This window comes from Platalea leucorodia (genome assembly GCF_965183815.1).
Source record: "Platalea leucorodia genome assembly, chromosome: 1".
Lineage (NCBI taxonomy): Eukaryota > Metazoa > Chordata > Aves > Pelecaniformes > Threskiornithidae > Platalea > Platalea leucorodia.
Window position 1 is genome coordinate 120,577,582 of NC_138823.1, and position 256,887 is coordinate 120,834,468.

The 256,887-nt window shown below is 38.8% G+C and overlaps 6 protein-coding genes across 11 annotated transcripts; 2 read left to right on the forward strand and 4 right to left on the reverse strand.

Moving 5' to 3' along the window:
* The first annotated feature begins 71,554 nt into the window (after positions 1–71,554).
* Positions 71,555–99,177, forward strand: NPHP3 (nephrocystin 3). The gene is made up of 27 exons (XM_082321423.1): positions 71,555–72,017; positions 72,407–72,532; positions 73,780–73,930; positions 75,461–75,613; positions 76,966–77,099; positions 77,351–77,511; positions 79,418–79,565; positions 80,136–80,210; positions 80,811–80,990; positions 82,388–82,491; positions 83,184–83,298; positions 84,170–84,313; positions 84,862–84,959; positions 85,443–85,545; positions 86,157–86,239; positions 87,304–87,442; positions 88,258–88,422; positions 88,934–89,031; positions 89,903–90,025; positions 90,374–90,563; positions 90,706–90,947; positions 91,364–91,439; positions 92,602–92,729; positions 94,953–95,193; positions 97,130–97,255; positions 98,152–98,267; positions 98,471–99,177. Exons 1-27 carry the CDS (start codon positions 71,664–71,666, stop codon positions 98,649–98,651), a joined length of 3,954 nt encoding a protein of 1,317 aa, XP_082177549.1. The 5' UTR covers positions 71,555–71,663; the 3' UTR covers positions 98,652–99,177.
* Positions 99,178–101,174: 1,997 nt separating this feature from the next.
* Positions 101,175–112,584, reverse strand: UBA5 (ubiquitin like modifier activating enzyme 5). 2 transcript variants are annotated; one of them, XM_082315168.1, is made up of 12 exons: positions 112,389–112,584; positions 111,197–111,242; positions 111,015–111,104; positions 109,727–109,836; positions 109,229–109,315; positions 108,490–108,574; positions 107,469–107,573; positions 107,161–107,288; positions 105,809–105,944; positions 105,274–105,349; positions 103,762–103,868; positions 101,175–103,182 (listed from the first exon to the last, which is right to left on the reverse strand). In XM_082315168.1, the coding sequence occupies exons 1-12, from the start codon at positions 112,532–112,534 to the stop codon at positions 103,099–103,101; spliced, it is 1,200 nt and encodes a 399-aa protein (XP_082171294.1). In that variant the 5' UTR covers positions 112,535–112,584; the 3' UTR covers positions 101,175–103,098. The 2 variants fall into 2 exon arrangements, with proteins under 2 accessions (XP_082171294.1, XP_082171295.1); XM_082315169.1 differs by lacking the exon at positions 111,197–111,242 and having other exon boundaries at positions 112,389–112,474.
* Positions 112,585–112,935: 351 nt separating this feature from the next.
* Positions 112,936–142,472, forward strand: ACAD11 (acyl-CoA dehydrogenase family member 11). The gene is given in 21 exon segments (XM_082305467.1): positions 112,936–113,079; positions 115,064–115,163; positions 115,401–115,526; positions 117,179–117,340; positions 117,801–117,965; positions 119,577–119,724; positions 120,298–120,419; positions 121,466–121,572; positions 121,695–121,818; positions 123,544–123,621; positions 123,991–124,129; positions 124,242–124,349; positions 125,559–125,608; positions 125,612–125,657; positions 136,032–136,098; positions 137,612–137,697; positions 137,890–137,961; positions 138,843–138,997; positions 140,891–141,007; positions 141,477–141,586; positions 142,115–142,472. Coding segments are annotated over 21 exon segments (2,334 nt in total). The 5' UTR covers positions 112,936–112,942; the 3' UTR covers positions 142,230–142,472.
* On the reverse strand, positions 128,443–129,691 carry ACKR4 (atypical chemokine receptor 4). The gene has a single exon (XM_082305478.1). It carries the CDS (start codon positions 129,682–129,684, stop codon positions 128,611–128,613), a length of 1,074 nt encoding a protein of 357 aa, XP_082161604.1. The 5' UTR covers positions 129,685–129,691; the 3' UTR covers positions 128,443–128,610.
* A 1,034-nt stretch (positions 142,473–143,506) lies between the features above and the next one.
* On the reverse strand, positions 143,507–200,293 carry DNAJC13 (DnaJ heat shock protein family (Hsp40) member C13). Of its 5 annotated transcripts, none has more exons than XR_014228176.1 (58): positions 200,069–200,293; positions 193,169–193,249; positions 188,742–188,817; positions 188,100–188,249; positions 187,709–187,750; positions 186,395–186,595; positions 185,108–185,314; positions 184,921–185,016; positions 184,675–184,766; positions 183,686–183,852; positions 183,507–183,586; positions 183,261–183,430; positions 182,306–182,405; positions 181,940–182,047; positions 181,227–181,382; positions 180,410–180,466; positions 178,989–179,110; positions 177,704–177,779; positions 176,590–176,685; positions 176,294–176,437; positions 175,087–175,101; positions 174,496–174,578; positions 173,096–173,249; positions 170,776–170,879; positions 170,539–170,698; positions 169,423–169,485; positions 168,988–169,089; positions 168,706–168,810; positions 168,115–168,317; positions 167,946–168,030; positions 167,302–167,456; positions 166,291–166,336; positions 165,917–166,071; positions 165,071–165,272; positions 164,283–164,398; positions 163,352–163,430; positions 162,615–162,750; positions 161,269–161,453; positions 160,624–160,698; positions 160,304–160,423; positions 159,247–159,426; positions 158,170–158,337; positions 157,436–157,549; positions 156,980–157,096; positions 156,302–156,479; positions 155,106–155,197; positions 154,642–154,741; positions 154,096–154,170; positions 153,819–153,931; positions 153,236–153,405; positions 152,814–152,856; positions 151,714–151,887; positions 150,476–150,655; positions 150,080–150,220; positions 149,460–149,603; positions 148,527–148,626; positions 144,885–145,213; positions 143,507–143,975 (listed from the first exon to the last, which is right to left on the reverse strand). XR_014228176.1 is itself a non-coding variant. In XM_082311996.1 (58 exons), the coding sequence occupies exons 3-58, from the start codon at positions 193,234–193,236 to the stop codon at positions 145,116–145,118; spliced, it is 6,738 nt and encodes a 2,245-aa protein (XP_082168122.1). In that variant the 5' UTR covers positions 193,237–193,249; positions 194,453–194,655; positions 200,069–200,293; the 3' UTR covers positions 144,379–145,115. The 5 variants fall into 5 exon arrangements, 4 of the variants coding, with proteins under 4 accessions (XP_082168122.1, XP_082168121.1, XP_082168124.1 ...); XM_082311996.1 differs by lacking the exon at positions 143,507–143,975 and adding an exon at positions 194,453–194,655 and having other exon boundaries at positions 144,379–145,213; XM_082311995.1 differs by lacking the exon at positions 143,507–143,975 and having other exon boundaries at positions 144,379–145,213.
* A 20,926-nt stretch (positions 200,294–221,219) lies between these two features.
* Positions 221,220–240,509, reverse strand: ACP3 (acid phosphatase 3; the record flags this gene model as incomplete). The annotated part of the gene is made up of 11 exons (XM_082313637.1): positions 221,220–221,338; positions 222,277–222,446; positions 223,029–223,135; positions 224,950–225,032; positions 226,450–226,582; positions 227,599–227,703; positions 229,208–229,306; positions 231,859–232,011; positions 232,959–233,045; positions 234,338–234,433; positions 240,396–240,509. The coding sequence occupies 11 exons, from the start codon at positions 240,507–240,509 to the stop codon at positions 221,220–221,222; spliced, it is 1,266 nt and encodes a 421-aa protein (XP_082169763.1).
* Positions 240,510–256,887: the final 16,378 nt, after the last annotated feature.

The window sequence follows — 256,887 nt, forward strand, 5'->3', positions numbered from 1 at the left end:
CCTTTGCAGATCTCTGAAAATCCCAATAGTTTTGGTGAGATTACTTCCAGTGTTGTGAGTGATCTGTGCCCAATCTGTGCAACCATATTGTCATAAAGATGATGGCTTTATGTTGATAAACCAGAAATGCTGAGTGTTACATGGCCTAAAAAGTTCAGGAATACCTTTCCCAGAAGCAGTCCAACCCGGGTGATTATATTCTAGGGACTTGAATGCCCAACAAATTTAAAATGGTTATGTGAGGTTTTTTTTCACTTCATCCTCTAAGCCTCCATCTCCTCGCTACTTCCTATTAAATAAAAGGCCTCATATTTATGTAAGACACAAACTCACAGACATTATACACACGTGCTACTATGTGTGTATACCTTTTTGATGTGCTTTGAGGTGAAAGGTGGTATATTAATGTGAGATTACTATCTTTTCTTCAATAAGAAATCAAAGGGAAAAAAGATCAAAAGGTAGTGATTTCATATAAAAACACAATGAGAGGTCTCTGTCTTCATGTTTTGTCTACCAAGTTATTTATAACCTGTAATTATTACTGCCCTTTCCATGGTATAACTAGGTTGCACACTGTAGATTATTAGAGTGATTATTCAGTATTGGTCAAACCTTAAGGTCCTAATTAATTCCTAGTACAAGTGAAATGATTAAAGTCAGTCACAGCTTTATCTACAAACGGAGTAGAACCAGACTGTTTTCTCAGCACCTGGCCTACTGCTTTACTTCACAGTTCTATTGTCATCTTTATCTTCACTGCTTTATCCAACACACAGCATTTCCACCGGCTTTGCATGAGAATGAGACTAACAGAGATGTGTCATCCCTTAGAGTAGCTTTGCCAGGACGAGCTAAGAGATAACACAGACCAGCACTGCCTTTTGGTACCACACACTGCTCCTTTTTCCAACACACCTAATTATGAAGTATTGCTTAAATTCCTGCTTGTTTATATCACATCGATTTCCAGAGAAGGTTGCCTAAGTAAGGATGACAAATGAGAACTGACTTTAGGTTCTGATCCAGCTTTCAGCAACCACCAATATTTAAGGAGTAAAGTGAGAGATACCATCAATGGCAAAATGCAGTGGAGTGAGACTGCACAATTTCCCATGCTTTAAGTTCAATATCTCGGTAGCAATAGACAAGTTTATCCCTACATTAAACATCAAGTTTCAGTTTGCATTGCAGATTTATTGAAAACGATGATGGGAAGCAAAGCATGAAAAACTGGAAAGCAGCTAGCAGGAACTGCTTCGTTTCTGGGAATCTAACAACAGGGTACACAATACCTACATTTCTGAATTGAAAGTTGAGAAAGATAAAGGGAGTTTGACCTGAACCGGAATACCAGATCCAAACTCTGAAACTAAATTTGATATTTTCCCTCCATATCCATATTCCATTTTCTTTACAGAGTGTGCTGTTCCAGAATTCATGATTCCAGTGTCGTCATATTTCTTTGACTCATAAGGAGAGTTGGATGTGAAACCCGATTCAGATTTTTCAACTCAGCCCAACTCATAGTGCCTGGCTGGTATAAAATTTCATTTAATTTACCTCCCTGTTTTAAAGATCTAAACAGAATAAGTCCCACATGCATTATAAGTAAAATAAGAAAGATAAATGAGTAAATAAAATCTTGGAATTTTATTACACAGCAATACTTTGAAAAATAAATTTTCCATCTGCAGACTAGTAGAGAAAAAAAGGAATTAATTTTTACTTCTTTTTCAGTAGATGCCAAGTGTTTCATGTACTGCCTATAAGCTGCCAACTTTCCCTTAGTCTACATACTAAGTGAAACCTGATCACCTTAAAGCTCAAAAATATATCACAGGACAGAAATAATAGCTGTAAACCAGAACAGACGTCATTCTGATGAAGTGATGCCAAATTATACTTCTCTCATCTCATGGTCATGCAGACACTAATAAAAAATGCAATGACCTCCACTACCATACCCTGTAAAAATTATAAGATCTGAACAGTCAGCAGTTAATTCTGAGCAATGCCAAGTGCTGTTTTTAGAAGATGATTATGTATCATTCATTTCTCATTCCTTGTTGTATCATTGTGCAGATATCACTGGCATTTTGCTGAAGATACAAGTTTATTCTGGATCTCCCCTAAGGATTAGTTAAAGTTATGGAGGAAGGAGCAGAATCTATGCTGAACAATTGTAACTCATGAATACAATGGATTGAAAATGTGACTCTAACCATACTGGTTTTGTATTTTGATTAAAGGAGATTGATAGAGAAGCAGAAAAAAATCTTGGTGTATTGCACTCAGAGAAGGAAGACCACGTGATTGACAATGTGATAAGAAGCAGTAGGAACGGGAAGGATTAGTTATTCTGGAGTGCTGAAGTCATGAGCATCATCCCATATTGAACCACTTGAACATCTATGCCATACTGCATACTGCATATGCCACATAAATTACAGAAAATATTTTTACATGTTCATTGCATTGTTTAGAAATCTTTGAGGAGTAAAACATTTCTATCTAGATGCAGCAGTAACTGTAAGGACAATGCTCAGGTCTTGGTTCTCCAATAAACTGTGGTATTTTCCACATTCTTAAAAGTAACGTGTAATTAAAACCCATTGCCTCTACAAAGGAAGGCCCTTTAATGAATGCTTTTGTACAGCTGGTCAGGAAACCAGCATGAAAAATTCTGAGATTTTAGTCTCTCTCATTGTAAAGAATTGCCAGTATTTTCTCAGGGAAAATGAGAGACATGATGAACACAGATTATTTAAGTCAAGGTGAACAACACCTTCCATGTGAGAGGCACAGTTCCACTGTCCTGCTCTTATTGAGTTGAAGAGCAGCTTGAGTCTCCCATATTCTAAACAAGAGAGAAATCTAACCATCCACCACAAGGGTTCGTTGCTCTGGTGCCTAGAGCAGTGGACTTCTTTCTTACACAAAGCACAGTAACTGAATCCAGAGAGTCTGAGAGACTCCTGTCCTGGAAAAGCCAATCATGTCAGTGTAAGGCACTCATAGGATATATCAGCACTTGCTTGAGTCCTTGTTCCGTATTCAACATACTGATGGTTTAACCAGACCTGTTTTTATCCCAAATGAGTGCCTTGGCTAGTGGCTATTAGCTGCTGTGGGATCTTTCTTCTCCTCATGTGCCCCTGTTGCAGAAGCCCATATCCTGAATCTAAAAAAATCCAAATATTTTTTCATCAAAATTGGCACATTTCTATTTTACTGTTTCTTTTGCAAAAAGTCTGAATTTTTAAAAAACACCCCCTCCCAAAAATAAAAGCTTGCTGACTAACTTCAGTGATGTATATGCTACAGGGAGGTGAGGAATTCTTTCAACCCCCCTTTTTAGCCTGGTAAGATTAATAGAGATCTAGTTTTTAGACAGCTGTGACATTTTTGAGAAGAGGAATCCTGTTTATCTTCAGATTTATCCAAATGTGCCTTTTCCCCAGCAGCAAGAACAGATAGTTTAAAATTTGAAGACATACTTGTGCCATAATGATCTTTTCCTTAACAAGCATCTTGAAATAGTAGCACAAATGTGAAGGAGATGCATTAAGGAGGAACAGTAGGTTTGGCATGCTAAGGCCAGCAGCAAATGTATTTCTCACCTAGTGCTAAAATTTGCTGTGCAGATTGGACAGGTAATCCTTGCAAATTTTCAAAGGTACTCGTGTACCATTAGCAAACACCACCCTCATTTTAAGAGGTTTACATATCTCTAATAGGGATCAGAGGGTTCCTGTTTGTCAGAAACATAAATTTAAAAAAAAACGATGAATGACAGTATAACAGAAGTTAGAAAGGGAAGAGATCTATGAGCTTCTGCAATACATTCTCCTACTGAGGATTCATTTCTTTATTCTAATTTATCTGAAATGTTCAGGTATGTTCTAATTTTAGCATTTTGAGAAACAACTTTTTAAGAATATTTGAAGAAATTGACTTGCTTTTACAACAGTGAGCTATATGGGAAGTGTTTTTCCTTAGAGAGCAAGGAGTCTAAAACATCACCAATCTGTTCCTGTGTTTGGAAATCATTTACCTACCACCTGGGAGCATTACAAAGTGACATATGGTACTGTCATTGTCTGCCTCCTGGCAGCTAGTGGAGGGTATCTACACGAGAGGAAAGTTTAGCCTAGTTAGCACTAAAGAACTACTAGAAAGAAGAGAACCATATTTTTTTCCGAGCGGAAATTGCACTCTTAAATAATTCTTAAAATGTTGAAGCAATAATTAAAGACCGTGAGGGATCAAGCTTGACACATTACTATTTTTAAAGCTAGGGACTTAAATAAGAAACAAAAGAGAAGAACAATTTAACACAATAAATAATTCAGCAGTGGAACTCGTGGCCACAGGAGAACACACTGATGAAGAGATTCAAAAGATTACTAGAGAAATTCATGTAAGAAAAAATCCTTAAATGGCTATCAAATATTATTACAGCTGCAAACTCCAACCCAAGAGGTGCTCCTCATGTGTTAAACTGACAGAAGTTGGGAGGATGTACTGATGGAAGTGTCACTATATATTTGTCATTTTTTAATACTCTCTCTAAAGCATCCACTATTAGATACTGCCAAAGATACTGGGGAAGGTCGCCTTCTTGTCTGACCCACTATAGCTGTTCTATGTAAGAAATGTTATTTACAAAATCACCAGTCATCATACACGCTGTGAGTCTAAAGGAATACATGTACTTTTATTTATGTTTCTGAATAGAGGTGTAAATGTCAGATTATAGGCATTCACATTCAAAACTTTTAGCTAAAGGACGTTCTAAGTATGAAACATAAACTAGTTGTGTAAAAACTGGATATATGGCACCATATATGTGATAGTTATGACATTATTTTATACAGGCTCCAAATGTTATTTCAAGACCTTTTAACATCCTGCAGTGTGCCTTTTATGTTAATCAGCCGACATCTGCTCTGGTTGCAATAACGGAAACTTAAAAGGAGAAGGACACTTCCCATCTACAGCAGAATATATTTGCTAAGCAGTAAATATAAGCAAGAGTTCAGCTAATATCCTCTGTGTCATCATCTGCAAATCTATGATAGTCACACGTAACCTGTTTTTGTTATTAAACTGATGGAACTAGTTAAGTAACTTGCATGCACCTGGAGAAGGAATGACCCTAACAGCATAGGTGGCAGTTGTTAACCTTGCACCCAGTCTAAAATTATGCAGATGGATTAAGAATTTAGTAATATTTCAAATGCAAATGTTTCATTGATCCTGAAAGACTGGATAAAAGATGAACCTGGTGATTGCGGTCCTGGAACTTACGTGACTTTGCTGGCGAACAGCCCCAAGCTATGGGACAAAAAATCACTAGAATGGAGTCGAGCATACCTTTCTGATGGGAAAGCAACTGAACGTCGTCTTCTCTTCTGTACAGCAACCCTAGTTCTCTTTACATATCAGAAGCCTACAAAGGATGCAGAAAAAGCTGTGTCCTAAGCATAATTCTTTTTACCTGTCTTTGGGCTCCCAGCTGTTAGCAGGACTAATGAAATCACCATTATTTTAAATTTTAGGGGAATTTTATATGCAGTGTGCCTAAACACATCTCTTTTAGTAGTAATTTTCCATTGCTGCTTCACAGCAGTAGTAAGATGGTGGCAGAAAAGATAACTCCCTCCTTGATATGTAATCCCCCATCACAGTTAAAAGCTAGATAGTAGCGTAGCATATCTCAGCCACGTAACCTTTACTTCCACCGCTCCCCATGGCAGCTCTAACTGAGCTGATATAGCTCCACATGCCCTAGTGTCTGGCAGAGACAGCAATTGGCTTCGGAACACAATGCAGCAGCATAATATAGCACTGTGCTGTGTTTAAGCTGATGCAGGTCTACATCAAGCCAGCTTCTAGAGCCAGGGTGTTGCAGCCGGTATTGATGGTCTCTGCAGCACAGATATGCCCTGCTCTGTTTAGTGCTTCTCACAGAGACGCTTCTGTTTTGAACAGTGATGACAACCCATCTCCGCTGCCAGTGGATTCTGACTGGAAGCCTCCCCATGAGAAAAAGCATGGAAAAGCAGGGTTACAGGGCCAGGTACTTCATTGGTTTTGATCCAAATAGCTCCAGTAATGTCAGTGGATCAATGTCAATTTTCATTATCAGAAGATATGGCCTACTGTGTGTGTGAGGAAGCTACCAAATTATTTTCGTGAAGGGACACAATCCCCAAACAAAGACCCAGTTTTCTCCTGCTTGATCTTCTCTCTCAGTACAGATATAGCCTTAGCCTGCTCTTTCATGACCATACAATACTGAGTTGGTCTATGATTTAGACTGAGAGCTGATAGCATTACCAGCCTCCATGAGGAAAGAGATACGAGTCAATCAGCTAATGAATTCTTCCATAATGGAAGTAGCGCATAGGGAAAAGTATGCAATGGAGTAGAAAAATATCTTCCTGATAATAATATACTCTTACAGGCAACATCTGGTAAAAAAGAACTAAATGACTCCAGGCTACACTCCTGAGTGTAGCTTCCCTGAGGAAAGCAAAAAGGGAAAACGCTGAGTTAAAAAGCTACCGGATCAAAACTAAACACTGGGGGAGGGGGGCAGGAGAAAGCCAGCATTACTGATGAAAATTAAAATTGGAGGCACAGTTGGGAGTGTGCTACATCACTGATGTTAGAAAACTGGATTTTCTGTTTGTGTTTACATCAGCATCCACAGAAAGCACTTTAAGATATGTAAGAAGCTCTTTTCTTGTAGATTTAACATATGTATCCAGCTCTTTCACGTGTTTTTTTTGAGCTTGATTTTGATTATTGCAGACAATGATCCATACCGTGTAAGTGAGAAGACTCCAGGGTAGCAGTTAAATGGAAATGCTAGTTTATTTTTCTAGGGTTAATAGCCTCCAACACATTCAAAAAGTCATCTTTCTGGATTGTAAATATGGACAATTTCATGCAGAGTGGTTGCAGAGTGATGGCAACAAGGAAAGCAGCCTGGAGCACGGTTAAGGGAAGTTGTCCTTTCTTTGCCAAAGGATTAATCTTCCTACCATCACTCAGGAAACAAGGCTTTAAAGGTGACACTGGGTGAACGAGGGAACCAAAAACACCATGAAGGAGTGGGGAAAGAATGTCTCTTCTTGATAAATAAGAACTCCTTAAAATTTGCCAATGGCAGACAATCACTTTATTGTCACATTTTATTTTCTCCTTTAGATCAAAGCACCAGATTTGCAATGGCAGCCACACAAGCAGCAGATTTTATTGTGGCCTAATATTTAGATGTTGGCAATGGAAAAGCAGGTGCTGCCACTGCACACACTGAACAACAAATCCATCAACTATCTTTTACTTTACTAGATTCTTAGTAGAGGGCTTATAGCTGTCAGCAGGTCTCACACCAGGGAAATGACATTGATTTCAATTAAATTATTCCTTTACATTGGTGTAATTGAAAAGAGGCTTAGGGCCTATAGTTTACTTGTTCCATCTTGATAGTATACCCAAGTTTTACTTCGATCTCTTGCAAAACAACGGAGAGTAAATGCATTAACGTGTTAGACCAAAAGAGGGAGGTAATCAAAGGGGATACAGGAAATAAAACCACTTTTATGCCTTTAGAATCTGATGTGTTAAATTGGGAGAGCAGTAAGATCTATTTCTCTGTGACATATCATCCAAAACCAGAATATCTCTCTCCGAATTTGCAATTTAATGCTAAAGAAGATTATTTACTTTCCACCCATCCTCATAAATAATGGACAAGGTCTAATTTCCGGTTCAGATTGCTGATGTTAAGATTAACAGCAGTTTACTTGCTTTGGTATGCGGATGGGGAAAAGCCAAAGGACTGTCTATAAACAGAGATTGTGCAGTCTTTTCCCTCTTGCTGTTGTTGCTGCAACCATAGTTTTAGATGCAGCCCTGACAACTGCCATTTTTTAGTTATTTAACAGCTGGATATGTTTAATTGGACACGAGATCAAGTTTTACGTCAACTGTTATGGAGAAGGCAGGGAAGCAGGAATATGGCCACATGCACATCTGCTACAGAAATCCATTGCGCGTAGTTGCTCTGTCACCTGGGGTGTGCACGACTAATACTTATTCCTGACTCCAAAAAATGCAAGTGGTTCAGATGGGTTGCGTAAAATGAACTGGTAGTCAGGTCGGAGCACTTTCACTTATCCTCACCTAGCAAGCAATCCATTGCCAGAGGAAAAAAAAGCCTGACTTCTTATTTCCTGTAGGAGGGAAAGGGCTCCTTAAACTCTCCTGTTCTTCAAGACACCAGAAAAGCACAGCTTAGGACCTTCAGTGCCAGCTTATGACATGAGTGTAGGTTTCCATTTGATTTGTGCTGATTTATACAAGGAGGAAAAGGAGAATAGAGTCAAAGTTGCTGGAGGCTTTTCAAATATCTAATTACCAAAAAAATCAGTCTTGATACAAGGAAGATGTTCAATTTCACCTAATTTACAGCATTTTGAACAGAAAACTAGGGAAACAATGAACAGTAGAATGCCATCTGCTTTGTTGACAAGACTGAAGGAAAGATCATCATATTGACTACATTTGATGACAACCTGATTGACAGCCAACATCAAATACTAAAAAACCCAACAATAATGAATCCTTCTCCCCCTACCAAATTAGAAAGCAAGTCAGAACTCTGATTTACATTACTTCTACAAAAAGCAATATACATATATTACTTTCTGCAGGTTTATTTAAATGTATGTATAATATAACATTATAGATTTGCAGAGCCAGAACCTAATACTCAGTGACAGTTGAAACCAACATGTTTTAGCTATTGTAAAAGTTCTAAATTGGGTATATGCATATATGTTCCCACATATGTTCTTATGGAACACTTCCTTCTTCAAGGTTGGAAAAGATATTTCCAAGATATCTTATCAGAAGACTAGAAATCTCTTCTCAGCTGGGGCTGAGTGGAGCTTTAAATGCCCCAAACCTTGACTTCAGATGTACAAATAGCCTTAGCTTGCTCGAACAAAAGAGCAAACTTTAAAATATATAAAAAAAGCAAGGAGGCAGGTAGAATATGACCAATACATATTTTCTGCAGACATGATCAAAAGATTTTCCAAAATTATTGCACCACTTACATTAATTACTTTGAGAGGATATCATGGATCACTACTTCCTACATCACAGGTATGTCTAAATAATTGTGTTTATTTTCCTCCTTAAAAGAGAACAATTGTTTTCTTTCACTAAAAATAATTTATTCCTTACTTTGCTGGAGAGGTTTTCCTTTGTCATTACAAAGCCAAAGTGAACTGATAACTCTCACCAGAGCTGAAACTGGTTCAGTGTTTAGTCTTTTGAAATGGTATAAACTAAATAACATAGCAATGAAGAGTAAATTACTAGAGGTTTGGTCATCCAACCTTTGTATATAACAACCATTCTGAAGTTAACAAGAATAGCACAAACATAGCTAACGAAATACCTTATGCAGAGAAGAATGGAGAAAATCCACCTATGCACTTTTGTTGCATGCATTAGCTCAATAAACTGTTTATCTGAAGAGTCTTTATCATCTGTGTGCTCTCATTCTACCCTCCTCCCATCCATACAAATTTCATTATGCCTAAATTTAGGCAGGGACCTGGACCTTTTCATGAAAGTTCTTGGTCCATACTATAATCAAAATGCTTTAAAAACAGAGACCTCTTCCTGACAGGGCCTTGTGCTTGGCTGCTCTTTAGCACTGCTGGGTGCTATAACCATGAAATAGCAATACTGCAAAGTGAAAAAAAGGGCCATTAAAATGGTAACACATTATTAACTGGGCACGGATTTGGACCTCCCAGACAGTTATGTGTCACCTGTCTAATGAGATTCAGAGTATAAAACAGACCCAGAAGCTCATGCTATTACTGAAGGAGTTGCTCACATGACAAAAAAATTCAAAGGAAGCATCATAAATGCAACAAAATTAAACAAGTGTGCTCCAGGGGAACAGCTTCTGTGTGCAGTAATGAAAAGAGAAAATGAGGTAAGGGATCTACATCTAACAGCCCTTACCATTTTCATTTGTCTACTAGAGCTGATGCTTAAACCATCCCTTCTGGACTTCAAAAAGAGGCAGCAAAAGGCTAAGGTGTTTGGCAGGTTTCTTTATACTTGTCTGACTGTATCCCCTCCTTTACAAGCGTTTTTTAAAGTCAGAATTAAGTTTATGTTTACATATATGTTGATTTGTTGATCTTCTGCCTATAGCCATATGTTCTCTTATGATGTACCTGCCCAGTGGTACTTGAACTTGCTTCCTATATTCCTTTTTCCAATATAAATTCCTATTATAATGTTATTATGGCTTGTTATGGCCGTAGAGAGGCCACAAACTTGTGTTTCAGAAGCTATTGGTTCAGGAAACCTTGATGTCATTGCAGTTAATAGTAAATCACAGGTAGAATGGGAGCTGTCCTCATTTAAAGTTAAGCAGGTTCTCTAGTTCTCTCATAATAATGTTTTTTCCATGATAGCTCCCAGCCATATAGTCTCACCATAATTTAGAACTGCTGTATCTAAGATGTCCACTAAACAGGTGAGGGAGTACATAACAACAGTGGATTGCTGTTACTTGGTACAAATTACAGGCTTTTTTATGTCCTCTGAGAGCACTACATTTAGAATAACAGAGCGGATGGACCCAGAATGTCTCTTCTTGTAGCAACCTTTTCCCTGTTTGAAAACTGATATTACGTTGCCTCTGATTACTCTTCTCTAGGCTATTTTTCACATCCTCCTTGTGTAGACTTCAAGGAGGTTTTCTGCTGTGCGTATGTGTTTGGTGGGGAGGGAAGCATTTTCTTCCATTACTTATGTAGTATTATTGCAAACCCACCATATTTCAAATTTGTATACATCATATAAAAACATATCAATTGTAATGTACATTTTAATATGGAAATTCTCCGTACCATGATGCCACCACTCAGTGAAAGGACACTGTTAGTTTGCTTGTTTTACTGAGGAAAAAGTTGAATACAACACAAAATGCATTTATTAAGGCTAAGAAATAATATTTTAAAATCCTAGAGTGGATGTTACTCACATGACCCTCCAGATTTCCGATACAACCTTTTTTTCAAAACGCAACATTACAAGGTTTCAGTCTTTTATATTTAAGTTCTGTAATTATAATGAGATGAATATTTTATCCTCTACCATATGATCACCCTAGGCTGTTTAATTTTAGACCATGAACCATATTTTAACTAATACATTAAAATGTAAGATATCATCCAAAATTACTTGGGTTTTTAAATACATTGATATATGGGGTGTGAACCTTACAAGGCACTTTCACTGTACCTCCATTTACTGTGAAATCCCTGTTCTCTCCAAGCTTATCACATTGTAAAGATACGACAAACTCTATCAGCATTACATTATCACAGAGAAACCTGCAAAACTAAAAAGGTTTAATCACTCAGAAAGTACGTGCTTGTGTGCAAATGCTGCCTATTCCTGCTTTGTTTCTCCCAATGTTGCTAAAATCCACGTCTCGCTTTGGCAGCCTCCACTATCCAAGGCAGGAAGGATAATGTCATGGAGCTGGAGCTCTTGCATCGAGACATTTAGATGCTCCAGAACACTTCCCACTGCTCTGTCTTCTTCCACCCATTGGCTCTTTCACTTCCCCCACTGTTACTTCTTCTATCTCTTTTTCCATTACAGAGGATGCCAGAAGGATTTGAGCCTCTTTGCTTATGCAGGCTACAGCTCTGAATGCTTCCATCCCTTGTCATGGCACACAGGGTCAAGCTCAATGAACGGGAGCATTGCTTTGCCAGATTTTAGGACATTAAGGAAGACGACAATGCGTGTGTCGTGTTCCTGATAGGGATAATTGTTACACACCTCTGCAGCTGATCACATTTGACTGAGAAGAATCAATACTTTCTTGCCAAGTGTCTTAAAACTCTAACTTGAGTACCACTGCAGAGCACAGCCTCTTACTAGGTTTAGGCTAGTCTTCAATATCGGGACCTAGTCTGGATTAGCACTCAGAGTCATCTCCATGTAGAGCCAGAGACTGCAGACACGCAATCTCACTCTCCAACATTACAGTTACTTCTATACTCTCCTTGTTAGATCAGTCCTATCTTATCACTGGCCTCTTTCAGCTCTGCACCTTCAGGTGGGACAGATGGCAAAGAACGCTGGTATAACTGTATAGGCTTAAAGATGCCCTTCTGTGTCTGGCATGAATATTGCAGACCCTTTCAAACTTGCCTGTTCATAGAATCATAGAATCGTCAAGGTTGGAAAAGACCCTTAGGATCATTGAGTCCAACCGTTAACCTAGCATTGCCAAGTCCATCACTAAACCATGTCCTCAAGCACCACATCTACCCGTCTTTTAAATACCTCCAGGGATGGAGACTCAACCACTTCCCCAGGCAGCCTGGTCCAATGCTTGACCACCCTTTTGGTGAAGAAGTTTTTCCTAATGTCTAACCTAAACCTCCCCTGGCACAGCTTGAGGCCGTTTCCTCTCGTCCTATCGCTTGTTACTAGGGAGCAGAGACCGACCCCCACCTTGCTACAACCTCCTTTCAGGTAGCTGTAGAGAGCAATAAGGTCTCCCCTCAGCCTCCTCTTCTCCAGACTAAATAACCCCAGTTCCCTCAGCCACTCCTCATAAGACTTGTGCTCCAGACCCTTCACCAGCTTCGTTGCCCTTCTTTGGACATGCTCCAGCACCTCGATGTCCTTCTTGTAGTGAGGGGCCCAAAACTGAACACAGGACTCGAGGTGCGGCCTCACCAATGCCGAGTACAGGGGTACTATCACCTCCCTGGTCCTGCTGGCCACACTATTCTTGATACAGGCCAGGATGCCATTGGTCCTCTTGGCCAATGTGTTCGACACATTCAAGTCTGTGACTATGACAGAGAAAGAAAATCTGCATTCTTGTATATATATTCCAGTTGGTGAGGAACCTGGAATGCAGACAGATGGAGGACAAAGTGCTTTCCTTGATACCGGCACTTGTGTGCTTCACCATACTAAGCTGTTTCAATGGAGTATGGCATATAACCAATATAAATTTACTGCCTGGCTGGTAATACCAAGAAAATGTAATGAAATGTTAATCAACACAATTGAATAGATGCTTTCCTCCTCAGCCTCTTGAGAAAATACTTCTCTAGACTGATTTTGGAGGTGTTTCTCTACAACACAAATTATTAAAAAAGTCTAGACACATAAGTATGCAAAGTAATTCCCTGGGAGCTCTAAGAGCTCTGCTGTAGGCTTCTGGCCAGATGATCTCTCTTGGAGAAGTATTCTTTGTGCGATCTCCTAATGGATTCTCAGAGCTGTGAAGTGCTATATAATACCTTTGTTGCTGCCAGCCACAGTCCCTAGGAGGCAACACATACGCTCTTTCACGTTTGGGGTCACTTACTAAGCAAGTGCAGCCCTCAGTCATGCTTGGACATTCCCTACAGAGCAGACCAAGGTATGAAAACTTGTGTAAGCAGGTTATGCATGTTTTTGGGTCATCTCTGAGGTTAATTAATATCCCATAACAAATACAAAATGGTTATTAGTTGTTCCAAGAATGCTGTCTTGTCGTCACTGAAAACCTGCAAGTATGCTGCAAGTATGAGGGGATTTTAGGATAATATCCCCTAATTTCAGAAATATGACTCTGGGCAGCACCTGCAGGTTGTTTACACTGTCTTTTTAACCATTTAGCTAAAGGGTTGAGGTTCCTTACACATTTGGTGACAATAAGGAGGCAGACTTCTTCAGAGGGAGAATGCATCCACATGTATGAAGAGCCTTCTCTCCACACAGGTGTCTATACTCCTATGTACCTCTTAACTGAAGTACACAAGAATATTGCTTTTTCTCTCATTTGTGTGAATCAGAAGCCAGTAGTATTAACAAGAGAGAAAGAAATCATGTCCAGCCTTTGAAGTATTCCTCCTTGCAATTAATTAATTTCTTCCCCTTCGTGTTGTGATTTGTTTGTTGGGTTTTTTTGTAAATCATAATCTCTTGGATCAAAATAGGACTACAGTGACTTATAGTATCCCTCTTCTTTGAAGTTCCTTTTAGAATACTACTCTGGCATGAAACAAAGGCATAATTCAAAATTTGACTGAGTTTTGCCATCATATATTTTAAAAAATACCCTTTAAAGTGCCATGACAGTTTATTTAAAATGGGGTTCTAAAAATTGCTATTAACTTACCTCTTCAGTGTACTTTCACACAAAATCTTCTTGCAGAGAACCTGATGAAAAAATAAAGCCAGATGATTATTTGGCTGAATTTGTAGGTTCATTTCAGCTGATCACATTACTCATCTGTTAGCTAGACTCCGTGCTTTTTTCTGTGAGTATTTTTAAACGGCTGTCTTCTCCACTGTTCTCTTAGCACATTTGCCCAGAATGTCTCCTGCGTCTTTACAGCCACAGCAGTGAGACAATTTCATTGCGAGGATGTTTCTCAACATCACAGCTGTGTTTGTTAGAAAATACAGGGTATTGGATGCAGCTACTCGCAAATGGTAAAAACTTAAAATTTCTTGTAAGTGTGCCAGTTTGAAAAGATAGGTTAGGAAGCTATTGTTCCTCACAGGAACAAACATTATCTCCTACAAATTCAACTCTATTGGAAACAAATATCAAATGATATGCAAGTAGCGTGCTGTGGTTGTGCTGCAGTTTCTACAGAGTGTTTTGGGTATTACACCTCTAAAATAACCACTAAATCTATTCAATATCCATCCTTAAAAACACAAAAAATCCGTCACCGGAAAATGCTCAATAAGGCCTAACATAAGGAGAGTCTCAGAGTAAGAAAGCCATATATAAATAAGAGCCTTTAAGTGTCTGTGCTGTAGCCAGTGTAATTGGAATAATAAATGGGGAAGAGTATTATTTCATACTCCACTAGTCTACCCAAAACCCAGAGGTGTTTCATAAGCTTAGCAGCAGTAGTACGTACATTGTCACCAGAATTTTTTTCTCCAGAAAAAATGGCTTGGCATCAAATTTCTAATCTGGAAGTCCTGTGCTATCTACTAAATGTATGGTATGGATAAATACCTCATAGTTGCAACTTTATCTCATTTTCAGGAACTTCCCCAGAGATCATCCCTCAAAGCCGTGTCTCAAAACTCACATAATGATTTCCTCTCAGGTTCTGGGAAAATCTAAGTTATTTTAGCATCATGTTTTATATTGATATTAATGGACCTCTTGCAACAAATAACACACGTTATTGGGTTTGTGTTTGCTTGGATAATATTATTAACGATTGTCACCAATACACACTTGAAAAAAGTCAATAATCTGAAATAAAATTCGACACTACATAATTGGAATTGCAGATAACAATACAATTATTTTAAAGAAAATGTCCCCCCTCCTTAAGAAACAGATAATATAAAATTTAGATTCCTTAATCCAGTTGTATCAGTTAAATTGCTGACTTTATAATCTCTGTTCACAATGGAAAATTACATTCCCTTGAAAAAACTAATTACCATTTCCGAGCATTTCCCCTAGCTCCTAAGACTTATACCAAACCCTAACAAAGGATGGAATTGCCATAGCAACTGCCAATCTGCTTGCTTTTTATTGCTGTTTTTGTTTTCTCACTCAGAAGCCCACATAATAAACCCGATTCACCAAATGACCAGCCAGCAGAGACTGAAGAAAATGCTTTCGGAGAAGACAGCGCTTCTCTACCAGAGGAAGATGTTGAAAGTAGAGAAAACAGCAAATGCAGATGATGATTACAGCCCACCTGCACTTCGAAACTTTCAACAGGATGAATCTTGGTCACAATCATTGAAGTTTCCAACAACACGCTTCTGCCGCAGATAAGAAACATTTCATAGTATTGCTTTTACAAGATTTACTCTCCGTCAGGAGATCTTCATCAGTCTACTAGCCTCTAATATATCATGACATTGTGGCTCAGCAAAGCCACAGAATTAAAAAATAGCTTCTTGGCATGGAAGCAAGACCTTTAACCTATATTCACTTTGGCAAGCTGTACCCTAAGAACACAGTAAACTCTCATCACCAAACGTAACTGAATGGCAAAACCATGTGTAATTTCTGAAAGGAATGAAATAAACTGTAGAAACCAATGAATTGCTAAAAAGGGCTCTTAGGACTTCTTACATACTTTCCTCAATATTAAATAATAGCTCTGAGAAAGCAATTAAATGTTCGAGCTATATGGTATGTAACTCTTATTCTGCCTTTATTGATGCTTAGAGTACTTTTGATGAAAATATATTCTTAAATTGTACACACGTTGAGAGAAGAAACTTGAAAGTCTGAAGTTTCTGGGGTTTCACTCATAGAAAATCACACCCTTGCCTTTGCATCTGAGAAAAAGGGTCACTGGTCATTTATTCAAAGGCTGTCATTCACCACTCAGAAATGAATGAAACAGTTAACTTCTAAGAATGCTACTTCTTAATCTGTCTTAAATTCTGTATAATTTTTCCATGCAGGACTCTCTGCAAACTTTTTTACATTATTTTCAATTCTCCCTACAAGCTCACTCTCTCCTTTTATTTATATCATGCCCAAGAGCATGGGAGTTGTAAGTTTGTTCTTGAGAACAGGACAAATGTGAGACTGCAGAGAAATATTTCAAAAATGTCAGCTGCATATAGCATGCTATGATTTAACTGGCCATATCAATCATCCCTGCAATTTAAAGGCAGTACTGGTTTCAGTTTAGCTGACAACATATAAAAAGTTTCTGTGACCTATTCCTGAGGTTTTGACTCATGGTAGTAGAATGAGGAGTGAGAAGTGAAATGCTCAACAGCATATTCATCCTTTGCCAATATTACCTGTAATCAAAGTCACCCAGCAGTGCCCACACAACAGATGATTGGTTTTGGATCCTTCTAAAGCATAGCCACCCAACCAAGCTTTTGCTATTTCTGTTCTTAAACTCACCATGGTGGTGATACAACTTCTGATGAAAAAAAAAATAATTTTGAATGTCTCTGAATAAAATGGAATAGACTTCCAAACAACTCCTAGCTTTACAAGTAGAGCAGCAGGAAAAAAGCACTAGCATATGCCTAACCCATCAAACATAGTGTCTGGTTCAATAATATCAGGAGGAGAAATGGCTTCCATAGATATTGAAAAACTTTCCAAAGTACAAACAATGTGATATTTGTGCTTTTCATCATAAATTTTGTTTCTAGTGTAGCTGCTGGAAATTCCAGAGATCAGCTTAGGTATTTGGAGAAGTGCTATTTAATGGATATTTTTTAATGTTAGAAAACAGACACATGTCATAAGATGAAAAATTAAACAGGATCTTTCTGACTCCAGAAGGGTCTCAGCTTCATACTTCATCCCTTCTCGTCCTAAAACCACACACACCAATCTCCAATTCCTTCTCTTTCAAAAATGGCTTGAAACAATCTTTGCCATCATCTCTCCTTTCTGTGGGAAGAAGGAAAAGCAGTCTCTCAATCCATCTTTCGTGAGAAAACAGGTAAAAAAATACCTGTGAAGCAAAACAAAGCTTTAAAAATATTCACTAGAGGTGTCTGCAGTGACCTGACCGGCAAAGCAGCCCCACCAGCACCAGTGGTTGTCAGCAGCCCTACTGGTTGTCTTCCTTCCTTTTTTACTTTTTTTTCATTTTGCATTTAAGATGCTTCAAGGTTTTGTCTGAGTTGGGGTTCTATTTGCCGACTATTGCCTCATGAGTCTGGACTCCTGTAGCTTTCATTTTGAGCCATATCTTATGCTGCCGAGGATCCAGGCTGAAAATGAAAAGCTGGATCATAGGTTAACAGGCCCTGTCACAAGCCGCAAAAATCTCTTTCTCTGCAAACATGAAAAAACTGCATCAAAAGCTTCTACATATACATATGGATGTCTAATTTCCCTTTTTCTGTATACTGCATATACTTTTTAGGTATCTGCATATTGATTAAAAATAGCTTTGCGGTTTCTAGTTAGTTTCTAACTACTTAGAACAAGTATTTTTATAAAATACATCATATTCCATGACTTCCTGCCACAGAGAAGAAATTCCACACCTTAAGGAAAAATACAGAACTTTAATAGAATTTAAATTCAAAACTGACATATCCTAATTCTGTAATTCCTTAAAGTCACTTGGGCAATAGATGCAGAATTTGTTTCACCAAGATCAAACATTCTTCACTGGATCACCTTATTAGGAAATCTGCATGTCTGCTTGGTACTTATTTCTTTTTAAAAAATTAATTAGCATTTACGATAGCTTTTTGCAAATCACACTTGTATTTCAATTAAGAAATGTAAATATTTTAGATCAGAGATGAATAATTGCATTATACTTCATTCCTAATTTACATGTAAAAGTACTTGCCAGCTATTAATGAGGTATTTATTACAATAGATAGTATATATACTACTAAGAACACCAAATAATACACATTATTTTTTTGGAATCCAGTTTGCCCTGTGCTTAAGTGGATGGCAAAGCTTCAGGTACTTCAGTAAATGCAGAAACAGGACGAAAGCGAATTTCTGTTACATGCAATAGAAAAAACCCAAACTCTCTGAAATAAGCAATGGAATGAAGACTATGCTGTATATCGTATATAGTTCAAGAGCAGTGTGATAATTTCTCATGGGTAAAGAGGCACTATGATTTCACCTTATACAGTAACCTTTAAAATCACCGTGTTTCTAACAGAAGAGAGATCCAATATCCCCTGATATGCAGTGCTGTCTCCAGCAAATGCACCTGCCTCTGAAGACCGTGGTGACGGTTTACAATTCCCAAGAAGCCAACTGTCTTGCACCTTGTTCTCACTGAACATGCATTGCTATTCTGGACCGGCACTGCTGAATTAAATTTGTCCCATGTGTTTTCCACAGAGTCTTTAATGAATGTAAGCTGCCTGGAAGCAAAGCCTTTGGGAGCACAAAGCAAACGAAGGAACAAACTTTTAATCAAAGAATCTAAGTACGCTCAGAGCTCGGTTGTGTGAAAGACAGGGGGAGATGAGGGTTCTCAGCATCCCACAGGAATAAGTAAATATGGTGGAAAGTGAAAAGCTTGCAGCCAGAAAGTCAAAATCACCCATTCTCAAAAATCGGGTTTTATAATGCATACCATGTAGAGAATGATTCATTAATGATGGCTAATTTGCAAGAAGAAATTATGTATGCTCTGAAATTAAAACCCTAATTAAAACCATATTAAATTTTGAGATATATAGAGCTGTAGTCTGAACTGTAGGTTTAAAAAGCTAGTTAATGGCTTTCTGATAGCATTCCCTTAAAATGATATCAGAAATCACTTTCCCCTCTTCATGTAAAGATTTTAAAAGAAATTATATTTTGCAAATTCAAACTGAAAAATTATCAGTGTAAGAGCAACTCTGAAATTTCCCCAAATGTCTGCCAATTTTTCTGTGAATTAATCATTACAAATTATAGTCAAACACATTTTGAATCCCTGTTGCTTAACCAATGTTTTGCAGTTATTTTCTTAGGCTTAAAATATTCATGTGAGAACATGTTTCATACATCCAAACCCCATTTTACAATAGCTTTTACCAAGGAGAAAAGGAAGGCATAATTTCTTTCTTATCTGACTATGTAATTCAGACGGGGAGGATCCCATACAACGGTGAAAACCTTATAACCCACCTAGAATAGGATGTACTATCCCCAGGTGATCTTCAGATTTTCAAAACAGTACTCAAAGGTGAGATTTCTGTATCTTTAGAGAAGACTTATTTTCACAATAGCACTCTGCTGGATAAGATCTATTCAGATAAGAAAATGTTCCCAGATACGTCTCCTAGAAAGGGTTATAGATCCACAGCATCGTTTATCAAAAGATGTAAGTACCCTTGAAATCAAAGGCACGTGTTCAACTCTGCAAGAGCATGCCTGCTGCAAAGCAGTTAGCTCTGCAGTACAACCTGAGTACCCAACCGTTCTGGCAAAGAACTCCTGTGAAACCCTATGGCACGATTCTAGGTCACGTCAAGGTCTCCGCACCATCTCATGAACCTATCAACACAGGCTCTGTGCAAAGCAGAAGGATACCTCTGCACTGTAATGATGGTGATGACAGCTTAGGTACATAGCTAAACGACCGTTTAAACTCACCAGTCGGCTAATTTTAGCTAGGTAGGAAATTTCAAAATGTGAAGCTGTAGTAACATGGACCTCAGTTTGTGCCACAAAAAGCACCCAGTAAAGAAAATAAACACCTAAACTGTCATTCTGTTTTGAGCCTGGCAGCAACAGCCAAACTAGCTAATTTATAACTAATTTCATTGTGTTCACAAGACCATCAGTGCTGCAATACAAACACGCAACTGCTGCACAACAAACGTGCACTCAGAAATTGAGTAGGTCCTGGCAAGCAGAATGGTATGGAGCCTGCAAGTGCACTGTGCATTTAGCAAAGCTTTATGCTGGTAAGAACCCCTACTGTCTGAGCATCTTCTCTGAGCATCTGTGAGACAGAATCACAATCACTCCCTTCCAGAAGGACAAACTAGTTCTACAGCCAGGATTTTAACTCTAACATATGTATTTAAGCTAACCCCAGATTCGTGCTGGGGCCGGGGTGGAGGTGGGAAAGTAGCTTTATATTTGGCTGCCTGATTTAAGACATAATCTGAGGGGGAAAATAGACCTTGTACAGGTTTTTCCTATGAACAAGTTTATAGTTTTTAATCAACTCACTCTTTTCCAGTCCTAATGAAAACGTGGAGATTACGAATGCCCATTCTGCTTGTGTGCTAATACCGTGAATAGTCTTTGCATTTCATTTTTACCAACTCATTGTTTTGGACCAATATTGAGATTTCTTAAAGTCTAGAAATGGGAACAGGAGATCAGAGTTTACTTGTATTCTGTTAAAAAAACATTAAAAAAATTTAACAGCATAAAGATTTATTGAACTAATAACAAAATATAGATATCTTGCTGAGAATTGCAGTGTTACACAACAACAATTTCTGCATCTTGGATTATTTTAATAAACGTCAAAGGGAGAAAATAAAATAGCTAATATTTTTTGATGCTGGTTAATAGTTCTGTTCACTTTTGTGTTTTATTTAATTACTCTGTAGCTCAGAAACTTGAAGATACACCATTTTTACATATATCACATGTGGTTAAAATATCAGGGATCTCTTTCATGTATACTCCCAAGATGGGTCTATCTGCCAGACTTCCTAATTTATGTTTATAACACTTGAAATCCAGCATCATCTATTGATGCAAAATAATGAAATTTTGAATGTGAATAGAAAGTCACTTTTGTTGGGATACTGTGAACATGTTCACTTGAAATAAATTTCACTTTCTGTAACAGTTCTAGATCTAATGCTATAAGATGCTGAGCACCTTCCTTCTTGAGGGCTGTACCCAAAATGTTGTTTCCAAAACTGTGTATATAAACTGTTTTTCACACAAGATCTTTTCTGCTAGCAAGTTACCCCCACTTTAAGAAAGCTGTTGGCGTGGGAAACGTTGGACCAGATGCCCTCCCGGAGTCCTTGTAATGTAAAATATTTTATGATTCTACTCTTTTAAGGCCAGCCAAGTTCTGACAGGAACCAGCATACCACTAGATGAGGTGCCACGAGATACAGTGGTACAAAAAAACCCCCAGGATATCAACAATTAATGCCTGGAAAATATGTTTCAAAGCACTCAGAAAGGCAACAGAGAGGTGATCAGGATCACCTCTAGAAATGGGCTCTGCTGCAGAGTTCAGATACAGATACAGAATTCCTAAGTCTCAGCAACTGAAAATGTATGTGTTTGGCGTTCTTTTGGACATATTTGGATTTCAGAATTATATAATTAAATGGAAGAAACCCCATATGTCAAATCACAAATAATCCATCTGAAACCTTTGGTCTACATTTATTTTCTGTTGGGATTTTGGGCCCAATTTCACTTAGCTGTCATTCCTCTTTAGTGTCTACTTTGCAACTAAGACTTAAAGCATCAATTATCATATCACAGTGCTCTGAGATCTGCATTGTCAGTGATTACAAGAGGCCCAAAGGGTAAGGAAAAAGTTCTCCATAGACTCTTGTATTCTGCAGATTGGTGATGACAGACCGGCCTCTCTGGCTCCTGCTTGAAAACATAAATTCAGAAAAACAAAGGACCCGGCTTTAAGGCCATTATGATCAATAGGACAAAGCCTATTAGTTGAAGTGTCTGAGAACACTCAGAGATGTCAATGGGAAATTGCATCTGACTCTGGTTAACCCTACAGAAGAGCCGATTTACCAATCAGGGGATGAACATACTGTAAAAGCGAGGAGCCCTGAGTGCAACTCCTTTCCAGATCCTTAGTTGCTTCCATGGTAACTTTCCCAGACTGTTTTAGGTCAGAGACTTTTTCCATCTTGAACCCCTAATTCTGCTCTTTCTCCTGCCAGTGGGGCACACAAACATCTTTGGAAAGTCACTACGAATTTTCTAACTGGAACTGAATTCGTAGCGCAGAGTGCAGACTAGATCTCCAGGAAGACGCGACCATGTTCACCTGATTTGAGTTTAGGGGATGAGGACACCTAGCATATTTGCAGGATCTGCTCTTCCACAAGTAAATCCTAACTTAACTTTTGGCCTTTCTGTCCACCTACCACGTAAGGGATTATAATGTAGCTCATTGTGGCAGCATGTCTTTGCTGAAAGACCATGTATTTAAATGTGATGTATGCTATGGAGACAAATAACTCCCCAGCACACACACTACTTTCCAATTAGTTATTCGAGGCACTTTCTTCTTTCTAGCAACAAAATGGGAAATTCTAATAAAGTTTATTAGTTAGTCTGTGAATTTTTATCCCTTGAGAACAAAATAAGCCAGCTGCAGGTTGTCTTTATGTTGGTGTGAGTTTAATTTTGTGTCTTCACTCTTAAACAAGAAATTAGTTATAACTAAGTATGTTATTCTGTAATTAAGCTGCCACAGGGAAGATGCTGATGTCTAGGAAATATCTTTACAAAGACTCATTTCTCTTTATGAAGCCTGCATTTTATAAACAGATTGTTCCCTTTTCAGAAGGACTTAGGAAAGCAGAGACTTTAAAAGTGTAGTATGGGTGTTCCCAATTAATGTAATTGTGCAATAACACACTATTCTAAGAATTAAATATTCTATCGTCTCAAGCACTGGACTGATACGCCAATGGGGACAACACTAGTCAGAAGGGTGCTTGGTGACTTTATGTGGAACAAAAATGACCTATTTAGAACCATTCTATGTCTGCCTTGAAGAAGGAGCTGCAGAGTTTTAATTCTTAATTATGAAGAGCAACATTTATACTGTTTTCAGCTTTCTGTCATCTCTCCAGCTCATCTCAGCCTCTGAGAGCTTTCAGAATGAAAGGTTTTTGCAACAAAAAGCTTCTTTTTAAGCCTTGGCTTTTATTTCCATTTATTTGTGACCATGTTTGCTACAGTCTTACACCAGCTGCTGAGGGATATTCTGAACTCTCAAATGCTGAGCAGCTCAGTTCCATCCTAAGCTCAAAGGACATGATAGTAAAGAGCACCATGAAACTTGTTACACATTTTACAATTCGGCTTGATTTTTAATTTTGCATTTACAAAGTCCTAGAAATTTCCCGTGTTTAATGACCTCTTCCTTCTAATTTCTCTATGCATGCTCTCTAACTAGGCCTAGATATTAACCATTTCAAAATATGATTTAAAAGCCTTCCAGTTAAATGTCCTCCCTTTCTCTTTTTGTTGTTTGTTACCTTTTCAACCCCTGTCTTCCCTTTCTTTTCCTGTTTTTTCTCCTCTTCATTGTCATGAATACGTAGTAACTCCATTCAGTTCAGTGAACTTAAATTGGTCTAGATCCAGGTCAAATCATACTTTCACAAATCTTAATTTGACATAGCTTTAAATAAACGACTCTTTTGCTGTGCACAGCCCACAGACACAAGGCAATACACCAATCTGGCTGACAGATGAAGAAGGAGGAGGAGGTATGGTGACAGTCCTCAACTGTGAGAAGTTAAAAGTCAAAGGTACTTTTACATGGTAGTTGCACCTTGGGTACTGAATGCTATGAGAACAGATATAATAGGATCAAGAAAACAAGCATTTAGACTGACTATTAGTCTCTGTCTGTATTTGTGGGTGGAAGTTGACCCAAAACCTCTATGGCTGAGCACAAGCCAGGCATTTGGTTGCCACAGACGTTGCGCCCTGGAGCCCAGGTTTGTCTGCTCCCTGCAGCAGACATACCTTCAGTTCACGTGCCCTCCCAGAGCATGGAACAGTCTCTCTGGGGAAAGGATAAAAGTGTTTTATAATTCATATGGCTGCAGTACTGGTATTTATGCGATACGGAATCATTGCATCTGGAAAGAGGCAAACTGACTGATCCAATAAGGTATTTCCACCCCTGATTTATATCAGATTATCTTCCAAGTAAATTATTCTCCTTTTCTGAAATATTGTTTATATTATTTTTCAAAACAAAAATCTAAGTAATTCTACTACTGTTCTGGGACTTTTGCAAATGGAAACAATAAAAAAGCGTGGTGAAATGCAAATAAACAATGCTATAAAATATAGTGCTAGGAAATACTGAAGTAAGAAGTATGATTTAAATGGCAAGCATTGATGCACAGTGAAAGAATAGATCTCTTTATTATCTTTCAGTCTGCCTTACACTGTTATGATGTCCTGCGAAGAAACAGATTGCCAATTTGGCTAATTACCGATCAGTTCCAAGAACTTACCGGTTACAGTTGAAGAGGGCCTCTGATTGCTAATGGCAGGTTCCTGACTGGATTAATTTTGCAGGAGTTCCTATTGACATTTTTATTGGTCTCATGCTATAGATATGTTTTACTGGTCTCAGCAATGGTAATTAGCACAGCTCTTCCTTTAGGTGAACGCAACTATATAATTTCTAGTATTTGATCTAATGCAGATATCCCTGTACAACACTACTTTGTGCTGCATAGCTGCAGCCTTCTGGCCACTGAACTAACTCTGGACAAATGCTGAATCCTTTTATCAAACATCATTACATTTTTCAGATTACTCTGAAATTTACTGCTTATGAGAGACTCTAATAAGGATAAAAGCATCCAGAGCAGGTGGATACTAACAGAAAAGAAGCTCCTGTCTGTAGAGGCTTTGAACGATATCACAGAAGAAAAATGAAATTGTAATGTATGGTTTAATAATGGTCCATCATACACTCCCCTACACACACACACACACACACACATATTGACCTTTTCAAAATGATTTTTTGCAGAGATTTTTCTGACCACGTGCTAAAAATAAAAGCAAATAAATAAATATAGATTAGCAACTCCAAAAGGTAAAGCCAAAGGCAATAGATAAAAAAAGTACTTGATCTCTCTTATTGAGTCCTTGAAAATCTTAAGCCTTTAAACATTGACTGTTTAATAATAACATTAAAATAAAACAAAATAATAAAATAAACCCAAAACATCTATGTGAAACATAGACCCAAGCCATTTTCTTCTATGGTGTTTAAGAATTATTGGTGGTGGGTCTCCCAGGAAATAAAGGAAATTGTGAGATTTTAGAGAAATAGACTAAGATAGAACAAATAAAATTAAGAAAGAAATGTAGCGCTTGCTTGGACAAGGAAGTTATACTAACCCAGCTAAGACTGACGTATTAACCATTAAGGGTATCGTCCTCTTCAGCACCTTGAGCAATTTCAGGGAATTAGTAGGCTTCTGCTAGCTCCACATAGACAATTGTTTACCATCAGAAAATCACTTATATTTGACAGGTTTCACAAGCACACTGGGACTTGGACTAAAGTACATTACAATGGGCAAAACAGCAATCAGTCCTACCCTGCCTTGGTTCTGGGCACAAAGGATTTTCTTGTTCCTGTTCTTTTCTCCTCTGAGCTCTAAAGTCACGATATACACATATAAATGAGGGAGAAACTTCCCAATACCTTTCTTTTTTCCTGATAAAATGAAAAAGAAAAGAACAGCTATCCTCCTGGACTTTGGTATGTTAGTCACAGAAAGAAAAATTCATCACTTTCCCCTGGAAAAAGAGGTGGGCTTCTTGCCCAGCAGGTCACAGGTCTACATTTGACCTTTTTACAGGGCAATCAAATGCAAAATAAACCATGCTTTTATCTCCTTTTCCCCTTGGATTTTTTTACATTGTTCAGTTGCTGTATCTTCCAGCAAAATTACTGTTAAACAGATGACAGTTTTAAATGCCTCTCCATAAAATGCCAGCAAAGCCCATCATCACATCTCCATAGGTTTTAAATGATTTGGAGTTCACAGTCAAAACTGCATTTTCCAGTTCAGTGAATCCTTTCACTGACTATTGCTCCAACATCCTTGTTGTTTCCCATTACTGAACGGAAAGTCACCATATGACTCATAATAATTTGGATTTAATTGCAAAGATATGACTTTGGTCCAAGTGGATAGTATGGGAGGGAGGGGCAGGGGGATTATTCCCTTTTTCTAAAACCATGATAAGATTTCTCTGAAACATTTGCAAATCTCCAGCACAACATGTTCACCCCAATTCTGAAGGTCCTTATTAGATTTCTTCTAATCTAAAATATTCCTGGGGTTTCTCTCTTGTGATGTTATTGCCTAATAAATGGTGTGGAAACTTGGAATCTTTCATAAAAGCTCCAACAACATGAAAATAGTTTCCATAATGAATAGATTTCAATCTCTAATTCCCTCTGTAGAAATGTTTTAATCATGAAAGACAGAATGGAGTTCTCATGGGGCTGTTATTTAAAATAGTAAAGAAAAATGTTTGCATCTACTATGAAATTGTGAAATATGGCTTGGTGCTTTGTTTACAACGGGCAAGCAGGCGGTTATTTTACTGAAAGAATTGACTGGGATCTTGCATGGATTTTTGAGAGGGAGTGCATTTGTGCTCTGTGAAATCCTCGCATTTCTGACAGTCTGAAAAATGATATAATTCTCAGTCTACATCTTGATATTATTTGTAGGGGGATAGCCAGCATTCCGGGTAAGAAACAACCTTTCCATATAATATTCCTCACATATCTATGAAGGAAATGAATAGCTTATATGAACAGCAAGATTCTGTCAAATGCAGTATTCTCCCATAGCTTCATGCTATTGCTGTCTCAAGAACGATGATAGAGAGGATAGGGCATCAATGTGAATTTCTCATTTTTCACCTCCATGTTTTGAAGCACTGAAAATGGAAGGAATATATAAAGGCAACCAAGTTTGCAGATACTGTTAAACATCTAAATAACACGAATCTTGGCTCTACCTACAAACAGGACTGCAACAACAAAATTTCACTCCAGCTGCACATCCTGCATTTATTAGCAATTAACACCATTTTGATTTAATTTCTAGCTTCTTCTATTCCTTTTTACATATGCAACATGTACCACACAAGCATTTGAGCATAATCTTCTACTGTGAGTGATAAATATGGATGTGATGGGAGGTTCGTGACTCCATAGAAAAAAACCTCTGGGATTTGATTTTATGTATAATTAAGTAATGAAAATATTAATAAAATCGATTATAGAATTTCGTTACTAATCTAATATTGGATGCATAAGTAGGGAAAGAGCAACAATAGCCTTACTGATACATGTAGTGCCCTGTGACCGCAAATGTCCAGAAAAGTACATTAATACCAAGTGGTTTATCGGATGATAACTTTATTAAACTATAGATAGACTTACATGGAAAAAAGTAAATTGACTGCAATCTTTACTGAAAACCAGTGTTCAATAAAGCCTTGAGTTTGGGTGAATTTTATTTTTCATGTTAGAATAATTTGCCCTGAATACAGCAACACAATTATATTTCAAGGAATTGTTTAAAAGGTTTTCAAGATTCTTCTGAATCAATCAGCAAACAGATTGGAACATGGGGTAAGCAACAACAATAAAAAGAGAAGAGATTCAATTTACAGTGGAAACTAAACATTTGCCTTGAAAAAAAACCCAAACACCTTGAAAAACTGTTTAACTCAAAAGTTCAAAATAGAATATTTTTGTATCATTAATTAAAAGTTTAGTGAGAGCAGAAGCATTGCCAAATAAATGCAAGTAAGTCAAAATTTAAAAAGTCAACTTTTCAACACATATACTGCAAATGAATCAAGATTAGGACAGCATCTACCAACCCAGGAATCATTCAATACTGTCATCTTCTAGAAATATTTTGTATCTATTTGTTTCTATTAATAGGGCCTATTAATAGGACTTTTCTAAAATTTACAATCATTTTCTTGTTGATTTTCTCCTTGAAAGTGCATTTTGTTATTCAAACACATTAATATATTTTAGTGTTGATTGTGACTATACTCTTATGGAAGAGACTTATACAATGCCATTTAGAAAAACATAAATTTTCCACGGTGTCTTATCCTTTTGAATTGTCAATTAAAGTTCATCCAAAAAATAAAGGGTTCTATTAGGCATAATTTAAAAACCCATAGAAAAAAGGGTCATGTTTTAATAAGAGAAATGTGTTTTTAATAATAACATATGTGGAGGCCTACTGGGTTTATTTCTATTAGCTTGCATAAGACTTTCCCATTAGGGTAGCATATTGATCTCCTAACTCCTGCTAAAGTGTTGCATGTTACTATATTGACAGAAAAGGCAGCGGGATAAAATGCTCAGGAACCTTTGAGCTAACGATTCTGAAGACCTCCACAAGGACCTATTATAACAAAGCAATTGGATGATATGACGACCAGATTAAATTGAATGTAGAAAATTGCAAGGTAGTGCACATTGGAAAGAACAATTTAAACTCCTCATATGCGCTGATAACTTCTGAATTAGTTATAAGATCCTGGTGAAAAAAAAATGAAGGGGTCATCAAGGAGAACTGAATAAAGACATTTGTTCAATATGCAGCCAGTACCTAAAAATCATGATAAGACATTAGGTTGCATTAAGAAGGAAATACAGAATACTATTAGAGCTCTAATGTTAATATCTAAATCACTGGTGCATCCTCACTTTCAATATTACATGCAGGTGTGTGATCTCATCCCCAAAACCAACACAGTAGAAATCGAATAAAGAAAAAGTAGGACCTTTCTTAATGATAAGAACCTCCAGAAAAAAAATGTTAGCAGTAGAGAAAAATAAGACTCCAAAATGGTTGCCAACCTTTACAGGAATATTCAAAAGAAAAAGGCAAAGAGGGTTTCACTGTATATAAAGAGCCAGTATGGGAGGGTAAAAAAAAATACAAAGAGACTATGCACAGAAAAATAGAAAATAAGACAAGTAGGAACATCAGCAGATCTTCTAGTCCATCCCTCAGGCCCTAAAATGAAGGTCTGTATTTCGTGCTTGCCCATGACTGTATTTCACAGCAGTCCCAGGGGTGCTAACATGACGGTAGTGATGGTTCAGGCCAGAGATGTGCAATCCTCCCACCAAAGCCAACATGAAGAGAGGATTCCATTGCTCCTAGTTCTGCAGAGTACAACACGTTGGGATCTTTGGTTAGGGTCATGGTTTGGACATTCAGATACAAGTCGATCAAAAGCAGTATATTACGTTATCAAACGTTCAAAAAAGGCCAATTAGTATGCCCTGCAATGTCAAAACAAGTAGCATGCACTTAGCAATATTTAAAATACTTTATTTGTATACACACTGTATTAACTAATGCTACAAGATATTACTGAAGCAGAGAGTCTGGTAAAACTTTAAAAAACAGCCATGGTGAACCAGGTTGTAGTAAGTAATCAGCAACTGCAACTTCTGTATTATCTTGGGTCAGCACATCCTGTCCCACAAGCCACTTCTCATGCAACTGGTATTTTTTTCCTAGGCAAGGCAACACGTGACAGGAAACAAAGCATGCCACATTTCAGTATATACTGTAGCAAATAGCATGCTTCTGAGTCAGGAAGAAACTTTTACCTGAACGTGGCAACTCCTTAGTCACTTCTTGGGGTAGTCTTAAGATACCACAGTGCCGAGTGCATAATAAAAGCCTCAGAAGATTAGGCTAACAAAAAAAAATGGTCGTTTACTATCAAGAAATATTTTCATAATCACCTAAAAAAGGCTGTAAAAAAAATTCTATTTACTTCCCTTCTAAAGAGAACATCTGAATTATAACAGATCAGTTACAAACAGTACAGTCTTTAATAAAATTAATGTTTGAAAAGAAAAGATGGCATCGCTAGTTATTCTCATCTTGGCATCTTCACTAGAGTTCTGGTTTCCTTTTGCCCACCATTTCTGGAGATTCATGTTGGAAGTAACAGTGTTCCATGTTGTTTTGGGCTGAATGGGAGAACATGAGTGTCTTGATTGTAATTCCCTTCTGGAATTTATGTGTGTTGACTGCTGACCAAGCTGTCTGAATCTTAACAATAGAAAGACAGGAATTACTTAGTCACTGTCTCTTTTCTTCTGTGTCTGTTTCAATTCCAGACGTCTCTGCATACACTGAAGATGAACAGACATGCTCATTTTCCTGTCTGGATACAGGCTCACAGTTTATACAGTATTTGTCTCCTATGGAGACATATGGGTAGTTGATCTGTTTTAGAAGGGAAAATAAGCAGCAAACATCAGACTCACACCAATTTTATCAATATTGGATTTTAAAGGCCCCAAACATAACCACTACAATAAGAGAAGTTTGCTGAAAAATTGTCCAGACTCCCATCTGTTGCAACTATACTCTTGTATCAATGGATTTCTGACAATTTACAGCTTGGGGCTCTGGTCTCTTCTATATTACTACTACTTTATAACTCTTCTTTTTCCAGGATTCTTGATTCTCTCATTTCCTTTGTTTGCAGGTTTCATGTTCGCAAAAAGATTTACTTCACCATCTGATATGAACAAAAGACTCTGTCAACAAAGAAAATATTAAATGTGGTGAAACTCAAACTGTCCTTGTATTGTTGTTAGGGCAGAAACAGCATCTAGGGGAAGGTGCCTCTGAAAGAAATAGATGTCACATAGGTAACATTTGTTGATTTATTTCTTCTTTACAAGCTGATTTGCGTCTGGGCATTTTTTTTGCCAAGTTCTTTTATCTCAAGTATTTCTGAAACAGTAACCTGGAGAAGTGAAAAAAGTGAAGTAGTAGTTTGGAGAGAAAGGAAAACACTACATCACTGAAGCACAGTTTGAAGTCTTACAATGAAAAAGTTTGCCATTCTAATGAAGCCCCGGATCCTAAAGGAGTCTATATAAAAGAGAACAAATATTGAAGTGTTGAGGTAGGCAAATGGAAGCCAAAGTTGTCTGCACAACTGAAGCAACAAATATCTAATACAAGTAACTGAGTCATTTCATGTCCAGCACTTTTTGGTCTAAGTAAATTTTGGTTTATGTCCTCGTTACCTAGTTTATATGTCCCATTTATTTTGACAAATCAGCCTCTTGGTCTTCAATATTAGAGCTTTCTGGATTTCCCAAAAGGCAGCTTAATTCTTATTTCCTTTACTAGCAATCTGGCTAGCAAAAGTGTTTGTGCTTTCCTCGAGGCTAGTGTAATGCTGGCAGAGAATGCACTCCTCAACTTTTATTATGCTGTCAAAACTTACAGATTTAGATTTGATCTGTGTGAGGCCAAAAAGAACTTTCAGTAGCTATGTTACTTGGTTGACTGGGGAAAAAATGTCAGGATTAGCTCAGAAAGAAGAAAGTCAAGTTATCTGTGTTGATGACAGGAAAGCTGACTTGAAAGGCTAACCTGGAATACTCTCCTAGAAAAAACTCTCTCCCTTTGTTTCTGTGGGAAACTGATACTATTGCAACCATGTTTCTATTATCCATCAGATTCTCTCAGTCTTCTTCTAGTATCATTATTTTTGAAGGTATTCAAGTTCTGAATGTTGACTAGCATAGGATAAAAAATAAAGACGACTTTACTCAACTTTAACACATTTTACTAAAGTAGAGTTTTCCTCAAGCTGGCGAATTACCATCTTAACCATTCAAATATCTTTATAAACAGGTTCAATTGCAATTACAGGAATGAGGTGGGAAAGAGATGGAAGAAATGCAAATAAAATTGATCATTTACATGAACCCAAAGGTAAGGTCACATTTCCAAATAGCATACCAAAACCTTAACAGTGTAATGATATTTACAGGCAATTTTGATGGCACTGCATTCATTTCAATGGAATTGTACCCATTTACAAGAATAGTAAATCTGATCCATCCATTTATACTGCCAGCATTTTTCAGTTTATAAGAGAAAACCATAACTAGCTCTGACAGCTGAAAAATGTGGCTAGAAAATTGAGACTGGCTTGTTTTCCCCATCCCTTGCGGATGCTGATTACGCGCAGAGCAGCTTAGAGAGTGTGGAAAGTTTCCTGCCATTACAACTTTAAACTACAAAATGGCTGGCCTTCTAAATGGACTTAATGTGTGAATTACTAATTGCAGATTTATTATCTGTACTCTGCAGTGGGAACTGTTAGATCATCCAAATGCTCATTTTGACTCCACAGTCTAGGCAGCTAACCCTGGAAGCAAGTCAGCAAGTAGATACACACATTTCCGATTCATCATTGAGTGTAATTTTTGAATGTCTTCTTACAGCTTACTATTCTTGATGACCAGATCAGCTGAGCTACTAGTAGAAGACTGTCTTGGAATACCTGGTCACCAGCTGGTCAGGGTCTGACTCAGGTTACTGTTGCCCACTTCTTGGATGAAAGATCTAGTTAGTCAAATTTGGCAGATTTCAGATTAGACCCTTGGAGAGGAAAAACTGATAATGGAAGCACAAATGCCTTTAATGTAAGTTCGTTTATATACAACAGGAGTATAAACTCCTGTTTCCCTGAACCCCAGTAAGGAATTCCCTGTCTTACTGCAGTCAGCACTCAACCCAAGACTGCTTTTCCCTTCATTTCTCAAAGGTCATTGTGACTTTGGCTTCTTTACTTTTGATTCAGCTGCATTTCCTTTTCCCCTTTCTCCAGTCAATCCTAGTTCCTGCATGTGCTTTATCATTTGCCAAGAAAAGGCTTTAGCCTAAATGGTTTATCCTCATTCTTATCTGGGCCTGTGTTCAGCTTTTACTATTTTGCAATGGTTGAACAAAAGGGAATTAACTGCTCCTTCATTTAGACTGAATGGAAGGACAACTGCTTTATACAGCAGCTTCAATGCAAACTGTAACAAGAATTATTTCTGTATACACACATAGATCTCCTTTAAAGATTTTTTTTTAATCCTCTGTTACATATATTTTGTGCATACTAGATTTTGGAACAGATTGATGACTGATGGAATTAAGCAATCCCCATTGTCAGAGTTTAAGAAATGCTTGTATAAGCATATGGTCTTATTTATAATAATTCCATCAAGGCCTTGCTTCTAGCATTAACATGCTGCATAACAATAAAGTAAAGCTATGCAGGACACATGGCTTCTACTAATGATATTTTTCTGTAATAAGAAGCAGAGCTATGAAAAGTCAATGTACAGCGCCATATGCAAGTATGGAGTCACACTATGTGGTCCATTCTGCACAACATGGATTTCACTGAAGACCTACATGACAGAAGAGCCATGAGGAATGAAAATGATCAACACCAATATGACTCTAAAAGGTCATTTACAGAACTCAATAAGAAAATAATAATCTTTACTACATAGCATGTTTCCCTCTTTCTCCCAAAACAACCCTGTACAAATGCTACTTCAAAAATAATTCTAATAGGACTTTTCAATCAAGGCAGAAGTAAAAAACTATTTTCTTGGTTGTTAATTTAATTCAGGTAAGGTACACAACATCGTTAGATGTGGTTCAAACCAAACCCACTTTGAACTTCTTCAAAGCTTGTCTATTTAATCTTCTAAATACATCCACCACCAAACACATAGCATGACAGTACTTCCAAAGAATGTAGGATGTTTATAATGCATTCATTGTTATACACCAATTAACACCACCACATAACAGCATGAAGCCTTTTCATACACTGTGATGTTGCTCAACAGAATAGCTTTTGCCAAAATTATTACAATCTTCAAAGTGTCATCTTCTTATGCAATAGTACATAGCTGCTGTTATTTCAGATATATGGATTGTACTCTTCTCATTACAAAAACATTCACATAAAAAGACAAACCTGTGTTCTGAATATAGTCATATATTTATTATTTTTAAAACAGTGACACTACTAAAAATTGTAGAAAATATAGGCCTAAATCTTCTGCACTGCTTACAAAAATTTTAAAAATCTGGTAACAGTGTGCTATACATATGGCCAAATTTCTAAACCTTCATGAAGACATGTACCTATAGCTACATCTTTGCCATTTGAAAGAATATATAGCCAGCCCCAACCAGCTGGCCAAGTGACGCTGAATTTGAAAAGTATGAAAATAGTGAACTACTGTTTCACAATTAAAAGTATAGCTAGTGTTTTCAGCATTCAAGTAGAAACAGTTTTGTTACTGAGTATCAATTCTGCGATGGCTAATGCAAAGCAGTAACTTTAAGTACATTTCTACCACTCTACTTGATCATGTCTCATAATGACAATATATCTCAGTTACAACAGCTATTGTACTTTTCAGTGTTTTAGCAGAAATCTCTGTATTTGAAGGAAAGCGGGAACAGTAGAAATTAAGTAAAGAATTTCAGCAGTCTGTTACAGCAATTCTAAGTATATAGCAATTATAAATTTACTTTTAGAAATTACATTTTTGGAAAACAGATACTGGGAGGATGCAACAGAAACCACAATAAGCAAAACACCTCTGGATTAGTCTAACATCAGAAAATGAGAATGACAGTCACACACAGCTGGGTTTGCAGACAGCAACTGAAAATACCCTCAAGCCAATTGCACAAGAAGAAAAAAACACCCTGCCTGTCTCAAAGAAACCTGGTTTCCCCAAAGGAGATTGCACCGCAGAAGCAAGGAGTGCTGGAAAAGACAAGAGCTCAAACAAGATTCACTGTCATACCTTTCAAGAAATCTCAACTAGATCTTCACCTGGCAGTCTTTAGTCTAAAAGTCAAAAGTGACCTTACCTAAATAAGGGCTAAATAAAAAGACAGAAAATTGTTTCACTGATGATTTTCTTCAGTAAAGCTCAGGTCTTTCAGTAAAGAATTACAGATAAATTCATCTGGAAATAAAATGATGCTTTCAGGCTTATGAAAATATAGAGGATAAGATGATGCATAAGATATTTTGAGTGTCTGACTTCTCTGGAATGAACAGTGGGAAAATGCAAAATTATCTTGGTTTTCCAGCCAAGGAACTACTTGGCAAAACATAGCATCAAAACGTGAAAAGAAATGAACACTGTTATGGAAACATATTCGTGCCTGGTCTCCTACAGAATTCTTGAGAATTAATGAGCAACTGGTATTCTATAGTCACTGTTTATCCCACCAATCATAATTATTGTATTATTGCCTGGGTAAGTGTTGCACCTACTTATTAAATGTTTACAAAGGAACATCTCTGGCTCCTGGAAGACTTCTACATTTTTGTGTAATGTGTGTTGTGTCTGTCATAAACAAGCCCTGATTGGCAACTGGATCTTCAAGCACCCGGGAATAAAAACTTCTGAGTAGAAACTTCCTTCCCCTCAATCTCTCTTTAATATCCGTATCATATATGGCTGAATTTTCAGCTCAAAAGATACAGAGAAGGGAAAACTTGTAGCTTTGGGAGCTGGAATCTAACGTGTGACTAACAAACAGTAAGAGCAAGCTTTCCTGTTGCCTAACATTTAACATAGTCAATTATATCACTGCAGAGACTTGAAAGACTGTATAAACAGAATGGTGTCTTTTGCACAGACGTTACTAAAAGAGGACAATGGCACACAAGCACAAAAAAAAAAAAAAAACAGGCAAAAGGAAGGCTAGCACAAAATAACCTTGATGCATTGAAATGAAATAGATTCTGTTTATATTTTAAATAATCATAGAGAGTCATGTTCATATGCTATGAAAATGGATGAGAGAAAATGGACTTCAGAGGTTTTAAACACAGCACTTACTTAGAAGAAGAAAGTGAAATGTGTGTCCAAGACATAAAGTTGTCATGGCCAAAGTCTGCAAACTTTTGGGTACTTGCAAAATCTTGTTTCTATTAACGGTCATACTAAGTTTGAAATGTGAAAGCTGACAACTAGGTATTTGTATCTATAAAGATTTAAAATATTTATTAATGTTTTAAGTATTATGATTGAAAAGCGAGAACAAAGAGTTGTCAGCTTAAAGGTACACTTTAAACAGAGGTTTCCAGCTACATGTATCTCTGCAGAAGAAAGGACCATCAGATTCACAACTGGGTAGGTAATTCAGTGTAACTTATGGAAAAAGCTTAAACCCAATATTCTATTGGGCCTCAGAAGATCTTTAAAAAAATGTCTGCAAGACAGACTGAACAAATTATACCCAGCATTTCTGGATCATTTTTTTTTGCTATTTAAATTGTTCATATCAAACCACTTCCCTCAAAACACACACAGGGCCCTGCCCTAACCTCTATGAGTATTTCTTGAATATGCCAATACTAATGGTACTATTTCAACACGATCATGATAACTCTAAAGAGTTAGTTACATCCTAGACACCAAATGGACTAATTTTCTCCCAGCCCATATTTTTCTCCTTCTTTTCTACAGCTTTTGAGGAAGTTGTGAGAAAATGGAGATACATTTATAAGAAATGTTTTGTCAAAGCTTATATTGTAATTCTTAATCCATCATATAGAATGCCCAGAGCACTCAGTGGATGGCTGCAGATGGATTTTAAAAAACCTAGAAGACTAAGAATCAGATATATTCTACATTCATTCTACATACAGAATATGCTTTTTCTATTCTTACTGAGCTGACCTGCTGTTAAACTGGGTTAAATATGCTTTTTCAAAAGAATTCCCACCTTGAGCATATATGTCTCATGCATCTGACCCTTCAAGGTCTTTCTAATTAAAGACAGACTATATCATCATTTGCTAAATGCACTTGGAGTTAATGTAATTTACCATGGCATTTCTAATACATTACAAGATATTTTACTTGGATTCCAATATGAAATAGAACTACTACCAACATAATGAAATCATTACAGCAATTAACAAAAACACAGTTGTATAAAATCCTGACCCTGCAGCAGAAAAACCTGAGTGGGATAGCAGCTACAACAAAATAGAGAGAGCACTTCCATCAAAGCAGAGACAGGCACAAATGCAATCTAGCAAACAAACGGTACCAGGGTTAGGGAACTTGGCACTGCCCCAGTCTGCTACAGAGACACACAAACCTAGTTTTCCACAAACTCATTTCAAGTGGTCTCCTTGGGAAAAAAAACTTTCAGGCATTCAACAATTGATATATTTGATATGCTGCCCTATCCTCCGCCTGTTCCAAATTCCTAAACTATTCCAATCCTCTAAAAACCAGCAAGATCAGGAAGAGAAAGAAACATGCATGTTGACATAACAAAGAAATCATTGGTTGCAGATTTACTGATAAGCAAGGGAATGGCATACTGCTGTATATGTAGTGTACTGCTGCAAAGGGATAAACATGATTGAAGGGAAATGTCCTGATTTACCAAAACACGAAGCCTCTTTTCCCTGAGCATCTCGCACTCTTCATCTAGAGTCATGAGTAAGCCACTGCTCTGGATATTGTGTTCACACCACCATTACCTAAAGGAACTGCATAAATTCCTTTAAGCATCACCTCTATCCTTGGCTGCTTTGAGTCAGTTTATTTCAGATTAGTAAAGTGGTTGTCTAGCTGACTTTGCCACTCATGTCATCCACTCCCACTAAAGCTAATGCAGTCTGCCGTAGATTTGACCACTGCTAAGCACGATGCCTTCTCCCTGTCTGTTCCACTTGTAGCAGAGACTGAACGTCAGTGAACGCTCTTCTCAAAGCAATGTTGAAACTTTTGATGATGCAGGTGCACAAACCAATAAATCAAATAAAGATGCTTTAATATCAAGCTCCATTTGAAATGAAAGGGAGGTCATGATGAAAAAAAAAAAAAATCTCTGATGAATATAAAATCTCGGATAAATATAAAACCATTAGTGAATTAGTTGTTTTTCAAGCTCAGAAACCATTTCCATAAATTATCAATCAATAAAAAACGCAAATCCCTTAAAAAAATTTCTCTAGCTGTATCCTTTTCTAGCTGTATTCCTTTTCTTCCTATTTGCTTCCAATACACTTTAAAAATATTCAGACAACCAAGAAGAGCATAGTCAGGGCCTTGTGGATACCATGATTCCTGCAGAGTTTAAGACCAGCTTCCTGCAGAGTAAACAGGTCTAGCATCTAAGTAACTGATTAAAGCCACTAGCTCCGTAATAAGTTAGGTGCCTTTTTTACTGTAAGCAAGAACTAAGCAGCTGAAAACTAGAGGCAGTGAATATATTGAACCTTTGCTGCATTACACTCAGGGTGTATGTAAAATGCAGTCACTGTGCCTGCACATGTGGGAACCAATAGTAGCAAAAAGTGACTGCATGTGCAGTATTTGGTGAGGAGCTGAGTACATATTTGGGCTTTCAGACAAAAATAGAAACTGTGCTGTCAATACCAAAATTAGCTAGTATTAAGCTAGTTCATATATGTCTCCACGTGCTGTAGCTGACTGAGTGCTGCAGGCACTGCATCAGACAGCATTGGCTTGGGATGGAAACAGAACAGGTAGGAGGAAATGGAAGACGGAGAGTGACCAGAGGAAAAGGCAGAAAGAACCTAAGGGGCTATAAAGACAAAAAGGGAAGCAGGTAAGAGAAACCAAAGGAAACAAAGGGGGAACAACTGAAGAATTTTTGTCAGATTTCATATGCAAATTATTTACATGCATAACTGAATAACCACAGTGTGATGCAGAAATAATTTACAAAGTCTTTGCTACTCTGAACCTATAACCCTCAAAGTACAGAACCTACACAGAAGGGAATCTCCAGTGGTGAAGAGCCCTCTCTACACCAACTTCATGTAACAGTGAGTGGCTGAGGAGGAGACAACAGTGTAGACACTTCTGGCAACTGAATCATTAGCATGAGCGTTTGGCACATAGGTGTAACAAAGTTAACAAATAAAATATCCCTCACCAGTGTATTTTTATTCTCTTTAGAGGCAGAGAAGATTCAGAGGGTAGAACATCCTTTCTGATGCACTGCCAGGAAAATAAAGTGAAGGCAGATAAAATAAAGAGGGAGCAGATCTAAAGAATGTTTTGGAAGTTGTAGTTTCGATTTCTGCACATGAAAACCACCCGCATATGTACAGCAAACTGTGGCCGTATGAATAGTGACGCTACTTTTAGCAGCAAGGATCCAACTGGACATTCTCACATGCAGAATCCTATATTATTTGAGATAAGGGAATTAGCTCTGAGAAAGTAATAGTTATAAAGCAGCCAGTTTCTAAGGGGATTAATAGCAACCCATAGTATTATTGATACATACAGAAACTACGTGGAACTATCCCACCACAAGATGATGCAGAAGTACCTAATTCCTGACTATAACCATAGTGTAAATGAACTTTCCAGGTGGTTGAACAGGTGTAACAAGCACCAGTGCTATTCAGGCTCTACTGCCACATTACACAAACTGCAATTTGGACAGTAAGTCATGCTCCAGTGCTTTATTGCATGTGGCAATCTTTAAAATATTCAGACAGAGAAAATCAGGCATATGATCTTATGTTGACTGCTGAGTAAAAGTATCCCCTGATAGATGGTACTAGACTTCTTGTTTGTAATCCCCATGAGATATTCCTTTAAGTTTTTGTGTGAAAAAAATGCCAAATCTCTTCCTAATTAAAGTGCATATTAAAACCTGAAAAGCTCAAATAAATTTCAAATTGTTGTACAATGTCAAATAATTTAAGCTGTTGAAAGGCTTCATTTTTTTATTTTTTTTTTTCCTGCAGGGAACAATTTTCAATGGTGGAAGCAAGCCAAAAAGCCCAGCTTGGCCAGATAAAAAACATCTTGAAAAATATCACTTTTTAAATTCATAAATTAAGCAATGAAAATAAAGCTGGGGGAGAAAGAAAAAAATATTTCTGTCCCTGTACAAGAACCTTTCATGAATCAAGAACTAAATAGCAAAAATAGCTAATAGGAAAAAAAAAAAAAAAAAAAAAACAAAAACAAAAGCCAAAACACCCAACTTCTAGAGCACCACTTTAGCTGGATGAAAATATTTTGTTATGCATCAAACCCCAAGTTTTTGCCACAAGCAAGAATCTGTGCCTGCAAGAACCTGTGCATGCGAAGAGAGGTATATAGAAATATAAATAGGGAACTTGAGGTCCTGGCCACAAAACCATTACTCAGATGAGACAGAGAAAGCCTAAGGCTTATATAAACCCATACCAGCAGAGCATACCTTTGTACAATGTGGATTTCACCTCCAGCTATCTATACCTTGTCCACGTATCAAACACAGACCCAAGGAACACCTGGAGAAGAAGCAGCTGAGGGACTAGTTGTCGTAAGGCAGGATTTTTTCCTTATTTTGCTCTTTTTCTCATCCTGTTCCCCTAGTAGATATTTATTCAGGCAATGCTTTGACTGGAAGCACTAATGTCTACCCTGACCCTATACAAAAGGTCCCACTAAGTTCTGCAAGTGGAGATGCACATCAGATAGCTCTCATGTGGCTAGCTAGTTTATCAATTAAGCAAAGATGTGGACATGACTATGAGTTACACTGCCAGTCACCTATGTTAAATGGAGAAGACTAATAAGATAATGTTATTTACTTGCAAATTTGTGAGAGAGTTTAAAGAAGCATTTCTGGTTTTATTCTTAAATTGCACCAGAAGTATATAGCTGCTGGTTTATTTTCTAAAACTGCAACATTTTCCCTTTACTTACTGTCATATAATATTTATAAGGTACCGACACCTCCACCCCTGGGGTGCTTCATAAGCAATTAAAACGCAATCATCATAATAAAGAAATAAATAACCTTAATTAAAACATTGCACAGGAACCTTCCTCAGATGCAGAGCCAGTGGGGAGCTGTCTGTCTTCGTGAGATTTTACATATCTGTCAGTTAGACTGAGATCCAAATGCAACATCAGGTTTCATGGATCATCATCTGGATTTATTATATTCCCTGAGGGCCATGGATTCATACCCCACCAAACAGATGATACTCAAATGTACATTACATATTTGTTAGATAAGATTTTTTAATTGCTTCATTTAATTAAATTTTAAAAAGAGTTCTGTGTGCCTGGACCACACACAATCTCCCCTACTCCCCTGCTACACTTCTTATCCTCTTTCTTTCAAAACCAAATAGAACATCTCCAACAATGTCTCTTCCCACTCCTACATTTTGTTTTTCCACTCAGGGCTGTTATATTATAACCTTTGGTACTTTCTTCTGTCATTCTCTCTCTAACGCTGTGTTTACCAGCCCCTTGTCATTCCAGGCGAGGAAGAAATCTGCAAAATATTTCCTCCCTACCTGTTACCCAACAGCAGGCCTAGATTGTTCTCAATTAAGTTGTTTTAATCCTCAGTTTTTCAGTGTAATATTCCCCAGAGGGAGCAGAAGACCACAGCAAAAGAATACTTCTGGTCTGAAGTACTGTCACTTTCAAAAGCACTACACAGACCTTTTCTGGGTACTAAAACCTCAGAACTGAAGGAAATGAAGAAAAAGAATTGATTTATTTAAAGTGATTGGACACAGAATCACAGTTCTTCCTGAGTCAAAACTCCTATTTGACAATATAATTCACTCTCCAACTTCCAAGCAATTTTTTTGTGCTCTGCTTGGCATTTTGTTTAAAATCTTCACATAAAATTATCCATCCCTTTCAAATATTTTGATACTTATTAAGGAAATTCTCAACAGTTTCTGATTCATAATGTCAGGTCTGTGACTTCCACTTTGAACACACAAGCTTACCTGCCCCAGAACATGTGCCTAACTCATTCCTTCTAGCGTAACACCAGAACATGCAAACACTCTGCCAGTTTTGAAGAGCATGGTGGCAACAACCATGACTCTAGAATGTCTCTGCTAGAGATACTGACTGCAGCACCACCCTTTCACACTTTTCATGAAGAGTCCAGGCCCTTAAGGATGGTCATGTGCTCTATTACAGCTATAGCAATGATGATGGCTTTTTTCAAAGTAATCAGTGCAGCTCTTCCACTCAGGACCTTTCCTCACGCAGCTGCAAGTTCAATAGAAATAGGCAGCAAAGTTCTCAGGACGCCATGGGACTGAGGATGCTACTGAAAGGAAGATATCCCTCATCTAACACAGAGATTAGTATAGATGGCTCTTGCCTCAAGCAAGTCCATGGTTTCCACAGATGCATACGAAGAGGTGTATCTCACCTTCTTCCCAGAGCCTGCCACCTTTCTTTTTGTTTGGATGAAGAGAATCCAGCTAAGAGCTAAAATCCTATTGCTGTGTTCAGCTAATTCCATGTTTACAACTTACTGTAAGGTTGCTGAGCTATATGTATTATATTTGATGCTTTTAATATGCTTTGAATATGTTGTTTTCTAATTGAATCTGTACCTACTGGTGTTCACTGAGGACCACGCGGACTCATGGCTCTAAAGTTCAGTATTGAAGCATTTAGATTCTGACTGATGCATTTTAATTTCAGGGGATCTCTCAAGTTCTAGATAGGTTTCAGAAGAGTGAGATACAACAGGATAACATAATTTCCTTCTTTTCCAGGAGGAATTCAGGATCTCTCCTTGCCTAAGGCATTTACTATTTATTTTGAATGAATTACTGGAGGGGAGTTTATACACCAGGCTTCCTCCTGTTATAACTATGTTTAGAACATATTCTCCCTTTCTGAGCTGCCCTTTTATATTTTAATTCCTCCTCTTTTGAACTGAAGGGAAATGAATTATAAATAGCTAAGTGGCAACATATATAAGGACAATATGAATACAGGCAGAACTTTTATTGTATCGCTTTGAAACAAAGCAGCTTTGTATGCATTGATGTACTTAATTTGGTGTACAACCAACTGTTCCTTTCACAGGTCTTCCTGCAAGATACTTGTGACCTACCATTGTGCTCAGGTAAATACAGCTAAGAACTTACACGCTGTTTTCTGACTGATAGATGCATTTGGCAACTCCTGACATTGCTCTTATGACAGTTTTACAAATTAAAATAACGTGCTGGTTGAAGAGAAGGCATTATAGTCTCAAGAGGATGTCACATACCTCTGCATTTTATTTCTGATGTTCGTAAGTGCATATGGCCCACACTGTCTCAGTACAGGCTGCCTGTCTGCATCCCCTCTGAAACAGCAATCCAAACCCCCACCAAACCTCATGTCACCATCATTATTCTTTGTGAGCCCTCCTGTCACCTCAACCCAAAGCAGCTGCAAAGGCTGCAAGCAGTAACCAATCCTCCTTTCTTTGTCTTTGTTTTAAACGGACACAAAGCATCCTCCTCCCCAAAACAGCAACAAAAAAAAGTTTTATTCTTGCCTTTTGTCCTTTCTTTCTGAGAGTGTGTTTGAATGATCAAAATCAAAACAGTAACACTGATGAATGGACTGCACTTGTTTTACAGCATTTCATACTACACAGTTGGTCGTTGTTATAACAGAACTAATCAACATATGGTTGCAAGAGGAAAAAATAAAACTTGTGTATTGTGTATAATCTACATAGCCTAGATGATTGTCATTTTTATGCTCTAGAAATTCAGTATGTCAGTAAAAAAAGACCTTAAGACCCACAGCTTTTTCTTTAAAATACAGAACTCTTCCAATAATAATTCCAAGTGAGTTACAAGAGAGCCACGCATTTCCAAGAGACTTACTATTTGCCTATTGCCAACTCAATAAACATTCCTGGGAGAAGAATTTGTTCTGGTTTACTATAAACTGTAACCCGGATCACGTTAGAATTGAGATTAGACTGAACATTTATATGCAATTTATATGCACTATAAATATGGTGTTGGTATATATGGTGCATAATGTACGTGAAAATGGTCAGAATTTTTATAATTACGGCATTTGCGTGAATAGAGATGGGTTAAATGAGAGTATCCATCCTTGCCTTTATTTCCGTGAAAGCTCATGGAGTTACAGGAAGGAGACGCAAGACTGTTTTGACTTGTAAATTCTATTTTAAAATGCACCTGAAGGTGGGTGTTTTGTTCATCTATAGCCTTGTTTAGATGAGGAAGTTAACAGGTGAATTTGAAATTCAATAGCTAATACACATTAATTTCCTGTGTTAAAACTATTTCCTGTATTAACACTAAGTATACAGAATAAGTAGGATAAGTATGTAGAATAATGTTTCACACAAAGTAAAGAGATGTCCATACTAGGAGACAGAGTGGAATTACAATTTAAAATTACAGTTACTGGTACAAGAGAGTGGGATAAAAAGAAAATTATTCTCTATATATTTTAATGGCATTCAAGCAAGTTTCAACACATAATAGTTTCAAGATTGCCATCTCACAGGGATTTATCTCACAGTAGACTGAATAAAAGAGTTTAACTGTAAGAGAGAGAAGCTAAAGGCTCTAATTTTGTAAGTGAGATCTAGATCATTTTAGTGACTGAGCTCTTAAATATCTAAATATTTTGTGTGGGTTTATATTACAAAAAATTGTAATGAAGTCTTTATTGCTAATCTAATTGCAAAGTAATTACACAGTGACTAGATTTGTCTCATACTTTTAAGTCTCTGAGTTCTTTTTAACAGTCATTGCTTAATAAAAATATTGCAAAAACACTTCTAAATTCAAATCTAATAGTTTTCTCAGTTGAAGGCAAGTAGTAATTGTAGTAAATCTAATACTTCCTTCTGAGCTGAAGGAAGTAATAGTTTCTACATTCCCCGTTATTTGTATTGTGGAAGCCCCCAGGTGTACCAATTGACTTGAAAACACCAAAATTCTTTCCAGTAGGATAAATGCTCCATGATGCCATTTAATTTTACTGATAACAGTTTCTTCTTGCATTAAGTGTTCCTTCAAGTAAAGAAGCATCTTTCGGTTAATATTAAACCAATGTAAGTAACAAATAATTACTTCTTAGATCCATACACAGATAAGGTTTTAACTCACATATCAAAAAGTAGACTAGCCAAAATACTGTTGAAAGTAAGATTACTACCTGCTGCTGTCCTGCCTAATGTCTGCATACACAAGAGAACTCCAAAGGATGAGTGGAATGCACTTTTCATATTTTACAACTCTCATTTTTTCCAGAGAGAAGATAAAAAACATTTTACATTTCATCCTACAGTTTGTCATAAGTAATTTATTTCCATAAATTGGGACAATTGCAAAGACTCATTTTAAGATCGTGAGACAAATTATGGGTTTAATTTATTCTGTAATTGAATTACTGCAGCTATAAAGTATATAATAAATGAAATAAGAATTCTGAATTTAAGTTTTAGTTCATGTTAATGTTTTAAATTCTGCAATGTAATACTTGAGCCACAGCTAATGTCCCTATCCAGACAACTATATTACTAAGGTTACTTGTGGTACATGCATGGTCATTTTTCTCATCTCACCTGCCAAGGACAGATGTTTAGAATTTGTTTTACTGAATTTGTCTCCATTGACTTGAAAGTTGCACTGACTTTCAAACTATATTCTTGCTTAAAAGAATAGCTTGTTTATTCAGAAAACAACCAACCAATTTTGTTTTTAATTCCCACTAATAAAGTCTGTTTTCAAGCACTCATCATGGGAAAATATCAATGAAATTTTTCTTGGTAGTTTCCCATATGAGAGATTTGAGTTTTAAGTCTCAAAGTGGTAAAATAAAATCACAAGAGTCTGGAAAATGACTTTTGTGTCGTCTTTACCATACAAGAAAGAAGTCTGACAACTGAGAAGTGATATTGCCCACCCCACCTCCCAAGAAAAGAATGAATCAAAGTTGTTTTTTTTTTTCCTGTTGTAATTAATAGACTGTTTTAATTTAACTGCTATCATTAGCTTCAGAAGACAGTGCAGTCTTCTTTGCATTGTTGCTGCAGGTTGGTAACTAGTGAAGCAGCTAAGATGTGGCTGGCAGTACCCATGATTAAGTTACAATCTGATGATGATTTGCCACACTCCCTGAAAAATGAAACCTTACATCTGCAGCTTTTGTTAGACTGCAGACTACCGAAAGACAATTACGGCGTAAGTGAAAACTGTTATTCCGTGAAACAATTAAAATAAGTCCTATAGTTCTACCAGAAACCAGGGCACAGGATTCTGTTTGTAAACAGTCAACGCCATTTTTTAAATGGCCCTCAGAAGGACAAGAATTAAACTGAGGACTAAATGCAACAACTGACCTTACAAAGAAAATTTGCTTGTAAACCCTTAAGCATATAGCAGTTAAGGATCACTGTGAGACATGGGGCCAATTTCAGTGGCAATGTAACTTCCTAAAAAAACATAGTTAAAATCTCTTACTTATATCCAATTACAACAATCTACAAGAGGACTGAAGCATTTTATATCATGACTCACTTTGTAATAAAACTGAAATCATCGCACAAATTTTCTCTAGGAGCAGAGCAATTCATTCACTTGCTCACAGGAAACACGAAGGGGTGTCAATATATTAACGTGTGTGATAGATGGATAGCAACGTGAGGAACTGAACCCTTCCAAACCTCTGCTTAATAGAAAAAGTCTTTCAAAACCATATACTGTCTTAGATCACAAAGACAGAATATCACCCCAAACTGGAAAGCAGAAGGAGAGAGAGGGAGAAGGGAAGAGAGGCTGAAATATAAAACCCTCCAAGAATCGAAGCAGTGGTGCAAACCTGATATTTCCTTTAGTTATTACCTAAGAATATACTGGAATGACAGAAAACAACTGCTTGCTAAAAGTCAATAATCTTTTCCTTTTATAACACAGGTACATCACAGCAAATTTCTAGTCCATTTACTTCCTCTCTAAAACATTTGAACTACATCTCCATATATATAAATATATGGAGAATATACATATAATGAATACCTAAAGGAGATTTGCTGCACACAAATAAGATAGTGGCATACCAAGTACAAAACAAATGTGAATGTTTTCTTGTATCTGTTAAAAATTTACTGGCAGTTAGAGTATAAATGAGCAATGCGGATGTCAGATCAAACCAGACATGATGTATGTATGATATGACAAAATGAACATTTGGCATGTGTTGTAGACATTGAAAGACGTGGACAATTTCTTTATAGGAAATATTATAGGATTATATTAGGATTTGATTCTAGCAATCCACTGAATGCTCCTGAAAATATTTATCTGCTGATGCAGAATTCTGTTCATCACTAAGCTTGTGGAAAAAAACAACATCAGAGAGACTGAAAACCTGATTGTATGGGTGTGATGCTCTTAAAAAGACAGGCGTTCTGAGCAGCTAGACAGCAGACCACAACAGCCTTTTTACACCTGAAATAGAAGAGTCGTAAACCTGTGATTAACAGGTATTGGCAACTGAAAGAAAGACCAGTGACCACTCCAGAACAGTTAGCAAAATATTTCTAGAAATTCAAATAAGAGGCTGGAAATAAAAAGACCACTTCTGCAATCAAAGAAGAATGACTTATCTTTTTAAACTATTACAAGAGGCAAGTGCTTTCCCCCTGTGAAGCCAAATTATGTATATCTATTACATATATAAGTTATCCTGTACAGGAATACAGGATATTAAAACTCAGTATCATTAGAAGAAAGCACTCAGCATGTGAAGGTCAAGGGAGTGACAAAGACAGAGTTAAACAGACAGTCATCATGAGCCAGACAATTAGTATCATTAGTCTACAACAAGGTTGCTGGATGAAGATGGAATATCCTCAATAATATTAACTACAAGGATGTTATTTATCTATAATACTGTTATTATTTTTTAATTTAAGAGACAATGCAGGTTACTCCACATACTTAACTGGAGAGCACTTTCTTTGCAGAACAAAAGGTGAGTCAGAAAGCAGATACCTTGTACTGTAATGGCCTAAAAACACTTACTAAATACTTTGCCCAAAGTTCCTTAGTCAAGAGAAAAGCCTGAAGTAACTCTAACCCTAATTGCCAAATCTTTCTACTCCTACTGAACTTCAGTGGGAGCAGAGACAGCTCAGCACCCTGTGCACTGCTCTCACAGGGATTTGTTTCCAGCCAAACCCCACCTAACTTTGAGAACTAGAAGTCAGATGATTTCATCAGCAATGAACCCAGACAACACTTAGACTGGGTAAAATAGGTTAAATTTCTTTAAGTTGTTTGAGATTTTGATGCCCTGTAATTACCGGGAGTGCTCTTTCAAATGGAAAATGTCCAGCAGCTATTAAAAATAGCCTTATAACAAACCCAATTTAATTGTCTTGTGGATAGCATGAAATTGAATACACTAAGGTCATTAACCTTCAATACTCAAATTCTGTTTTTCTATAATTATGTTTTCTGATCACAGGAACCCTGCATATCAGAGCCAACAATACACACATTACACTACTAAACAAAAGTTGAGGCCACAGGGTCAGTTGACCTTCACATTTAACATTCATAGACAAAAATACTTTCTAAAGCAAGCCTTTTTTGTTTTAGACTACTTCCCCTGCTGATAGACATAATTCTAAACTTAAGAACCATGCTATTTTCCTTCCTTTGGCATGTTTTGCCCTTAACTATGTAATAAAAATGCTAGTGGAATTCATATTGCATTGTACATATTAGCTATTTTATTGCTTATGTTGTGTTTGGAAATAAATATGCATAAATTCAATTTATCTATCCTATATGTTGCAATCTCACAGGATTATAGCACTTCATCTAAAATTCTGTCTGTAGTTTATAGAGTAATAAATGCTTGAAAGCATTGTATTCTTCATGATCACCCTTTCAGAGCATGAGTTATCAATTCTCACCATGACTTCCAATGCATTTACACTTAACTACTTCTTTTGTAATCTTTCCTTACATTACAGTCTCAGCACTTGCGGTATTCACTGACTTCTTCTTATAACCTGTAGTGCTTACAGGTCATTTCAGAAGCAAACCCACTCCATGGAAACAGTTTGTTTTCTACACAATATTGTGAGAAATGTGCTGCTCTCCTTCATAATTCGATATTTAAAAAATTGTATTGTAACCCAGTTTTACTGACAGTCATCCAACATTATGGGCAAAAGAAATACTGTCAGAACAAATGGCTGAAATGAAATGAGAAGGACAAAAGGAAGAAATGGTGCAAATCACTTTTATCATCTTAGATGTCTGCATACTAAGGGAAAAAAACAAGAGCTGGTAGAAATCTTAGCACATGATCAGGACTGTGAAATAAATGGCAAAGCAGAGATCCAATGGTATAACTCAGTTAGTTGCCCTGCATTTAATTTAGTTTGTTTCAGGAAGATAGAAGAGAGCAAAGATAGAAGGTGATGTTAGCTTGCACATGAAGGCTTTGCTCTGAAGCCTGGAATGTGGATGAACCCACTGAAAGTCTAAGAATGAATGGGAAAAAGAATAGGGGGTCTCTTCTGGAAAGTTTACTCATGAAACCAAATCAGCAAAATCAGATAAATCAAGATTTCTGTAGGCCTTTTGCAAAATCATTCAAAACAAACTGAGTGCTGGGAATGAGGGATGATGGTTGTCTAGATATCTCTTGGGGAAGGAACATGTTTTGTCTGGTAAGCTCTTGAAATGCATTGGTCAAGAAGAACTATGCACAAACAATCCTCGATATTTTTTTCTAATAATAGGAAGCAGCTGCAGGAGGAGACTGAACTAGAAAGCATCTTCATCTTCAATAACTTCATAGGAGCATATAGAGGAAAAAAATGCCCCCATGAAGGCAGTCGAACACTGAAAGAGGATGCTCAAAGAGGCTGCAAAATCTCCATTCCTGGAGATATTAAAAACTGGACAAAGCCATTAGCAACCTGATCTTAGTTGGCCTTGCTTTGACAAGGGGTTTGAGCTGGGGGGATCTCCAAAATTCCTATCCAAGCTATACTATTTCTTTGATTCTATGATCCTTTGTGAAATGGCGGTATTCTCAGCCCTCAAAAGGGAAAGGAGAAAGAACTGTGAACATAGACTGAAACTGAGCTTCAGTAAACTCGAGAATCAAACCAATATATACCTAGCTCAAAATCCTACCTCCAACAGTGGCTGAACTATTAACTGAAGTGACTGTATTCTCACTTGAATCCCTTTTGCATGAGGAGAACAGAACGTAGCTAATATGGCACCAATCTTTTAAAAAAGGGTTGAAGGGGACACTCAACCTGCAGCAAAAACAATTCAGGTTAGACATTAGGAAGAACATTCTAGCAATAAAGGTAGTGAATCAATAAGAAAGACCAAGCAGATAAGTTGCAGAAGCTCCAACACTGGATTCTGTTTAAGAATAGGTTGGACACCCATATACTCACCCAGTAACACTGACAAACATGAGTTAAACTGGATGACTCAACTCCCTCCTTCTGTCTCAGCTAAAATTTGTGTCTGTCTCATAGACATCCACTCATCAATATCACTAAAACTAAGACACTCGTACATTTTCTGTTGATCTCTCCCTTCTGTTTCCTTTACCAATCACCAGATCTCTCTCATCAGTATTCATATACAGCAGCTGATCACAACTTTTGAGTTAGACTTATTTCTAAATCCTCACACCCACATTAAATCTCAATCAAGTTAGAAAGCTCCACTCCACCTTCAAGATTCTGTACATGCTATCTAACCATAGGATCTGGATCTCATTACCTGTTATTTGTAATACTGTAACCTCCTTTCTATTGGTCTCGATCAGCGCAAGCTGGCTCTACTTTTACCTCCTCAGAAAGCTGCTGAAAAAGTAATTTTCCAAGTTCATATTACAACAGCTGTCTCTTTGCATCCTTCCTCTGGCTCCCCTCTTTTATTGCAAGAAATCAGAAAAGACTGGTATGCATGTTGTTCCTCAGCAGTTGGTATTGGGACTGGCACTGTTTAACATCTTTGTCAGCGACATGGACAGTGGGATTGAGTGCACCCTCAGCAAGTGTGCCGATGACACCAAGCTGTGTGGTGCAGTCGACATACTGGAGGGAAGGGATGTCATCCAGAGGGACCTTGACAGGCTGGAGAGGCGGGCCCATATGAACCTCATGAAGTTCAACAAGACCAAGTGCAAGATTCTGCACGTGAGTCCCAAGCACACATACAGGCTGGGCAGAGAATGGATTGAGAGCAGCTCTGAAGAGAAGGACTTGGGGCTGTTGGCTAATAAGAAACTCAACGTGACCTGGCAATGTGCGCTTGCAACCCAGAAGGCCAACTGTATCCTGGGCTGCATCAAAAGAAGTGTGACCGGCAGGTCGAGGGAGGCGATTCTCTCCCTCTACTCCACTCTCATGAGGCCCCACCTGGAGTACTGCATTCAGCTCTGGGGCCCCCACCATAAGAAGGACATGGACCTGCTGGAGCGAGTCCAGAGGGCCACGAAGATGATCAGAGGGCTGGAGCACCTCTCCTATGAGGACAGGCTGAGAGAGCTGGGGTTGTTCAGCCTGGAGAAGAGAAGGCTCTGGGGAGACCTTATAGCAGCCTTCCAGTACCTGAAGGGGGCCTACAAGAAAGCTGGAAATGGATTTTTTACAAGAGAGAGTAGTGACAGGACAAGGAGTAATGGCTTTAAACTGAAAGAGGGTAGATTTATATTAGATATAAGGAAGAAGTTCTTTACTATGAGGGTGGTGAGGCACTGGAACAGGTTGCCCAGAGAAGCTGTGGATGCCCCATCCCTGGAAGTGTTCAAGGCCAGGTTGGATGGGGCTTTGAGCAACCTGGTCTAGTGAAAGGTGTCTCTGCCCATGGCAGGGGGGTTGGAACCAGATGATCTTTAAGATCTCTTCCAAACCAAACCATTCTATGATTCTGTGATTCTATGATTTTCAGAATGTGCACATATATCTCTACCTTATCAAACAATTCTTACAGAGATGGTGATCAGCCAATGATGAACTCATTTTAGACTTACTAAACAAACAGTAAAATAATTTGTGCTTTCTTCCTTGCTGTCTCTGATACTTTGGGCATCTGTTAACATCAACATCTGCATAGCTACCTCGTTATTCTCCTCACATCTATATTTGCTTAGGCAGCCTTCACGGAATTGCAACGCTAGTTAAATTGCTGGTGTGTTAACACAATGTGCTATCAGACTGACTGAAACCAGCCCACTGATTCCTTGTCCTCCTTTTTTGGTCTTCATTTACATCCATTTTATAAGACACTGACTTGTATTTAAGATTTAATTTGTAGGATAAAAGTACAATTTTTCTTTTCTGTGTGCACAGTACCTAAGAAAATGGGTCCCAGAGCATAACTACGGTTCTCACTACTACAGCCTGGCTCCTCAAAGGTATTTATATGTCTGGGGATCTGGATCTGAAAATCTATAGTTCCTTTTCTTAGCATTTAATGTTAGACAACAAACATAAGGCCAGCTATTTCCTAGATGCTCCTTTGTAAATGGGGAAGCTGCTGACTGTCCAGCTCCCCTCTGCAAATAATTACACTCTTCTGTACAAGCTATGGTTTTAAACAAATGTAATTCAAGGTTTCTCTAAGCTTAGGTATTGTAGCTTACTGCTGAATACACATTACTTATGCTATTTGAAGCCTCTTTTTGTAAGGACATAAAAGACAAGTGTAGATAAGTATGTCATCTATGTGGCTGAACCGCCAGAGCACAGTAAAGCCAAAATAAACCATTTCTTTAGGCACATAGCAAAGTGCTCGGTATGTCTTCCTTCAAAGAGCAGGGGTACAATTCTGCTCTTAGATACAAACTGGTAAATTTCATCTGCCTGCAGGTGCAATTGCCTATTTATCATGATGAAGAAAGAATATTACAAGAATGATCACCTCTCTCTGCAAGCAGAAAAAGCGACATACAAATGGTGAACCTGAAATCAAGCACAGCAGTGTTTTCATTCCATCATTGTTTGAACCAAGATTAAAAACTCTGTTTCACACTGACCTTATTTTGCTAACAGGGCCATTTTTGTGATATTAACCTTTTCTTTAACCTGCACTATCTTTGTGAAGTATATTAAGACTAATTTTATTCAGCTAAATTCTTGTGATCTTTTAAAACAAATAGACCAGACGATAAACTGGGACAGAAAAGCACTCAGGTGTACACCAATGATTTAAAAAGGATTCTTCACGGATACAGAGATCTGAGCTATCATATCCCAGTAGAGGGTCAAGGCCTCACTGTTATAATTCCATAGGGATGCTGAACAAACTTTGCATTAACAGCACTTGCCTTACTGGAAAGGCACTGAAAAGGGTTTTGTTTGTCTTTCCTATGCTGTAAGTGTGTGAATGTTAAATCACAGCTCTCTCCCTAAGTCACACTGTTTTTAAGAAAACTGAAGGCACTGCAATCAAATGGCTGCCAGTCCATCTAATTTATACTATTATTAGTACAGACTCAGAATGTCAAAATAATGTAAAGTTGAAATTTCGTTTTTTTTAATAAAAAGGTACTTCATTAAAATGCATGATCCCCATGTATCAAAGGGACATATATAACACGATGGCCTTTTTGATATTTAGCAAATATTTAAACTATTAAATTAGACTGTTTATTTCAACTAAAATGCTGTGTAGTGAAATATCACAGCTTTCATATCTATACACAGGGCTTCAGTACAAAAAATGGAAACTGCAATTGGTTCTCCTTTGTTATGAGATTGTATTAGTTTTCTTAACATGCAGAAAAATAATTAAAAATGTGCAAAAAGTTATTCAGCATGATGGAAAGCATAAGAATTTTTCTTTCAGTAAACATTATCTGGCATTCACATCTTTCTCACTATACAACAGCACAGCCATGGCAGGGATGTACTCAGACTCAAGCTGTCTCATTGTAAAAGAGGTGTGAACATTCTCCAGAAGCCTTTCAACATCTTCTGATAAACAATGCTACAAATTTGATATTCTGCACACCCCTCAAAGTTCACTTTTCTTCTCCATTTGAAGACATCAGCAGCAAAGATCATCGCACCCTAGAAAGTACAGTGGGCTAAAGAACAGTTCATAGAGAAGAGTTTCATAGTTTGTTTTTGTCTTTAAACAAATCTGCTTTTAATTTTGCATTATCCAAGGTTGCATGCCATTTAAGGAGGTGAGAGCTGCCTAAAACATTTGGTTGAGTTCTTCTTTACTTCTCTAAAAATCAAAGTAAAATTAGACTCTTGTCCTCCAAAGCATGTATACATATGTTTCATTTTACACACGACAGACAGTCTCTACTTCAACTGTTCCTGTCCCCTGGGAAGTTATATACCTGTACAAGCCCAAAGTGTAACAGTGCCCTTGTACCTTCTGTTAAATGCTTGCTATTGAATGCCTTGATAGAGTGACTTTCCTCTGGAAAGCTAGAAGCTTGCTGTATGTGGCTGAACTCTTTTTCTTTCCATGCAGTTAAAAAATATGGAAATAAAGTACCTTGACAATCAGCCCCAGAGATTGCTTTTGTTCCGTACGGGGGGGGGGGGGAGGGGGGGAAACAGTTCTCAAAAAGGATAAAATCAGCAGAGGAAAAATGCAACTGTCAAAACTCTAATATGGTTAACCAGAGATATAAATTAGAATCTATGGAAGTACTTGATAATATTCCTTTAAGTAATACTAGAAAGGTTTGAAAATCACACTGTCCTTGACTGTGGTCAAACACAATTAATCTTAAATTTGAAAAGAAGAAAAAGAAGATGTGCAAATATATGATATAAACTTTTTTTATTGCTGGCACTTAGTTCTGTATCATTAATTTTTAAAGTCAATGCAAATCAGGGAGCTTCATTTTTATCTACTTCATCAACAAAGAAAAGCTCTCAGTATTCAAGCAATTTTAGGACTTTGAGCTATTCTTCTTAATCAATGTAGTAACACAGTTATTTGGTGTCAATTAGCCTATGCAGTTAAGTTAAGCTGTTTTCTCAGTAGTGGACATTGTTGCAAACTATGGCAGAGTGGGGCTGCTGACATGGTCTTCCCTGGGTTGAAAGGATGGTCTATATGCTTACTTGACTGCAAGTCCTTGGCACCCTAGAAAACAGCAGGACAGGTATACGCATAAGAAACTCACTCCTTAGACACCTACATTTGAAGCCTTTGGAAGTAGAAAGAGTTTTAAAGAAACTCTTCATGGTCTGGTTCATCTGCCCCTTAAAGAAGCAGCAGTATGACAGTTTCTTGTTCTTGCCAGTGCCTTCAAAGAACTTTCTTTTTTAAGCTCTGTTCATCTTTGGGTACCCATTCTAGGGCTGATATAACTTGTAGCTCTTTTACTCATTGCAATTCGTTATTTCTCGTATGATCAGTGATTGTTCATAGGTCCTATCGCAGGTGGATTTGATTCAAAACTCAGAAATGTCTGGAGAAATTCATAACCAACTGCTACCCAAATTATCAAATAGCCTTTCCACACTACCTAGAAATCATAGAAACTCCAAATTCCAATTTATTGGAAACTTTGGGAAAAAAACGGGCGTTGATACGGATCCAAAACCAGAAGTTCAAATAATATATCTCTATTCAATTAATATATCTTTGTTAATATAGGATGGGAAACAGAGTAATTGAACTATTTTGTTGTCATTGTGAAGTTACTAATACTACAAAACAAGCCAGCAGACTGTTTTTCTGATTCACTGGACAACTAAATTAATTGCCATTCCTTGACATAAAGCAAAACAAAAAAGCATTTGAAAGATTTTCCCTCGGTAGAATTAAGGTATGCAATCATATATTACCTTTACAGGACTCTGTGGTCAGCGTACATAAAAGTAAATGAGCTACTCAATAAGACGGGAGCGTGCATCTATCATTTCGTAACTTTTTCACTCAGAAATCAGATGAGTGTTTTGTAAAACCAAGATCACTCACTCATTCACTCTTTTTTTCCCACACTACTGTTCCTCTTCTTGGCATCATCTATCAAACACTTTGGCCAAACCCCCAACTTAAACTGAGACATAGCTGGATTTAAGTCAGTGGAATAATGACATTTTATATCAGCTAGAAATCCCTTTATAGAAATCAGTCTGGTACTATGAGGTAGCAGTGTTCACCATCAGAAGAAGCAAAATAAATCATATGAAATATACAGCTGTTATGTTATCTAATGACAATATCTATTTATAGCTACTTGGCATAGTAACAAAGCTGATAAATTTCATTTTGCATTGTAGAAGTAGCTGCATTATTCAAAATGCATTTCATAGCCTGTCGGCCCTCAGAAATTTCTTTGTTTTCCTGTCTTTTGATCAGTATCGGACAAAAGAAAGACGGAACCAATCCAGCTACACTGGATGGAACCAGCATAACTGAGAAGTTGAAGGCTTGGCCACTTAAGTGCAGAGCTTGGTTCTGATGAAAATGTGCAATGTAACAAATTGTTCTTCAATCAGTTCTGCCCCTTGTGCTTGCCTTTGTGGTCTCTCAGTTACACTTTTCTGGCTTTCTGAAACTGCATGCTCATCTATGTCCTCCTTTATCTCGTTTATTTTATACTTTTCTCCTTTCATGCCATTCTGTCCTCTGCCTTCATTTAGTGGTTTCTAACTTCCACGCCCATGCTACCTCCCCAACCCCCTCCCCTCTTTTTCAAGATCCAGTGTCCATGCAGAGAACAATGAAACATTCCAAGATCTGAAAAGAATTTACAATCATGTAACCTGACACTGAGATTAAAAAAAAATTCTCCTAGTTATTACAGAGCAGTCCTTGAATCTAGCCCAAAATTTGTGGTTGAAAGAAATTAAGTGATTAAAAGAAATCTAATGCGGATTGAAAAATTTTGAGTGATGCAGAATTTGCCATCCTAGGAAATGCAGTTCGGATGTATTTACATTCCTGCTTGCAGGAATAGGGTCCAAGTTTATCATTAGTCACTCTAAAAGAGATTTATAAGCAAACATGCTCAAGGTGATTAAAAAGAAAGACATACTCACAAGTCTGGGCTTTTCTAAACAAAAAAAACCCTGATGTATGAAACTTGCAAAAGCTCCTTTTGGAAGGCTTAAAATAACTGGTGCAAAGTCTCCTTTGCAGAACCTCCCTTTTTTTCTGAGCTTATTCAGGGAGATATTAAAACTCCAGACGAGGTTTTGGGGTTCAAACCAAACCTTGTACTGTCAAGGTAAAGAAGCTGCATTAACACAGGATTACACTTTCTTTAGAAAACTTATGATGTGAACTGTGTAATTGAAATAATCCTACTTTTTCTTTTTGAAGATTTTTATAGGAGAGAATTTTTTATTTCTGTTTTCAAAGAAAAGCAGTTCTCTTTGTTTATATCTTTTATTATATTCAGTGATATTTCTAGTGGTTCTTGATATTTTTGCAAAAAGTTCTAGAGTTCTTCACAAGTACCTTTTATTTTTTTAATCTGCTTTGTTATGAAACACACATTTGTTTGCAAAGTGAGTACATATCCTAGTGGAACATTTAGCAGTCACTTCTTTAAGACTCAGCTTCTCCTTTCGGATATAATCTATACAGCTCTATGAATAGTGGGTTTAGAAATGTGATGCAGTACAACATTTTTCCACAAACATCAGGGTTTTTGAGTCAAAATATGACTAAGCAAAATGGACATTCAGGTATGCTTTTTATCTTAATTCAAGTATTTTAACACAGTTTTTCTTCAAAGAAGAGGATAAACAGAAGTATTTTCTATTTCCTAAGTAACTTCCTAAAGAATTTTGAAATGTGATGAAAATGGTGCCATGTGTGATACTATACTTATTTTCATCCCTCCCCCAGAATATGTAGGAGACATTTACAGCCAGATTGTGCTTTTCCTCTGCAAAAGTGGAAACATAAACAGTAGAAAGTCCTTTCCTGTCACAGCCACATTCCAAGGTGAGATGTCATTTCTGGTACTGTTTGGGTTCGGTTCTCTCCTCACAGGTTTCAGGCTAATTGGGATCCACAGGAATTACTCCTGCATGAAGAAGTCAGGAAGGCCTAAAGAGTGAAGGCTGTGGATTGCCAGCACTGCTAACTGTACCATCTTTGCAGAAAAGACATGGATCGGTGATTCTTACCTATATGTGTACACAGACGCTTCAGTATTGTTTGTACTAGATACAAATGGAGAAAAACAAGAGCCGTTGAAATTACATCCAAAGTGGATGTATTTTATCTCAGGACCAAAAGCCCGGAAGAGCAGCTCAAATCCAAATATTACATGATCTCATAATTCTTTGTAACTTTGTTATCCAGTATATTCCGTTACCCAGTAAAGGCACGTCAGCAAACATCTCTTAGCTGCATTTAAAATTTCACCATTTTCCTAAAATCTTCCAAATTTATTCCATGTTTCAATTTCAAATCTATTTAATATGTATTATTTTAAAATGCTTAGATAAAGCATTATAGCAAAGTAAAGCAAGAGTGACTGAAGAGAAAGAAGAAAACCAAGTAGCACACACACAAAAAATATTTCTTTCACCAAAAGCAAACACAGTATTTACAACAGACAAGTGAAGTTTTAAAAGGTAAGGTTCTGCAGTCTGAGTAGCATAAATTATCATGTAGACTTTTAAGATACAAAAATGAAGAATAGAATAGTCTGCTCAGTGGTGTTGTTATGAGTCTAGGAAAGAATCATGTATTACGAAAAATAATTCTTCAGGGCACTTAATATCTTTCTCCTTTGGTTTCTCCTTTACACTTTTAGTTAATTTCCTACTCTCTTCTGCCAATACTACTGCTTACTATTCAGCTTCACAAGCCAGGTTGAGTGATTTGAGAGAAGAGCGTAAGACTAATATTTCTCATTTTCTACCTTTCCTAACAAACACAAGGATTCTTTAAAATAAAGAAATATGGGCACAGATTAGATACAGGTGTTTAGGCCCCATTTTCAAACACTGGCTCAAATAGAGTTTAAGATCAATTCAACATTGTTCTAAGAAATCTGATGAAAAAGTAAGTTAGACTTCTAAGTCACCTAAAAGCTTTTTTAATATTTTACCTGGTGTTTAATTAAAATATCACAACCCAAGTAGAAAGCAAGGCTTTGCTTCATTATGCTATGGCCTGGAGTGCATCTCTGAATGAACCAGCTCCAAGCTGTAATAGGAAAATGTGTTTTTGAGAGGAGCAAGCACACAGCTGCTTAACCATATGGAACTGTAGCTGCATGAAGCTCTGTTAATATCCACTTCTCACCTCCTCACTTACATCCAAACGCGTTGCCCTGGGGCAGGCTCCTACTTCCACCTTTGCTCCCCTGCAGCCTCCTGCTCTTACCATCCTTTTGTCCTCCTGTAATACCGCAGCTGTTCTGAGAGCTCTAGCAGGTCACCCAGCCACCTGACCTTGAACACTGACAAGCATCCTGCCAAATATACCGAGTCTCGAACAGCTTATTTTAGATTAACATTAGATGTCTCTGGTAACCAAATACATATGCATCACTTTTACTGGAAAAATCAATCAAACAGTCTCACGTTCTTTCCACACAGCTGGAATCCCACCAAGTGATGACATTGGTTTGCAGGGGATATATACTGCTTTTCAGTCACTCGCTATGTGTAGGTTTATACATTAATACGATTTGATCCGCTTCGTTCTAAAGTTTTCTGTAGCAGAACTTAAAGGGAAGATAGATGGGGCCCAATGTACACAATTCTATGCTTTGAAAAACTAGATCATAAATTATGTATATGACAGCTAATGAAGAGCAAACCTATAAAAGGAGTTAAACAGCTAGATTAATATCAGAAGCATGAACATGTCTAAACCAATTATCTTTACCTGATAAACTTACTGATAGGTTTCAGGTTGACAAAGAAGTAATTTATGTACCACACACAAGGGCCGATTACTTTCTCTATTGAATTTGTCATGGATATGAGTAAATACCCCATTTATTAGCACAGAATTGGAGGCGGGAACTGTTTAGCACAGACCCGGTTGCTTACTATACCCATTTTTCACCAGTTTGTTTTAAATAACTGACAAAAGAAGACTCCAGTTCTTCTCCCACAGTGACAACAGAAACATGCTATAAGACAGCAAGATAGATACTCAAACATCTAGCATATGAAAATTTCCCTAAGGTGTGACTAACTAAATAGGTAGCTCCTTGAATCTCATCAAAATTCACATGACTGCACTGAAATAGAAAATCAGAACCCGCTACCAAGCACACAGTCTCTACCCAACCATCACTGAAGAAAATGCATGCTCAGTTCTGTTGCTCATTCCCTGTGGGCTTCAGGCACTGCATCCCATCTGTGCTCTCATCATTTGTCTGCGAGCTGCGTTCTTAGGCTGGTGTTCTGCTTTCACACCCTTCTGAAAGTGCCTGGTGCCTAAGGAGACACTTCATATGGAACATACAATTGCCTATGTTCAGAAAAACAAACCATGCCATTTAAAGACCATTCTACGTTGCAGGCTGACCAAAGATATGGTGGCCTTTGAAAAGATGAATCCATACACTGCAGCATCCCATCCAGGGTAGCAAGTTATTCTGGTTAATACCATGCCCTGAACTGCAACATGAGGAGGAGAGAGACACAGCCTCATTTCCTTAGCACATCCTGCAAAGAACGTGGCTAAGGACCCTGAAATGCAGTTCCCAGAAGGTGTTGCCATGTTGCCAACAGAAGGAATTTGGAGAGATTTGTTTCTGAAACCAAGCACCTGAGTTTGCTGTTTACTAGATATGAATACCACCTCAGTGCTCCTGATGCACTGAGGAAGCACTATCATGAAACCCCAAAGCAAAGATGCTTCACTTGTGCCCATTTCGTTTGCAAGTTATGCAGGTATTGTGGGGGAAAAGAAAAGCTCATTGCTACCTGAGCTCCTGACACAAGCTGGCCCTTAACCCAGAAACCACAATTAGTTTCTTCCATCATCTGTGTACACCATATAAGCGTAGCAGGAAGAACAGGGGTTGCCCTTACTCTCAATTTCTCTTCCATGTGGATTAATTTTCAAAGAAAACTCTGAATGTTTCAAGTAGCCTTGGGCTTTTCTTTAACAGATGCATGAGAATGAAGTGACAGGCTTTAGGGAGGATGGGGAAATAAAGTAATATTTTGAATGTTTCCTTTACCGTTAGATATCAGTAGTGTTTATTCTAATGTATCACCTAATCTAAAGTCATGTCAATGGAAAAGCTTCACCAGAGACTGCAACAAATTGTTTACTCAATAAAGGTCATTCAGTTGGTGGTGTTCATCATTTAGTTCCATTGTGAACATAAGCCCAGCTCTGACATTTAACAATTTAAAGCTAGGTAGGGTTACTGTTTCCAAGACTAGTCTCATTGCCAGACAGAATTCTAGTACAATTGTTTTGAAGATGAAGTGTGAAATGTTTCTTCTGATTTACAGGCAGTATATTTTTTGACAGGTCCAGGCTATGCATTTCGTGGCTTTATTTACCTTGTTTAAGAATAAAGTGATGATTTTCTGTTTATAAATAAGTTGAAAAAGTGTTTTATAGCATATTTTCCCTTTGAAGTCAATATAAAAGGTCTTTAAAAAATGAGTAGAAAAATGCAGAAAAGAGTTTTCCCGCTTTGTTTTTGTTAGAAACTGCTCTGGGGAGTTAGATCTCTCTTCTCAGTGCAGCTTGCTTTCTTTGTGCAGAACAGAAGCTTTATAAAAGAATTTTAGCCCTTGTGACTGCAAAGACAGCTTTCTAAAGTACTTGAGATACCAGCAGGTATTAAAGATTGTACCTCACACCAAGCACTTTGCATTGTCTTTTCCCACTAATCTGTAGCACCTGTGCTCTGCTTCCTACCACAGAGAAGATAATAAGAGAAACTGCAGTCTTCCAGTTGCCAGAAGATACTTTCATCTATGTTGACCTCAAGCCAAAAAGATATCTCTTATTTTTTCCCCCTTCCTTTACCATACATGATGTCTCTTCACACAGCACAGTTTTGTGGTTTTTTTTTTTTTTTAAAAAAAAAGGAGACAGAAGACGGAATTAGGAGCTAAGGGGATGAAGCACAGACAGCAGTCAAACTTGTGGTGCAGAGCAATACCTAAAGGAATGGAGAGAAATGTCTGGCTGCTGCAATGCCTATACTTGAGTAGCAGGAGTGAAGAGGCCTTGCTAGTAACGATCTGGTTGTCTTACTATTCCTTTGGCATGCACTGAAAGATGGTGAAAGGTGGAATGGGATGGGAATGAAGCCTGGGAGGGAGAAAAAATGAGTTTGTGGACAGGTAAGGAGAGCACAGCAAACAACTTTTCAGAAATGAAGTAATGGTTACACAGTATGTACCTTCTTTTGAAGTCTTCAAGACATTTTCAGTAATGTCTACTTGTAATATGTTATGCAGTTGTGAAATGCCTCTATGTGTACCACAGAGAAGCTGTGGCTCCAGGTACAGAGCACATACAAATAGAATTGCTGTGTAAATATGGAGTTGTCATGTTTCCCAGACACAAGTGCTATGGACACACTGCAGCTTGTAGAGCATGCTCTGTAAACCCAGTATATCTCAAATGGATCAGAGTCACTGCACTTGAACAGATACAGTACAACAGATGTATGTTGAGCTGACACTTCCTACAACATTAAACTCAGTGCACAGGCCCAGTGGAGCTGGTTAGCATGTGCACAATGGGCAATCTTCAGCATGTCTCGCTATACAACAACCAGTCGGACCTACCTGATAAGAACTTGTAGCCCTTGACACTGTGGAGATACTCCCTGGTCCCAGACTTCCAGAAGCTCACAAGATCACAACCACATTTCCTATCCAATAATGAATATGCTCTGTTTCCAGATACATATTCATAACTCATAAACTGAAGCCAGTCCAAATGTGGAGACACAAGGTACTAATTAACATACCACAAAAACTCCACAAGTGCACATTTCTGCTGTATGCACTACAGACAAGTCTTTTTTTCCTTCCTCCCATTCTCTCTGGTCACAGTTCATTGCTACAAAACTCCTGAGGTAAGATGAGTTGTGGCATCAACCTGGAATGTAATCACAGACCTTTACATCTTCAATCTAAAGTACTCCCAGAAGAGTTACTGTAATGGCATGCCTCACATGTTTCAGAGAAAAATTAACTAGACCTTTTGCCATATTATAGCCCATTGTTCTAAGTTCAGCAATGTCACAACATAGCTCCAGTGCGTTTAAATAACCTGTAACTTAATTTAATATATATCTGACCACAAAGCCTTTCTTCATTTCAGTCACATTTTTTAAATGACATATGTTTAAAGGAGTATATGCAACTTCACTGTTCTCCAGCCATTCCTATTATGCAATGGTTATCTAATCTCTCTGTGTGCCAGTCAGTTATAGCCTCAGGACATTCAGAATCTGCTGCAGTTATAAAAAGAGAAACATCATTTGGTTTCAATACACGTCTCGTATATAGAATTTAAACACTATAAACAATGAAGTGCTAAAAAAACCTGCTAGCCCAACAGCCCAAGAATTTTTTTTAGGAAACTATACAAACTGACTCCACAAATATGCCACATAATGGTTTAGAGATAAAATTCTACGTCATGCGGTTGTCAAGATTCAGCTCATACATGCAGAATTAATGTAGTACACAAGTAACTACATGCTCTTTCTAATAACATGAACTCCTTGGAAAATACCTAAGATGCTTCATTCATTTCAGCAATTTTCACACTGTCCAGAGTAATTTCTTGAAATGATATCCTGTCCAGCAGGACAAATAATAAAATACAGCAGCATCCCTCAATAGTGAGCACTTCTAGCTACACAATTAAAACTGGAGGAATCAATGGAAAACTAAAGGAACTCAGTATTTAATTTTCAGCTAGATGAAAAGGACCTTCCTCTGGAAGGCAGGAGTTCAGGGCATCTAAGCCCACTCAGACTCCATTCAGAGCTGAAATGGGAGGTTCAAATGTACATGCTAAGAACTTCTGGGAAGCTTTCTAGTCTTTATCTTCTTAAAGCTGGGATTCAACATCCCACATGCCACACCACTGTTGGCACTTCTGCCACTAGCCTAGTAACATGGGGATTTCTAAACTACCTTCTTCTCACATGATATGAACATAATTTCTTCTGCATTTGATCAAGTCAGAAAAAAATCTATGTGACTCTCCTTAAAACTCCTAAGAGCAAAATTGCTTGTGCATGAAAATAAAAGAGTGACACCAACCACAAGAAAAAATGGCAGGAAGGGATTAGCCCCTTGGATATCAAAGTAAATAGTGACGTGATTACAGATTAGGCATGATTAAGGACATTGCTAATTTGACACCTTAGTGAACTGCAGCCATTGACATCGTTGAATAAAGGTAGTTCTAGAAAGAGACTTAGGTATGGCATCTTCTAATATTGTCACACCAGACTCTTAAGCCTTTTGCCCTGATGGTGCAATCCATGACTTTAAAAGTCTGACTTGTCTAGACACTACAGGGGGAGAGTCACACCTGATCACAGACAGAATACTGAAGGACAGACGTGTAGTTTCCTAAAGGAATGATGAAGAATGGGCGTGTTTTATACCTGATCACTCTTGAGATCTCAGGTGCCTCGCTGAATCAGACATCTAAAATGAAATAAGAGTTCATTTCAACCTCATCTGGGTACAGCTGAGTACATTTGGAGACAGAGGACTTTTTTTTAGCTTGCTGGAAGAGAGGAGGAATCCTAATCACTGAACTAGAGAATCATGATCCTTGTAGTTCTTTCTCTCTGGCCCCATAAACCATGCACTCTCTGCTGTATGACATACTAGTTCTCCCCAGACAGTTGCAGAAGGTCTGAGCCCAGCCCTCCCTACAGCCTCTTGGTCAGGGCACCCTTCTGGGAAACAAAAGATGCAGGATCTAATTGCTGTAGGCTAAAGAAGCCAGTGAACCCACTCAGATATCAAACTTTCAGACTGGGTGGGAGCACCATTTCCACATGTGTTTTTAAAGAAAATTTTGTTCAGATTTAGGATGCCTAATTTGCAAATCCAGATCAGGATAAGCTATTGGGACACTTGGCTCTGACAAGAAGGCAGATGTTCTGGGTATGAACAACACAACATGAAAGTACTCAGGAAATTTCACTTGGGTGCTATTGAATTTCAGATTCCCACTAACACATGCAGGTTTTGTTAAGAGCACTCTTAAGTGATCTTAAAAATTATTAGGTGCAATCTTCAGTGTATTTCTTTTATATTCATCCCTTGTTATGCACCATTGTAATTTTGTGGCTCTAGGCTGAAGCAATAAAGAGCACGGCAACAGCAATTGCTTGTCATTAATATTTCTCAGTTTTGCTGTTTATTTGGACATTTTCCTCCCTTTCACCCCACTTTTCTGGTGAACAAGATTAGCTGTTCCTCAACATCGTGACCACACACAATATTAATCAATTGGCCTGGGATTAAATGACCATGAGGCTGCAAAATCTGAGATATCCTTCTCAGTTCAGTGATGATTCAGTGATGATAAAATGAATGTTCAAGAGCTCTCTTCTTGCTAGGATTACAACTCATTGTGGAATTTTCAGTTAAAACCCAATTCAGACTTATGACAAACTAAGGTCACTTCAAAGCCTCTTCTGAACTTTTAATGGAAAAATGTCACCAAGTGACTTGCCATAAAGATTAAAGAAGTTTATCTTGTCTGACAACCTGAAGCCATGAAGGTGAAAAGTTTGGTTCTGGTTATGAACTGCATTGTTCTGAATCCATTTCCTATAGCTTATATCAAAACATTTAATGAGTCCTTGTATTAAAAGTTACAAACATAAATATGGTTAAAGTAATAGATAGGTGTGAAGCAGAAGATTCCTTTCCAGTGGTTTCAGACTATTATTTCTGTTCTAAATAACGGACTGTAAGAACCTTCCTATATAAGGGCATCTAAGTCCTTCATCAAAAATCAAAACACCTACTAGTTATTTAAGATTACAAATCAAAGCCCTATTCTTACTGAAATCAATACAAAACTATCTATGAATTTAATGGAAACAGTATATGGCTCTCAAAACTAGTTACTATTGTGCTTTTCAAATAACATTATCTATGACTGATAGGCAAACAACTACATTAAAACTTCAGCTTTTATTTATTTAAGTGTCTCCTCTGTATTTTGTCTTGAAACATCTTCCAAACCTGTCTCAATTCTTTAAGAAGCTTGATTATGGCTAGAAGCACATACCTTCTGAACTAATACTTTCTTAACTCTGTGTGAGTAAGTTCTCTCCTTTTCTCCCACCTCCTCACACAACCCCATTTGCCTGAAGTCTTGCTGTCCTCTAGTGGTGAAGGGCTACGACACATACAGTTATGGGAGCATTGAAAAGTAGATGTCCTCTGCTTCACTGTGATTTTCATCATCTCTGCTCCAGGTAATTTTCAGGTCTCTCAGCAAATGGATTCGTGCAAGAAGCTGATGATCTCAACTTGACAGACTGTAATAAAGTTACTGAGTGAAGCATAGTAAGTGCAATAGCTATTTGAACTTAGAACTATGCCCCAAGGTTGAATTTGTTAGGCAGTTTACAATTAACCACCTGTATGTTGTATTATTTCTAGCTTGAAAAGAAAAAACAGATGCGTTAGAGACTCTCATAAACATGTCTATAAAAACAAATTATCTTAAGAGTTTAGATGGGGTTTTCAACACATTTCTTCAGACTTCAATTGTACAGTCTTACTTCTAAAACTTAGTACAAAGTCTTGCTTATGAATGTAAACTTCTAACTTGTTGACCTAATGATGAACTGTAATCAGTTTCTGAGTTACCCTGTCTCCTATACGCACTAACAAGACCTTAAATTACAAAACCCAGGTATGCATTTTCATGTTGGGTCACAGAAAGACTGTGTATGGTGTAAGTCAGTCAGTCATAACGATGGATAAAGCCTCAGCCGTGCTGTCACATAAAAAAGGGAAGAAGACCTCTACTTCCCCACCATCTAGCAGACATTCCCTCAGCTGCATACAGATCCAGAACCCTACACACCAGTCATAGTGGCTGGTGAATCATGGAACTGCCACTTAGCACGAAGGTCTCAGAGGAGGACAGAAGCAGATGCCTTTCATGCAGATGAATGAAATGCAGGTATCGCAGCAGGGCAGAGACAACAAAGTAATTCTCATGCTCAGAGCTAAGATCTCGCAGTTTCAGGATTTTTGGAAAAAACAGAGTGACAGATTCAAAACAGATCATCTCATTTGAAACATTCACCCTGACTTCATTGTGTTTTACATCAGGCCTCATGTTATACAAAAGTAAGAAGCCGAGTAAGTAGATCAGTCATTTAGCTTATTCAGGCTTGCACTTACTGCACAGGGTAGAGTACTGGTGAAAGCCAACCAGTTAACAAAGAACAGCCCAATAGCAAGCAATCTTTTAGAGCAAGGTCTTTATCGTCACTAAAAAGAGGGAAGTAGAATCATATAAAATCCAGGGCAGAACTAATCTTTTAAGAATTACCATACTAAATCTTTTTACTCCATGTCCTCAGTAGAACTCTCTTAACCATGTTCCATCAGACACAGGTATTTTTGAATAATGAATGAGATAATGAAAAATTATCAACTTGATTCAGTGCAGGCACAAACAATTTAATAATGATTTATGAAGGGCTTCTAACCCACTTTGCTTATGCCTGTGGTATATAGCCTTAAAAGTCACTCCAGCATCTGAGTTAACAAAAAGGATGCTGTGTAGGAGTTTGCTTAGCTGCCTTTCATTTAAAGCAGCATCTACTTTCAGGTCATTATCAACATTCACTCTAATCATAACAACTCTTATTTTTAATGGGGAGTCAATCTGTGGCAACCTATCATCTTCAAATCTTCCTCAGCTTCCTCTTATCTTGCCATACCCTGTCCTTGTACACTAAATTTTACAGGAATACATAGATAATAACATATCAGATATATTATTTTGTAAAATGAACATCTGCTAGCTTGGAGATGAACCTAATAATGCATGTAGAAAACCAACCTTCTTTCAGAAGACCAGTTCCTGCAGCTGTACTTTTCTCTATGGGACAGGTCCTCAGATCCATAGATTTTGTTTGTTAACAGTCAGCAACAACTCCTAAAATGAAATAAAGAGTAAGAAACTTCAACAATAAATCATGTAGTAATATAGTGGATATATCAAAGACAAAAGCAATACCCCTACAGATGCTACACAAATGTTTTTAAACTGTAGCCCAGCAGATTTTATGTAACAACAAATAAAGTATTTGGAATGTTTGCAGAAAATTGCCAAAACCAGCACAACCATAAAGCACAGAAGTCCATGGGCTTCTAAGTAACACATACACCAAAAAAAATAATAGTCTCAGTAGGAGGAGAACATTTGCAGTGTAGTTGTTCCATTGTGGATCAGGAGGGTAGATTGCATGCTGACCCCAAAGGGGTAGTTAGAAGAGTAAACTTGTCAGAGGACCAGCCGATGTACTGTATTCCTCATTATGTGGATTCAGGGATGGAAAGCAGTCTGGTTCTGTTACAGCTGAAGTCATGAAGGAGCTTTACAAAGTACAGGTCCTCATCTGACAAATGCATCTGTACTCTATCTGGCTGAGACAGAGCTAATTTTCTTCATAGCAGCCCATAAGGTGCTGTGTTTTAGATTTGTGACTAAAACAGTGTTGATAACACACCAATGTTTTAGCTATTGCAGAGCAGTGCTTGCACAGTGTCAAGGCCCTCTCTGCTTCTCACTCTGCCCACCAACAAGTAGGCTGTGGGTGGGCAAAAGTTTGGGAGGGGGCACAGCCAGGACAGTTGATCCAAACTGAGAAAGGCATATTCTGTGACATATAATGTGATGCTGAGCAATAAAACTCGGGGGTAGTCTTTCCAAAGCAGCTGTTCCTCAGAGACTGGCTGGGCATGGGTCTGCTGGTAGGAGGTGGTGAGTGACGGCCTCTGCATCACTTGTTGGTTTTTTTTTTTTTCCCTTTTCTCTCTTTCCTTCACTTAATTAAACTGTCTTTATTTTGACCCACAAGCTTTTCTCACTTTTCCTCTTCCAATTCTCTTCCCCATCCTGCTGGGCTGGGGTAGTGAGCGAACAACTGGTGGGTGCTTAGTTGCTAGCCAGGGTTAACCCACCACATCTCACACATCTTAATAACCTTTCTAAATTAGGTAAATAACAGCAATATTAAACACGAAGCTGCTCAAGTGTCCCAAATGTCTTCACTGACTGGTGAAGAACTTCATGGCACAATTCACCCAGCATCAATGTCCTCAAAGGACTAAGGATTGGGCTGCTCCAATTGAAGCTTAAAAAAGGTAATATAACATGACAAGGCAATTTTTAAAGAACTTCATATGATATTTTCTCCAGCGATTGATTTTCTGGGCCAATTAATTTTTGAAAGTTAAGACAGCTCATCCTCAGATATTCTGAGACACTGTTTCCAACATCTGTGCAATGAACAGTTGGATTTCTTTCTGAATTGTCCTAATCGGTGATTTAAAGCAATCTTTGTTATTTTACAAATTAGATGTTGAAGCAAGCTATTCTAATCTCTAAACATTAGGAAAATCAATCCATGAAGCAACAGGGAAGCAGTGTAATTTTTCTGTTTAGAAAGGATTGTGTTAATATGGTCTCTACTATCCATAAAAATTCTGTAATGCACCCAGAGGCAGCATTAGAGAAACAGCATCTTCTTCCAATCTATTTGTTAATGTCAAGTGGATTATTAGAAGGAATGCAGGAGCTCTTACAATACTACACTTTTTATTCTAGGCTTAAAGCTTGGAGATTTTGACTTTCACGAACTCAGAATATGAGAACAATTCAGTTCAAGCACCAGCATGAATGTATTTTTAATTATTCCCAGAGCTCAAACAGCAGTGAAGTGGAGAGACAGCCTGATACCAACATGCAAATGAAGAAACCAAGAGCCTTGCTTTGTTACAGAATTAGAGGCTCATTTGCTGAATCACCTAATGCTATGCAGGCTATGTTATTGTCAATATTAGGCAAAACATAGTAGCACACTTCCTCTTCCCGCAATTGTCGCATATTCTGTATCCATCTTTTTCACTGAAATGGGGTTTAACTGGAATAGATCATGAACGTAACCATAAATGATATTCAGACAAGAAATTATTTTTTCCTCATGAAAACAAAGGGGTAAAGTTAGGGTAAACAGCACATATTCCCCAAACCCAGAGTTTTTACTTGGAGAAATAAAAAAACGCCTTTTCTCTGTTGTACACAAAAGTAATTTTTCCCTCCAATGGATTTTGAAATTCAGGGATGTATCATGGGAAACACATTTCTAGGATTTTTTTTTTTTCCTCCTGTTAAGAGGAAATGGTTCCCCCAGTCATGGCTAACAAACCTGGCACATATGTGAGGTAAAATCTCCTTTAAAGTAGTGACATTTTTGTTTTTCATGCCGATGGTAGGGCAGGTTCTGAGATTTGGGAACAAACGGGCATTCTCCTCAGCCTCAGGGATCTGTTCCTCCAAAATCCCCAGGATGGGTGAAGGAACCAGATGGGGTTTTCTGAAGAGGCAGAGAGGGAAATGGCATAAAGATAATTTAAAGGGCAGATAATCTAGGACTGCCTTATTCCTGAAAAGAAAGGTCTTCAAACAGAGCACTGAGAAGTTTCAGACGAGGCCAGGAGGGAGCAGGAGGCGCAGGCACTGAACTCGGGCGTGACACAGCGCCATTACCCAGCACTTACTTCTTGGCAGACCCACTATCATCTCTTCTCAGTTCTTCTTCTTTGGAGTGTGCCCACTGGTCTCAAGGGTCACTACTTTAGGCTGGTGAGAAGTAATTCCCCCACAAGACCTCTACCACAGAAAAGCTTGTGGCACAACCTCCGTGCCCCGCTTTGGCCAAGGAGAACCCAGCGTTAAAAACGTGTAGACCAGCCCGGGGTGCACACAGCCTGCGGGCTTCGGGGCAGGTGATGGACCCTACCAGGCCCTGCTCTCTGTGGAGAAAATGGACGCTTTCTTGGCTGGCACTGCCCAGCCAAGCAGCAGAGCCTGGCGGGGGTGAGGCTTCCCCGGCGCACGCTGAGGTTGTGCCAGCGGGAACGGGAGGCTCTGCCATGCCCTCACGGTAGCTCCTGTTTATAAAAGCAAAAGCCTAAAAAAACCCCACTTCTCCTCAAAGGAGCAGATTCCCGCCCTGCCGCCGCCGCCAAGCCCCTCCCGCTTACCGCCGCCGCGGCTCCGCCTTTCCCCGGCCTTGAGGGGCGGCTTGTGCTCCCCCTCCCGGGCCGCTGCAGCAGCGCTCCCCGGGCCGGAGCCGCCGTGGGACGGGGCGGGAGGGGGAGAGGGAGGGAGGCGGCCCGCGGGGCGGCTTCCTCCCGCCCTCCCTTCCTCGTCCTGCCGCCGCAAGGAGCGGAGCGTGGCCCGCGGGCTCGGAGGGCCCTCTGGCTCGGCCGGGCTGGGGGAGCGCTGAGGGGCGCTGGCCGGGGCGAGGAGGGGAGCAGCCGCCCCCGGGAACGCTCCGTCTCTGGGCATGTCCCCGCCGCCAGGGTCCGCCGGAGGCACCGGCTCCTCCCCTCGGTGTTAAAGCCTCCCCCGGCAGCGGGCGCGGCTGGGGCGTCCCCCGGCCATGGGGACGGCGTCGTCCCTGGTGAGCCCGGCGGGCGGGGTAGGGGAGGTGATCGAGGACACGTACGGCGGCGGCGGCGGCGAGGCCTGCGAGATCCCGGTGGAGGTGAAGCCCAAGGCCCGGCTGCTGCGCGGCTCCCTGCGGCGCGTCGGGGCCTCGCGGCCCGGCGGCCTCATCGGGGCCAGCTTCAAGTCGACGGCCTCGGTGCAGGAGCTGGAGTGCGTGGCCGAGTACGAGCGCCTGAAGAAGGAGTACGAGATCTTCCGCGTCAGCAAGAACAACGAGGTGGCCTCCATGGTGAAGAAGGAGGCCAAACTGGACAGGGAGAATAAGCGGCTGCGCGCCGAGCTGCAGGTAGCTCTCGCCGCCCTGTTGGACGAGGGGGCTGAGTGGGGAAGCGGGGCCCTCGCGCGTGAGGCTGCGAAGGACTCGTCCCGCTTCCCAGGAAAGCCGTGGCAGGGAGGTGATGGGTGCGATGAGTTTTCCTTCCCGAGGAAGGCAGGGTGCCGAGGAAATGGCGCGCGCCCCAGCGCCGTCCTGGCGAGCTGTCGGGATGCCGTCAAGGCGTGCCTCTGGGGATGGGGACCACACGTGTGTGGCTGGCATCCTTAGGGCAAGGAGAGAGATGTAGGGTGCTGGGATAACGTTGTATTCAGACCTGAATTGCACTAGCTGAAAAGTAATTTAAACCTTTTACCAGGGATTGCTTTCACTCAGAAAAATTGTATATTAAATGTTTTCAGGCACTTCAGAAAACTTACCAGAAAATACTTAGAGAGAAAGAAAGTGCGTTAGAAGCTAAATATCAAGCCATGGAGAGAGCTGCTACTTTTGAACATGATCGAGACAAGGTCAAAAGGCAATTCAAGGTATGGCTTGGCTTTTCTTTTCCTGGGCAAATGACCAAAAAAAGATAGATGTCACTTGGTCACATTCCCCCAATGAACTCTTCTCCAATAGCTTTCATGAGGACCTCTCTTTCTTAAGAAAAAAATTGCGGTATTGTAGCTGTAGCTGCTTATTTCCTTCAAGGTAATCCTGCCAAAACTTCTCTGTAAAACTAAGAGGAAAAAATAGAAAATAACTTCTTAAATAGTACAAGAAGAATATGCAGTGATGCATCTGAAGACAGAAGTATATTCATATTTGAGTGTGACGAAAACATGGGCTGCAAACTGACGCATGCTGAAGGAATGTATAAACACAGAGTTCCATTATTTCTGAATAAATTCTATATATAGCATTGTAATGTTTAACACTTCTAGCTTACATTAAAGAAAAGTGTGTATTGGTGCATCTCTTTTGGCTGCTAAAATACGATAGCCAGTTAAAGACAAAAGCCTTTGCACTTTCTGGAGGGATGACTTGAAAGGCCAAGCTGATGCTTCTGCTTTTTGCTTGCTGCAGATGATGATACTTCTACCACCCCAAACAGAGCAATAGGTCCTGGGTTTGCACTGTTTTCAAGATTCTTGGTATCTTTAATTGTAACAGGTGTTAATGTTTGGCAGATACAGAAAAAGAGGATTGGTTTTGACCTTATTTAAGAAAATGAGACTTGAAGATTTTCTCTCTTTGTATTTAAATCTAGGTTCATGTTTTCTTCCCCTTTTGATAGTAATATTTTACAAACAGGACAGCTGGAGATGCTTGATCACTTTCTGTCTTAGGTAATTTAAATTTCGGCAACAGTCAAAATTAAATACAAGATTATATGTAAATGTAAAAAAAATACATGGAAGAATAAAAAGGAACCTTTAAAAAAATTATTACATGTAGTGATTTTAGAAGACAATAAACTTTAAAAGGTGAAGAAAGTTACTTGCTATTTTTAATGAACTTGCCATACTAATGCAGACTTCTAACTTTCAGAACAGTACGATAACGTTTATAATGGTAAAATGTTAAAAATAGATCATTTTAAACTATGTTTCCCTCCTCGTTTACAGGTTCCTGATGGCTTCTTGTTCACATTTTCATGCCTTTGCCTGCTAAATGAATGCTAGAAACTTATTTTTCCAATTGAAAGCGGATAACATGAATTCAGGAACTGATATTGATTTTCAAAAGATTTATGGTTTGTATTTCTTGGGTTTTTTTCCTTTTCTGCTCATAGATTTTTAGAGAAACTAAAGAAAATGAGATTCAGGACTTACTGAGGGCCAAACGAGAGCTAGAAGCAAAACTTCAGAGACTCCAGGCCCAAGGAATCCAAGTGTTTGATCCCGAAGAGTCTGATTCTGATGACAATTGTACAGATGTTACAGGTGAGAATTTCATCCCCAGCGTTTTGGGTTGGAATGTGACTGAAGTCTCTAAATAGTAAAGCACAAGACAAATGTTTATGTTCTTTTTAAAAAAAACTTTTATTAATCCAGGTTGAAAAGCAGCATAAAACAGTTTAAAGGGTAAAAGCAGCTGATGTTACAAACTTGGTTTAGATTGTGGGAACCCCACGTTTCTGGTCTTATGAACAAATAGATGAAGAAAATAGAGCACTGTCTAGACATAGTGACTTGGAACTTTTTTTTAAATTGTTCCATGAACAACTCTGAGTTTTCTAGTCTTTTCTGAGTTTTCTGATTCTATAATGAGAGATCATGTTCCATAAGATCCAAAAAGCACACCTGAAACTAGAGGGCATCTTAGATAGACTTACTGTCTGTGGATGGTGAAGTATGTCAGTCTCAGCTGCTGTACTTTTCAGAATAGCAGAGTTAGATATTTAACAAACATGAACTGACCAAGAGAGTAATTTTCTTGAAGACTTCTTTTGAAAGAGAAGCCCTAGCAATCTTAATGACATAAAAGGCAAAACCTTATATATGCTGTAAGAGGTATTTGGTAACACAGGAGGATTCAGATAGGTACGTGATCAGTCCTCTGACTTTGTTTCAAAATAGAGCAATAATTGTAGCAGACAGTTAGCACCTTAACACTGTTAAGGATGGCCGCTGTTACTTCTTGCACCATGAAGGGTTACTGAGGAAAAACTGCATGCAAGTGGTGTTGCTTAACCTTTGTTTGGCTTATTGAGATATATCAGCTGTCACATCTTGGCAGGAGTAGAAATATGCAACCTTTAAAAGAAATATTTCAAAATGCAGTGACTGGCTTTTTGCATAGTAATTATGCATTTGATGAACTTTAGTGGTACAGATAGTCTTGTTTTCTTTTATGTATTTTTTTTCTGTCTTCTTTTGTGTTCAATTAATTTTTGAATTCATTCTTCCCTTCTTACCTTTTCCTAAGTCTTTTTCAATTTCCTGATTTTCTCCGTGGAAGATTTATTTAGTGTCTTGAAAGTTGTGTATTGATTGGCGGAAGTGTAATCCAAGCATATTACGAAGAGATACTGTGAAAGCTCTTTCACACAGCACAGAGAATATTTTTCAGTCCTGACCTGCAGCCCCTTTATGCTTTTTCGGTGCTGGAACATTCCTGAACAAAAGTTGTTAATTTTGTGATGCGCACAAATGACTGCAGCAATACTGTGAACTGTTTTTCTGATTTGTAATGCAAGTCAGCTTTGGAACCCAACAGATGTGAGCAATCCATATAATAACAAATATTAGCAAATAACCTTATCCCATTAGCAGCATGGCTTCTCATTAACTTTGGACAAGTGCCCGTTCAGAACTACAGCACACAAAGGTGTGAGCAACTCTGCTAAAGGAGAAAAAATTATGATCAGTGGCATGTGGCAGTAGGTTTCAGCTGGAGTATTTAAGACTGATAATTTACCTTGTTTAGTGACAACAAAGAGGTTTTGTTTTGTTTTGTTTTCCAATTCTTAGCTACTGGGGCACAATCTGAATACTGGAATGGAGGAGCTTTGGGAAGTGAGCCATCCATGGGTAGTATGATGCAACTTCAGCAGTCTTTCAGAGGGCCTGAATTTGCTCATAGCTCTATAGACGTTGAGGGACCATTTGCAAATATAAACAGAGGTAAGTAATGGCAGTTTGTTTTGCTGGGATTATATGTGTCTATGTCATTTTTCCATCCATTCTTAAATAATTGTCTTCTTTCTTAGCTCCTTTTCTGTCCATTCTTGCGTAATTTGACTAACGGGTTATTTGGAATTCTTTGTAAAAATAAAAGGAATCTGTAGCTGTACATTCCAAGCTGTGTTTAATATATTTGGTCACTATGGTATGTGCAGCAGTGATTTTAGCAGACAGCAGTGAATAGTGCTTCAATGTAAGTAAACCAAATACCCTTTTGTTGTTTTATGTTGACTAAGGAAGATAGCGATCTCTCTTTCAATATCTGCTGGCATTCTTTGTCCATTTTTATTCAAATTCTCTACTTCTTGAGTATGAATATTACGTTCATATTAGAATAAGTATATCCCCGCTTTTTTCATTGGATTTGCATGGGGTTTGACTCTGCTTAGGGGCCCATTCATGGAAACCTGATTGCAAGACCAGGATGTATGCAATGTTATGTGAATCAGTGTTAGATATTTTGTTATCAGTAATGGTTACTTTTGAACTTTGTTTCCCAGATGGCCTCTCGTAAATTGTCTACCCGTGCTCTGGTTTCCCTCACTGTTGTCCTGGCCCTGGAACCCCTCCTGCATGTAGTTGACTTTGCTGGCAGTTTCTCCCTTTTTTTCTTCAGTCCTTCAGGCTCTGATTCAGAAGTCTGTGCCTGCAAAGTGGGAGGGGAAGGTCTGCTCTGTGATGGCTCCAGCTTCACATGCTAAGCCTTTCATCGTGCCATGTGGTACTGAAAGGGGAACCTATTCCTAGCTTGAAAGAATGACGAGCCACAAAATCAAGGACCTAAGAAACTTTTAAAATTCATTGCTTCTATAGGGAATTGACGTACAGTACAACAGAAAGCAATAGACTTCATGTCAAGAAGAGGAAGTTCCCATAATGTTTTGCTATCATTTATTTGCATGGTCTAATTGAAATACATGTAGATCTGGAGGAAAAAAAATGATGTTCAGTTATGAGTGATTTTATTATTCCTGCATGTTTTTACTTATTTTACAACTATCATCTTGATTTTTTGGATACATTTAATCAATCCTTTTTAAAGGAAATACCATTGTAATGATATTATGAATATATTTAACACTGTTGTTTTGCCACATTATCAAATTATATGACATTATCAGACGATATGGGTTCTCTAAATTCAAATTTTAAAAATTAAAATAGTCACTGCTATTTTAAATAAAATGTAGTATTCATAATGTTAAGAGTGTTGACTTATCTGTTATGCAGTGTAATCAGATGTGAAGATCTCTAGACTTTGTTTTGTTTTTGTTTTTTTTTTTCATTGGCAGATGATTGGGATGCTGCTGTTGCCAGTTTATTACAGGTTACTCCTCTGTTTTCCCACTCTCTGTGGAGTAACACAGTAAGATGTTTTATTATTAGTACTGATGAGACTCGACCAGAAGTGGACATCTTCATTAGAGTGAGTACCTCGCAGACTTACGCTAACTTATACGCTGTTTTGTTTCCACTGTGATACTTATTCAGAAATTTGTCTAATATCACTTGAAAGCTCTAGTGGATGTAGCCTGATTTCAGTGAAGTCAGTGAAAGTATTGTCAAGGACTTCAGGGGAAGAAACTGCATAGAGAAAAGAAACTGAGATGTATCTAGTAGCTTCTTAGTGCTATGCAGATTTAGTAATAAAGCACGGTTATTCAAATTTGCTTTCAGAACTACTCACCAAAACTTCAAAGAATCTGTGAAACAATGGGGTACTTCTTTCAAGTTGTTCATTTTCCAGCAGAAAATGAAAGGCCTCTTAAGGATGTAAGAAACTGGGAAATTGAAAAAAGTTCGTTAGTCATTTTGCTCCTGCATTTAACTTTGCCAAGGTAAGTATTTTCCAGACTGGTAAAGCAAATGGAAACTGGTAATTTATGCAGAGTGCATAGCTTATTAGAATGTATGGGATGCTTTGCTCAGTACATTTCCTAAGCTAGTATCTTCTAAGCGATACTCCTTCAAACTTTGGGTTTGCTAGTGCAGACAGTTAAAAGAATGTATCAGCTTTGTATCATTTCCTTTTTCTTGTAGCTACGGATTCTCTTAAAATACAGCATGAAAGATGTCTTCATCATGCAGAAATGTTTTGCTTTCCAAGAGCAGCTCTCTGTTATGTGTATTGCTGGAGTCTTAGGAGTTCAAGATGGCTGGTGTGAACATCCTCAGTGTTTTTCATTTGCTTATCTAGCCTTATACCTGTCTGTAGTATTTTGATTTTATTCTGTCACATTATTTTCTATCTTTGGCTATTTTTCAAACTGATTTCATGGCTCTCCTGTGTGGTACCTCATGCTACCTTTCTACAGCTTAATTTGCTGAAGTCATGATGTTTTATGACAAATGGTGATAAAATGTGTTCTGTTTGTTCAGTGAGTAATTTCCTGACCTTCTAGAAGAAGGAACATGACTTACTAAATGGAAAACACTGAACTAGGGATGCTTTTAGAATTGTGTTAGGACTGTTTCTGTTATGCATTAGGGAATTTTGGGCAGGGTTTGGTTTTGATGTTTGGGGGAGGGAGGGATGTCCTTCTGCTGAAGAAGAGAGAAGAAGGAATTAGAACACATAATATTAAGGATCACAGAGTGGTCATTCCAAAACATCTGTATGAATGCAAAAATCTGAAAATACTATTATGCATTAAGTTTCATATTAAGGGTAGATTCGGAACTCTAGGGATTTCAAATACTGTTGTATTATTAGAGCTCTTCTATTAACTAGACCTCCTGTTTCTGTAAATAAAACATCTGTCTGCAGAGAATTAAAGGCTGGTTTAAGACACTGGTAGCTAAGATTTACAACAGTGGAGTGCTTCAGGGAATAGCCAGGTACCACAGATGATGTTGATTTGTTTTCTTAGAGGAATCAGACTAGAGCTGCCATGCTTTTATGCTCTTAGAAAGATAATGTCAGCTACTGAGGGTATATTGACACTCCAAGGGGATACTGTTGCCAAACAACCTAGTTATATGTATGTGGGTCACATGTGTTAAAGAATGAAATACACAAGAAGAAAACCCACAAAGCAGTATTCCTGCCAACAGTATTCACTTAGAGAGTTTCTCTTAGAAAAACTGTGATGAAAATTGTAGTGCTCATATAAAGAACATAATATTTGAGAGATCCTGTCTGCTATTACCAGCATCCCCAAGTTGTATAGTTCCTTCTGTGGAACAGCAATAGGTTGCTGGGAATGATATCTCTGGATATCATTCACTTATATAAATAAAGTGCTTTTGAGTTTAGAGGGGTGTAATTCTTCTTTTCAACTACTATAAATTAAAAGACTATCCTACATCTGACAAATACTGAAGGACTTTTCCGAAAAAGGTCAAGGAGTAGAACAGACCCTTCAAATAAGTGATGGCAGAGCATGTATATGATGCTTGTTAATCATGTGTGAATCTATGTTCTTTCCATGCAAGGCAATTACCTTTCACTCTGTATATTGGTATGACAGGAAGATCAACCTTTAATTTACAAAGCAATAATTGTAAAAATTAATAAATGGTTTTAATGTTTTTGGTACAAGTAGCATAAGTTTCTCTCTTAGCTGTTCCTTGCCTCAGAGCTTATCTTAAATTCTCTGCTGAAATATTTGCTTTCCCTTTGTTGTAAATAGATATGACTTTTGAATTAGATTTTGCAGTGAAACCCATCTTCGGAGCTTGTGCTGATTGAACTGTTTGCTACAGCAGTGTAATATAGCACAAGAATGCTGATTTCCAATCTAGTTGTTTGTTGGAGGACTGTGAAGAAGCCTTCTTGAGAAATCCAGAAGAAAAACCCCGGCTAATTTACCACAGAAAGGAAGATGGCAAAGTCAGTTCAGTCTCAGTGCAACAGTTAATTGAGCAAATTTCTTACGTGAACAAAGCAAAGGTATGGCCTTTTAAAGACTGTTGAATTTTAAAAGGCTTACTTCCCTGCTATAAACAGCATCGAGTGCTAGTAGTCCCAGATTTTAGGAGTAACTGCATTACACTCATTGCTCTGGATGCTCATTATATGAGCAGATTGATGAAGCTGAAATTTATGAATGTTATGAAATATTCATTAGCAGGGGAGGAAAAAAAGCCACTGCATTTTCACTGAAAAAAATTCTCTGTGCTATAGGGATAGAATTTCTCACCTGTGTTTAGCCATTTAAATGACATAGTTATTTATCTAAGGTCCCTCTGTAGCCACTGAAGAGAAAGAAGTGTACCACCAAAGAGATTCCTCCCATCTGAAAACAGATCAGTTGCCATTTATTTCCCTCTAGAGAGAGAACTGTTGAGAACAGCTGAAACGAGATGCCTGACTTTTAAAAGCTTAGACAAAGTGAATCCTACCTAAGGAAGGCAACAGAATGGAATTTAAATGTGTTCCAAAATGGTTTTGTTGGAAGTCCTAAATACAGTTCCCAGTTGGATTCAGAGTTGCGTCATGCTTTGCCATTTACTTTTTCAGATGATTGACCATATTGGAGGTGTGGAGGAAGGAGCATATGAAATCTATAATTGTGTGGAAAAGATAATTAAACAGGTAGAGTACATGATGCATTTCAGCTTTTTCTGTTCCTACTCTGATTTATGATCTTAAATGATGTCAGTGTGATTACTGTATGCTACTTAGATGTAATTCAGAGGATCTTTCTGTTTTTTATTGTTAATATCTGGCAAGCAAAGAAATCTGCAGGTGGAAAATAAATCCCCAAACTGAGCAGTGCTTTTATGGACAGAAGCAAAAATAACAGGGGAGAGGGATCTATTCGTGGCCTGAATTATGTTTTAATTTCTCTTTATCCATATCATAGGATTAAATTCTCTTTTAGTTTCTCTTTATCCATATCATAGGATAAGGAAAGATTGCATAGTCCATTCTGTCCTTATCCGTCCTTGTGGTGGGTTGCTTCCACTATGAGAAGACTAAAACCAATGTCTTGAAACCTGTGCATTTGGAGTTAACTTGGTTTCATCTGATTGTTCATTTATTTATGTTCTCTGCTAGCCTAAAAGGAAATGAGCATATTGAAGTTAGGAGAGCTGCACTTGTATACAGTGGAATTGAGAATAACACCAAATGTGTCTGCACTGTTAAGAATTATAGTTGCAGTTTTCTCCATGTAATTTTCTTTTTACTTAGGATATATTGGGGTGTGAAATGACAGAACTAGAAGGCAAGGATTTGGGTAATAAAGAAGAGTCCGCTGTTCCTGAAGAAGAAGTTTTTGGTGATGTATTGTGGGATGCGCATGATGAACAAGAACAGATGGAAGCTTTTCAGCAGGCCTCTAATTCAACATGTGAGCTGGGATTTGAGAAAGTAAGTACAGTGGAAATGTATGTGGATGAAGAGGAAGTCATTGCTCCTTCCCATCTCTTGTTAGGCAAGATGTACTTCTACAGAAGAAGCTGTGTCTGAGAGCATTCTTGAGGCTGTTACTCTTAGGCTAGAAGAAGCCATATGTCTTATATAGATGGCATATTTATTTTCTGGGAGAAATGCCAGTTTGTGTGTTTTTGAATGGCATTGATGAAGAAGCGGTTGTTGTTCCTGCACTGGGAGAAAAGCACTGTAACGGTGTGCCAGAATTAGGGTATCCTCCTAGACTTTGCTTCTCAACAGAAAAGGCTCTGAATGTCTTTTTTATTTGAGGAAATCCGAGCTCTATCTTGACACCTGGAGTTAGGTCTTGTGGAGATGACTAATGAAAAGATTTCATCTCATCATGCAGCCATACAAACGTGACAAGAACATAGGAAAGTTAAAAGTAGAGAGCTGCTGAATAGCTCAGTACTAACTCATTACTTGAAATAAAATTTTTAAAACATTTCGAATAGGGGGTATCAGGAACAGTTATATGTAGGGAAGGTGCATTGAATGTAGAAAGAAAAAATATTAAAGTGGTCATGGAAAGTGATGCAACAGCTTATTTGGGCAACATTCCTTGATGTTATAATGTACCATAAGCATGCAGTTTCTGTGCTATTGTATTTAAATTGTTAGTAACCTTATTTTACTGGCACAATTTATCGGTTTACTTCACTACTCATATATTGGCAATGGGTTGGAGGATTGTGCCATCTTTACTACGTTCTAGAACAGTAAAGTAATAGAACATTAATAGAAAAAATGCCTATGTGTATCTTAATGCGCCTCCACTTCTTTTTTGCAGACAAAATATTTCTCCCAAGTGGATGAAGGGTGGTTTTTGGTTTTGTTTTTGTCATCCTGAACTCTACTACAACGTTCTTGGGCATTCATGTCGTGAAAGAAAGCCTTTCTTTTGCATCCTTAGTGCCTCAAAATATCATTCATGGCAGATGCCAACTTTGAAGGCTTTGTCCTGGCAACCATATCCAATGCAGTGGAGTAGTTGGGGAAAATGGGGGGCAGGGAAGCCTGAACAAACATAGTACCCAATTGCTTTACTGTAGTAACACTAATTCAGTTTATTAGCACTGAAAGTTCCATTTTAAATAGTTTTCAAAAACATGGGTATTTATTTCACACTTTCTTTAAAAGACATAATAAATTCTGTGGTTTAAGTGTTTCATTACAAAGCTTATTTCCATTTGTATTATATTGCATTTCAGTAGTTATTCCCTTGCCTTAATAAATGTGTAATTGCATTTTGTATCTAGGTGACTTACAATACAAAGCACTATATTTCTCCCCTACCCAGTGGAATATTTGTAATGATTGTTTCTTTTTTATAGTATTTTGAACGTCTAAATGACCTGGTAGCAGCACCAGCACCAATTCCACCTCTGCTTGTATCAGGAGGACCAGGCTCTGGGAAATCTCTCCTTCTGTCGAAATGGTAGTTTAAACTAATTTTTTTTGTATAAATGAAATTTAAGAAAAAAGTTTCCATTACATTTCAAACATTGTTATCAGTTTAATTAGTGGTAAAATGGGAGCATTTACAAAGCACTGAAGTTATTAAAGCATCCTGGAAAGATTTGTAGTAATTGAGTAGCTAATTCCATCTGGACTGCCTTTAACATCTCCCTGACTCCAGTTGCAACACCCTACAGATCTGTCTTTACACAGCATTAATAAGTGGTTTCAGTAGCTCAATAGTGTTGCCCTTCTCTGATATACCAGAGGGGTCCTTAGGAGTCTTTTTAACTGAAATATAGGAAAGATCAGACCTAATAATTTGTCATAGAAATGCATTGTAGGCTATGACAAAATTTGCTGACATGAAAATAAATTGGTAGTGTCATTACTTCTTAAAAGGTTAGTGACATGTGACTATCCAGTGCCAGGAAGGGCACTTGTTAATGGCTATCAGTACTGGGGAGAGCAAAAATGGAATCTGACATAAAAAGTTCAGTTATAGCTCAGGAAATGTCTTTCCCATTTTGTAAGATAAACATGGAACACCTCTAGCTCAGACACTCTTACCTCCTTTGGCAAAACTGATAGCTTTTATTTGAGATATATTTGCAAAATTATAGTCTGTTAAGTGCCTTTTTTTTTTTTTTTCTTTCCCTCTTCTCTCATTAGGATTCAATTGCAACAGAAGCATTCACCAAACACTCTAATTCTTTATCACTTTGTTGGGAGGCCCATGTCTACTAGTTCAGAATCTGCATTGATAATTAAACGCCTTACTTTAAAGGTATGCTGTATTATTACATACACTGCATTGCATGATTCTTTGGAAAGTGCCAGTGTGTGTATGTCAGAAGATAAAATTTTCTACAGGTTATTCTACATCAGTTAAGAGTAATAGAAATGTGAGGCATTATAGAATGGGGGGAATCTGATCCTATACATTGAATGCAGATCAATTAAATAGCATCTCTGGGATATTCATATTAGATTGGCATTAGCAATGATGCTTCCAGTGACCTATATTGATGGCTTATAAAACCGTATAAGCTTCTTCCAAAATTTCCTGCCATCTGGCCAATGAGGGAGGCAGGTGGTACCTCTTCTGTCTATGTGTTTAGAAATCTGAGGCTGTAGTCACCAGTTGGCACCATATCGTTCCTAGACTAGCCTCTCTCCTATGTTAATTTATTTTTTAATTGTGTGTTAGATATGTGGGGAATAAGTGAGGAGTATTTTTGTGCCAGGGTCTGAGCTTTCTTTTTCCTTCACAGGGTGGCACTAAGGATCTCACAGGACTAAAACCTTTAGAAAAATGAAATCAGTTGTGCTCTCGTTGCAGTTTTCTCGTGTAGTTTAGAAGTCTGCCTATTTAACCTGTGCAACTTTTAAGCCCCTTTAAGTATCCAAATTCCTTGTCTGTTGTGTAAACTCAGGTGATCTCTCTAGAACTTTTACAATGAGTTCAATAAATGCCAGCTTTCCGCATATGCTAGAAGGAAAGAATTCTGTGTGAACTTGACTAGAAAATTTGCCCCAAAATTGTATGTTCGTGTTTTGGGTTTTTTTTTCCCTCTTGTGTCTATAGGACCTCTTTCAACTATCCAAGTTGATTTTTTTTAAGGTAGAATTTGTTATATATGTTTTTAATTCTGCAGCTTATGCAACATTCTTGGTTAGTGTCACCTCTGACTTTGGATCCAGCTAAACTTCTGGAAGAGTTTCCCCGCTGGCTGGAAAAACTTTCTGCACGTCATCAAGGCAGCATTATTATAATTATTGATTCTATTGACCAAATACAGGTATGTTTTCAAAATACTTGCCATTTGTCAGTCTAAAAGAAACTTTGACCATTGTAATAGGTTCAGCTGTATCTATGTAACAGAAATATTAATGTTTGCTTTGCTCTAAAGAGTACATATAGAAAATAGTTTTGCAAGAAGTGCAGATGAGGTAAAATAATCTTTCATTTCTTAGATAAAATGAGTGTTGGGTTGGTTTTTTTCCTTCTAAATTTATCTTAACACCTTAATTTTTGAGCAGTCTAGTTATGTTATTTATCCAAAGATTCAAGGCTGTGAGCTGATTTATTGGGCGTGTAAATAGCTTAGTCTTTATGAGGTGAACATTTGAACAATAGTATTCTATTTGCTTTATTTAATGTACAGTCATGCTGATACATATCAGTGGATCATTTAGTACTGTTTCAAGAACCAGATCATGAACAATTTTTAAAGACACTGGAGAATTTAAGACTCGTTTCACTGAGCTGTGCAGTTAATGAAATGTATCAACTTCTGGCATTGTTTTGAACAACCTTTGTATTAAGTAACCAAAATTTGTTTTTAAGCAAGCTGAGAAGCATATGAAGTGGCTGATAGATCCACTGCCGGTGAATGTGAGAGTGATTGTATCAGTGAATGTAGAAACATGTCCACAGGCTTGGAGGTATGTTATATTTCTGAGATGTTTCAAAGTAGCCTGGGTTAGAATTATTGTTTTAAATTCCAGTTATTCGTTGAAGAGCAAGCAGCCAGATTTGTCAAGACCTGGAGATTTAATAGGATAAGGTTTTGCAACCATTGAAGACAATGAAAGCTTCTGTATTGTAACTGCAATGGGGAGAGGTTTTAGCTGTTGGGAAACCAGATTTTTGTTTTACTGTGATGGATCTATCCACATGGCTATATGACAGAGGATACTAAATGCAGTCAGATGCACATCAAGAACTGCAATACCATGATGTAGATCCAGGGTAAGGCTAAAAGTGGAAATTTGACTTGTGATGACTAGAATTTCTTAGTAGCAGGGAATAGCTTCAATTACTGCTTTGATATCAATCTTTAAATGCTCTGGAACTTTGAAGTCTTTTTCTCCTTTTGTGTGCTATTTAATAAGGTCTGAATATGACTTTGTTCTCTCTTACCAAAGGTTGTGGCCCACTCTTCATCTTGATCCACTGAATTCCAAAGATGTTAAATCTCTCATTAGTGCAGAATGTAACTCTGCAAATGTTAAATTGACTAAAGAGCAGGTATGCCCGTTGCAGTTCTTCTAAAGTACCTTACTCTAGTATAAGTTTTAATGAAAACATGGAAAGATGAAATAAGCCCAGCTGCCAAAAGAAAGTATTATACTTAGCTAACTAAATACTGCTGCTCAAGATAGTGGGCGGTTTGGGTGTTTTTACCCCATGGCTCATAACACGGAAACACAGATGGAACAGCATAAATTATTAACACAAAAACAGTGCAGTTGTGCATTTTGCTGTAAACATGTTCCTTTATTTTAGAATAATAGAAGGTTTAGTATCGCATAATACTGTAACAATGATTGGCAGAGTGGGGAAAACAGTATTTTACCTCTTTGCCTTGGAGACCTATTCTGTAAGGTAATCCTCACCTTGAGAGATGTAATGGTTAGATCCTAACTCTTTTCATCTTAAATTCAAAAGGAAACTTTCACTTGTATGCTTCTATAGCTAGAAAAACATGCAGTATTTTGTGCACTAGTTATCATGTCATAGTCTTCAGATGTTACAGATGGAAGCATATCTAGAACTTTTGTTTTCTTCTTAAACAGTGAGCATTTTATTGGTATGGTTAATTTCATCTTGGCTCACAGATTTTGTTTAAAATGTTGTAGGAGAAGAAGCTTGAGAGACATTGTCGTTCTGCCACAACTTGCAATGCTTTGTATGTCACTCTCTTGGGAAAAACCATTGCTCGGTAAGTTGAGATGATCTTGAAATCACTATGCTCATCACTAGATTAGAAGACTTCAAGTAGGTTTGCTAGCATTTTGAAATACATTCATTTAACATAGAATGAATCTTGTTAAGAAAATACAGTGGAGCAGTATACAAAGTTTTCCCCCTTCACTGACTGTGAATGCAATGGGAAGAAAAATCGGAGAGTATACAATCACCATTTTGAGACTAAGTGAATCCAAATAGCTGTATCTGTCTGTTTTCAGCTTTTCTGTTTTTATTTTATTTTTCTGTTGTTCTGCTTTCTGGGTATGTCAGTTGCTTCAATACTTTTTAAAGGTATTTGGAGAATGTTGGTATTGTTTTGTTAAACAGTTTAAGTCAGGTCTGTTGTATTTACTGATGTACCAGATAGTTTGCCTCTTAGATTTTTAAGGCTAAAAGGAAGTTCAACAACTGTTTGGTTTAACATCCTGCATATGGTACTTTGCCCTATGATTCCTGCTGTGGAGAAAATTAATCTTCCCTCTTGTGCAAGAGAATACTTAATAAGTGCATTGGCTTATTATTAACCTAGACTTCATCTTGTTGAGAAAGACACATTTTTAGCTTAGAGACTCCCAGAAGATGATACACTGATTGATAATTTACTCTGGGTGACTGATTTTCATTACTTTTTGGTTCTGTTTTATGTCCTACAATGCTTAATTGCTCCTGAAAGCATGCTTTGTAAATGCATTAAATGAAACAGCAGCATGTGGTTTTATCTTTATCCAACCTGATGTTCTTATTTTGTACTCCTGCTGGAGGAAAGAACACTGCAATGTAGTTGGTTTTTGGTTTTGTTTTTTTGTTTTTTTTTGTTTTTTTTTTTTTTAATAAAAATGTTGCAGTTATTTAGAAAAATCAGACAATATGACAGAAGGTGGCTTCAGGAATTCACCTCTTCTGTGTTTAATCTCACCTTCTAAACCCAGTAGGAATTCAGAGGACTTTTGAGATAGAGCTCTTCAGTAGTTTCAATTCATCTTACTTGGCCAAATTTAATATGTTAAATCATGCCCTTTTTGTCCTTCTGCTCAGTGTTGGAAATACAGGAAATATTGACGAAACCCTTCAACAGTGTTTCCAATGTCAAGACACAGTGTCACTGTACAGGCTTGTTCTGAGATCAATTCAAGAATCATTGCAGAGTGATGAAGAGAAAGGTCTCTTGAGAGAGGTAAGCAGAGAATGTGTCACTATGATGCCTACAGGTAATGCATATTCTTTCCTGAAAAGAGTTTCTGTTAAGTTAAAAGTAAATACAAATTTACGTTTGTTCATATCTATGATTCGAAGATTACTGTATTATTAGTATAGAAGGGACAATTTTATTAATGTATCTATTGCATAACTGTAGAACACGTGACTGCTTTGTGTTAAATTTCAACTAAAAGTCATTATCTCACAAAACAAACTAGAACTTTTCCACTATGATGTGATGTAGAATCAGCACTCCTTTGGTACCCTGATCCAATGATTAACTACGTTGAGCATAGTAAATGTAATCAAAATATGGTATCTAATGAATACAGGGCACCGCTTATTCGATTTCTTCTCTTCCTACCTTTGCAGAATTTCCCTGTTGTGTGGAACTATTTTTTGAGTAGGACATGATACCCGATAATTGCTAGAAGTTCTTTAGTGCTGGCAGCATAAGACCGTCAGCATGTTTTACTTAGATGGAAGTTCCTTATGATAATGGAGTTATTTTCTCCCAGTGTTTTAGAGGAAAGTCTAAGGAGCCATTTGTTTGTCCCAGAGTGTCCCATTTGGTGCTTTATCTATTAGAATATTAATCCATTAGCCCTGAGGATTTTTTTTTTGAGGATGGAAGAAGAAAAGGGCTTGTGTAGGCAGGTTGTTTGTGTTTTTTTTTTTCCCTTGATGTATAAAGTTATACACAGTGATACACAGTATTTTTCTTGGAATTTCAGTGTCACAGCTCTGCAGCAAATACTGCTAACTGTAAAATAATCTTTCTGCTTAATGTAGATACTGTGTGTCATCGGTGTTAGCCACAATGGTGTGAGTGAGTCAGAGCTGATGGAACTTTATCCTGAACTGTCTTCTGCAGTGTTAGCCTCGCTCGTTCACAGCCTGCACAAAATGTGTTTGCTGACATATGGCTGTGGTTTGCTAAAGTTCCAGCACCTCCAGGTAAATTTTGTAATTCTAAACATGTGCAAGTGAAACTCCACCCACTAAGCCCCTGCTGCTTTTTACATAAGTTCTGTTGTTAACTAGGTAGCTCGTGATATGTTTGTGTTTGCTCACCCATTTTCCTTAACGTCTAGTTTGATATTAGAATCACCTTGAAAACTACTAGAGCTATGATACCAGTATTGGTCGGTATTGTTCAGCAGTTGAAAACCTGGTATTTCAAACCATCAGAAATTTCTGACTGATTAGTTATTAACTCCATGTGTCCTAGAAAACACTGGTTCCACAAAAACCAAGCAGAATTGAAGGAGAAGGGAATATTATCTGAACAACCAGAGCTGTGGTCTGATATAAGACAATCTGTTTGTAGTGCTTTTGTCATTGAAAGATTTTCAGTTCTACAACACAAGATGTGTTTCATAAAGAAATCTTGCATAGCGCCCTGTGTATCAGCACTTAATAAACAAAATAAATGCACTCTCTTTTTCTCAATTATACTCTCTTTCAGGCTTGGGAGATGGCAAGATTAGAGTATATGGAAGAAGGTGAAAATGTTATTTCTGCCTATAGACAAAAACTAGTGGAGTATTTCACCATGCAGCTGAGGTAGGTCAGAATTCCACAAGACGTGCTTGCTAAATTACAGGCTTTATGCCTGATGGATATTTTTGTTTTCTTCGTATAGCTTCTCTGACTCTGCCATAATAATTTACTAAACTAAGTAACTCTGCAAAACCCTAGTTGCCAGTTTAGCAGTTTATTATTGATATGTTGCTTTTTAATCTCAGAAAAGATTGAGGACTATGGAGGGGAATGGGCATATAATAAAGCTATCATATGAAAAGGTAGGGCACAAATTTATACAGTATCAGTTATTTTGTGGTAACTGACCCCATATGGATTTTTAGCTCCCAGTAAATGCTAAGTAATTTAAGGTTGCTTGGAACTTGAAGAAGAAACAGAAGACCGCTTGCGTCCAGCAAGCAATTAGCACATACACAAGAGGAGGTCCAGTAGACCAGCTGAACAGCTACAAGTTCATATCCAGCTTGAAAACTGATTAGCATTTACAGTCCTGAGTTAGTGTGTCCCAGCTGTGGGCTGGTGCTTTCTGCTTCTCAGAGCATGCACTGTTGGGTAGCAGAAAGCCAAGAGGGCCACAGTGTGCCAGGGGAAGGAGGCAGGCACAAAGGGACAGAGGGCTGCTGCTGGGCTGCAGTTCTGCTGGCAGGCACAGATTAGCCCGTATAGAGGGAGGAACAGCTTCCTCAGGGGGTACCTGGGGGTTCCAGCACCTTCTGAGGTGAAATTAAAATGAAGATGTGAGAAAATGGAGTACGTAGGTCTTATAGTAGTCTGTCTGCTTGTTCAGACAATCAGGTATGGCAGTTGTATGCTTTCCTAGTTTTCACATCAAATTGACAAGTTCTGTTAGGCCTCTCAAAGTTTTAATTTTGATTTGCTTTTCTTTCAATAGTCGAGACCGAGTGACTTGGAGAAGTGCAGACGAACTTCCCTGGCTCTTCCAACAGCAGGGTGATAAGCAAAAGCTACACAAGTGTCTTTTGAATCTCTTTGTATCCCAGAACCTTTACAAAAGGTACAAAGGTAGCCACTGCTTTGGTGGTTATGAAGATTTCAAAGTAATTTTTTTGTCAATATAAATGAGAAAAATACAGATATAGATTAAAGGAACTTAAATAGTAGAGGCTGAAATGCTAAATGCTGTTGTCATAAATATTTTTTTTCTATTCTATTATACCTTGGGGGTTGGTAAAAGGATAAACACTGCTATTGAACAGCATTAGTCTCCATGGATTGTCTCTGTAGATGCTCTGTAGCATAAAGACAAAATTCATGCATATGGCCCTTTTCTTCTAAGCTAGCATCAGTCTGAATAGAGAGGTGTCAGAGATAAGATGAGCTTCTTGTTTCCTTGTTAAAACAGGGGACATTTTGCAGAATTGCTGAGTTACTGGCAGCTGGTTGGGAAAGATAAGAGCTCTATGGCAGCTGAGTATTTTGACTCTCTGAAAGAATACGAAAAAAGCTGTGAGGGAGAGGAAAGTATGATCTGCCTGGCTGATCTTTATGAGACCCTGGGACGGTTTCTTAAGGACCTAGGTCTTCTCAGTCAGGTGAGTACATTTAGAGATTGTTGTAACAGCAAGGAGGCAAATTAAGCAGAGCTCAGTGTGTGCTTTCTGTTGCAGTTGTTAAATTATTGTAGCATACAGGATGCTGCCTGCTGCCATCATATTCTGAGCTTCGTTGTTACAGGCTGTAGCTCCTCTGCAGCGGTCTCTGGAGATTCGAGAGACTGCGCTGGATCCAGACCACCCAAGGGTGGCGCAATCACTCCACCAGCTAGCAGGAGTTTATGTTCAGTGGAAGAAGTTTGGAAATGCTGAACAGCTGTATAAACAGGCACTGGAAATCTCTGAAAATGCTTATGGAGCTGAACATCCTCGGGTAGCCCGTGAACTTGATGCACTTGCGACCTTATACCAAAAGCAGAACAAGTAAGATTAACTACACTGATGTTTTCCTTCATGTGGAGGTGGTACAAAAAGTAACAGCAGAGATTTTCTTCCTGAAGCTGGAATGTTTCTTTGGTTCTTTTTTGGAGTTTCATAACTTCCAATGCAACCATGAGCACCCGTTCTCTCTTCTTGTTGCAGGCCACCTGGTAGGGGACAACTTTAGTGCTTAGTTTAACAACAAACTTCTAACAAGTTAGAGATAAAGGAGGAGCATTGTCTGGGCCTAAGGTTTTTGAATATTTTTCTTTGACAAAAAGTGTGAATTTTTTTTTTTTTTTTCCCAAGATTCTTAAATTCTCCTCAAATTTGTACACTCAAGTAACTTAGAAGCTTTCCAGAATACTCAGTGATGTTACATTTGGCATTCTTCTAACACTGTAAATAACTGTTTTCAGATATGAACAAGCTGAGCAACTGAGGAAAAAGTCCTTCAAAATACGCCAAAAAGCAGCAAGGCGGAAAGGCAGTCTGGTAAGGAAATGTTTGATATTTAATAAAAGTGCAGGGTATGTTGTGGCTCTGATAAATAGATGAAAAAGTGTGTCCGCAGAGCTGACAAAGCTCCAATGCTTTTGAGAATTGAAGGCATAAGTAGTGAAGCTGCTTAGCAGCAGCTTTGGTAACTGCCCTTTCACCTCTGCTGGAAGTGGAGATGCATCAGTACAACTGGTATGGAGTTGAGAGAGGTGGAAAAGAAATAAGTGAATATATACGTTTCAGGGGTGCAGAATTACCGCTGATACAATTGGCTGTCAAAGTGGCAATGGAAAAAAGTGTTCTCCAGAATAACGGAGGCATTTATCTTACAAATACTAGTGAACATAGTGCTTACTGCAGTGGATAGTCCCAGTAATATTAGGTGCCATACTGAGTTATTCCTTTTTTTTTCTTCTGTGTTTTTTAGCTACAAAGTTCCTCTTGTCATTCTTGAGCTAAGGGTTGGTTTGTCATGCGGTGCCTGTACTATAAGAGTTCAGCTAGTAACTCCAGAGCTCTACTTGTAGCTCTAATGAAAGTAGTGAAAAGCCATAAAATGTTGCGATTTCCACAGTGCTTAAATACAAATTAATTTGGATCGTGAAGATTTTGTCCATGTTTGTAATGAGTTCTGCTGCACAAATCTCTTTTTATGAAGACTGCAAACATCAAGAATAGGTGGAGTGTGTAACAATGACTGCACTTTTTTCTTGTAATTCACTTTGCATGTAGGCATTAGCTTGGCAGCCCATTTTGCAAAGATCTGCGTAAAGCCTTGAGTAATTATGTGTATTTGTATATGGCATTTAGGTTAGAAGATTAACTTAATTTTAAGTTTTGAGCTTATAAACCTAAGAATTTGATGTGAATTGGTTATTTGAACTGTGGAGTTTAAGCAAATTAGCATGTATGATACAGGGAAAACAGAGCTGTGCAACAGCACAGTAACTTAAATTTCCTGGAAGCATGTTTGGTAAAATTCACTGTTACATTGTAAATAAGCAGAATGCCTATGTGCCATTGAGCTTGAAAACAGAACCTAGGTAGGATTATTGTGCTCCTTTGGCACGAAACCAAGTCTTTTGATTTTCTGTCTTCAGTTGTACATTTTAAATGTAATGGTGATTGGCTTACATTACCTTGTGCTTTGCTGTAGTGTGGCTTTGCTCTCCTGCGTCAAAGGGCCCTGCAACTGGAAGAGCTCACATTAGGCAAGGATACACCAGATAATGCTCGAACCCTCAATGAGCTTGGAGTCCTCTATTACCTGCAGAATAATCTTGAGTAAGTTGTATTAATTGTGACACATCCACTGAGTGTTCTCATAGATCTAAATGGAAGCAAAGCGTTCAGGACTAGCATTAAATGTAGACACATGATCAAATACTCATTATGGTGCCATCCCTGATTCATTCTGCTGGTTTTTGTTTACTGTGAAATTCACTCATATTTTCTAGAGTTGATGCTGTGAGCTTGTGAGTATTTACCAAGTCAATGCATTTCCTGCACTCAGAATTGATGTTCCACCGTTAAATTTAACTAGCTTTCGTTGCAAATACAAGTTTTCTCTCAAAATTTATGCCCTCTCTACTCAGCTTCACTATTTTCTCACCCCCCTTTGCAGTGTTTATCCTTGAACAGCAGGATTGTTGTTTTTCTATGAAAAACACTCAAAATGCCAGTATTACAAGAAATCATGAGTTAAATATTCACTGTGCCCTGTAATCCTCAGACTGTTATCCTGCTGGCCTTTTTAAGAGCAAAAGAGGACAGAGCACAACAAAGGTGTTCTGAAAGCAGACAGTGATAAGCAGGGGTGTTGAAGAAGGGCAGAGGAGTGCTGATTGCATGGTTAGCCACTCCTCACATCAACTTCTTCAGTCCACGGAGTAGTCTAAAACTGTGTGTTGTGAGGGAATTGTAAAGTCACCTTAAATCCCACTGTACTCTACTGAATCTTTTCAGAGAAGAAAGAAAGTGCACAGCAAAAAAGCACAGAGTCAATTCTGGATGTATTTTTTTGTTCTTCCTATATCTGATGTTTATGTCACCCGTAGTTGTTGGATAACTACAGGATATCGTAATTTAAGATCTGCACACAGAATGTCTGTTAAATGCAGGACCTTTACAATGAAGGAATTGTTTTTTAACAGTTGTTGGAAATGTGGGGGTTTTCGTCAGTTTACCCTCATGAAGTCACGCCGAAGTGACTGATTATAGAGGAGAGATATTTATGTAATCTCATACAAGATCATTTTATATTCCACATTATCCATATGTAGTTCCTGTTTAACACAACCTACTTCTAGAGTAACCATATCTCCACTATTTCATAGCTGACCAAAGTATAAACTTTGTTCTGGTGAAGGTTTAAGTAATTTTTTTAATAGATATTGTGTCTCTGAATCAGCAAGTCCAAGATTGAATTTTTTGATCATTTGATGCGGTTAGAATGAAATCAAGGGCAGAAGGGTATGTCACTTTATTAGTTTTTATATGTTATATCACACATCATCCTCTAGCCCTTACATAGAGTGAACACCTTTTGACACTTGTCTAAGAGCTCCAGAATTAAACCTACAGTTCTGTGTATAAATGGTCTTTTTTTTTCTCTAATGCAAAATGGATTTTTCCAGTTTACTCAGCTGACCTCTTGGGAATAGTGCCACACAGAATTTGTGTGTATATGTCAGGATGACAAACTGCCTGGTTATAATGGGTGCTGCCAGTATTAGGTGGGGATCACCCATTGTTTGTGATAGAGGAGCTGCTGTAAATCTGTAATGGAACAGTAGTACGCTACTCTAGTGAGACAGAATATGCCCTTTTGATAGGGAAACGCTTGAATGGTGGCATTACACAGAGTCTTTTCTACTTTGTCAATTCTGGACAGATTCTACTAAGACAATATCTAGCTCATGACATATATAAAACCCGTTCCAGTCTCTCCCCCTTTGGTATGAAAGCTGTCTGCTGAACCCTGTAATATGTTCTATATTTTTGAAAGTTACTTGAAAAATGTGTGGTGTGTTCTGAACCTTTACCTCGCATTCCACTCCTGCTTTATCCGTGGGAGTACATGGCTGCTATGAGGAGTTGCCCAGAAGCCAGCAGAATGCTTGGAATAAGGAAGGATTACTTGCATAACTGAAGATGTAGGTTAAATTAAAGAAATGAGCAGCTGCTGGGGTAGTGTAATGTTTGCGGAAATCTGCTAGACTGGCATTTCAGTCCTTTACAGGGGGACTCCAAGTTTGCACAGGAATATATTAACTAGCTCTGTATCTACATTCTTATGGTCAGCTTGCACGGCAGGACCATGTCTGGGATGTACAATTCCTCACTGCATAAATGAACTGCTGATCCTGGTATTTGCTTATTCCAGGGAAAGTCCATTACCAGATGTCAGTATCTGTGCAGTTTCCAAGGCTGAGTTTGTTCTGTTTCAAACAGCCACTTCAGCCTGTTACCAGCTTTAAAATATTGCTGAACGAATGTGTTCTGTAGGACAGCAGAGCTTTTCCTGAAGCGCTCCTTGGAAATGAGAGAGAGAGTCCTGGGACCCGACCACCCAGACTGCGCGCAGTCTTTGAACAATCTGGCGGCCTTGTACAATGAGAAGAAGCACTATGACAAGGCGGAGGAACTCTATGAAAAAGCTTTAGACATCAGGAGGAGAGCACTGGCTCCAGATCATCCCTCCTTGGCTTATACTGTGAAACACCTGGCAGTGCTGTACAAAAAGATGGTAAGCACAAGCCTGTTACCTTCTCTCATCACCTAAATTAACTGTAATGCCTTGCATTGTTACAGTCTTCAATCCAAAAGGAGTGGGGCACGGGCGTTTTGTCAGCTATTGGTGTTCTACACACATGCGTAAAAGGTGTAGTCAAGCAGCCTCAGTCTGTTTCCAAAAAGCCCAGCAGCTTTTTCAAAACACACTTTGCTTAAAGCTATTTATGAAAAATGTCTTCAGTGTCCTGCATGCTCAGTATTCCCCATGAAGAATTTCTGATATGGTTAAAAGCTATTGTTTTAGCTGCAGAGAGGGAAGCCCTTCCCTGCTGTATTTGAGTTCTCCACTGTCTGCGATGTGACATCCACATACAAGAGTTCGGTCAGATGTGTCTTAATGGAAAAATCATGTTTTAGGGTGTAGGAGTAGTTCTTTTTACACAATGACCTTGAACGTTACAGTCAAATCGAGAGTAACTTGAATGCTCAGGCAGGATATAGTACTTTACAAATAAAGTGTCTGGCTGAGCCGTCTCCAGCGTATGTTGATTCAGTGAAAGATGAGAGTTGCTCCCCTGCGAAATGCACTACAAGGAATAACATTAACAGTAGTATAAACTTATGCGTTTCATCATTTCAAAATGTTTCATGAACATTTGTGTTTGCAGATGGTTGTTCTAACCATTCGATATCATCAGTGTAAGAGTGATGTAAGGTTTCCAGCTGTTGAACCAAGATCAAATTCAGAGGATGACAATTTTTTTTCTTTTATATTTTCACATTTTACTATTCTTCGAAGAGGAAAGAGTCCTTGAAGATAATCCCTTGGATCAAATGCTCCTCTGTTTTTGCTCAATAATTGTTACCTGCTATGATGTGCATGAAATTGTTTTGGGTCACACATTCTCTGCTCACTTCAACTTCTAATTTTCATGCTGCTAGAAACTGAAAACCACTCGATATTTGCATCAAAAAGCTCTTTGCTAGTTTGAAGGAGCACAAATTAAAATTCATGGTGACCTAGTGACGCAGGGAAGACTGGAGGAAGAGAAGGGACAGGAATCAGGTGTAGAAAATGACAATTATTTATAAGTAAGTATTTATTCCAGATGAATTACTGATCATCTTCAAACTGTGGCATGGAGATGCTTTGAAAAAATGAGAAAATTTAATTTGAATTTTGCAATTACAGTGAACCATTATACAATGGACGTTTGCAGGATTTAATTTCTAATTGCTATTAAATGTACATTCTAATAGTAGAAGCCTAAGCATACTTCTGAAGTATATCCAGTTAATGTGTGTGCAGATTCAAATTTGGAGGAAAACAGATTTGCTGGAAAAATGATCTACGGTAAATCTAGTTGGAGTATGAGAGGGGCATTTTAGAGAAACCAGTCAAGAAGCCAAAGCCTCAGTATGGTAAATGGGAAGCAACAAGTACTTGAAATGCCATTGGACGCTCTGGCTGTTCCAAAGAAGATGGTGCAAACACCGCTTCAGTAAGCAGAAAATGGCTCAAAAGTTAAGGCAGCTACATTCCTATTCCTGTATCACCAGTAAAATTTAGGCCCTTTAGGGCAAAAAATAAACTCTGTTGTCATGTATAGCAGGATGAGGAAATAAAAATGGAAAAAATTTTTTGGATAAAAGTACAACTGAAGAGTCTTTTTAACAGCCTTCTCAATGAGACACTTGGGGAAAAAAATAAATTAAAAAAGAAAGAATTAGACATAGCTGAGTTGAATATGCTCAGTATTTCAGAAAATTAGGTCCTAATAAATATTCATGATAAACCATCTGTGCAGAATATAACTATGAATTAACTAAAGTTAAGCCCTTATTCTGGAAACAGTTACATCTTCTCCAAGGCTTTTTGTTTAAAATAGATTTTACTGTTACCATTTTGACACAAGACAACTGAATCTTTTTTTCCCCATTATTTCTAGGGAAAACTTGACAAGGCTGTTCCTCTGTATGAACTAGCGGTTGAAATTCGACAGAAGTCATTTGGCCCAAAACACCCTAGTGTAGCAACTGCTTTGGTAAATCTGGCTGTCCTTTATTGTCAGATGGTAAGTTTTTCATGTCTTACATGTTTATTATTCCTGTCTTAGTTTTTTTTTTTTTTATGATTTGTACCTACATGATACCAAAGAAACTTGATCACATTTAAAAGGGAAATTCCTTATAAGACTTGCAGATTCTTAGGTTCCATTTTAAAAATTGAAAGGATATTTGGCAAGGAAGTTGCGTGCAGGGAACAGATAATTGCTGTGACCTGATATTTCATAAGGACACTTGGGCTAATGCTCTTTAGATTAATCAAAATGCCCACATGCTTTATAAGACTAGAGCTGGAGTACAGCCTTTTCAGCAATATGGCGGTTATCACAGTATGATGGAACACAGCCCCACCACTGACTTGGCGGGAAACATAATCCTTTGAAATTTATGAAGGGTGCCCCCCTTGATGAACTGCAACTCTGTATAAGTAAAAATCTGAGAAGGCTGTAGACTTTCTAGTCTACAACTAATATGAGATTCAAAGGAGATGCAATCAACTTACCGAATTCCTTACTTAGCATCAATAGGAGTGAGCTGTAGATTGTTTTCTTGTTTTCTGTATTTCTGCAATCTGCATATCTGATTTTAAATGGGGATTAAAGCTGCCCCAGGTAAAATCAAAGCACATTTGGTAACTCAAAACTTTTAGGACTGAGATTTTCAAAACTGCCTAGGAAGTCCAGACCCTAATTATTATATTAGTGGGAATTGCATTTGTAAGTGCAAGCCAATTGCTTTGACAATCTGAATGATCATCCTCATCTGTCAATGGTATCGAGACCTCAAAAGATCTTTTTGGTTAAATATGCATGACTTGGCATCTAGGATGTGTTGATACTGTCTTGGAAAAAGGAATAGCAAATGTAATATACGTCTGTAACAAACACCTTTCTACTACCCAAAGAAAAAGCAGATTGAAGCTTTACCTCTTTATGAACGTGCATTAAAGATTTATGAAGACAGCTTTGGTCACATGCATCCGCGTGTGGGAGAAACTCTGAAAAACTTGGCTGTGCTAAGGTAAGATTATATGCTTTAGCTCTATAAAAGCAAATTACTATAAAAATTACTGGATGAAACAAAACATCCTGGACTTTTGTACTTATTAGGAAAGCAGAGAGCCTTAAGTACACTTTGATAGCATGGTGTGCATTCCAATTTAAATGAATTGAGAGACTTGCTTTATTTGCTTGTTTCAACTTTGTTTTTACTCTTCTTCAAAGCTATGAAGGGGGAGACTTTGAGAAGGCAGCTGAACTTTATAAGAGAGCTATGGAAATAAAAGAAGCAGAGACTTTGTTGATCGGTGGAAAAGCAACTTCTCGACACTCACTGAGCGGAGATACATTCAGCTTAAAAAGTGCATTATCACCAAATATTTTCCTGGAACATGGACAAAGGTGATATAAACCTGCTCAAAGAAAGGGCAGTCTCTGTTGCTGTTTTAAAGCAGACATAAAATTATTAAGACAAATCTATTTTTCCTAGGATAACGTACAATTTTGGGACTGACACCTGTCTTCATGAATGACAGGGAGACAAATGTTTAAGCTTGAAATCCTTACATGTTAACTTTGCACACTGCATGGTACGAAGTGAGCTTCTTTCATTGTATAGAGATATGCCTGTTAGTTACTAGCTCAAGTTATAGCTAATACCAAAAACGTGGATTTGAGACCTCTTAGCCTAAGTGCCAGGATTATAACAAGTTAAGCTGAACCAATTGTATATACTCTATGGGGTAGTTCTTTTTTTTATGTTGTGAGAGCCTGGCTTAGAGGATTTGTGTATTTTTGTTTCATCAACCCTTTCTGCCTTTTCAGAAGCTTTTAAAGTTGTTTCTAAAGAGGGAGTAATTTTGAAAAAGTCAAAATACTGTCCCACCCAAAGTTTTACTTGCAGGGTGATTTCAGCTTTAAGCAAACTTACATTCAAGGGACTTGTGCAAAAATAATTGGTTTCCTTGGGAAGCGAATATATCTAAATACATCATCATCTACAGTTAAAGCTGTTGTCAGATTCAACTCTGTTCAGTAAAAATACTTCCAGTGAGGAATCGGAAAGTGGATGATTATGACCTGATTCCCTGCTGTTAACCCTTTAGTGATACTTTCACTGTTTAATCTCATTGAATCCCTTAAAATACAAGAATGTTTGTATTAGCTGGAAAAACCTAGCGATACAAAATAGTTTGCCATCAGATAAAGAGATGCTACTCAAATCTACCTGCCTGTTGTATTTCTTAATACCCATGTCATCTGGAAGAATCAGTTTGAACTCTGTTCTCATTCAGTGCATAAATCCATGAATCAATTTAAATACATACTAAAAAAAGACTTTTTATAAAAAAATTGAATGTAAGTGCAAAATTAATTGAAACCTCACTATAATGTTTCAGAGGCAACTGATGTAAAGATTTATTTGATCCAGTCTGAAAAAATGCAAATGACCTTTACCTCAAAGGGATACTTACCTTCCACAGTATTTTTTTCCCTTTTAGAGTAGAGTTAGTTAAATATAACCCATTTCAGCTGTTGCTCTGCTTAGAAGGAATTTAATATTTTGATAAGGCTGTAACTTGGCAAAAGAAACAGTACATAAAACTGATAGAACAAATATACAACCCAAATTTGATTTTTAAGATTAATATTCAGTTGAAAAAAACTCAAAAATAGCTCTTGAAGGTATTACAATACAGCAACAAGAGCTGATAGTTTGTAATGGTTCTCTGAATATTTTCCTCTTACTTCAGAAAATGGGTTTTTAATCAAAGCAAGAGTTTTTGCAGTGTATTCCAGCCACCTTGAAAAGTTTTGAAAATTGGAAAGTTCTTTCCAGGATTGTTACCGAGTAAGGAGAGGGGCAAAAGGAAAACACCCCCCACCCACCCCACCTCCAAAAAAACCCCCAAAACCCAAACCACCCTCAACCTGCTCAGCTTGCATGTGTTTCTGTTGCCTGCTCTTCTCAGGCCTGGTAATTCCCTCCTCTAAAGGCAGTGTTATGAATTATCAGATGTCTGCTCTAGCTTGTCACCTCTGTTCCGACTTTAACATATCTTGCTCTCCTAAATAGTTTTCCTTAATGTTGCTAGCTTAAATAAGAAGCTACTTTCTAGACCTTCAGTGTTAGACCAGACTTTCCCCATTTAGTCATTTCCAGTTCTGAACTGTTACTATTCTTCCATTGAGTGACTTCTCTCCAACTTATTCATAGGTTGCAGGGTTGCTTTTGGAAGAAAAATCAGTCCCTAAAAAGCAGCAGATCCCAGCCATCCATGCCCCATTAGCAAAGACGGTAAGGAAACAATACGCTTACCCGGTCAACCCAAAGAAAGAAAACTTCCTACAGAAAGTAAAACAGGGTCACGAGTAATAGTGGAGGGTCTTGCAGGCCGCGTGCCGGCCATAAGCTTATGCAGCTGTAGTCATAGCGCTCTTAAGACAGTTGTTCATGTGTTTGTAGTTGTACCTCATGGACGTTAAAAAAAAAAAAAAAAAGTAATTTGTCTATCATCTGGTGTATGCCAAATAATACTTCTATGTAGGAGAACTCCACCTCAGATCAGAGTGTCACCAGTTTCGTGGAGATTTAACCATACAGTCAGAATATCAACATCTCAATAACATTTATGGTACACTGTAAAAACTGAAAGCTTCTTTTATAAGATTGCCAAATAAACAAAGCTGGACTAAACCACTGCCATATGCTTTAATTTGTTAGTTCATAACAAAAGAAGTCGTAAATTTTCCGTTGTGTTTTATAGTCAGACTAGATTATACTTTTTAATTAAAAAAAAATCCTTTAAAGTAAACAGCATCAAAGAAAAGCAGCTTTAAATAATTTTAACCACTGGCACATACAATCACCTTAATGTATTTTCTAATTATTTCAGATTCTTCTTGTATATACAAGTTGAAGTCTGAAAGTAATAAGAGAACCATTTTGCATACTCTGTAAGTGGGCATACAAAAGTGTATTAATTTGCTCATAAAACTGTACACGAAGTAAAATGGTAAACAATTGCCTCTTGTAAAGCTGTCAATCATGTGATAGCAGTAATGTCAGCCAAATAGTTCAGTCAAGATTAACTGAGCTCTTGTAGAAATGAGTCAACCATTTGCCTCAGGATCTCCAGAGCCAGGTGTGTGCCTCACTTTTATTGTTCCCAACAGAAAGGTAAAGTCACAAAGAAACACATGTAACACTTAAATTGACACTTGGATCAAGCTAACGTAGACTTAGTGACAGAGATTCAAGTATGTACCTTTTTAATGATCTCATTATTCTCTTTCCCATCCCTCTTTACAGTTCATTTCTAAAATCTGGTTTCTCCAAAACTGAACTCAATCCAAAAAAACCCACTTCCGTTTTACAGTACAGTGCACCATGCCCCAAACCTCCCTCACTAGCTTCAGAGATGATTTTTATGTATATAATATAACATAATGTCAGCTGTGGAGGAAACAGATTTTGAAGTTTGTAACTGTTGCTTAGAAATGAATCATTTTTTAACTAAGTATTCATTCAGCTGCCCTAAGAAACAGAAACACCTCCACAATATTACTCTCTTTTTACATGTTGGTTGGATACCGCTACTACCGTTACTAGCTGGTTCCCTGCTAGGTTTTTTGAACAGCCCGGTTGGAAATACTTGTATTATACTGCAGAGGCTGAAATTTATGTTCTTGTAAGCCAAATCTAAACACTGATCAAGTTCTGGATCAGACACCCACAGCAGTTAAAATATTTGAAATTGATCCTTCTGGTTCTGCAGGGTACTGGCACTACAGGATGTGTACATTTACAGGTCAGCTCAACACCTGACAACATAAAAGGTAATATGACCGTACTAACATTATTTACAAGACAAATACAATAGCTAAGTTACTCCACTGAAGATATTTGCAACACTAAAAGTTTAGAGCATCTAATTTTAGAAGCTTTCCTATGCAAACTCAGATTAAGTATATTCCTTAATATAGCCCATATGATGGGGATGGATCAGAATTACAGCTAAACTTTTAATAACCGACAAAATATAATATTTAGATTTTCAAAGAGGTAGACAAAATCTCCTGTTCTTTCCAGTGTTGCTGGTAATTCTTACTGATTTTGTCATGAAAAGCATCTGCCAGCTGAAATAGTGGCATGCTAATACCCAGTCTGCTGGTACAATTATCTGCTAACAAAAGACTTCACCTTGTTGCAGCATACTCAAACCATTATTGCATACAAAACACAGACATATTGAAGAGCAAGCAGTAGTAAAACATTGATAAAACCAGGGAAGTTTAAAAAAAAAAATCCATCCTGGAGATATTTAAGGCGGATGAAAAGGCTGAAATGTTCTGTTCACTCAGAAAAACCAGCCACAGCACGATCCGTGCCAAGAATTTACAGAGACCAGTGAACAAGAGCAAGTACAAGTGCCTGGGAAATCAGGAGCAGCAATATGAGTGAGGCACGATCATCTGCCCTCGAACTATTCAATCCGCTCCAGCAGATTTCATCTTATCCTATACTATATACTGTTCTTATCACATGATGTTGCATGTAACGTGCTATGCCTGCTTTTGTTAGTTTATCAACCTCCTTTTGTTTTCTACTGAGTATCTGGACACTAGCAATGCTGAGAAATTAAAATTTACAGTAGCACAAGTCCCTATCTTAAAGACGTTAATAGACAACAGAATATAAACAAATTAAGTCTGTTTCCTTCCTGCCCCTGTAACAATTCCATTTCATCAGAAATGTAAAGATAAGCTTTAGTGGGGGTGAAAAAAGTCTGGTCTTCTCAAAATCCAATGTCAATCCAAACTCCCAAAAGTTGTACTTAATGCGTGTTTTGCTACATGTTTCTCATTTTGGCCATGAGTTCTTCTAGGCTTTCTTCAGACTCCGCTACTGTTTCCTCCGTTGTCAAATTCTCTTCCTATTAGGAACAGGAAGAAAAAGGTGGCAACAAAAATAGCAAACAAAAAACCGCACACAAATAAGCTTTATTGCCAATATACCACACCATTTTCCTAGAACCAAGCACTCAATTGCAAGATTAGGCCTAAATGATTATGAGCTTAAATTGTAAACTATTCTGACTAGGAGTTGGAATGTTCTGGCTGCAGGACATACAGATTCTGTGTTCCGCAGGTATACTAATTGCTCTCTGACTACGTGCAGCTTTTACAAGATAAATATGGTAAAAATTAATTAGTCGCCAAAATATCAACTGAAAAATTCACATTTGTTTTCCTTCCCCACACCCCCCAAATACATTCATTCCTGTCACCCCAAAACTCCATTCATGCTAGCACCTATACTTAAAGAAATGTATTTCATAGAAACACAAAACTGGACCACAGAAGGCACAAATCGGATGTACTGAGGTCCAGTTTCACTGGAATTGTTCAAGATCGAACTTTATTCAAGGTTTAAAGGGTAACCAAACTGGCTACTATTATAAATTTAATCTACAACATTTATTTCAAAAATTCATAAAGAATAAATATATTACCTTGTTGGGGATAGTGTATGCTACAGTAATTCCCTCAGGAAGATCAGGTACTGGGCCAGATGCAGCCTTCAGCTCATCTTCTGAAATTTCTGATACTAATTCGATGCCTTTGCATTAAAAGGAATTGAGAACACCATTAAAAATTAGAAGAAAAAGTTCTTTAATCACTATATTATCACAGTAAGAGGAAAACAGCAGCTACTTTTCCAACACAGAAAAAATTTAAAAGCAGAAAGACCTTTGATTTCAACTATTTCATTCCATTATTAATAATCTAAGGAGAGTCTTCATCCTTTATTGGATGCAAGGGGAAACATAGTGACAAAGGACGAGGAAAAGGCTGAGGTACTTAATGCCTTCTTTGCCTCAGTCTTTAATAGTCAGACCAGTTGTTCTCGGGGTACCCAGCCCCCTGAGCTGGAAGACAGGGACAGGGAGCAGAATGCAGTCCCCATAATCCAAGGGGAAATGGTTAGCGACCTGCTACACCACTTAGACACACACAAGTCTAAGGGGTCTGATAGGATCCACCCAAGGGTACTGAGGGAGCTGGCAGAGGTGCTCGCCACGCCGCTTTCCATCATCTATCAGCAGTCCTGGCTAACCGGGGAAGTCCCAGTTGGCTGGAAGACAGCAAATGTGATGCCCATCTACAAGAAGGGCTGGAAGGAGGATCCAGGGAACTACAGGCCTGTCAGCCTGACTTTGGTGCCAGGGAAGGTCATGGAGCAGATCATCCTGAGTGCCATCACACGGCACCTACGGGACAACCAGGGGATCAGGCCCAGCCAGCATGGGTTTATGAAAGGCAGGTCCTGCTTGACCAACCTGGTCTCCTTCTGTGACAAGGTGACCTGCTTAGTGGATGAGGGAAAGGCTGCAGATGTTGTCCACCTGGACTTCAGTAAAGCCTTTGACACCCTTTCCCACAGCATTCTCCTCGAGAAACTGGCTGCTCATGGCTTGGATGGGCGTACTCTTTGCTGGGTAAAAATCTGGCTGGATGGCCGGGCCCAAAGAGTGGTGGTGAATCCGGCTGGTGGCCGGTCACAAGTGGTGTTCCCCAGGGCTCGGTATTGGGGCTTACCATTCCTTAAGACAGTTCCTTCTAATTTAAAGCCCTCAGGGGAACATAAAAATCCATGGGATGCCTCAGCACAGTGGTTATGGAAATGACAAATGCTCTTTAGTGACATATTTAAAAGGAACACACAGTGAATACATCTTCTCACATCTATCATATATTCAGACCATCTTCTGAGAAAGTTTTTTATTCAAATAGCAGTTACATTTTGAGCCTAAAGCCTGCACATTACACTAAAAATATATCATCAAGTTGTGGTAACATTACTGCCAAAACCTGTGAAAAGCCAGCAGTAATTACCCAGTATAAGTTACAAAAAACAGGAACCATAAGAAGTCTATGTACCCTACAGTGTGTTCACCGAGAAGAAAGACTATAATTCAGTCTCGGTACTAGGAACATCATTTAGTCTCCAGTTGCTTACTTACCCCAGTCATTGTCTTCATGTACTATTTCTTCTTCCTGTTCAATTACTTCTTGTTTTGGTTGTGCAGCTTCTTTTTTCTTTCAGAAAAAAAAAAACACAAAAACATAAAAATATTTGTAATAGTCCAATTTTCAACAACAGCAAAGAAGATCAAATCTAATATTCACACTTCTTTTAAAATATGCAGTCACCATTTAGAACTTTGTTAGGCATAAAAAGGCAGAATACCTGCAAGGTAAAAAAACAAAAACAAAAAACCCCACACAAATATTAACACTCAAAAATATATGACTCCCAGAAAGGTTGAGCAATTACTGTAGAAGAAAATATTATCTAACTGAATGCCAGCCATTCCGCCTACCCCTTGCTTTAAGATAACTCCAGAGTACTGTATTTTTAGAAACACATGCAACCATCTGAAGACAATGCTGCTGAAAACTGGAGTAGCAATGAAAGTTTTCTTTTACTACAGATCTGTAGCTTGCTTTGTTCTTAAAACTTTAAGAAAGGGAAAAAAAAAACCAAGACATTTTTACCTTATAATTTTCTTGCTGTTTTCTGCAATTTTGGTCACTACATTGTGGGTTTGGCTTCATAGACATAGTTGGAAAGAAATCCTGCATTGCATTGTAACCAAGATAATAACTCACAGTACCAAAATTTAACAGGTACCTAGAAAGACAAACAGAGAAAGCAGACCCTTATATACAGGTGCAAACCTAAAAATTCAGTTGCTCAAGGAATGATTTTTCCTCCAAGAACTTTTAGAATACACTTTCACACTAGTGAGGTTGTAAAGAGTTACTGTAATTGTCTTAAAATAAGCTGTAGTCACCTGACAACAGCATAACTGCATCAACATAGAACCCGGTCCTCCTGTAGCGTGTGTGAGAACGAGTCAGCTACAGTCTCAGAAAAAAAAAATATGTTTAGAGTAGTATGTAAGCAGTTTTCTCCTATGCCTTAATGCATTGTTTGAAACACTTAGGTGCCCTGTATTACAATGGGAGTTTTCAACAGCTCATCAGAACCAGTTTAATCATCTTTACTGTAGGGTCAGATTTGCAATGAAAATAAAGATTTAAATTAAGCTGCAATGTTTGCATTCTTCATTAAAGAAAAACACACATTGCTGTGCAATTTTATATAATACCTCTCTCTGTACAGCTGAAAATGGAGCTTTGTTGTTTGTAGGCACACTTGCCTAATAGTACTCTTATTCTTTGTAACTAGAAGTTTTTGGATAACTGACAAAACCACGCTAAGGCTAAAAACAAGCTAAATAAGATCCTATTCTCAAAGATGCTTGTAAAACACAGTGCATGATTTTGAAACCGAGTACAAAGTTGTTCAAATATTTTCCTCGCTGATACATGCAGTTCTTTTAGCAGCTGGAGTCATGTGACAGTACCTTTTGAAAACATTAAAATATGCCAGATTGCTATATAACTATTTTTAATTCCCCTCAGGTTTTTAGAATACAAACACTGCAAGAGAAATTATTTATTCTTTGTCCATGTACAAAATTTCAAAGACAAGTCAGCACTGTAGCATTTTTTGCGTATAATTTAATGATGGGAGCACGGGAGCAAGTTTACATGGAGAACTAAGAAAAAATGTGCGCGTGTGTATGCAGTAAGAGAAACTCTTAGGAAAACTCTAAGACTTTTTCTTACCCCTGAAAAGTTCTATTAAAAACAGCAGCTGCAAAGTAAACACACCAGTGATTCAAGCAGTGTATATTTCAGCCCTGTCCAATGATGCCAGTATCTTTAGGAAACAGGCCACAAACATATAAAAAGAACCAGATCCATCATTATGAAATGTTCCTTCAGGTTTCCTTCTCTTATTGTGCTGTACATTGAATAGCAACAACTCAGTCACTTACTTCAGAACATTTTGTACAAGAATTCCTGCCACAACACCCATAGTTGTAGGAAGACTAGCTGCACAAACTCCTTCTCGTTTTAATGTTTTCTCATCAATATTTGCAGCAACTACAAGTGGAGGAGCACACTGAGGGGAAATAAAGAAATTAAGTTTAAAAAAAAAAGTATTAAAAAACCCCCACAGATCACACAAAATTTTAAGCTACTCCATCAGCTGTGCCGGGATCACATTCACTAGCCAGCTAATCTTCGCATTCCCAGTCCCGCTTTAAAAGACAAACGAGCAATTCAGCAGAGCACTGCATACCGCAAAACAAGCGGATTCACCGGGTATGATCAGCTGTATGTGTCCCGACACTGCATTTTCACTCACTCCAGATTCCATCCAGATTTGTCCAAGTTCATTGCAGGCCTTATAAACACAGAAACACACACATCAGCACTGCAGAAGTTTAATGACAAGGAAAAAAAAAAAAAAAAAAAAAAAGTAAATTGAGAGCAATTAAACACATTGATCCTCCTGCTTTAAGACAAAAAGGCTATGATCAGAAAAAGGAACATGAAAAGGTAGAATAGAAACTGTTTATCAGAGTCAAAGGACAAACTAGAGTTGTCCTCATGAAGCCAGCCCTTTGTGCTTTCCTGAGGACCGTAGATTTTTGAACATACACAAACATTAGTGATACAGTTACTAGCGCACTACAGGATCTAATTGCACAAAGTACTTTCAGAGGCACGGATACGGTGTATCTGTGTACCTTCAGCGCATGCAGTTGATGGATCAAGTTAGCTGAAGGACAACAGAAAACATGCATTTGGCGTACACCCTATATTGGCTGCTGCTATAAAGAAAACCAGTTTGATTAGGTACGCAGCCTTAAGACATTATTAGTACACAAAGCGTCACATGAAAGTATACAATTAGCTATACACAGTCTTTAAAAAGTTTGTAAGATTTAACATAGCAGGCTTTGATAATACCTTGGTATAAACAGGATAATTTGGAAAGACAGAGAGGGCTTACAAGACTTAACTCTCTTACTAACCATTAGCTGCTAGTAATTTAAAAGTTATATTATCCACATTTTATTTGGATAATATTTATAAGTTTAAGTTATATATAAGTTTATTTTTAAGTTATATTTATACACATAAAATGTGTTTTATAAGAACTGGGTAAAAGCTCAGATTCTGTTTCCTTCAGCCAAGAAGGAAATTTCTTAGAAGATTCTTGATAAGTTCCTGCCTTTTCTCTATTCCCCACAATTCCTCACATTATTTATAGGAGAAAATAGACTTCCACGAGCTCATGCGTTCGATGGCCTTACCGTGTTAATTGCCATGCGAGCTTCAAAGTTGTCCACGCAGCTTAGAACAAGATCAACAGGCTTCCCTTCCTCTAGTGCACCGTTACTGAAAGAAGCATCAGAAGTTTGCATGAAATTGCTGGCAGAACAAAATACCAACATGGCAATCGACACGCTGCTTTAGAGCACAGAAGCACACGGGAAGTGTATTTCTAACAAAACTTGTACAAATGCAGAACAGGATACAACTGGCATCTTAGATCTACAGTAGAAACAGCAGCATGCTGAAGCTGGGATTTAAATATATAGACATTTTACATTTAAAGAAGTTTTATATAGTATACACTCACAGTACAAAGTATTGGAGAATTGTATCTTTGTACAACATAACTGCATATGGGAAAAGTTATTTTAGAACTTCTCTGTGAGATCCGCTAATAACTATTTTCTTTCTTCATTCTATAAAGCATACCTGAAACTACTGCAGAGCAGTCAAAATATGATCTGATCTGTTTTCTATAATGGGAAAAGCCTATAACACCTGCAGCTTCGGTTGGAAAACTAAAGATGCACTAACATAAAATATAACTATGTATAAATAAATGCGAACTCTAGAGAAAAGGTCTAGGCAGAAATGTCTTCATATATACATATTTCCCACTGATTTTCAACTGGAAGTCATTAAATTGAAAAAAACCCAACAATAAAAATGTGAGGCTGTATTTAGAGCCACACACCAGCAGAAGGTGAGAGATTTTACCTTATTCTATCCATGAAATGTTCAAAGTTGTCCAGTGTTGTGATGTTGTAGTTATGTACTTCAAATTGAACATCAGGGTTAATATTCCTTATGGAGGAAATAATATAAGTCAATGTTAATAAATACAATGATAACTTGCATTCTACTCCCTAACTTCACAAGTGTTTCTACAGTCTTAAGCTTCCAGTCTGAAATCTGGAATACACCCATATTTGTCAAAAATTCACAGATTAGATGAGAAAAGTCACAACATATCAAAGTGGTATAGTTTATACCAAACTTCTACTCAAAATTAGCTATACTTAAAAAGCAGACTTACATTAAGGTTTTGGCCAGTACAAAAATGTCCTTAAAGTATCAATCATCCCCACAACTATTTTATACTCAAATTTCCAAATTAGATCATGCTACTTTGCAAGTGATTAAGAAGGAAACATCAGTTTTCTGGAGCAGCATCCTGGGTAAATACATTTTGATACCCACTTTTCTGAGTTATACCTCAAAGTATGCTCTGCTGCTTGCACTTTACTTAATCCAGCTTGATGAGGTTGGAAGAAGAGTCTGTTCATGTTTGCCAGTTCCACTTTGTCATAATCAAACAGAAGCAGCTACAATAAAGATCGTATTAACATATGTGAATCTCCAAAGACTCTGCAACCAGAACACTACGGCAAAGCACAAAACCAACAACAAAAAACCCCAACCAAACACCTCCCCACCCCTGCCGTGCCATTCAGTTCACATACAAAAGTTACCAATGTTGTAAGAATGTGAAAGACTGAATTCTAACTGCCATTCACCAGGAACTGATTCGTTAAGTCATGAAAACCACTCTTAATAAAAAGCAATCTGTTCATTTGATCTAAACTAAGAATATTCAACAGATTAGCTACATGAACACTATCGATTCTGTTATCACATTCATACTTGCTGTTATGGCATTAACTAGAAATGTGTAATTTCTTTCACTTGTCTTGGCATGTAGTTCTTCAAAAACAATTCACTTAAAATACCTACATAATACATGGACATGCTGATTATTATAAATTCTGAATCAACTGTCCAATGTCCTTTTCTATGCCCAAGATGCTGGTCTTCAGGGAATGCTCCTTCAGAGGAGGGGGGAATAAGCTTTGCAATAAAAAATTGCATCACCTCTGTATTAAGAAACTTCTTAAAGTTCCAAGAGTAAATGGTCAGGCTTTGCCTGGAAATACAAACATCTAGGACATTCCCCAAATTCCTACTTTAAAGAAAAATCCTGTTCTATTAACTCGGGGGGCTCTTGTTACCTATAGACACATCAAATTATTTTTAACTGCTGCTAAATTTTTAGCTCTAAGTCTGCCACATGATGAACTAATGTCTGTGATAAAAATATCTGTTTGACATCTACTGCATTTCAATTTCATGAATATCAACTTGTTCTCATAACATAAGACTTAATCTTCTATGCGAGTTACCCCCTCATTTTTCTTTATTTCATTTTCCTGTTGCAATAATCCAGTATGAAGGTTAGATAGATGGGCTCATGTAAGAGCACAGAGAAGACAAGCATCCAAACAAGAATCATTCACGTGACACAGGATTAACCCTTAAGTAAATCAATTTTACTAGTGTAAGAAAAATATAGACTCTTCATTTGTGATGCTTACGCAAGTGCTGTTCTTGAGTGCTTTCTCGTAGTACTTTTTTATTTCGGCAAAATCAACTGAGCGAAATCAAATCTAACCCTTTATGAAGAAGACTGGTCCATAAAGAAGTAGAAGAAGAAAACTCTCATTACCTTACCAATGCCACACCTTGTCAACATTTCAGCAGTCACACTGCCAACGCCACCTACACCTACTACTGCAACTGTAAAGGTACGGATTTTCTGTAGAAAGAAAGAAAATACAGGTCAGTATATCAAAAGCGGTCCTCACAGGGCAAAAATGGAAGGCTGTTTTAATGCAGATAGAATCCTACCTCATAGTCTTTGACAATTCCCATTCTTTTTAACGCCATCAAGCGACTACGAAGAAAAACAGCAACATTATACAAAAAATGCTCTCTAAATTTCTAATAGCAATTTTGCTTTTCAGATATTTAAAATCACTTTTGCTTTAAAAATAACCCCACCAAGCATCAAACTCAAGCCTGCTGTTTTCACTGCAGTTGTGATTGCCAGCTAGATACAGTCTAAATGAGATAGTAGATGCTTTCCTATTAGCAACAGAGTACTAACCCTGCAGAAACTCAGGTACTTATTCAGCTGGTATGAGTAATGTCAATGAAATCAGGAGGACCCATAGCTATTTTCATAAATTAATCCCTGATTTACAGAATGAAAGCCTACGCTTTTTTCTGTAATGAACCATATGGTAGCAGGCCAGTGAAAACTTTTTCACTGTTTTCTGATCAATTTGATTAGATTAAATCCAGTGTAACGTTTAAAAAAAAAAAAAAAAGTTAGAGAATATCAGGTTGTGAGGATAACTGGTAGAATTTTCAAGTAACATTTTATCCTGCTGTTACATTTTTTCATTGAAAGTATCAACAAAAGTACAAGTATCAACTTGTATTAAAACAATTCATCCTGAAAAAAAAAAAGCACCAGATTTCCAGAAGCGCTGAGCATTAGAAGGGGTCCCAGATACTCAAGACTTCTCTAAACCAAACTCTAAAATAGGTAAGTTAGAGGAATGAAAATAAGACCTCATGTAATACCAACACCTGTCCCATTTATTAGCAACTTAGCTGAAAAACTCACAGTTTCCTCTCTTTCTCCCTGTACTGTAAAGCAAGGTAATACACAGTAACCCCAATGTACACCCCTGCCAAGCCAGTCAAGTGGGACATTTAAGAGCATCTCTCCCCTGCTCCCCACAGAGCACCTGCCTTCAGCATGGCCCTGACAGCCTCCTCAGCACACCCAGCCCCATCCCTTAGACCCCTACCTGCCCAAGCCCACCTCCACATGCCTTTCCCCCTTTACCCAGACCCACAGTTCCAACCCACGGCCTGAGACCCCACAGCCCTCCCTCTTCCCCATCCTCTACACCCTCACTCAGCCTCCGGGCCTCCTCCCCATGGCTCAGTCCTGGCCCTCTCCCCATAACCCAGCCCCCGTAGGCGCAGCTCCCTCACCCCACAACGCGCCTCGCCCCCGCGGCCGCACCTGTAGGGGTTGGAGTCCGTCACCTCCGGGCTCATGCTCTCGATGCGGGCCCGCGGCGCCCGCCTCCCGCCCTTCTCCCGGGCCAGCTCCTCCTCTAGCTCCCGCACACGCCGCTCCAGCTGCTCCAGCCGGCTCGGCTCCGCCATGGCAGCGCCAGCGCCACCGCAGCGACACGTCTCCCCGGCTGAGGGAGCTTCCGGGAGCGGCAGCGAGCGCCGTCCCCTGCGAGCGCCGACGCCTCAAGAAGCGTTCCCATGCGGAGGGGGTGTCCTGCCGCCCGACGGCGGGCAGCGAGCGGGCTCTGGCGGTGGCTGGGGGCAGTGTCAGCCGGGGCGGTAACTCCCTCCCGGGAGCCGCTTTCTTCCAGGAGAAGCCAACCCGGCTCCGAGAGCCCCGCTGCCCTGGCGCCGGGGACCGCTTTCATTGACGGACCAAGCCGCCTCCGGTTGCCGCGGCGACGCCGGGCGGGGCGGGGCACCTCCGCCCGTCGCGTAGCGGCGCGGTGGGCGGGTGCGGGGCCTACGCCGCCGGCGCAGCGCGGGGCGGGGGGGGGGATGGCGGCGGAGCCGGGCACCGGTGAAGTGCGGCGGCAGCACCGCTTCGACCAGGGGAGTTTGGAGCGGTACCTGCGCAGCCACCTGCCCGGCTTCCCTGGGCAGCCCGCGGGGGCTCTGGCTGTCAGGCAGTACAGGTAACGGGTGGGCCGCGCTCCTGCCCCGAGACCGCCTGTGAGGGGCAAGCGGCGGCCTCCGTGGCTGTTGGCCTGGGCCCTCGCCCCTGGGGCGCCCTGAGGCGCGGAGCCAGAGCGTCGGCCCGCAGTGTGCCGCTGTGGGGCGAGCAGGGGGGCCGCGGCTTTGCCGGCTGCCCGGGCAGGAAAGGCGGGCAGAGTTCGGGCCCTTCGCCCTGGTGATGGTGGACAGCAGCCATCGAGGTCACAGCTCCTCTCTTGCACGGCTGGAGAAGTCAAAGTTCGCGGTGGCCGCAAAGGTGACCTTTGTCACAGGCAGACCCAGTGGCCGCAGTTGGCCGTCTGCAGGCAGGAGATGTGTTGGGTGGACTTCACGCTGTCCTCAGAAAAACACATATTTGGCCCTCCATGGCGCGCTCTGTTGGAGTACATGCACAACTGTTTTATTGCCTGCTCATAAATCTCGATTTATCTGTTTGCTCTTTAATTGCACAGCAGATAATAATGTTTAGAAGCACATACATGGCTTCAGAAATCAATTTAAAAAGCCTTAGGCTATTGTTAGGTAAGCAAATCCATGAGAACAGCCTAACACTGTGCTGAGATTCCCAATAACGCCAGTGCGGTGCTACACCCAGGCTCCAAAGCTGCTGTTCCACAAAACATCTAGTTCACTTGCATTCAGCAGATTAGATGCATGGCTGTGTGACTTCAAATTGGGAGCTAATTATTAGAAGTTAAGTTATTCTAAAAATACATATTAATTCCTTTGTAAACATGACCTTGACTGCTTTATCTGCAGCTGTCACTAAGAAACAGTAAACAATTTTTCGTTGTCTTCTGATACAAATATAAAATGCTCATTGAATCCTCAGCTGTACTCTAATCCTCATATGTACTTCAGTTGAGGAGACTTTAGGAGGGGCCTCAGGAGTGTAGCTAATAGTAAAATCTGCTAAAATACTGTCAGTATATATGCTTTTACTACTTTGTTTGTCTTGCGGTTGCACTTCAAGGCTTCAACTGATCTAAATGTCTGTTGTGCCAGACAGAGTATTCGTCTGTGCAGTATACTTGTTAAACTATATTACAGACCATGCCCTAAGTGCCTCAGGGAGAATGGAAATGTGGGGAGCATGAGGGCAAAAGTTCACTTGATTTTGATTTTCCAATAGTTATCTAATCTTTTATTAGGCTAGGTCAGAATGTGTCTTAAAAATGATCCAGAATGAGGAGAGGAAGGCATGTAGATGAGAACAGAGCCTTGAGGAAAATAAGGATCAATGAGCTTGATTGGGATATGATGGACAAGGTGTTATGAAGGGTTTAACTAGGTTGTCCTCTTTTACACATGAATGTGATTAAAATGTCTAATTTCTATGATTCTTTGTCACTGCAACATTCATTCTTTAAAATTTTACAGTTACTATAGGCAGTCCCTTAAGCATAGCATATTTTTGTGATGATTAGGCTAGCATACAGCGGGGCTTGGTAGTAGAATCGTCAGATATTTGGAAAGCTCTCTCTGTGCTTACGGTGTTCAAAATACAGCTCACTGAAGGACAAATACAGTTATGGGCTAGTGTGAATTCTGCTCTGTTTAATTTCCTCCAAACCAGAAAGCTTTGAAGTTAGTATCTACTGCATACCTTGAAAACATTAATGGTGTCTCTTTAGGGAGGAGAGGTAAGCACTATCTCCATTTCATAGGAGAACAAATTGAGTATCTGTGACCTCTCCGCAGTGGAAGAAGACATCTTTCTTATAGGTAGGAAAAGAACCTCTGACTTCCAATTTTGTAGGCTATCACTTGCATCCTTGTAAGACTATATTTGAAAAAGAACCCCAGCTCTTGAGAAGAACCCTTTCCTCTGTCTTGCTATTTTGTTCAGGCCAAGTCACAGTGCCTTTTGCATCATTTCTGTTGAAAGTTTGCAAATTTGTAAGTACTTGAATTCGTAAGTAATTATAATCTTTCCCTTTGTAGCTCAGGCCAGTCAAATCCAACCTTTTATCTTCAGAAGGGTGGGCAGGCTTATGTGCTCAGGAAGAAGCCGCATGGCCCTCTTTTACCTAGAGCTCACAAGGTAAGTAACATTCTTCATCAAGCTCCAAACACTTTGTATTGCAGGTGGCTAAGTCCTATATGTATGATGGTGTGGCGCATTGTTGAATGTCTCCAGAAATGCAGTGAACTGCTGGGTCATTTCCAATTTTCTGTGCTATACACATAACTAAACATTTAAGAGGATACATTATCATTCACTTTATTCATTTATCATTGGGAGCTTTTCATTGAACCTAAATTTCTGTGTCTTCTTCAGGTTGATAGAGAATATCGTGTGCAGAAAGCCTTATTTTCAGCTGGATTTCCAGTGCCTGAGCCCCTGTTGTATTGCAGTGACGTTTCTATCATTGGAACAGAATTTTATGTAATGCAGCATGTGCAGGTTTGTCCTTCAATGTGAGAGACTTTTTTTCTTCTCCCTACTACAAGCTGCTTTTAAATTGTCTAAAACCTTTCTGTTAGAGCCTTATCTGGCATTTACTAAGTTTTGTGATATAAACATAAATAATTATCTGATATTTTTAAGAAATACTAGTTGTCAGAGATTCTCACTGCTTTCAGCTTCTTCATTTTGTTGAAATTTTCAGCTCAGTATTTAACCTCTTCTTCTTGTTTTGAGCTCTCAGAAGGATGTCTTGAAATGAGGCAATATTGCTTCTGTGAAAAGCACACACAAGTCAGAGGGAGAACAATCAGACTATAAAGTTATAGTGAATCTTTGGACATCCTGGGACCCGTTTAGTACTGAAGATAGGAATCTACGTACAATCACCTTTTCTTGAAAACCAAGCAGGATTCCAGCTCAAGCACTAGTTTCAGAAAGAACATGGCATAGCTCTGTCTGTGGTCCATCACTCTGGGCGTGCTGTAGCTGAGCTGATACTGTTTCTGTTAGATTTGGGTGATTCTGAGTGTAATTCTGCTGTATCGTGTCTTTTTTTTTTTCCTGTGGGAGGAGGATTTGAATTCAGGCCTCTTCCCTTTCATTGCATCTTACTCTGTCATCAGGTTCACTGGGAAATTAGAAATGTAAGAGTCGTGGGCCGATTCCTGGAGATTAAGTTAACCTTCCTACAAAAACCATGAATCAAGAGTAATAAAATGTAAAAGCTCTGAAGAATTTGAAACAATTTTCTTACATTAAAGATGCAGAATTTTTCTGGTTTTGACTAGAACAAAGCGATTCCTTAATAAGAAATCTTGCTACTGATATGTTTACATTTCTAAGGACATAAATTTACAGTCTGTCCATTCTAAGATGGACAGCAGTGCACTGTTTTTAACAACTACATTGTGTATTTAGAAAATGATCATACGCTTATTGTGTTGAATAAACTATTACACAATACAAAATCTGATTTCTAGATTTGTTGTGCAGAATCTTTCAGCAAAAAAGTTCTATTGATGCTTCAGCTGTGTAAATATATTGAAGCCATCATGCAAACCAGTGAAACTGAGGAACTTAGAGGAGAGTCTGTTTTTTCTTTTCCAATCTGTTACTAGCAGGGTCAAAATTAAAGGAGAAAATGGAAAAACACAAACATTTTCTAAATGTATTAAACTGCTTTTAAGGAGAATGCAAGTGAATTTCTTTGGATTGTTTGTGTCTTTGTATATACAACCCACCCATTCCCCTCCTCTCCCTGCCTGTCCCCCTCCCCTCCCTCTGACCCCAAGGTCTTCATTGATATTTTTTCTGTAAGTAAGTTAGCTGTTAGAGACAATACAGTAACATTTTTTCCCTGGTACTTTCAAGCTTGAGGATATCTGGATTGAGTGTTCTAATTCAGACTTTCGTCTGCTGAATGTATCTGTTATTTTAATTGCCTTCCAATAGATATCCTGTATGATCTGAGATTACCGTGAATCCCTTCACCTGTCTTGGGCAAGGAATAAAATAAATGAGGAAGGAATTTTTGATTGCATGGGGCGTGTTGGTTCACTGCATTTGTTTTTGCTCCTGAAATGTATAGCTTCACTTCTCTTTGTCTGATGCATACATCCCACCAAATATCTGATTTACGATGTTTCTAGGGTCGCATCTTCCGAGACCTCTCACTGCCTGAAGTGGGCCCAGCAGAGCGTTCTGCGTTGTATATTGCGATGATAGAAACTTTGGCCCTGTTGCACTCCTTTGATTTACAGTCATTGGGTCTCCAAGGATATGGTAGAGGACCAGGATACTGCATAAGACAGGTAAAGATCTTCAAAGAATTCTCTTGTTTTGTCAGGTCTTTGAAGATTTATTTGATTTGCAGGCTAAATTGTTGATTATTAATGACTTGTAAAAGTAACCATCATATTTTAGCTATAAACCCACCTTCACTTGGTTCAATTAGTTGTGCTCAGTATAAAGTTGCTACTACATTCAGATCAATTCTGTAATGCTATACTCAGGGAATTATATTCATTCACTTTTGGAATAATATCAGACTTGGGCTATGTAAATAGGATTGAAATAGAAAATAGAGGTAGTCTTCATTGCATCTTTTGATCTCACAGTTCACATTTGCAGATGCAGAGGTACTGGGTTTTACTGAATGTACTGGTAACATGGTAATAGTCAAAGCCCAGAAGCATGTGCTGCAGAATTTTGTGCTCTTGAAAAACTTGTGAATCAGTTGGAAAATCTGTTGAAATGTTTGTATTTCTTTAGGTATCAACTTGGAAAGAACAGTATGATGCAGCTGCTCATACAGATATTCCTGCCATGAACGAGCTGGCTGAGTGGTTAGGAAACAACTTGCCACCCGATGATAATGAAGAAGTCCTGATTCATGGGGACTTTAGAATAGATAACATCATCTTTCACCCAACAGAGGTATTCGAAACATGTTTGTATATGTTTAGTAGTTCTTGGTCCTCCATTTGTTTGTACTCCTACCATGTAATGGGACACTTACGTGGGTGTTTTAGTGCATGATACATCTTTGAAAGGAACAGTAGAGAACTTAACTCTTCGCTATACTCTGTGTATGGCATTTAGGTACCTAATACAGTCCTTGGTTTTCATTGCAGGAGCTAGTTACTCAATTTATTCACTAACTCTAGTCCCTACTTCAAAGTCCAGGAACAAAACATTTTATATGCATGAATCCTGTTGAATTCAGTGCTACTTAAGGACACACTGAAGGCTCACTTCATTAAACTACATAAGCATCTGATCCAAAGCCCATTGAAATCTGTGGTATGGCTTCAATTAACAACAATGGCTTTTGGAACATGATCTGAATGCATGATATGTGATACTAGTGGAAGCAAAGAAAAATCTGCCAAAGCTGCTTAGTTATGGAGCACACATAGATCACAGAGACCCTGAAAGTTCCTCATTCATCTTTAGGGAAAAGGAAGAGATTTTTTTCTAGTTTGTGGAAATAAATGTGTGTTACCTATCATCTATTGGCACAATTGCATTTTCGTTATTTTTTTCCATGCTATTTGCTGTGTTGTGACCAGAAGATACGCCTGGGATTTGTGACCAAGACTCTGCAATGCCTGCTTCACAACAAAGCAGCAGATCTCATAGATTCCCGTTGTTGCGCATAGATTAGTTGATAGACACTGTTTGTAGGCTTAAATGTGCTGATTGACTCCCTGAGCAGAGAATCTGGCAGTCTCAGGGACTCTCCCAGCTGTTCCTGATGTAGTTGAAAGAATTGACTAAACTGTACATACATAATCTTAAATAATCTGTAGAAACTGATGGTGTATATGCAGGAATGACCATGTAGGAAAGTCTTTTGCACATAGTTCAAGTAGCCATGGATCGTGAGTAGGCTGGAGGGGTCATTAAGGATGACAGGCCAGCTGGATTATAAGAATTCATCAGAACGACAGTTTGGGGAGTCTCAGCCCATCCAGCTGAAGACACCATTGCAAGGATGCTTGCAGCAGAGGCTCGTGTCAGTATCTGGGCAGTGACTGACTGTCCTGTTTAAGATATTCAGTTCCCCATGTAAGTGTTAATCTATGCATAATATTGTGATAAATTAGGTTTTTTAGTGCATGGTCTGTCCATGAGTATCTGTGCAAAAGGATTGTGCTACAGTATCTGTGCAACAGGACTGGAAACAAAAAAAAACCCCAACTGTCAATACTACTGTTCTTTAGGATATTTTAATTCAATCATATTTTGACTAGGAGTGTTTAGAAGCTTCTGACAGGAAGAACACTACTCAAAAATGTAGAATTTAAAACAGATTTTCATTGGAAAAATGCCTGGTTTTCTGCCACTATGTGAATGTTAATTTTCTACAGATCCTTACATATTGCTAAAAGGAACTGGTTTTGCTGTAGACAGGTACAGTGCATGTTTTTAATTTTAAACACATAGTAACCAAATAAAGCTGTTGGCTATTAAGTGAGTTGTGCATTTGTGGACGGAGAGAATTTATCTTCTAGCATTCACTTGAGGTTTTTATTTTTATTTAAGGCTCGTGTTTTGGCAGTGCTGGACTGGGAACTTTCAACTGTTGGTCATCCTTTAGCAGATGTTGCATATGCCACTCTATTCTACTTTTGGCCTACACCTATGAAGGACTTAGGTCAAGGAACTGTCTTGGGTTTCAAAGACACCATAGGTATGAAACTGTAATCTTTTTGTTGAAATGAATTCTAGGGTTGATTTCTATTTGATATGTTACATTTATAAACAATAAGAAAAAGTTAAATTAATAAACACATCATTTTGCACTTGAAAAGAAGTTTTCCCTGGTTTTCTTCATTGTAGGAAACATGGTGATAGTGAGGTTTAAGGTAGTCCTGTTTTAATAAGCTGTGGCTTAGTCACAGTATGCTGCTTCTGTAAAAGTTTATTTTGAACCTTTCTTAGAGATAATGGAAGAAACTAAAATTTAAATGTCAATTTGTCATTTATTTAAAAAAAAATGGAAAAAAAAAATGCTGCAGTTAATTTCCTGACTGCAGTGGAGGTGCAGAGCAGTAGGAAGTGTTATGCTTATCTGGAATTCAGCTCCAATTTCCTCTTGGCTTTCCATACCACACTTAGGTCATGAGAAATGATAAAACATGTTTTTTACTATGTAAATGGAATATCTTATAAAGCTGAAGAGCTGTACAAATGTTTGAAGAATAAAGTGGAAAAATAATAGAAAATGTTGACTATTCTAAAATATTGTGTTGGTTTTTTGTAGAAACTCCTTCATTTGGAGAACTGGTTTCCATTTACTGCCGCTGTCGGGGTATTAGCACTACTTTATCCAACTTTAATTTTTTTCTTGCTTTGTCATATTTTAAAATGGCAGCAATAGCCCAGGTAATACACTCACATTTGTTGAAATGTCACATATTTTTATTATGAGTATTTGTAGTTTGGTAATACTTGTTCAAAATATGAATCATATTTAAAAAATAACTGTAACCATTGTATGTCAGTTTGTTCCTTTAGAAGGCATATCTTAGATGCTTATGACTGATAACTCTCTAGAATAGATTTTTTGCTACATAAAGTACATTGCGTTAGGTATAGCTAACTTCTTAGGAAAGTAGGCTAAAAAAAGAAGAAAATGTGGATATGTGGATTTTTTTCTTATTGGTGTTCTTATTGTATGCAGGCAATTTTTTCATTACCTTTTTGGACTCTCTGGTTAATTTAAATCCTGCATTAGAGAGAAACAAAGATCTTCCTAAGTTTTTGCAGCTCTCATGAAAGTAGATAGCAGGATAGATAAGTAAGATCCTGTTGGTGCCACCTATGGATGAAAAAGGGTGTGTTGTGAACTCAGCCTATTATGAGCATAGGAAGCCAATCCTGAGATGTGATTATAGGAGAAAATAAGTTTCATTGATGCATTATTAACAGAAGTAACTGTTTAATTAAATATTCAGCTATTGTAAGGCATAATTGTATTTTTATGAGTTGCAGCATGAATGTGGGATAAGCTACTTGGTATTAATTTGGAATAAGAGTATATATGTGGGTAGTTAATGTAGTTGTGGATAATAATCATATGTATATACTGTTGTCAATTGGCTTAAGGGACAGGCTGGGCTTGCTTGCAGTATCATGTGCAGACGTAGTCTTTTTTCTTATTCTTTTTTTTTTCTCCCTCTACTAATTTTTGTGATTTTCATTTAGTTTAGTTTAGCTGGGCTATGTTGTTCTTCTCTTGTGTGCCAAGCATCTCCATTATATCAGAAATGGACCAAAACCAATATTAACATATCCCAGTAAAATCTGTCTGGGTGTTATTTTTTTCCTATTAAGAATATGTGCATTGAAGTTGAAGAAATCACCAATCTAAAAAAAGTGACAATTTTAAGTGCATAATTATACCATATATGCCTTTCTTTTGGTTTTAGGGTGTATATGCTAGATATCTCATTGGAAATGCTTCTGCAGAGAATAGTCACGAATTTGCTAAGATTGTGAAGCCTTTGGCAGAGAGAGGGTTAGAGCTCTCAAAAAGGTAAGAGTGGTCTAAACTACTGGTCAAAGGCAAGGCAAAGCTTTTACATCCACACTTACTTACATGCCTGTATAAGGCAGCTTATATTATTACTTGTTATTGCATTCAGTGTTCTTCTTTAGGTCATCTTTCAGCAGCACACATCACAGCATTTCTGGAGAGTTGTTCCATCAAAGTAGAAAAGGCCAAGAAATTCTGCTGAAGGTCAAGCAGTTCATGAAGCAGCACATATATCCAGCTGAGAAGGTAAAAGCTTTTAGTAAACCTATTTATAAATGAGCACTTTATGAGTAGAGTTATAAAAATGTAAAGCTATGTATAGAAGTCATGCCCTCCTATATTTTTTATCTTTTTTTAAAACAGCCTTATTTTCATGCAGTAATATTTGTGACATTGCAAAATATTAACAGAAATCATTACAGTCTGCATTAATTGTTTTTCAGAATTAAAATGTTGTATGCATTGTTAATGAAAGCTATGAGTTTCTTTTTAAACTTTATAAAGTTTAAGAAGTACTCTTTTTAAAAAGAGATACTTTTTAAAGGTATTTGCCAAAATACTTTTAACACTAACAAAACTCTAGAACTCTTACGTACTAAATGCAAAGATGCTTAGTTAAAGAATGGGAACTGCTGTTTTTAACCATACAAAGTCGAATGTTTCTGTTTCTTGCCTTTTTTTTTAAGGTATGACTTTTATGACAAAAAATATGTTTCCATAATGCGTCAACGTAGCCTCATTCCTGAGTATATCTAATACCAGTGAAGGTTTTAAATCAGATAGATAGTGAAATATCCACAGAAGTCCCTAATTAGTGGAAGGGAAAATAAGATGAAACATTTTACTTCTTGGCCTAGGGAGATTGGAGATTTTCCACTTAGAAAGTCGGGTGAACTTTTAACCTTATGAAAGCACAAATGACTTTTGTAGCAGAATTGGGTTTTTCAGCTTTTTTTTTTTTTTTTTTTTTTCCTTTCCTTCTTTGCAGTCAGGCAGAAGTGCAGGGGACATATTAATTTAAAGGATTAATGCATCTGCCTATCACAAGGAGAGGTTGAGAGCAGAAAGTCTTGATATGCAAAGTTTCTTAAAAGTCTGTCTGTAACCAGTCATGGATTGTCCTAGGAAGCCTTGCAATAATTAATGTACTTGCTTTAAAAACAAATGAACCACAAATAGCCGTGCAAGTTTTGCGGATGAGTAGCATTGTACTTGTAAGTTACTTCTGATAACAGGGATTGTGAATCAGGACTTGTAAATTCTACTTCGGAATTTGTTTTATTGTGTGCTTTTTTCAGAAGAGGGCACTACTTTTATTCATTCTAAAACTAGTTCTGGGCCAGCTTTGAAGTGCTGAGCCTCACTAAAACATACTTGTGAAAATACTAGGATTACTGAATACACAGTTTTGCTTAGTACTAATCACTGATGCTCGGAATGACTGTTTACATAATCTGTTAAGGAATTACCTTGACAGGGAAAAAACGTATTCTTTATGTTTTTTCTCACTTAAAAAAAAAGATTAACTGGCTTATGTATCTGAAGTTTGTGATGGGAAACCAGGCTCTTAAGTGTCAGTACATCTGGCTTTTATTTGTGGTTTTACCTTTGGGCTTATGCCTCTTATACGTATTGTTGGTAACGGTTACTTGTATCATCAGAAAACACTGACCTTCCACCACATCACATACATACTTTAAACCACCCCAAACCATTTTCCTATATGAAATAAGGTACTGATGGGGGTCATCTCCATGACACATTTGAAGTCTTGCATAATGAATAGATTGCAGTTTGATTTTGCATTATATTTTTAATTTTATAATGCAACCAACTATATAATAAAAACCTGTGTCGAATTTTTTTTATTGATTTCTTGGGGTGTAGGTCTGGAAAAGACAGCATATTCTACTTGTGTATGTTACATGTGCTCTTAATTTAAACGTGCATATTTTTAATTTTTTCTCTAAGGAAATAATAAAATACTATGCTGGACACGGAAATACTGAGGAGAAATGGAAGAAACCACCACTGCTTGAGAGACTAAAGGTATGTAATAAATATTCTTGAGCACTCTAGCAGTAAAAGAAACAGGCACTGACATGGAGGATAAGAAAGTTTGGTGTATGCTGCTGGAGAAGTTACTCTGCATGGAAAGAAACAGTGCGAGGAACAGTGTAAGGAAAGGAAGAAAGCAGCGTACAAAAGGAGGTGAGAGATATGAATGGGAGAGAAGAAAAACAAACCTAAGTTCTGTGAGGGGTATGTCTGAACTTTAGGTCAAACACTGTACCTGTTGAAAATAGCTATTGAGAAAAGGCATCAGATGTATCAGACAGTATGTTAGGCAGAAAGGAAGAAAATGGGAAGCAAGCCAGATGTATTGCTAATGTTTTTCTCTGTTGATGCTTTCAACAGGAAATGGCCAAAGCAGAAGGTCTGTGGAACCTTTTTCTCCCAGATGTCAGTGGTCTCAGCCAGCTTGACTATGCGCTAATAGCTGAAGAGACAGGGAAATGCTTCTTTGCTCCTGAGGTTTTCAACTGTCATGCACCAGGTTAGCAACCCTGTCCCATAACTACAGCACTGAGAGCATTGAAAAGTTGGGCATCTGACACCTTACAAGTTGTGTGTCTCAAGAAGTAAACATGACTGCTGATTTCTTACAGACACTGGAAACATAGAGGTCCTGCACATGTATGGGACTGAAGAGCAAAAGAAAGAATGGCTGGAGCCTCTCCTAGAAGGGAAGATTAGTTCTTGCTTCTGCATGACAGGTAAATTTTTCTCCAGAAGAAAGTCAGAGACAATTGGCAGAAATTTGACGTGGCATATGCAAAAAGTACACAACTACAAGTTGTTTGTGCTAATGAATTAATACAGAAATTTCCACTGTATCTGTGAATGTGTTTCAATATGAAATTATGTATGAGGTGTGAATGTAAAGTGAAGCATCTTTGCTGCCCTTCCCTGATAGTTACCATTCTTCATGGTTACAATAACTAGTATTTTCTTTCCATATATTTTTAATTTATTTTTAGTACTAGTAAAATAACTTTTGTTGTACCAAACAGATTTACAATAGAACTTACCCTTTTTTATAATGTGCTTTGGGGTTCTCTAGAAACATACATGTAGGTACAAGTATGATTATTGTGATTAAAGTTGTGTAGTTTTGCAGTATGTCATAGGTAGAGGTTTTAAGACATAGCCTGAAGATAACTTGCAAAACATACGATGCACTTGCTTTATGTCTGTAGCTCAGCATTATATTAATTTTTGCTCTTGAAAGCTTGTAGCATTCAGCATCTGTGGAAAGCCTGGCTGTTGATTTAGGAAAGTAACTTTTGAAAATGTGATGTCAAAATCTTGATGTTTCTGTGTCAGCAGGAGTTGAGAGAACTCAGTCTTGCAGAGCTGGACCCTTACTTTGCAAATTCTGTTTCACTGTGTTCGCCAAGAGGAAAAAGATGCTTTTGCTTTAAAGAAGACGGTCTATAAAAGAAGTTAAGGGTGAAAGGAGAGAGGAAGAATCTTTCCTGTTCCAAACAATAATTGATGACATTTTTGCTGGCAACTGCTTTGTGTAACCTATTTGATAAACAATCACAAAAGTAGTTTAAATCTTTTATTTTCACTTGAGAAGACCCTAGGGGAAAAAGGGCTGAGGAGAGATATGACTGTTATCTCTAAGTACATTGGAAGGGGGAAGGATTTAAAAACATCAGGGAAGGAAGAAGGCTGTTGACTATAAAGAGTAGTCTGAGCCCAAGAAGAACTAAGTTTAAACTGGCTATGAATAACAGGTTGCTAGAAAATAGAAAGCCTTTGACCACCAGCAGAGCAAGGTTCTGAAAACAGCTTTTCTGCTGGGAGCAAAACAGTGTTACTGTCAATACAGTGTATCTAGAGCCCTATATTTGTGGTGGTAGTACTACCTGTGTATTTAATCCAGTGGCTTGTTTTGGTTTTTTTCTTTAACACAGAACCCGATGTCGCTTCAAGTGATGCCACCAATATGCAATGCAGCATTGAGTGAGATGGGAACAGTTATGTGATCAATGGCAAGAAGTGGTGGAGCAGTGGTGAGTACAGAAACCCTAAACAAGAATGGCTAAGTCTAAAATTCTTTCCAAGAACTGGTAAAACAAAAATATTTGTGCTCCATTTCTGAGATGGAGAATTATCTCTTCTTGGGTAAAGGCAATAGAATGTAAAACAATGGAGAGAGCTGAATTGAGCTTTTGTTCTATGAAGAAAAGTCCAAGACTTGATCCAGTTTGGGGTTTTGGGCCCTTTTTGGAACCTCTGAATTTCGTTCACAGAATGAATGCAACTATTGTTCTTTAAACGTTACTTCTTTCCATCAGGTAACTTAGATATTTATGGCTGTAGCCTTTAAACTTTGTTTTTATGAAGCTGTCTTTTGCAGCTTGTGTGTGAGGTTTGAGTATATTGTGTAGTTACAGTAAAATTTGGCTGCTTTTTATACTAGCCTGTGACGCTGTTGGACTGACTCTTACAGGTATTTTTTTTATACTGTACTTCCCAGAAAAATGAATGGATTAGACTGTAAGTGGTAAATGTCCTTGATATTATAGTGCCATTACCTTTTTACTGAAAGATATATGACAACAACTGGAAAATCATCATTCCCTGGGAGTTTGGAAGCCAACTACATAAACTGAGCTGCTAACTGGAGTGAAACTGGAATGTTTCATTTATGTACCTTTGAGCGTGGCAGCAACATACTGATACATGCTTGTGCAATACCTAGACTCACCAGAAGATAGGGCTCACTCTCTTTTCTAGTACTGCAAAACTGGTGGTAAAAAGAGGCATGGTATCTTGTCTCTTGGCCTGAGAGTGTCGCTTAACTGCTGGCTACTGCCTTTGCTCTGGGTCAGCGTCTCCCAACTGTGCGTTGCAGTTCCTAAGGAAGGAATGGGGAAGTTTGTAGGAGGTCATACACACAAAATATTATTCATAAAATTAGTTATGTGAATTATAAAAAGGAGAGTAAACATAAGCAAGTAAGCATGGTTTGGTTTGTCTTATTTCTGATAAAAAATAATGCGGACAGTGAGATTTGCATAAAGACAGATGCACAAAAGGTGCTGAAATTTCAGCAAGTTTGAGAAACACATATATGCAGCTCTGCCTTAGTCAGAGTCTCCTTTTCTGCCTGGTTGGTTTTTTTGGGAGGGTTTTTTTGGTTTGGTTTTTGGTTTGGGTTTGTTCCCCCCCGCCTTTTTACTCTGAGTTGTTGATTAGGGCCTCGGATGTTTGGGAATTCCAGAAGCCTGACAGCCTGGTCAGAATGTCACTCTGGGTGCAACCACTCTGTATTTGTGAAGATAAATCATAAATCATGCACGCAGGGAGTCAGTTGCTTCGTGGAAGAACTGGAACTTCTTACCATGCTCTGCATGGGTGCTTTGTGCATCTACAGTAAATCCAGTATGGCTTAAACATGTCAGATTTATGGTGTATGTGTAGACCATCTGTCAAGCACTGCTGACTTACCCGTTCACGCCCTAGTATTTCTCATACTAGGCAGAAATTTTGTAAGCTTTTGTCATCCAGAGAGAAGAGGCTTGTGTCTTGTTTATGCTACTGTTGTTTCTTGTCTGTCATTTTTGAGCTTTTTCTTCCAGTCCATAATTATGTAACTAGGAGCAGTGTCTGAAAATGAGAGATTCTTGTTGGCTTTCATAAGCCATAGATCAGGCATTTTGTCAGAGCCCATGGGATGTTTGAAGGCAGGGACAGTATGCTGTAATACCACTTTTTTCATTCTGAAAGCTAATATGTCAATATATTTGAAATGCTTCCAGAGAGTTGTGGAAAACTGCTGTTTTCCTGGAATCCTCGCCAGCACTGTGGCAGGGGCCAGCTTTGGTACCTCTCTGTGGACAAACTGTAAATCCCACCAACCATGAGCTCCACATGGAGTCAGAACCTCTCTCATTCATCAAGCAAGGCCTCTAGCCTTTGCTGGTTGATAAATGCCTATTGATGAGGGATGTCCATACCTACTAAAACAAAACAAACACGAAGATATGAATAAATGACAGCCAGTGCATATTTTTTATTCTTTGATTTTATTGTATCTCCATATATTTTAGCAGATACAGTTACTGCAGTGTTTGATTCGTTTTACAAATTCTGACTAGAAATCCCAGGCCCTGTATCTGAAGATTAACTTAACTTTTTCTTACATGTCTGCTAATGCTTTGACTGCACTACTTTGGCATTTGCATTTGACGTGACATTTACAGAGATCTAGAATGTGCCTCCCATAGGGCACTGGGCTTGTTGAAGTTTAGGGTGAGCAGAAAAGGAGAGGTGAAAAGTCATTTTTGGTAGTTACAGAGAATGAGTTACTGTTTTTTGTGGAGGGTGGTGTTGTTGCTACACACATGTGGAAATGCATAGAGCATGGCTTCCTCCCCCCCCCCCCCCCAATTCTCAGCCATGAAGTGATACCTCATTTCAAGCTGCAAGCATATCTATGGAATCATAGCTGAGGAAAAAAATGGAACTGCCTTATTAGGCATATGTTCTAAAGTTTTACAAAATAGTTGGAGAAACACAAGATTATTAACTTTTGGAACAAAAGTTCCCATACTGCTGTTTTATTGCTGATGGCTTCTTTTTCTGTTTTAATTATATGTTTAGACATGTACAGATTGTCCATTACACAGCTATTTAAGTGCCTAGTACTGTAACTCTTTTAAATTTAAATGTTGGGGGTTTTTTAGGTGTTCAGATTTTGCTGTGGCTTTGTTTTGTTTTGGTTTTTTTTTAAACAAATATCTCTAGTTATTTCTAGGAATTTCAGTATTTAGTTCTTGCCCGATGCTTAATTTTGATCAACGTGTTCCACTTTGAACTGCACTGTAGTGTCTTGGCTAGTCTGCAGGTTCAGAAATTAATCTGAAAGTTCACTTGCAGACAAACAGCTGCTGAAACAATACCCCCAGAATTAGTAAATAATTCCCTTGGTTATATACGGTAATGAAAGTAATGGAGAGTCTATATAGTGAAACTAATTGTTTCTTCAGTATGGTCTTCATAATTCACAGAAATTTCTTCAGGTCTTCCGTTCTGTTGTTGTCTTCTCCAGTATCCATAATTTTTTGCAATTTTCATAATATGCATTTTAAAAGAGGCACCGAGAAAGGCATAGAGAAGAGGGTTCAGGCAGGTGTGAAACAAAGCTATGCTCTTGGTGACCTGGAGTGCGACATCTATGGTTTTACTTGCATCACAGTCAGTAATCAACACGTAGATGGTATCTATGGCTCGCCAGAACTTAACAATGTTGTAAGGTAGCTGGGTAATAATGAAAGTAGCCACTACTGCCAGCAGAACCATGAAAGGTCTAGATTTTTTAGCATTTGCAGATCTAAAGATTGCTCGAGCAGTAGCTGAATAGCAGATCAGCATTACTAGGAAAGGAAGCAGAAATTCCAGGATAATTTCCAGGATTTCAATGATTGCTTTTAAGAGTGTTTCCATGTTCATTGGAAATACAGGAAGGCATTCATTGCTGTCATTGTGTTTCTTGACTTGATTAAATATCATTTCAGGGATACTGAGAAAAACAGCCAACAGCCAGACACAGATGCAGGTAACACTGCAGCGTTTACCAAATCTTCTAGGACCCTGGGATTCAGAAGTGGCCCTGTATCTGTCCACACTGATACAGGCCAGGAACAGCATACTAGAGCTGAAATTCATGGTGTACAGAGAAGAAGTGAGCTTGCACATTGAGTTTCCAAGTTCCCATCCCTGCACTGCACTTGCAGCCCAAAAAGGGAGTGTAAAGAGCAAGAGCAAATCAGCAATGGCTAGATGCATGATGTACACATCTGTCTTAGTCTTCGGTTTCTTGCAATAGGCATAAATTGCGACCACTAATGAATTTCCAGCGACTCCAACAGTGAAAGTCAATGCATAGAACACAGGAAGGAATAATTTCCTGAAATTTCTCACATCACTTTTTTCACAGAGAAGCTCATACATATTGTAATCTATAACAGAGTTGAGATCATCATCCTCGTCCTCAATCCAGTAATCAGTTGAGTTATTCATATCCCAGTCCATGGCAAAGCTACAAGACACAAAAAAGGGGGGAGAAGGGAATACCAAAGAAATAATACTGGTTTTAAATTTTAAAATTTCTGTTGAAACCTAAAACCCTTGCTTAGGGTTGCTTATACATCTCAGGTTTAAAGAAGTTGAATATTGAGAATACATTTGTAAATAATCAAAGTAGAGACAGACAGTGATGGAGGCAGAACAGACCGTCTCAAATTCTCACAAGAAATGGGGTAACTGACTACATCCATGTATGCAATGCAAAGTAAAAGGAATTCAATTGAAATGCTTTCATTAACCTCGGCGTTTGAGATTGCAAGATGCTTGGAGTGGACCTCACTGGTTTCCACATTTCAGTTGAGGAACCATCATTGCTTAAACTGCTCTGACTCAGTTATGTTTGACAATATTCCATTGCAAAATAAATTCGTCTGTACCTTTATAGGGCTGAAATTACACCTTCCTCTCTACAGCCTCTGCAAAGCACAGGAGTACCAGCTGAAGGCTGTAAATGCTATTACAATAGAGTGGGTAAGGAATACTAACAGATTAAAGCTGAGAGGCAAGCAGTAGTATTCTGTGCCTACTGTCATAAATTTTGGCAAGTTTGGGATGTGAGTATAATATAGGGAGAGCGTGCTTGTTTGTTTCTCAGGCACACATACGCGCGCCCATTACATGAAGCACGGCAGCGGAGTCAGTTGCTGAGCAGCAGTGGAACAGGCTCAGTTTAGTCTCCATCCCACACAGCGAGCCATGCCTCCGTGGAATTTCTTACAGAATCAGATTGCTGTGGGTACGCTGCATCTTACAGCTGGAGACTTCTCAGGATGTTATGACAGGAAGGAATCTTATCACGTACAATTCTGCCCACAAGTACCCAAACAGCTCAGAACCTCAGCTGTTTTCTCAAGAGCTACCTCATGACAGATTTACCCCATAAACACTAAGGCTGTATTTTCACTGCCAGCTTAGGGTTCAAGTTTGAGTGTTCCTATCTTCAGACTGTATCTTAAGCAAGTCGTGTCCTACAGTATTTTCTTCTTTTTCTGTAATTATGTTCTAATTTGCTGAAATTCTTTCTGTTGTAAACTACCATCCTGCAGTGCCCTGTTTTCTTGAAATAAATGGGATTAAGATTTCTTAACAGCAGTAGCAAAAGGTAGTTGAGAATGAAAAACACATCCCCCTTTCTCATCATCTGCAGTGTTTCAGAGTTTGAGGCCAATGTTACTGAAAGCAAATTCTTATCTGATATTCTGCCTCAGAGCTTTTTCAAGCTTGAAAAAACTCCAAATACCATTTCTGGTTTTTAGACAAGGGTTTAAATGAAGGATTGCCAGACCTTTATTATAAACAGTATCTCTTAAATTTTTTTTTAATGTATCCTATTGACCAGGAAAAATAAGTTACTGATTGATCTCATATTCAGGGATGCAGACCAATTAAATAGAAAGAAATGAGTAATTTCTGATTTTGCTTGATTATTTTTTTTAATGTGAATCTGCTATCTAAATTTTTTAAAAAGTGTGTTAGTTAGAAATTAACTATTTGGTTTGGCTTCATCCATAATGACTTTGTTGGATTACTTTGTTAACATTTCAAAACACTTCCCATTAAACTTTAAACAATGATTACTCTTATTTCAAGTCTTGTAATCTATCATTAACTGTTGCCTAAATGAGGTGTGCAGAATGGAAAAATACAGTAATTCTATTTATTAGTTTGGCAAGGGATGTTTATTCTATGCCTAACAAGCTGTGTTAGCAGGATTTTTCAGCAGGGGTAATCTTTTGCAGCTTTCTAGTACTTTGAGGAGAGGTTCAGACATCAGCAGCAAATGTAGCATTTTTTTTTTTTTAATAGAAAAGAAACTGCTGCAGGGAGAGTTTAATCCACTTAGCCAAGATTAGAAGAAAATTAAAAGTTAAACTGAAAAGATTTGGTTGTGGTCTAAAACACTTATTACAGAACCCATCTGGGAATGCTTATTCAAATTGGATCACTGGCAAATTTGCTTGGAAGCAAAACAATAAACATTTCCGTGCAAACTTCAAGAAGTCTGCTTATCACACAGCAGTTTGGCTGCGACAAGGAACATGCTCTGCTGTCGGATATGCTTTTGGCTGACCTGAGTTCTTGACGGAAACAAAGTTATCTGAAATGCAACGGTTGATATTTCTCCCTTAAAACCATGGTTATGTTTTGGCTAACATGCCCGTTCGTATTTGTCATTCCTGTTAATGTTGTTTCTCCGGTGCACATATCCATGCCCATTACATAAAGCAGCGGAGTCCCACGGGAGTCAGGTGCTGATGAGCAGCAGAACAGGCTTAGTTTAGTCTCCGTCCCACGCAGCGAGCCGCCTTATGCCCATGTGGAATTTCTTACAGAATCAAATTGCCGCGGGTACGCTGCCTTTTACAGCCGGAGACTTCTCAGGATGTTATGACAGAAAGGAATCTTATCACATAAAATACTGCTCACAAGTACCCAAACAGCTCAGAACCTCAGCTGTTTATTCAAATACTGTTTTCTAGGAGGTATATTGATAGATATATTAATAGGCAGCTTTGCCTGTTTTCTTGCAGAATTATACCAGCCTCCCGTTTAGATACAAGTTCAGTGTTTCTGTGTGTTTAAACTTGACATGGGATTGTATGAATGAAGTTAATATCCCCGTGTTGAACGAAGTTAATATCCCCAGTTTAAACAGACAGATTTTTTTTCTTTAATGAATTAAGCGGTATTCTGTTCTTCTACTGTACAAATCTAATTTTAAGACTGGAAATGAGCATGTGCCTTAGTGAAATTATATCTCTCTGTACAGAAAGCCAGCTTAACTAAGAGTAAATCCTAGCTCTTATCTATGTAGATAAGTATATCACACTTAATATACAGAGCAGTAAACATTAAAACAAAACTAACCTTCTTTTGTCAGCAGACTGGTAGCAGGTACTGCAGTTGAGATGTGCTTCAGTGGAATGATCTGAATTGGTCTGACACACTGCATTTTGTCTTCGCACCACACCCTCATCTGGAAGTCAGTTGCACTTTCATTTTAACTTGCCAGTTTAAAAAAAAAAAAAATAAAAATCCTACTTCCCTAGAAACTCTTCTTATGTTGAAGACGTACATTTCCTATGTTCCTCCCTGTTCCAGCCAGAATGTGAGTGTTCTTTGGAAGGTCAAGACTCTCTTACTATTTCACTGTGTTGTTGGTTGTTTTATTCCTGAAAGTCCAAATGTGTTTGGTGGTTTTGTTTTTTTTTTTTTATATATATATATATTTTTTTTTATATATATATATATATAAATATAATTAAGAGGCTTTTATGAAATCACGCATTTGAAATTTGAGAAGGAATGAAAGAGGAGGTATTCTGTCTGGGGCAGAGTTACCTGTACGGCATCACTATATTCTTTCCTCGGGACACTACTGTGCTTGTGATGGCTGCCTCTGTAAGGTTTTAAGGGATCCTTATATCCCCCTTTTAAGTAACTTTTTAGGGGATACAATAGAAAGATGAGTTTGCTTTTTGTAAGATGGGGGAGGTTGCTCTTTCAGTATGTGATATTGAACAAAACCAGGAAGATGATAGGGAAAAGATGTGAAAGCAAGTAGTAAATTCTCAACCAAAGTGTAAGCAGATAGTCCTGCACCCTGTGGGAGAGTTCTCAGGGACTTGAATGTTACCAGTCAGACTCGTAATCTATATGTTTGATGTTATTTCTACAGAAACTGCAAGCCAGGCAGGTGCTGTAGAAGAAAAATAAAAAGATGCTATTCCATCCATGGACACTAAAAAATAGATAACTAGATTGCAAGAATTAAGTGCTATTGGCTTCTGAAACCAGGTTATATGGCAGCTTCCTTAAGTAAAGGTTGTACTGTCCATGTCTGTACCACATTTAGTACTCTTCACCAGAGAGAACCTGTATAAGTTGACGGTGTGAAGATCAGTAATTTTAAGCATGTTACACCTCTGATAGCAAAGATTAGGCTTCTGATAGGATGGTGATCAACCCTCTAAGCACATTTTAAAATATCACTGTCTTTGCCTATGTGAGTGCCAGGAAGAGTTAAACTTACAGTGTTTCCCTATGTAGCGGCATTGTGGTTTAAAAGTTTTGGATGGGTTGTGCAGACATATATATGAAAAAGCTTGTGAAAAAGCTTATCGATATGGAAATATGCTTAAAACTGACCTTCCAAGTTCTTTACTATTTCTATTTTTTCAATTGTGAGTTTCTTGCAAAACTACTTCTAACTCCTGCCAAAATGACAGGCATCTCTGACTCTTTCCCCCTTTTACCAGCAGCTTCTTTGAATTCTGTAAGTAATGTAAAAATGTCATTTACAAATGAGAGATTTATTCCATCCCAGCAATCTGTATTTCTTCCAAAGCACTGGAGTCTTTCAGAGTCCTGCATTAGACCAGAACTTCTTTCTGGTGTTTATGGGTCAAAGTTGCATAAAATTTGTTTTGGGTATTCAGAACTTCAGACTCTAAGGAGTGGAAAGGCCAGGAATCTGCCTTCCTTTGCTGTGTTCAGATGAGGAACTGCACATATGGAACAGAGGTATTCATTTGCCTTCCAGAAACTTGTACTTAGGACTTAGAGCGTCTAACCAGATGTCTAGCTCTCAGCGAACTCCTCACTAAGTTCAACATGAAAGCGTCTTCTGATTTTTTTCATACAACATGGTGAAATTTGCCTTTTTTTGAAGCAGGGATGTGACTTGAGGGTGTTTACAAAACAGTTTTTGAAGAGATTCCAGAAAGTCAAAATATCTTTTGTTGTAAACCTCACTTCAAGATAAGTGTGGTCTAGAAAATACCACTTGTGCAATTCTTTACCTTCTGTGGAAAAGGAGAAGAGTCAAATACCCCTTAAGAGTGTAGCATTTCTCTTTGCAGAATAGTACATTGCAAAGCATATGTGTTATTTTGGGGTTGGTCACGCACTTGCTGCAGTTGCCCAAATGAGCTAACTGTTTTTTGGTTTTTTTTTTTTTTTTTTTTTTTTTTTTTTTTTTTTTTACCAAGCTGATTCATTCCCTCCCACCCCAGCTTTTCACTCAGGTATTTTAGCTCCTTCGCATTGTAGAGCTCATGGGCCACAAGCATAACCCCACTTTGAAAAAAATGGATGAATAGCATGTTGCAAAAGTAGAAAGTGACCAGCCAGCAGTCTGGCCCTCGAAACAGGCAGTGTTGATCAGAATGAGCTAAATCTCTCCCCCACTTTCCGGCCATCACAGGGGCTGTTCTGAGGAGGAAGCGGCTCAGCTCAAAGCCAGGTGGTTGTATTGTCTAGACCAGAGGCTCCCAAACCTTGTGGTAACAGCTGCCGGGGAAGTTAAGAAGTCATCTTTGTTTCTGACCTCAAACAAACCGAGTTGGTACAGATCAAATCTTGAATTAAATCTCTGCGAAGCTTGTCGTCTGCATTGAGGTAGCAATAAAAAAATTTACTGATTGTTACATACATCAGGTATAATCCTGCCTCCGTTTCCCTAGCTTCGTTGTCTGTCTGAGACTTTGAAAGGAATGCGAGCACGCTTTGGTACTGAGAAACCTTTAAAGAAAAAGATAGTGAGGATTAAGGCTCTTAGAAATAAGATGCCATTTTAATTAATGGTAGAATCTTCTGTAGGACTTGTACGTTAAAATGCCAGCTTTATGCTACAACGACTTGTGTCAAATAATGTTATCAATGGCTTGAAATGCTAGCAGATCATTTTTGGGTAACGATTTTCACTCTGATCTTTCTTTGAAGTGCAAACTAAAATAATTTGCAGAAAGGGGCAAAAAAACCTTCATTCCAGGGAAGTTACGCCGGAGTAGTAGCGAAGTCACCATGCTAACCCTTTGATATCCTTATTTGTGTAATTCGATTATAACGTGGTTGGCATTTCATTCCCACGTAGATCCTCCAGTCTTTACAGTTTTAAGAAGCTTTACTTTTGAAATGGCAGCATCTCACCTTGAGGGGTGCTTTTGTATTTGCTTAGCTGTAGTGGAGACAGAAGTAATGAGATTCCATTTCAAGTACCTTCTTGTTCCCTCTTCACAGAAATAGATAATGGAGCTGGATCCTGGAGGGTTTGGATGTTTGGCTTTTCATTGTTTCCCTCCCCACAAGTCAACTCCCTTTTACATGTTAAGCAATAAGATGTATTTTGCTTCGGTCTGATTACTCAGAGTGTAAACACAGAAGTAGACTGCATGCTTTTGCTCCTGTATCACGAAAGGAAGGGAGTAAGATTTATTGGTATGAAACTTCATTTAATTCTACATTGAGATTTTTATATTGAAAACTATTTTTGTGTTTGTGACTTTTTTAAGGTGCTGGGAACCCAAATTGCAAAGTTGCAATTGTAATGGGCAAAACCAAAACCTCCTCAGCATCCAGGTAAGGATTCCTGGGAGATCCAAAGAGTTACCTAAAACTTGTTTCCTGGAGGAGTCACTGCTTGCAAACAATTTTGTTAAGTGAAATACCTTTAATTGCCTTGATCAGTTGGATGTGCTTGTGAATGACGGGGGAGTTTTAAACCTGTGCATGTGTCTGTTTAGAGAAAAATGTTGCTGACCAAGCTCCTGTTTTGCTGTCAGCCGCTGATGACTGAAGCCTCCCAACCTTTTCACTGTCACCAGCTTGCATCCGCGTGCTTCCCCCGCTCCGTTGCACTTGCTCTAGTGTTCCTGCAGCTGTGTGATGAATTGGATCGGGACATTTTTTGGGCTTCACTAACTTTATCTTGGTCACATTAGTTTTCATCAGCATCAGTTGTTCAACCAACAACTATCTCTGGCTTACAATTTATTTCATAAGTGTAGTATATAAAACGATTAACAAGAGTAAGAATTGCTTGCTTAAGTGGTAATAAAAACAAAGCTTTTCAGAGCTTCCCTGAACAGAATGAGTACAAGTGGCACGTCACAGACCTGAAGTTATCTACTAAGCTTCTCACAAAGTTTTCTGTAGGGATAGAAAGTTAAGTTTGAAACACAGGATGTTTGTTTTGTGAAGTTGTGTGAGCAGAGCATCGCACATCTTTAATCAGACCTACTCATTCCATTCCTGTATGTGTAAATATAATAATTCCCTCTTCTTGTTTAAAATAAATATGTTGTTCAGCTCTTAGTACCAAACTGTAATTGCCGTTTACAAAAACTTACGTGAGTGATGAATAAAATGTTTTGTGACTGATTCTATTAAAATCACAGAGCTTAAGATACAAAAGAATTGGAACATTTATATCTCTAAGTTGGATTTTAGCCCAGATTCCACTGATTATCTTAAGTTTTTAGATTTGGCTCGGTTCCACTGAGAAGTAAACAGTAACTTGCTTCCAGCATACGGGATGGTTTGTGCAACGGCTGCACAGACAGTGGCATCTGTTGAGCTCTTCAGAGCCGAACAGAAGTTCATGGAGGGGATTATGTGATACCGCACACGCTAGAGCTGGAGACTGAATTCAGGGGCCTGCGATGTCACCTCCAGTTCTGCATGACTACTAACTGACCTTAAATATTCTGAAGGAATTCAAACATGGGGACTCTTTTCCTAAACTATGGGCATGCCAAGATGATAATGATGATAAACATGTTTTGAGAACAAAACAGAAATGTGGGGGCGGGGGGCTGGGAACAGACTGGCTGATACAGAAGTACTTGGACAGATGTGACAGAAGTAGTGGGTTTTCGGTAGCACATTTTTACTTGTTGACTGGTGATTCAAGGAGTGTTGAAGCATGCACGCCGCACCGCATGCAGGCAGGAGGGCTGTAATCGGTGTAGGTAAATCTCAACATTGGCTGTATGCGAGTGCTAAATTAAGGATAGAAAATGAAAGAAGTGGAGGGAGGGGACAGAAGGAAGGCTCAAAGTTAATCGTAACTTGTGCATTTTGTCTTGATCAGGTACGAGCAGCACAGTATGATCATTGTTCCCATGGACACTCCAGGGCTGAAGCTGATAAGACCCCTCTCAGTGTTTGGCTACCTGGGTAGATGATAATATTTATAAGCTATATGTGTATTAATTTTTAGCGATCTCAGGAGTTGCAGTAATACTAATAAATATTGCATATGAAATAAATCAGTAAAATGCATATATAGAAGAAGGGTGAGGAATTGAAGGCCTGTATTTTTATCCTCCTTCGTTTTACCCTGCTGTTGTGTTTTCTCTATCTTTGTAGATGAGATCCATGGAGGACATTTTGAGATACACTTTAATGATGTGCGAGTACCTGTCTCCAATATAATACTGGGTGAGTTTCAGTATTAATTCCTTTTTAATACATACACCAATGAACCAACTTTTATGAAATGGTGGTTTATTTTATGAATCACCATAAGTAAACAGTTAGGGTCAGTTGAGCCAGGCTGTCAAACACATGTCAGAGACATGTCAGAGACATGTCAAACACATGTCAAACACACTCCTTTAGCAGCCTACCTGCTGCTTGAATGTAACTTTTTCAGAGCAGAAAGGTGATTGAAGGAAGCAGGGCAGCTGTAGCTGTCATGCAAAAATCACTGCCCTGAAGTAGAACAGACACTGTCAGTCAGTGGCATTCTTTCCCCAAAACAGACTTTACAGACTCTTTCAAAAAGAGCGTTCTGCTGTAGTCCGTGGCCGTCCAAGCCTGTGGACTTAGCAGAACTGAAAAAAAAAAAAAAAAGAAAGAATGAGCAGGCCAGCACTGCTATCTTCTGCATGGAGAACTTTGCTCTGCTTCTCTCACTTAGAAGAAATCAGGGTTTACAGTATTTCCTCTCTGCTATTTTTATTTCCCTGAAAGAGCTTTCTCTCTTGAGTAGCCCTAGGACCTGGAAACCTCAAACTCTTCCCCCAGATTCTCATACCAAATCTCATAGATGTATTTTTCAATGTAAGAAAGAGTAACAACATTTAAATCAAGTAAATCAAACCCTCTCAGAAACCATCTTAGAGTGTACTTTGTGCTGTATTATTAACAGTATGTCAATATAGATCTAGTTGGAGTAAACAAGAAATAGTTCTGCAAAATAAACTTTTAAGAAGCTTGCTTCTAGCTCTGGTGCTATGAGGCCACTTCTGCTCAGAGCCATGGATCATTTCAAGCGGGAATCAAGGAGTCTACATGTGCCTGTTTTTCTCTCCAACCAGGTGAGGGCAGGGGGTTTGAGATCGCTCAAGGTCGGCTTGGGCCAGGCCGTATTCATCACTGCATGAGGTCCCTTGGCGCAGCTGAAACCGCTTTACAGATAATGTGCCAGCGTGCCGCACAGAGAGAGACTTTTGGGAAGAAACTGTATCACCACGTAAGCATCTTCCCTCTTTGTCTCAATTCGCGTGCTCCAGACATCACCCTTTGTTTTGCCCACACAGAACTTTGTGATTCTGATAACGGACACTGCAATAGAAGTGCCCTAACCTTGAATTCCTATTCGTAATGCTTCAGGTGGCAAAGGAAAAAATCCCCTTGCAGGGCTCCCATTTTTCACTGTAACCTATGAGATTTTTTTCCCCTTGCAATGAATTGGATATCCTTTGCTGGATTTGAATACAGGTTTTGTCACCATGGTTTTTTTCTCTTCTTTCACTGATCAATTTGGACAGGTATTTTTTCAGGCATACAGCTGAGCTTTCTGTAGTTGCAATCTGAATTCACTATTTTTGTGTATCAAATTTGTCACCCAGGCATCTCTGTTCGTGATTACCGGAGACACTCAAGGGTCTAAATTTGACTAAAAATTTTACTTCTCTGATCGATTATTTGTACTTACTTATGAAAGTACAGACCAAACCAAGGCCATAGTGGGATTTTTGGTCTTGTCTTGCTCTGGAATTGAAATACTGTTTCATAAGAGAGCTTGCTAGAATAATGAAAAGATGACAGCCTGCTTTTTATAGGAACTATCAGCATTTAGTAGTTGGCCTATCACATTTCAAGCGTTCCTCAGCCTTATCCAACAGATAGGATGACTTTATTGGAAAAAACAAGTAAAGGCAATGGAAGGAGGAAACTGAATTAGTGTCTGGCACAGGTTATAGAAAGTTGTTTGTACAGATCCAGGGGGAATAATCTTACGTATCCATTTTCCAGTCATGTCATTGCCAAACGTCCATTCATGACGTTAATAAAAAGAGTTGGATGAGGCGCACTCTATTTCTGAGAAGCTCGTTATGGTGAAACCGATGTTTGATGAAGCCACAGGCAAGACCTGGAGGCCAGCTATATGGCCAGCGTAGGTTCTTCACAGCTCCGGGATAGCAAAGGAAGAGGTGAGGCTGTTGGCTGCCTTGGGTAACAGGCTGACTGGCACCACCGCCCACGTGGCAGTTAGTTACAGCCCTGGGAGTTGCTGGCGGAGGAGCGTGTCTGAACACCTCCACCCGGGTTCAGACCGCCTTTGCCGGCGTCAGCTAAGCCGAGCCCCCCAGACTTTGCACTGAAGCGAGTGCTGCACATTTGCTCGTGCCTCCTGCGGCTCCCAAGGCTACAACAGCCGCGCTCCCGGCAGGAGCGTGTGCCCGAGGCTGGCTCAGGCTCCCAACAGCTTTTGCACTGACAAACATTGCGTGAACATTTTTTTTCTACTGTGGTGTGTTGGCTGCCAAGAGGAGCAGGGAAGGGCTGCCAAGACAGGAACTTCCTTTGGATCAAGGGAGGCAGTAATTTGTCATCAATATGTGAACAGACAGATGCAGCAGGCACCACCCTGCAGCTGTTTGCCTGGGTGTGTAACACACCGCCACCAGTAGTTTAAGCAAAACAGAACCGATTCGTCTTTCACCCCCCAATTTTTGTATACTGGGGTGTGTTACAGAGAGAGATGGCTGTGAGCCCTGGTAGCAGGGTGAAGGAAAGCAGGGAGTAAAAAGCAGGCTTTGAAGGGCTTCAGGAAAATGGCTAGCAGGCAGGGGGACTGACCAGGAAATGAGTGTGCCAGAATCAGGAATTTTTCCCCTGTATCCTCTTTCCTGCCAGGGAAAGAACTGTTCTATCTTCAGTATTTCTGTCAGCCAAGTGTTTTCTTTCTTTTTTCCCTCAGATGACATGCATCAAACTAGCTTTAATTTGCACAAGGGTGTCACTAAATGACTGAAGACGCAGATGCTGAGGGACAGGGGCGCCTTCCTTCGGGCAGGTTGGCCCAGCCACACCAGGAGGCATTAACTGACTTTCTGCTTGTTGGCTTTGGTTTCCGCAGGAAGTCGTTGCCCACTGGATCGCTGAATGCCGCCTTAGCATCGAACAGGCTCGACTGCTTACGCTAAAAACAGCCAGCAAGATCGACACGTTGGGCAACAGAAAAGCAAGGAAAGAGGTACATTTTTCTTTGCCAGCCTTAGGCTAGGACTTAGGGATGCAACACCTGTGTGATCAACTGGTTGAAATACAAGCTAAAACATATTGCTAAAAGTTATCCTTCTAATCACAGAGCATAACTATATGTTGAAAATTGATGGCCTTAAGCTGTGCTTTTGATTGTCAGGAGATTGGAAAGTGTTCTCAGTTAAAAACTTTTGAGATCAACCTGATAAAGTGTTTAAAAATTAAAGAAGTTCAAGTATTGCTCATTTGCCTCCACACGATGAGGGAGTTTTGGGTGACCGTCTCTCCTGGAAACAGTTTCACCTTACCTTACCCAGGGAACAGGAACAGCAGAGCTCTCATCCAATCTAAAGAGGAAGGAATGTACTGAGAGATACCAATCTTCACTAGAACCATTAGATAAACATCTTCAGTTGCTTATGAAACTCTTCCTGGTAATGTGAGGTCTTTTCTAACTACAGGTAGCCATGACCAAAGTGGTTGTCCCTCGAGCTGTGCTTAAAGTGATTGACTATGCTATCCAAGTGTGTGGCGGAGCTGGAGTTTCCCAGGATTTTCCTTTGGCTTCTATGTGAGTAAGGGAGACTCGTCTGTAGATTCGAAGCATTCCTTTTAAGATAATTTTGTAACAGCCAGTGCATGCCGTTTCACCTCAGATAGCCTGAAATAACGGTCCATATGCCTTTAAGCTATAGAAGTTAAAACATGTGCTTTTATAAGTTAATTCCAATGCAATAGCATTTCTTTACCCTTACCAAAAAAAAAAAAAAAAAAAAAAAAGAAAAAGAAAAAGAAAAAAAGCTGGCACTGGACCTAAAATAGTTCTTATCAGCAGCACAGAGGATGGCTTTCTAAAGCTCAGTCTTATCCCTTATGGCCTTGGGGGAGACGCAACCCTTCTGCATTTCCAGCCCACGCATCTCAATCCTGCCAGGACGATTTTGCTGCGGTATCATCTCCTGTGTGATAGCTCTTTTCAAAGCGGTTATTGTTAAAAGGATGGCTACAGCACAAACAGTGCTGGGAATCCTGCCGTCAGACCGGCTCGCTGCTGTGGCAGGATTAGGAATCTACCCCTAATTCAGCTCTTCCGACACAGGTTTGCTTATATACGGACCTTGCGCCTGGCAGATGGGCCCGATGAAGTTCATCTCTCAACAATTGCAAGGTGGGAACTGCTCGATCAGTCAAAGCAGCTAACAGCAAAAATCTAACTGTCAGCATAAAGCCATCGCAAATGGATGGAAGATTTAGGGAAGACTTTGTTCTGTGCAATAGTGGTAAGGTAAAATTGGATGAATAAAAAACTTGATTCTAGCTTGAAGCAATACATATTCTTTCACTCTTTACTTGTAATTATTACATTTAATAACCAGAGGCTTGCTCTTAAAAATTTGCAGAATGCCACATAAATACCAGAATTTGTCTGGGTTCTTTATCACACTAAATAAAATGTATTTTCTAACAGGCCTAAAGTGCTTTATTTGCTCTGAGCCAAAGCCCTCTTTAATCTTTTATTGTAGGCAAAGAAGTTTTGACTCAGGAGTTTCACCCAATTATAGTGTATTGCAAGCTAGGATAAACTTTTAATTATTGATTCAATGACAATTAAACACTTGGGGTAATGCCTTTCTTGTCCCTTTCCAAAGCTCAGCCTCAGTCCCACCCTCTCCTCCCCAGTTCCTGCTCTCAGCTGCCCTCCTCTTCACTAAAGCTACGCTCTGTCCTTCCCCCGCCTCCCCTCAAGTGAGGCTGGGGTCAGCACCTAGCAGTTTATCTGCTACTCCTTGCTTCTTACTCCTCTGTTTCTCCTAACACATCCCCTCCCATTTTTCCGTATAGGTGCCCCTTTTGTCTTCCCTCACATCTTTCCTTTTGCGTCTCCTTTTCGCATCCTCGCACGCCTCCCCCTCTCTCCTGGCCCCAGCTGCTCCCACCCTTTCTTATGTCTAAGCATGGGTGGCACCTTCCCCTCCGAGGAGCAGTGACTGGCACAGGGCAGTTCATGGCCACCTCCGCTGCCCAAACAGGCCCTGCCATTCAGGCCCAATACACCTTCCTGAAGTTCGCAAAGGTCAGAGGGCCCCAGCTCTGCTTCTTTACCAGTCCTCTTCAACTCAAGTGACTTACAGGAGAACTTGTTCGTACAGTAACAGAGCCAGGCAGACCACAGCATACTGCGCCCTGGGTAGTTCTACTTCCTATAAAGGTAGGCCAGGTGCTTTTCAACTTCACAGATGCATTGGGGCTGGCTGAGATGAAGTTAATTTTCCCCACAGCAGCCCTCGTAGCGCTGTGCTTTGTATTGCTAGCGGGAAGGGTGTCGAGGACACAGCAGTGGTTTGGCAGCTGCTGCTGAGCAGCACTCGCACAGCATCAAGGCTGGCTCGTGCCAGGACCACATATTCCATACCGTATGACAGCTGCTCAGTAATAAAAGCTAGGAGAAAGGAGGAGGAGGGGGAGGCAGTTGTTTTTGCAGCATTGGTCCTCCGGAGCAACCACTGTGCTTGCTGCGGCCCTGCTGCCCAGGAGGGGGCTGGACATCACTGCTGCTGGGGAGTAGAGAGTAAAAATCTTTTCTTTTTCCTTTTGCTTTTCCCCACTCAGTCTTTGCTTCTGCTTTCATTAAACTGTCCTCATCTCAACGCACCAGCCTTTCGTTTTATTTCCTCTCCCCTGTCCAGCTGAGGAGGAGGAGTGATAGAGCAGCTTGGCATTCAGCCAGGCTGAACCCACCACAACAGGGCTGATCAACAATTAACTTAAGGATACTTTTCGCATGACCAAACCAACCTCCCCAGCACAGGGTTGGAGCTTGGAGAGAAGAGGCCCGGTTTGGCTCAGTCTTCAGGATGAGACTGCAGCCAGTTCTGTCCTTGAGCCTACAGCCGAGCGTTGGCCTGAGAGGTGTTCAGCGAAGGCTGCTGAAGGCAGTCAGGGCGGTGCAGTACCTAGAACTGGAAGCTTTCTGCAATAAATTTCTTAGCTCATGTCAATTCATTATACCTAAGAACAAGCTTATAATCTCTTTGAGAAAGCAGTAATCATTGTTTATATTTTATGTTTCCTTTTGCTTCCTGCCAAGAATGTTTCGTAGGAAGTTGAGAGTGTCAGCAAGTCAGTGGCTGAGGTGCATTTCAAATACAAAACGGCCTGCACTGCGCCACTACCTGTGGCTTAGGAGTTCTGCTCCAGGCTGTCAAAACCTGCGCACCGTGCTTTTCCCAGGGGAGAAGGCCCAGGAACCCCACTTAGCCACACTCAAATTAACATCTCTGACCACCCTTGTTTCCCACACCTTCAAAGAACAGCTACATAAGAACACCACCTTTATCTCATTAACAAGGCTCTTAATTCCCTTTATTTTAAAATTTTATGTACATATGAATGATCTGTATAATGTACACTCAATATAGAAAGATTTTATATACTGGATAATGTATAGAACATTTCACAATTACACTAATTTCTTACATAACATGTCAACTTTAAGGTTTTTTTGCTGAAGCTTTGTCAATTTGGTCAAGCCAGTTATACATACAAATGTCTAATGCTGTTTGATCTCAGGAAGAAGATAATGTTAATGATTAAGGACATCAGTGAACTGGTGCAGGGACAAACCCTTTGCGAGTCGTGTTCAATGGGTGGGAGCGATCACATCGGACTGGGAAAAGAAGGGATGCCCTTTGGGGGGGTCGGTGAGGTCAAAGTGATTTTAGCCCAATTCTTCTAGACTGTAGCTCAACTCCAGTCATGCTAATCCATAAAATATAAAAACTAGGAAAGTTTGATTCACAGTCTTGTAAACAAATATAAAGGAACAAAATGTGCTTACGTACAACAAGAAAAAAAAAATTCTTGTGTACCCATTTCAGCTGATCCACAGAGTGCTTTCTTGTGTTACAGTGTGATAGTTAGAATCACTGACTTTTTCCCTAAAAAAAAAAAAAAAAAAAAAGCAGTCATAGAAAAAGGAATAACACTGTCATTAAACACCTGGAAAGGCAGTAAGTTCACTTCAATGTGTTGGAGGAAAGCGCTGTTCCTCATCACTGGCCAGTCTGCCTTTCTGTCTCGTTCACAAGAATTTCCAGTCCTTAGCTGACATCTCCCACTTCGTTGTCTACCGGGGGTGGTACGTTGGGCATTACAGATGATGTCGTCCCTGCAGTAAGGTAACCAGCAACTCCAGGGCCTTTCAGGAAGGAAACAGAATATTGGCAATGAGTTTTGATTCTAAAGAGCAACTGAACAGCTTTATTCCCTCTGGTAACACTCAAATGCATCATCCAAGTCAACCAGACACCTTAAACAAGAACGTTTAGATTCTTTGGAATCTAGGAACCCTAGGCATTAAGGCACCTTAGCCCACTGAGTAGCTTGTGGAGACCATTCTTGGACTTGCTCAGCATTTTTTATTCTGCTGTGCCAAACCGGTTACAAAAGAACCCCAGCCACCAGCATTATCCCTCTCGCCTTCCACCACAGGAACGGCAGTGAAGTTCCTTTGCTACGGAAAGGACCTGCTGCAGAAGTGAAGCGCGTTCAGGCCCACATTCCACTGCTGGGCTCCACGTTTGCGCTTTCAGCATCACAAAGGTTTTCCCAGCCATATATTTAAAGGAAACTCAATGGGCTGCCCTGTGAACAAGCAGAACTGCCTTATGCTTGTCTAGGCAGCTCTTTGTGCCTTCAGCGAGAAAAAGGAACAGCATTCTGGGGATATGCAAGCTCTGTATCTGAGCTAGATTTATTAGCGGTAAGGAGTTATCTACATCGATTACTATAGGGGCGGTCAGTTTTGCACTGCAGACACAGCCCCTCTCCCTCAAAGCTTGGAGTTGAAAATTTAGTGCTATAGAAACTTTCAACAAATGCAATAAAAGCTGATGTTGCCGCATGAGGTGTTTCAACAGCAACTCTTACCAGATTAATGACTGCAGAAAACTGCCAACCCGCAACGTGTTCCTGCATCAATAGAGTGATCAGCTTTGTGTTAGACCTTCGGCCTACGCCGCTGATCTTCAGCCTGGTAAGTTCTGTTGGGTCCCTTCCTCCCCTTAAGTCATCCTCACCGAGTTCTCCTACATTTGCTATCCCTTCATGCCCCACCCTCCCTTCTCACACTACAGCCTGGAGCCAAAACATCAGAGCACGGTTTGTCTCCTTGCAAACAGTCCTACGCTACTGCTGCGAGCAAGGGAGCAAAGCAAGCAGTGCCTTTGGTAAACACAGCTGCCTGGCTTCAGAAGGGGACTTCTCTTTGCCAGCCCATCGGTGGCGTCTGCCAAGACCCAGACCCGCTTTCTTACATGTCCCAGTGCAAAAACTCCACTAGCTCTCTTGTCCCTCAAAGTTTTCCATTACGGAGGACTCCTAACATGCTTCAGAAGTTTAGTTCATCTGTAGTACCAGCAAGTCCCAGCCACTGCAGTTGTTAGTTTTCTGCTGCCCGAAGAAGGCAAGTTTATCGGTGCTTTGCAGTTGGGGACCACACATTTGTTACAGTTTTAAGACATGCATCTGTTACTCGGAATGCAGCAAGTGCAGCGTGCGTTTTGCAAGATGGTATCTACCTGCTTTAGAGAGCTACACAGAAGTTAGCAAGCTGCCTGGCAGAGCAGATCTAAAGCCCACTTCTCAGGTGAAGGGGACTGCTGCCAGTTAGAAGGGAAGGAGAAGAGACACCTGAGGGAAGAGAAACAAGCAAGGGAAGTTTCAAGGGAAGTGCAAATAGCAAAGCAATTTGAAGCAAGACATAAGGCAGAATACAAGATAAGGCAGGTTACAAATAAAGCTTTAGTTTGGTTTCCATCTACACTTTGCATTTGTACAGCATCTTCATTCTACGTTTGCAAGCACTTAAACATTAGGCAATTTAAATGCAGCACGGGCCTTAAGGCAATTGGATAGCAATGTTGCCCCTAGTCTCAAGCCTGACAACGTCTGGTATAATTTCAGTTCTCAGCCAGTAATCAGCCAGCATTTACTTCATATTTTTAATTTATACTATTTATGAAATACCAAGGAAATTCAGTACCAACCAAATCAAGTGGTCAAGTGCTCTTTGTCAAAGTAGCATTAAATGGTGCAATAAACAGAAAACTCCTGTTCAAAGCTAAAGCACTGAGTCTCTCCTGTGTGGAAAAATGCATCAAGTGTTGCAATATACCTACTCTCAAAATATTCAGCATCTGCTTCTAAAATGTCTAATTCCTGACTTGAAAGGCTCTTGCTTCATTTTCTCAAATTACACACTAGTATCTTGCAAGAAAAACTTTCCTGTCTATATGGCTATCTGATTTATACCTCATTAATTCAGTTAGGCTCAAAAGCTTTACCAAGATTTCTATATTGGGTCAGATGAGACAGTTCCACGTGCCACGTGGAAATGTTCCTATTGATCTGTCACAACGGGCTTTAAAACCTTACCCGGGAGGCTAAACTTTTAAGACCACATCATTGTTCAGCTGACGGCTATTGAGGAGTCAGAAGTTTACATCACGTGTTGCTTTAGCCAAAGTTTGCTACAATGTCATTACATAAAGTTTTCAGATATAGCAAGTAATCTGCGACAGTGAAGTTGTGGCCTGTGATACAGCAGAATGTAATCATTAAAGATGTGTCTATCAAGCGCTGCACGCCAGCGAAGGAAGAACCAGAATGTGATTTGCTATGGCGTAACTCTCCTAGGATTACGTCCACACCCTGCCATTACCAGCAAGGGAGCTCACATCAGTTGCTATCCTTTGCGTGCGCGGCGCACGCAGCACGCACGGCTCGAATGCTCTTCGACACTGCTAGTGGGACCGAGGGGGCACCCCTGGGGTGCCATTTCAGCCTTGGGGGCAGCAGCAGGGGCCTCGCCCAGGGTGCGCCGCAGGAGGGTTCAAGTATAAGCCGCAAGCTCTAAGTACCGGCAGGAGGCCGTTCCCACCGGAGGGGGGCCCTGCCAGTGCACGGAGTCTGACTGGAACATGGCCCCACGCTCCGAGCTGTTAGCATTCAAACTGCTCCAATACTACAACTACACGCCTAACACTAAAGCAGCATAATTCACATGACAATTAATACAGACAAAGCCTAAGTGATTTTGAACAAAGTTTGCTCCTCCTCCTCCAACCTTGGAAAACAATTTTTTCTAGAAGTAAAGTAGACTGATCCTGAGAAAGCACGGAAAGTTACTGTCATTCATTACTTCCGATTACATCTCTGCTTTATCACTACAGGGTACTTGCAAGACTTGCCAGTGTCCAGATTCCATTGCTCTGATATTTTAGAAGTAGGTACAACAAAGACCATCCAGAAAAATACATTCTCAACCAGACAAAAAAAAAAGTTTGGCTTTTGATAAGTGTTTTAAAAACTTACTGTATTTTTACAGCACTAATGTTCAGGCCACACGATGGCACTAGATCCTGAGGATAAACACTATCTCCAGAGACAAGTCTCACAATTAAGTAACAGCTCAGTAAGATTCAGAACATAAATAGGAAAGGGTTGCTAACCTGTGAGGTATCCTGCTGTTTGTGTCTCAGAAATGAACAAGTCATGTTTCTGATCCTTGAAGGCACTCCATACAGAAGAACGAGACAGAATTTCATTTACCTGTAGTATTGGAAGAGATTAACACAGTGAGCAAGTGACATTTGTCATGTTCTAGGGGAACAAACTCATTTTCTAGAACCCAACCATTCTGAAGGGATTACCAAGTAGCATGACAGTAGTTTAGGCTGCAATACAGAACCACGCATTTCCAAGGAGCCTGTCGCAACTTGCTTCTCCGTTTGAATTGTGCAGCCGAACACATAATGCGGAAGGCTCAAAGAAAAGTCATTTAGCAGCTTGACTTTCTCCCTCATTCCCTCGTTAGGTGACAAGGAAAAGCAACCCTGCAAGCAGCCACTTGCCACGCACCTAGAGCTGAGGCAGAACAGGACTCTTCCTGTACTACAGCAAGATTGGGCCAACTTGGGGGAAAAGACCTATCGCCCGTTGCCCTCCCTTTGAGAGGGTTTTCAACACAAGGGTAAGGAGAAAGGCACCAAGAACTAGCACAGTTACTGGGACAAATTATACCAACTTGAATATACATCCATAACACCACTACAGTTGTCTACAACAGTATTTATCCAGGAAACAAAAAAGCATTTACATTTGTAAAGAAGTTCTGAAGAGCTGGCAGTAGAAGCCTATGAGCTTATAGAACATTTCTGCACTTGGGATTTGTCTTTTTCATTAGTGCTCTTCACATGCATTGAACCAATGACTTCTCCACAAGAAAAAGATGGAGACGTTCCAACCCATAACAATCTTGTAGTTACATTACGTCTACGTTTTGGTGGAGAGATGCACATGACAGCCATCAGATTAAACAAAGGATGTTCAGAGTTTGATCTTCCAAGTGTACAAAGCCCAGTTAAGGACTTGTCAATACCTACCTGTTCTCCATACTGCAGGCTGCGAGACATGGATTTCAGAGTTTTAACAATCTGAGCTTTTGTTGCAGAAGGGCTTTCCAAGTTCTCAAGACCAACACCTTCCAGCAGCTTTAGAAGGTAAGGGACCAAATCTGCTTTCAAAGCCTGCAAACATACCCAAATGAGTTGTCTTAACAGGGACTAGGAAGTTCCACACAGATGTTTTACATTACTAGCATTAGTGTGAACCAAAAGAACCAACAATTACCAACTATGTTTAGCTAGTCAGTTTTTCCTGAGCCATATAAATACAAGAGAAAGCAAAGATACTATCCAGCAGTTCTACTCTGTCTAGGTGTAAATTCAGTTGAATTAGCTGGCATTCCTATGTTATGCTTTCTCAGCAGACGCAAGCCAACAGTATCCTATGCATTAAGCTTCAATGCTTGGGTAGCATCCTTGAACACGTCTGCATTTTGGACTGACTTCTGACTTCTCCAACATGAAAAGCACATTAGTTAGATGGCTTCCGGGAAGCCTCCTGGACACTGAAGTTGAATGGTACCTCTGCTCTTATAAGCAGATTAGATAGACAAATATAAAAATATCACATTTTTACAGACTGAGAATATACTACTTACTTGGGCTACTAAGTCATTTTGTTCCTTCTGAAACATTCGATTAAGTGCTTCACAGGCTACACCAATTATATCCGATCTCTTTTTCATTCCGTTCATGAGAGGGCTAACAGTCTCTAGCGATGCCATTGCTCGAACACAAAGCTACAGAGAGACAGAAACATCCAGAGTACTTCATTTTATGCTAAGCTTGACCATTATGGCAGATATAGTCAGCCAAGACCATAAATTTCTCAGTGCCTTGAATCTACCAATTCCTCATTAATTAGCTGTAAGTCCCCACTCATCATCCCGTACACGGTATTTATAGTCAGAATAATGCCCTTCTAGGAATGCTACTAAACAACATAACTCCAGTTATGCTTTTTTCTCCCCATGAGCACTTAAATGATTCAGTACCTCATTGTCAGACAATATGTGCATGACACGAATGGCACATTTAGGAATGGCATTGTTCTTGTGATTCATAGCTTGGATTATCTTGTGAAGATGACCAAGCGGAGGAACTTGATCAGCTAGCTGAGGCTGGGCACTGAACAGGCACACAGTTGCTGTGGTAATGGTTTCTAAAGTTTCCCCCTGCAGAAAACCAAAAACCAACAGAAAATATAACTCAGTAAAGCCTTACGTATCGCCATAATAGTAACATTTCTCACTTGCTCTGCATTATAGTTTTTTTTTTTCCTTAATGCTTTTATCACGTCACTTTGCTTTGAAATTGTTAAAACAAGAAGTTTAGAAGAATGTGATCAGCTCCAACAGTGGCAGACATTCACTAGTTTCATGAACACAGATCACACAGGAGTTTCTCAGCTCCATTTCCAGCTCCATTTCCAGTATCTAGAGAAGCCAGTGTCTGGCTGCAGCCTCTGCGTGCACAGCAGCACACGTGCTAACTTGCTCGGTGGAAGCACGATAGCACGCATGTTTAGGCTGACCACCTGAATGCCTTAACGGGTTCTGCAGTCTGCGCAGCAGCACTCACCACGCTTGCTGTATTCTGCGTGCCTGTACAAACTACTATCACATCTTTGTAACAAAGATTTCCGTTTTATTAAATGTGCAAGTTAATCGCCTCCCTGCAAGTCTAACCCAGAATCTGTCTGAACACTGTTTAAAATTCAGTTATTAGTAATATCATTAAGTTACTGACTTGAACATTGTTCTCAAACTTTAACACATTAGTTCTACTGTGTTACACTGTTAGGTGGCAGCCTTGCATAAGTCATGTAATGTACACCAGAGTGGGAAGTTAGTGTTGCAGAAGGACACTAGAAGTGTCAAGAGCTGAAAATTTTTAGGCAGTGTAGAACAACCGCCATTTTCTTAGCTTGGTCAGTCATGGAATAATTACAAGACACTTAATTTGTTAAGCCTCATCTCTACCACAAAATAAGCCTCTAAGACTCACTGAAGCTAGTTCTGTGGCTTCAGGGACTTTAAAACCACTGACTCATGTTCAGAAGTTGTCTAAACACATCTACATGCTTTTACACAGAGTCAGAAAGCAGTCAAAAAAAAGAAATCACTCATGTTGGGAAGAAAGTGTGAGAACAGAAGTTAATCAGATACTAAAAGACTAGTAGCTAAAGAATGCTAAACAAATTCAAAGAGCAGAGTCAGAAAAATCATCTTACATGGGGGTTATTTTTCTCCAGCAGCTCAGTAAACTTTTCCAACAGTGCAATGAGAAATTCTCTTGGTTTCCGTAAAACCCAGGCCGGCTGGGCAATAAAAATCCTTAGGAAGACTCCCCCCACTGAAAGTTCACCTTCTGCCTCACCATACACCACAGCAAAGTCTTCAGGCAGCTGTTGAATTGTAAAGTAGAAGGAGTTATTGGCAAGTGTATTTGTGAGAGCTGTCATTGCTTCTCTAACATCATGACTCTTAAGTGGTAAGGGTCACTGAACTAACTGTATTCTCCAAAACGGAGCTGTGCAAGATCAACAAACACTTCATCTTGAAGAAACATGAAGTGAGAGTAGGAAGAACAGTGCAGGCAGTACTACTACAGCGGACTTCTCTTTCAAAGAACACAAGTTACCGAGTCTACAACTACACTAGTGGTAAACACTAGTTCAAGAGAAGTACCAGCAACAGGGCCGATAAAACAGCCCTTTCCTTTCTTTCTTGCACACTTCAGGGGAAGGTTTCTCACCATTAACCTAGGGAAATTTCCAGTTTACGCCTGCGTCAAAATAGCCATCCTGCATGTGTTTAGAAGTTGTTTTAATGTTGAACTAGACCACTGTTGGGAGGAAGTCATGCCTGGCCTTTCACAGATACTGGGAAATACTATAGACAAACATCTCACCGATTGACCTGATGTGATAGAATGGCTCAGGACAATCATTTTTGAGACTCAGTGGCTTACTAACATCCCTTAATATTTACCAAGATAAAGTTTACTACAGCTATGTAATGAGCGGCAGGACTTTTTCCAGCAAACTAGTATTGTCCTTTGTTGCTGACTTTTGATAAGCTTTAGAATGACCTGAACTATCAGAAAATTCAGAGTATTACTGGCAAAACCACTGCCAATAAAGTGTCTGATTTCAAGGTACAAGAAGTAATGAAAGCATCAGTTCAATATTAAAACAGTTAAGTTAGCACAGCAGTGAGTTCCTGTTGGTACTTTAAGAGGAAAGCCTGTCAGAGTTACATACATGCATATATTATCAGCTGGCTTATAGTCTCCCTGGACACACCCAAAGCAGAAACAGCATACTTTTACCTTCCAGTTAGTGTCAGGGTTGTCCCTCTGCAGTTTAAAGTGCCTTTAAAAAGAAAGCAAGTTTTAACAAGCAGTAAAAGAAGCAGTCGTCTTCCCTACTTGACAGCTCAGTCTCCCTCCATCACCGTGAAGTAGTTCCAGCTTCTAAATCCTGTTTTCTCCTCATTGTAACCCCCTCCCAAATCTTATAGCAGTGAGCAAATACCTGGATTGTGCACAAACCGCACTTGCGTCACTGAGTTACAGGTGAAATATACAAACAGCGGACAAGTTTCTTTTCGCTGAAGTCTGACTTGCAAGGATTCTACTTTTTACAGGCAGAGCTCTGTCTGACACTTCTTCTATAGCAACTTCTTCTGGTTTACTGCCACTAAAAGTATGTCTCAATTAAGAAAATACTTAGTCAGTAGGTCTCCACATACTCAAGCATCATTTCTCGAACTGTTGTTGATACTTTCTCCCTGGAGTTGTCATTCCAAATTAACTCGGGATTTTCATGTGTTCCCTCAAAGATATGAACAGCAGCTTCAGGGTTGTCCCTCATGGCATCCATGAAGACTCCAGGTAAAAATTTCATTAGTGTAATTCTAACCTAGAAAGGATGAACAGAATTGACATTTAGTATACCGTAAGTCAAACTGACAGAAAAACAGAGAACTCCAGGAAGTCCAGTTACTTGTAGTGCTATAATGCCAGTTGCTAGAACCTAACACCACGAAATAAAACAGTGCTATCATTTAAAACAGCGGTAGCCAATGACAGGTCTGAAATCTAGGTATCTAATGTTAAAGCCATTACAAAGGGAAACCAAACTGCTTATAGCAGTTACAATAAATACAACTGCTTCTAGAAGCCTGCTCACAGATTAAGAGTTAACTACTTTGAAAAAGCCAGATTGCTCTTCACATGAATGTTTTGGTCACAGAAGGTTTTTTTGTTCCATCTTCAGAGAGAGGCTGGTAACATCAAGATAAGTGTTCCAACAAGAGCTGTTAAGATTCTTACCTTTGGACCCACCAGCTTATCTGCAGTCATTTTGGCAAAAAGCTCTGCTGTTTGGGCTCGGACCTGTGGATGAGTTGAGTTGCAAAACATGTCTAGTAAGTAGATTAAAGCACCTGTACAGAGAGATAGGAAAACATTCAAATTTTTTTCTGGTCACGAGTAGTATGAATTCACCAATTCCACACCGATTATTCTAAAGAGAAGAGTAAGATCTGGCCACTGTATTTACTTTAAGTCCAGTGTTGTAAAAACATTTGCTTTCAATGTAGTACTGTACCTTTTGCCATGGCCTCTTTAATTATTTTTGTGCTAGATGTCAAAGCGTACAAAGTCTCAAGGACGAGTTGTCGACCTGTCAAAATAAAAAGTATTAAGAACTTTGTGCCATATAGACTATTAACTAATCAAAGATGAACCAAACTGATCTTAACAGAAAGCTGTATGAAAACTGAATCAAGCTTATGACAATTGCAAGCTTCGGGATTTCTGGCTAAACTCAGTTAGTTAAGGAATGTCAAATCAATCCTACATTCTAGTACAGCGTAACTTCTTAATTAGATGTCAACAACCTAAATTCCCTAGAAGGATTAGTCTATGACATACTATGCTATTCAAACACAATTCAAATACCTGCAATTCATATGTTTCAGCTCACACATTTAAGACAAACAGGTTAAATAGAACATTTTTTTTTTTTAAATCATCCCCACTGAAATGCTGTTTTAACCTAAAACTCAGTAGTAAGTTCAGCCAGCTTCATTCTAATCAATTTCTGAGTTGGAAACCCTTTGCCTTGCAAGACTAAGAATTATACGGTACATACTTGAAGGTAAGGAATGCAGGAGTGCCAGTAAGTTAGCAAGAACCATTGCCTCAGCAATGTTGTTAACACATTCTTGGTTACTTGTTACTATGTTCACTACCTGTAAAAAATCAGAAACAACACTTGATTATATTCTAGTTATTAAGACATTGTCCAGAAAATGCAGTGTATGATTAAGTCAGTCACCTCACTGGCCAATATAGCTAATATTTACAATATTTACTCCTGCCACCAAATTGTCTTGTCTCCTCAGGGAAGAAGGGAGCAAAGACACAGACAAAAAGCTATCACTTGTTCCTCCAAGGAGGAACTGATGCCTTGGAACCCCAATCTTGATACTTTTTAGGTGCTACTCTAACAGTTACACAATCAGGTTTGTTTATGCTGAGTATGTGGAGCATCCAGACAGGGGAGTTTAAGGGTTTTTTTGTTTGGTTTGTTGGTTTGGTTTTTTTTTTTTTTACCTCCAGAGCCAACTGCTGCACCTGGCCAGCTCCATGAACACGCAGAAGGGAGAATATCAACTTAAAGTGACCTATGCATTCACACTCAGAACCTGCAAGAGACCAAATAAATTACTGTCTTCATGTTAGCCAAAGCATTCACTGAAGGCCATCATAAGCCCACATTTCACTATACAAAGAAGTGTTAGAGACCACAGGTCTGTATACAGTCTGCCACAGTAGTTATAACAGCTCCTACAGGACAGCACCTGCTACAGAAATAGAAAATTATGGAGTCCTGTCTATTAAGCTAGCTTCCACAAAGTCTCATGTCAACAGTATTTCAAAAGAAGAGGATACTTACTCCCTGTAAGGCACGTAGCTTGAGCTAGTTCTTGGACTATATAGTTACTTGCATTCTTACAAGACAACTAAGCAAGTTCAGTTATTTTATTTATCATTGGTTATCAGTACTTCTTGTCTTCAAATACACTTGCCCTTTCTGATTCTCCCAGCTTAGAGTAGGGTTGCTATGTGCAGCAATAACAGCTGCCCTCAGGGTTATAATTGCCAAATACAGATAATCCAGTCTGAGAACAACCTAACTACCTATTACGAGAAGCCACGATAGTAACATAAGTTGCTTTTAGAACTAACACATAATACAGTAAGAAAACATCCTAATCGTGTCTCAGGCTTTTCCAGTCTGTACATTGATATCTGCTCATAAATCTTTGTTGGTATTAGCTACTCACTCTCAAGAGTATCTTCTCCTCCTGCTTTAGTAAGGCCCTAACATGTTTTTAGGTGTTTCGTAATATGCAGTACTTGGCTCAAGGGGGTTCTTTTTTGCTCTTTTGATGCAAGGAACTTTAAAAATCAACTACAATGCTTGAAGGATTACAAAAAGTTTCATCCAAGAGGTTTAAGTCTTCCTGGCAACAGCAGGCTAGAATTAGAGTTAAAACTCAATGTTTCAGAGAAGAAAAATAGATAAGGCCTGGATTTCACATAAAACTTTATTACATCTACTGATAATGTTCTCCGGGGCGGGGGGGGGGAAGAAAAAGCAAGCCTATATGGCTTATAACAATGCTAAAGTCTGTTAGCCAGCAAAACAAGCTTCCTTCTCACTGGAAGATAAAGACTACAGAGGTTCGCGTATTTTAAGGTTGTCCACAAGAAAGCCTATCAGGGAAGTTCATTTTTAAGCCTACCTGGGTTGTGTTTTATCACGTTTCTCAGAGCCTCCAGGGCCATTTCAACTCTCCGTAACCGATCTCCATGTTGATTGGACTCTACTTTCCCAGTCTGTGTTATTGCCATTAGCGTATGAAGGTACTGTGCTTGTGAGCCTATGTAATCCAAGAGGCTTGCAGCAAATGCTTTAGGAAGCTTTAAATTAGAGATGAGAGCATTTTTAACTGTGTGATGCAACAGTATTCACACTAGAAAAAAGTGTATCCAAATAACTTTTCCTACATTTCATATATCCCTTTCTTCCAGACAGGCAGAGAGGAAACACTTTTCTACTCTGATCACTATAACATCTAGAGCACATTAACCCTATTTCCACATATATAGGCAGACAGCAAAGACACTAGGCAGAATCACTACCTCCTGGAATTACTGAATGAACCTGAGTCTCTACAAGCTTGCACTGCAGACAAAAGGCATTAAGCCATCCAAAGCAGCATGTCTTATGACAAACTCATTGTTCTTGTTAATTTATTCTACTCCAATAGAGAGATATCCCATAACATGCTGATCACGTTGAAGGGAACTTCCGTAAGATTCTGTATTTTCTCCATTCTGTTTGTATTAAAAGATAGATAAAGAGGAAGAAGTAACATTCCAAATATAGTTTCAACAGGAAGGTTTTAGCTACATCTCACCTCTAGTTGGAAGGTAGGGACCTCATTGTAGACTCTAACAAAAATCTCTCCCACAATAAGTTCCTTTGCATGGTCACTGAAGACAAAGTCAGACCCATAGCTCTTGTCACAATCCCCCTTTAAGCAGAGATAAACAGCACAAGCTCAGACAGAAACTAATTTTGTAGAAAGTGTAAAGCTATAACCCGATAATGAAATAAACAATACTTGATCAGAAAACTTAAAGCTTTAGCAAAAGTCAGAAGCTCAAGACAGACTGAAACATTACAAGAAATAAGAGTTTGCTTGTTTAGGTTTTTTGTTTTCTTTTTAAGACTACTGAATGAAGAAACTGTCTTAGGAGTAGACAACAAAGGATGCTTGTATTAACTATACCACCATATCACAAGCAGCTGTACCAAAACATGAAATAGTTAAAAAAAATAGTAGCAGGATTTAAAGTAAGGAGTATCTTACTCTCTTAATCATGCTTTCTTGTTGAGATTCCAAAAACTCAAGTAATTCGGCTCTTGTCCCATTGTTCCAGATCAAGTAGGGGTTCTCTGTGTTACTGTTAAGCATCTTCAGAGTCTAAGAAATAAGGAATTTACACAACGTACATGTTTACAACTTCGTTCTGGATCATTACGCACAGTAATCAGTGTGTTTCATGACATAAGTTAATCCAATCTCATTAACAACCAGACTAATTTCATAAGCAGGTTTGAAGTGTCATGTTTTCCATATACTGGAAAAACAGTATGTTTAAGTTATTTGGTACAGTACAACCTATATTTTAATTTTTCTTTACTCTGCTTTGAGCCACACTTATTTCAGATTCTCCTATTTTTGACAGCAAGCAGCAGCTATCTGCATCATCTCTTTGTAGATGACTTCCTTGTCCCCATTAAAGAGAGTAGTTTATCCTTTGCTCTCCATTATCATGATATCCTTAAGCCTTCAACAATTACCTCAACTTCTTTGCTCCCATATTTGTTTTGCAAATATTACTCTATAGGGTACTGTTCCTGTCCATAGTGTTTGAGACTGAAACAGTTTCTTTTCCTTGCAGCTACTCCAATTGCAAAGAAAAGAAAAAAATCGTAGTGCTGTTCTCTGTATCAGGTTGATCTAAGAGTTCAGTGTTTTAGAAGTGACCAGGTACTCTTTCCATAAATCAATAGAGAAAGTTTTGGCCAACAGATGCCTACCTCAGTAGGACTGACCACAGCAAGTTTCCTTGCAATATAGGGTGTCAACATTCCAGCCAAGCTTTTCCTGATCGTTGGGTTTTCAGGTGTAGCTTGTTCTTCAGAGAGATACCCTCCGAGGCGACTCAAGGCCAGGAGACTGAGCTTAGCAAGGCTATTTGCTACCTCCTGAAAAATACAAAGACAGTTATAAAAAAGCTAGAGCTTACTGAAGAAATATTAGAATAGCTAGAAGGAGTTGTTCAACACTTCTGCACCAGAATGAACAGAACTGGTATTCCCTATTTATCTGCATCACTAATTATGCACTGATGTCTAATAAAACACTAGGTGCTGCAGAAGAGCACAATATGATCACTGTGTTGTGGGCTTAATAAATGCAGTTAGACACAAACACTGATAAGTAGGAAAAACTGGGGCATCAAGATAAGCTGAAAACTACAGAAGCTGTTTAGTGTAATAGCTTCTGACCAGACAACAGTTCCTGCTAGCACAGTCAAGTATCAGCATAATAAGCCTTTTATGACAGTGATACAAGAGTTAATAACTACACTAGACTGTTCAAAGCTCATCTCATCCAGTAGCTGAGGAAAAAATGCCATACTTAGTGGGTTACTGTTTAAGGAAATGGAAGTGTGAAGCCTCTTACATAGCTGTGGGGCAAAGGGACAATATGGTCCTAAAGTAGACATTTCGGGTAAGTTCATGGTATCAGTAGACAGCCCCTTCAGTGGAGCCTCAAGAAAAAAGGACTTTTTCCTTCTGATAGCACAAATTTACTTCTTTACTGTTCACTGTAGATAAAAATCTCTTGCATTAAGTCTATTAGAAAATACAGGTTTTGGCAGCTTTACCACTTGAACTCAAAACATGAACTCTTTAAAAAAAGAAAAAAACCCAAAACCCAAACAGTATTTACACTACTACACAAAAATCCCCTTCCAAAACTGCTCCGTTAACATTATTGTTCATGTAATTCAATGATTCTAACTAGTATTTGAGTACACTTATTTTGTTAATAAGAGATGGCAAGCAACAGTCACTGGTATCTGAAACCATGCACCTCGTTAACATTACCTGGTGATTCGAATCTTCACTCTTCTGAATACCACTCTCTTCTAGCGTATAGTCATAGTTGAAGAGGTAACCCAGTAAGTACCAGAGAACTCCAGCTTGGAACAGGTGCGTTTGTAGCCAGTAATCTAAGGCAAAGGAGCTAACACACTCCACTCCCAAAGAAGCTACTCGTGGTATGTTCTGAGGAAGGAAAAAGAGTTTGCCTTAGTACTTGTGACCAAAGAAAGCCAACTGGCTTCCTTACCAAACAAAGGCTTAAAGCCAAAACTTGCCAGTTCTAGAGTACTATCTAAGCAGCACAAAGATGAAAACTGAAGTAGACAGAACATCTGCAGTTGAAGTGTCTCGTGGCCAAGAGCATGGCTACTTAGTCAGCATCCTTCAAAGGAAGAGTACTCGAATAGTTATTTCATATGATTAGAAAGGAGCATTGATGAACTGGTGGAAAAAACAATTCAAGAAGGTGGCAGAGATGCCCAGGTGAGCTTTTTATGGCAATACATGTGTTCTGCAGGGACTAAAGAACAGACAAGCACCTATAGTCAATTACTATACTCTAGTTTTATAATCTTCTGTTTTCTATAGTCTTTTTCTATAGTCTTCTGTTTTCACATACCCCATATGAAAAGTTCGAGACAAGCTTTCCTTTCTTAACTCAGACAAAATTCAGCATTTATATAACATAAGTTCTAAAGAGCTGAATGGCAACAGAAGTTCTTGAATAATGTTCCCAGAGTTTATGCTGAGTTAGGAGTCTATCTGCTTACCTAAGATCTAGCTCTAGTACTTTTGTCTGCTGATTTAGTACAATAAACCAGTCAGTTAAAAGGCAAAAATAGCTGAATCTTTATAGTGATTGCATTTTAAGTCCACTACATGGCTTCAAATACAAGTGTTGAGAACAAGGCAGTAGAGTTCTGTATCCCATAATGATTAGCCGGGATCTTACAGAAGGGTGTGATCAGTCTCTGCAATTGTGCTCTCTCTCAAAAACAGAACGTTCCCCTAAACATTTAGCAGTTAAATACCCATTTAGGCAAAGGAAGGGAGCTCTTACCTTGCCATAATACAGTAGTCTACAGAGGTCCTTAATGATGTTAGGCATTTCTGTAATCTTCTCTCTGCATTCCTCAAACTGAGCTGCTACACTGTAACACTTACTAACATATCCACATACCTACAAAAAAGCAATATTTTATTAGTTCCAAGTGGAGGGGAAACGCATGTTTACAATCCTATTTTTAATATATAATACTATATCCATATCTTATATATACAGACTTATATTTATTATGATATTATACATATAAAATATTTTATATATTTGTATAGTCTTCTAAGAAGCTGTTACAATCAGTTAAAGTTGCTGCAACTTACCTGTACAGACATATCATCTGGTTTACTAGAACGAGTCAAGACTGCTACACAACGATTAAATGCCTCTTGCAATACCTGTGAGGATTGGATGATGCATAAGTTCAGTCACAACAAAAACTGACAAAGGCTGGCAGAAATTAAAAATGGGTTTATCATCAGCTAATGTTTTGTGGCTGAAGGAAAACATTTGACAAAATCTGCCACTTGCTCAAATGGTTTGTAGGGGCAAAATTCCTTGCAAGTGCTGGTACTAGCATTTAGTGCTTTAGAGTTGATAGCATTCTCACAGTTGAGATAATGTACGCAATGAAAAGCCCTTCTGCTCAAGTGACTTGTTCATGTTTATCTGTTCTTTCACATACAGAATGCAGCTCTTAATAGAGTTTTGTAAAGAAGTACAGCAACATCATATGTAGTTTGCTTATCCACAGTTCAACAGACAAGCCTAGGTCCAGAAAGGGGGCATACTCTGCAAGAGGCTTCTCCTACTGCATCCAGAAAAGAGCAATAAGAACGGACAAGTGTCTCAATAAGGCCAAAAGTGACTCTCAGTTGGATCTGATGTCCTATGCATTGAGGATCTAGGATTTTTAGCCGTGGAAAAGTTAAACTAAAAAAAATTTCAATACATTTCTTTCCATTTACCTCAATTCCATTTTCTCTTCTCAATTCTTCGGCGTTTAATGCTGAACAATTGACAGTATGGAAAGCAAGTTCTGTAGCAGCAGGCAACAGAGGAGATTCTTTGGAGAACAAGAGGTCATCTGATGTTTCAATGGTAATAGTCTTTATCAGCATAGGATAGCCCGCATACTTGTAAGGTTTCAACTCTGAAAGAAAAAAGTCAAAGTTTACATATATGCAGAGTCTAAGCAATTTAAACCACCGCATAATTATCAGTGGAAGATATATCAGATATGTAAGGACTAGGAGTCAAAGAAAGCCAACTCTTGGGAAAACTGGAGCAAGACTGAGCAGTCCACACAATCTGACTCCTTGTCACATAAGACTGCTCATGCTAGAAGCTGACAGAGTTTCATGGAAAGAACTCATTTAAGATTAAAAAGACTTATCTCCAGCTCAGCAAGCCCCCAAGCTCAGAGCCTTCCAAACGATGCTTGTCTGTCTCCAGAGTAACACAAGTATAGCTTCATCTGTCTGTCTTAGTCCAGGACTCTCTAATAATAAGCCTATAAGGACCTTTACCAGTTTGACGTGGCAATCGTATATTTTACATAATTATATTTTTCATTCCTTCAGGGTTCAGCAGTGCTGAAGAACAATTTCATCTTGCAGTATAGAGCTGATTGTGAGCCAACCTATATAAGTCTACACTAATGTTGTCACTGCCTCCACACAACTGACAGAGCTATGATTGCATATGAGGTTCTTAGCTTACCATTATAATGTAACACTTACATAGCAAAACACTGTTGACTCTGCAAGACTTGGACATGCCAGCAGCTGCCAACCAGGGACTGTAGCTAGAGCCAAGGGTTAGGGTACTCTAGCTATGCCTCTTTCCCAGCCCAGCTGGGCTGGGAAAGAGCTAGTGTTGCAGTACACTCATCAAAGGACTCTAACACTAGTCAGAATTTCCACAAGATTACACTCATGTGGCTATTAAAAAACAGACAGACAATCTCATTTATACCTAGAATCTGTCATCTGGGTGACAGAGTACTGGTGAGGATTCTTCTACGTAGACAGAATTGTAAGTCTAAGTTATATATGGAGGAAGATTCAAACTGATTAGTATTAGTATAGAGAATTTCAAAAAGCTATTCATGCTTTTTTGAATTAAGTTTTACTGCAGATGAATTTATTTCATGGAAGAAGTGGTCCTATTTTAAAGCCCTTTACCACAGCTACATAATGCTGTGGCAAGCCAGAAACCAGATCAACAGAACAGACTCAAGAACAGAGATTAAAACTGACTGCGATAGCCACTAAAGAAATGAACATAAAACCTTCTGAGACAGCATACTTACCTTCCTTATGCCTGTTGAAGAGGATGCTTTGAGTTTTCAAGATCAAAATTATGTTTTCTGGATCTGGCCCATCTGTCACCTTGGCAGACTTTGTGCACAGAAACTCATATGCTTTGTTAACTTTTTCAAACATATCCTGCAAATAAAGAAGAATAGTCTTAAGAGTTGCTGAGAACCCCCTAAATTACAAGTCTGCAGCATCAGTTTAGATGCAGGTAAAATAAAGCATTCCAGGTTATTAGCCACAACGGTGGTTTTGTTGCCTTATTACACTTCAGAAAATACACCAAATAACCTTAAGAACACTGGTTCACAGATCAGTTTTCTTTTGTCTCCTAAACTCTGCCATAGGCAAGAGACTAAAACTAAGTCAATTCCACTATGACTAAAGTAGTAAGTACAGTTTAACCGATTGTAAGAATGGGCACAGGATTCAGTCTGTCTTTGAAAGGGAGCAATTAGCCTATTCAGGTCCTGTGTAACTCTTTAAACTAGATGCTTTCTGAGATGTGGGTCTGACCTGATTACATCAGTTCACTGTAGAAACCCTAATATTCCTTGATTGACATCAGTTAAATTACTCATCTGTAGTATTAATCTGTATTCTGGTATTCATCTAGGGCATAGCTTTTAAAAGGAAGAAAGAAAATTTAAGGGGACATTTCAGAATTCTTAATACACGTAAGAGTTGAATTTGTACCCACTTTATTAACACCATAAATTTGTGTTATACATACCCTGCCTTCTGGATTCTTGTCTGGGTGATATTTTTGCGCCAGCCTGAAATAAGCTTTCCTGATCTTGCCTTCATCATGCCTATGAGAAAACAAGTCCCATTACATTGAGTAATATAAAAAAACAAAAACAGAAAACCAAGCCTATATTCTGACAACAGTACTAATAGTAACTGCAAGTAAGTGAAAACTACAACGCTCTCATTTCAATTTGAAAATCTGCTTCGTCAGCTGACACTGAATGGGGGTAATCATGTGGCCACAGAATAGAAAGAAATTTTAGAAATAGAACGTATTTTAGTATATCTTGTACTGAATATACTAACCAGAAGGTGCTCGAAGTCCCTGAATCTTCTAAATGAAGAGTCTAAATGAGCTATAAGTGGTCAAAGTTAATAGTTCATGATTTGTATTAACTGCACTGTTCTTGAAGGATAAATACAAAGTGCTGTCAGTTCTCTTCTAGAGGCCTGAAGTCAGAAATCAGTGGCAAGATAGGAGGTAAAATATCCCAAGGATATTATCACCAAGAAAAAGGACAATACTTGGCAGGGGCAAGAAGAATGATTAGAGAAACCAAGTTCCATTTTGAATATATTCAAGTTCTGCCATATTCTTTGCTCACTATGGTTGAGTCTAATACTTGTCCTGTAAAACAGCCTGGTGAATGCTTTGAAGCAGAGCTCAAAGAATTTTTTCCCCAGTTCCAGTTTATCTGAACACTTCAAAAATATTCTCTCAAGCACTGGAGTTGGATTTTCAAGCTTTGTTTCTTTTTAGATAATCTTCCACAGTGAAAGAAGTGGGTGCTAGACATAACTGAACTGGTACCACTAACTGGTTGCAAGTACCGAGGTAAGAAATTTCAGTTCGTTCAGTGTACGGAGTTTGTGTAAATGTAGTCATACAACTTTAAATACTGAAAACAACTTACTGGCCTTGCCCTTTGGGAAGGTTAAGGACTTCATAAGCATCATCTATTGACATGGTAGGTGGCTTCTTTTCTACCTCCTTCTTCCAAGCTTCTAGTGTATCTTTCAACAGTTTAACCTAAATAATTACAATTTATTAGTGTTTCATTTATGCTGACACCAGTACATATCATCTTTTTTTACTAAAGTGCTGCTTTATTAATGAATCCTTATCACCCAAAGTTCAGAGACCTAATCCTTTTCCTTAAGATTAAAATGTCTATATAAGAGTCACATTAGAAGAGGGAGAATCACTTAAAGGATATGCAGTTCACATCTCGATACTACAAAAACTGCAACAAAGCCACATGAATAAGTAAAGCTGCTTAGAAAGATCTAGACCATAGACTTGTACCAAAAAGATCTCACCAATTCAGTTAATGTTAGCTCAGTTTCTTGTCCAGCGTGGACAAATAAGAATCCAAAAGTGATGATTCCCTGCCCCCCTCCCCCCCCTCAATCACTTGAGGTTCACTGAAACACTAGCTGAAGTTTCTTGGATGCTTTATTTTGCTTTTTTAGTAGTCACCACAAGGAGGATATACTTAACACATGGTTGCTATATAGCATAAAGACTGTTCTGCTTCAAGACCTAAGTGTTTAACATATTTGCTTCTGAACTGAAAATTAGGCTCAATCAGTTACTTGCAACAAATCTAGCATTTGATTTCCTTAATTTTTGTTACAAATCCCACTTCTAAGACTCTGAAAGATCAAGAACTAAACGAATCCCAAAATACTTCTTACTTACTGGATCTTTAATTGGCCAGTCTGGAAATCTGAGTGTATCACAAAGATGCTTGAGGTAATAAATATTACAGAACAGCTCATTTTCCAGTTGTGGATAGTTGATAACTGGGATAGGACAGTATTGGTAGAGTGCTCTTGTATTGCTTTGAAGACGAGGGGTGAAGTCAGCAAGATGAGCAGCAATCTTCTCTATCATAAGACGCCTAAAAGTTACAAAGTTTGGTTTAACACTTGCCAAGCAGTCCTCAATCCTCAGTGACTGTTCAAATGTATTCAATGATTTCTTCTGAAAAGATTTTCCTTAGTAGTTTCCCACATTTCAGAGGGGATTCAGACTAGGATTCAGTCCTATTCTGTTATAAAACTATTTCAATGACATGAAAATTAGCTTATTAAAAACAACGTAAAGTGACATTTTGCCCTCCCTCAACACCTCTTTACTTTTTGGGAGACCCTAAAAACGGATTGTAATATTAGCAGTCTCTGCCCTAGACAGATGCTGGTAATAAATTAGTAAAGTAAATATAAAGCAGTCCACATAAACAGTGAAGTCTCCACTCATGAAAGGAACTCAATCAAGTACAATAAAAGGCAGATGTAAAGCATGCTATCAGATGTTCAGGGAAATACTCCCCGCTGCCAATTCCACTCCCCGCCCCGCCCCTGTTATTTTTGATAGAAGCAAAGGGTAATGCAGGACATTGCCCTTGGAGAAGGCAAACAGAGGGAAGTAACGAAACCATGGAATCCAGGTATTTACAACATTCTTTAGAAATGTCAAAGACAAGACCTCTTCAGCATGACATGTAGTTCAGTTTTATTTGTCCCTCTGACAGAAAACAGTTACCTCATTTCATTGCTCCAAATTGCTTCGGGAGTGTCAAATTCTCCAAGGAATATCTCAGAAAATTTTTCTGGTTCATAGTTTTCTAAGTAACACACCATTGCTTCAGGAAGAATATGTCCAAGTATGCTTCTTTGAACTATATCTTGACCTTTTGTCTGCAGAAGAGATCACATTGTCATTTCAAAGGTAACCTGATTTCAGTCTTGCTAACAAACTTGAGATCTAAAAAACCCTCCCCCTTTTCCCTTAAAGTTCTTAAATTCTAACTCTTGAGAGCTTAGAAAAAGAACAAGCAGCAAGTATTGTTAAAACAACTACAGGTGGTCTGCAAAACTATTTGGAAACAGAGGTAGTTACTTTCGCAATCTACTCACTTCTTCAGATTTGAAAGCTTGTTTTGTATGTGTGTATTTCAAAAACCTAGAAGAGAAACAGCAGTTATTTTCTGTTTAATTGATACTTAAGGCACCCTTGAAAGATAAGCAGACCAGCATAGTCCAGCTGGAAAGTGTCATATATTTACTTTGAGATAAAATAGTAACAGCAACAATTGAATGAATCTCTGTACAAAGTCCATCAAATCCTTGGGAACTCTACCAAGTTAAGCACCCCCATGTTATAAATGTTGCTTTATGTTCATCATTTCAGTTTGAAAGTCTTGTTCCTGAAAGCTTGTTTTCTCCACACACACAAAAAACCCACAATGAAGCTCATGGAGGTACAGACAACCTTTCCCTACAAACCTCTCCCTCCACCATTAGATCACCATTGCAGGTATGAAACACGATGACCTTACACTAACTGCTGACAGTCCTGTTACGCTAGAGTCATCACGTAAACACGCAATCATTCCCCAATGCATTTTGCTATAGAAGAGACTTTACTGGAATTGTACAATAGCTTTTTATGAACTATTGAATTTAGAGGAAGAGCACTGGAATGAACTTCAATAGCCACCTGCACATGCAGTGCATCTGGGTCAGGTAGTACAGACTGATTTACCTGTTTTATGCTTCAATACTAAACCAAGCTATTAGATTTTTCCACCACTTTTGATAGCTGTTTACTATCAAAAACTATATTAGCATATCAGTAGGCTATATTACTACTCTTCAGTGCCTGTAACGATTTGTTCTTCTACAATAAGCTACGCCTAGTTGTACTGTTAGAACTATATGATTAGACATGCTCTCGTTCCCTCCCTGGTAGTCATAAGCCATTCATTTTAGTGACTGACTAGACCACGTGGAGGCGATTCTTCTAGAGGGCATTTGCTTGCAATCTCATGTTGGTTCTAGCAAGCCACACTCCCTGGAGCATTGAGAACACCAGTCCTTCTGAGCATGACTGGTCAAGAGAGATTTTTAGCTATTCTTTTTCCTCACCTTGCAATAGGAAGTACATTGGAACCCGTGTACATCATGATAAAGAAGAAAACTCCACTCAGATAAAAACGAGGTAACTGAGGGTTATCTTGCATGACATGAAACAGCAATATAGCGACTTTTTCCACAAGGATAGGATCAAAAGTCAGTAATAGCTGAAATCAAAAACAAGCATTTACATTAGCTGCTTGAGCAGTGCAAGTTACCTAGACAAAATTGAAGTTTTCACTAATTCAGCACTGGGACAAGCCAGGAAACTTACAAGAATTTCAGTTAAAGAATACTTCAGCCCAAAAATAACAAGTTCAAATCACAGAATGTTTAAAATTGGAAGGGACCTCTGGAGGTCATCTTGTTGAAGCCCCCTGCTCAAAAGCAGGGTCACCTAGAGCTGGTTGCCGAGGACAACGTCCAGATGGCTTTTCAGTATCTCCAAGGGTGGAAATCTTTATTAATGAGATATTGGCTGAAACAACATGAAATTTGTAACATCCGGTGAAATAAACAACTGCTTGTCCAGAGATCTGCAGGATGTTACAGATGTCATTTGATGTGTTTGTCCCACTTAAAGCATTCACATGGGAAAGATGGTAGAGTAAGTCAGACTTTTACTCATTTAGATACATTTTTGAAGAGTTGCTTACCTGAGTGATATGAGGAAGGCAGGTACTATCTGACAACAGCCTTTTCACTCTAGGCAGAGGTCTTACAATAGCATTGTCTTGATCCCTAAAAAAAAAAAAAAAATAAAAATAAAGTGGCACAGCATCTCCCACAGAAAGTTAACCACTTCTGCTGAAAATTAGTGTTTACCTGCTGGGAAAGTATCCACACATTGTGATGAGCATGTTGAGTACAAGTGTGGCAAGGTCAGTCTCATTCAACACAGGCTGGCCACTGGCAAGCAAGCACCACTTCAGCTGAGGGATGACCTGTAATGGTCGCCAGCCATCCATACCTTGAGCCCAGCAACGTGTTTTTGAAGTCAGCTTTCCGCTGTTCCACAGTTCCTGCATCTATTGCAAGATTAGAAATGAATTTAGTTGATTCAGCATTCAGAGCTACCTTTGCTCCTAAACATTCACACTCAAGACAAGCTTTTAACTGCTGTATGGCAGACTACTACAGTCTCATGAAATTCCAACGTATTTATAACTCTCAGGAAACATTGATGGATTAATTGCAACACAACTGGGGCATGGAGGGGTAGGCAGCCTTACCAAAAAGACTGTGGTTCTTGGCACAACATCGAGTCTCTTATCTAGCTTTAATCCTGATTTAAAGGGTTACTTTGAGAATATAGTTTAGCATTGTTCACAGTTTTCCCTCTCGCTGTTTGAAACACACCCAGTCACCAGGACATAAATAATTTGTCAAGTTTGAGAGTTTGAAGCCAACAGGTACCTCTTGAAAGCTGTAAGGACCACTCCTTTCTTTGTCAGCATTGCCAAAGTACCATTCTTTCTCGCTCTCCCTCTTCATATCAGGTGCCGCCTCAATCACATTGCTCTAGAAGTTGATGTTTATAAGAATAGCTTAGCTTCAGTGCAAATATCACATTTCTACAGGAAATGTGAAAAGGACATTGTGTTTGTTTTTTGTTTTTGTTTGTTTGTTTGTTTTTTATTTAGGAACTGTCCTTTTAGCAAAGCAATGTATGAGTGGTAAGAAACAAAGGCCACATACCTGCAGAGGGACTGTAGCTCTGCTTGTGTGAAGATGTGCCAGAGTAAGCAGATCTACAAGGATTCTAATGCCATTTGAATCCATAAGGTCCTTCACATTTTTCTGTTAACAAATGAACTGAGTTAACACAAGCATTTTCTAGATAAGAGTTGTTACAAGTACTGAACAGTTTTATTCAAGAAGCACCATGAGAAAAGTCAAATCATTCTCTAAAGTGACTAGAATGGTACAAACACCACAATATCCACACATTTCCTTCAGCTTTTCCACCAGTAAATGGCAACTGCCACATCCCAGAAAGCTGTATGAAATGTTGTTTTAAGACTTCCTCAAGACCTGAGTTTTTGCTCAAGTTAACCCTGAAAGACTAGTTCAGACCATTTTATACAGCTGAAAGACCGATAAACTACTGTTAAGGGTACATAGCCACCTTACCTTATTAAGGATCAGCTTGTTGAGAAACAGTATCAATCTGTCCCGCTCAAGCTTATCAGTGCACTATTGCAGCAGGAGAGAACAAATTAGTATTTGATAGTGCATGTTAAAAGTTACGTTTGAAAGTTAATACAGTTGCACCTGCAAAGACTCATTTACCTTTTTCATGCCCAGGATAACACTGCTGACTATTAAGTGTCCAGTTTCATGCACAGCTAACAACTGTAGCTTTCTGCCAATGAGGAGGAAAGGCCTTGTCCTCCATCCCCTTTGCTGCTCTGGGTCTGACACTCCAACCCACTTTTCTGCTAAATCCATTGTTCTAAAGGGACAGTGTTTGGATTCCCCAGTGAGCCGGTTAACACAAATACAAGGGAAAAAGAGAATGCTTTCAGCCAGCAGACAGAATGGGTCTTTGATGTTACATCTCTGGTGAGACTATCAAGACTCAGGGCAAAATAACAAGAGACTGCATTGGTTCAGTTTCCTTTACAACAGCCAGATCTAAAACCCACACTGATGATAGCAAAGAACCTCTTCTTCAGACTGCATGGAAATGTATTTTTGCAAGCTGCATCAGTTGTCAGACATAACAGAGGCTTAACAAAGTGGTTACCACTAATCCATCTAAAAATCTAATCCATCACACTTGCCCATCTAAGGTTACCATTAGGTATCGTTACCATTAGGTCTGGAGCTGTTGCTACTACTCTTGAAGTCAATATATTGAAATAATGTGACACGGAACAAGGTTGTCCTCTTAAAAAGCTTCATGCTTGTGCATTTTTTCAAAAGCAAGCACAAAATTAACATCACACAAAATTCCTTCACACTATTTCTGTACAGCCTGAAAACCTGCTAAGGCCAACAAAATGCAGATATAAAGAGACTAGTTTGAAATACCTTTATGATCAGCAGGTTTTTTTGTGAAACTTCAACTGAATCAAGGGGAAATACTAGGAACACTTGGTGACAGCATGGAAAAAAGTATTTATGCTGCAGCTTCACGTTCTGTAAAACCAAAACTTGGGTTTCACGGCAACTTGAAGGATCTGAACATATGTTGGACTAGCTGTACGTTAACTAATATATCAAGTAATTTTAAATAATTCTTACCCTTTCTAACATCCCAACAATGTACTTAGTATCAGAAAACGGTCCTATTTCTTCATGACATCTTCCATAAACAATGGCCAATGCTTGCAGACATAAGCATTTCATATTCACTTTTGGAGTAAGCAAGAAGCGATGGTAGAGTTCATTGAAGAATTCATATCTAAAAACAGATGAGATTTTAGTGAAGAAAACCAACGGAGACCTTGGGAATGAGATAGGATTTTAATAGTGTCTCACGATTTTTTGATTGCTCCACTCTCTTCAGTTTCATCTTCTTCCAGTAGCAATCTCAGATAATAATCCCCTATTTTTATTTCTTCAGAAAGGCACTCGTATTTTACCTGTAACACAGAACAAGTTACTTAACAGTAAATATTGTTTCTCCTTTATTAAGTTTTTGCTTGCATAACATTACTGTATTTGCTTGCATCCATGAACTCAACGACATTAGCAACCCCTCCTACAGTCTGAGGAATATTGAAATCTGCAAGTTTGCTGTTAAAGAAACACACAGCTACAAAATATATGCCATAAGCTATTGTCGCCCCCCAGAACAAAAGAAGTTTCTCATCTTACTGAAATACCAGCTTCCAGCCTTTAAGTTACTTGTTTCTAGTATAAGCTGGCTTTATTAACTAAACTTGGATAATACATGATGTATTCAGTGACTCGAGCTTTAATAAGTAGTTATTCTATTGCAAGATGTTTCACTCAATGTTACTACAAGTATGAAACATAAGCACAACTTAATTACTAGTTATACTTGCTATTTTGCTGGGTAATAAAAGCCTAGAGGCATCAGTATACACACCAAGAAGCTGAAGTCAAATTGCACAATGAAAGCCACCATTAACTTCAGAGCAACTACATTAAATTTAACCATGTGCCTCAATGCTCAGTGGTTTTGAGCGTTTCGCAAGCACCTCATTTAGAGGTACCTCTAACATACCACAAAAGCCGCTCTCCGCAGCGTTTTTTTCTTATCTATAGTTTGCAGGCCACTGTCATGAGACCACATAAAGTTATCTCCAGATTTGACCACAGCACAAGATACAAAGATGTCCCACTAACTAGTACACTTCCAGAGCAATCTCAAGCCACCAAACCCTTTGGCAAAGTGACAGGTTCGACAGCTGACAGAGAAGCCTTTGTCACCGCTACGTAGTTAGTTCAAATACTTACAGCATAGCTTGATAAAGTACTCATTTAAAATATTCAAAAGCAAATCTCTGACACAGCAGCTGTTCAAAGATCATGTTACAGAAGCCCCCTCAAGCCAGTCCCAGAGTATACCGGGCTGTAACTGCAAGAATGCTAGTGATACATTCTAGTAGTATAAGCCACATAGGAGTGCAAAGTGCAGGTGGGAAGCCTGTATTACTAAGTTTCAAATCTGTACTTTTGATTCTGCCCCAGTTAGTACCTCTAAAGCACAGAGATAGAGTTGGGATAGCAGATACTGTGGCACCTAGAAGTCCTGTGCCTGACCCATACCTGAAGGAAACTTTGAAAGCTAAATGGCAGTGCAAAAAATACCAATCCAAACCCAAACTTAGCTATTTACTGCATCAAGGTAAGAAGTAATCTGTAGCTGTGTGATAGGGATAAGTTGCATACATAGTTCTTTCTCCTAAAGCATCAGCCTGATGTCTTGCAATTCTTTCCAATTTGCCAGCGTAGTCAACTGAGAATTCCTCAAAAGCACCAGTTTACTCTTGTTTCACTAGTTGAAATTTGAGCAGAGGACTACTAGAAGGCTGTACTGTGACAAGGATGGCACTGGGAATATCTAAGAATATCATACAATTGAATTCAAGTGTGGCCTTACTTTGCTTTAGCGTTACATGGTAATTAAAACTGTGTGAAACCATAACAACACTGGAGATAAGAGTAGAGTACAGAAAGTGTTTATTAGCACCTTACTTGAAAACATCTTGCAAGTTGTTTTGGGAAAGCCAATTAGTACCATACCAATCGCTTTGCAGAAGCCTGAAGGGCTATTTTGACTTTAGGTACTGCTGTTCCTAGAATGTGAAAACAGTATCCTTGATTCCTAAGTTACAGAGCAGCATGGTTTTAGCCACATAACCTATTCATGGTTTGGCAACCCAGTGTTTAACAGCCCTAGGATCACTGAGACATGAAGGAAATAAAGACAAGGAACTTGCAATCAGGAAGAAGTGGCTTGTGAAACTACCCAAAACAAGTCTGATAGGGCTCATTCAAGAACAAGTATGACTTATCCTGACAACAATGTAACACCAACTCTTCTCTTTTCCTCTTAATGCAGGAAGAAGACAAGGGTTCTGACCATTGTTTCACCTCTACAGTGTCATTTCCCAGACTGAAGAGGTTTCAGTTTTGTAGAGTGACACTGGACAATAGGACCTGTTCACACCCTCAAGCCTTACCAGTTTATTCCATAGCCCCAAAAGAATTCTAGCTTGCAGTCAGGGATTGTGAACACAAGATTCACTCATGTAGTTAGAGACAGAAAAGTGAAATTTTAATTAGACATATTTTACATATGCAATTTCTCCTACAGTAGGTCATTTACCTCAAACTCCTGATGGTTCCATGAGATAACATTAGCACTACCAAGTTCTCTGTCAATATTAAATGCTCTCATCTCAGACTCAAGAGTATCTCTCAGTTCTTCCCGTGTTTTGAAGTTCCAAATCAAGTTTGATCTAGCATGATCCTGAAGAAATCTAAAAAAGAAGTTACATAGTTTGAACCCCTCAAAACATTATCTGAAAGGCAGACAAGACTCAGCTGGCAAGCTAGAGAAGATTAGCATTAGTGGACCTTAATTACAAGGCACTGAGTAGTGGTCTCTAGTTTGTTACAGTAATTATGGTTGTCCACTTGTATGGCGTTCTCCTAGTCATGGAGGTCAGCCTAGACTAAAGCATGCCTGTTGTCATCCCCTTTTGGCTCAATTGGTTATCTGCATATAGTTTATGACCAGGAGAAGTGCAAGCTATTCATCGTATCTGCCAGCAAGGACAACAAGTGAACAATAACCCAGGGCAGCAGACATGCACATACCAAATGTACGTTTTAAACAACTAACCAACCAAAAAAAAAGTAGTTCATGCAGGAAAATAGAAGTTGATGTCTCAAGTGTCACAAGACAGTCAGTGGACATTCTTCAGTGGCAGTTACAAAACAGCCTTTGGATCCAGAATGGCCGAGAGCAGCATTTTAATACTCAAATTTTAGGAGCATGCAAATCTTCCTTTCATGCAACACTTGTGCAGAATGGACTATATTTGACCTTTAAAAACATTAAGCACTGAATCAAACAGTTAGGTTTAGGGAATTTCCCCCAAGCTTGCTTTCACAGTTTGTTGAAGAGTCAAGCTTTATTAGTCCATTTAACGTAACACCCCTAGCCAAAGTAAAGTGGTGATAATCTTTTTTCAGACGGCCCTTTCCTTTTAAACTTTGAGAGTTGTAAGAACTCACAGGTAAGCAAGCTGCATTTAGGACCTGTGGCTCTTATTTGAAATCCAGTATCCATGTGTTTTCTCTTTGCCTGCCTTAAGCTCATTTTTATTCAAATTCAAGTTAAAACATCTTGAGTAGCTTACAGGTTGACGCACCAACACACTACAATGATTTTCAGTACTACTTTGCTTAGCCTTCAACATCATGCAGATCTGCACCTGCAGTTTGTTACTCTATCTTCTTTTTGATTCTAGGGGAAAAAAGGATGTAGTTTGATAACATTTGAGAAGCTTTCCAAATTCCCCCCTTTCTTAAACACAAGCTAAACCCTTAAGTATATCTTAGGATTTCATTTTTCACAAGTTCCTGTTACAAAGCACTTGCACTGTTTCAAGGCAGGCAGAAATTGGAATCAAGCCACACCAACTCAGAAGATATTAACATAAATATCCAGCCAGGTAATAATTTGTATCTGAGACCACCATACTAATCTCAGTATTTTACCTGTAATAGAAGAGATCCCAGTTTGCTTCTATTTTTATTCTTTGGCGTCGTTTCCTTAATATCACTGGTTTTTGAATAATGTTCTGCAAAAGAGCCAAGTTTAAGAAGTTAGTACAAACAGATACTCCTCATTTTTCCCTTTTAAAATAAAAAGATGGGGTTTTTTGACTTCTTCAAAAGCCACACTAAGTTAAGCCTCATTAATAAGGTCTCCTTTTCTAGCAAGTAGTAGCAACAGACTTTCACAAGTGTTATTTACACCAAGTTAAATCACACCAGAGAAACTTTCAGCTGTTTAACAAGTCATTCATTTAGAAGCAAGTTATCCCTGAGAAAAGCTTAGTTCCCATCACCATAAGCACTCATCAGCTCCAAAGCTGATGGAGGGGGAAACCCATAAGAATGCTTTGCTCTTGAAAGGAAATATCTAGAGCAAGTCACAGAAATAAGTCACAAACCTGACTTGGCCACTGAAAGGTTCCCTAGTTTGATCAAGCACAAAATCAATGTTATGCTCTACATGAGGTACCACATGCAAGCAGAAGCCTGAGCAACATAATCCACACAAGTGGCAGAGATATACAGACTCACCATATTGTTTCTGTCCTGATTGTGATGGAAAGTTGGAAGAAAAAGAAAAGGTACATTTAACAAGCTACAGCCACTGAAGTAATTCAAAGTGGTAATACCAAACTTGCTACTACCTTTTCCAAGCTACACTTGTATACATTTACTGTGAAATTAAACAGCTCAGAAATCCAGATAGAAAAATGATTGTTTAAACTCAGTATCTAGACAAGATGCTTGAAGTGCAATTTGCCCTTCCACCACCTTTTTCCACATTTCTCTATTAATACTTTGTTTTGAACCTAGTTCACCATTATTCCAGAAATATTCCCTGTCAAAATTCTGCACCAGTCTACATCAAACTTGAGCTAGATTTTACCAAGTTAAGGTTTTCCTAAATTAAAGCTTATTATTACATCACATCAAGTACAAAGACAGGCATTTTCAATACTCTGCATTGCATTGCTCTCTTCATCCTTCCTTGCATATGTAATAGTTCGGTTTATTTCCAAAATGCATAAAAACAAGCTTAGTCGGGAGACTGAAGAAAGTTAAGGGAAATGCCTCATAATTCAAAGAGTTCGTCACACAGAACATGATAATAAAATTAAAGGAAAAAGGAGACCGACAGTAAGAACTCAAGCAGTGTTTGAGCTATCCCCTTATAATATCAGATCAAAACCATCACTTATCACTTCAGTCTTAACCATGATTTTAGGTATAGTCTTATGTTGCAATCTAAGCACTGAGATACCTGTATTCAAAGTAATACTAAGCTTCTTCAAGCAAGTTCCGTAACTAAAATACTACTAGCATAAAGTACATCATTTTGGATGCCAAGAATATTCATAGTTTCTTCCAAATGTAGTTTAAAAATGAGTTTTGCCATATTTCAAGGAATTTCCTGTTCTCCTGTATAATTATCTTAGAAGAAATGCACATAAGCTGCAGTCCAGTTTGACAAGGTTGGCTAAAGCAAGAACAAGCTAAAGCTTAATACATATGCTGAAGGAATCCAATTGCCTGCTTTACATTCTCCCTGGAATCCATTTCTAACCCAAGATGAAGAGCAGCAAGAGGCAGAGAGTTTGCTAAAAGGAAGCAGAACTATGAAGTTTGTCGCATTCCTACACTTCTATTACTGTCAAACTTCCCTCCGATTTCATGGAGTTGTAGGTGTTCCTCTCTACACTTAGTCAAGTTCCTGTAACAGAGTTTCAAATAGTTTTACCTCTTTTTGAGCTATGCCCATTCTATCTCTCCAATGCATCAAGACTAGATCCACCTTTTCTTTGGCAAATTTTTCAACCTCCTTCGCAGCTTTTCCAGCCAGCCTCTGCCACTCCGGCACTTTATTAAACTTGCCATACTGATCCTGCAGAATAAATCCTATTAGTTATTTGCAGTTGCAGGTCTATCAACATGTTTGATGCAAGTCGATGCAACAGTCAAGTGTCTGTATTAGAAAAGTCACTAAGACTGTACATCTATATAAACGGAAGAGGTAAGACAGCTACATTTACTTACAGTTGCAATTTTTAAGTTATCTCTAACATGCATCCTATCGGCATCTTTTTCAGGAACAGGATCAGCACTGTCAAGGTATGCCAGCAAACCTGGTGGCTAAGAACATTTAAAGCAAGTATAAACACACATGTGGCTAATGGAACAGAAACCATCACATTAGGTAACAAGATTATTTCTTTAAATTAGAGATTTCAAAACAGAATTTATATTTTACTCTAAATCAAGTATGTAAAACTACAGTAGCTTTTTGGTTTTATTAGTGAAATGCCACCATCCTCAACAGAACCATTCAATAGAGGCACATAATTAGCTTCAGTACAGCAGAGTTCTTGCCTACATCCCATTTCCTAAAGGGGCACTTAACAAAGCTAAGGACTGCAGGAAGAAAAGAGTTAATCCTACTGCAATATTGAAGGGGATGAATACTGTAACACTAAAATCCATCTATATCCTCTGATATGGATTGAACATTGCATGTGACATTAGAGATGAGATAGTCTCATTTGACTAAGTCTTCCAGAAGATAGTGACCAAGATCAAGACAGTTTGCTCTGCCAAAAATGAAGGAACTGCTATTTTGAATTTAAAAGTTGGTATTTTTCCAGATTTGGTAAGTCCATATAACACCATTCTTTGAACTAGTTTCACTGAAGTAACTTAAGCAAGAACCTTTCAGGAGGCTGTAAGGGTGAAAAAACATGGGAAGTATCAGCTAATATATAAATTTAGCTATGTTATAAGCAAAGTTGGACAGGCATGAAAGCATAGACAGAACTGTTGCCTTAATTTCTTACTGGCACTAAGCATTAGAGGCTGTTTACTATGTCTCCCACATTTTTGGCCTTTTAATAAGGGAAAAAAAAAAGCCAGACAGCTTATTTTTAAGTTGTGTGTCATACACCATTTTTAAAAATGGCAGGAAAGTAACAGAATACTTTAAGAATCAGATGTTTTGTACTAACCATCAATATCCTTCAAACAGCAGATGCCAGGACAGACTTCCCCCTTGGAGGGGAAAGGGAATGTGTTTACTATGTAGACTATCCCAAGTTTTCTAATACTACAGGCTTTCAGGTTTTATTCTTTCCCTACTCCTTATTCCATTTTTACTCACCAAAATACGTTTCAGCAAGTTCATAGCAGTTTTGTTCTCAGCTGTCCAGAGGCCAACCAAATGTCTACTTAACTGCCTGAAAAAGCCATTGAAATTAACAAACTGCAAGTTAGTATTTTAAACAGATTTTTAGACCACTAAACTGACACCTTGAGCATGCTGGTGAAATGAAGATGAGCAAGAGCTTCGTGCTCTTGAGCAAGTAAGAGCACAAAGCATTATATTGTTCCAGTTCAAGTATATGCTTAGCATGCTTTAAAGTGTTGCCTTTAAAAAGTTCCAGTGAAGTTAGCGGAACAGTAGCAGCACATGCTTTTTGATCTAGACCTCAAAAGAACACTTGAGCAATAGAGCAGAAACTAAAACATCTAATGACCAAGTGTAAGTTCATCCAGTCAATCTTAAGTTACAGTTAGAGTCTAGAAGCTATCAAGAACTGTTAACTGCTCTACTTGAAGCTCTTACTACCAGTTATTGGCTAGGAAAGACTTTTTGGGAGCCTGCCTTCTATGCCAACTGACACTTTCTGCCAAGATTTGTCACTAGGGTTCTACTGCATTGAATTGAAGCATTGCTTACAAGCAAGTCGTAATAATAGCTCCAAACAGAACTAGTATGACAGAAGGTTTCATACTAGGTCTCTCCTGAATGACAGAGTGGCAACAAGATCCACTTGTCACTACATTGCTTAGTAATTCTAAGTCCTTCAGGAACATGCACTTAAAACTTCTATAATCTTGTTATTTTGGTGGAAATAATTGAATTATCACTCATCCTCGTCAGCATGCCCTCAAGGCCCAGTCTCAGAGCTCACAAGTTCTACTAACTGCTGAACTCATGAAATGATTTCTGTATGAGGAGACTTCTCTCTCGGGTGGGATGGGTGACCCTAACTGCATGCAAGATGTCTGAGGTGTGCACACCAGGATTTATATAGTTGTATAATAAAGCTGAACCTTTTTACACATTCCAGACATTCTACTTGCCTTTTCTTTTCCTGAATGTTTTCAGAAAAAAAATAAAAATCAAAACTTGAGCCTTTAATGAGTAACCAACCCAAGTGTCATTTTCGGGGAAAAAAAAAAAAGAAAAAAAGAAATCAAAGGTTTATTAAGTGGCTGCAGTCTCAGCTGAAGCTTGCTCTACTTGACACACACCAGCTGCCGAATAAAATATTCTCCTAAGGAACTGCAAGTTTTCTTCCCTGACCTCGCAATGTTTCTAATGTTAGCTAGGCCATTACTTAGACTTTTTAAACATAATATATCAAGTGAGACTGACATACCTATTTGTAAGCATCCTCTGATCTGTGCTTATTGTAAACATAGCAGTGTGCAAGTGACGAGGTAAGGCACCTTCACTGAGGGCAAGATCTTGCATTTTGGTAGCAATCTCTTTGTCTCCTTCCTTTGGAAACAGGGCAAGATGATTACTAAAGAAAGAATCTTAGTTAAGCTGCTTTTATCTTAGTCTACAGTTCCAAGGCCTTCTTAACCATCAATTGTGGCAACTAATATCCAAAACCCAGAAGCTATAGTATGACAGGCTTTAAGTGCAAGTTCTCAACAGCAACCGATCAAAGTTGTCGTAAAGCCACAGACCAGATAATTGGTAGTTATATCTATGAGGACAGTAACTGAATAGGGTAGGATGTATGTCTCCCATCATAGATCAGGAGGTTGGTAGTACAAGTACCACTTCCACATTGCAACTGTAAATTAGGGTTAAACAAAGAATGACAGCAACAAGTAATTGCTTGTTGCTTGACTATGGTCAACAGTAACCATTTAATAATAACTGATGCTGTTCAGTTTAGACAGCCACATGGATAAGACTGTCACTCAGTTGAGATACATTGGTTGCAATGAACAAAGAAAAAGCTTTCACTGCATTTTTACTTGCCCATGTCCCACTATAGTTCAAATGACAGAAGTGGTAATAAACAGCATAGCAACTTTTAGCTATCAGGCATGTCAATGGAAACTTGCAGATTTATAATACCTCTATTTCAAGTGTTCATTCACTTCCATTCCAAGAAAGTACTAGATGCATTTCAGATGTATAAGCCATTGTGATACAATGAGGCACTAACTTTAGCCCTGAATTTCAATACAGGAAGTGTCGAGAGTCAGTTAGCAAGGTCACCCTGCAACAATCATGAGCAGCCCTGGAGAAGTATGGACTTGGCCCATACATCACGTGGTATGGAAACTAACAAAGCCAAATCATTCTTTTTTGAAGCAGAAAGAGCAAGAACAGAGGCTGACATTACTAGTCTGCTCCAGGACACTACTGCCTGCTAATCCCAGTCCTTCTCCATCTGGCAATGCATCCCAAGAAATATGGCCTCTCCTCCTTGAGAGGCCCTCTTTAACATGCAGAAGCCTGGTGGCTCTGAGATGTGTGACTGAGCTACAAACAACATTAACAGCCAAACCTTGACCGCAGTATGAAAACATGCAAGGCACTACCTAATGTCCCAACTCGCATGCCTGCCAAACCCCCAAGTGTAAGATAAAGCAAGTTGCTATATTAAACCACTCACAATTAAGCAGGTGTTTTGCTCCTCACCTTCCCCCTTCCCCCTACCCCGCCCCCCCCCAAGAAAAGCTAATATAACAAACTTCTATTGGCAAGCAACTGCACTTCTGAAATAGACAATACATATTTAGTATGCTATCCCAGGTAACATTGATAAAATCTCACCTCTATTATTGCCTTCATTACCAAACCTGCTCCTTTCACAATTGCCATAGAAGGGTGCTAAAATAGAACATTGACAAAATAATTATCCAAGTGCAAGATTTGAAGATTAGATCATCTGTGATTTAGTTTCCTTAACTCATCTATGTGGCTATTCTACCTCCAGTTCTGGGCAAAAGTTAATCTTTCAGTTTTGCAAAAGCTAGCCCCAGGAAGAGTTCCTATCCTATACCTTTAACCAAGAATTTCTCATGCAAGTATCAGGTGGACTTCTTGGCACTGAACAGCAGTATATACCAGAGAAGCTGGAATCATGCTGGGGAAACTGACACAAGCTGACACTAATCAAGAAGCAGAAGAGCACACTGTTTTTACAGAAAGAAAGCACCAACATTTTAGCTAAAAATCCTAGAATTCCTGCAGGTTTACTACTGAAGAGGATGTTACTCTTGTTTTGTGACTTTTAACTCTCATTTACTCAGAGAGAAACAAAAGGTGGCTGATTCTCCAAGAAAGGAAGGTCTGTGCATCTGCTGAATCTAGCTTAACATTTAACTGGTATTTTGAAGTGTTTCTAGAAACAAGTCTTAGGCAGTCTATTCTACAATGATTTGGCATATCATTCACTATAGAATAACCTCCTCAATCTAATATCTGAAGGTAAAGTAATACACCACTAAAAAACTCAAAGTAGAACAGGTTTAAGCACATGAACCAGCTGAACAGTAGACAAATTTGTCTTTCAGGAGAACAAGAAAAAGTTTATGTTCACTGACTACTTAAGGCTTCTGATAATAATAAAAGAAATATGAAATCTTACCTGAAAGAGCTTAAATAGCGTTCTTCCATTAGATGCCACCATTTCCAACAACATGTCAAACTGCTGCCCTTCAGTAGTCTCACTATATGGAGCACATAGGGCAAATGTCAGGAAGTCCAGAAGCGAACTAATTACGAGGGCACCTGTCCCATGATCCTGAAATTAGGAAGACAGGTATGTAATACAGATACAGTGTTTCTCCCCCACCCGAGAGTACTCATGTAAGTTTTATTCAGTACTCATGATGCTGCAGGTGCTCTTCCCTGCCATACCATGAAACAGTCTGCAAACAAAAATTACAAGTTTAAAATATGCCATTACTCTGAGTATGGCAATACTCTGGTAAAGTATTGGCTCCTAGAGCATATCAGACACTCATGACCTCGTATACTAGTGTGCTGCAAATTACTTTATTTTTAATCCCCTAAGTACCAGTTTACACTATCCTCTTAGTAAAAAGGAACACCCAGTTTCATACTAAACATGCAAACCTTTGTTGCATGACAAGTTGTGCAGTATAGACAACTACATTCTAACCTGTCAAGATCCAAACCTATTTAGAACAAGCTTCAGTGCCAGACATAGCTTCTTTAAGTGCCTTTCCTAATTGCTATGGAAACACTTCTGTCATACTTGACTATATCTCTGAATATATTTGTACCTGCACTTGAAGTGCAGAAAATACAGCTATCTGTTTTCAAAATTTGACTTACCACATGGGAATTGAATTTCTCTAATAGATTTTCTAGAAACTTCTTTGAAGAAAGAAGAGAAGCTTTGTTCAACTGCTCCTGCCTCAAGTCGTAGTCATCATGCATGGGCTATAAAAAAAAAAAAAAAAGCACTAAGCAGTCACATTTCAACCCCCAGTTCTTAACAGCTGTAGTCCAAAAGCCACACTCTGAAACGATAAAAAGCACATCCTACTTCAAGTTCCAGTTCAGCAGGAAATTACTGTGCCACAAGTTACTTCATGTTTGAGCACAATGCAAGCCAAAGGGCAGTTCCTATTTCCACATCTTTCAGTAGACTGAATTTCACACATTCCAAAGTGAAAGAATCTGCAATTTAATACTTACACACATAAGAGCACAAAGCATGTCAATAGAGGCATGGGTTACTCCATCATTGTTCCTTTTGAGGGCTTTCACAACCTTCACTCCTAATCGTTCTCGAAATCTTTTGAAACGAAAGCAAAACCATCAAGATTAGAGAAGAAACAGAAATCTTGGTTTTAAGATAAAAGTCCAATCAGGGACCAAAAGTGGCCTGCTTCCAGTGCATTTGGCAAGCCAGTACCTTGACATTTACATAAATTTGAGATTCCTTGGTAGGAAAACATTAATATTGACTTCACTTAACAAAACGCCAAGAGCATGTTCAAAACAAAGACATATTTCCATAGTTACAGGATAGTGATAGTACAGGACACTACTCACAAAGAAACACAACTTATAAAGGTCTCAGACTAAGTGCGTATGTTACTCTTCACATCATTCAGTTGCCCTATAGTCCACAGTCAGAAATATTCCAAAGACTTTTTCATTTTCACAAGAACATCAGGCAGTTTTTCTGCCTCCTTATGTTATCCAATTAAGACACAAACTCCAAGCAGCCTGTACTTACTGTAGGAGTACAACTCCCTAACATCAAGTTCTATTTTGTGTTGAACTGAAGATAGCGATGGCATCAACATACTTTAAGAATGAAGAACTGCCTACTTCAAGGACAGATGAAGGTGCTTTTTAGAAGTTTTTCACTAGGAAAAACATTAAACCATATTTTACTCAAGGCAGAGAGTATTTAGTAAAGGAAGAATTGGCTTTACATACTAATGATCATTTGGGATTCTCAATTTACATTAAAGCCTGACAACAGCCTCATACTACTGGAAGCAATTGTGTACAGAGTCTTCCAGTCTTTTTCAGAAGTGAGGCTTAACTCCAATTCTCAGTTTTAAAGATAAGACATCATCAAAAGCTCAAGAACTGTTTTCACCTACTACTTCCAAGCTTGAAGAAACTTCTCACTTACTTTGGAAGCTGAGTAAAGGCAAGGAAGCCTGCTTTTGAAGCCACTAGTCGTCTTACTGCTTGGAATTGGCTTTCAAGCTCTGCATTAGATGCTGCAATATCTCCCTCTTGTGAGAGCAACGCTGTTATGGCATTATTAATGAGTTTCTCCTTGTTTTCTGAGAACAGACCCTGGTTAAGAAACAACAATTAATATCTTTATGCATTAACAACATCTTAAGAGGATGGGCAGAGGATTTATGCTTACATCTTGTGTAACCGCATGTAGTACCCCACTGTAGGAAATGTTAGCATTGAACCTGAACACAGCATCTGCAAAGTTACCATCTGGAAGAAGACATAACAAAAGTTAAGTGCACAGTATCTGGCTAAATATCTGGATGCTTTAAAGAGCACTCTAAAACCATGTAATAAGCATTAGCTTACTTGGAGGAGCAGCCAAAAACCTCAGATGAAGGCTCTCTACTTCTTCATCTACAGGCATACTGAGTAATCCCCAACGCTGGCCTTTGTGTGTAGAAGTCATTTTCACACAGACATCTCTATTACCAGAAGCTCTCACTCCATCCAACAAGCTAGCCAGGAGAGAATCTCTGGGTTGGGAGAAAGACATATGAATACAATTTAGATCAGAAAAGTGATGCCAAAGAACAAAGTTATAAAAAAAAAAAAGGGGGGGGGGGGGGGGGAGGGTGTGTGGAATCAAGCACAGAATGAAAGGCAGCACCAGCGTTAGTAAGAGATCCCAAGCATTGCCAACAGCTACACCTCTGGAAGAAGCCACTAACTTTCAAGTGTTCCTTTATTCACTGTAAGAACAAAGCTGTCTTACACCCAGTATTGCCAGCTGCAGCCTTTCACTGAAAGGATCAACTCTAGATTATCTGTTAATGAGTTACACATCTTGTGAGCCAGTTCATCCCTGTGCCTTCTGCAAAACCTAACTTAGCAGGATTAGACTGCATTATAACTGCAAGTGCACCCAGGGACTATTCTGTTGGTTGTTTTAAATAGAATCAACTAAGACCATTTCAAGCAGACAGCTCAAAGGGTTTACAGCCTTCACATTTCTATATCACTTAAATTGTGGTCTCTTTCCTTCTCTCAGATATAGTGCTTCACCAAGTACAACATACAGAACAACACTCCTTATGAGAAACAGGCTGTATCTAACTGTCCAACACCTTTACATGTTCATCAGAAAACTTCTGGACAGATCTGCTTAAAGTTGGGATGAAGGTAGAGGGAAGAGATTTATATCCTGTAACAAATATTGATTTGTAAATGGTAGGCCGCTAGAATAGCAAGGCTTCGAGTTAACAGTTCCAAGGGTCAGAGTGTACAGAAGCTGAGCAACTAGAAGCACTGTAGTGGCAACTTCCATTGCATTTACAACCCACAGGAGCTCCAGTTACCTTTCTGTTGAAGAGTATTTCCGAATTTGTCCTTTGATAAATTCAATGGTAAAAAGCTGGGGGTTTTCACAGTCACATACTATTGCAAATATCTAAAAATAAGAGATAAGGATCATATTCATGAAGCAGTATTATTTATCTGCTCTAGAAACTGAGGCCATCTTAAGTATACTATGGAATTCCTACTATTTTCATCTTTTAGAGCTTCTATTTGAAAAAGTGGTATTGAGAAAAGTTGCCTCTTACCTCGCCTAAAGGTTTCAAAGTTGCAATGTTATAGGTAGCTGGATCCCGTTCAACTAAACAAGCTTCTGTAAGAGCCAGTACTCTTTTCACAGGTTCCTTAAAAAAAAAAAAAAAAAAGGCAGCATGTTAGGCAATAGAAATCTTAGTACTTAATAAGAACCAAGTAAGTTCAGTTTGATACCCTTACCAGGTGTCTCGGTGTTATTTTCTGAACAACAAACTCTGCTAAAGATGTTACAGATTCGTCGTTGCTGTATTTTCCAAAGCGAAGATTCAAGTATTGCTCAAATTCTAGGGATTCTTTCCTTATCCGCAGAGAGATACCTATGAAGTTGCCAGCATGCTCTATTGCACTTTTGATAATTTCCTCCCTCTGCTCAGATGCAAACAGGTGCTGCAAGTTTTGACAAGGAAAAAAACAGGTGAAAAATATGGCATAGCTCAAGAAATCACAGTTCCATAAGTAATTCTCCACTATATACCTAGCAGTAGAGAATCTTCCTAGCAGCTAGGCTTGCCTTTGCTAAGTGCATAGTATAAAGAGAAGAGCTTTTTATTACTCAAGAGATGCACTATGAAGTTTTTATTTCCCTTTCAAAAAAAAAAAATCTATAGCAGCTATTCCTAAAGGATACCCTGCTATACATTAGCATGCCATTAAAGGTCTGCATGACCTGCCTGTCCACCCTTGGCAACAGCCTGGCAGGACTGAGGAGCCAGAGAACCACAGTGGTAGCCTCAGCTGCTATCTGTAAGGGCTGCTATCCAGCCTTGCTAGGCAAGGTTAGGGAAGCTCTAGAGAATCAATTAAATATTGCCAGTTTTACGCCAGAGAAAAGCATGCTGCGGTACAAAAGATGTGGAAACCCTGATCTAGAGGGCAGAGTCCTATTTTGTTAGTAGTGACTGAGGTAGCTATATTTACATTAGTAACCATGAATTAATTCTTAAAGATCTGTTTCAGCTGCTTGCAATATAGTACACAGAAACTCTTTCAAGATTTTGAAACCAACGTTACACTGCAGTATTTCCCAAGCAAAGCTGCTGAATATCAGATCACAGGCCTAAAAAGGAAGCATCACCGCTGATCGATCTATTTCTGAATAGAATCCCTCCACCAGTTACGCAGATTAGTAATACTGCCTGTCACTTCTGTAACTGAGAAATGTCAAGAAACTCCATGTCCACATTGCATTCCTATTCAACTATCGAAATACAAATAACTGGATATTTTATGCTCTGTAGTCTTTAAACATGCAATAAGCAAAAAAACCCCACACATTGCTCTCAAATGTTTTAACTAATTTCCTGTGGAAAATAGGTTTTAAAACCTGTCCACAAGCCTTGAGGCTCCACAGCTGGGTCTCAAACATGCACATACTTATATGCTCAAAGTATGTTGAAGCTTCATTATTACATATGCAGCTATAAACATCCTAAGCACCATACCTAGATGCTTTGTTTTAGTACTCACCAATCTACTAAATCCTCCGTAGAGGATACAGAAGCCTCCCTGATAGCCAGCAATATCAACAAAGCCTTCAATGTTTCTGTAGTCATAGGAGCACAGGACTTTATTTGTTGCAGGATCAATTTGGTCAACACCTCCAGGAGTCACCTCCAGAATCACAGGTTTCCTCGTATCACTCCAGTGATGTTTATAGCAGTTATACCTCTGCAGAGAGAGCTACTTTTAGACATCTAAGCACACACACTCCTTTACTACACAGCAATAGTTCTTTTCTAATCTAGTAAACAGTGTGGGTGTAAAGTTCAAAAAAATTGTATAATTTCCCTTAATGCTCTCATGTATGTTAAGAACACTATGAATCAAATGAAAGTAGCTGTCTACTGACAAAGAAGTCACAGCCTAAACAATGCAAACCCAAAAGAGCCACCCCAAAAGGGAGTAAGTTTCTCTTGCTGCAGAAGGTGGCCTACTCACAGGCTACACGCACCATGGTTAGACAAGGAAATAGCTATTGCACCAGGTGCTGTTATTCAGCTAATCAAGACTAAATTAAGGTAAAACTTACCACTATACTGCAAGTTTTTCACCTCCTGCAGTCATATTCCATCACAAATACAGACTTACTGAAATCGGCAAAAGTTAGAGGTCTGTTCTAAACTATAGTAAGACAAAGGGAAGCCCCATATTCCAGCGGTGTTACTATGCTCATCACTGAAGATTTATTCCATGCAATGCTTTAAATTACTTTAAGTGCTATCTTCTGTGACCAGAAGACATAAAACCAAAGTCCAGCTCTGTATATTGCCTTGCTTATTACTATAGTACCAAGACTTATTAAATGTCAATCTTGTCTTTAATCTGACCTACAGGAATCCTCCTAGGAAACATCCTGAACACTTGATGTGGGAATATTGTTATGTGGAAAACTATTTAGAGTCAGAAAGTAAAATGCTGGAAGTAGTAAACATTGAATAATGAATGAAAGCTTATGTTTTTCTTCTTCCTTCTCTCCAAATAAGAACCCCATGTGGCAAAGTCCTTTATTTCAGCAGTTACATTCAGAGGCTTTAAGTGTACCACCATGAGGCTCAGGCCAAGTGAAGAGAACTCAAATACTTTACTGTTGAAAAGGTTCCCATTGCTTTTGACCAAACTCTTAATTTTCTCATCTCAAAGCAAGACTTCAGATCCAAATTTACAAAAGCTATTTTAGGCAGTGCATATAGCACAAGCATAACATACATGAACACAGTAGAAGTTTAAGTCTCTAGATCATTTCATTAAACTGTACATGATCCAGACAAGCCAAACACTTACCCGTCCTGTGATTTTTCCTTCTGAGAAGTCTGTCCTGAATCTCTGTTTTTAAAAAAGTTAACCATGAATGAATGCAAGCGATAGCCAATCTATCCAGAAAGTCTACATTTAAGCTGACCCTGTTTTAAGGGACTTGAGCTAAGCCTTTTTGAAGACTCACCATTCCACTGCAGTTTAATATATTCAGTATTTGTAGCTTTACTTGCTATTTAAGAAACATGCACTAGTTGCTGCAACTGACACTAGACCAAGCACATTAATAGAACAGCATAAAAGACAACTTGCTTTCCTACTTTTTAGGTAAGGAAAGAAAGCATAGTAAGCTACCACAAATGATACTGATAACCAAGTACTTACTGCATGCTCGAAGGGTGGGGTGGAGGAATCTTACCAGTGCCTCTGTAAGGAGTTCTGTTCTGTGCTCTGTGGAAAACTTAAGAGTTTCGGACTTTTTTCCACTCCCCTTGCGAAAAGTGAGACTAAATTCTGTTCCTTGTCCTTTTCCAACAGGAGAAATACTACAGATATCTCCATAAGGCCACTAGACAATCGAAAGTAATTAGGTTATACTGTTAGTAACTTTAAAGCTACATCTCCTCCACTTAAAAACCCTTAGTACCTATAATAACTGAGTTGCTGTAATGAGACTATAGCTACCATGCTACGTGACAGCTTTACCTTGAGCTTCCTGTTTGATACTCTGCAAAGTAAGCAAGTGTCCTGACTCCCTTCAGGGACATAGCCTTACAGTGATCAAACTTATCCCAGTTCATTCAGAACAGCACACACACTACTTACTAGCCAAAGACGAATTGCCTAACGGTGCAGAAACTACTGGATATTTTTAGAGTTAGTGAAGGCAACACCAGTTTTCTGCTATGTGTGCTTTTGCAGCAGCTGCCATACCTTCTGGTTTTACTGAGATCTTGTCAGACTAGATAGTTTCTGAAGATTGAACACCATTATTCACTCTGGATAGTGAACATAAGTCAGAAATCAACTCAAAATAGCTCTGTTAAAAAATGATAGTTACCTGATTTGTAACTTCTAGTGTGTTGGGATTGTATGTGGTGATGGCATGAGTTCCAACTGAAAAGACTCGTTTATACCTAGAATACAGAAGAGTGTTAGTTTCTCCAGAACTCACAGAAAAACCCTGTTGAACAGCAGAAATTATGTTAAGAAGCTATATACAAGTCAGTGTTAGGAAATGGATATGGAATTTTCTTTAAGCTGTTAGTTTGCAGTTTACCCTTACAATATGTTAAGCTCCTCTGTTCTACATATCCATAAAGGGGGCATGCAAGTTAAATACTACTAAATATAGTTCCTTATACATATCTTTTCCTACATAATTGGCCAAGTCAGGAACAAAGACTCTTGGAACTTGCACTGGAAAGTACTATCAGACCAGAATAAATTCTAAAAAGGCTACACAGATAGGAAAAAAGATATTCCTGCAATACTCTAAAGCCCCTGTCTGCAGCTCTCTCAGACAACAGTTGTAATGTGAAATAATCCAGTTTACACACCTGGTCACAATAGTGTAACAAGTCAAAGCATTACTATGCCCAAGCCTAATTTTCTTCACCTTGAGGAAAACTAAAGACTATTAAACTCAGAAAGACTCAGATCACTGAAGCTACAGTTCAATACGCAGCTCATCATTGTACATCGATATCTCAGATATGTTAACTGCCATAGTGCTTAAAGAACCGCTGTAGCAAGGTAGCTGCTTGCATTTCAGGCATATCAGAAACAAGCCGTAGTGAGCTAAAGCTATGAAATTTAGATGCATCAAGTGCAAAATGGAAGTCTTACCATGGTTTCATTTCCTAGACAAACTTCATAGCATATTCCGAACCAACTCCTTATATAGAAACTATTTACATATTTCTGAATCAGAAAGTTTTGCAACATAACTAACCAGAGTTTGAAACAGTAGATTATTGCTAATCCCTTACTACTTGTACAAACTTCTTATTCTAGTGTACTTCTATCTGGAAGCACATCCTGCCCAGAAAGTCAAGCCAGACCTGAACCAGAGCAGTTCTAGTAACTATTCTCTGACCAAAGAAACAGGATCTGAACATGGATGCCTTTCTCAAACCAAATAAAACCACTGTGGGTAGTTGTCCATATTAAAACTGATTCAGTGTAGCAGTTCAAGTTTCGGTTCTGGGTAAACTGTGGGTTTGCTCGGGAAAGAGCAGGATAGGGTCAATCAGACGGCCGACTAACTAATCTGGATCTGTGCCATACTAGACACTGCATCAAGCAGCAGGTCTTTTCTTCCCTCTTTCTCTGCATTCTTGTGCTGCAGTTCCTTCTTCTCACTTCCCAGGTCTGCAACACAAGCCATCATTTCTGCCTAAGGTCAAACTTTGCATGGGCTTCAGATATATTAAGAGCTGCTCCCTCATGTTATTTGACCTGTCCTCCCTGGTCTCATAATAGCAAGGCCAAGAGTATCCGACACAGTCAATCTCACAAACCTCATTCCCAACCATTTTCCATTATTATTCAGACAAACTGGTACAAGTTCAAGCCATTGCTGGCCCAAAGGAGTTTATCTAGGAATTAAAGCAAGTGCTTATTTTCTTCAATGCTTAGAAAAATCTGTAATATTGAAGCAGCCTGCCACCTTAAAGATGCTTAATCTATTTGAAAAACCTATTTGTTTTTCCACAGAGTTGAATTTTCCTTATTTAAGATGCAGGTCAAGAGAAGTTGTAGTAATGAAGCAGAACATCTGAAGTTACTCTAGCTGCTAATAATTTCACTATATTCAGTCTGTCAAAGAACATTCCAGTTCTTGGATCATAAGAAAACCAACTTTTGAGCAAACCAACTGTTCCCTCTCCTCTTGTGGCACAATTTAGGTAGGTGTTCTGTCTTGTATTGATTTACAAATAAGGCTTGTTTATGCTGTTCTAAAGAACTTAAACTTATCACAAGTAATAAGCACTTTATTACTTCTTTAAGGTTTTTTTTACTCAACATATTAAAGAGCTTCACAGTGCTTTGTGGCAGAATAGGGATCTGCAATGATCACACAGAATTGAAAAAAATCAGCTTCCAAATGTTATAGCCCCTTCCTTTTCTCCCCTCACACTCAAGCCAGCATTTCAAGATCTAGGAAGCATATTTATTATCCAGCACTCTTAATACGTGATGTGACAAGGAACACAAGACAGAACAGCAGATTTATCGAGTTACCACTTCCTTCATCTTCTCTCCCTAGGCAAATTCAGAAGACCCAAGTCTTGTTGCACGAACAGAGGAGACTCAGAAATGAGTTCTTACACATGGCCTAAACGTACTCTTGTCCAGAACCTCACCTTTAAATATGTAGAAAAGTATTTATACCGCCAGGCCTTGAAGACTTGACCATTAATTATCTCTCAAACTACTCTGCAGCACAGTCTAATGCCAGGCTGTTGAGAAGAAGAATTTGAAGCAAATGTCCTCTTCCCAGTAAAAAGGCTAATGCCTATTCACTAGTTTCTTTGAAGCACTACAGAAGTCAGAAGTTACACTCTTTTTAGTCAGGATGAACCTGGTAGATTAATTTTATACCACCACACTCAAGAGTAAGACAGTGTTCGTTAATTTTACAGAACTACAGATCGACACTGGAGCTTCATCATCTGTACTAGTAGAAAATACTTCAACTTCCATGCACACAGCCCATATTCAGCAAAGTGACAAATCATATGAATCGTCAAAGTGATTCAGGCTCATTTAGCACTACACTAAGTTACTGCTTTTTTTTTTTAGGTTATCCATAGATTATACTGAGAATGTATAACTATGAACTGAGTGGACTTAATATTCAAATACAAGCTAAAAGCCATATCAGCTTATTCTGCAACACAACAAGAGGCAACTACTGACTAAATACTCCTTTCCCCTTCATTATGTGAGAAGTACAGTGCCACTGAGTTTTTAAACTAAGCCTCTGTTTTAGACTTTAGACTTTAGACTGAGTTTGAAGTTCTGTAAGACTTCATAGTTTATCAGAACACTACCATCAAAGTTCAACATCATATTACTCTTAACTTCAACAGCTTGCATCATGTAAGAACAGGCTTTAAGGGAAGGCATTGGGCAGGAGAAGCAATCCGAGTTCTACGTATTTAATTTCCACCAAGTGGCTCAAATCATATGCACGCCAAATTTGCACATGTGCCACAGGAACTTCAGAGGAAGAGACCAGATACTTTCTGTTGGGCAACAGAAAGATTAAGACGGACAAACTGTTCTAATGTTCTACCCCAATGTAGTATCTTATTATTACTAAAGGAAATAGTTTATTCATGAATACCCCCACAAATCCAAATCTTAACTCAGGTAAGACCCAATTTATACAAGTATTGGCTAGGATTCTAATGACATCAAACTAAATATTAAACTATATTTCAAGTCAATCAAGAATCTGTCTTTGTAGAGGAAAGATTTTTGCCCTCAGACAACTGCTCAGTCTACTCTGGACTCTGAACTACCCAGGGCTTTAATTTTTGCTCACAAAAAGGCAGGGAGCTCTTTGATTAGACACTGAAGCAATCTCATGATTCTTCTAAACACAACGGAGAAAGATCTGTGGCTGTGGCTGCCACTCCTTGCAATCCCATCCTCCTTTCCTTCCCAGCATTCCCAATCTTTGGTAGGAAGAATTCATGAAGTATCTATCAGCAGACAGCCAAAAAAAAAAAAGCTAGTTTCAATTTACTGGTCAAACAGATTCATACATCACCTCTCAGTATAATCATTAGAATAAAGCAGTACTTATGCTCCTGAGGTGCAGACAACATACCCTCTTTGTTCTGTTGATGTTTAAGTAGCAAGGAAAAATCCCAGTTCCACAGCATTACTATGCATGTGAGAAGGAACAATGGGTAAGGATACCAAAGAAAGTCCTATGAAGCTTTAAAAGGTATGCATAACAGCTGACTTCAAACACAGTATAACAGATACCAGTTATGCTAGTTTAATGGATAGGTTTTTTAGAAGTTTCCTAGCTTTTGCAGACAGAAGCATCACTGAAAATTCATTTTTAGATCCAAGACCCCCATTAGGGATGAAGTTTATTTCTAGTAACAGAAGTCTTCAAATAATCTCAGTTAGTAGTTTAACAGCTAATCTATTACACAACATGTTAAGTATATGCATGGACTAGTGACCCTCATCTAACAGAGTACATAAGACATTACTCCTCCAAGAACCCTTTCTGAGAAGAAGCGTTTCCACTTTAACATTAGTGCTTTATATAGTAAGTTCCAGAGACTCAGAAGCTGAGTAAGCCAGGTGGTCCATTTCAGAGCTACACTGAAGTGTGGGAACATGTGCAGAGGAAGGCTAAAACACAATGTTTAAAATTCAAATTGATTCTAGTGAAGATGCATTCAGTTCAGAGAAAAAGCCCCAAACTTTAAAAAACCCAAACTTTAAACTACTTACTTTCCCCTCCATGAATGTTTTGTTGTGTAGAAACAAGCAAGATCTCTGTTTTCTCTAATTATATTCATTCTGTGCCAAGACCTGAAAACAAGAGAGACACCCTGTTAGTACTCATGACTTTCATTTAAAACCAAAGTTCACTAATCATCAATATGCTTCAAGACAAAGACACTTTGGTTTTAAACACTCAAGTCACTGCTTTGTCAATTCCACGCAAAAAAATATTAGGAATGCTAATGTTTATCAAACAATGCATGGACTAAGTTGCACATGGAGTTGAACATGAATTATTAGTTTCCCCACTGATTTTGTTACACTAGTTACTCTTTAACAGTACCAGGGTATAGTAATTTATGCCCCATTATTTGTCATATTATTGCAATCACACTACTTTTACTGCATCTCTGCACATTCAGATTCAAGTGTATTTTATGTCATCTCCAGAATGCGTAACTCCTGAAAATTGTGTAATATCAAAATGATTTGAGTACCCTGCATCCATAACTCCAGCTAAGCCAGACTCCTATTGTGATTTTTAAATAAACAGCAAGGAGAAACCTGGATAGACGAAACAGCTTATTTTCCAGCCTGAAATGGAATTTGAAGTTGAGAAACTTACTTATTAGCCAAGCATTGTGATTAAAAGGCTAAGTACCCTTTCTGTGCTGTAAAAATTTAAGCAATCCCACCACTAACATCTTGACATGCTTATTTCACACATGAATACCTATTCCAAAAAACACATGCAGGAATTTATTGAAACTTGCCCACAACTGCTTGACCGGATCATTGCTTTAAGAGCTGCTAAGTTCTAAGGAATGCTTCTGAACACTAAACACTATCTTCCACGATTAAAACAGACACATGTTGAGTACTTGGGAAATTAACTTCCCTTTTGCTGCACTTTGCTGTTATTACATATACAAGGCACTTAAGTGGATGTACCCTGATTTAAGTTGCAAGAGTGAAGTTGTCACTCTCAGTTTACTGCTACAGCAAGAGTTTTATTTTCGAATGTGTCAAAACAGGCTTCCCTGCTCTTGATTACAGACTGGTACTCTCTCAGATTTACAACATTAATGTGGTGGCATGCCCAAAACATCACACACTTAAGAAGCTAACCTGCAAGAATTCATATTCATAGCTTGCCTGAAGCAATGCTAAAGTAATCCAATCCCAGTCAGTACCCCACTAAAGTTCGACTACAACCCCAGTTATCTTTTTACATTCAGCCAACTCTACTTGATTTGGTAAAGGAAGATTTCTCATTTTGAGATGGATTACCTGTAATATTAGCTCATTGCTAATTTCTACCCTCTACAACTTCAGGCTATTTTCTTTCTGAGCAAAGACTGTAACAGTTATGTGGTCATGAACATGAAGAATGGATAGCCTGACTGAAACGAACTTGAGAATTTCTTCCCTCAGGTGAAGAGCCAGCACGATCATCACTACGTACTGAAGAGAATTTGTGGTACTGCCTGCCTCTGGAAAAAGACAAAAGCGGTATTTACATATTTCAGTGACTCAATCTTTGAGTCACGCTTTCAGAGTTAATATCCCATTGACTTGTGGCAAGTTAAATTCCCTAAATCCAGTTTTTGGAAGCAAAGTTTCATGAGAAATAAGATATTCAATAGCATTATTCCTGAAGTTCTCCATTTTGCCCAGTTTAAGAACTATGTTGTATTATTATTGCCATGGATAAGCATCAAAACAGTACACCGTTTGTCCAAACTACACAGATCTTCCTGTATAGCAGCACATTTTAGATCCTATAATTCTGCGTTTTGAAGTTACCTTTCAGAACAAAGTGCCAGATGTTCAATCTTCATACCTCCCTTTTTAATCCGTTTTCTTGACATTGACTAATGTATTAGTAAAAATAAAATAAAAGCCTTATAACAAGACTAGGTCCACTAAGTATGGGATTATAAGATCTATTTATTTGTAATTCCAGTTTCACCAACACAAGACTCCTCTGGCCAGCTCTATTAAGACTCACAGACCTGAACACGACGTGCTCTAGAGTATTTAAGGCAAGATGTTCTCACACTTGCCAACATCTAGTCTTAATAACACGGCACTGAGAAACACTCATTTATGAACTACCAGTGGCTTCCATTAGTTTTAACACTAGTGTCTAACTAGATTCAGGATACTGACACATGAAGTATTGTACATGCAGTGGAAGTGACAAATTCACTAGACTGCTTTTTGCTTAGATTAAAACTATTAAAATCATTAAGCTTTGATGCTTTACTCGCTGTGCTTCTGGATAGTGATTGTAACCATCTCTCCCACTGAGAAGACTAGCACAGAGGCAATATATGCCAAAATCTATTAACAGTTAGTTCTTGTACACATTTTCCTGTAGTTTAACAGAGAACAAGGCTAACAATAGCCTAGTGTTCTGAGCTGCTATGTTGAAGTCCAGCAATCATTTTTCAGTTGTCTTTGGTGCCACAGTAAGAGCAAGATGAAAAAAATAGTTCACGCCAAAGACAAAGACATTTTACAACAAACAAAAAAGTTCTCTTCCTTCACTCATTCTCGTAGAACCAGTGTAACATCACTCTTACTATACTATCTACAATGTGATACATTGTAATTCTAGTACCTGAGATAGTATAATCATTGACTTGGCAGAGCACATCAGGGTTTATTGTTAATCAAGTTTAGCCAAATTGCCAGTGTAAGCCTAAGCAGCCTACTTAGTCATATCATATTAATTTCCCCAAATAAGAGAACATTCTTGTCACCTTTATCTCCTCCTCCTGTATTCAAGATACCTTTAAAAAGTTGACTGACTTGACACAAAAAATGGAGTTAAATTTTTATTTCACTCATAAAAGCTTCCAGGACAATAAGGCCCCAATTTTAATGATCATCTTTGTGTCTTGGGGTACCTAATAATAGAAAATCACAACTTCAAAGGTTATTTTGAACATATTATGGCACAGCTATTAGATATCCCATACTCATGGCTCTCAGAGGTTTAATACTAAGAAACACCTAGTTCGGTTGTTCTATTTCTACTGGAGCAGAGGCAAGAAGTGCTTTGAAAGTAGCAGTTTATAGACATGTTTCATCTGGTTGAGAGAGCGAGCATGCTGAATGCAAAGCATGATCAAATAACCTGAGGTTCCTGCAGGCAAAACATTGTCCGTGACTTGCAACTTCTTTTGGGAGCCTAACTAAAGCACTCCCCCAATACCTGGATATTTTAGTTAACTTTTTCACAAGACAGAAGTTCAGCAATACCTTCCTATTTCTTTCTTGTAGTACTGTAAGTAGCAGTGAAATAGCTTTTGGGGGAAGAGTTGAAACTACATTTTTTATGTACTGCCTGTAGCAGAAATAGCAACCCCTAAAATTAAAGGGCCTGAACTGCTGCCAGGACTCCCCCTGCTTCAGAGTTTAAGCTAGATGAATAGGTATATTACGCAAGCTGTGTTCAACTTGCATACACTTTCCACTTTTCCAGGATTTCATATTCTTCAGATGAAATTACCATCTGGGAAAACAGAATCTATTTCAGGAAACAGAAACAGTTCAGCCTCTAACACTTGAAGAGTTAGAAACAAAGCTGTGACCTTGCAGGCATCAAAGCAATAGGCATAGCTGTAATTACACATAAGTATCGCTCAGTTTAAATAAAGTTAGAATTTTGGACATGGGTTCAAAGTGCAGAATTCAGATTGACTTTTTTCCCTGATCATATAATTCCTTTACTATTACAAAGCTTCCGTATCTTTAAGCGAAGGTTTAACCTATACTAAGGTAGCACTTCAGAGCCCCAAACAGGATTATTATTCTATTCCACTGCGGGGGAGAAGTAAGAGAAATGCTGATAAGAAACTGAGAATTCTTTTTAGAAATTTATTCCAGCAAGGCTAAAATACAAGGTAAAGTTCCTGGAAAGTCTATACTACACAGGGACAGATACTCACATCAAGCTCAAGTGTGACTTTCCTGAGAGAGAGAAGACATACCGAGAGGATAAAAACAGGGACCAACTGGAAAGAAATTAGAGCAAGGCACTGAAAAAAACCAAGGTTCTGTTAATCTGTGGTTCTACATATCTACCTTTTAGCTTAAAGGTCTGGAGCCTGATTTCCAGTCATCTAGTCATGTGTAGCTTTAAAGGGATTATTTAAATAAATGAGTTTTTCTGCACTGCAATGTTTTAGCTGTCTAGGTTTCAACTGCCTCTTTCACTGCTGTGTGCACTAACTGGCAGAGTTTTGCCTTCAGACAAATTCTTTTTAACAAACACTGAATTTTTTCCTCTTCCCTAAACCCTACTCTGCTCTGAAAGTACTACAGCCTAATTAGCTGTGGAAACCGAGATTTCTTAATCTGTTGTGTAGGAACTCACAGCCCTTTTTATAAAGGGGAGAAAGACGAGACCCAGCAGATCCTTAAAAGAGGATTAGTGCAGCCTGCCTCAGTGACAGCAGCATCATCACCTTCAGTGGTCCAGGATGCAAACAGGCTGAGAATTTCAACCTTACGACTACCAGAAATGATGGTGACAACATTAGTGCCCATCCTCCAGCTGACTGCTCCCATTCCCTCACTGAGGACCAGTGCTGAGGATAACCAGAATCTTCCACATTTGTTTTTTTCTCTTCCATCTACATTAGCATTCTGCTCTATCAATGAACCAATGTGATGAACCAGCTAGACAGGTGAGTATCAGAACAAAAGGGTTTACTCACTGATGGGGGGAAGGGGAAAAAAAAAAAAAAGGCATTCCTTTCAGTTGTAGTTTAACCATCTTGTCACATTTCTTCCAAATATTGTTCCATTTTAAGTTTTATTACTGAGGTAGGATAGTTGTTAAGTTTTTTGGGTTTTGACACGAGAATAGTTTTTTGGAAGTAAATTGAGAGGTTAAATAGTTCAAGGTTAACACTTCAAGACACAGTTGAATGCCAGCTGAAGAATTATTTTATTCAGTCAGTAAGCTTCATTTACTGAGTTTCAAACACAAGTTAAAAGAAGAGTCACCTGCTCAGTCTGAAACACAGATCTGGCCCTTAAGACCAATCCCCAGCATATTGCTTAAAATCTGGAAATACACAGTGATTCAGTCCCTCAGGACAAATACATGTTTGGAAACTATGAAAAATACCACATGACACCCAGAGGAGCGAGCAATACATATGAAATAGATCTTTTTAGAAATTTATTCCAGCAAGGCTAAAATACAAGGTAAAGTTCCTGGAAAGTCTATACTACACAGGGACAGATACTCAGCTCTGAGTCTCAAAACACTTAGAAATTTGTTGCAAGTGGAAAAAACTGTCAGTAATAATGGAAAGGAGTCAGTAATTTCTGGTTAAGTGTTCTGGCACTTGACTGCCTATAGCAGGCAGGAATTAGACCAAGATGCATATCTATAAACTGAAGCAGGCTAGAGGCAAGCACAGTTTTTACATCTACAATACTGCTCCTGATATTTTGAACTAAGCCATGGGAGACTGTTTGAACAGCATCTTCTTAACTCAATCCAAAGATGAAACTTGAATCACTAGCAGTCCCTTTGACAGCCTTCCTCCTTTTCTGCGTATCGCACCACATGCAAGTAGCCTAGGTAGACAATCTTCTAATTATCAAGAAGAAAAAGGCTTTGACTTCAAAGAACTTAAGTTGTAAAACAAAGAATATTTTCTGAAATACAGTATTATTTAATCAGCGCTAAGTAAAAGGAAACAAAGCAGCTATCTACTCAACTTCATCTTCTCAGACTCTGCCATATAACTTATTTGCGAAAGAGCACAAAAGAAAAAAGGGAAAATACATTTCAGATTACATTCACTTCAAAAGCAGCCACAGAGCAAAGAATAAGTGCACTAGTAGGAAGACTCCAAATAACTTATATGCCTATGTTTCCCCCCAAGCAGCATGCTCAAACATTCCCTCGGCTTGAGGGCACTAAGCTGAAAACAGAAAAAGCCCCCCGCCCCCCCCCCCCAACTGAAGCACTAAGACAACATTTTTACAGCCCAGAGCTTGGTCCTCAGTAGAGACACAGCTATCAAGATGCAAGCTCCATGCAGGCAAATCTATCCCAAAGACTGTTGGCAGCTCACCGCAGACAAAAAACCATTTAGTATGCCTACTTGTTTTGACTTTCAGAAAACAAAAAGCAAATGAAAAGCATCCATGGGAGAAATCAAAAAAACTCCTGGAAAAATAAGCACATTAAGAGTAGATTTTCTGGAAGATACATTTAGTTCTGCTCATGCTCTTTAGGCATGCTATTACCACTCAAAAAAGAAATAAACTCTCATCTCTGTGAGAGCAAGTCTCCTCCTGATCTCTCCCACTCTTCATAAATTATTTCCCAAAGCATCTCATGATGGGTATATTTTGATCTGCGTCCAGGAAGAGAAAAACAACGCATCTTTTCTTAATGGACACACTAGTACTCATCTAGGGAAGAGGACAGATTCTGCCTCCCGGCTACAAAAGCTGCATCAGGTGCAGAGCACGGTCAGTGAAGCACCAGGCAGGCTGAGGCTAGAGAAAAAGCCCAGCCTCTCCTCTGCTGGGAGATACAGGAAGAAAATGGCTTGAGAGCGGCTTGTAACAGGACAGGTAGCACACCTGGGGCTCAGGGCCGCGCTGCTCGCCGCCCCCGGCCGCCCCCCAGCCCTCCACGGCTGGGGCAAGGAGGGGGGGCTGTGCCGGCGGAGCCATCTGCCCCCAGGCGGCAGAGAGCGCTGCCTCCGGCCCTGCCCCCGCTCCCTCACAGCCCCAGCGGCCGGGCGCACCCCCCACCCGCTCGGCCTCCAGCGGCACCTCGGTGCCTAACGGCCCCGCCCGGGGCTGTGGAAGGAGGCGGGAGCCGCCGCCGCCTCCTCATCTCCCCCCGCCGCTGGGATTTACCTGGCCGGGGAGCAGCCCGGACCTGCCCCCACCAGCACTGCGCTTCCCGCCGCTGCCGGCGACAAGGGCGAAGGGCCACTGAGCGGAGCCCTCACCCTCCACCCGGCCAGGCGGCAGCCGCTGCACCTCTCCCAACTCCCTCAGAGTCTGGCGCTGGAGGCCGCCATCTTAGCTCCAGCAGCAAGACCGCCCTCTCGACGCAGTCGCCGTCAAGCCCGGGGCGGTCACGGGACGCGGTCAGCTGATATACTGCTTCCGCGACGGCCCGGCCCGGCCCGCGGAGCCGCCTCGCCCGCCTTCCTCCCGCCCCTTGCCCCCTCCCCTGCCCTGCCCTGCCGGGAACCGGAGCGGGGAAGTGGAGGGGTAGGGAAGGGTAGGGAGGGGTAGGGTATGGTGGCTCCGTGCGCATGCGCAAAGCGGCCGGCGTGCAAGGTCCCCCCTCCCCGCCCCGTCACCTCAGGCCTTGGGGCGGGATCGAGCGCGGCGGGAGGAGAGGGCGAGGGGAGAGGTTGGGGCTGTGGCGGCAGCGGGGCTGCGTGAGACGGGTTGCGGGGGTTGCCCAGGGCCGCGGGTGGCTCTGCTCGTCTTTTTTTTCTCTCTTGTATTTTAACAGAGTTTTTAGTCTGTTGCTCTACACTAGGTCACCTAGTTGGGGGCTAGTTGGTAGTTTCCTAAGTGCCCGGCTCCTGGAGTCTTGTGATGGTGTAACTTTGGGGATGTGGAGAGCCGCAGCACTGCCAGTTTTCCGTTCCTTCCCGGTACTGCATTTTTGAGGCCTCGTACTGGTTTCATGCTCATCATAGAAGTATGTAGCAAACGAGAGAGGTGCTTTAATTACGCACAAAGTGTTAACTTGCCTGTGGTCTCCTTTTTGGGAATATACGTCACCAAGCCACGAAAAATCAAAAAACAAAGTACACTTTTTAATTATGCATATTATTTGTGTGGTTGTAAAAATAATGTTAAATCGCATGTTAATGTTGCTGAACCGCTGATATACGTGGTTTGCTAACCACCCTCAAAAGTTGTTACAGGACTCAAGCTCTCTGTCAACTTTATATATTCTGTACCAGCCATAAGATTTCCCAAAGATGTTGTAAGCTACAGCAGCATTACAACAGCTTGCCATGATCTCCTTGAAATGCCTACAGATTGACGTAAATATTTTGAAATATGACTCACATTAGAACAAGTGAGCTTACCATGCCTTTCCTTTAAAATAGTGTTCTTAAAGTCTGCAAATGAGAGAATTGAGGAACACATTGTAACTGGAACTAATTATCTTGGAGAAAAAATAAGATTAAAATCACAGGCAGTATATTGCTATTTTTTAATATCCTTTTCATTGTCATATAAACTATCCTTCATGTCTTATATTTTACAGAAGATATTTAAATACTAAGAAGTCAATCTTTTGATAACTCTAGTCCTCTGAATCTGGGGCACTGTAGTAAAATAATGCTGATGGGAAAATAACATTACTCTGGGGAAGCTGATAAATTACTTTTGGTCACAGAACTTTGAGGAGGAAAAAAAGATTTAATGTTTTATTAACATACTAGGAATTGCAGAAATCTAATTCCAGAGGGAGGTGATACGATTCAGAAGAGTTTCTTTGGCTGAGTGCATGGAAGAATTTTTGGAGGGGCTTGGAAGGATTTTCTTCTGTTCTTGTTGATTAGTTGGAGGATTTTTTTGTTCAGGGGGTTATATTTTGTCTTAGTACTTTTTTTGTGGTGTTAATATAGGTAAGTAAAATACAGCAAGTAAAGCAACAGCTTGTTAGATGTTTATTACTTGAGACCAAAGAATGACATTTGCATAATGAAATTGGTGTAACAAATTAAGAATCAATATTTTCATAGCCAGATTTTAATCAGAGAACATAGATTATGTGTCATCATGTTTATTCAGCTCAAGCTAGTATTTCAGTAATAAACTATGTGTTTACCTGTCTATTTTCCTTTATACACTACCTCTATTTTTGGGCATGCTTTCATGTAAGTAGTGATGTTAACTTCAGTTATAATGCAGAAGAATGATAAAAGGAAAGGAGGATACAGATTAAGAGTGAGAAAATATGACAGAAAGTGGAAGAATCATTTTGAAATTATTATTCAGAGAAAAAGCAAACAAGAAAGGCGTGTTTAGCAGTTCAGACAGGAAGTTATGGAAATGATATTGTACAACATGGTAAATTATCTTTCAGAAATCAAAGTAGATCAGGATTTCATAACTGTTTAATTGTAAAGCATGTGCAAAGTTATAATTGTGTGCAGACAACAGCATTCTAGTTTTCTTGGTAATTTTTTTCTTGTGAGGTGATACCACTGGATATTTTTAGAGATAACGGCTTTGTTTTTCTGCTTACCTAAAGGTTTGTGGAAAGCCTGGAATACAAAAATTGTATTTTAACACCATCTTCCAATTTTAAAGTTTACAATTTTATTATTAAAAGCTATTAAAAAGAAAGTGAACAAAATCCTCACTCTATTAATGTCAATGGCAGTTTTATTATTAGCTATGACATGGGTAGTGTTTCACCCTTAGTTTTCCCAGTCACTTACAGAGTCAGGAGCCATATTAGAGCTATTCTCATTATTAAAATAAGAATAACAAAGCGTGGTTTTGCTGCCTTCCTGAAAGATAAAATGTTAAGTTGCTTCAATACACTTTGGAGAAGCAAACCCATCTTCATTACTTCTAGGTCTTTCATCTGAAGAAGTACTGCAAATGTCAATCTGACCTTGTCAGTTTAAATACTGTCATTTGCAAAAGAGTTCAGACCACCTCTAATCTACAGAACAAGGTCTTTCCTTACCATCCAATTACTGAAATCCAGAAGGAATAAAGAGTTCCAGTCCACTACTAAATAATTAACACTCCACTGGACTATTTCTGTGATCAGCACCTGATCTGAAAGACTGTGGTTTAGGATGGCTGAACTCTTCAAGCACACTACAGGACAGATAGAGTAGAGAGCCAATGCTAGGATTCTCTGCAGCAACAGTAATTACAATGGTTGTAAATACAGCCTATAATAGCAGAGCTCCTATTACTTTTAAAACAAGTATATTGTGGTTTATAGCAATTACAAAGAACAAGTTTCTACCCAGCCTGCACACAGCAAACAAAGGACAAATTAACTCCCTTTCCCAGTACTGTCTCAAACAATGGGACAGAATTTTGTGTCAGCTTTCTGGAGAAAGGAGACATTCCTTCACCTTTCCTTGTCTTACAAGAAAATGAGTTGCTAGTAGAATTGGGAATAATTACTTCACCTTCTTATTCACAACATACTTACAGTGTAGGAGGGTGCAGGACCATCCACTCTGAGACTGACTACTGTTTTTCTGCCATAAAGTGATGGGGATCTATCCAGTCTTCTTAAAGATTTTATCTAAGTTGTACGCCACACCTTAGTATAAATTTAGGATAATTAATAGGGGAATATGCTTTATAATTGTATTTTTTTGGTCACCAGATAACAATAACAATAATATTTTGATGCCTAATTATAGGACTTGACTGATAGAGGATAAGAGAAAGATTTTGAAAGCGACAAGGGGGAGGTAAGTGTACAAGTCCCACCTGAAAAGAAGAAAGTTCAAGTTACCTTTGAAAACCTCTCTTGTGAATCTTGTCACTTTTACTCCTAATTTGTTGCAGATGCCAAAATACAGGTTACACGGAGGGCCTTCTGGGAATCAGACCCATGTTACTGGATCAGTCTTTGTTCTACTCTTTGTTATCCCAAAGGTGCATTAAGACTATGCTGACAATTTGCCAGAAGTTTAAAGCTCACATCAAATTTTTATGTATCTTGACATACTTTGTCTAAAAATAAATGCAGATTATATTGGTAATTTATCTTCTCTGTGAGATTAATTAAAAGGTAACTTCTGGATGCTCCCCGTTAATAATTCTGTATTTCCTGTTAGGCTCGTTAAATCATAACTTGTTTGTTATCTCAGCTAATAGCTTGACAATAACTGCAGCCTAAGCTAATTAGCTTCATGATACTGTTACTGAATTTTGTTGAATTATTAATAAGGAGCATCTTCAATACAGTGATTCATGCTAAACTGTTCATATTCATACCATTCCTTTTGGCTACAATAAGCCCTTCTCTTCTCTTTGGATAATCCTTTCATTTTGGCATCAACATATGTGCAGTAAATACTGATGTATTAACTTTTGATCTCTTCATCCACCCATAGCCCTGTATAACTTGGTCTTTTTGGTGTGTCTTTTGAAGATTATCTACAGATTGTCTTTTAACTCTTTTACCTTCCAATGGGTAGGTTTCAATATGAGTTGCAATCCAGTCTTAGTAGTTTATGTGGGTATATCTGATGTAAGTACAGTGAATGTGATAGATTTACTTAATACCTCAGATGTCATTCATAGTACAATGTCTTTTCGTGGACCTTGATAGCAATGGACGATGGCATAACAACTATTAACAGAATTACGTTGTTTAAAAATGTGTAGTTATATTTTTTCAAAGGAAAAAGTGAAGGAGAAATGCATTGTTTATTGCATGTAAAAGAAAATAGCAACTGTTTCATAGAGAAAGTCCGTAACTACCTTCTCTTTTGACTGCATTTAGCCAGGTTGCGTACATCTGAAAAAACTCCATTCATACATGTTCAGTGGAAACCTTGATAAAATATGACAATGAAAATTTTGAAATACTTACTTCATCCTGAGGATGCTTCATCTTAGCATTGCAAGCCCGCTTAAGGTAAACTGCTCTTTGAAATATCTGGCCCTTGGGGACCATTTTGTGATAGAAGGTACTGAATATGTCCCCGTCTTTTTGTCTTCCTACTCTTGACGCACAGCCTGTGCAGTGGAATGGCCTAAAACACAGAGAGGCATTGAAGAAGGAGTAGACTGTGAAAAAAAGCAGGGGGCCTAGGGGAAGAAGAAATTAGAGCATAAGAAAGGAAGACCAGAACTGGAGAGCAGGTGCTAGTTAAGGCCAATGTGGTAGGAGTAGGTTTTGCATATGGGAATCATAGGATGGATAAAGACCTTGGAACAGCTGAGAGGGGAGAAGGGGAGTGACCAGTTAGCTTCAACAGGCTATACCTGAGAACTGGGGAGACAGGAAGAGCTGTGAGGCCACAGTTTTGGAAAATTTGAAAAAAATAGGCTATGAACAGAAGAAGCACTTATGTAGGGAGAAGAGGACTTTTTCTCAAGAAGACTGGTACAGACAACCCACAGAAGAGGGAAAGTAAAAGGAGAAGAGTAAGGAGACAAACACCTGGATCTGGCATAGGGAAACACTGTTAGTGATACAAGTAGCTGAGAGGAAAGACTGGGAATGGCTAGGGAAGGAGACAGGGGCTGAGCTGAGGAATGCTGTGAGGAATAGGAGCTCAGTCAACATCGGATGCTAGGAAGATTGAAATGTGGAAGCAAGGAGAGGGAGAAAGGGCTTAGCAGAGCAACAGGCTGAAAAAGACAGGGCAAGAGAAGCAGTACCCAGAATAGTCTGCTAAAATAGAACCCACGGTTTCACCAGGGTGACTCCAGCTGAAAAACCTAATGCCCAAATGTATTTAACATCCTCTCTAGTGGATGTCAACTGAGTTCTGTTGCTAGTTGCTGTTAGTTCTCTTGTCACACATCTGTGTTGCAGATCTGGATGTGGTATATGATATAATCCCACATCATAATTGTGTGGATTTTTTAATAAACCTAGAGAATTACACATCTACACACATAAACAGCTATGCAATATTGACACTATAAAACCAAAAGACTTAAAGAGTTATAAAATTCCAGAAGAGTAGGATTGTCCTTGCAAATAGTTGCATGCTTATTTACCATTTGTTTTTTCCATGGGAACTTTGCCTTATTCACTCCACAAGATGAAAGGACCCATTGAATCAACGTGTATGCGATACCATGTTCTATCCACATCGCTCGGTTTGCTGGCCTGAGATTTACTTAGTGTATGCTATACGAACTCTATTATTCAAGCTCCAGATTTATTCATTTCCATATTGACATTTCTGTGACATTCCTCGGTATGCTATCTGAGTGCTCCAGGAACATGAATTAATTTATTTTCACAACATCTGTCTGCTTCTAATATTTGACTGGTTGAAAGTACGTTACTGTTTCTTTTTCTGTATATTCTTGTGTATAATTTCCGAGTACCCTAGCACAAGCTTTAAAAATCACGTATCTCTTAGCAAAAACACTCCCCCTGTAAAAAAACAAAATTGCTATTTGATTCTCTCCCTGTCTCTTTTTATGGACAGTAGAACCAAAACAGATGATAGTATACATTGCAGGCTTATTCAATGTATTGATCTATGTGACACCATGTCATTCCATGTTTTACATGCTTTACATAGTTGAGAACATGCTCCTGCCTTGTGAAAGTCAAACACTTAAGACTTTGAATTGTAGATTTCTTTGTCATTTTATCTGTTAAAGGTTGATTCTTGTGGAAAGGACTAAGTTAAATTTAAACACTGGCTGCAGAATAGGAATGCTACTAATTTGAGAAACTGGAGATTGACAGAGTGTCCAAGATTTATGTTCAGCAATTAAGGTAACAAAAAAAGAAAAGACTACTTCCAAAAAAGTGACTTTGAACACTGTTCAAAATTTTTCAGGAGCAGAGTGAATTAGCAGGACAGTAGGAAAATTCAGTTAGAGGGATTTTTTGGTAGAACTACTCAGGGAATCATAGTGATATCCCTTGAATGTATCTGTAGCTGCAGTGCCTTCCAGGTATTTAAATTTGGGCATCCAAACCAAAAGGACCTCTTAAAACCAAGCAACAGGTTCTCTGCTTAGGTGTGGCAGTTTTCATCAGCGAGAATTATGAGGGAGTCACTTATATATGCTTGATTCCCCACTGCACCCTGTACAGCATATAGAGGAAAAGTAAGCACTAATCCTCTGATTCCCCAGCTTGGGGTCAAATCCCAGAATTAGAAATAAGAGTGAGATTGTAAAGCCCAACAAATATAATTGTGAACAAAGCAACAAACACGAATTACTAACTTTGCCTGCAGTGCCTCAGAGAATCAGAAAATTCTTACTGTTTTCAAAGAGTAAGAATGTTCTTGAGAATATCCAGCATTGACTTGAACTTGAATTCTCTCAGTGCCAGGAGGCACACAAGGCGCGAACATCGTTCTTCCACTTTGATCGGTCCGCGGCTGCGTGCTCTGGAGTCAAGGGCCACAGCGCAGTCTTCCATCGGTTTCCCCCTCAGGACACGACCGATCCAGCTCCAGCTCCTCCTCCTCACTTCGTTACCGATTTTCTCCATCCCCGCCATTTCTGATGCTCGTCGTTTCTGCAACTTTTTATTTTTTTTTCCGGGAGGAGGTAGTTGGCCTCCTGCCCAACCCCCATGACTTGGAGGGCCAGTGGTTTTTCTATCAGGGTGGCCTTCCCTTCTTCAATTTTATCCGGTGCACCCTCCAGAGAGGGATCCCCTATCCACCACCCAGGGGACGTGCCTTCTAGCCATGCAGCCCCAGCCGAAGGTATATCCAGCATTTCCTCCATGAAAAATTGTTCATGAAGCACAGAGAAGAACAGAGGAGATTATGATGACATAACTTGCAGGCCAAGCCATTGAAATTATAGCCTTGTGAGAAAGAATGTGAATCAGAAGGATTCTTTAATTTTTCCTTTTTTTTTAAAAAAAAAAAAAAACCCTCCTATAGTCTAGTAGTATGCTCTTTACCATTTAGAATGACTGGTAGCTGGGAAATGCAGACTAACCATGTGTGAATGATACAGCTGCAAGGTGGTTTTGCAAAAACAAGAGAACGTTTTGTGGCCTGATAATGTTCCCCAACTCTAATCCGTCTATGAACAGATCACTACCAATAACAGCAGCAGCAATGCTTCTGGCTAAGAAATCTAAGTTGCATAACATGTGGAAGTTGAATTGCTTTATAATAAATAATTTAATCATCTCAAGCATTATCTCTGTACCTGATAGACACCCCCACCCCCAGCAATAGTTTAATCCCCTATATGCAGGATCCACAAACAGAACACATTTTCATAGTGGATTTTACCAAAGTATATTTAGTTTCATTAAATTTCAGTCAAACAACTGAATGCAATTACCTGTTTACTGGCAGACAGGCAGTCCACGTTAGTTCAGATCTGCTTTGCTGAGGCGTGTTCTTCTTCTCAAAGCATTTGACTGTTTCATTACAAGATTTCACCAGACACCCCTGGCTCCAGCACCACAGCACAGAAAATGGGATGCACAACACCTGCTGCTCTCCACATTTTGGCTGCTGCTGCTTAAAAGCTGCCCCTGCTCTCTACAGAAACTGTTTGCAAGTATTTCAAAGGCTAGTATAGCTTCATGTGTATACGCATATTATCTAGGCTGCTCTCTCCTCCCATCCCTTTTTACCGTGGAAAACTGAAAATTAACTGTAGTGGCTTTGCTTTCACCTCACTTCAGTCAGAATGCCTAAAAATCATCAGTGATGCTATTTTAGACTATATTACCATGTGTAGCTTTACATCTTGGTGTAACTTCCCACCACGAAGGATGGCACACAAGGCCACCCTGTCCCTGCACGGCAGAGCTGGCATGTCACATACTGATGGCGCAAGGTACATCTGATTTAATTGCCATTTAAACCTGAAACTCCTGATGGAGCCAGAAAAGGCCTTGATCCTGGAGATGTGTCGAGCGAGCTGTGCCTCCTCCTCAATGCAGACAGATCTCAGATCTGAAAGGTCATGCACAATTACCCTGGAGTCCTTGACTCTGAATCTCCAGATAACTCCCAACCTCATGTAGGCCCTCCTTTTCCCCCTGACAACTTTCAGAACTTGTTTTCAGTGAAGTACAAGATCTGTCCTTCAGAAGCACTGGCTAAAATGAGAGCTGGGACTTAAAATGGAAAAAACCCCAACATTCACTCATACAAATTAAGTAGCAGAATGCAAACTGCTAGGAAAAAAAACCACTAAGAATCCCTCACTACGCAGGTTATCTGAACATCTCCAGACTGTATTTTTATTCAGTCCATGGTTTGGGACCTCTCTAATTAGGGCAAAATCTTCCTTTTTGTGATAGTGGAGCATGTAGCAACTGGCGTGGGGAATCAGTTTGTATTGTGATTCTACTGTACATTACAATTATTACATCATGCTTGTGTTGTGATTTCAGCATAATGCTGTATCACTCTTCTAAATCAAAATCCAACATAATGTCACATATCTTCAAATAAGTAAAACTGGTATTAAAATTTTAGACGCTCCTGCCATCTCAGACCTTTTGGATACACCAGAGCCTGTAGGTCAGTACAGGGAGCCACCAAGTCTCCTTGGTACTAGAGAGCCAACAAGCTCCAGCTGGCCCACAAGTCACCAACCTCTTTGTCCCTGTAGCACCAAAGAGACCTGGAGCAAGCAGGATCCAGACAAACAGAGGCAAGTGGCTGCTGCCCTTTGAGTAGCGCACCGAGGAGGCATTGTCTGTAGCACATGAATCATTGCTGGCGCTCATGCAAATGATGACACAATGGAGCCTGTGGAGCAAAATTACAGGGTTGAATCCACGGAGGTGGGCTCACTGGTATTCCCTATAGACATATATTCTCACCCTCATTGTGCACAGGCAAAAGGTCTGGTCATTTATGCGATTAATGTATTAAGCTCACTGTGCAACACCGGTGATCACTAGTGGTGGTCTGAACAAGGGTGGGGAATATCATTGGGCAAGACACCCCGTCCTTGGAAGAAGGTGCAGAGGAGATGGGCACAGGTGATGTGCTTATCAAGCTCATGTTGTGAGCTATTTACAGTGATAATCAGATTACATCCGTGTTAACAACAGAAGGAGAGTGTAGCATTATACTGCAATAATGCTAAACTCCTGCATTGCAAACCACGGACGTAGAGAAGCTAAGAGTTTGGCTTTCCTGTGTTATTGAATGACATCTACACTGTAAGAATGCCAGACACAGTGAGTCAGAAAAAGAGCATCAGTCAGCATAATTTTCAGGCTCTTTCCCTTTTTCTGTAATAAGCAGAAGCAGGACTTCGGACATTTCTGTTTTCTTTTGGGTTGGTAGATTTTTTTCTTAGGTCTTTACAGTTTCACCTTCATTTTCCTCATGCTGTTGCTGGTTTCAATTTTCTCATTATGACTGAATCATTGAGTCCCTTACCAGCCTCTCAGTATTGCAGAGATACCAGCATTTCAGCTTTCAGAAGTCTTGCTTCTGATGACAAAAAAGTATTATTTCACCTTTAATATCCTTAAAATTGTCTGTAATCAGATCACTGGGTTATTTGACCGAATTAATGGAAACAGAAGTATATGAATCTGAGAAAGCACAACAAGCAAGGCAGAAATGCGCACAGTAAGTTAACACCACTTCTAGCATCCATTTCAGGCAGTATATTATCCATATTATCTTCCCACTCGTTTTGCTTTGCTTTGACACAGATCGTGACCATCAAATGCTATATAAGGCATATGCTGTTGTTTTTAAGCATAAGCATATGGATACTTATGTAATCTTATTTAGTGCTAGCTTGTAATGATACTATTAATGCTTGGGTTTTTGGCCAAATTTCCCTGAACTTCTGCTGTCCCATTTTTAGTGTAAGGCAGAGAGGCATGTAAGAAAAGAAGCTTGAATATATCCCTATTTACACCTCTTTACTTCTGGAAAATATTTAATTATTATTGTATTATACTAATAAAACAGGTTTGGATTATATGAATTAATTAGTTATTTGATAAATTACTTAACAGTAAACTGAAATTAGCTAGTATGCTTGTTTAATTACTTGGCCAGAAATTAAATGCTATCCACTTGAGAGGAGGGTAGACTAAGATGTTTAAAAATGCTTGAACTGTCCCCCAATTGAGGTGGTGTTTTAGCAGCCATGAAAAGGAACATGTTCTCTATCATACAAGCGCAGGATTCTTTTGTTTCTGCTCTTCGTCCAAATTCCATGTCAACAATTCATTGTTCATTATTTCTCTTCCACTATTGGAGTGTCAAGAATAAAATTCATGAATGTATAAACCAATTTCATAATTGTGCAAGCTTTTTACTGATACTTTTTCTGCACAATCTGCAGAATAAGTGGTTTGTTACCAAAAAAGGCACTGAGCATGTTCAAACTGAATCTTTTATGAAGAGGTAATTATTTACGTAACACCAGATATGCTGATTTAATTACTTCCAGTGTGACTCTTATGATCTGAAGTGACCTGACCCTTACAAGAAAACTTTTCCATGCACAAGTAAGGCTGAAGCCAAGAAAGGTACAGAACATACTCTATACAGAAATAGCCTAAAACTGAATTGTTAGTTTATTGTATTTGACTAAGCTCAGCATTTTGTTAGTTGTTAAGAGAAATGCAAGTATTTATTTTATTTGTTTATTTTCTGCTCTTCTCTTATGTAAAAGTGACTAGCAATTATGTCTTTGAATATAACTTGGTTTTCTCTCTGACCAGTGCTTAGAGATCTGGTGCACTCCATTTTTTAGGAACACTAATATAGTTTTTGACAGAAGCACAGGGTGATGACTGGGCACTTGGCAGTAAAAGACAAACTGTTCAGTCGTGGTCCTAAATTTACTTTAGTTCAGCCATTAAACAGGGGCACAGCATGGACTTTGCTGATTAAAAGCAAAACTAAAAAAACTGAAGCTGGGTTTGAGAATGTTCCGACTTGTAACAAGCTCATCACATGGGATTCAGTTTCCTTTTACTTTCAGCTCCTCATAGCTATTGGCTTCAGGCATCCCAATGCAGAATATTACTGTTTCATTGTGCATGGTTTTTTTTTTTTCCCTAGGAGGGATTTATTTCCTTCTCTCAAGTTCCTAGAGAGACTTAACACCTCTGCCCAAAATTTGACATGTTTGCATCTTACCAGTTCTTTGTTTCACTGCTCACGCCTTTACCATCTAGGAGGACCTACCTCTGCAAGCCTCAGTGTGAGCAATCAGAGTCGATGGAGCTATGCATGTGTGATGAGTAATAACACAGGTGAGGATTTCCAGGAGGTAGCTGCAAGCGTATTGCATATTTTCACATTCCCTTGGCTATTTTTGTCTCATATGTACTCCTGTGTGTCCCTTCATGTGTTGTCTGAATGTACTTCAAGCAGCATGTAGTACAAAAGGCAACACAAAGTTAGTAATCAGTTTCTGATCATTAACTTCAGCTACCTCAAGAAATGCCTTTTTTAATGTGATTACTACTATTAAAAACAGTATAAATTTGTTGCAACAGTTAACTTGCTTTCAGTATATCATAGTCTTCCGTAGTTACACTAGTACAAGATCTTGAAGGAAAACTTGGAGGTGGGAATTTCCTTACCGTGAGACATTTCTCAAATTACTACAGTCTTCTCCATTAATAGCTTGGGTTTTTTTAGAATTTTTATGTTCTAGATTTTCCCAAAATTAGAAAACTACAAAGTTTCAAGCTTGCTAGGCCTGAAATATCTGTTTCTAGAACAAGTATGTCTTTCGTTGGCTTCTGATGGAAAGCTTGCATCTGTGTGTAACAACAGCATTTGACTTCAGATGGCAAAATGTTGAAAAATCCCCAACTGAAATTCCCAGTGTCAGATTGAGTGGCCAGATATGATGGGATGGATTCATCATTGTAATCAACAAGAAGTGAGAAAATGCTGGTGGAAAGTCTGTGGTCAGCATGGAAATTTAATATAGCAAAGCTAAGCCTGTAATCAACAGCTAGACTGATCAGAGATGTTTCTCCTTGTGTTCTTCCATTTGTGGGTTCCATTGCATTAGCTGACTACAGGAATTAAGCACAGGTTAAGATAAACACAGACTAACAGAAGGTCAGAAAAATGTAATCATCCTCTGAAGTTTAGCCATTGAATATGACTGAATAGGAGTTTTTGTCTGTGAAAAAAATTACTGATTAATCCCTGAGCCAAGTGGGTAGTGAAGCCTTATATTTTTTGAGGCAGTAAGATCTGTTCATTTGGCACTAATCTACCTGTCAACTTCCTGCATATGTTATCTAGACAAAAATTGTTAATAATCTCTTTTCTACTCCTTTAAAAAAGAAGTTAGTTCTGGAAGGGCAGAACTGGCTTTTAACATCCAAGATGAATTTGGCTCCAGATTCTGAAGCATCGAAGTGGGCTAAATCCCATTTGAAACAAGCTTTCTTAGGATTTAGGTGGAAAGCTGCAGAGAGCTTGTATAGGCAGTAGGTGGCAGACTGCTCCCAGTAATCAGTAGGAAGTTGTGACTCAAGCTTTTCTTAATGCCCACGGGGCTGTAGTTAAAGGTAAGGTAAAGAGAGATGTAAAGGTGGAGAGGCTCAGGGTTCAAACAGACTACCTGCTTTTATAACGCGTGCCAGGGATACTCTGGTCAGGACTTGCCAGGAGGGGGGATGTTGCTTCTACGCACCCTGCGTTATCAGTTCCTAAAGCAACTGTGGCGGCTTACCCTGCCCTGCAGCAGTTGGGTGACCTTGATCTTGCTTTGAAGGATTTGCCCCTGTTGACAGTAAGCTAGTGCTCTCGTGGCTTTGCCACCTCTACAGAACAATATGCCTGTAGTTTGCTCACTACTCAGAAATCCCTCTTAACTCCAGATACCTCAAGGAGTTTGTTAACCAAAATAGAGTTTTAACACATGGATTATTATGTCTGAAGATGTCTACAGATAAACCAAGGCCTCCACTGCTGTCTGCATACATGTGACATGAATGATGTGACTAAAGTATTATCCAAACAGCAGACCATCCCATTAAAATGGTTTCTGTACAGTACCAAAAAAGCTGGGATCCAGTCTTTTGACAAAGCTTTTTTTCATGCTTGCCCTTCCCTAAATGATGCTAACCTGGAACAAATCTACTTTTTTTCAATTTAGCAGATTTTTTCAAACTTAAATTCACTTTGAGTGGTTTCCACAGTGTCCTGCTGCTAATAATTAATGCACTTAGGGAAATACCTTGTTGTCCCTTAGCTTTTGTCTCATATGTTTCATTGCAAGGGAAGCTTGCGATGCTTCCACAAACTGTCTCTCTCATCATACTTGTTTTTCGTGCCATTATTTGGCTGCTGGCCAAAGGCTCTATCTAGTATATACTGAGACATTTCATTACCCAGCTAGGACTAGGCTGTTGTATCAAAGTAGTGGACTGTCCAAAGACTGCTGAAAACCACACAACCCAATGGTTGGTAAACACTTGGGGGAGCTGCCCATCCACTACATGAAAAGATTGGATCTGATTTATGGAATGATATGCTTCACATTCACCAGATTATCTAGAACTAGTTTTGTCACCAGACAAGATTTAAAAGCAAAAGAATCTATAAACATAGATTTTCTGTAATGGGAAAAGCATTATAAAACTACAAAATAATCAAACATTGTGGAAATTATATTCTTATTAAGATTATACTATTTTTAAAATTATATCTCCTCAGCTGCTTCTGTGTTTAAGGTGGCTTCTGAGGCTGATCCTTTAGGCTCTGTTAATGGTTACTGGGGCATCACATGGGTATGCAGAAACTTAGTTCTTTTCTTGTTGCTTTCCTTCTCAGGCTATTTAACCTTTCTACTGCATGCTTTGGTTAGACTAAGCTTATGTCATTAGTCTGCAAGATGCTTTCTCCTCCTTGTATCTTCCTTAAAGCACAATGGAATAACTTTACAAATTATACCTCATGAACATATAGATTGTCTGAGTTCCCTTCCGTTTGCAGTGTTAGCTTGCTATCAGTTTTGCATCAATAACTTAACGTATGAATGAAAGATTGATTTGAGAATGGGGTATCCAGCTGTGCATGGTTCCACTCCTTCCTCCCTCATACACACTTATTCAGACTTAGGGGAAATCTTGAGTGGTCCTGTCATGGTAACGTTTACTAGGGCCCATGCACATGTAAGCACATAGTGGAAAACAAAAACATCTCTGAGAAGAATAATAGCTTCAGAACCATCTCAATAATTTCCTGAGGGGAGAGCTAATTTTCAAAAGTGTTAGATTTTATTATTAAAAACCTCCTGAAATCATACTATTCTATGACCATTCCCGTAGTATTTCCAATTGTCTTAGGATTTGCTTTGAACAGATAAGAGTCTGTAACATCCTTCTGTCTCATCAATGCAGTTCTTTTAGAGTTTATCATTGTTATTTCAGGATGTTTGGTTTCTTTCTTGAACAGTCAAGACCTATCATCATCAAAAGCCTCATATAAGTCTTTGTGTTTTCTCTGATAACAAACATACTTAGGACTACATTCTAAAACTACATCCTAAAACAGAAAGATACGTCATTATAAAATGACACACTCAAGAAGAGTCAGAGTGTGTTTGCACTCTCCAAAGCAGCAGTTACTTCATTGAAATAAAGAAGAAAGTTTGTTTAGAGTGCTTAGTCTGCTTTTGATAATGCAAGCTATGGTTAGGAAAATCTCCGAGCATTTTGTTCGGAGATGTCTGAAGCATCAGGTAAATAATTATTAAGTAATTGTACTCTTGCCTGCAATTCTGCAGAAAATAAGATTCTTCTTAAGGCTCAAGAGAGACAGTCATTAATGACAACAGCACTTCATGGTGGAGAATGGTCTTTACAGAGAATTGATATTCAAATCGGAGTGAAACATCAACCAGACAACCAGACCAACAAAGACAGCTGCAACTCAGCTAATGGCTTTTTTACAATATTGATATTGCTGAATGTGTGGTCAGAAAGGGAGAGATATAAATCAATAGAGACTATGTTTTGGTACATATACTAAGGTTGAGTGTGTTAGTTAGAATGAAGAATTAAGGGGGTTAAAGACCCATTTCATTCACATCTGTGACCAGGTAGTTTTGGTGGTTAAAACATGTAAGAGTAAGCAATAGCACCTTGTACTGCTTACTACAGTTTAATTTATTTATCCTTCACCTCCATCCTATCAGTAGTTCAGAGGTGAGCCATACAAGAGAAGACAACTCAATAACTGTGCTGGAGATAGATAGGCTACCCACGACATAGTGCAGCTTAATATATCCTGTGTTTGCCAACTCTCTCTTTCCAAACAGTGAAGTGAAAAGTGAAGTGAAAAGTGAAGTGAAGTGAAGTGAAGTGAAGTGAAGTGAAGTGAAGTGAAGTGAAGTGAAGTGAAAATTAGGCCTTCATTTGTCAGAAGGAGATTTTCCTGTGCTTATTTGAAGGGTCTTAACTTACAGACTAAGGTGTTTTTTGATCCACATCTTCCTTTACCAAGAAAACAGGAGTCTGTTTCTTGTGCATAAATGGATTGATAAAGCTCTCTTCCACCAGGATACTCCAGAGGATACACAAGATTCTCATGAAGCTCTGCTTATATCAGTAGCAAATGTTCTTGTCTTTTTACAAATGTAACATGCTATGTTTGAATTGTTCTTTTAACTCTTCTGCCCTGGAGGAGGAGGACTGTACTGTAAAAGTACTTCTGTATTAATTTCACAAGTGAAGAAACTGTTGTACAACAAGCAGTAATTTACTAATCGCATCCATTTTAATCTTAAGTGCATGTGGTTCAAAACTTCTGAACACGAAGTAGGTTTCGGATCTGCTTCAGCTCTTGCTGCTTCCTGAACAGCAGCCAGGAGAAGGTCTGGGGGTGCCTTAGAATGGAAAGAATGGAGAAGCTCCACTTCCAAGAAGTACTGGAAATGTCCTCAGTCAGCTCAATAGTTGTGGGTATTAGAAAATTTTGCTAGTCTTCCTGTAATTCTTGATCCACATGCTGCCAAGGCTAGTATTTTAGAGAATGGAGGACATGTGCTTACCTATTTGGGCCTTAAGTTACAGGTTTTTGAGTCTGTACATTCTTTTAATTCTCATCTTCCTAAAGAAAAGGCTTTATGATCATCCTACATCTTACAACCTTTCTTTCTGTAGTTTATAGGGTAGATGAGCTAGCAGAATTGCTATGTCCTTTGAAATCAAGGACTCCCTATAGGAAGAGGGCAAGAGCTTTAGCTACCATAACCAGAGCACAGAGAAATTACCTTTTTTTGACATGGACATGACTCTGGCTAAATATAGAGAAAGAGAGACGGAGCCAGGACCATTTTCTTTTGCCACTATCTATTTTGAATTGATAAATAGTATCTTTCTTCTCTCTACAGATTTTTTTAACATATCACTGGAACCTCAGTCTGCAGGATGGATGAATTTGGCAATGTACTATCAGTCTCAGGAGAGGAAGTAGTGTCATTATTCTACTTTAAGAGAAATTACAGAAATTAGCACAACTGGGCTTTGGACCTGTCTTTTTAACTGTCTTTCCAACTGTACCTGATCTCCTAGACACAGTCTTGCAGGCCACGATTTGCTATTATTTTAGTAGCACCTCATGTTTATTTATTTGAGTGTTAATACTTGGCAACTTCTGATGAAGAAGCATTATTGTCTAAATCAATAAAGCTAGCCCTTTATAGGTAAATGTCCACCTTTCATCCCCATCTTTCTTTATAAGAAATGCTTTAAGGAGTACAGTAGCTTCAGCCATTTCATGCCAAGAATACAATCCTATGCAATATTGCTGACGTCACCTCAATATGGATTCGCAAGGGCCAAGGTTATATGCCTAAGAATAAGCCAGCCTCTACCTTCATCATCAGTCTCAAATTTCATCACTGTAAATCTTTATTCTTCTTTTTACAGTAGAATTTTTTATCATTTTTTGTTTGTGAAGAAAAATTTAGAAACATAACCTTTGTCTTTTGGGGTTTAATCCAAACTAAAGATTTTTTGGACTGAACAGATTTTTTTTTTTTTTATACAGTGTGTTTGTTATTCTGTTTTCTGTATCTTACCGCACCTAGAAAATGTATTTAAGTGAGAAGAAATAATATCATTTGAATCAAATATCCCTACATTACAGGTACAAATGAACATGAGTGCTCCAGACTGAGACGGTGTTACTCTGGAAGTCAGATAACTATGCTGTGCTGACACAGTGTGTGCAATATTCAGGACTGTGAATAAAAAAGTTCCAGAATGAAATCAATTCAGTAAGAGGAGGTTGTTGCTGACTGAGCTGAAAAGTGCTGTGTATGCACTGCTGTCTACCATATGCACCAGAAAACCCTGCTGCAGAGCTGCTAGTTGCAACCGTAATTATCGTGGAGGCAGATGATGTCGTCGACATTAGCGTTATTCATGTCAAAGCATCAGTGCTTTAAAAATCTATTCTTACAGAAGGAGCAAACCTGAACATTCATGTTTGTTTGGAAACTCTAGGCATACTGAAAGCTCCATTATTTTTCACTCAAATACAATTGCAAATGTTGATTTGTTTCTTTAATGTACTTTATTCCAGTGCTACAAGTTGCTTGGAGACAAGATATTTTCTAATCACAGTCTACAGTTAATACAAAGCAAATTGTAAATACGGCTGAAAAATTAAAAAAGCCACAAGCTTGTCTGACACTTACAACCTTTTATGCCACTGAAGAAATTATACTTGATTTAATCACAGCAAGACAAAGCGTCTTTACCATAAGTGAGCTTCAGAGCCTACATTACTAATGTATTACATCTTTATTTTACCTTCATTAATTCTGAAGTTACATCGTCTGAACCTATCCATTACATTCTGTGTAACTTGTGCTCACTGCATCCTTTCTAAAAGTGCATGGACATTTTCAAGTATGAGTATCTGTTAACAAAAATGTGTCACTACAATAAAATTACTTCATGACAGTTCCTGCCACAGCTAGAATTGCCTCTTCTCCTGAAATTCTCTGTAACAGCTTAGGCTTGAGTAGCATAAACCACAAAAGATGTCTCAGACACTTCACATTTTACTTTCTGTCTGGATGTGCTTCTCTTTGTAAGAAGCAATCTTGGAAAAAACATGCCCCATTCTACTTCTTGTGGAGTGCAACCGACTGACTTTCTAATATCTCAAAAACAGTTCTTACTGCACATTATCAGTCAACGATACGTTTTCACTTGTCAAGCATCTGACTGCTTCTAGTAAAAGAAATACTCAGTCTATCCTTAAGTGAGTACCAGCAGCACTGTGACCATGGTAATACAGAGCTCAGCACCAGGTATTCACTGAGCATATATATATTCAGGAGCCAGAATCTGTTTTGCAGTTTGTCCTGAGCTTTTCCCCACTGTCAGTACACTGCTAATAGTAACCAAGTCAGCTCAGGCTTGTTTCCTAGAGCTGCTGTAACACTTTTGACTGCAATATAGACATTCCTTTAAGTTTTTGCACCGAGGATCAGAACGACTAGTTACAATCTCAAGCTTGTACATCCAAAACATCTGATTTGAGGATAGCCTTTCATCTTTTTGATAGCTTTGCCCCAAATTGTTATACAATAAAACATCCTTACCATGTAAGAATCAAATCCATCACTTGATTATGATAATTCCTAAAATAGATAAAATGGAAGTGTCGGGGATACTAGTAAACGCTTTTTACTGAGTGGGAAATACTGCTTCAAAAGGTGGACACCTCAGTAGCTGAAGTTACTACAAGAAAACGCAATGGTGTTTGGAAAGTGCTATATACCCACAAGCCTTTGCTATCCTGTTTGATTTCTGCTATTTAATATCAATACATCTAACTACATCACATTTTAAATGTGTCCGTAGCGGCAATATTGAGGGCCGATCTCTAGATCAGTGGTAGCTGACCCAAGCTCCTGGGCTCCAAGTTGCAATGCACACATGTGAGTCAAAGTCAGTCCAGAAGCAGTGTATTCACATTGATTCGATGCTATGCCTGAGCTAAGCAGCTCCACCTCTCAGCTTTCTCTAGACTTCTGCACCTCAACAGGACCGATTAGCTTGAGCACATGGTTGCTCATTATATCTGTTAGGCTGATCTTGCTGTTGGCACCTGTCTGTATGGTTGTCTTGATTTTTAAAAAGGCTTCTCCATGGTAATGTAATTCACAGTAGCCTCTGCAGGACTACAGGATAAAAAAATCTTGATTCAGCCCTTGAAACATATGATGATAAACAGTATTTTGTACAGCAATATTAGTGCTTATGATACGAGTTTATGATACTCGAGAGTGATTATGGAAACACATTCCCTGCCCTTAGGAGCTTACAATCTAAACAAAATATAGTGCACAGAAGAGATCAATATACAAAAAGCAGAATCATTGTTTTCTTACTTTCAGTGCATGTCTTGCTAATATAGGGGATTTTGAACAGAGTTAAAGGAGTGGTTATAAATTAAAATGAAAGGTGATGAACAGAGTGATAGCTTGAGGAATTATTGTGAGTGGCTCAAAGAAATAAGATTATAGAAGGGACCTGAAGCAGGACACAGAACAGATGCATCGTAGAAAAGATGCAGGGCAAAGGATCATTCATGACTGGGAGCTCAGACAAATAGGAAAGCATGTAGCAACAGAAAATAGATTTTAATGTATTTACTTAGCCATATTACTGAAGTTGTGGACACTGACCAAGATCCTGTTGCACTAAGTTTCTTGCTTGATGCCTGGATATGTGACAGAGCTCCCCCCAGTTTCTACTAATTTCAGTGAAAGCTATAGTAGTGTAACTCCTTTGAAAAGCAGGCTGCAGGCTTTTATTAGCTGAAGGCCAAGGTAAAAACTTTGCGTGAATAAATGCAGAAACAGTATGCCCAAGTGCTGGTATGAATATTTTTCACACAGTAATTGTAGCTTCTTGCTCACTGAAAACATTTTCCTGTGCATCAACAAAATAGCCATTTATAATAAGTACAGAAAATATTACAGACACTGATTTTCAAGAAAGACTCATTGAGCAGGGTAAGAGAGAAGCAGAAGGCTAAATGGTAATACACAATATAAAAAGAAAGCATAAGCAATAGCATCCCTTCACCCCACTGTTTGACTTAAGAGTGTTTAATAGTAGTGGAAAACCTAAAGATAGAAATTGGAGTAATTCCATCTTCCTACAAAAGTAAATTCTTAACAATAATGTATTTCTACAGTATTTCTCACTGCAGATGTTTAGTCTTTTAGGAGCTAGGCCACAGGTACCTCAGCTCTTCAAGTTTATTGAATATGCTTTGGAGATTATTTTGGCTAGAGCAAACTGATGGATATAAGCAACTTAAAAGATTGCTTGATGTCTGCTTGCTGTCTCTTTCACTTCTTTACCTCCCCTTTAAATGTCTTGGTAATTGTTTCTGTGCCTACAGCGTCCATAATGATAAAGGAGGTAGAGCAGTACAAGGTCAAAAATGAACAACAAGGCAACAGCAACATCAAATCCGATAAAAATATCTGTGAAAGAAGAACAATAAAGGAAAAGGGAGTTAATGAAAGACATAAATGTGTATCATTTTGGATAGAGAGATAACAGTCTAATTACAAATATGTACAATGGAAATATAGTTACATTTTGTTCATATTTCTGGCAAGATCACATGGCCTGCACTTACTGACATATGCAACATAAGTATAAAAAGTATACTTCAACCCTGGAAATGCATAGATAGCTTCCTGTGCATGGGTAAATCTTACTCCTAGGTTTTCACAGGGCAAGAGGGACCATGTGTAGTTAATGCAAATGAGGAGTTTCATCAGGGATCAGCAAAACACTGAATATATGCAAGAAGGGGGAAATACCAGGACTATTGGAAAGTAGCATGTGTTGCCTTGCCCTTCACTTCCCTCCTGGAAATATTCAGGCAGGAAGAGGTTATCAGCTGTCAGCTGTTAGTAGTCTGAGGCAAATAGCTGCTATATCTGCGTGGATCAGCTGCACTCTGTACATACAGTGGAGGTTAAGGTACCCTCAATACATAGTACATGTGCCAGAAATACAGATGCATCAGTCTTACTGTGCATGTGCAAGCCGTTTTTGCTTTGCATCTACAGAAGGTCTGATGCATCCAACATACACAGGACTCCTCGCATAGCACCCACACCCATATTTCTGTCGGATGTTTTCAAGAAGCGGAGCTCTAGTTTTGGCCATGGCCTTTAGGTAGCTCCTTATGTGAGTATGCAAATCATAGCACTGCCTTCACACTGCTGGGCAAGTCTACTAATATTTTCAGAGAAATGTAATTTCTGTTGGCTTTCCCTGTCCATAGTAAAGCTGGTCCACACTTGTTAAAGGGAGATCTATCTATTGTGTGAAATGTACAAAGTTTGGAGCCATTGATACAAATTCTGTCTCCATGTCTTATGTAGAAAATACAGAGCTGTTACACAACCTTTCATTTTGTCTTTCTTCCCACATTCTTTTGACCAATTTTCTGTAATCACAGGAGAAACTAGTTCAGCAAACTTCTCAAGTGGACAAGAAGAGGTGCATCCGGGCAGAGTGAGGAGGTAAGGATCCTTTGAAGTGTCGTTCCGATAATACATTTCAATGCTATATTGCCTGATTAACAACATTGAAAAGATTTTTTAAAATAGGTTCTTAAATACAATGTTTCCTATTTAGAGACAGAATGTTGGAAAATGGCTCTAACATCCTACTCTAGAACCTGTTCTTCAAGAATGGAAACTTTGTGAAAGACATCTGCAAAGCCCCCTTTGCCAAAGCTGGTTACATTACTGCACAGATCATCACTCAGCTCAAAAGGCCCTTCTGAAGGCTCCTTGAATGGCAACAGCACCGGGCTCTTCTAAGCCAACTGGTTTACCTTGGGATTTATGGGATGTCTTGGAAATGTTGCTGTCATTTGAAGAAGCAGGAAAATTTATTTTACCATTTACTTCCAGCTGGTAAGGCCTGCTTTCCTCTTCTTCCTGTCTTTCAAAGCACACACAGACATGCACATCCAGCAAACATAATTTTTCCTGGTTTTAGTATAACTTTGTGCCTGTGGACTGCTCAGTGAAGTATCAGTTTAAAACAAATTTGTATCTCCTCACAATATTTGAGAGGAAAATGATTTTGGGGAAGGGGGAACCAAATTGCAAACACTCCTTGTTCTTGCATAGATAGGAAGATACTTGCCCACTGCTTTCTTGGTAGAGTTCAAAAAACTGGCAAGCAGCATATGGTGGCAGTTTTCCATTGAAAATATTGAGAGCAATCTGGAGGGCCCCAATTGTGGTGTCATGCTATTGGGAAAAAAAAAAATCCATCCTTGAAAGTCAGTTAAGTCAACTACCATTTATCCAGAGTAATAAGACAAGAGTTGAAAGGGAGTGGAAATCAAGATAAAACAAAACCTGTGTAAATTTGACCATAAAAACATATTCAGTATATTCACCATTGGGAAAAACATGTTAACAGATTACTACAGACAGCAGGGAGCATTTCCAAAGAGTTACTGCAGTATGTGTCTTACATCATCTGGCAATGTCTTGGAGGCAGAGGTACTGGAGGAAAGCAAGATGTGGTCTGAGAAATCAATCTAGTTTTTCAATGCATTTTGCTACTCCTCCCTTCAGGAGTGTTTTCGATTCCAAGGTCAGATTAAGGCAGTATAAAGTAGTATATCCTATGGCATTTCAAGCAAAGATACAAGTACTTTTTTTTAGGTAGTATACCAGACAAATAGTTGGATACCAAGACTGTTCTCCTTGCCTCCAGATACACTCCTGAACTTTTAAAATTGTTGTTCTTTCTGTTTGGACTTATACAATAAAATCTCAGTTTGGCTTCTATTTTGGTAGAATCAGTTACCCACCCACCTGCAGTCTCTTCCTCTCCCCACTATCCCTCCTCTTGCAGGGTATCCCAGGAGGAGGAGCTGAAGGAAGGAAGTCCAAACACCTTGACGCCTAAATTTTGCAAGCATCTTTATATACGTATTTGCTAGGCTTATTTATATTAGTCTAACAGCTATGTGTTAATTATTATGCAGGATCTGGAACTTTTTAGACTGATCAGTTTCAAAAATAGGAGTGTACTTGGCCCCAAGGCATTAAAGCAGCAGTGAAAATTCTAGATGCACTTCTTCTTCCTTTTCTGAAAGAATGTAGTAGGGCTAGAGAACACGTAGAAAAGGCAGCAAGAAAGACTTAAGCTATTGAGCGATTTCTATATGAGGAAAGATTCAATAGGATAGGACTCTTGGAAAAGGAGAGATAGAGGAGGTGTGACAGAAAATAGTAAATTCATGAGTGACCCTGGAAAAATGGATAAAGAATGACTATTCCCTGCTTCTCACAATAAAAATGCTAGGAAGGAGCTAAATCAGTATTAAGTTTCAAAAAAAATAAGGAAGTACTTTTTTTTGTTTTAACACACAAGTCATTGCCACAGGATGTTGCAGAGGCCAAAAGTATAAATGCATTAAAAAAGTGATTAGATAAATTGACAGAAGAAAGTCTGTCAAGAGCTATTAAACACACAGACACAGATTCTGTCTCAGGAAGTCCCTAAGCCACAGATTGCTGGAAGGTTGTATCAGGGGAAGCATCTCTCTGTGCTGGCATTATTCTCACATTTTTCCCTGCCATTGGCCATTGTTAGAGACAGGGTAATGAATGAGCTAAGTGGATCTTGATCTGACCTAAATGGCCCTCTTCATCCTCTAAAATAAAAAAAAAAAAATCCACAACTGTATCATTCCTTTCTAAGCAGAGGAAGGGTTTGGAGGAGCAGCTGAAGTTCTTCTATGTGCCAGCATCTCTGGGTTAGGAGCACTTAAGGAAAGATGCAACTTAGAGAAACTGTACCATTAAGTTGCAGAAAAAATGGATGATAAAATACATAGTTTTTTTTACCAAGTACAGTTCGACTGAAACTGAGGTGAGATCCATGCTCCTGCTGTGTTCTTGTACTGACTGGTGTTCGGCTTCTTAGCTGAATTGAACTGTATTACAGTATTCTTTCATTTAACTTACAGGGATACTCTGATTACTCTCTTTAAGGGTCTTTCACTGGTAAAATCATAGCAAGATTTATGAAAGCTGAAAATACTCACTGCAGAGTAGACCTCCATTTTTCTTTGTTTTGAAGAACTGGCAGCTTGTTTAAAACTATTTAAAATAACATTCACAAGGACACCTTAAAAAGATGGGAACAAGGAAGAGGAAAATGAAGATATAACATTTGCATAGAAACCAAAAAGGCAAAAGATTTTGAGTATCAAATAGAAGACATCTAGTCAGGCCTCATACTCATTTTTTAGCTTACTACAAGTTCATAAATAGAGAGAAGATATTACAGAGGTGAAATATATAATGCATCATCCAGGTCAAGTGAAGTGACAGGATTTACAGAAAATCACCTAGAACTCTCCTGAGAACTGAGGCTAATGACACTTCCAGTTTTGTTATGCTGAAACCTCCTCTTCATCATTTTTTGTCTGTTTGGAGTGTTGCAATAATGACAGCTGTGCTAGCCTCTTCCTCTCTAGATGCTGAAGAAATATTTTTAACTGTTTACTTTCAACAAGTCACACAGTATCAATTCTTCATTTTTCCAAAGCTCTTTTGAACTCCTTCTCCAGACCAGAGATATTCTAAAGCCAATGGGATAAGGGCAGCAGAAATTCCCTGTACCACAATTTATAACACTCTAGGGAAAGAGGGCATAACTGGTATGCTCGTGAACTATAGAAAAAAAGTCCTGACCACATGATATGGCCAGCTACCAGCTAGTGGGCTTCAATGCAGGTCTGAGCCTGTAATTACTATATGGCTTGATCCAATGATGTATATGCCTAGATGATGAGGCTGCTAATAATTTTTTACCTAGGTCTAGACTGCAGGGTAGGTGCATCACAAAGCCTAGCCCTAAATGGTCCAGCCTGCAGATATTCAAGCTCCCTTGTTTGGGTTTCCTGCTTATGGACACTTGGGGATCATGTGATAAATGCCTGGGTTGTGTCCTGAAGTAGTGTCAGAATGTGCATAGCCTATGCGCCATGAATTTGGAGCTAAGTAGTAGTCCCAGTTCTTGCAGTATAGACATAACTTGAATCTCTCGTCATCTGTTCTGATCAGACTGTTTTGATTTTGCTTTATATCAGACTCTCGGAGAGCTACCAATGTGTTGCCAAGGTTTTGGCACAACATATAACCCGTACATCAAAGGGAAAAGCAAAGATCGGGAAACAATTAGAATAAAAGTTGGAGAAACAGATCTTAAACTTAATCTAACCTACTATCAGACAAGTAATGATCGTACCCATGAGGGCTTGATTTTTTCCCTTGGATTTCTATAATCTTTCTTAAAATCCTAATCCCTTAAAAACTATGGGATAACTACAGACATTAATGTTTACACCTTGTTTCAATATCTCATCCATGCGAATGCCAGTGTTCAGCACATATTTTCATGCTTAATATGGCATCCAATGTCCATAGTTACAAATCAAGGTTCTGTATCAGTAATCTTGCATGAGGAAGGTGACAGAATGTTGCATGTTATCATAAGCATTGTCTCCTCCTTTCTGAAAGCTATGCATTTTTTGATTTACCTCCTTGTAGTCGTGATTTCTCTTCTGTTTTATAAATCCCAAATAGTGATAATAAGGACAATTCTGACAGTTTTTCCATCTTGTCCATTACATCTTTGGTGGCCCATACAGAGAGGGTATAATTGTGAATAGCCTAGTGATAAAGGAAAACAAAATAATGTTTTTTTCTTCTACTGGTTTCCATCATCCTATTGGCCAGCCTCACACTATTACCTTTAGACTCTCTGAGGCTGTGCTGCAATTCTTTTCCTAGTGTGGTTTCACTCATTAGCATGCCCTGAAATACCCTTTGTGGGAATGGGGATCAACCTGAAGTGGGTGAATGGGAAGAGGGGAAATACCTGTGTGAAGGGGAACCATTGTAGGTATAATGTGTTCTTGCTAGAGAGATATATGGTTTTGGTTTTGCCAGTGTGAAAGATTGCAGACTTATATCTTATCCTCTTCCTTTCCTCTGGGTCTTCAGGGTATAACCTAACCCCAACTTTTCCTGCGTTTTCCATGCAGTTGTCCAGATACCAGTTCCATCACTTGCCATTTACAGACAAGTGTCACTCTCCAGTCATATAAGAGTGACAGTGTCTTATAGTGTTTAAATGCCTCAGTGTGTGGAGGATATGTTCAATGCCTTCATGTGCTGCTGCTAATGACTGGGGCCAAATGGAATCATCCCATGCTTGGGGCCAGTCTGATTTTATTCACTGGTAGCAGTCATCACCTCCTAATTTTCTAACTGATAGATCTTACCTCTCATTTTCAACGTCTAAATATTTCGATGTTTACCTGTTGATAGGTTAAAGCAAATAATTTGATTTTCCCATTAAAAATCATAAATATGTCCTAGGGAGCATGGTTAAACAATTCTATAGCAGCAAATTGGGAAGGAAAATGAGGGAATAAAGGGAACAGATTTCAGTACCAGTACATCAAATGGAAACAACAGTTTCCCAAGCTGTAAACCATGTTTTGGGGTGGTTTTTTTTTACCAATGCACTAAATTAGAACTTAGATTCAAATTAAACAATAAAAAAAAAAAAGCAAATCCAGGAGAAAGGGCAACTAATTCCTATGAAACCACATTGCCATGGTTTAATTGAAATCCAACTTAGGAGTTATATTCTTTCCCAGCCTCTATTGCCTTATTATTACCTCACAGTGTAGAGTATCATATGTATTCCAGAGCTGGAAATTGTCCAGTTTTTTAAGATTATTTAGTTCAAGTCCTGTGTTAACTGCCATTGTTTGTAAAAAATCCTGGGGGGGAAAAAAAGTGAAGAGTATACCACAAATACTCGATACATATGGAACATATATGCATACAGTTTCATTAGCACCCAACCTGGCAACACAGTAGTGTTTAATTTTACACAGGTGAAACCCTTGTAGCGGAAGATTTTGGTTGCAGATTTCATTTTGTAACCATTTCAAGGTACCGATCTCTATTTCAGACACTGCTTTTTCTCAGCCCTGCTATGGAAAAGTCTGGTGCTCTCTCTGCTGCACTCTTCTCTCCCTCTTCTGACTGCTCCAGGAGGCTACCTCAGTCACCTCAAGCCTTCAGATATAAGGAAGAGGAAGGCACTAAGAGAAAAGGAACATGAGGAAAAAGATGAGGAGAAAATAGAAGATTAAAAAGAGAGCTGAAGCAAATATTCAGGATGAGGCAAAAAGAAATTGAAAAGGAAACTAGGTTTTCCTTCTGCCATTGAAGGGGAGCTGAATATCTAAGTAATAGTTCCACAGCAATTCCCATAGGGATTCTTGCTACGCGCTACCACAGGAAAATAAAGGGACTCCTTAATATCCCCTGTTCCCATGTTACCTGTTTCATACTAGTAGCTGAGAGAGAGGATAGCTATGAAGTCATAATTCACCTCCTATTGCAGGTGAGTGAGGCTGACCAGAGCAGCTGAGCTAGCAGAAAGCTAGAAATAATAAACAAAAAAAGGAAATTGTTGTGTTTAGCCCAAGCACTAAGCCTGAAGCGACTTTAAGAGAATGTGTACAGGTGCAGTCAGGGTATGAGGAACATGAGACCCCTGCTTTATTTGTGCAGTAGTGCTATTACAAAGTGCATTGTAGGCAAACAAGAGAGCAGCGGTAACCACTAGCTAGAGCAATTGTTATCCATAAGAACATGGTTGCTTGAGGCAGGTGCACCATCCATGTACCTATGTCCTGCTGCAACACTGGAATGGGAAATTTTGAATCTCTGACTGTGAAGATTTGTGTCAGGACCAAAACAGAATCATGTCTTATGACGGATCCAAAATGCATCTCAGAGAAATTTACACAAGTCAGTGTTCACCTGGTTGGGCTTGCTTTAGTTCTCTGTTGTAGTGTCAACTTAGAAAGTCACAGCAGGAAGGCATAAAGCTTCCCAAGTTTCAGACTTATCAGAATTGGTTTTGTACTACCCTTTAAAACTGGAAATTGCTGCATCCAGAAATTTCTTCTCCCCTCAGATCACAGAACTTTAATTATATGCAGCTCTAAATAGTCTCAGAAAATTAATGTTAAATTCACATTTTGAAAGATTACTATAGAAAAGTATGAGAAATGCATAAGCATATCAAACATACTTTTTGATCATATTGGCCTAAATTTCTGATTTTAAGAGAGTCCTCAGGATTTTTTTTTTTTTTTGCATTTATTTATTTTTGCATTTTAGCAAAAGGAAACAATGCAATTCCATAACTTCTACATCTTAGTTACTTTCCTTCTTCTTAGATTTTGTTTGCTTTTTATTTTGCCTTACCATGTATGGTTGTATTCTACTTTGAAATTCACTAGATGTTTGTGTTTCATTCTGAAGTTCCTCAGAAAGGGGACAGTCAGGCAGAGGAAAATGCAGCATCTGAAACAAGAGAAGTAAAACTTAGTTCTAGAATTAATCAACACACCTCTAGTTCTTCTATTGCTGAGACTGCTGATGTAATATTTGTTAGATAGATTAATGGCCATGCTACAGGAATGGTTTGTTTGAGTACCTTTTTCATAAATTCAGTTAACATAAGCAATGGATTGTGGTAACTTGACTTTTCAGTGGTTACTTGTGGCTATGATAGCTTGATTTCCCTCAGTTTAACTGTTTTTGACAAAAAGCAATTATGCGTGTCTGTCAGGGGATTGCTTTGAGAAATGGATCAGAGTCCATGATCAGGAATTTTAAAAAAACTACCATTTCCCTCTTAATTTCTGAATCCCCCTAGATGCAGCTTGACTCCACCTGGTACTGGAATCTGAATTGCTTCTGCATCTACATATCCTGCTCTCATCTCTCTGGAGATAAGCGACATATTATGATAAGCATTTTAAGTACCACTTAATGGACAGAAGTCGAAACAAGAGTGACAAATAAATTGTGCTCCTGAAATATCAAAAAGCTATGAGCCTAATGGCTCTGTTCTTGTTTAGGGGTGTGGCTCATTTTCCATAATTCCAAATGTATGCATTATGAGGTCACCTGACAGTATATATTTGATCTGAACCCTCTGTAAATACATATGTGTCCATCAAACTCTGTGCTCTGGCAAATATGCTTTATGCCAGTTGCGGCAGGACAGATGATACCTGATCCAGCATAAAGTATCAGTAAAAAGTTATGATGAGCAAAATAAGCTTGTGCTGGTGCAGCACTTTATGTCACATCACTAGAGCATTTTTGACCCAGCACTAATATTGTCCTATGAGAAGGTCTACTCTGTCTTGGGTGAACATTAGCAGACTGCACTTCCAGTGCTTCTCTTTTCTCTTTGATTTATCAATGTGAAGCTTGCAGCAGCCACCAACTCACTCTAGCACACTTTCACTTGGACAGATTTCCAAGGGTGCATTTTTTCTGTAACAGCAGCACACTCAAAGCTCAATATGAAACTGGAGAATGTTGTTTAATTACATAATAACAAATGTTTCTCTTGCTGCATGGCTTAATTATCGCCCTCTAGGTGTTATCAATTAAGTCACTCCCTTTGGCCTCATGAAGCAATACTCAGTACTGTTGCCTGTCAGGTCATGATAGATCTCAGTGGCTGAAAAATAAACTGTGATTAGGTATTTTTTACAGGACTGTACTTGGCCTCGATTTCCCACTTTGTGTTGCTTAGGGCTTGAAAATACCCTCAAACATCTGCTTGGTTTAGCAAGGGAACAATGTTTTTTCCAGTTGGTTTGCATATTTAACAGGAATTTTGAGTTGCCGCAGAGGTGTGTTTCAGTGAAACATCAATACCCACTCCTGAAGCAGCTGCAGAAGTGATGAGGTACTAAAGATTCCTGCAAATGATCTTGCCTTCTCCAAACAGGTCATTGCACTGCACTGTGATTCCCCTAAGGGCTTTGAGGTTTTATTTGGCCAAAGCTCTGACCACTTTGGTGCTTTTTTGATCTTCTGGTGAGAGAACTTGCCATAGTGTCCCACATTTAAATAACAGTGACAGCATTCCTTTCTGTTGAGGGACAGAGTCAAGTTTAAAGCTGAATCACATTGTGCTTAGTCCAGTTTGTGGGCACCCTTTCTCTCTGTACCTGCTTTCAAGCATGGCCTCCAAGAATGGAGGAATGCCAATGGGAGGCAGGTGCGGCCACCCCCTAATGACAGAGTCCATCCTCTGATGTTGGTGACTGGACAGGCAGTTATTTAGTAAGGTTTTTGTATACATTTCCTTAAAGTTAACTTCTGTCCTCAAAGGCAGAAGAAAATTAGCCTTTCTGTCATTACACTCAATAACTTTTTGTCCTTGTTCAACACACTGTTCCTTGCACAGTCCTTGTCACAGGAGCCAGTGAAATTAAAATCTAAACCTGAGTCATCCAGAGAGAGCTACATATGGTAGAACAAGACCTACTATGCTCTTATTATGAACTGCAGGGCAAGTGCTAGGGTTTCATTAAATGTTCGTATAGCACTGAGCATAAAAGGGCCCTTGTCTGTAATTAGGGTGCCTAAGCGCTACCAGAATAGGAAAGTAATAATTGAGAGGTCATTATAGTGGCTGGTGGAAATTCTGTTCCTTGAATAAACTATGAAACAAACTGGCCACGGAGGGGAAGTCTGTCTAGCTGATGGGTGCTTAGAAAAGCACTTGTTCTCTATAAAGGTTTAGGGCCACTTCCCTGTAATACTGTCCAAAACTGTCCTTGCCAGGAGAAATGTTAGAGCTGTACCTTGAAGAAAATGGTAGTGTGGACGACAATTCAGGTATTCTGCAACTACAGAAGGAGGATTTTCATGCAGCTATTACCGTTGACCTATGACATGCTTGTCAGCCAGTAGCTGCAGTTGATGTTTTCTATTAGATAGAACTCAAAAAGAATAGAAAATATTTTTTAGCTTTTTTCCCCCTTTTTTCTCTTTTTTGCTTCTGGGAAAGTTTAAGGCGTTACAGGAAGTGTCCAGTGAGTACTCACCCGGTCTGTTGATTTTTGCAAAATATGAACTGGAATGGGTTGCCAGAGAAGCTCAGGGTTCCAAATTTGGTGGCCAGTGGGTGGAAAGAGGCCAGCAAGGTATGTCTGGGCACTCATAATGGTGCGATCATAATCTGTACTTTGGATGTAAAACTGAAGATAGAATAGCAAAGAGTTACAAATAAAATGGAAACAATAAAAATAATAAGGAAATTTTACCCAACTCATCAATCCTGGTTTCTTGTTTTCACTTTTATGCTTTTGCATAGAGTTAAAAGAGTGAAACCATAACTCAGCTTTCTAGGGCCCTACTTCATTTGTATAAATGGAATTGCCAAAACATCTTTCAATTTGGAATCTAACCCTCAGACTGAACTAAGCATGATTTAAAAGAAGGAAGCTTGCCATCTTCTGAGATTCAGAGGAACATTAATACGTGTAGATGTGGTGCTTAGGGACATGGTTTAGTGGTGGACTGGGCAGTGTTAGGTTTACAATTGAACTCGATCTTAAAGGTCTTTTCCCACCTAAATGATTCTATGATTCTATGATCCATCTGCTATACCTCAGGAATGAAGGAACTTAAAACCATAAATCTCTCTTGGAAGCATGGCAAAGCTGTAGTCTTTTATGCCTTCCCATCAATGCATCCCTCCTCTACTGACCAAAATGGTAGTGCTATCTTCCCCATGATGGATCTGTACCGTATGACAAGCACATCCAAATGACTGTTAGACCTCTCTTTTACAGGATGAAGTGTGTGACCATAGCCCATCACATGGCTGGACATGCATTCACCTTTCAACAGGATAGAACTATCTATGGGTAGAACTATCAACTAGGGTCATTATCTATAAATTCCCAATTAATTCAGTGGTGTGGAGCTGTTCAGTCCTGGAAAACTGGGCAGTGGAAGACCCTAAGTGGAAGACTCTAATCTATGTTTTTACCTTGACATAAAATCCTGACTTTCAAAAACGGTCTTCTATTACCTCAATTTTTCCATTAATGAAATGAATATGATGATGTGCTTTTATCTAGCACAAGTCCATAGTTCTGCTGTACTAGAGAAAAATCCTCCAGACAGTTCTGCTGTATACCTCTTTCCGGTTGTATGTGCTGTTCAAAAAGTTGGAATATCTTTCCCTCGTGTACTGTCCAAGTTCAAATAGCTGCTGCATTCCAATCTGTAAGGCAAGCATACAGATGACTATTAGATTAAGGTGACTGGAGAATCTTAACGTAGAAGTTTCTTTCCTATTTTCTTTTTTGTCTTCAGCAATCAGTTTTTAACTTATCATTAACCATTTGTATAATGTACTGTATATGTTGTAGGTGATCTAGAATTTTTGACAGAAATACTCATTTCTAGCGATAAAAAAATGATACACTCCTGGAGTTATTCATGATCAACATTGTAAAGAGTATGTCAGTTAGTGACAGCTGAGGAAGGATGATTGATAACCTACTGTTTATTATTGTCATTGCTCTGCTATTTGATCAACCTGATAAATTTGTGGCTTGCATTTCATTCCTTAAGTAACGTTCTTCCATCTTTGCCTTGGTGCACCTGCAGTAGTCTTAGATTGCACACTGTCTTTTCTGTTATTCATTTCCAAACCCGTGAGCTGAACTTTTTAACTTTTAGCTGTCAGAGAAGTACATTCTTACTACTGTTGCTAAAAAGATAATAAAATAGCAAAAAGTTCTCAGAAAAATCTGTGTCAAAGCAGAAACTTTTTTCTTCTTACAACATAAGCTATGTACTTGGGGATAGTAATGTGTTGTCCGAGTGTCTGAATTTTACAGATCCTCCAATCTCCACTTCAAACACTAAATGCTGAACTGTCTCTGATTCATGCTTCTGCATCATGATGAAGTATTATTAGGAATTGCGCTGGCCTCTCTTTGCTCCAGAATTTCATGTCAAAAACAGTTACAGAGCTAAGGCTTGATGTTGAAATGCCAGAGCAAGAAGTAAGTTCAGTGCATCCTAGTGAAACTCTAGGCTGAAAGCAGCCTTATTAGAAGACGCATTGTCGCCAGAAGCAGCCTTCTCCTGCAAGACTTCCCGTGTTTTTTGAGTAGGTGGTTGCCAGTCAAATGATGAGGTGTGGGCTCATCAGTTGACCTGGTGGGCAAGTGTCATCCCTTTACCCTGTCACAGGGCCCAGTGCTTAGTGATCATTAGAACTTCATCAATGTTAAAAGTATAGACAATGTTTAAACTTACCATTTATTTGAATGCAGACACATTATCGGGAAGTTGTTGCTTTTAGGAAGGTAGTTATAAAGCTATGATGAACAAGATTTCAATTTAACAGTAGTTGGATGAATAATGTTGCAAAAATGTTTATGAATTGCTAATACCAACCATTGGTACTTGGGATTTTCCAATGTTTCTGAGGCACACACAAAAAAATCTGCCTACTTCCTATTTTAGTAGCGTATATAAGTGCTTCTAAGAAAGTCAACATACCTTGGTAAGCTGTCCATATCCCTGGGGCCATTCACTTTCTTTGTGTAGATCAGTTGGAAAGCTTGTAACTGGTGTTCGGTCACCATGTCGGAAAACCTAACAAAATTACCAGTAAAAGATCAAGTTAATTACTGTTAACATTCCTTTCTTACCTAGCTAGAAGTCAAGCATACATTATACTTCCAGTGCCATTTTTCAAATTAAAATATTGGAGAGTCTGCAGAAACCTAGTCAAGTACGATTGGAGTACATTCTTTACACACAAGAACAGGTATAATTATATAGGAATTTAGTGGGCATGAGCCTGATGATTCTTCCGCCTGGAACATAAAATTAATCACCCAAGATGTTAATGCTGAGATTACATCCATAGCTAGGCACCTAGACAAGAAATCTGACTGAATTTTGGACACTCAGCACCTCTGAATACTAAACCAGTTACTGATGTGTTTGTATGAGGATTTAATTACTTTGGTATAGATACTTGAAACTTTTGGTAACTGCTTTTTTCACAGCAGGATCTTTAAAAGTAATTCCATGTACACATGGATCGTATGTTTGATTTCTCAATCATCCTAAAACATAAAGATGAAAAAGTATAAACATTTGCACTGTTAGCTTACTTAATATTTATTAATATTTTTACATACATGTATGAAAATATTTCTGAAAGTCTGTAGGATTTTTTTTTTCTGTTATATTCAGTGAGAGCAAGGAGTTTGGTCGCTTTCCTATCCTGGACACTCCAGCATGGTGAATATTAATGTGATATGTTCAATCATATGATTTTACATCAGAAACCTTAAATGAGCCTTTTTGTATTTTTATTCCAGATACAAAGAAAGTGCCAACCCTAGATTAAATAGTTCTGGAAAACTCTGAATTACCCTCCCTAAGTATGTCACGTGTAGGCTTAGAAAAATGAAGTCCACAAAAGTTTCACATGAAAGGAAATGCTGGAATACAAATTCACAGGGCTCCAGACAATCTTCCAGGATGCTGATCCAAACTGTTGCAAAAGTTACCTTTGCTTGTATCAATGCTCACATAACCAACCTCATTCTTGACTTTGCAGAATAAAATGACAATGTGGTAGCATGATATATTTGTTCATAAAATGACATTTATTCCATAACACTTCACTGGTATACAGCTTGATTATAATTAATACTCTCCATCGCCTCATTAAGCCACATCATTCTTGCCCAAACATCAGAGAGGTTTGTTCACACTAGTTAGTTTGCCACTCCCACTGGGAGGTCTTTTATGTTTATATTTTTCAAAGTAAACACAAGCAGTGTGGCTTAATGTTTTAATTACAACACACACCCTTTTCGTCAGCCTTCTGTACTAATGTGTACAGACCTATGCTAGAACAGGTACTTCAGAGATGGAAAATACTATCCTTTAAAGGCAAATATAATTGGATTTCTCCCTCTGCTTGTTTTCTACAATAGACAGCAAGGTTTGCTAGAGTAGATGTTACCATTAGAACCATGTGGAAAACTGCTTATTATTTTTTTGCTTTGCTAGTTGAATTTCACTGAAGATATGGCCAACCTGAAATCAATATTTTTCAGCAAATCAAGGAGTTTTTTTCACCATCATCAACAACATGTTGATCAATATGAAATTGCACAGTTTCAATAAAAAACCACCCTTTTTTCTGAGGTTAAGTACAGCAAAATAGTCCATAAAATCTTTCTTAAATGTTTTATTTTTGCTTCTCTATGCAATTTTTAATTCGGTACATGCCTTTTCTTACTAATCTGGAATTTCATTTGGTTCTTTATAATAATTTCTCAGTGCACCTCTAGTGAACAGGAGAATAGGTAAAAAGCTGCATTGTCTGGTGGTTGATTCAGCTGCATGGAAGAAAAATGAGTGAGGAGGACTTTTGTGTCACTGCTTATTTCCTTGGTGTTTTGACATGCTGACATATATAGGTGTCAGGTAGGATTCATTAGCTTTTCTGGACAAGCTAATGCCTCTGTAAAGAATGAAGGTTAAATTCCCAATTACAATGTAGCTGCATACTTTCTTGTTAAATTATCCAGCTTCACAGAAAAGCATTTTTATGAGTAACTGACAGTTGCTCAAATTGACTGACGTGATTAAATGACTGTTTTGTAGGCAATATGTAGCAATGGATCACTTGGCCAATAAATATGCCCTTCTTATTAGTGAAAACATACTGAAAATGTGTTAGATTTTAAATACGGGTTTATGATGCTTTATACTTAATGTGCAACATAACCCTCAGTGTATATTTCACTGTCAGAACAGTCAACCCCTAAAAACTTTCAATAAGCCAGAACAGAGTAGCATTTTACCTGAACAGAGGTGAGAGGGCAAAGAGATAAAGATCAAAAGATATTCAAATGTGTGTGGGAGCAGGAGATGTAAAGAAAAATATTTTCTCACTTTGTAACCTTAAGAAATGGAAGCAGTGGAGGGTGTTCTCTTCTAAAAAGCAGCACAGCTTCTTTTTACAAAAATAGAAAAAAGTTCAGTTCCTTGTTTGTATTTCTGCATCTTCATTGCACAGTGACATATAAATATGATACTAACACTATGTTGGAAGTAGCAAGAAAGAAACAAATACTTCTAAGAGCAGAAACCTGGTTTTAGGAACTGAAGGACTAAGCTTCTCAGCCAACTGATTTTTGTTTGTGCTCAACCCTCCTTCTTGCTTGCTACTTCTGAAAATGCCCTTGCTTCAGTTGCAGTTGGAAATGAAGCAATGAACTTATGAACAACCACTTAACCTAAAAGGCTAACTTGTTCAGTCATAGTTAGCTACATTTTAGGAGACTTTTTTTTTTTTAATTTAATATTTTAAGAAGAGCTTGTATATTTGAAAGTTTATCTTTTTCATTAGACCACCTGATACTGTTAGGGAAAGAAAATATATCCCTACAAAGCTTGCCTTGCTCATCAATTTGTATTTCTCAACACTTATCATTTGGGTTTTGTTAAAAAGGAGTCGATCCTTCAAATTAATTTAAAAATGTGTGCTGCAGCATTTGTTACTCCTGGCCTACAGACTGCTTTCCTGATCTTTCAGAAGACATAGAACATAGCACAATGGGAGAAGAGGAACAAGGAAGCATCATAAAAGGGGAAAAGACACTAGAAATCAAGAAGGAAGGGACAGCAAGGAAGATGTACACAAAAAGAGCAAAGCACACCTGTTTGATATATTCATTTCAGCACTTCTATCTGAAGTGCTTCACCTCCGTCAGTTCTCAAAAGCAATAGATGGATAGTTACCAAATACCCTCTCCTTCAACTCTAGTACAGCTTGAACCTGATTTGGTGTCTGGGTTCTCACATTCACTCTTTGTAACCCTGAGAGGGTGATCACTTCAGATCAAAATGACCACATGGCTCAGACTTTGGCCAGCATTTGATTCCATTGTTGTCAGGTGAAAAATCATATTGGAGAAAAACTGGTGCAGAGGAGAGGGTGAACTGAGAATATGGCATGTGTAGTATATGTAACATCTTCATTCAGAAATGCCATGAATTACAGTGAATTATCTGTCTCTGAGTAATAGTGAACTTCTTACAGATGTTTTTATTGACAGACTCAACTTCAAACAAAAAGATTTCTTATTTTGCAGCCAGCAATAGGAATGAGAAACAAGAGAGAAATGGAACTAGTCATGCTGCCAGTTCAGGGAAACCATAGATGCAGAAATACTGAGCATGTTTAGTCAGGGTTTCAAATGGCTTGGCTTGATTAGACAAAAAGATAATATGCTCAGTCAACACTTCCTATCCTGAATTACAACAAGAAAAACATGATGAAATCACAGTACCTCAGAAACCCCAGTTTTTTGTATATATGACAGGTGACATGAGTGCCTGTGTGGAGGCAGAAGTTACAGGTCAGAACTTGTTTATACAGAGGCAATAAATCAGTATTTCATTTCTACTTGGGTAGCCAATGGTCCTAAGTATTTCCTATTCTCTTTTATGTCTAGTTTAAATGCAGCGCACAATAATTATGGTGAAGGCTAATGTTTACATGTGAGAAAGAAAATTAAATTAGCATTTTGAGAAATTGGCTTGAAATAGAGCTTTTCAGCCAAAAGGACTTTTGGCCAGTAATCAAAACGCACAGAATCAGCACAAAGATGGAAATCATGAGGAGAGAGAAAGACACCTTCCCAGAGCATAGCACAATTCTAGAAGTGAGCAAAAGGCAACGTTTGTCTGTTTTTTCTCCTCTGCAGATGTACTTTATATTGTGCAATTCTGCTAGGAAAGTTTAAAAAAGTTATTATGACACATTTTCACAATGCAGTAATACTCTCAGGTGAAAACATAGCAACTTACAGAGTACAGCTGGAAAATGGCTATTGAATTATCTCAGAAAGATGCCTTTTAGACTTACCTTGACTGTAGCCATACCCTCATTATATCCTATGATATCAGTGAAACGTTCTGGGGCCAATTCCTATCCTATTTATTCATACTAGCAATTCTGTTCCCATGAAAATTCAATCAGTGAGTTCGGAAGGCAAAATTCAATCATCAAACACACAGTAACCACGCCTTGAGAAAAGAGATGCATGTTGATAATAATATTAAACCTATTGTAACTTTTTAGGCAGATTGGTCAGTCTGAGGAAAAGTATCAGGGATAACAGGAAGACAGTTTATATGAAATTTACCTATTATTTTAATATTAATTGTGATAAGCTACCCTATAAATAAATGGAGTGCTATCTTTTTTTTTTTTTTTTTGGTAGGTGGGGAAGGTGGCTGCATAGCTGTGGTAAGCAGCTGATTTTGGATAGGAAGTCTCTGTCTCCATAATCGGGAGCATTGCCTGTAACTCTTTCTGCAAAGCCATTGCTTGTTAGAACATAATAACAGCTGCAATTCAACAAAAGTCTCCTTCCCTTCAAAGAGTTAATTGTCCAAGGCTTACTGACTGCCTGATTTCATCTGTCTGTCCAGTTCTCCCTCTTATCATTGAAACAACATTTAGAGCGTATTGCTGTACACAGAACATTGCTGGAATTAGCGTTGAGTCCTTGCAGTGTGTAGAGCACTAAGCCTCAGCAGCAGTAGGAACTGGTTTTTCCTGTGCGTTCTGGCCTCTCTCCAATTGGCACATCTACAATGCAGCCAGTAGACAACTAGGTATGAAATACTTCATCTAGAGCTGGATGATATGTTTTGGATACAGTACTTCTGTCTGTTATTTGTATGTGCACATAATGTCTCAAATAGAGAAAGGCGGAAGAAGATCTTAAAATTCCTACTTATAAATGTGAATTCCAGTCCCCACAACTTTGTATTGAAAATCTCCCTTCAGACTAACTATTCTTTATCAGTATACCTCTTATTAAAAAAAGAAATTAGAATGAAAAGGGCTATGATGCAACTTTCACAATCCAAACTATTTCATTGAATTAATCTCTCTTTTACCTGAGGTATTGTGGAAAGTGACATTGAAGTAGTGTCTAGTTACTTTAAAATAAGAAATGGCCCAGCAAAAAACCTATTACAGTCCATTTTCAACCTAACTGCAGTAAATGCAACATGTATCTCAAATCTCTACATAAAAATGCCCTTTTCTGTTTCTCAGTATACTGCTGTGCCAATTCAGTTATTCTGAAACGGAAAACACTTTTGGTTTTGTGGTAACTTCTGCAACATCATAAGCTGCAGCTTCCAAGCGCAGCGAAGGTAGGCCATAATCCCCAGCTCTCAGACTGTGCATCAGAGTGTCAGCTAAATTAAACAAGAACAAGTAAACTTAAACCTCGGATCTCTTAACTCCTGTGCACTGTGCATCTACCACAAAGCTAAGTTGTTCAGTTATCTTGAAATAATAACTAGGGGTTAGGAGATGAAAATTCTTATAACGAGGCATTTTTATCTTCCTTAAGTAAAATCTTTAAACTCAGTAAGCAAAAGGGCAGCAGTAGTTATTTCTAGGTCTAAAAAGAGGCAAAGAAACTGCACACCTTGTTTGATTCAACAGCCATATCAAATTCCCTGTATTTCCCGCAACAAAATAGAAAACAAGTCTACTTACTACAACCACAAACTTCAGTTCTCTGTCTGCAGTAGTCTGTTGAAGCAGAATGAGGATAATATGAAAAGAAAAATACAGGATCCTAGATGGGTTGGAAAGCCGTATCACTCCCATCCTGGCAGAGGATGAAAAAAGGCTTTGTAGCTCCAGCAGCTGCTCCGGCTGAGCAGCCCAGACGTCAGGCTGTAGTTTCAAAAAGGGTGGAACTGCTGCCAGTGAATTTCAAATCCAAGAGGAATGTTGTGTGACTACGCAACAAATTGCATTGCCCTTTGTTTTGAAATTACTGTTTACATTCTATTTAATCAAATCATAATTCAGTTCCTTTTTCTCTGTGATATTTTTCTCTTTTGGAGTGTAAGGATGAGGTTAAAATACGAAGGAGTTGCTAAGCATTCCTAATGTTTCAACCTACCTGTTCTGTTTCTACTTCTCAGGGCTCGGAATTTTTCTAGACTATAGCATGGCCACAAGGATGAACTCAGAACCAAGAGCCAGGCAATACCGTTTCTCTTTTCTCTTTGCTGCTCAGTTAGTCCTCTTTCCAGCTTCCCTCCCCTCCTTTTTTCTTTCCTCTTCTACATTCTCACTGCGAAATCAGAATAATTATTTCAAACAACACTTCATGTAGGTTAAAATTACCAGTCCCTCAGGTAAAATAATTGAATAAATCTTGGAACAAGTATGTTCTTTAAGCTCCTTGCTGGGCAGTTATTTGCTTGTCAATTTGTGTGTGTTGCTTTTCTTTTCCCTTGGAGTATACCTATATCTCCCCTTTTGTAACTGCTTATGTCAAGTTCTTTTTTGGCCTGACTTCTCTAAGAGATTTCTTGTGAACTAGCCCTGGAGCTCACATTTTTATTGTTACTGATTAAGAACACTCTTTCTGACAGTAGCTCACTGGCTTTGAGAAGATTGCTCAGCCTGCCTCTGCTGATTTCCTCTCTATAAAACAAGAATAACGATACTTCAAGACTTGATTTCATAAAGATTTTCTGCATAAATGATTTATGTTTTGCAGAGACCTATAAATACAGTTCTCTAAATGTTAAAACTTAAGATCCTCTATGTATTGTCTGAGTCATCCCATTCCTGTTATACCCAAACCTGTCTCAGGGTCTTCTGTTGAGCTCTCTGCAACAGTATTCTCTACAACAGGTATTTTACCATTTACCAGAAATCCTGTCTCTAGGGCCCTAAACCCCACTGGGCCTCAAGTGCTCTCTTCTCTGACTTGTGTGAATGACCTTATGTATCCATCGCGTCTGATGGATGGGAGTGGAAGGGGGGAGGACCACAGCTCCCGGACTTCCCCATCTGTCTTGTCAGTCTGTGCCTGGTTTTCAGCACTTACCTGAACTTCTTTCTTCCTCCACTGTTATGTCCCCGCCCTCCTTTTTGGTCTCTCCTGGTGTGGTTGTGACTATGCAGAAGGTATAAGAAAGTAATCCATACTTCATAAATATATAATACTTTGTCTTTCTGAAAACAAATGTAAGCTGATTATCTTCCTCTATTGTTTGAGAGTGCAGGTCATAAAATATACTTTCTTTAGAATATTTTAATATGGCTCAAAAATCAAGAATGGATGTCCTACTTTTTTCATCTATATAGTTTTTTAGATAGGTGCTTCCAAAGCTTTTTGGATCAAGGAATCCTTGTCGTCTGTCAGAATTTTTTCTCGTCCTTCCTAAGCCCTTACCATGAAATTCATAACTGATTAGTTTTTATAAGATTTACTGGTTTATTGTGTTTCTTTGATGAGTGACTATGACTAATGAAGTCTCATTATTATGGAACCCTTATAGTAACTTCACTTTAAACATGAACTCAATTTTTTTGTGATGACGGATGGCATCATTCAGGAATGTTTGAAAATATATAACAACTGCATTTTATAGAAAATCTTTGCTAACATCTCTTATAAAATGATATTTCAACCTAAGACCAAGCATATGATAAATAGTTCTGCTTTCTGTGGCTTCACTCTTCCCTTTGGCATGTATGTTTTGCTAGTGAGATTATTTTATGCCCGAAAGAACGGGCACCACAACATCTTAAATAAATCTCTACCCATTCTAAAATGGAAGAATACCCTCATTCATGTGCCATAGTGGTTAAGAGAGGATCCTGTAGGTAATCTGTAAGTATGTTGGTATCGTGTATTTCATTTGGAAATTTCCTTGCTTGTCTTGGATTGTCTCCACTTCTGCTGTGCATTTGGCCTCTATAAGCTTGTCATATTCTGCAACTATTAAATCCTTACCCTTTTCAGGAAAAGTTGCTTCAAAATAAAAAAAATCATTCCTAAATCAATGTAGATACGGTTGTCCAAGCATTATAATGCAAGTGGACCTAAACAATTTGAATCATGTTTATGTTAATTTGGCTCATTAGCATGTATTTTAATTATTAAATTGTGGCATTAAGTAGAATTAGCTTAAACACAATTATGTGTTTTAAGTGCATGTATCTATCTTGAAGGCTTGCTGAAGCATAGCTAGATTGGCTTTGAAGTGGACTGGTTGCAAAAGAACCCATGCTTTAACGTACACAAGGGTTACCTTAGGTAACTGCTGCTGGTAGAGCACAACCTAGACACTGAAACGGCGGAAGGCATTGCAGTCAGAGCAGCCGGGTATGAAACTGCTGCTGGCACTCATGGCTGCTCACATGGGGAAACCGCTCAGGTTCTGTCACTGACTGAATTTGCAAATCAGCACTTAACCTAGTTTGGATTTATCTGCAATCATTTTTTTTCAAGCTTTTTTAAGTTGAAAAATGGAAAGAAAAGAAAAATTTTCATTTCAGTAAACAAAGTGACACATTTTCCAAGCACTATTTCGAAGCACTTATAACAAAAGCAAAAGACTGTCTCATAGTCCTGTATTGGGGTGATTTTACCCAATTGTGGGGAGCGGGAAGGGACAAAGGAAGAATTAATTTACTTAGGCTGGTGACAGGACATGAACCTATATCTTGCACTACAGGAGAAAATGCCCTAAGCACAAAGTCACTATTCTAAGGCAGGTGGGGGGAAGAAAGTGTCTACTCAGTGTGTTCTAATAATTTATTAGTTTGTCCCAAATTTGTAACATCACCTGGTTACAGGGCACTCAGAGAATTTCTTTCTGGTCTTATGGTTAAGATGCTTGCCTGAGACATAGGAAGCCTAATTTGCACACCAGGAAATATGTAAACAAAGCGAATAGCAGTGAGAAAGAGGCAGAAAACACTATTCATCTTCACTTTCCCCTCTGAAACTCTGCAGCCTGGTGGTGATCTTATTTTCTGGAACATGTAGAGGCAGATCTTTTTGGTAAAGGAGGGATTTGAACTTGTGTCTGTCACATCTCAGATGAGTACCCTAAGCACTAAGTAAAAAGAAGGAACACCTACTTGTAACACTGCCATGAAACATGTCAAAATTAGTCAATGAATTTGATCCACATTTGTGAATTGTAGAATCATAGAATTGTTTAGGTTGGAAAAGACCTTCAAGATCATCAAGTCCAACCTAGCACTAGGTCAAGTCCACCACTAAACCATGTCCCTAAGCACCATATCTACACATCTTTTAAATACCACCAGGGATGGGGACTCAACCACTTCCCTCGGCAGCCTGTTCCACTGCTTAACAACCCTTTTGGTGAACAAATGTTTCCTAATATCCAACCTAAACCTGCCCTGGAGCAAGTTCCTTCTGTCCTATCACTTGTTACTTGGGAGAAGAGACCGACCCCCACCTCACTACAAGCTCCTTTCAGGTAGTTGTAGAGAGCAGTGAGGTCTCCCCTCAGCCTCCTTTTCTCCAGGCTAAACAACCCCAGCTCCCTCAGCTGCTCCTCACAAGACTTGTGCTCTAGACCCTTCACCAGCTTTGTTGCCCTTCTTTGGACACGCTCCAGCACCTCAATGTCCTTCTTGTAGTGAGGGGCCCAAAGCTGAACACAGTATTCGAGGTGCGGCTTCACCAGTGCTGAGTACAGGGGCACCATCACTTCTCTAGTCCTGCTGGCCAAACTATTCCTGATACAAGCCAGGATGCTATTGGCCCCCTTGGCCACCTGGGCACACTGCTGGGTCATGTTCAGCTGGCTGTTGACCAACACCCCCAGGGCCTTTTCAGCCAGGCAGCTCTCCAGCCACTCCTCCCCAAGCTTGTAACATTGCATAGGGTTGTTGTGACCCAAGTGCAGGACCTGGCGCTGAGCCTTGTTGAACCTTACACAGTTGGCCCCGGCCCAACGATCCAGCCTGTCCAGGTCCCTCTGTAGGGCCTTCCTACCCTCCAGCAGATCAACACTCCCACCCAACTTGGTGTCATCTGCAGACTTACTGAGGGTGCACTCAATCTCCTCGTCCAGATCATTGATAAAGATATTAAACAGAACTGGCTCCAATACTGAGCCCTGAGGAACACCACTTGTGACCGGCCACCAACTGGATTTAACTCCATTCACCACAACTCCTTGGGCTGGGCCATCCAGCCAGTTTTTTACCCAGCAAAGAGTATGCCCATCCAAGCCATGAGCAGCCAGTTTCTCCAGGAGAATGCTGTGGGAAAGGGTGTCAAAGGCTTTACTGAAGTCCAGGTAAACAACATCCACAGCCTTTCCTTCATCCACTAAGCAGGTCACCTTGTCACAGAAGGAGACCAGGTCAGCCAAGCAGGACCTGTCTTTCATAAACCCATGCTGGCTGGGCCTGATCCCCTCATTGTCCTGTACGTGCCACGTGATGGCACTCAGGATGATCTGCTCCATAACCTTCCCCAGCACCGAGGTCAGGCTGACAGGCCTGTAGTTCCCCAGATCCTCCTTCCAGCCCTTCTTGTAGATGGCCATCACATTTGCTAACCTCCAGTCGACTGGGACCTCTCTGGTTAGCCAGGACTGCTGATAAATGATTGAAATGTGGTATTTGTTTTTTTTCTTTCTTTTTTGGTAGTCACTCAGCTCAGTAGATAACCCAAAGAGAATAGGGGACGGTGAAAAGAATGAGCATTCTGAAGTTCAGGCAGTCCAGTGCCACATTTCCCAGCCAGCACAAAATTACTATTGCTTTTCTGTTGTTCATTCCCCATCTTGCTGACATTGTTTCAGTGTATGACAGGAAAAACAGTGAACATCATGAGCTACATCTCACCTATACTACAGCATCTATGACTATTCAGGTTATTGTATTATAGCAAGTCTACTTTAAAATATGACTGGACTGTCTATGCATTATTTGTGAAAGAAGGGAGGGAGTTGCATTTTCATGTGATCCTGCTTTTGCAACATGATATTAAAAAAAAAAAAAAAATCTTTTCCTTTGCATTCTAAATAATTCCAAAGCTGAAATGTATTTTTTTGTTCATTTCTTCTTTAAGAGGAACTGAAATGAAACTGTTTATGGTTTCATACCTGCAAAAGACTATGGGACAGATTTTTCAAATGGAGTCAGCTGGTGCAGTTGTAGAAAAACATCATTTAGAGTGTTGTATTATTTGTTCACTGACATCCCCAATTTATATTCATACAACAAGATCTGGACTTGATGTTTCAGACTTAATGAACACTGATGCTTATTTTTCCTTGGAGTAAGCAAGGTATAAAGGAAGTCTTCCTTTCTGTGTTTCTACAGTGATAGTCCTAAGAACAAAAAACATTACAAAGAATGTGTGTGATGGGGGTTCTGTTGGGGAATAAAATAATCTGGAAATTTATTTATTCTGAGGGGAATAAAATAATCTGGAAATATCTTAATTTGGAAATTAAATTTGAAATTTAATTTTGCTCAACAGAAATCAGAATGTTCAAGGTCCATTCCCTGGAGCATGTGGCAGGTCCAATGATGTGATGGAAAAGTGGGACCTTCTGTTGGTGTTCTGTGAGCAGCGGGCTCAGCTAGGATGCACTTCCATAGCTGAACTGAAGTGCTGAGGCCAGGGTCCAGCTCCATGATCCCCCATACCAGACAAATCTGTGGGACAGAAGAAGGGTCTTCATGAAGTTCTGAAAAATTTTGGGAGATGGATTTGGGTGAGGAAGGAGGGGAGAAACTGGGAACTGGAGGCTAAAGAGAATCATGAAGAATGTCTCAGAGAATCATGAAGAATGTCTCAAATGTATTGCGTTTTCTATGTGAGCCTTGTCCAATCCAGGAAACCAGCAGAAAAGTTACCCTTGCCTTTGATGGGAGAAGAATGAGACCACCTTGACAGCTCTTGAACTTCTACTTTTAAATATCTGTGAAACAAAACATTAAAAGCAACTCAAGCAACACAAATTGGCACAAGTTCAGAAAAAGGAGAAATAAGAACAGGTTCAGAATAGAAGAGAGGATGCCTGGAAATTTGTTTTTGGCAGCCAAGGCTACAATCTTTTTAGTAGTCTAATACCGATAACAATGGAGTCTTAAATTTTGTTCTCTATTTGCTTTCTTTCAGCAATTTTTTTTTAATTACTTCTTTTTAAGGGAGGTGTGATGATTTGCTGCGTGGTTTTGGGATGAATCATTTAAATAGCTTGGACTAACTCTCCTATGAAGGCTGCCAGACCCAGGAAGGCTTTCTGCTGGTGTCCATTATGGATGTTAAGGTAATACAGGCAAAACAAGCTGCTGCTTCTTTGCATTAAGAAGCAGCTAGAACTGGTTGTCTCATGCTATTGGAAAACATTTTTACTCTTGTTTGGATGCTATGGTAAAAATGGGTTACATTTTTTAACTAGAGGGAATAAATTATTTTTATCTATGTGTTTGAACTTCTTTGCTGTGAAATCTAACTACAGCTCTTCTTGATGAAATGTGTTTTCTATGCTGGCTTAGGAAACACAGGAATTGTTGCTTGGGCCCTGATGAGAAAAGAATGAGCTCTTACAGTGAGAATTCTGAAACTTAGATTCTTGCTATAGGGGAAAGGGATCTTTCAATTCTTTTGATTCTTTTGTAGCTTATGGAGTAGCAGTTATCTGCTTATGCTCTAGTTCTAAAAAGGAATATACATTTCATAGGCTTAGCATCCATTTCAAAAGCCTGGTCCAAGGAAAGGAAGCTAGGATGTCAAAATTTTCTGCATCTCATGGTTCTCTTTGAAACGACTGGCAGGCAACAAGGCTGTTAGCAAAGGTCCTATCCACTGTGAGAAAATAAAAAAATAAGAAAGCCTAGGTCTTCAAGCAAAGAAGTATCCACTACTTTCAGAAGTTAGTTGCATCTGATTGTTCTGATCCAGCTTTTGTAGTAATAACACGAACTGTTTTCGCAACAGCAATATTAGAAAATGTGACTAGTGAAGGATTGCCCAGCACGTTCTGCATGTTTTAACTAGCATGTAGCTCTGGATTTTTTTATTTTGTGTTGCCAGTAGGATCTTTTTGTTGTTAATGTCAAGAACAGCATGGACTTACTTCCCTGTATGATCAGATCCGAGTATACAATCAAGGTAACATAACAAAAAGAAGGTGTTTGAAAAGCTGTTTGAAACCACAAATGATTTTTCTTTCAAAATTAACACTTGGCCTTGCTGTCTTTTTTGAAAGAGATAGAACGGCTCAATATCTGAAAGCCTTGTTGGGTCAGCCAATTGCCTGTCAGGTCTTTATGGTAGCCAGCCTGGCTGCTTGTAGGCTTCTCTTAGGTCTAGATCCATGGTCCGTTCTTCCCATAAGTTGCACCTTCCTTCTGTATAGAGGTGGGATATTTGTGCATGTATAAGAGAGAAAAGAAAAAGACAGACATCTCTTAGGCAAGTAAACAACCATTATCCTCATTTTTGTAGCTTATGGGATCTGTTTGTGTAAAATGCTTCATTACTTCTTGAATAAAATAAAGTATAAGGACACTGGAATGACTCCTCCTTTTGGGGGCTCCTTTTGAAGCACTGGTTCTCTCACCAATTCTGGTAGTTCTTGTCTCATTCTTCAAAAGAGAGCAACACTCCTTCAGAGGTATTTTCCAATTTTGCTGTAAATTAAGGCCTTCAAAACACTATAGCTACAATTACATTCTTGAATTAGTTCTGCCAAAGTCCCTTTGGAATGAATAGTTCTTGAAAAATTACTCTGGTTTCGTATTGCACTTGGGTTTTACCACTTGATAAAATAAAGAGCATGTTCATGAAAGCTAAGTCACTGCTTTCTATAATTTTGGTTTGTTGTACTGAGGAATGTTTTCTTTTGATAGAGATAAGGAGACCGTTGGTCATGCTGATGGAAGTTAATGAGAAACGTTAGACTGTAGTCACATCACAGTGTGGGAGGAGTTGTTTCGTAAAGCTAATCACACTGAAGATCATGGAGGGAACACCTAAAGGTAAGACAAAAAGAGAGAATCGTTCTTAGCATATGGCCTCATTCTCTGAAAACATGGCAAAGCTGTTAATAGTACCTCAACAAGTCAGTAGCTCAGACTAAGTGCAGAAGAGTAAACAAATTTGCTCCGATTTTGATGGAATTAGGAAAAGTCTGTTGAAATGGTGAGCCCATCCACACTGAAACCTTCCTGAGCAGCCAAAAGAGCACAGAGAAATGTTTTATCTCCTTCCCAAATACGCTGAGCTCACTTCACTTCCTATGTTCCACACTGTGGTCATCATCATGTGGAGGAACTTGGCTCTGATTAATACCACCTTCAAATACTGCTCGTCTCTTGTGTGACCTGTAATAGCACTATTTGCCTAACCCCTGTGTTTCCCTGTACTGAGGACATAAATCATCTCCATGAAACTTCAATTAAGCATTTTCTGGAAACAGCTCTATGTTTGGGAAATGGTGTCTCCATGTAGAATAGCTATATAAGGTAAATTTTTGAGCTCAGTCACACTCCTGGGTTTCATTCAAAAAAATCACATTTATGGGCTTCTATTCATGAAATGTTCTGATGCATGTATAATCAAAGTATTAACATATGCCTCAGCAAAGAACAATATTTGAGGTGATTTTTGACAAAGCTGAAAACAGCTGAAATCAGTGATGTTGCAGCTGTAGGTGTAAATGTGACCTGTAAACTCTTTGCATCACTCTTCAGCTAGGTTTAGCGTCCTGGTGTTAAAGATCAGCTGTTCCAGCCTACCTGCATTCAGTGAGAATTGGTAATGCACAGTGGTTTAGCAGAGTGCAGTCCCTCTGCCAGCGTGCCGCGCTGTGCAGGCTGTGGGGCAGTGTGCCTTGGCATTTTCCCAAGTGCCCCTCATGCACAGCAGACAGTTTAAAACTTCTGCCTGCAGGATGAGTTATGAGCCCCAAAATTAGGATCTAGCCCCAACAGTTACTGAGATGGAACCATTCTGAACCAGGATAAAATAGGGGAAAGTGTCAAATTTTGATATGACAATATGGCAAATATTTTGATTGGAGCATCAGTTTTGGTTGTAATCTCTTTTGTGGTCCATATGTGTTTTCAGCACTCAGGATTACTAATGAAGGCAGTTGTGCGCAGTGATGCTGGACTTGGTGTAAAATGCCTGAAGCCCACGCAACTTCTACTTAAGCAAAATTTGAGAACTGAAACAATGTACGGCCTTTGTGTTGAACTTAAAGGCTAAATATTTGTGTCTTTATTAATGCCAAATTTTGATTATACAATAGATAATTTTTTTGTTTATTTACTTGGTCAGTTACAGTTATTTACTTGGTCAGTTTATTTACAGTTACAGTTATTTACTTGGTCAGTTACAGTTACTTGGTTTATTTACTTCGTCAGTTACACAGTTTGCTTTGTGAAGGAGGGGAACTAATTTCCACAGAACTTAGATTACTAAGCACCATAGTATAAGCATGAAGTATTTATCACTATCTTCCATGACTGTATTAGTTGCTTGGCCAAAAAAAAAATCATCAGAACCAACCTTCCCCTGACAAATTACGTTTGGCAATTAAATGTGGTAATTTCCTGATATGTTTCCTGAGAAGTTTTGAGCAATGAATATAGTGAAGAAATGTATTTAGTGAATCATTAGTTGCCAATTATTCAGTCATTCTGGCTAAACTATCTCTAGTCTGTTCATGGATTCAAGATATTTAGCAGGAAATTATCTGCAACCAGGTGAGTTGGCTTGTCTGCATTCTTCTAATCTCTGACATTTCAAATTCTTCTTGAGATCCGTGATTCAGAAAGCCATATGGGATTTTTTCACATTGGGTACAACATTAATGGTTTTACATTACATTAATGTTTTTTTACATAACATTAATGGTTTTAAACTAAAAGAGGGTAGATTCAGACTAGATATAAGGAAGAAATTTTTTACGATGAGGGTGGTGAAACACTGGAACAAGTTGCCCAGAGAGGCGGTAGATGCCCCATCCTTAGAAACATTCAAGGCCAGGCTGGATGGGGCTCTGAGCAACCTGATCAAGTTGTAGATGTCCCTGCCAATTGCAGGGGGGATGGACTAGATTACCTTTAAAGGTCCCTTCCATCCCAAAGCATTGTATGATTCTATGATTTGATCATCAAAAAAGTGAGGACACTTTTGAATCCTGGGGCCTGTTTGCTGTTCATCTCCCTTCAAGAATATAGACCTAGATACAAGAGAGACAATGTAATTCTCTGCCTTCCCATTCCCTCTTTCTGCAAACGTAAATATCATCAGTGGTCAAAATGGAAAGTTGGACATCCTAATATGGAGATACAGACAACCTACTAGGGAATGTGTTAGCATGCCAATGCATCTCTCTATATGTTTGATATTCTTGTAAGTACCAGTCTAGTGTACTATTCAATATCCATCTATTTTCTGAATGTCTCCTAAAATCTCTCTGAATGTCTCCTAAAATCAAGGGAATGCATAATGTTGTTAATCAGCTCGAACAAATACTCTACAGTTAGAGAAGATAAGGTGAATTGTTATAATTCAGTGCATTTGTATCTGCTTCCTCAGTAACTGAAGGTCTTTTTGACACTACTAAAACCAAAAGAACCCATGAAAAATAGTACCCTAAGGTCTAATCAGCCTTGGTTCTCTTTCACCAAAAAGTTGGGCTGGAATAGATAAATGTATCAATGCAGTAGAAATTATGGCCATGGGTACAATCTGTCTTACTGAATCTGATTATTTTTCATTTCAGACCAGACCCTTATGAAAATGATTTTTACTTCAAATGAGCTCTTGGCAGAAGATGTAATCCTGACTTTACTTTTGGATACATGTGCCCAAAGCACTTCACTTACCTCTTTTTATGTCCTACATCCTACATTCTCTTGTCCAATGGTGTACTAGAACTGGGGAGACCAACTGAGTAAATCTCTCCAGTGGACAGCGAAATTTGCAGCCAGGGAGAGTGAGGGGGTGAGGATCTCTCAAAGAATTATTCCGATAGTACATTTCTATGGTGTATTGCCTGTTTCAAAATACAGAAGTGTCAAAATAAAGTTAGGTATGCAGAACCACACAGCCTTTCCATGTTGTAGTGATTGTACTTTGGGACAAACTTTTAGCCAGCTTATTTGTCTGGCTATTAATAGGCATCATTAGTACTCTGAAGTGATCTTTTTAAAGCAGCACGAATTTGCATGTAGTTTGTCTTCTTGGTAGACAGTCAAGGAGTTAAATAGATAAAAAGGGTAGAGTAAAACCTCTTGTAACTGTAATAAAGCAATGTATAGAGGGTTTTCAGGCTGCAGTGCTGGGATTCTGCTACTGTCAGTAACTGCTAAATTGAGTCCAATTATAATAATTAAAATCAATCTGTAATCTTTTCCTGTGTAGTGAACCTTGTGTATCCAGTTTAATTAGTCTGGGCTATCAGTAAATTGCTTTTTAGAAAAAGAATATGTTAATAGTACAGCTTGCAGATACTTGCCCATTTTTTTCCTGGTAAAGTTCAAAAAAATGACAGGCACTGTAGGGAGGCAATTTCCCATTGAAGACATTGAGTGCCATCTGTAAGGCAACAATGGTGGCTGCATGCTGTAAATACAAGAAACCTTTAATTAAAGGCGTATTGAAAATGATTGCATGTACCTATTATTTAACAATGATGTCCAGCACATTATCTATCTACTACCTACTTAAGATTACTTGTGTGGCCTCATTAATACTTGCTCTCGGCCCTCTGCAATGTTGAGCAAATACTGTTCTTTTATGGCTGTACAAACGGAAATGCTGCATGTATAAAGTATACAAATATGTAAATATTTAAGAAGTCTTAGTCACTTGCAGTTCTTATCAAACTTAGTAGGAGCTGTTAAAACATCTTTTAAAAAGAACTAGTGACTTTGCATGTTAAGTAAATAATATTTGAGATCAGATCAGTAAGCTCTTTGGCTGATATATACTTGTTAGGTCACAATCTAACTGCAGTTTAGAAATAGGAGCTTTTTACCAAGAGCAATCAAAAAATTTCCTTCTCCAATGACAGTGTTTGCACATTCTAAGCAAAAGTATAAAGTTGCAATTGAGTAACTGCCTTCATAAGAACTTCTAAAATAACCAACTTTAACTTTGTTTTTCTTTTTTTTTTTTTTTCTTTTACATCTGAAAAAGATGCAGGAAGCAGGAGGTTTGTTTCTAAACTATCTTTGTGATAGAGGTTCAATAAGACATGAGGCATGGTTTTTCCATTTCTCTGCTCAATCAAAGCAATATTACAATGAAACAAGCCATGACATCAGGTGGAAAATTGAATGCTGCAGGTTTCAGAGTAGTATCTGTTCATTAAAGAATGAAAACAATCCAATTATATTTAAGGTTAATCAAATAAAAATGCTTATAGCTGTATTTCATGAAGGAAAGAAAGTTTCGTGGCTTTCACTGCATTTAATAATTCCAGAAAGGGAGCATAAAAGAAACAGAAAGGACTCACCGTAGAATACATAACCATTTTTTGCTGGTGTGAAGGCTTTCTAGCATCTGAGATATGCTTTAGAATAGTTTTTAAAAGAATACCTGAAAGAAAATGGGGAAGCAATGACAATGAAAGGGATGCTTGTGTTAACATCTGTATCTCTTGTTACTGTTTTAACACAATCTGTCTTTAAATGCACCAGATTTATTTGATTGGCTTTATAAGTAATTTGTGCAGAGTGCCCTGGTTAATTCTGATACTGTCTTTTATATGGACAGTGGGCCTATTTTGCTTCTGTGTAAAAAGTTTTGGGGATCCCTAATAGCCTCAACAGCCTGAAACAGTGCATTCACAGCTGCTTTGTGCCAGCAGAACAGTGCAAGAAGAGCAGGTACTGAGTACTACCCTCTTTTGTGTGTAACTCCATTGACTTCCTGATTTCCAGAGAAAAAGAAAGAGCGCGTCCTTTGGACTCTGGGCGTTCTTAAATTACGTGGTTGTCTGTATTTTGTTAATGTTAACTGCTGAAAAGCTGTAAGACAGCCTATATGAATTAAATCAATGGCTGTGCTAGTATGTTAGCATAAAGTTGGAATCTCAACAAATTAAAATCCTAAAATGAGAACTATACACTCTAGCAGAATTAGACGCATGTATTATCTTCAGCTACTGGCACAATTTTTAATAGCAACTGTTAGTAAAGCAAGAGCAGAAGTTTTAACTTTGTGCTTAGTTTTGTAAGTTGGACCTCCAAAAAGGCAAAACAAATTAATCCATGCTTATGTGTGATTTGTCCTTGTAGCTCACAGAGCCTGACTGCACAGTGTCCATATAAAACAAAAACAACGCCCAAAGGGTGACAGTGGGTGAATGGAGGAGAATAAGCGATTAAAAAGGTATACATTATTTTTAAATTTCAGCTACTATTTGCTGAGTTTAGAAGCAGTTTATCTCATTTTAGTAATCTCAGTAATGGAATATGAAGACTGTTAGGCAACAAAGTTACCATCCTAGAGATTATTACCAATAATATTTTGTTAAATAAGTTAAGCACGGTGGCTTACATTAAATTCAGACTTGATTCAGTTCAGCAAGAATCTGTATATTACTTTGGATTTCTTATACAGTGTAACCAAAACGGTACCACCTTTATAATGTTGGATTAGGATATTAGTGATTCATATCCTCACCATCTCTCTTCCCATTAATCACAGTCTTTCAGTGCTGATCACCAATATCCACATCATGGCATCTTTCGTAGTTCTACTATGGAATCAGTAGCAATGTTTATTATATACCATTTCTTCTTTCCCTTTCTACTCTTGGTTTTAAATGGGGTAAGAATTTGGCTTACCTCCCTGCAAACGCGATTTTTGTGTTTGTTTGTGGAACCCAAATTCCGCCTGCAATAACAATTCTGAGAGCTTTATCAGCTTGGTCCTGACACCATGAGTAGCCCAAACAGGTAAAGTGTAATTGTTAATATCCTACAGTGAAGAAAGAAAACATGGTGATTTTCTTACTGATTCCTACTGCTAAATGTTGTTTGTTCTGGCATACAATGCTTGTCAAAACAAATTCTGAATGTCTCACTCAAGTAACATTTTCTCTTTATAATAAAATAATGACTGTATTTTGCATTTAGACAGCTGTAGAATTCTTAAGCATCACACTGCTTAAAACAAATTTGAAGGGCAGTGTTCAACAAGAAGAGGAAATGTAATACTAAAAATTATTATGCAAAAAGCAACTGGCATTATTTATGCTAATTGCTAATGCAGTTGTCAGGTGCAAAAAGATCACTTTATGACTCTTTTTCAGCCATCTACTGAGATATATCTGAGATCATTACTGAAACAAATCCTATATAGATGTCAGGATTTTAAGGGCTGGCAGCTCTGAGATATAAGTGAGATCCAGAGATCAAGTAGGAATCTATATAGCTGTAATTTGGATGTATGGGAGTATGAGGTATGTGTATAGGGATTAGACATATAGATGGAATTCATACGTATGTATACCAGGTCTATTGGATACTGACGCTGTCCTGAAGATAAAGTGGAATGGATTAGTCTTTCCTTAGGGACGCAGCCCAAGATATATTAATGGTCACAACTGTGAGAAGGAAAGATATGCCCAACACTCCTGGTTTGCACCACCCTGAATTCCTGTTTAAACAAGGTTGGTATCTTTCCTTTAGTTCAATGTAACCTCTGTGAATGTGAGCCATTGGACTGAGCTCACCAGAGGGAGTGTTCTTGTAACAAGTTCTAAGGAAAACGCCAACTACATAAAGGATTTGTTTAAACAAGTGAAACAATGGGACATGTTAGGTTAAACCAGGTCAGGTCACAACGTAACACTTTCTTTTTTAACAAATGTGATTTGTGTCTTGAGGAAAGAATTGGCTAGTTGCATGCTATTTAAGACAGTGCTGTAGACAAGCAAGTACCTCAGTCTCCAGGTTACCTGAAAGTCAGATGACACTTAGCCAATAATAACAAATACAGAGAGAGATGCATGCTACTGTAGTTTCGTGAATTGTGTTTAAAAAGCTATGTAAGAAATCTCTCTTTGTATGCTTGAAAGGGTGAGAATGGCTTTTATGGCAGATAAATTGATACCCCCCGAGTCGTCACTGAGTAGTATGAAAGACCAAAGCTCATAAAATCTAACACTAGAAGGAAAAACCCGACTAATTGGTTTGGTCTTCCAGCATTTAGCTAGATGCCTGATGGGAGCTGTCAATTTTGCACATTTCTCTGGTGACACAGGTTTCTCAGTATGATACAACAATTGAAATAAAATTTGTGGTCCTGAGCTGTCCTGCATTTGGAAAATATGGAAGGGTGACCCCACTGAAATTACAGTGAGGTGTCCCAACATGTTAACATTTCATTTAACTTAAGGCCCTGGCTAACATTCCATTCAAGACTGCTTTGGCCAAAGTTGGACCTTTGAGAAACTGCAGGACAGACATAAATTCATTAGCATCACACCCAAGTATTACATGTTGCTTGTGAAATCCACCTTAAAATTGCCTCAGTTTTCTAGAGGATATCTCAGTACTGATGACCAATTTATCATTAATATTTGAGTTTAAAAATAATTATGCATTAAAGAATTTGTAGCAAATGCCTGCAACAATACATTTTTAACACAAGACTGCAATTTTCACTTGCTTCAGCTAAGTCTAGACTTTGAAGTGACATGAAGTGAGGCTTGTTGCTAAATTAAGGGCACTCAGGATTTTTTCAAATCCCAGTCAAAGGTACCAGCCTGTGGGACCCAGACACCCATGACAGTTGGGCACCACAGTTTCCCTTTTGTTATAAAATCCTTACTTCTTTGTGATGTGCCTTGTTCCTTTGCTAAGAACAGGTTCCCAAATTTGGACAAATGGCCATTTGGGTCATTTCAATGGCTGCTTAATTCCTGAAAATACTCTGACCACTACTGTCCACATGCAAATTATGACTTTTCTGGCTTATACAATTTGCATAAAATCTTTGTGGAAGGATGCTTATGTTTCTTTGCCAACAACAAATTTTATTCCTGTGTATCTCTGTGATGGGGTTTGGAGGAGTAACAAGACAATTTTATCCAAAGGTGTGCTTTTGCCTAATTCTCCATATGCAGTCACTGACAGAATATTGGATTTGGTAGTCCATTGGTTTGTGTTTCTTATAGTGGTGGATGACCCACAGCAGCCTCACACA

Excerpts from the sequence above, each read along its gene's own strand:
- UBA5 (XM_082315168.1), bottom strand. The coding sequence starts at position 112,534 with ATGGCGGAGCCGAGCCGGCTGGAGCAGCTGGAGCGGCGTGTGCGGGAG. Across the intron at positions 107,289-107,468 it reads GTGAATCCGCTTGTTTTGCG|TGTGCTCCTCCACTTGTAGT; the intron begins GTATGCAGTGCT and ends ATTTCCCCTCAG. Across the intron at positions 105,350-105,808 it reads AACAGCAAGAAAATTATAAG|AAAAAAGAAGCTGCACAACC; the intron begins GTAAAAATGTCT and ends TTTTTCTGAAAG.
- ACKR4 (XM_082305478.1), bottom strand. The coding sequence starts at position 129,684 with ATGGACTGGGATATGAATAACTCAACTGATTACTGGATTGAGGACGAG.
- DNAJC13 (XM_082311995.1), bottom strand. The coding sequence starts at position 193,236 with ATGAATATAATTAGAGAAAACAGAGATCTTGCTTGTTTCTACACAACA. Across the intron at positions 158,338-159,246 it reads GTGAAGATTCGAATCACCAG|GAGGTAGCAAATAGCCTTGC; the intron begins GTAATGTTAACG and ends TGTATTTTTCAG. Across the intron at positions 154,742-155,105 it reads TGCAGCAGTTGGCTCTGGAG|GTAGTGAACATAGTAACAAG; the intron begins GTAAAAAAAAAA and ends GATTTTTTACAG.
- NPHP3 (XM_082321423.1), top strand. The coding sequence starts at position 71,664 with ATGGGGACGGCGTCGTCCCTGGTGAGCCCGGCGGGCGGGGTAGGGGAG. Across the intron at positions 72,018-72,406 it reads GGCTGCGCGCCGAGCTGCAG|GCACTTCAGAAAACTTACCA; the intron begins GTAGCTCTCGCC and ends AAATGTTTTCAG. Across the intron at positions 98,268-98,470 it reads AAAAACTTGGCTGTGCTAAG|CTATGAAGGGGGAGACTTTG; the intron begins GTAAGATTATAT and ends TCTTCTTCAAAG.